This window comes from Myotis yumanensis, unplaced genomic scaffold (genome assembly GCF_028538775.1).
Source record: "Myotis yumanensis isolate MYYU_CA2020_CCGP unplaced genomic scaffold, mMyoYum1.0.hap1 SCAF_6, whole genome shotgun sequence".
NCBI lineage: Eukaryota > Metazoa > Chordata > Mammalia > Chiroptera > Vespertilionidae > Myotis > Myotis yumanensis.
Genome location: NW_027223757.1, coordinates 93692306 through 93956753, shown reverse-complemented (window position 1 = coordinate 93956753; position 264448 = coordinate 93692306). Strand labels below are relative to the sequence as shown.

At 51.8% G+C, this 264448-nt stretch overlaps 17 protein-coding genes, 2 long non-coding RNA genes, 3 other non-coding genes and 2 pseudogenes across 34 annotated transcripts in view; 11 read left to right on the top strand and 13 right to left on the bottom strand.

Annotated features, from left to right (window-relative positions):
- Window positions 1–22488: 22488 nt before the first annotated feature.
- VPS52 (VPS52 subunit of GARP complex) lies at window positions 22489–39922 on the bottom strand. 2 transcript variants are annotated; one of them, XM_070418790.1, is made up of 20 exons: window positions 39613–39922; window positions 37267–37351; window positions 37066–37118; window positions 36820–36895; window positions 36564–36631; window positions 35853–36028; window positions 35358–35508; window positions 35038–35138; window positions 34817–34949; window positions 34619–34676; window positions 34145–34278; window positions 33588–33743; window positions 32586–32704; window positions 32142–32265; window positions 31753–31848; window positions 31563–31670; window positions 31299–31364; window positions 23747–23858; window positions 23396–23514; window positions 22489–23204 (listed from the first exon to the last, which is right to left on the bottom strand). In XM_070418790.1, the coding sequence occupies exons 1-20, from the start codon at window positions 39700–39702 to the stop codon at window positions 23058–23060; spliced, it is 2172 nt and encodes a 723-aa protein (XP_070274891.1). In that variant the 5' UTR covers window positions 39703–39922; the 3' UTR covers window positions 22489–23057. The 2 variants fall into 2 exon arrangements, with proteins under 2 accessions (XP_070274891.1, XP_070274892.1); XM_070418791.1 differs by lacking the exons at window positions 37066–37118; window positions 37267–37351; window positions 39613–39922 and having other exon boundaries at window positions 36564–36636; window positions 36820–36827.
- On the bottom strand, window positions 33073–33179 carry LOC139013432 (U6 spliceosomal RNA). Its single transcript, XR_011472065.1, has one exon. It is a non-coding gene; the product is annotated as a U6 spliceosomal RNA (small nuclear RNA).
- Window positions 39923–40090: 168 nt separating the features above from the next.
- Window positions 40091–45357, top strand: RPS18 (ribosomal protein S18). The gene is made up of 6 exons (XM_070418789.1): window positions 40091–40128; window positions 40592–40690; window positions 44692–44778; window positions 44861–44962; window positions 45050–45141; window positions 45241–45357. Exons 1-6 carry the CDS (start codon window positions 40126–40128, stop codon window positions 45314–45316), a joined length of 459 nt encoding a protein of 152 aa, XP_070274890.1. The 5' UTR covers window positions 40091–40125; the 3' UTR covers window positions 45317–45357.
- Window positions 45358–46191: 834 nt separating this feature from the next.
- B3GALT4 (beta-1,3-galactosyltransferase 4) lies at window positions 46192–47800 on the top strand. The gene is made up of 2 exons (XM_070419441.1): window positions 46192–46210; window positions 46377–47800. The coding sequence occupies exon 2, from the start codon at window positions 46400–46402 to the stop codon at window positions 47552–47554; it is 1155 nt and encodes a 384-aa protein (XP_070275542.1). The 5' UTR covers window positions 46192–46210; window positions 46377–46399; the 3' UTR covers window positions 47555–47800.
- Window positions 47801–48063: 263 nt separating this feature from the next.
- WDR46 (WD repeat domain 46) lies at window positions 48064–56235 on the bottom strand. Of its 2 annotated transcripts, XM_070418787.1 has the most exons (15): window positions 56093–56235; window positions 55563–55775; window positions 55376–55456; window positions 55127–55239; window positions 54916–55003; window positions 54761–54822; window positions 54407–54511; window positions 54160–54310; window positions 53912–54047; window positions 53624–53723; window positions 49130–49443; window positions 48925–49019; window positions 48691–48786; window positions 48445–48558; window positions 48064–48332 (listed from the first exon to the last, which is right to left on the bottom strand). In XM_070418787.1, the coding sequence occupies exons 1-15, from the start codon at window positions 56159–56161 to the stop codon at window positions 48231–48233; spliced, it is 1839 nt and encodes a 612-aa protein (XP_070274888.1). In that variant the 5' UTR covers window positions 56162–56235; the 3' UTR covers window positions 48064–48230. The 2 variants fall into 2 exon arrangements, with proteins under 2 accessions (XP_070274888.1, XP_070274889.1); XM_070418788.1 differs by lacking the exon at window positions 49130–49443 and having other exon boundaries at window positions 53628–53723; window positions 56093–56233.
- A 322-nt stretch (window positions 56236–56557) lies between these two features.
- Window positions 56558–57792, top strand: PFDN6 (prefoldin subunit 6). Its single transcript, XM_070418786.1, has 4 exons — window positions 56558–56863; window positions 57099–57169; window positions 57251–57375; window positions 57570–57792. Exons 1-4 carry the CDS (start codon window positions 56800–56802, stop codon window positions 57697–57699), a joined length of 390 nt encoding a protein of 129 aa, XP_070274887.1. The 5' UTR covers window positions 56558–56799; the 3' UTR covers window positions 57700–57792.
- A 788-nt stretch (window positions 57793–58580) lies between these two features.
- On the bottom strand, window positions 58581–66183 carry RGL2 (ral guanine nucleotide dissociation stimulator like 2). Its single transcript, XM_070418785.1, has 18 exons — window positions 66101–66183; window positions 65792–65983; window positions 64531–64614; window positions 64120–64298; window positions 63942–63992; window positions 63555–63852; window positions 63047–63298; window positions 62861–62964; window positions 62688–62772; window positions 62541–62609; window positions 62281–62355; window positions 61734–61766; window positions 61497–61618; window positions 61306–61401; window positions 61115–61226; window positions 60716–61006; window positions 59296–59410; window positions 58581–59180 (listed from the first exon to the last, which is right to left on the bottom strand). Exons 2-18 carry the CDS (start codon window positions 65945–65947, stop codon window positions 58969–58971), a joined length of 2334 nt encoding a protein of 777 aa, XP_070274886.1. The 5' UTR covers window positions 65948–65983; window positions 66101–66183; the 3' UTR covers window positions 58581–58968.
- Window positions 66184–66745: 562 nt separating this feature from the next.
- TAPBP (TAP binding protein) lies at window positions 66746–81121 on the bottom strand. The gene is made up of 8 exons (XM_070418784.1): window positions 80878–81121; window positions 80553–80723; window positions 80097–80357; window positions 70771–71169; window positions 70058–70396; window positions 69894–69983; window positions 69755–69792; window positions 66746–68170 (listed from the first exon to the last, which is right to left on the bottom strand). Exons 1-8 carry the CDS (start codon window positions 80912–80914, stop codon window positions 68159–68161), a joined length of 1347 nt encoding a protein of 448 aa, XP_070274885.1. The 5' UTR covers window positions 80915–81121; the 3' UTR covers window positions 66746–68158.
- LOC139013433 (U6 spliceosomal RNA) lies at window positions 67547–67653 on the bottom strand. Its single transcript, XR_011472066.1, has one exon. It is a non-coding gene; the product is annotated as a U6 spliceosomal RNA (small nuclear RNA).
- A 143-nt stretch (window positions 81122–81264) lies between the features above and the next one.
- On the bottom strand, window positions 81265–84534 carry ZBTB22 (zinc finger and BTB domain containing 22). Of its 2 annotated transcripts, none has more exons than XM_070418783.1 (2): window positions 84451–84534; window positions 81265–83798 (listed from the first exon to the last, which is right to left on the bottom strand). In XM_070418783.1, exon 2 carries the CDS (start codon window positions 83720–83722, stop codon window positions 81818–81820), a length of 1905 nt encoding a protein of 634 aa, XP_070274884.1. In that variant the 5' UTR covers window positions 83723–83798; window positions 84451–84534; the 3' UTR covers window positions 81265–81817. The 2 variants fall into 2 exon arrangements, with proteins under 2 accessions (XP_070274884.1, XP_070274882.1); XM_070418781.1 differs by lacking the exon at window positions 84451–84534 and adding an exon at window positions 84128–84259.
- Window positions 84535–85077: 543 nt separating this feature from the next.
- On the bottom strand, window positions 85078–90225 carry DAXX (death domain associated protein). 3 transcript variants are annotated; one of them, XM_070418779.1, is made up of 8 exons: window positions 90127–90225; window positions 89012–89267; window positions 88037–88868; window positions 87698–87912; window positions 86488–86716; window positions 85886–86360; window positions 85518–85740; window positions 85078–85314 (listed from the first exon to the last, which is right to left on the bottom strand). In XM_070418779.1, exons 2-8 carry the CDS (start codon window positions 89216–89218, stop codon window positions 85255–85257), a joined length of 2241 nt encoding a protein of 746 aa, XP_070274880.1. In that variant the 5' UTR covers window positions 89219–89267; window positions 90127–90225; the 3' UTR covers window positions 85078–85254. The 3 variants fall into 3 exon arrangements, with proteins under 3 accessions (XP_070274880.1, XP_070274881.1, XP_070274879.1); XM_070418780.1 differs by having other exon boundaries at window positions 89012–89270; window positions 90127–90214; XM_070418778.1 differs by lacking the exon at window positions 90127–90225 and having other exon boundaries at window positions 89012–89566.
- On the bottom strand, window positions 87407–87534 carry LOC139013344 (small nucleolar RNA SNORA66). Its single transcript, XR_011471995.1, has one exon. It is a non-coding gene; the product is annotated as a small nucleolar RNA SNORA66 (small nucleolar RNA).
- Window positions 90226–90644: 419 nt separating the features above from the next.
- Window positions 90645–99030, top strand: LOC139012619 (uncharacterized). Its single transcript, XR_011471884.1, has 3 exons — window positions 90645–91331; window positions 96710–96905; window positions 97813–99030. It is a non-coding gene; the product is annotated as an uncharacterized lncRNA (long non-coding RNA).
- Window positions 93742–93984, bottom strand: SMIM40 (small integral membrane protein 40). Its single transcript, XM_070419440.1, has one exon. It carries the CDS (start codon window positions 93982–93984, stop codon window positions 93742–93744), a length of 243 nt encoding a protein of 80 aa, XP_070275541.1.
- Window positions 99031–103070: 4040 nt separating the features above from the next.
- Window positions 103071–104832, top strand: LOC139012618 (high mobility group protein B1-like; annotated as a pseudogene).
- A 14550-nt stretch (window positions 104833–119382) lies between these two features.
- KIFC1 (kinesin family member C1) lies at window positions 119383–132398 on the top strand. 4 transcript variants are annotated; one of them, XM_070418777.1, is made up of 11 exons: window positions 119383–119482; window positions 124878–125015; window positions 125170–125269; window positions 125763–125816; window positions 125929–125979; window positions 126181–126578; window positions 127597–128376; window positions 128982–129272; window positions 129362–129435; window positions 129580–129655; window positions 132207–132398. In XM_070418777.1, exons 1-11 carry the CDS (start codon window positions 119471–119473, stop codon window positions 132249–132251), a joined length of 2019 nt encoding a protein of 672 aa, XP_070274878.1. In that variant the 5' UTR covers window positions 119383–119470; the 3' UTR covers window positions 132252–132398. The 4 variants fall into 4 exon arrangements, with proteins under 4 accessions (XP_070274878.1, XP_070274877.1, XP_070274876.1 ...); XM_070418776.1 differs by having other exon boundaries at window positions 126178–126578; XM_070418775.1 differs by lacking the exon at window positions 119383–119482 and adding an exon at window positions 119538–119789.
- A 984-nt stretch (window positions 132399–133382) lies between these two features.
- Window positions 133383–138393, top strand: PHF1 (PHD finger protein 1). 4 transcript variants are annotated; one of them, XM_070418770.1, is made up of 15 exons: window positions 133383–133580; window positions 134274–134448; window positions 134540–134621; window positions 134710–134805; window positions 135242–135342; window positions 135440–135588; window positions 135760–135855; window positions 136034–136102; window positions 136217–136340; window positions 136447–136514; window positions 136673–136777; window positions 136900–137086; window positions 137172–137266; window positions 137517–137597; window positions 137759–138393. In XM_070418770.1, exons 2-15 carry the CDS (start codon window positions 134290–134292, stop codon window positions 138045–138047), a joined length of 1701 nt encoding a protein of 566 aa, XP_070274871.1. In that variant the 5' UTR covers window positions 133383–133580; window positions 134274–134289; the 3' UTR covers window positions 138048–138393. The 4 variants fall into 4 exon arrangements, with proteins under 4 accessions (XP_070274871.1, XP_070274872.1, XP_070274873.1 ...); XM_070418771.1 differs by lacking the exons at window positions 133383–133580; window positions 136900–137086 and having other exon boundaries at window positions 137198–137266; XM_070418772.1 differs by lacking the exons at window positions 133383–133580; window positions 136900–137086 and having other exon boundaries at window positions 137759–137911.
- A 93-nt stretch (window positions 138394–138486) lies between these two features.
- Window positions 138487–139933, bottom strand: CUTA (cutA divalent cation tolerance homolog). The gene is given in 8 exon segments (XM_070419439.1): window positions 138487–138710; window positions 138807–138856; window positions 138977–139022; window positions 139124–139183; window positions 139338–139552; window positions 139554–139584; window positions 139586–139593; window positions 139808–139933. Coding segments are annotated over 8 exon segments (579 nt in total). The 5' UTR covers window positions 139850–139933; the 3' UTR covers window positions 138487–138583.
- A 2059-nt stretch (window positions 139934–141992) lies between these two features.
- On the top strand, window positions 141993–172315 carry SYNGAP1 (synaptic Ras GTPase activating protein 1). Its single transcript, XM_070418769.1, is given in 20 exon segments — window positions 141993–142131; window positions 145232–145353; window positions 147439–147544; window positions 153515–153606; window positions 153976–154097; window positions 155735–155888; window positions 156086–156184; window positions 157823–158149; window positions 158151–158450; window positions 158554–158698; window positions 158927–159071; window positions 160466–160702; window positions 160801–161002; window positions 161155–161333; window positions 161939–161980; window positions 162340–163414; window positions 163758–163931; window positions 165527–165738; window positions 166686–166776; window positions 170413–172315. Coding segments are annotated over 20 exon segments (4038 nt in total). The 5' UTR covers window positions 141993–142064; the 3' UTR covers window positions 170560–172315.
- A 210-nt stretch (window positions 172316–172525) lies between these two features.
- Window positions 172526–173389, bottom strand: LOC139013265 (uncharacterized). The gene is made up of 3 exons (XR_011471955.1): window positions 173210–173389; window positions 172995–173098; window positions 172526–172593 (listed from the first exon to the last, which is right to left on the bottom strand). It is a non-coding gene; the product is annotated as an uncharacterized lncRNA (long non-coding RNA).
- A 288-nt stretch (window positions 173390–173677) lies between these two features.
- On the top strand, window positions 173678–176395 carry ZBTB9 (zinc finger and BTB domain containing 9). Its single transcript, XM_070418768.1, has 2 exons — window positions 173678–173810; window positions 173974–176395. Exon 2 carries the CDS (start codon window positions 174051–174053, stop codon window positions 175449–175451), a length of 1401 nt encoding a protein of 466 aa, XP_070274869.1. The 5' UTR covers window positions 173678–173810; window positions 173974–174050; the 3' UTR covers window positions 175452–176395.
- Window positions 176396–205162: 28767 nt separating this feature from the next.
- On the top strand, window positions 205163–208014 carry LOC139013264 (septin-10-like; annotated as a pseudogene).
- A 43187-nt stretch (window positions 208015–251201) lies between these two features.
- Window positions 251202–257353, bottom strand: BAK1 (BCL2 antagonist/killer 1). 2 transcript variants are annotated; one of them, XM_070419438.1, is made up of 6 exons: window positions 257137–257353; window positions 254967–255067; window positions 253996–254128; window positions 253544–253687; window positions 252430–252610; window positions 251202–252301 (listed from the first exon to the last, which is right to left on the bottom strand). In XM_070419438.1, exons 2-6 carry the CDS (start codon window positions 255034–255036, stop codon window positions 252197–252199), a joined length of 633 nt encoding a protein of 210 aa, XP_070275539.1. In that variant the 5' UTR covers window positions 255037–255067; window positions 257137–257353; the 3' UTR covers window positions 251202–252196. The 2 variants fall into 2 exon arrangements, with proteins under 2 accessions (XP_070275539.1, XP_070275538.1); XM_070419437.1 differs by having other exon boundaries at window positions 257141–257353.
- Window positions 257354–261357: 4004 nt separating this feature from the next.
- Window positions 261358–264448, top strand: part of LOC139013262 (putative gametogenetin-binding protein 1) — a 3993-nt gene continuing 902 nt past the window's right edge. Inside the window, exons 1-3 of the mRNA XM_070419436.1 lie at window positions 261358–261782; window positions 261955–262096; window positions 263041–263180. Coding sequence (XP_070275537.1) covers window positions 261774–261782; window positions 261955–262096; window positions 263041–263180 — 291 coding nt within the window. The 5' untranslated portion in view covers window positions 261358–261773. The remainder of the gene's footprint in view (window positions 261783–261954; window positions 262097–263040; window positions 263181–264448) is intronic.

Sequence of the window (264448 nt, the reverse complement as noted above, 5' to 3'; positions counted from 1 at the left end):
CCAGGCCATGGCCGCACGTGCTCACTTGCATTCCCTGGGCCTAGAACTGAACGCACCATAAATAGTGAGTTGAAATTTTGGTTGAATGGACGCCGTGCGCCAGGATCTGGGCAGGGCGCTAGGTATTTCAGGCCTTAGAAGGCAGCGTGGAATAATGTGGCAACGGCACAAGATTGCGGACTGGGAGGTCTGGGATCAACAACGAGGTGGAAAGGATGTGGTGTGACCTTCAGCAGGCGGGGAAACCACTCCACCCTCGCTTTCTCACCTATAAAACGGGAACACCCTCAGAATCAAGCCTGATAGAAGAATTAGAAAAAGCACCAACACTTAGAAACATGGGTAAAATATAAGGAAAATTAAACATGTGGCTGAGTTCTCAAAGGGAAAGTAAAATCACAGGCGCTAGGAACAAAGAGGAAAGTGAAGGCAGAGGACGAGCGAGGGGCTCTGGTTATCAGAAGCGGGTGGAAGGGGATCGGTGCTGTTACTAAGGGCCTGAGTTTTAGCCACCTGAGGACAGGAGACCAGGCGGGGAAATTAGATGAAAGGTAGTCTAAGGTGACTCAAGAAGAAATAGAAAACCTAAACAAATCTGTGAATTCTAATAAAGTGAACTAGAAGCCAAAAAGTGCACACACACAGTGCCTAGATAGTTTTATAGATGTGTTCTGCCAACTCTTAAAGAAAATGATTATTATATAAACTGTCCCAGACACTGGAAAAAGAGGGCCAATCACACTTATAAGACTAATAATCCTAAATAAAACATTACAAACCGAATCCAGTGCAACTGTGTCTGTATGTGTATGTGTGTATATGTATATGTGTGACAAAGAAGGGTTTATTCCAGAAATGCAAGGACGGGCTACTTTAAAAATCCATTAATGAGCCCACTGGTTGTGGCTCAGTGGTTGAGTGGAGACCTGTGAACCAGGAGGTCACGGTTAGATTCCCGGTCAGGGCACATGCCCAGGTTCAGGCTCAATCCCCAGTTGGGGGCATGCAGGAGGCAGCCGATCAATGATTCTCTCTCATCATTGATGTTTCTCTCTCTCTCTCCCTCTCCCTTCCTCTCTGAAATCAATTTTTGAAAATGAAAGAAAGAAAGAAAGAAGAGAAAAGATAAAGCAGGAGAAAATTAGCAAAAACTATGCCAGGCAAGACACCAAAGAGGTCTAGGAATAGTAAATAGCTTCTGATGTCAATACAAGATATGAGTTTTTACTATTTCTAGTCACCAAATGGCCAATAAACATTGAAAGATTCTCAGCGTCACTAAGAATGTAGAAATGCATATAAAAACTATGAGATAGCCTTAGCTGGTTTGGCTCAGTGGATAGAGCGTCAGCCTGTGGACTGAAGGGTCCCAGGTTCGATTCTGGTCAAACGCACATGACCAGGTTGCAGGCTCGATCCCCAGTAGGGGGCATGCAGGAGGCAGCCATCGATGATACTCTCTCATCATTGATGTTTCTATCTCCCTATCCCTTCCTCTCTGAAATCAATAAAAATATATTTTAAAAAATAAATAAAAACTATGAGATACTGCTTTACACAAATTGAATCAGCAAAATAAAAATCACTCTGATAGCATTAATAGGAACTTACAATTTTGTGTTGAGATATGAACAGCGCTAACAAATTAGAGTCGTTTAGCAATGCTCAATGGTGAAGATGCCCAAACCCTAACACCCAGCAACCTGGCTTCTACAGGTGTTCCTCGGAGAGCAGTCCCGCATGTGCATGAGGGCAGCGCAGGACCAGTGATTGGCAAGGAGAATGGATACAAGCTAATCTGTCTTTAGAAAAAGGAATGGGTAAAGTATGGTGTCTTCTTACAATGCACTGCAGTTAGAGTAAATGGATTATAGCCTATTTATCAATACAGTGAGTAAAAGAGTTTGCAAAAATGGATGTTGAATGATATCATTTATGTAGGTTTTTTGGGGGGAGGGCGGTTAATCCTCACCCGAGGATATTTTTCCATTGATTTTATAGAGAGTGGAAGTGAGGAAGGGAAGAGGGGGGCAGGGGAGAGAGAAACATCGATTGGTTGCCTCCCGAACCAAACCTGCAACCAAGGTATGTGTCCTGACCGGGAATTGAACCCACGACCCTTTGGTGCATGGACCAACGCTCTAATCACTGAGCCACACTGGCCAGGCATCATTTGTGTTTTAAAATACACAAAACACTGATACCTGTTTGGGAGAACAAACATTTGTTAAAAGTACAAAATAGGCACGAGGGTAATCCCCAACACTTCAGAGTGATAGCCGCCACCAGGAAGGAGCGATGGCTGGGCTTTAGCCATGCGTGTAGTGCTTTGTTTTATTTTTAAAGAAAAAGATACAAAGCAAAGGAGGTGACATGAAAGCGAGGGCTCGCTCAGTTGGGTGGCTGTGATGACTAAGGAGCCAGTAAATGCAGAAGCGCTCAGCGAAGGTTCTTGTTCATCTCTTAGAAGAGCGCAGTGGTGGCGGCTTCGCGAGTGGAGAGATCGGACGTCCCTACCTACTGTCTCCTCTCTCTGAAACCTCACTCCCCTGTGAGTACCATTCACCTCACTTTCCTCACCTGTGAAAGGCGTACAGTATATTAAACGTGCCTGGCCCTGGCCAGTTGCTCAGTGGTTAGAGCTTCAGCATCTGGGACCAAAGGGTCGCAGGTTCAATCCTGGTCAAGGGCCAATCCCAGCCCTAGGCAGGGAAGCAACCAATCGAAGTGTCTCTCCCACATTGATGTTTCTCTCTCTCTCTCCTGCCTCTTCCCTCTCCTCCGCTCTCTCTAAAAAAATCAATGGGAAAACGTATCCTCACCCGAGAAGTGCCTTACCTCTCGGCATCGCCGCTGTGAGAGCTAAATAAGTGAAGGTGCTCAGAGCAGTGGAGCAGCCGCCCTGGGGGACTGCTGCTGTTGACGGTGACGGTGCTATTGCTATGGCCGCCAGGTATCTCTTCCAGCTGCGTGTACATCCTTTCCAATCTCAATCCAAAGTGCCCAGTATCTGAGAAGACCTGACCGCCTTCAAAGACCTGAGTCAGGGGTTTCACAGAAGGTGGTAACAGGCAGGGCACTCCTGGTCAGGCAGAAACTATAAATCCCAATTTTCTGTAAAATCTCTCCGTTTTTAAGTGTTGTAATTAATTAAAAATAAAAGCACATTGTGAAACAAATGAAATACTTGAGTGGGTGCCAGCTTTCGAGCCCTAAGATGGAGGCTGGCCCAGAGGCGGATGCAAGAGCAGATCTTGACAAGGGACGTCATTAGAGCTATAACAGGGTGAGTAACAGCAGAGGGTGTGGAGGATTGAAGATGACAGCCAGTTCTCTGCCACTTCTCCCACCAAGATGCACACTGTCTCCCCTCCCCTTGTTCTGGGCTGGCCCTGACCTGTTTTGAACAGAATTTGGCATGCGTGATTGTTTAACTGCTGAGGTTGGGTCTTATGAGACCTGCAGCTTCCACGTTTGCCACTTGGAACATGCCTCTTTGAACCCCAGCTGCCATGCTGTGAGGAAGCTCAAGCAGCCACAGGGAGAGACCTACACGAAGCAGAACTGAGGCCCATGGACGACAGCAGTGCCTGGCTCCAGCTGGCAGCCAATATCAACTGCTTGTCAAGTGAGTGAGGCCATCTGGGAATATCCAACCCCCTCAGAGCCCCAGCCAACAGTAAATGAAGACCTGCCGGGTCAACCTGCAGAATTGTAAGGAACAATCACTTCTGTGTGTTTTTTTAAATATATTTTTTATTGATTTCACAGAGGAAGGGAGAGAGAGAGAGAGATAGAAACATCAATGATGAGAGAGAATCATGGATCAGCTGCCTCCTGCACACCCCCTACTGGGGATCAAGCCCACACCCTGGTCATGTGCCCTGACCTGGAATCAAACCATGACCTCCTAGTTCAGTGGTTCTCAACCTTCCTAATGCCACGACCCTTTAATACAGTTCCTCATGTTGTGGTGACCCCCAACCATAAAATTATTTTCGTTGCTGCTTCATAACTGTAATTTTGCTACTGTTATGAATAGTCATGTAAATATCTGATATACAGGATGTATTTTCATTGTTACAAATTGAACATAAGTAAAGCATAGTGATTAGTCACAAAACAATGTGTAATTATATATGTGTTTTCCAATGGTCTTAGGCGACCCCTGTGAAAGGGTCATTCGACCCCCAAAGGGGTCATGACTCACAGGTTGAGAACCGCTGTCCCAGTTCATAGGTCAACACCCAACCATTAAGCAATAACTTCTGTTTTAAGATACCAGATACTAGGGTGGCTTGTTGAGCAGCAATAGATAATCAAAACAAGCAGCATGAGAAAAAAAGAGGCCTTACTCTACCTAGAAGATTTGAGATTTCAACTACAGTGAGGCCTTGACTTACGAGTGTCCCGACTAAAGAGTTTTTTGAGATACCAGCTGTCTCTCCACGGATTTTTTGCATTGAGTTGATAGAGTAATTTGAGTTAACGAGCTCCTTAACGAGCTCGGTCTCGGAACGAATTAAACTCGTAAGTCAAGGCCCCACTGTAATTCTTTTAAAAGGCATATATTGGCTGTGTGTTTTTTTTATTGATTTTTTTACAGAGAGAGGAAGGAAGATGCAGAGAGGGAGAGAGAAATATTAATGTGAGAGCACAACATGGATCGGCTGCCTCCTGCACGCCCCCTTCCAGGGATCCAGCCACAACCGGGGCCTGTGCCCTGACCAGGAGTCAAACCTTTCAGTGCAGGGGCCCACGCCCAACCAACCGAGCCACACCGGCCAGGGCAAAGGCATATATTGACTTTAAATGTTTTATGGAGGAGGGAGTAGAGGTGAGTAGTTAACTTTCCAAATGGAGAGAAAGCACGCACACAGCATGGATAATGAAAAGCCTGTGGTCCAGGATCCCCAAGTAAGTCAGTTTTGCCAATTGGGGCCGGAAGCACCAAAATGGAAGGATGAGAGATGATAATTTCTAAGCTTTCTTGAGCACGCACTGTGTGCCAGGCACTGTGATAGATGCTTCACAGAATCATAAATTCTCGGTCCTCACAGCATGGCTCTCATAGCACACGAGAAAGGTGTGGTCCAGAGAGGTCGGGTTACCTGCCGAGGGTCACACAGCCAACATCTGGCAGAGCTGAGATGTGAAGCTGCTCTACTGAGTCAGATCCGGAAGGGCTGTGTGCCGGGGGGGGGGGGGGGGGGGGGGGCGCGGGGAGACAGGGATTGGACCTGAGGGGAGAGGCAGCCACCAAGGAATTGCGAGCAGGGGAGTGAGATGTTCGTTTTCACTTGGAAGCGTCTCTCTGGCAGTTGCCAGAACTAGAAGCTGAAGACAAGTAAGGAGACGTTTCTGAAGGGCTGGGTGGGGGGCCTGCGCCGCGCTGCATTCCCCCTTCACAGGGACTGGCCCAGGCCACCTGTGGCGGCCACGGGGCTGAGACTGGGCGTCAGCTTCAGAGCAGAACCAAGATAAAGGTCCTTTCTGAGGCAAATGAGCACTGAAAGCTGTGTCCCCACCTGGCAGGGAAAACTGGGTTCGAATCCTAAGTCCAAAGGTCCAGAGATGAGACTTAGGTTGGGGTCACAGGGCCAAGAGGTAGGAGCTGGAAAGAGGCCAGATGGGGGGAGTAGGCCAAGAAGCAGGGGAGGTCCCGAGCAAGGGCTCGAACCCTGGGGCGTGCTGTGATCATCTGTGAGGCAGGCGGCAGGCGGTGCCAGGCGCTGGGGAAAGGCCAGAGGCAGCCAGAGCTGGCGAGTAGAATGGCAACACTGGTCCTAGGCCCTGGGGGAGAGCAAGGGTGGGGCCTGGGGTCCCTTCCAGGCTTGGGCAGCTGGGTGGCTGGTGACTCTACTGAAACCAAGAACAATGGAAAAGGAGCAGGTTTGGGAGAACAGATGAATTCAAATTTGGGAATATTCGATGCTTGCCTGATAGGTGTAGATTGAAACATTGACCTTTTAAGCCCCTGTGAGCGTTGAGACGGGGAGATTCACGAGACACTTGGGGGCAGTGGAGGTCCAGAAGGAAACCCGGGCTAGAACAGACCTTTAGGAGTCACCAGCACAGCAGGGGATGAGAGTATCCAGGACAAGGGTGCTGATGAGGAGAGAATTAAACTGCCTGCAGCAAACAAAGTCTCAGAAAGTAGCCTGAGAAAGATCAGCCAGGAAGGCAGGAGGAAAACAGAGAGTGTTTTCCCAAAAATCAACAAAGAATGCCAAAGGCCAGTCAATAGGGTGGAATGCCCCGAGAAGAAAAGCAGAAGGAAGATGGAAAAGCCCGTTGATTTCGTTATGAGACGGTCCACTGAGGCCGCCTGAGTGAGGGCAGATGCAGCTGGACAGACGTGAGCTGAGCGGTGCCTTCCTTACCCACCGTGTGTGACTATCCCTCACCTTAGGCTCAAGCAGCAATGCACACGCATAGCTCCCATGGGCTAATGTTTGGGGGGGAGGGGGCACCACTGGGTTAGTGTTTGGGGGGCACCGCTGGGACCTCTTGTCTCCGCTCCACAGTGTTGGGAGCTGAGCGGACGTGACTCGGTGACTGGGAGCTGGACACTGGCTGAGGCTGTGGGCTGCCACCCTGGGTCCTGGCGGGCCAGCCTCTGGAGCGGAAGAGAGAGCCCTGCCAGACCAACTGAAGGACTTATATGCATGCATATAAGATTAACCAATGGACACAAGACACGGGGCGGGGGGGGGGCGGGGGGTAGGGGCCGGGGGAATGTCAAGGGGGGGAAAAAAGGAGACATATGTAATACTCTTTGTAATACTTTAAGAAACAAAAATTATTAAAATATAAAAAAAAAAAAAAAAGAGAGAGCCCTGCCATTGGAGGGGCCCAGACACGAGCACAGATAAAGATTAAGAAGTGACGGGGATTTGCTCGGCCTGCTCAGGTTGTAGATTTGCTAAAACAAGACAGAAACTTACCATATTCTACAACTTGAACAGGTCAGATAAAATCCGTACAATTTCCTGTTCTTTAACAGACTCAATTACTGATCGAACAATGTGGCTCCCATTGTGCTCTTTTCCAAGTTTTGTAAACTTTAAGTAAGTTCCTTGAAGATATTCTATTTCTCTTTTTCAGCTCCATTTCTTTGAATTCTACATTCATAGTTTCTGTTTCTTTTTTAAAAAAAATATATATTTTTATTGATTTCATAGAGGAAGAGGGAGGGAGAGATAGAAACATCAATGATGAGAGAGAACCACTGATCAGCTGCCTCCTTTTGGGGATCGAGCCTGCAACCTGGGCATGTGCCCTTGACCGAAATCAATCCCAAGACCCTTCAGTCTGCAGGCCGACGCTCTACCCACTGAGCGGAACTGGCTAGGGCCATAGTTTCTGTTTCTATCCTGATCTCTATGTGTACGCATTCTCAACAATCAAGGATTAAAAAATAAAATATAATTGTAGCCAAAGTTTATAAAATTTAAACGTATTTCCACCAAAATATGTACATGTAAATGTAAAAACACAAAATTATTTAAATATGTTTACCAAGGTTATTTTTCTCTAAAATATTCAAAGCTATCTGTTGAAAAATGCAAAATACAAATTATAATAGATAAATATTTATGTTTAAAATCAAATGAAGTTAATAAAGCTGGGTATTTTGTTAACCTTAAAAGGAGTTTTACAAAATAGCTTTATGGAAACAAAACTATTCATAATCTAACCTTCAATGTCCATCCACTCGCCAGTATAGAACAATCAACATCATACTTCACAAAATGGATGTCTAGACCTGCATGCATACAAATTGAACAGTAGTTAGAATGATTTAATATTACAAAATAGCTGTCATGTGCAACTCTGTGGCCGTAGCACAACATAAAGTGATACCCCTAGAACACAACGAAAAACAAGAAAAATGGACACTCAACACTGTGGGAAATGGTGCTTTATCATGCTATCTGAGACAAAGGCATTAGTTGCCTTGCATTTCCTCTTACCTAAGCGCTTCCCTGCTTAAACCTCCACACTCTCCAAAGCAGCGTGTGCCTCGGAACCTGCAGACACGGGGCCCCGCTTTCCCAGGACCCGGCTGCAGCCTCCTGTTTCCAGGATACGGCAAGAGGTTGCAGAAGAATTTCTCTGGGGCCAGAGCAGTGGTAATGGCCAGTGCAGATGCTTGGGTTTCAGGTTGTGTTGTGCAGCGGGTCCCAAGTGACAGGGTGCCCAGGTGTCCTTTAAGAAAGGTGGCCTGTGCTAGGTGAGGCCCCCTCCAGGCTGTGGCAGGGCAAGGCCCTGTGGGCCAGGTCTGAGGATGATACTGTTTGTGGGGAAGATCATGATTCAGTTTCCAATAGGCCTAGTTTGTGGTACATTTGAGACATTCAAGTAGGGATGCCAGCTAGGCAGTCAGATACACAGGCTGAGGGATCAGAGGAAAGACATACATTTCAGAGACCGGCTGGTAGCCCTGAAGCCGTGGGTGAGGTATAATCCCCCAGGGACAGGGAGGCGGGAGAAGGAGGAGAGGAATTCCCCAGTTCGACTGGGCAGAGCCGTAGGAGCCAGCAGAGGAGCAAGGAGCAGCCCGAGGGAGCCAGCGGAAGAAAACCAGGAAGTGCTCAGTCCTGGCAGCGAGGAAAAGAGTTGGTCAACAACGTGAAAAACTGGTGGGAGTTCAAGGAGGGGAAACCTAAAGAAGATGGATTTAATGACAGGAAGGTCGTTGCAAAAGCATGGAGCCCGGCCGGCGTGGTTCAGTGGCTGAGCGTCAACCTATGAATCAGAGTCAAGGTGGGATTCCTGGTCAGGGCACATGCCCGGGTTTCCGGCTCAAACCCCGTAGGGGACATGCAGGAGGCAGCCAATCAATGATTCTCTCTCATCATTGATGTTTCTATCTCTCTCTCCCTCTCCCTTCCTCTCTGAAATCAATAAAAATATATATTAGCCTTGACCAGTTTGGCTCAGTGGCTAGAGCGTCGGCCTGTGGACTGAAGAGTCCCAGGTTCGATTCCGGTCAAGGGCATGTACCTTGGTTGCGGCACATCCCCAGTAGGGGGTGTGCAGGAGGCAGCTGATCGATGTTTCTCTCTCATGGTTGTTTCTAACTCTCTATCCCTCTCCTTTTCTCTCTGTAAAAAATCAATAAAATATATATATATCACACACACACACACACACAGACACACACAGGAGAGGCGAGAGGCGCACACCAGCCTAAAGGAGTTGAGGAGAAAGAGTTGAGGAGTGAGTGAAAGTAAGGAAATAGAGAATTTTTCCCCAACTTTTTTTCTTTTTCCATTGATTTAGCTTTTTTTTTTTTTTTTTTTTTTTCCAAAATGTCTTCTGTTGACAGGATTCTATCTTGGACATTAAGGCACCAGTGTTTAAAGGACTGGAGAGACGCCTGAAATCCAATCCTACATGGAGAGTTCCACTGCCCTTCTACAAGAGTCTTGGCCTGTGACTGCACCCGAGCCGCTCAGCAATGCCCTGGGCAATGGTTGGGGCTGGGGCAGCCTCCGGCCGCTGTTTTCCTGTCCACGGAGGGTGAGCTGAGGCACACTGGCTGCATGGCAGTGGAGAAATGGCGAGTTGGTGGAAACACACAATGGCTCTCAAAGATTCTGTTCCAAAATGACACATCTCTTCCACTTGGATCTCATTGGCCAAAGCCCTTCACAGCAGGAAGCATACTCTTCCAGCAGCGTTGGATCCCCAGCGGCGCTCACACTAAAGCAGGTTCCAACTCTTCTCCTGGGCCTCCTAGGACAGCTTCCCCATCTCCCTGCATCCAATCTTCCCAACTTTTTATTATAAAATGTTTCAAAAGTACAGAAAAGTTGAAACTATAGTCCAATTATCATTTGTATATCCATCACTTTGCTTAGATTTAACAATGATTATTTATATATACACTAGAGGCCCAGTGCACAAATTTGTGCACCAGTGGGGTCCCTCGGCCTGGCCTGCAGATCAGACTGAAACCAGCTCTCTGACATCCCCCAAGGGGTCCCATATTGCGAGAGGGCACAGGCCAGGCCAAGGGACCCCACCAGTGCACAATCGAGGCCGGGGAGGGACTCGGGAAGTTGGCCAGCCGGGGAGGGACCGAGGGAGGGCTCCAGGGTGTGTCCAGTCCATCTCACTGAGTCCCGGGCCGGACTCCAGCAGCAAGCTAACCTACCGGTTGGAGCGTCTGACCCCTGGTGGTCAGTGCACATCATAGCGAGTGGTTGAGTGGCCTTAACATATCATTAGCATATTACACTTTGATTGGTTGAATGGCTGACTGGACGACCGGGGTACTTAGCATATTAGGCTTTTATTATATAGGAAACAAATAGTTACATATTTATGCAGAGCTCTTTTTTAAAAAAAATATTTCTAATTGATTTTAAAGAGAGAGGAAGGGAGAAGGAGAGAGAAACATCGATCTATTTCCTGCATGTCCCCTACTGGGGATTGAGCCAGCCACTGGGGGGTGAGGGGGTGCCCTGACTGGGAATCTAACCAGCGACCTCTCAGTACATGGGAGGATACCACATGGGCCAGGGCTAGAGTTCTTGAACTAGGTGGAAATTTGGAAATCGTGCTGCTTCACATTTTAATGTTTCAACATACATCTCCTAAAAGTAAGGGCTTCCTCCTACGTGGCCACAGGAAAATAACTAGTCCCGAATATTATCCTCATGCAGAACATACTCTAATTCTCCCCTATTGACCCCCAAATGTGTTATATGTCTTTTCAAAGGACCCGACCCAGGTTCATGTATGTGTATGTGAGAGAGAAGCTGGATGAGGTGCCTGACAGGTACAGGGAGCAGTCAGAGGGAGAAGTGAGGTGGAAGAAGGGAGGTTTGGGGTTTGGATTTGTTTTGAAAGGGAGCAGTTACAGATTCAGGAAAATGAGTAACTGAGGAAATGGGGTGCAGAACACAGCTAGAGGGACCAGCCTTGGGCAGGAGGAGGGCAGCTCCTCTATTCAAGGGGTTCTCCAAGTGAGACCCTGCCGGGAGCCGGTCCATCCTTGCTGCTTGACACAGTCGCTGCAGAGAAGAAACATCTGCACAGCATATGTTTCAAGGGACCTGGTGTATATGGCATACTGTTCTTAATATGTTTGCTCCCTTTAGCGCTATGTGTTTTAACCAAGGTCACCTCTCTGAGAAAGGTTGTTTTCCCAGGTAGGGATTTTTCCCTGAAGTTAAGGAGGGGATAAAACCTCTTAACTAAGTGCCAGGCAGGTAGTTAATCACTTTAACTACAAACAATCACCCTTAAGCTACATAATCTTTACTCCCTGGAATGGAGATAAGAAACGCCCTAGCCGAGACCGGTTTGGCTCAGTGGATAGAGCGTAGGCCTTCGGACTGAAGGGTCCCGGGTTCGATTCCGGTCAAGGGCATGTGCGTTGGTTGCGGGCACACCCCCAGTGGGAGATGTGCAGAAGGCAGCTGGTCGATGTTTCTCTCTCATCGATGTTTCTAACTCTCTGTCCCTCTCTCTTCCTCTCTGTAAAAAATCAATAAAATGTATTTAAAAAAAAAAAAAAAGAAACGCCCTAACCTTTGCAGTAGAAATTGACAGGATTAAAATCAACTGGTATAAATACAGATGTAACAAGACAACAAAACAGAGAACCTAGAGAGAGAACCTAGAGACAGGACTTGGCTGGAGATCCAAGACAGAACCTAGACACAGAACCTAGGGACAGAACCTAGGGACAGAACCTGGACACAGAACTTAGAGAGAGAACCTAGGGAGAGAACATGGCAAAAGATCCTGGACAGAACCTGGCTACAGAACTTCGCTGGAGAACCTAACCAGAACTTCGCTGGAGTTCCTGGCTAGAGATCCTGGCTAGGCTGCTGATCAACTGAACGCTGTCTCCATGTCGCTCCTTCATCGCCGACTCCGTCCACGCCTTTGGGGACCCCTGGACACGCTGGGGTTGGACCCCAGCAGGACCCCAGGCGAGCAGCATCTCACCTCTCCCCACCTCAGCCTACTGAATCACAAGCATGGGTGTGTGTTTGTTTATTGATGTCAGACAGGAAGAGAAAGGGATAGAGAGATAGAAACATCAATGAGAGAGAATCATTGATCGGCTGCCTCCTGCAAGCCCCCTACTGGGGATCCAGCCCACAGCCCAGGCATGTGCCCTTGACCTGAATGGAACCTGGGACCCTTCAGTCTGCAGGCCGATGCTCTATCCACTGAGCCAAATGGGCCAGGGCTCACAAGCATGTTTTACACGCCCTCCAGGCGGCTCTGAGGCACACGGAGTTGGAGAACAATCGCTCTACACTACCCTGAGGGCAAGGACTGGGGGCACAGGTGGATTTGGTAACAGGTGGGGGAGGGAGTTCACCTCTGATGGCCTCAGTTTTCTCTGTGACGTAAGGGGGAGACCATCACCTGAGTGTGAGGTGAGAGACAGCAAGGACCCACAGGTCCCAGGGTCAGGGAGTTTAAAGTAGCCAATGACCACGTGATGTGGTTGGGTCACTAAGCAATGCGGGTTGGTGACCCTGAAGGAAGAGCGGTCCTGCTTGTGTGACTTCCTCCAACAGTTGTCGGCTCTCAGAGTGAAATCCTGAAGAAAACAAGCCTCTGGACCCCAGGGCTGAGGGTTAGGCGGACAGGTGCACGGGAGGAGGATGGGGGGCCGGGAGTCTGCATATTGCCAGGAGAGTTGTGGAGATGAAGTGCCGCACAGTTGAAGCTGGATAAGAAGGGGCAGGCGCGTTGGACGAAGGGAGAGAGCTTTGATCTGGAAGCCACAGGAGACTGAAATGTTTGCGAGAGGAGTGGACAGACGGACGGACGGAGGGAAGGTTAGGAGAGGGGCCGCGCAGGCTGCTTGAATGAGATCCTCGCGGAGGGCTGCCTCAGATGACAGGCTGGCGGAGAGAACGGGGTGGGGGGGCTGGTTTGGAGTGGACAAGGTCCAGGGGATGCCGTCACCAAGTTGTTGAGGGCCAGGTCGGGGAGGGTCCTCCAGTGGACATGAGATGGGAAGAACAGACAGTCTGCCTGCTGTGTCCCCCTGAGGGAGGCGAGAGCTGGGGCAGGTGGCAGACAGTTCCAAAGGGGAAGGACCAGGGCAACTGAGCCCAGTGGCTGAGCCTCGGAGGCAGAGGGTTATTTAAACTAGACAGTGGGGGTTGAGGAGGGCAGTCTGGAGGCAGCCATCTGGAGCCAGAGAAGCACCCTCACCGCTAAGAAAATAAACGGCTCTCACTTCAGAAGCCTGCAGAGGAGGTCGTGCCCTCGAGGGAGACTTAAATTTCAGTTGAGGCGGGAGGTGGAGGGAGGCTCCGAGGAGGCTTCAGGATGTGAGGAGATTTGCCTTTTACTAGAGGGCGTGGGGGCCGCTTAGGGAGGGGCCCGCGGAGGGCTGGTCACCGCCAGGCCAGTGAGCTCGGAGTGGAGACCAGGCCAGGAGTGGGGACTGCGCTGCCTTTCCACCGCTGAGTGCTGCAGTCGTCTCCTGGAAGCTGTAAGAAGTGGAGGTTAACCGTGTGGCCTCCAGAGCAGTCCTGCCTGCCTTCGTATCCAAGCCCTGCCGCCTGCCAGCCGCCTGTGACCTTGGGCAAGGCCTGTGGGTCTCACTGTTCTCCTCTGTAAGAGAGATAATAATAGTACCTACCTCACAGGGTTGCTCTGATGATTCAGTGACTCGGTGTGTTAATGTTTAAAACAGAATCTGGGCAGTCACTCAGATATGCTCCTCGGTGGTGGCTCCCAGGCCCCGGGAGCAGCCTCTTTGCTTGCCTGGCTCCTGGCCCTGTGCCAGGTAGGAAACAAAGTGGCAACCACTTGAATGGGAAAGACGAGTTTGATGAGTAGTTGCAAATGCAAGAATTACATGGAAACACCAAGGATAGCAAAGAAGATCCCGGTGGAAAATGGGTACTTCCAGGCAGCAGGCAGCTGACACCCCTGTATGTGGGATCTGGAAAAGGCGAGGTTCCCCAACATGGAAGGTTTCGATGCTACACATCAGACCACATATGGCTTCGCTGATACTGGCATGTCTAGTTCTACAGCAAACGTGCACGACGTCAATGCTGGGCGTGCAGAGAACAACCCAAACCCACCATCCCGAAAAGGGGGAGATAAAATAAAGGTGGAATTGAGATGGTTTCATGCTGGGAAAGATAGGAATGCAAATGTGTCATACTTCTGATTCGCCTCCAGACATTTCAGTGGACAATTTATACATCTTTTTTTTTTTTTTTTCTGATTCTACCATTTTATTTTCATTTATTAGCTGGAATAATTTTATGAGACAGTGTGCCCCCATCTCCTCTGCTGGGGTCCAACCCCAGCAGGTCCAGTGGTCCCCAAAGGTGTGGACGGAGTCGGCGAAGAAGGAATGACATGGAGGCTACATGTCATTAGCGAGGTTCTCCAGCCAGGATCTAGCCCGGATCTGTTGCCATGTTCTGTCGCCAGGTTCTAGTCAGGTTCTCTTGCCATGTTTTCTTGCTAGGTTCTGCCTCTAGGTTCTGTATAGGATCTCCAGCCAAGTCCTGTCTCTAGGTTCTGTCTCTCTCTAGGTTCTGTGTCAAGGTTCTGAGTCTAGGTTCTATGTCTAGGATCTGTCTCTTGGTTCTTCAGCCAGGTTCTCTCACTAGGTTCTGTTTCTAGGTTCTCTGTCTCTGGGTTCTGTGTCATGTTGTCTTGTTAGGTTCTCCATCCAGCTTCTCCAGGTTCTCCAGCCAGGTTCAGTCACCAGGTTCTTTAGCCAGGTTCTATCCAGGTTCTTTTGCCATGTTCTGTCTAGGTTCTCCAGTGAAGTTCTGTAGCCAGGTTCTGTCCAGGATCTTTTGCCATGTTCTCTGGCTAGGTTCTGGTTAGGATCTGATGAGGATCTGATGAGGATCTGATGAGGATCTCATCCAATTTATACATCTTTTATTCAAATTTTGCATTATCTTGAGAGATCCTCAGAAGAATGTAAGTCAAGTTTTACAAAGAAATCTTTTTTTTTTAATATATTTTATTGATTTTTTACAGAGAAGAAGGGAGAGGGATAGAGAGTCAGAAACATCGATGAGAAGATCGATCAGCTGCCTCCTGCACGCCCCCCACTGGGGATGCGCCCGCAACCAGGGTACATGCCCCCGACCGGAATCGAACCCGGGACCCTTGAGTCCACAGGCCAACGCTCTATTCACTGAGCCAAACCGGTTCGGCAGAAATCTTTTTTAAAAAAATATATTTTATTGATTTTTACAGAGAGGAAGGACCTTACATCGATCAGCTGCCTCCTGCACACTCCCCACTGGGGATGTGCCCGCAACCAAGGTACATGCCCGTGACCGGAATCGAACCTGGGACCCTTGAGTCTGCAGGCCGACGCTCTATCCGCTGAACCAAACCGGTTAGGGCACACAAAGAAATCTTAAAGGAGGTGGGCTTTGTTGTTATTTGAAGAGAGAGTCTGTGGATCTTGCACTAATGTTTTTATTTATTATTTATTTTTTATTTTTTTTCTTTATTAATTTTGTATTGCACTAACGTCTTTTATTTATTTGCTTATTTATATGCACTAACGTTTTTGGATTAAAATGAAATTAGAAGCTACAAATTACATGTCAAGGCGGCCAAGTTTGAACGAAAGGAGAAATACATGCCTCCAAAAGGAAGCGCGGGACTCTTTCCCCGGCCCCACGTGGGAGTCTGTGCTGTGAGGGTCTTCCCCTTCGCCGCGTGGGAATCTGTACTTGTTCTTCAATAAATTCCCACCTTCACTATAAAAAAATAAAGTGCAAATACTACAAGAAGTTGTCTGCACCAAAGCAGTTGGACCTTGGACCAGAGGCCCGAGAGGAGAGCTGGGCCACCGGAACACACCCGAGTGAGTGGTCACGAGCAAAACTAGGCTCCGTCCTGTGGGTGCGTCCGCGGAGCCACTGGTGCTGAGCCACCAGGGCGGGGGGGGGGGGGGGGGGGGGGGGAGGTGGCTCTGGGTGGAGTGTCCCACGTTTGACACCCCGGCAGCTTCTCTGAGAGCTCGCAGCTGGTGTGGCTCTGTCCTTGAGGAATGCAGAGGGAGCTGAGTTTTGTATTCAAATCCTCCACTAAGGTGGTTGGGTGGCCATCAAATCACTGGTCAAGCAGGGATGGGATTATGGCCATCAGGTTGGGGAGCGCTGCGGGCGAGAGCGGGGGGGGGGGGGGGGGGGGGGCGGAAAGGTTGGGAGGGTAAGCGGCTTCCGGCACCGAAATCCGCCTATGCCTCCGAAACAGCAGGACTCACTGCCCTTCCATCTGGAGCAGCTGAAAGCCGGTGTCTTCCCAGACCTCCTTCAGACCACTCTCCCCACGTCACAGACACTCCTCCAGGCCGAGCCCAGAAGACATCGCCGGATTCATTTGCACTAACTCAGGCAGAGAAGGGGAGTGTGGGTTGGGAAGGGCTCATTTGTTGACATGTAACAGCCTCATATCCTGTCGCTGGGAACGCGGGGCCCTTGCAGTCACTGCCCTAGTTGGTCACTACATATCCTCTCCCAGTTACTCAGTCAGATGAGGAACTGGAAGCACAGCTGTCAAAAGCAAAGCCGATGCCCAGGGCCCACGCCCCAGGGCGTGAGGAAGAGCTGGCGACCATGCCCGCAGATGCTGTTGGTGGGACTTCTCAGGACTAGGAATGAGGCCAACCAGAGGTCAAGGAGCAAGCCCTGGCCCTGTCCTTACAGGGAAGCCCCACACGGGATCCTGGGATATAAGTGGGAGGACACTGTCTCCCAGGCTTCCCTGTGCAGACTGGGGGACTGCACCTCCCACTAGCTCTAGGCCTGGCCCATCCGTGTTCCCATCGAGGACCTGCTGTCCCTCCTCTCCTACATGTGTCTATACTGAGGATCCGCAGGAAGGCGGGTGGAGCCCTGGGCCCTGAGCGCTCCATCATCTCCATAGCTGTGTCCTGGGCTTCTCCCACCAGAGCCCACCCCCTCCTCCCCCGAGTGGTGCTGACCTCCTCTGACTCTGATCCAGATCTTGAACTTAAAGGTACGTTGAACCCTGATCCCAATTCCATTTGGGAGACAACAGGATATCGCAGTTCCATCATGACTCCTTCCCTTCCCCAAACCCAAGGTAATATACAGCCAGAAACATACGTTAAAATATACAAAACAATTTGACAAAATTCAATGAAAATAATTTAACAATCCACACTCATAGTGAAAGATTTTTACATACCTTTTTCAACAACCGATAGAAAAAACACACACACACAAGGAAAGACCACTAAAGTCACAGAACATCTGAGGAACAGTTAACAGCATGGCCTATAGCAAAAGCAGAGCATTTCCCCCAACAGCACAAGAAGCCACGTATTTTGTATATCAAACTTTATTTACCCAGATTACGCATGCCATGTCATAGAGCAAGCTTCAAAACATCTCAAAGGTTTCAAACCATTCGGTGTATGTCCTTGGAAAGGTATAAATCAGTGATGGCAAACCTTTTGAGCTCAGCGTGCCAGCATTTTGAAAAACCCTAACTTAACTCTGGTGCCGTGTCACATATAGAAATTTTTTGATATTTGCAACCATAGTAAAACAAAGATTTATATTTTTGATATTTATTTTATGTATTTAAATGCCATTTAACAAAGAAAAATCAACCCAAAAAATGAGTTCATGTGTCACAGGTTCGCCATCACTGGTATAAATCAATAATAAAACTATAAGAAAGTATTAAACTGCTTAGATATCAAAAAATATATTTCTAAATATTCCTTGGATAAAGGAAAATACAGTAGAAATTAGAAAATTCTTTGAACTGAATACAGTAATGATAGAGATAAAACATAAAAACTTGTTAGATATAACTAACCAGTGTTCAGAGGGAAATTTATATAATGAAATCCTTATGTTAGAAAAGAAAACAGGGCTAAAACCCAGTGATTTGAGAGTCATCTTGAGACACTAGAAAAAAGTTAGCACATGAAACTCATACACAGAGAATAGGAGAGAGAAAAAAGAGGTGACACCAATAAAATAGAAAAAGAAATGTTCAGCGAAGAAATTCAGCTAAGTGACAAAAGGCAGTTCCTGGAATGGAGAAAGCAGCCAATACTGGCGGTTACATTGTTGACTCCAGCAGGGTGGGCACAGGGCTCACAGAGGGCATGCTCACTCACCCGGGAGCAGGCCCCGCCCTGAGGGCCGGGAGCTGGCTGGCGTGGGGGAGTTGAGGAAGGGAAGGGAAGTCTCTAGGCTTTGTGTGCGTCATGTGTGAACTGGACATGGCTAACTCCAGTGTGCAGTGGCATAACAAGCTGGGTGGGGGAGGAATATTGTGTTTAACATTATTGTAGAATTGCTGGTACATGGCAACAATAAAAAGTCGGGTTTAGTATTAATATAAAATTCCCTACAGACAACACACTCTCTTATTGCCTGTCTCAGGCCCCCCCACCCCCCCCACCCCGCACAAGCTGCAGTCTCAGGCGGGGCATGAGAGCACAACCCCACTCCTCTCCCAGCTGGGAGCCCTAGGGGAGCCCATGGCAACTGAGGATTGTTTTGAACCTGGTGGCATAGTTTTGTGCAGCAATGTTCTGTACAAGACAGGTGTTTCCTAAATATGTGATGAACGAATGAATAATTGAGTAATAATGAAGGCAAGAAAAAACAGGCAGAAATTACATAAGCAGGCATTTAGTTCAAACATTAAGAAAAACTTCCCTTTATGGATAATAAAGACCATTATAAACTGATGAACAAAAATAGATACAGAGGCAGAGCTGCCTCGAACAGACTGTCAAACTGCAGCGGGAAGGCCAGGGAGGGTTGGGGTGAGGTGGGGGAGGGGTAAGAGATCAACCGAAGGACTTGTATGCATGCATATAAGCATAACCAATGGACGCAAGACACTGGGGAGTAGGGGAGGCCGGGGGAAGGTCAAGGGGGGGTGGGGAAGGAGACATATGTAATACTCTTTGTAATACTTTAAGCAATAAAACAAAATTTGGAAAAAAAAAAAAAAAGAAAAACTTCCCAATTACCGTGGTTGTAAAACAATGCAAAACAGGAAACGACTGCCCTGGCCGATTTGCTAAGTGGTTAGAGCATCCACCAGTAGATCAAAGGGTCGCAGGTTCGATTCCCGATCAGGTCACATTCTTCAGGAGGCAACGACCGAACGAACGAACGTGTCTCTCTCACAACAATGTTTCTCTCTCTCTCTCCCCTTCCTCCCCACTTCCACTCTCTCCCTAAGATCAATGGAAAAAAATATCCTTGGGTGAGGATTAAAAACAACAAACAGGAAACTACCATTTCATCAGAGATCTAGGGGCTCTTAACCTTTTACACGTTGGACCCCTTTGGCAGCCTGGTGAGACTCAGAATAAGTTTTCAACTGCATGAAATAAAATACACAGGATTACAAAAGAAAACAATTATATTGAAGTGCAGTTATCCAAATAAAAAACCAACGTGTGATGACAAGATCTAGTGGTGTTTCCAACCATAACCATAACTACAAAGCAATGATGAGCACATATGGCCTCTTTTCTGCAAGTGACAGGTGTGATTGCTATTGGTGAGTCACAGGTACTGCTAATACTACTGTGCTTTGTTGCTTACGTTTATCACGGGAGGAAATGCTGAATTTTGGTTTGAGGTTAGTGAAAAGAAAATGTACCTTCCCCACCCGCATGCCAGATCCTTTGGGTCCCGGGGAGCCAGGTGGAGAACGTTGCTTCCTGCCCATGAGCCTCTGGCCCTTCGTCCCTGCTACCTACATCTTGGAAGTGTCCTGGCTTCTGTCCTTTCCCGAAGCTTGCCCGTTCTGGAGTCGTGCAGAACGGGTTAATGTGGCACAGAAGGTCCAGCCACTGAGTGGCTGTGGGGTGTAGGGCTCACTGCTACCTAGGAAACGGAAGAACGGCTCCTTACCGGGCAAGTGTGTGAATCCGGTCAGATGGAATACCTGCTCTGGAGGTCAGAGGCCACAGAACACAGGAGGGGGTCAATAAATGTCTCGGTTTAATGAATACTGTGTCTGAGAACACCCTGTAAGCTCTCAAATGCAACATGAATCCTGCAGCCATCATTCCCAGATGAGAGCTGATCTCTCTTCTTCCCCTCAAAGTTTTGTCTTGGTCTTGCTTTCTCCTTCTTTCCTCCACTCTTTGTCCTAAATCTGTGTTGCAATCCAGCCATCTGCCTGCTTCTCCTACTGCCTGCTTTCCTGGAATCAGAAAAGACACCGTGTGAGTGGAGGGCCGGTGGGCCCGAGGATAGGCCGGGAGAAGGATGTCCCTGGAGCGCACATCCACATTCAATAGCCACGGGATCCCTCCTATTGGGCAGAAACGGAGCTGTTGAACCCCCGAGCAAATGTTCCCCAGAGCGCCCAGTTAAAATAACTCAGGGCACAGTCTTGGTCAAAGGACCGAGATCCCTGACAGTGGGGTTGCTGTTACACCCATCAGGACACCCCAAGTCCTTCCTCTAGGCCACTAGGCGGGAGCAGGGACCTTGCAGCAGACACCGTTCCGAGTTTAGCGCGGGAAGGAGGACCCTGACGCTGCCCTGTCTGAGGCCAGTGGTCTGTCTGAGCAACAGGAAAGGCGTGGGCGAGAAAGCGAGGGGCAGTGATGTTCGCCAGAAGTCACGGGCTTCAGCCTGGGGATCCCAGGGTCCCGTCTCCCGCGGGACTGGGGTTTTCCGCTGCAGGAGGAGTCCCCGGTGCTGCGGGAAGAGTCCCCGGTGCTTCCGAAGGGGCCTCGGGAGGAGCCTCGCAGCCTCGCCGAGAACGGCGAGCCGAGAGCGCCGCCCCCTGGTCGGTGCTGCCCCCTGGGCGTCGGCAGGTGTCGCGGCTCCCCTTCACCAGAGGCTTTCCGGACCGGGTTCGCCCGGACCCCCGGGGGCTGCGGTGTCCCCCAAACTCTGCAGCAGCGTAACGTGAACGCCCCCTGGTTGCAGAACCACAGCCCCTCGGGGAAGCTACAGAACACCTCGCCTGTCAGTCAAGTCGGAGCATTTGGGTTCGGGGAAGGTCGGGAACTGCGGAAGCCCAGGTGCCGCCCGCACCGGCCTGGCCTCCTCGTTGACTTCCGGCGAGGCCGCCGTCCCCCCGCAGGGCTCCGGAGACCCTTCCTCTGGGACCCCGCTCCTGGCCAAAGCGGCCGGTGCCCTCCCCAGTCCACGCCCCGACCCTGGGCCCTCTGTGCTCCTCGCGCTGAGGCTGGAGTCAGGGCAAATGTGAGGCCACCCGGACCCCCCAAGGCGGAAACCTCGAGGTGGGGGGGGGGTGTTGAGGGGCGAGGAACGAGAGGGGGGAGGTGGGGGGACCGAGACTGCGGGGCCGCCGGCGGCACGAACCCAGCACACACCGCCGAGCCGGGGGCGGGCCTGAGCGGAGCCGAGAGGGATGGTGGGGTGGCGCCCGGAGGGTCAGTTAAGGACGCTGCCCTGGTGCCGCCCCGAGGCGTCTCGGCCAACCCGGGGCCGCCCTGGGCCTGACATCGCCCGCCCTCCCCGCCCTCAGCCTGGGCGCCGCCCAGACGCTCCCGGCGGCCGGGCCGACGCTCGGAGACCCGGTTTCCACGCGGACCGAGCGCGGCTCTCGGAGTGGGGCGGAGCCCAGAAAAGGCGGGAGCGGAGGGCGGCCCTCCGCCACGCCCCTCCCCGAGGCAGCCAATCGGGAGAGCCCGCCAGCCGCGCCAGCCAATCGGGAGCCCGCCAGCCGCGACCGCTCGAGCCCCGCCTCGGAACGCGCCAGCGTTCCCTCCGCTGCCCGCGCCGAACTCTCGCACCCGGCGCTCTGACCGCGCGGCGTCCCGGAGGACGGCTCCTTCCCCCCCGCCCCCCGCAAGCTGGGCCCGCACCCCGAGGGCGGGAGCGGGGAGTAGAAGCCGCCACTCGCCAGGCCCTGGGAGGGAACGACTGGGCCTTAGGGGCAGAGGAATCAAAGGAAACACGGCCAAATCACCATTTTCCCGGTGCCCGCACCTTCCCCCTAGGACTTAAAGGCGCCTCCTGTCTCTCCAGTCCAGAGTCTAAGTTCAAATAAGGTGTCCAGGCGGAAGCAGCAGGAGACTCCAAGTCAAACACAGAAACGGAGGACACCCTGCAAACCTGGCTTACCCCGTCCCCAGTGTGGGTGCTGCAGCCTCTGCAAGGGGCCGTGAGGCCGCAGCCAGCAGCTAGTGAGCTGACAGGGATGGCAACCCCATGGCCAGCTCAAGGCGGACCCCGGCTGGCCCTTGGGACCGTGCCTGCGGTTGCACAGCCATGTGCCCGTGCATCCGCCATTTTAGCCAGGGGCCACCTTCCTCCACCAGGCAGGGTACTCATGACATAATCCCCTCACTAAAACCAATGCAGCTACTTCGGCCTAGAGGTTAAAGGTTACTGTGTCCCTACTTTCTCAACACCCACCAAAAGGGATGGAGGGAACCCTGGAGCACAGATGGGGCTACTTGAAGGCCCCAGGAGGAAGGAGAAAGGAAATGGGAGAAGAGTGTTATGTCATATTAAATATTTATTGTTCCCTGCAGACTGACCTTGAAGTACTCCTCAAGCCAGGAGGGGGACTGGTTAGTGTTCAAGTTGCTAGGATCTTAGGCCAAAAAGCTACAGAAATCACTTTGCATGAAAAAAAAAATCACTGACTTGGAGGCAGTCTCTCCTTGCCATCAACTCCAAGTGGTGAGGCTTCACACCTCAGGACATGGTAACAGGAGTTGAATGAACCAGAAATGGAGGCAAGTGAAGGTTTTACTAGAGGAAGAGAAAAGAGCCTTGGGTTTCTGGTGTGTTTTTCAGGGGGAGGGGGGTTGTGACAACGTTGGGAGAATGATAACGGCCGTTTTGGAAGCCCAGGGAAAGGTGATCCTGGGAAACCTAAAGACACTGGGAGAGTCAGAAAGCCAAGGGAATGCAGCTCACCCTGATGAGGCAGGGCCCTGGGGATGAGGCAGGGTGAGGCATGTCACAGACTGGGAGGCAAGGAGGAACTGGAAGGGGCACGAGGTGAAGAGAGGTATGGGTGGGCTGTAGAGCCCGTGGAGAGGGCGGTGAATCCCAGGATCCAGCACATCAGAAGTTGGGCTTGTGCTTCTTGAGCTCCACCATAAGGTGATGAATGTTGATGAGCTCAGCCCGGGCAGGGAGAGCTCGGAGCTGGGGCTGAGACAACACCCGGTGGAAGCGATGATAGAGCTGGATTAGCTGGGTCAATGCTCCCTGGTCAGAGAAAGTCAAGAGGGTGAGACTGTGAGATGATGACTAAGAACCAGGTTGGGGCTCACCCAGAACTTTGGGCACAGCTGGTAGTTGAAGATCAAGGGTCACTTGGATGATGCTGAGCCCAAGGAAAAGAGGGCGAAATTAGTGATGGGACAGGGTGGGAGTGGGGGCTGGGAGTTGCAGGTCACCTGGATGATACTAGTTCCATTTCTGAAGTTGGTGAAACTCCGCATTACATCCTGACTCAGAGACTCCACTGATGATTTCCAGGAACTACCAAAGCCACGGATCAGCTGAGTAACACGGGCTGATGGCAGGAGGAAAAAGAGGGTATCAGATAGAGACTAGGCTAAATGATCTTTGACCCCACTAAGTCCTCCCCAGGGCACAGCCCTCCTCATCATCCAACCCCTCTCTTCCGGTGTTCTCCCAACCCATTCTTTCCTGATCCACCCACTCCCCATATAATCCACATCCTCTCATTTTTCACTTCCAGTCACCTTACCACTGACCCCTTTTCTACCACACCATCCTTATACCTTCTTCCCCTCGAAGTCGCTCAGCCTGTCCACGCTCAATCAGAGCCTCAGCCTCCTTCACAAATGCCACCAGACCCCCAAAAGGGGGAGAGAGCAGCTCTTCAATGAATTCCTGGAGAAACACACACATACATACACATACAATTGAGTGTCCTGGTGTTGGCAGATTTTTCCCAATTCTGGCATTATGACCGACTAGATCCTTAGAACATTCCCATAGCAAAGGTCATACACTTTAAGAAACTGCTGGTCTCACAAGAGGTAGGGGAAATCTTCAAGACTCCCCCTCCTAAAAACAAAACAAAACAAAACAACAACAAAATACACCCAGAAACTAAACTTAAATGGGAGCAGAGCAACAAGAAGTTGGGGTCAGGGCTGGAAACAGAGGGGCAAGGCTACCATAAGGTAAATGTCCATGGCAACTCTGCTACTTGGAAACTGAGCCTGATGGAGGCCCGAAGTGGGAAAGCTGAGTCTCTCATGAGAGCTAAAAGAGAATCATAAGCACCAAGAGAAAAGCAGTTCGTTACCTACAAGGAAACTCCCAAAGTCTGTCAGCTGATTTCTCAACAGAAACTTTGCAGGCCAGATGAAACTGGCATTGAATACAAAGTGATGAAAAGCAAGGACCTACAATCAAGACTATGCTGCCCAGCAAAGATTTAGAATAGAAAGTCAGATAAAGAGCTTCCCAGATAAGAAAAAGCTAAAGGAGTTCATCACCACCAAACCGGTATTACAAGAAGTGATAAAGCATCTTCTTTAAGAAGATAAAAAAACTATATATATATTAAAGGCTAAGTGTTGGTCCGACCGGTACCTATGACACACACTGACCACCAGGGGGCAGACGCTCAACGCAGAAGCTGCCATGACACGCACTATTCATTTAAAAATAAACGGCACTACAGACCTGGCACCAACAAACCAACACTAAGCTTCCCCCAAGAGGGAGACAAGCCCAGCCACCACCCCACCGTGACAAATGGCAGCCAACGCTGCCAAGACCCCATGGCGCAAAATGTGGCCCACGGCCCAGCCCAGAAACAGTTGCTGTGGGAGCCCAGTAATGTCACATAGCAACATCCGGCTTCCTCTCCCTAGCAACTAGCCTCCTCGGAGTTTCTTCAGCCCAGGAACACACCTTGCTTTATAGCCAGGTACAAACATTTTACACTTTAACCAAATGTGAAGCATTTTCACGTGCCTTATCTCAAAGTCCTGGAGTAGGTAGATAGGAGACTCGGTAGAAACATATTTTCTTTTCATTAACAGGAAAATGGAAATTTAGAAAGTTTAGAAACTTAACCAGACTGAAAAGAAGAAATTGTGGAACTTGAAAATGACTTCAGGTTTTCTCACTGCACAGAATATAGTCAAACACTGCTGGAGTTAAATATTTTACCCTTTGTTCTCCCTGTAAGATCTACAATAATAATCTGCTTCGTGTTGATATTTATTGCTGTGTTGCTGACAATTACCTGAAAGAGAAATTGGGGTGCTTCACTGGGCTGGAAAATGTTTAGCTAAATCAGAAAGCAGGTCTAATTAAGCAAGTTTATTCTATATCTATAAAAGGCTAGGTTGACTCACACATGTGCAATACATATAAAGCTCTTGCTGGTGCCAATCACACGCATGTGTTTCAATCTGAATTGCTGATTGTGAATTTGGTTGACACTTCTATTATAGAGAAAGAGCAAATAGCAATATTAAAATATTTCGTCTAATTTCCTCTCAATGTGCACGAATCTATGCACCAGAACACTAGTATGAACAATAAAATGGCAACAAATACATATCTATCAACAATTATTTTCAATTCAAATGGATTAAATGCTTCAATCAAAAGACATATGGAGGCTGAGTGAATAACAAAACAAGACCCTTACATATCAGATTGAGAGACACACTGACTGAAAGTAAAGAGATGGAAAAAGATATTTCATGAAAATGAAAACAAGCAGACAAAAGCTGGGGTAGCAATACTTATACCAGACAAAATAAGACTTTAAAACAAAGGCTATATAACAAGAGACAAAGAAGGACCCAGTAATTACAGTTCTGGACATTTATCCAAAGAAACCCAGAACAATAATTCTAAAAATTATATGCATTCATATGTTCACTGTAGCATTATTTATAATAACTAAGAGATGGAAGCAATCTAAGTGTCTATCAATAGATGAATGGATAAAGATATGGTGCATATATATAATGGAATATGACTCAGCCATAAAAAAGTATGAAGTCTTACCATCTAGAACAACATGGGTGGACCTAAGGAGTATTGTGCTGAGTGAAATAAGTTAGAGAAAGATAAATGCCAAATGATTTCACTCATACGTGGAATTTAAAGAACAAAGTAAGAGAAGAACCAAGATGGAGGCAAAGGTAAACGCTGGTACTCGCTGCCTCCCACAATCACATCAAAATTACAATTAAAATACAGAACAACCATCATTCAGAACCATCTGAAATCTGACTGAATGGAAGTCCTATAACTAGAGAAGTAAAGAAGAAAGCACATTGAAACTGGTAGGAGGGGTGGAGGCACAAAACGGGCTGATCTGACACCCACGTGTGGCATTTTGTTAATTGGGAGGGATATCTTGGCTGAGGAGGCCTCCCATGAGGAACAAGGGCTCCCAGTCGCACACCAGCCCCCCAGCCCAGGTTGCAGAGCTAGGAAGAGAAGCCCCTGTAACTTCAGGCTGTAAAAACCAGCGAGGATTGTGGCTGAGTGACATGGAGGCTGCTGGAGTCCCAGGCAACTCCTTTTAAAGGGCTGGTGCACAGACTTCCATGGATTTGCTCCCTCTAAGCTCCAGTACTGGGGAAGCAGCCTGTGAAGGATCCAGGGACATACGTAGAGGAACTGGATTGCCTAGCATGGGGCAAAAACTTGGAGGCAGCTTTCTCCCAGACAGGGGTACTCACAGGCTTCATTGTTCTTATGCTGGGACTTCCCCCATCGCAGAGCTGACTAGTAGCCATATCTGAGTCTCCATCAATCTGGCTCACACTGTTTGCTCCTCCCTGGTGATTCCCTGAGACCCAGCCCCATCCAAGCTGTTTGCAGCAGCTTTTCCATATAAATGGCTTGTCCTGGCTCAGGCTTCAGACTTTCCTAAAATCTCCCAAACAAGCAGCAGGTGGCATCAGTGTGCCCCAAACCTATCAATAAGAGGCCCAAGACCTGGCACTAGCATCAGCCTGCCTTGCTTTATAGCTTGGCCTTGCCTAGGCACTTCCAAGCCCAACACAAGTAGCAGCCATCTGCAGATCACACTGTAGCTTCTGCCAGGTGGCCCCAGGCAGAGGCCCCAGAGCCAGTGCACCTGATGGACAACTTCAGACCACACCAGATCACAACTCTACACATTTATAAGCAACACACTCAAGGAGCAGACTCATCGAGCACCAAAGCCCCACTGAAGCAAGTCCTGCTCCATAGGGGTGTCTCCTGCACAGCAAACTCTGCCACTGTAGTCACAGCTGGTCCTCACAGCCAATGGGCCTGGAGGTTAAATCCTTCCAGTGACTCCAACAGCAAAAAAGGCTCAACTACAACAAGACTGTGCATACAGCCCACACAGGGGCCCACATAGGGTGCCCAGCTCAGATGACTGGGGAGGCTGAGCCACTGAGCCCTACAGGACACCTACTACACAAGGCCACTTTACCAATTTCAGGAGACACAGCAGCTCTACCTAATATATAGAAACAAAGGGAAGCAGCCAAAATGCAGAGACAAAGAAACATGTCACAAATGAAAGAACAGAAGAAATCTCCAGAAAAAGAACTAAATGAAATGGAAGCAAACAAACTACTAGATACAGAGTTCAAAATAACGGTTATAAGAATACTCAAGGATTTTGAAAGCTTTAAGGGACTTAGTGAGAATATCCAGGATCTTAGTGAGAATTTCAAAGACATGAAAAAGGACCAATCAGAAATTAAGCATATACTAACTGAAATAAAGAATAATTTACAGGGACTCAACAGTAGAGTACAGGATGCCAAGAATCAAATCAGTGATTTGGGATATGAGGAAACAAAAAACATCCAATCAGAAGAGAAAAAAGAATCCAAAAATATGAAGACAGTGTAAGAAGTGTCTGGGACAACTTCAAATGTACCAACATTCAAATTATGGGGGTGCCAAAAGGAGAAGACAAAGAACAGGATATTAAAAACGTATTTGAAGAAATAATGACAGAAAACTTCCCCTACCGGGTGAAAGAAGTAGACTTACAAGTCCAGGAAGTGCAGAGTCCCAAACAAGAGGAACCCCCACACCAAGACACATCATAATTAAAATGTCAAGGGTTAAAGACAAAGAGAATCTTAAAAGCAGCAAGAGAAAAGCAGTTAGTTACCTACAAGGGAGCATCCACACAACTGTCAGCTGATTTTTCAACAGAAACATTGCAGACCAGAAGGAGTGGCAAGAAATATTCAAAGTGATGAATAGCAAGGACCTAACCAAGATTAATCCACCCAGCAAAGCTGTCATTTAGAAATGAAGGTCAAATAAAGAGCTTCAGAGACAAGAAAAAGCTAAAGGAGTTCACCACCACCAAACCAGAATTACATGAAATGTTGAAGGATGTTCTTCAAGAGGAAGAGAGAAAGAGAGGAAGAAGGAGGAAAAGGAGAAGAAAGAGAAGGATAAAAAGATAAAAAATATGAACAATAAAATGGCAATAAATACATATCAACAATTTAATCTAAAAATAAACAAACAAGAAATCTAATGAACAAAAGAAACTTATGAATTAAATAGAACCAGAGGCATGTAAACATAGAACAGACTGATGAATCTCAGAGGGAAGGGCGGAGGGTGGGGTGAGGGTGGGGGCAGGAAGAAATTAACCAAACAATTTACTAGTATATGCATATATGCATTACCTATGGACACAGACAATAGGGTGGTGAAGGCCTAGGGCCAGAATGGGAACTGGGTGGAGGGGGAAATGGAGTGAAAAAGGAGAACATCTGTAATACTCTCAACAATAAAGATTTTTTTTAAAAGAGATAAAATACATATGGAAAATATCTGCAATTTATATAATCAACAAAAGATCAGTATGTAAAATATATAAAGAACTCTTTTTAAAAAATGTTATTATTGATTTTGAGATAAAATTTACCTACATAAAAAACTTATCTACAATCTACATCTATGTGCACTAAAGATGTAAGTGTTCAAAATAAACAAACAAAATTGAAACAGACTCATAGATACAGAGAGCAAACTGGTGGCTGATAGAGGGACGGGGGCTTGGGGCTGGGTGAAAAAGGTGAAGGGATTAATAAGTACAAACTGGTAGTTATAAAAGTCACGGGGATGTAAAGTACAGTATAGGGAATATACTCGTTAATATTGTCAAAGGACTTATATGCATACTGGAGGCCTGGTGCACAAATTTGTGTACTGATGGGGTCCATTGGCCAGGCTGGTGATTGGGGTCGATCAGGGCCATTTCGCCCAGTCCTGATCAGGGCCATCGGGGCTGGCCAGTCGGGGAGGGACCGCGGGAGGTTGGCCGGCTGGGGAGGGATCACGGGAGGGCTCCAGGACATGTCCAGCCCTCTCCTCCAGTCCGGCCAGACCTCAGCAGCAAGCTAACCTACCAGTCGGAGCATCTGCCCCCTGGTGGTCAGTGTGCATCACAGCGACTGGCTGGTCGACCAATGGGTCGGACACTTAGCATATTACACTTTTACTATATAGGATATGCATAGCCCATAGACACAGACAACAGTGCAGTGAAGGCCTTGGGGGGGGGGGGGGGGGCGCGGCAAAGGAAGGAAAATGGGGGACATCTATAATACTCTCAACAATAAAAGTAAATTTAAAATACAGTAATAGTATTGTAATAACTATGCATAGTATCAATTCAGTACTGAAAATATTGGGGGTAACATTTTGTAAAATATCTGATTGTCTAACCACCATGCTGTTTACCTCAAACTAATACAAAATAATATTGAAAGTAAACTGTAATTGAAAAAGTAAAATGAAAAAAAAAAAGACAATTGTTCATAAAACAATGCTCACAGTAGCAAAAAACTGGAAGTAATCTAAATGTCCTCTTACAGGAACACATGTTATATTCACATAAGTAACATGATCCAACAGTGAAAAAGAATGAACTACAGCCATGTGTAATAATGTGTGATCACATTAGAAAAATTATGCTTGAAAAAATCCCGTGATTCTGTTTTTATAACACTAAAAATATATCTATAATAACAAAAGCCTATGTGGTTGTGACGCCGTAACGAGCGATCACCAGGAGGCTGCGTGCACAGTGGGGGCACATGGGTGGGTGGGGTTGTGTGTGCGGCAAGGCACGCATGGGTGGGTGGGGGCTTGATGCTGCATGAGTGACGTGGAGGTGGGACCCCTGGCTCCGGCCTACCTCTTTGGGGCAATCCATTGAGGAGCCCCAAATGAGTGGGTGAGACCTACCTCTTTGGGGCAATCGATCACAGGGCTCCCATGCTGTGAGAGGGTACAAGCCAGGCTGGGGGACCCTCCCCCGCCCCAAGTGCACAAATTTCGTGCACCGGGCCTCTAGTATATAAATAATTATTGTTTTGGCATAGCTATATTTTTAATTAAGTTTTAGAGAGAGGAAGAGGAAGAGAAACAGTGATCTATTATTCCACTTATTTATATATTCATTGGCTGATTCTTTTAAAAAATATATATATTTTTTAATTGATTTCAGAGAGGAAAGGAGAGGGAGAGATAGAAACATCAATGATGAGAGAGAATCATTGATCGGCTGCCTCCTGCACACCTCACAATGGGGATCGAGCCTGCAACCTGGGGGTGTGCTCTGACTAGAAATTTAACTGTGACTTCCTGGTTCATAGGTTGACACTCAACCACTGAGCCACACTGAACTGGCCATTGGTTAATCCTTGTATGTGACCAGGGATCGAACCTACAACTTTGGCATATCGGGACAGTGTTCTAACCAACTGAGCTATCTAGCCACAGCTTAGCTATAACTAAATTTTTAAAAGCAAGAGTATGATAAACACAGCATGTAGGTCACCAGGTGCTCCTATGTGAAAGGCAGGGAGATGAGATGAAGAATTCATACTCTGAGATTGGTTATTGCCAAGGTGTAGTGTAGGCTCATGGGTGTTTATATCATTAAAAAAATACAAAATATCCGGGCCTGTGTGGCTCAGTGGTTGAGCCTCGACCTATGAACCAGGACATCATGGTTCGATTCCTGGTCAGGGCACATGCCCAGGTTGTGGGCTCGGTCACCAGTGTGGCACATGCAAGAGGCAGCTGATCCGGTGATTCTCTCTCATCATTGATGTTTATCTCTCTCTTTCCCTTTCCCTTCCTCTCTGAAATCAATAAACATATTTTTTTAAAAAATAAGACTAATAATGACATGTTGTGAACCAGGAGTTATTCCAATTCTGTGTAGATGGAGTCCAGGAACTGCCACTCCCAACACACACACACACACACACACACACAGCTGTCCCTTTCCTTTTCTCCACACCCTACCTGTGTCCGAGCATTGAGCAGCTGCTGGAAACTCTCGACCTCTTTGCTGTCATCCGCAGCCCGCTCCTAAGGGAAGACAAAGGGAAATATCAAGTTCAGGAGAGGCAGCCCTCACTGCAGGATATCCCCTTCCTTCCACATTTACTGCCCTGGCCAGACTCCAGAATGAACCAATGAACGAGCAAAAACAAGCCCTCAGAGTTAGCAGAACAATGGGGCACCCGATTCCCTGGGTGGGAAAGCGGAAAGCAGGGCGCCTACTACCATCAGCACGCCCAGCATCATGTCGTAGTTGTTGATCAGAAAGACAAGCTGCTCCTTCCTTGAGGAGAATTCTGCTGCCACTCGGAGGACGAAATTCTCCACTTCTACCTGGAAAAGCCCAGAGGTGACAGGAGGTGAGGACACAGGCCCTCCTCACACTCCCATGGCTTCGGCTGGAGCTGCCCCTCACCTGGAGCTGCCCTAGCAGCTGCATCGTCCGCTCGTTGGGGAATGTCTGATTGATGCTGACAAGAGCAGAGGAGAACTCTGCATATCGCCGTGTGATCTGGAGAAAGGAGGTGGGAAGAAAAATCACCCCAAACTCCTGGCCCAGCCCAAACCTCTAAGCTCCCCTAAGCTGGCCAACCTGAGTGTGACTCCCACCTCCAATCCTACCAGTGCCCAACCGCCCTGAATGTAACACTCCTGGACTGCCCCTCACGCGCCTTTAGCTAAACATCCTGCCAGGCACAAAAGAAATGTGTAGACAGCGCCGCCCCGCCCCCCTGCCCCCCACAGCCAAACTGAAGTTTAGAGCCCTGCCTTTCAGGAACCTCTGCTACCCTTGCCCTCCCTCACATAGTGGGGCCGAGTATCCAGTCCCCCAAGGCGCTGAGGGTCAGTGCTTCGGACACTCTGGACATTCATCTCCAGTATCAGCTCAAACCGTGGCCACAGCAAGGCAAGCACCTGTTCCCAGTACCTGTGGGCGTAACCAGAATCAGCGATCAGCTGGCCAGGAATGTCAGGGTCGGTGGGGGTGGGGCGAATGGTGGGGGAGTGGGGTTTGTGTTAGGGTGTGTGAGGAAAACCTGTCCCTTCTGGGGCATCTTGCAGGTTAACAGCTGGTGGTTGGTGCTGGTAGGACTGGGTATGAAAGGTGAGTCAGACCAGTAGTGCTGCCGCCTGGCAGGTGAATGGGATTAGGGTCACTGGTATCAAGTCAGTAGGAGCCTAAGGGCAGGGTTCTGTAAGACCAAGGGTTCAAGGCCAGCAGGGCTTCAAGGACCAGAACTCAGTGACCTGTCCAGGGCGGGAACATCCCTCTTCGTGGCGATGTTGCGGAATCGGAGGACGATGTGGATACAGAGAAAAACAGCAATGGCATCGTAGCAGTCAGCGAGATAGGACTCCAGGTGCTTCTGTGATTTAACAACAGGCAGAGGACTGAAAGAGCTCGCTACTTTGTCCTTCCCAGTGGCCAGAGACAAATGCATGTGCTCCTATGGGATGCAGCCCTGGGAGGGAGGGAAGTCGAAAAGGGCAATGCCCCTGGCCCAGCTCTGTCCGCTGCCTTGCTCACAGGGTCTATGATCACGAGCCTAGTATAGAATTCAGGGCTGAGGACTGAGGTTTACAGGTCCCTCAGCTACTGCCTGGGTGTGCATCAGCTGTAGGGGGTAGCCTTGGGGACCCCAAGCTTTAAGAGTTTTGTAGGGAAGTCATGCTGTGAGTACAAGGCTTAGATGTTTCATTTTCATTTATTTTTGTTTTGTGGTGTGTTTTTTTTAAAAATATGGAACACTTCACGAATTTGCATGTCATCCTTGCGCAGGGACCATGCTAATCTTCTCTGTATCACTCCACTTTTAGTATATGTGCTACTGAAGCGAGCACTATTTCTATTTTTTAAAATTTCTCTATTGATTAAGTTATTACATGTGTCCTTATCCCTACATTACCCCCCTATTTCTATTTTTTAAAATATATTTTTATTGGTTTTAGAGAGGGAGAGACAGAGAGAAACATCAATGAGAGAGAATAATTGCCCGGCTGCCTCCTACACACCCCCTATCGAGGATTGAGCACGCAACCCGGACATATGCCCTGACTGGGAATCGAATCATGACCTCCTGGTTCAGAGGTCAATGCTCAATTAATGAGCCACACCGGCCGGCAAGGCTTAGATGCTTTAGTATGAGGGGTCCTGGTTTTATTACCACCAGAGCCATGACCCTCCAATGGTGCGGATAAGGACTGAGGACACGCGTCTGAGAGCACAGGAGCTAGGGTAGGGGGTCTTACCAGGGTCATGCTGAGCGTGCGGCCCATGACAGCATGGAAGAGGTCGTGTGCAGCCGTGCCAGACACAACAAAGAATTCACAGATGAAAAGATATTCCCGGCAGGAATTGTCTAGGAGGGCATAGTGCTGGCTGCGAAAGAGGGCCTCAAATGGATACTAGGATGGGAGGGTAAAGAGAGAGACAGAGAGATGAACCCCAACATTGACTCCCTGTAGAGGTGGCTGGGAAATCAGTAAACCTGGGTACTGAGAGCTCAGGAGACCCTTCTCATCTCACCTGAATAGGTAGGTACTGAAGGGGGAAGGGGTACGAGAGAACAGCCCACCCCTCACTGCTGTGGCTACTCCTGCATATACCTCCACAGCTGCCTCAGGACAGCTCTCTTCCCCCATGTGCCCTAAGTCACGATCCCAGCCTCTTGGAATCACAGTACGCTAGGGAGACTGGGAAAGGCCACTCCTAGGTCCCAGGGGTTGACAGAAGCTCTGACCTTCCCACCCAGCCCCAGCCAGCCTCTCAGCACCCCCTCATGACTGCAGCTTGCTCTTCCTCCTACCCTCTGTTCTCCCCGCTGGGCGGTGTGGGGCACCAGGATGGGGGCCTCCAGCTCAGTCGGGGAGATGACAGAGCCACGGGTCCCCAGGGTGAAGATGGTGTTTCTGCTTCGCAGGGATGGCTTTGAAAAGAATCGTGAAGGGTCAGAGTCAGGGAAAATAAGATCACAGCCGTGATAGAAAAGCAGACTCAGTACCTCCGGGGCCTACAGTGGCCGACAATCTAGAGGCCCCTCTCCCAGAACCAGTGCCCCCCTTCACCTGACATCTGTGAGTGCGCTTCAGGAGACCTCTACACCCCGACATCATATGCAAAACTAAGTATCACAATGACTTTTTTCTGGGAAGGATGCCACAGCCTCCAGCACATTCTCAAAGGTTTAGGTCCCACAGAAAAAGGGAAGCAGCAGTGGCTTGGGGGCTAGAGCCAGAAGCCCCCGGCTCTCAGGCCGAGCCCAGGGTCAGCTCTAGGATATCTTTCTTTGCTGTATCTTCCACGCCCATTAGGTCATCCTTCTCAGCGACTTCCTCGTACTGGAGAAAAAAGGAACAGAACTGGTAACCATTTCTGCCCTCAGAACCATAACACATTTGTTTCCCATTGTCCCCCCTTGCCCAGGTGGCCCTTCTTCCCAGCCCGGGCGGCAGGCATGTTTCTCCCTCCGTGGCCTCACCTGCACCTTCATGAGCCGCCCCAGGTAGGAGCGGTAGTAAGACAGGTAGATCTTGCTCAGCGTCTCCACATATTCGTCCCGGATCTCCTTGGCTGTTGCTCTTTCATTGCCCAGCAGGAACTGATAGAAGAACCTGGAGGGGCCAGGGACCGTCAGTGTCCCCGCCTGCCCAAGGACACCACACGTGGCTGCCCAAGGCTCCGAGGCCATCCTCCCATGACCTGTACTTCAGCAGGGCCGTCTGGGGGATCTGATAGTTGGTCATTGGTTTTCTGAAGGAATAAATCTTCTGAAGGATGAACTCTCGGATCTTCGTCACTGCCTAGATATGGGGGACCAAACAGGGCGTGAAGCTGCAGCCTCCTTTCTGTTGGGAGCACTGAGGGAAGTGACAAATGTTAAGCAGAGGAGGAGGAAGGGTGGAGAACAGCCCTGTTTTTTAAGATCCTCAGGGGAACCCAGAGCATGAGCTCTGGCAGGGAAGGCGGGGGAAGGCATAGGGAGGCCGGTTCTAGTCCCTGGGCTATCCCCCAGCCCTCACCTTGACCCGGAGCCGGTCGAGCACACCCCTGACGTCAGCACAGGCTGCTGTGCCTCTAGCCTCCTGCTCTCGGACTGCAGCTGCCTTGGCATCCAGTTCCTGCAGCTGTTCCAGGAATCTGGGTTCTGTCACCGGCGCCTCCAGAATTGCCCTAGGTAGCAGGAAGGGGTGGGATGGGTTGGGAGGGAGACCCAGACATCCCTAGACTCCGAATCATATCCTTGACATCCAACCTCTCTCTTTTTCCTCTTGCTGTATCGTAGTCAGGGTTTACGTACAGTTTTCTGTTCTTGGGCCCTCACTACACCCCTGACCCTGGATGACTCCTAGTCTTTGATGCCTAAAGCATGCATCAAGGTTAGAAAGGCTGTTGACCCAACCACCACCTTCTGGAAGGCACTTGGTGACCTGAAGCCTGGAATCCCATGTGGTAAGTAGGTTAGGTCAGCCCAGCCCACCTGCCTGCTATAAACACCCTTCAAACTAGTAACTCACGTGACCAGAGCAGTGGGCACTACCAGACCATCAACAAGCTCCCCAAGTTTCCCTCGAACTGCCTGGCGGTTTCGAAGCCGAATGTTCATGGCTCCTGACTGTTCCTGCAGTGTCCGGATCTCCGAGCTGATGGAGCTGAGGTCACTCTGAAACGCTCCCAACATCTGCTCCATGCGCTGGGAAAAGGCAGAAGACGCTGCTGGAGTGCCACAGGCTGACAGGGGACCAGTGGGCTACCTAAGTGCATTGGTGACTCTCCAGTATCAATCAGCCCATGAGGGTGGCAGGTGATGAGGGAAGAGGTACCCCAAAGGTCACTGGCAAATAACATCAGTTATGGCAATAACAACAAAAAAGGCTGCTGAGGTCATATTGCAAGTGGCTTTGTCCCCCCCTGGCCGGTTTGGCTCAGTGGATAGAGCGTCGGCCTGTGGACTGAAGGGTCCTGGTTCAATTCCGGTCAAGGGCACATACCTTGGTTGCAGGTGCCCCAGCCCTGGTCGGAATTCGTGCAGGAGACAACCAATCAATGTGCCTCTCTCACATTGATGTTTCTCTCTGTCTCTCCCTCTCTCTTCCACTCTCTCTAAAAACCAATGGAAAAATATCCTTGGGTGAGGATTAATAAAATAAGAATAAGAATAAGAATGGCACCAAAGACCACGATGTGGTTCAAGGTTATTTCAGGGGTTACAGGTCATGGCTACAAACCTCAAGGACAGCATCGCAGGCTGTGATCTGGTTGTGTAGTGACGCTATGTTCTCACTCTCTTGGATATCTGACCCACAGAAAGTCAAGGGGCCTCTCTGTGAGGATGGAGATCCGCAGACCTGCAGGGCCTCTCCAGTTCCGCCCTGAGGTGACAGAACCCTGAGAGAGAAGAGGTCACCCCCAGCCGGGCTGTCTGCACCACGCTCCACAAACCCCCAGTTTAATAACACCCCCCTTTCCTCTGCTGGAGGATACAATCCCGAATGGACTTCTGCTCAATCTGTTGTAGCTCCAGCTCAACCTGCTTTGAATAGTGACGGATGTCCACACCCTGGGAGAACAGACATTACAGTTCAAAAGGAAGTCACAGCGAGGGGACACTGAACAGAATCAACAGAGGATTAGAGGGTAAGACACCAGGATATTAAGCACAAAAGACTGTTTCCTTCAAGGGGAGGGTAGGTGTGGGGGAGGGCAGGTTAGTATAGCAGAAAGCCTCACCGTTTTAAGAGCTTCCTTTACTAACTCATCCTCCAGATTTGCCTGAATGTGAACTGGAAATAAAAGTTTATTATAAAGGTTCAGTTCACAGCTCCCTCTCCCCACAGTGAACATCTGCACACCAATCCCTGCCTTGTTACTTCCAGACCCCATGCCTCTCAGATTACAGGCACTCTGCATCCACCCTGGGCCATCACTCACCATCCACTTCATCCAGGATAAATTCATCAGAGGTGATGTCCAACACTCCAAGCTGCAACGGCTCCTGCAGATCAGGGGCACCCCCCTGGAGAGGGATAAGTTAATGAGAAAGGATACAGGGGAAAAAGGGAAGAACAAAATATAATGGAGCCCCAACCGGTTTGGCTCAGTGGATAGAGTGTCGGCCCGAGGACTGAAGGGTCCTGGATTCAATTCCAGTCAAGAGCACATACCTCGCCTGGCTGGTGTGGCTCAGTGTTGAGTGCTAATCTATGAACCAGGAGGTCATGGTTTGATTCCCAGTCCAGGATGCAGGCTAGATACCCAGCAGTGGGTGTGCAGGAGGCAGGGGATCAATGATTCTCTCTCATCATGCATGTTTTTATTTCTCTCTCCCTCTCCCTTCCTCTCTCTGAAATATATAAAAACATTAAAAAAAAAAAAAGCACATACCTCGATTACAGGCTCGATTCCCAGCCCCACTTGGGGCACATGTGGGAGGCAACCAATCAATGTGTCTCTCTCATATCAATGTTTTCTTTTCTTTTTTAAATATATTTTTATTGATTTCAGAGAGGAGTGGAGAGGGAGAGATAGAAACATCAATGATGAGAGAGAACCATTGATTGGCTCCTCCTGCACGCCCCTCCTGGGGATCGAGCCTGCAACCCGGGCATGTGCCCTTGACCAGAATCGAACCTGGGACCCTTCAGTCCAGAGGCCAACGCTCTATCCTCTGAGCCAAACAGGCTAGGGCTCATATCAATGTTTTCTGTCTCTCTCTCTCTCCCTTACACTCTCTTTAAGAATCAATGGAAAAATATCCTCGGGTGAGGATAACAAAACACAAACCAAATACACACACACACACATATATATATATACACACATACATATATATATATATATATACACATATATATATATATATATATATAAAATGGAATAATCCCTTTATACATATAATTATATGTATATAATGGAATAATCCCTAATCCTTCAAGGGGGAGGGAGGAACTGTAACTGGGCAGCCATAGGTACTGAGTGAAAAATTCCAAGAGTCTCACATTGTACCCAATCTGAGTTGGAGCTGATGGGCAGGGAATATGACAAGGAGCCAGGCAATCCACAGAGAATGGATGAGGACAATTAGGAGTTGAAGAGGACAGAGCAGAACTTGCAGTTGAATTTAGGAGCCCAGACTTCTGCTATCTTAGGTGTTCTATCACAATCCCTCCAGGGAGCTCCAGTTTTTCTAGAAATGTCAGCTAACAGTTTACCTGCATGCCAGGTGCCATCTTAAATATACTCACTGATCTAACCAACAACCTATATTGTAGTGTTATAGGCCCCTCTCACCGACACCAGAGAGGGGTTACCAGACAGGAGAGGCCCCTGAACTAGTGGGAGAGGGCTGTCCCCAACCTTGATCCGTGTCTTCTCATATAAATGAATCTATACGAAAACCTTGGCTGTGCTGTGAACAGCCAATTTATTAAAGCATTTAAAGCATGCACCTTTATTGAGAAAGCAAAGCAAGCAAATCCATCTCATCTGGCTGGGAGCACAGATGGGCTTTCCCGGCTAACCCGGAAAAGCGAGTGTCTGGAGCAGGTTCGAGGAGTAATATGCCCTCCTCCTGTCTGTAGGTTTCAAAAGATTCTTTTGCTGAATATCTTGGTACAGATTAAGCCTCAAGGTTTTCTTTTTGTGGGCTTCCCAGAATCCTGGCAACTTTATCTTGCGGGGCCCTGAGACTGCTGGCTTCTCCGCTTAGGGCGTAAAAGTGCCCTTTTTTCCTTTCTGCTTTCCGCCTCGTTTTCTGCATCCATTAGGAGAGTCCGTGGTTGGGGAGACAGTGGTTAATTTGCAGGCCAGTTGCAAATTACTCACACTGTTTGGCCTTGTCCTAATGTTTCTGCTTCAGTTTCCCCTATTCCTGCCCTGGAATCTCACCTGTAACAGTATGTCTTCTCATTTCCTTCACCTTACAGGTAAGGAAAGTGAGGGCAGAGAGGTAGCTAACTTGCCCAAGGACACGCAGCGTGAGCAGCAGAGCTGGGACTAAAACACAGGCAATCTGCCCCGAGGCCACAATCTTAACCTTCAGACAGCATTGCCTCTCCATTCTGCCCCCAAATCTGGAGGTTCATTGGAATCGTGCCCCGGGAATTGGAGCCGACCATTCTGGTCCCTGCTCAGGCTCGGGTCCGACTCCCGGGAGGGCTGCAGAGCGCCTCTCTGGCCGCTGCCGAGCTCCCACCCGAACCGAAACCCAGCCCGGGCCTTTTGAACGCGAGCACGACCGAACGCGACTCCGGAGGAGAAAAAGCCCTGCGTTCTCACCAGCGGGCCCTCCTCCTCCTCCATGTCTGAGGCCCCGGCCCGCAACACCAGCTCCCGGGCAGCGGCCGCCATGGTGGCAGCGGCGGCCATTCGCGCAGCCTCACTTCCGGCAGCTGTCAGTCGCGCGAGCCCGTCCTCCCGAGTGGAATTACACGTCCCGAGCGCGTGGCACAGCGCGAAACCGTCCCCAGGTACTAGCGCTCAGTGTGTCAGTCCAGCCTTCCCTGGGAGCGCCAACCACTCCACCCGGGACGAGTGGGAAGCGCACGTCTCGACACAACTTCACCCGGAACCTTCGCGGCTCTCACCCCCCATAACGCTACGAGCTGTGAAGAGAGCACGCCGGAAGTTGTAGCAGCTAATTCAGACTCTCTGAAGTCCAGTGGACGCCGGCACAAGCCGTTTCCGGAAGCTACACCAACATCACCCCGCCCCTTCCGCCCGCTCGCTATATAAGACTATTACGTAACTTCCGCTTTCTTTTCCACAGGAGGCCTGCACGCCGCTGCCGCCATGGTAAGACTCGAATCCGTCCGGGGATCCGGCGACATCGGACCGGGCAGGGAAGGTCTGCTATCAGGGAGCCGAAAACGCCCCGCTTTAGGGGCCTGCAACTTTCTGTGTGGAACTTTGGATCGCGCCCTGGGAAGGAACGACTAGAGACTTCCGTTTCTGGGCAGTGGGGCCGGAGGAAGAGTCGCTCCCCGGGCGCTCGAAAGCAGCGAAAGGCTTGGGCGTGCGGGGGGACCGCTGCCTCCGCACTCAGTGTGCCTTGCAGACAGGCAGGAGGTTTGTCCTCTCCCAGAGGTTGCATTGCCCCAACCCCAACACTTCCCGTTCCTGTGTCCGCAGGCTAAGGAGTTTGCAGTTGGTGGAAACCCGCGGGGGCACCTGGCCCCCTGTGTGACGAGTTTAACGTTCCTGTCAGGTTGTGATTTGCTAGTTCACGGTGTCTGCTTTCTCCCCCAATCTCTGCCAGTCTCTAGTGATTCCTGAGAAGTTCCAGCACATTTTGCGAGTACTCAACACCAATATCGATGGGCGGCGGAAAATAGCCTTTGCCATCACTGCAATTAAGGTAAAGGAGGGCGAGGAGTGGAGACTAAATGAGACTGAGGTGGTTAAGACCTGAGCTGTAAGTGAGGCAAGGTGAGGAAACAGGCCCCAACCAGGTCACCTCAGCTGCTGGGGAACCCTGCGCCCCTTTCCACGTTCACGCGGAAGGTAAAGTCAGGTCAGGCCGGAACAGTTCCCCTGGGGGTGGGGAGTGGGTTTGTCTACATGGATTCGCCAGGATTTTCCTGGGCCCTCGGCCCTCATCTGGAGGTCATCCTGGGTTTGGTTTGTGCCTCCTTCCCTCAGTGCATCATAACACCAGCCCTTCCTGCGACATTTATATGCCCCATAAATCGGATAATTGTCATCTTGGGTGGGTAGACGTGCCAACAGATCCCAAGCGTGAAGGAACAGTTGGGAGGGATGTCACTACATCGTGAGCAGGATCTTTCCTCACATTTCCAGAGGTGAAAGTCATTGCCTCTGTCCAGCTGAAGCGGGAACCAGTACTTGGCTGGTTGCGTGAACTAAGTGGGTGAATGCAGACTTGGGTATCTCTCTTCACCAAACGAATGAACTCTTGGAGCCAAAGGGGGGCATGTTTCCATTCTGTTTCTGTTCTCTGGGATACTTGTGGTTAGTGTGGAGATGGCTGAATGACTTCTTTTCCCACCAGGATGTGCACCCTCCAGGGTCGGAGCTAGTCCTGTCTCCTCACAGTTCCCAGCTTGTGTGATAGGTGCTCAAGCAGTATTAGGGCGGGGATGTTATCAGGGATGCTTTTGCCTGGTTTCAGAGAATTTTAAAGGAAACTGATGCGTTTAAAACTAAAATCCTAGATTCATCAAATTCCCTTGGTTCTTAACGCTGTACTGCGGGGAGCACAACTTATCCTTTGTAAGAAGGTTGCTTCTGTTGTGGGGAACTAGTAAGGCAGTGTAAAGTACAGAAGTTCCTTTTCCAAGGGTTGTAATGAGACAAATGAAATGGTAAAGGGTGGCTGTGGTTAATGGGGTGCTTCTGTTAAACTGCCTCTTCAAAATTAGTTGGTTTTGTTCCCATTAGTTAAATATATATTATAACTTGTCAACTTAAAACAACCCTCCAGGCCGGTGTTGGCTCACTGGTTGAGCGAGGGCCCACGGACCAGGAGGTCTGATTCCAGGTCAGGGCACATGCTTGATCCCCAGTAGGAGGCGTGCAGGAGGCAGCCAATCGATGGTTGATGTTTCTCCCTCTCCCTTTCCCTCTCTGGAATCAAAAATATATTTACAAAGAACAGCACCACCGAGGCAGTTTCAGGTACTGAATGAAGTCTCTCTAGGGGTCCTGATGCCCTGCTTATCATTGGGAAAGTTATTTGTATAGATGAGGTTTTTGCTAATTTTGTGAAGAGCCAGCAAAGGCAGCTAGCTCTTCCTCTGGTAAGAGAACTAAAGCTTGGTCTTTTGTTAAGGACCCAGGATGGGGAAAGGCAGCCTGAGTGGAGGGAGGGGTTCTTCTAAAGTCAGCACAGTTAATCACGGGAAGGGTGAGGAATGGAATGGAAGATACCAAGAAGAGGGTGTTGAGAGGTAATAAAGATCCTGTACAATTTCTCTGCTGTTTTCCCTTCCTGGGGTTTTTATTTCCGCTTGTAGATTTTTGCTATGGGTGTCCTTTAGGGCTGCCTGGTCTTCTGTTCTTCCTCTAAATCGGGGATAACTCATCTGGGTTACTAATGACTGGGAAGTGTAAGGAACACTTGTCCTGCCAAAATGCCAGTGTCCCTGTGAGCAGTGCTTCTCTAAATGCTTTCAGAGTATTAGCTCTTCTATAGCGTGGTTGGACTACAAACATGACTGTTCCCTGTAGTGTAGTCTGGATGGAAAAGGGGGCATCTGTGGATCTGGTTTACCTGTTTTTACTTATGTAGGAACGTTTGTGCAATTAGGTATGAAAACTTTAATTTCACAGTTTTTTATGTTTTACTGTGATTTTAAGTTTATACTTAATAGGTCTAGTAAGTGTGTGTGTTCAGCAATCACCATGAGTAAACAAATGCACCGGCTGGGGAACACCCGTCCTGGCACGAGTTAGAACCACTGCAGAGCCCTGGCTGGTGTGGCATGTCCAGGTGTGGGCTGGATCCCAGTAGGGGGCAGGCAGGAAGTAGCCCTCCTCACTTCTATCCTCTCCCTTCCTCTATCTCTAAAATCAATAAAAACATTAAAAACTGCTGCATAAAGTCACACGACAATAGAACCAATTATCTCATACAATGCAGTGTGATTATGTGCTAATCATTCCCTGAACATTGTTTATGAGCAGTGAAACTTGGACTTAAATATGTAGACTAATTGTAGCTATGTAATGTTTGTCAGTGAAATTACTAGTGTTTTTCCCACTGTATGGCCTACTTGCTACATTTTGTTAAAAATAACTGAATAACAACCTGTTGCTTTAATTATAGGTTGATACTGGGTGTTCATTTTCACATATGACATACAGACTGGAAATTTTGTCCATTAAATCCGAAGTTTATTAAATCAGGGTCCATAAAATCGAGGTGTTTACAGTATCATCTAGCTAAAAACAAAATCTTGTTTCATCTATGCCCTTTCCACGCATATTTTAAAGTAAATCTTAAACATATACTATTTTATCTGCACATATTAAATCCACCTGAGGGTTTATTTTTTTTATAAGGGAGGGAGAAACAAATCCGTTGCCTCCCATTCACACCTCTACTTGGGATGGAACCTGCAACCGGGGCATGTGCCCTAACAGGGAATTGAACCTGAGACCGTTTGGTACACGGGACTAGGCTCCAACTAATGGAGCCACACTGGCCAGGGCCGTAGGTCACTTTCTTAGAGAGTAAATACCATCTCTCCTTGGGCTGTTGTAACAGGTTACCGCAGACTTGGCTTAAAACAGCAGAACCTGGTCTCAGTTCTGTAGACCAAATAGCCAAGATCAAGGTGTCCACAGGGCATGCTCCCTCTGTAGGCTCAAGGAATCCTGTCTGCCTCTTTTAACCTCTGGTAGTCACCAGCAATCCTCCATATTCCTTTGTCTTACAGCCACACCGCTCCAAATTCTTGACTTAGTTATCACATGGCTTTTCCTCTTTGTCTACATGTCCTCTCCTTTAGTGAGATAGGGTCATTGGATTTAGGGGTGTCCTGATGCAGTATAGCCTCATTCTGACCATATTTTCAAAGATTCCTAATGTAACATTCTGAGATTCTGGGTGAAAAAACATTGGGTGGGGGGCACTATTGAACCCAGGTCACCATCCTTCACTGTCCTGATGTGTTTGGTTGGTGTTTATATGATGCCACCAGTAAGTTTGATTTGGGCAATAAGTTCTCTAGGGCCTGGTCAACTTTGAGCACCGACAGAATCAAGTTTGTGATCTTTAAAAACTGATTGTTGTGGCCCTGGCCAGGTAGCTCAGTTGATTAGAATGCGTCCCAATACAGCAAGATTGTGGGTTCAATCCCCCATCAAGATACATACAAGAAACAACTGTAAGGGCATAAATAAGTGCAACAACAAATGGAGGTTTCTCCCTCTTCCTTCCTCTCTAAAATTAATACGTAACACTGATCATGGCTATGCAGTGGCTGGTCCAAAGACCTTTAGTTTCCAGGAGCTGACAGCCCTATCTGATCGAGCCTGCTGACCAACAGACCTGTTTTGCCGCTGTATCAGCTTCAAGTGCCAGGCTCTTTGTGCCACTGCTTTGTCTGATAGCCAGCATTTATCAGGAAGTGCACATGCTGGGCAATAGGAAAGGCGTTGCTGCTTTCCGTGGATGTCTGCCCCAAGTTCTTAGTCCAGCCCTACGCCTGAACAAAACTATTTTCCTCTTCTCTACTTAATCATTAAGCTTCTTATCTGGAAAAGTGGGTGAGGTGCAGTTTGTGGACCACGGCGCTAGACAGTTGCAGGCCCTAACTTTGCTTTTTTTTTTTAACAACTGGGGCGATAAAGGAAACCATAAAATAACTCCAGCCCAATTCCACAACCTCTCAGGGTGTAGGGCGAAGATATGCTCATGTGGTGTTGAGGAAAGCAGACATCGACCTCACCAAGAGGGCAGGAGAGCTCACAGAGGACGAGGTGAGGACCAGGAAGGGGGCCTGTGGGCTGGGCCTGCCTTGGAATGGTGCCATCGGGATCTGACCTGTGTCCTGCCTGCCAGGTGGAACGTGTGATCACCATTATGCAGAACCCACGCCAGTACAAGATTCCAGACTGGTTCTTGAACAGACAGAAGGATGTGAAGGACGGGAAATACAGCCAGGTGTGTATTGAGATGAGAGATTGAAGAAAGGCAGGGCAACAGAGGTTGCGGGTAATATAAGCATCCCTCACCCTCTTCTGAATCCAGGTCCTGGCCAATGGTCTGGACAACAAGCTTCGTGAAGACCTGGAGCGGCTGAAGAAAATTCGGGCCCACAGAGGGCTGCGCCACTTCTGGGGGTGAGTCTGGGTGGAGGTCTACTTTCCCTTGGTGCTGCCTTCTCTTCCCAGGTGTTTTGTGTGATGTGAATGACCTGTGATCCTTCTTTTCTCACCTAGTCTTCGTGTTCGAGGCCAGCACACCAAGACCACAGGCCGCCGGGGTCGCACTGTGGGTGTGTCCAAGAAGAAATAAGTCTGTAGGCCTCGTCTGTTAATAAATAGTTTATACACCTATGGCTTCCTTTGTGACTTTTCTTGCTGCTTCTGGGGGCATTGCTAGGGAATGCTAGCTGTCATGAGGACCCTGTTGGTCATTTTCCCAAGTCTCCACTGATGTCCCCACCCAGCTACCCAAACAAGTCCTCGGTTTTGGTTTAAGCCAGACCCAGCCCTGGGCAAACTAGAGCCGTCGGGCCGGATCCGGCCCATTTGAAATGAATAAAACTAAAAAAAAAGACCGTACCCTTTTATTTAATGATGTTTACTTTGAATTTATATTAGTTCACACAAACACTCCATCCATGCTTTTGTTCCGGCCCTCCGGTCCAGTTTTAAGAACCCATTGTGGCCCTCCAGTCAAAGTTTGCCCACCCCTGGTTTAAGCAATGGTGTCACTCCCCACCCGGTTAAGGTATGAGGAGGTGGGGCTAGTCACTCAGCCTGTAGGGGGAGCCCAACCAGTTTTCCCTGGGGCTGGACTGGGGAGTGCAGGTAGTTGGAGTCTTGCAGGTCCGGTGAGTTTTTGCAGGTTTTGGCCGTCCTAGGTTTCTACAGTATGGGACTCGGGTGTTGGCAAGTTGGGGGCGGGGTGCAATTTCTTGGATACGGAGTTGAGGGTCTCGGCACCCGGAGGTAACGTGGTTGGGGAGGAAGATCTACGTCAACACGCACTGGTCCAATCCGGTCCCCAGAAAGTCCCCCCTCCGGTGTCTGCCAGGCCGCTGGCGGGGTTCTGGGAACGCGCGGAGCCACACCCCTCCCGGGGAGGGGCGGGACTGCCGCTCAGCTCCGCGCCGGCGGGAGGCGGCTGGTGCGGCAGCTCAGCCAGCCATGGAGCGGAGCTTCGGGGTGGCGGGGCAGCGACCAGGTAACCTCCCCGCAGCCTCCCGCGTCCGAGTCTCTGCACCTTATGGCGCAGGTACCGCCCGCCATCTCCGCTCGTCCCATCCTCGGCGTGGTCGGCTAGGGACTCGGGCTGCCGAGAGCCGGCTCCGGCTCCGCGCCCTCCAACCGCCCTCCGTCTCCCCCGCCAGGCTCCCTCTGACTGCGCCACGCCATGCCCCTCAGCCTCTTCCGGCGCCTGCTCCTCGCTGCCCTGCTGCTGGCGATTGTCTGGACCCTCTTCGGGCCCTCGGGCCTCGGGGAGGAGCTGCTGAGCCTCTCGCTAGCCTCCCTGCGCCCCGCACCGGCCTCGCCAGGGCCGCCCCTGGCCCTGCCGCGTCTCCTGATCCCCAACGAGGACGCCTGCGGTGGCCCCGGCGCGCCTCCCTTCCTGCTCATCCTGGTGTGCACGGCCCCCGAGAACCTCAACCAGAGAAACGCCATTCGGGCCTCGTGGGGCGGGCAGCGCGAGGCCCGCGGGCTTAGGGTGCAGACTCTCTTTCTCCTGGGAGAGCCCAGCGGGCGGCATCCCACCCGGGGCTCCCATGAGAACGACCTGGAACGGGAGTCAGTGGCCCAGGGGGACATCCTGCAGGCGGCCTTCCACGACTCCTACCGCAACCTGACCCTCAAGACGCTCAGCGGGCTGAGCTGGGCAGACAAACACTGCCCCATGGCCCGCTACATCCTCAAGACCGACGATGATGTGTTTGTCAACGTTCCGGAGCTGGTATCAGAGCTGGTCCGGCGAGGGGGCCGTTGGGAGCAATGGGAGAGGGGCATGGAGCCCCAGAGAGAGGCTGGGGCTGGAGATGGAGAGTGGAAAGGAGGCCGCCCCACCCCGGTGAGTCAGCCCATGCCTCTTCTGTACCTGGGCCGTGTGCACTGGCGGGTGCACCCTTCTCGGACTCCAGGGAGCAAGCACCAAATATCGGAGGAGCAGTGGCCTGCCACCTGGGGCCCTTTCCCACCCTATGCCTCGGGCACTGGGTATGTGTTGTCAGCTTCCGCTGTGCAGCTCATCCTCAAAGTGGCCAGCCGGGCCCCTCCTCTGCCACTGGAAGATGTCTTTGTGGGGGTAAGTGCCCGACGGGGAGGCCTCACCCCAACCCACTGTGTCAAGCTGGCTGGTGCCACCCACTATCCCTTGGACCGGTGCTGCTATGGGAAATTCCTGCTGACATCCCACAGGCTGGACCCCTGGAAGATGCAGGAAGCCTGGAAGCTGGTGGGTGGCTCTGATGGGGAAAGGACTGCACCCTTCTGCTCCTGGCTCCAGGGAGTCCTGGGCATCCTGCGGTGCAGGGTAATAGCCTGGCTTCACAGCTGAGGACCCGGGCCACTGGCGAGGAGTGAGGAGCTGAGGGGCCGGCCAGCTCCCCCACCGTTCTCCCGGGCCCGAGGCATCTGGCTGCAACTGGACAGTTTCCTGACACCAGATGCTCAGTCTGTCACTGAAGCCTGAAGGATACAGGGGAAACCCAGGGTCTGGCCTGCCAGCCCCAAAGATGGTCACCCCCCATCCATGGCAGGAGAGGGGCAGGAGCCCCTCAATAAATTTGTGTTTCTACTTCGAGTGCAGTGTGGTCCGCACCAGGAGTCCCGGCACACAAGCCTGGGCCCTGCCAGCCCCTGCTGGGTGGGAAGCACATCTCCAGGGACTTGGGAGAAAGAGCACAGTCTCTTTGAGGAGAAAAACCCCTAAAGAGCAAAGATAAGGCCACAGCAACCACGAGAGATGGGGTGGGGGTAGGGGCGGGACACATGACCACTTGGAGCCTAGAGCAGCCCCAGGCTGGGCAAAGGAAGGGGACAAGTACACAGGATGATCCAGACACATTATCCAAAAACTTCACTTCCTTCTTTAATACCCACCCACCCCAGGAGCCAGCTGTCTATTCCCAGTTGGGGAAGGGGCACCTGGCCCTCATTCCAGGGAACAGGAATTCCCCCCACAGGTGATCTTGGGGAGAGAGTGTTGTTCCCAGGCCATCTTGGAGCCTGGCTCAGCGCACAAATCTGTCCAGGGCAGATGGCCGGGCCCCCATGGGCTTGGCGGCCTTCTCTTGCTTCTGTGGCTGCTGCTCAAGGCTCTGTCGGACTTTGTCCTGGAAAGATAGGGGGCAAAGTGTGAAGTGGCAGGCTGGCAAGGACAGAGGCACCAGCAGAAGGAGGGTACCGCCCGTGGGAGGCCTGGCCCACCCCCAAATGCTCCTTTACCCTGTGTTCCTCGTCCATGACCTTCCTCTTCCTCTTCACCAGGCTTGCTGTGGAGCTTCGGCCCTTCAGCTTCGGCTTTGGCTGGAAGGGAGCCTTGGACTCTGGGTCGTAGCCCTGGGGAAGGGGACAGGAGTGAAGTCTGTAACAGCCTCGGAGACAGGGCACTGTGGCAGCACCCACCTGCTGTACCACACTTCTAGCATGTGGTGGGTGAGGGTGTGCCTGGGCCTGGGGTCTGCTCCCTACCAGCCTCTCTATCCGTTCCTTCTTTGCCTGCTCCAAAGAGATGACATCAACCTCTGCCAGGGCTCGTGGGTCCAGACAAATGAGCTCTGCAGGTACCTGGAGGTGTCACAGAGAGAGGGACAGAAATGGGTGAGGAGGGTGACCCCAAAGAGGGACTGCAGCCAGGCGGTTGCCGAATCCAACTCTTTCCAAAACCCCCAGTATGAGAGCTTGCCCCAGCCCCCACATCCTCACCTTCTCCAGCAGGGCCTTCACCTCCCACTCCTGCCTCTGCTTCCGGCTCCTGTATGGATTACTCTCCAGGCCGTCGAAGTTGGGCTCAGCAGCCCCTGGGGGGAGGGAAGAACGTGGAGCCATAAGCAAGAATCCAGCTCAGCACTCCAGCCTGACCAGGCCCCTTGCTCCCAGCTATCTCAGGCCCACCCCTTGGCCCACTTACCAGGGACCAGCATGCTGGTGATGCCCCCACTGTGCCCCACCCCCAGCACGTCTTCAAAGGGGCAGAACTGAAGGCCATGCACGTGGCCCGAGAGACGGTGGGTGAGATAGGGCTTCTCCAGGGAGGGTGGGCTGGCCTTGCCCTGCCCTGCCCATAAGTTGACCACATCACCCATTCCTGCGGCCAGCAGTCCCCGCTGGGAGAAGGCCAGGTGCCCCGCTCCCTGGGGCAGGGTCCGAGCACTCAGAGGCTGGAACGTCCCTCGCAAGTCAAAGATCTTCAGCTGGTGGTCCAGGCCAGAGGTGGCCATGTACCTGGGGGATTAGGGAGGACCAATTACTTTGTAGTGAGGGGTTACTGAGCAGGCTTGTGACCGAGTCCAGGCATCAAGTCTGGTTGGGGATAAAAAAGACTGATGGTAACCACAACCATCACACCGAACACTGCAGACAGCCTCCTGGTCACACGTCACAACTCTGTACTATGTGGTATTTCCCTTTTACAAATGAAACAGCTCAGAGGAAGGAAAGCAGGGCGAGAGGTAGAGCTAGGATTCAAGGCAGGCCTATTCTTTAGCATCTGCCCTCTAACCTACTCAAGATGTGAACCAAAGAGAGAATGCCCATGACGTGTACCTAAATGTGACGTCCCACTGCACAGACAGGCAACGGCGGCTCAGCAAAGGGGAGGGCGGATGGACTGCAGTGGTCAGGAGGCCTTCCTGGGGAGACTGGGATTTGAGCCATTCCCAGCAATTCTCAAGAAAGCAGAAGCAGACACAGCAGGTACAAATGGGTGAATGGAGAGGAGAGAGGGAGGGGAGGGGTGTTTCCAGGACTGTCAGGAAACAGACCAGGAGGGTCAGCAGAGGACAAGTTGCAGGGACTCTGTCAAGTCAGATTGGGATCCAACGCCCCAGCCGTGCCCCTGGCCATCACAAGCCACCACGGAAGACGGCATGGACCTGAGGGAACCTTAGGAAGTCATGAAGCCATGTGCCAGAGGCCCTACTCCACCCTCTTCCCCAGAGGAGGGCGAGATCGCTGACCAGATCCTCTCAAGGAATTGGGCACTGCACTAGTTTATTGTCAGAGGCTGGCCTTTCTGCCTATGTTCAAGCAGTTCCTCAGCGAGGGAGGCTGGAGAGGAACCAGCCAGGCCAGGAGACACACGTTTGCAAAGGGCCAAGGATGCTCTCTCTAGCTGTGGCTATGAGCCCCAGAGGAGGGGACTGAAGAGTTCCTAAGAGCAAAGGCCCAGCTGGATACTTCTGATAAGACTATCAGGGCCCAGCTGCACCAAAGGGCTCCTAGGACACAGGGCCACACCCTTCAGTGCACCAACAACTCCGGGCACATCCTGACTCCTCACCCTCTGGGAACCTCTGCAAATACCAGGTGGGCATCCAGGCCATGCTACCATGTGGTAAACAGTCCAGCTTTGAGAATCCAACCCCAGTGGATTCCAGAAAGCCTCTTATGGAAGAGGAGAGCCTCCTCTCTGGAGCCCCTGCGGAGGACCTGGGGCTGGACCTGTGGTCAGAGACCGGAGCCATTCTGCACTGGTGTTGAGCAAAGCTCAGTGAATGAGCTCATTAAGCCCCGGAGAGGAGCGGCTGACCAAGGCAGCCCCGGAAGGCAAACTACAGCTCAAGGCCAGCAGCCCACAGAAGGCAGCCAGCTCGGGACAGGTCTCGCACAGGCCAGGCTGGCCCAGCTATGGGGCCAAAGAGGCAGAACCAACTCATTTGGTACCAAAAATACAACTCTGGGAGTCTAAGGGGTGCGAGCCCCTGTAGACTTTCATAAAGTGGGGGCCACTTCACTTTTCCTTTTCCTGATTTCCTTTCAAACAACTTAAAAATAAAGGTACGCAGTTTCTATTTAATGTAGAGGATTCTTGAGCAGCTGGAAAAGGAGGAAAGCAGCCGTGGGGAGGCTGTACTGACAGCTCCCGGGGAACAAGGCAGGAGGAAGGCTTGAGGCTGGAAGCAGGCTGCGAGCACCACACATGCCCACGGAGACAGCAAGGATGGAGGGAAGCAGATGTGCAGGGACCTCTGAGGGACAGGCAGTCAGGACTTATGAACAGCAGAGCCTGGGCACCCAGACAAACAGTGCTTTTAAGTTCTGCTCCTCCGGACGCCAAGGAACACGGGGCTGTGTAGCGAGCTAGTGGTGTCCAAGAAGTCAGATTGTGCGCAACAGGAAAATGTGGCAGAAAAGGAGCAGGCAAGGAGGAGCCTGGGAGGCGGGTGTCCGATCCAGTAATGGACACGTCAAGTCTGAGGTGACAGAGACAGCTGAGTAGCAACTAGATGCCCCACCTGGCAATCATCCCTGAAAACTACTGCCACCTGTTTTTGTGAAGAAAGTGTAACGAACACTGCACCCAGGCAGGCTCAATGGCCCATTCATCCTTCTGCCCCCGAACCTTAGCACAGAGCCCCGCGAAGGCCTGATGAATGAAAGGAATTAGAAGAAAACACACAGGAATCTGTGAAATACTCCGCCAGATCCACACACACATTCACACCAGACAGAACAGCTGTGACAGGCAAATATTCTCAGGAAGCCCAGACATTCCAAGCAAACCCACCTCCCTGCCCTCACACCAGCCAGACCTGACGGGACGATGAAGGCAGGGCTCCCTGTTCACTGGCTCCATGCTAAGCTTCATGTGCCTGAACTCACTTTACCGCCTACAACAGCTTTTTGAGCTCAGCCCAGGACTGGCAAACTACGGCCAAACAAATCCGGCCCACCACCTAGATCTGTATTGCCCACAGCTGAGAATGATTTTTACGTTAAGTGGTTGGGAGAAAAAAATCAAAAGAATATTTCAAGCCTGGCTAGTGTGGCTCAGTGGTTGAGCATCGACTTATGAACCAGGAGGTCACAGTTCGATTCCTGATCAGGGCACATGCCCGGGTTGCGGCCACGATCCCAGTGTGGGACACCGATTAATGATTCTCTCTTATCACTGATGTCTCTCTCCCTCTCCCTTTCTCTCTGAAATCAATCAAAATATACTTAACAAAAAAAAAAAAGAATATTTCAAGACGAGAAAATTATAGGAAATCGTGTCCACAAATAGTCTTATTGGAACACAACCACATTCACTCATTGACTGCTTTCGTGCTACATTCGCACAGTAGGGTGGTCAAGACAGACACTGACATGGGATCGCTTTGCGCTGCTGCTGGAGTCGCAGCCTCACGGTTATAACCTGACAGCACTCGGAGCACCTCCCAGGCCACCTGTCTCATCACCTGCCTGTGTGCAAGACATTTTCAAGGATAAAATATGTAAAACCTCTCTACAGATCACCTTTAACATATACACATTTGCAGTCGAGTTTGATGACTTCGAACACTAACTTTGAATATCAATTAAGCAAAAAAATTATGGCATTCAATTATTACATTTTGAATTTCATTGTTTAAAAATTTGTTGCCGAAACCGGTTTGGCTCAGTGGATAGAGCGTCGGCCTGCGGACTGGAAGGTCCCAAGTTCGATTCTGGTCAAGGGCATGTACCTGGGTTGCAGGCACATCTCCAGTAGGAGATATGCAGGAGGCGGCTGATCGATGTTTCTCTCTCATCGATGTTTCTGACTCTCTATCTCTCTCCCTTCCTCTCTGTAAAAAATCAATAAAATATATTTAATAATAAAAAAAAATTTTGTGATACTTTTTTTTCTTATTATTCAAATAGCTACATAATACCCTCGATTTTGCCTCTTGGCCAGAAAAGCCTAAAACATTTACTATCTGGCTTTTATATTTGTCTATATATGTACATGTACATATATATATTGATTTCAGAGAGGAAAGGAGAGGGAGAGATAGAAACATCAATGATGAGAGAGAATCATCAATTGCTACCACCTGCACTGCCCACACTGGGGATGGAGCCCACTACCAGGGCATGTGCCCTGACCAGGAATCGAACCGTGATGATCCAGTTCATAGGTCGATGCTTAACCACTGAGCCGTGCCAGCCAGGCCTACCGGGCTCTTTATAGAAAAAATTTGCTGCCAAAACCGGTTTGGCTCAGTGGATAGAGCGTCGGCCTGCGGACTGAAGGGTCCCGGGTTCGATCCCGGTCAAGGGCATGTACTTGGGTTGTGGGCACATCCCCAGTGGGAGATGTGCAGGAGGCAGCTGATCGATGTTTCTCTCTCATCGATGTTTCTGACTCTCTATTTCTCTCCCTTCCTCTCTGTAAAAAATCAATAAAAATATATTAAAAAAAAAGAAAAAATTTGCTGACCCTTGAGCTAGACACGCATGTCCCCACTCTCAGGGTGAGGAAAGTGTGGCACACAGAGTTATGTAATGTGCCCACACCCACATGGCTGGTCAGTGGTGACACCAGGATTTAAACCCAGGCAGCTTGACGCAGAGTCTGTGCTCTTAAAGACACACGGCCTTCCATACCTTCCCGCCCAGCTGCGACCACCAGCACCTCATGCCCAAACAAGTGACTTACGTGCCTGTAGAATCTACTGCCACAGCCCGGACCCCCCCGCGGTGACAGAGAATCTTTGCCAACGGCTCCTTCATGGCCGGACTCCATAAGGACACAGTACCTGGCGGTCAGAGGAGAAGAGCCAAAGTGGGCACCGAGGGGATTAAACTTGAGAAAGATGGCGACTCTAGACCAAGAGGAGCCCAGAGAGGAAGGTAAAAGGGCAACTTTACAGGACTCGTGGAGTACAAATATAGGAGAAAAGCAGGGTAGGATGGTCAGAGAGTCAAATCTCAGCCAGGGACCCACCATTGCTGTGTCCAAGATGGATGACGGCATTGTAAGGGTTCTGGGTCATGACGTCCAGTCGTCCGGCCCGGGCATTCAGAGCTGCCACAATCTTCCCCACTGACACGTCCAGGTAGGTCAGAAAGCCTGTCTCTGACTGTGAGAGAGAAATGAGTCCTGATTGCCCTGTCCTCCCTCTACTGGGGTGCCAGAGGAGGCATGGTCTTCTCAGGGGCTCCCACCCAGTCCCTGTGCTGACAGCCACTCACAGAGGTGGCCAGGAGGAAGTGGAAAGGCAGGAACTCAAGCCGCGTGACGCGGTCACAGCGGCGGATGCAGTGGAGTTCAATTCCCTGGTTGTCGTAGATGTGAAGCCAGCGGTTCTGAGCGACAGCAAGCAGTGCCTCCGAATGCAGGAACCTGGGAGGAGAGAGCAGGGGGTAAGGGGTCATAGCTGTCATTCAATCAAGAAGGGCTGTCTCACCGCCACTGACCCCTGACGGACAGGCCACTGACCGGATGTCCCGCACCGCCTCCATGACGTTGATCTCACACATGAGCTTCTTCGTCACCCAGTCAAGGGCAGCCACATGACCCCGGCGCCCTCCGAAAGCCAAGTGTCTGTTGAAGGTGGGGAACAAGCAGGGTGTCAATGCAGGGGAGCACCCTCAGACCATTTGAGGTCTGCTTCACGCCAGCCCCTTCTCTCCAGGTGAGAGATGTCCTCCGTGTTCACCCTCACACGCAAGCAAATCACAGGACACACCCCACATCAACAACCAAACATACACGGTATGAGTGGGCCTGGCTGAAGTGGTTAAGGAGACGGGCCCTCATTCCACTTCCAGAGTCACTAGAATTCAACCTTACCTCCCAGTCTGAGAGTAATTCAGCCTGTAGGGTCCAAACTGTCGCAAGTTCAAGTCAAAGTGCTGGGCAAGGGAAGAGTTAAAAAAAGAGTGAAGAACTAAATGGCTCGCTTCAGTAATTCCCCCTGCCAGGCCCGTCCCCATCCTCAGGCTCACCTTGGCCGCACTTGCAATGTCCACAGCCTCCACGATGTCCGCCTGGCGAATCTTTGCTGTGTCCTCCCCATCCTCCCCTTCCAGGAACCTGCAAGTGAGCGTTGGAGCTGCAGTAAAGCTTCCTACTATGAGGTAAGTGTGCCAACAGGGCGCGGGAAAGGACGGTCCCAGGAAGCAGGGGCAGGAGAGGCCCGGATCAGGGGCCACTCACCCAGGCTCCTCTGCAAGCAGCAGCTCCGAACGAGCGGCTTTGACACTTATTTCCTCTTCCTCAGCCTCAGCCACCTCAAGCCGGCTTCGGGTTTTGGACTTAGAATGTGGCAGCTATAACATCGGTGGTGGGGAAGGTCCGGGGGAAAAACAGACACCATGTGAGGTCACGAGAGAGCCACCTGGTCCCCCTCCATCCATCTCATCCAGACAGCCCTGCCTGCAACCCCGCTCTCAGACTGGCCCTCACCTTTTTGGATTTATCAATGCAGCGGAACTTCTGAGCAACCTCCACAGAGACCGGGGCGGGGCCTGGGAATGGGTCCTGGGCCTGGGGCAGGGAGGAGGCAATTCGCTGACCGGCTCGGATTGACCCCAACCTGGCCCCTTCAAAGCACAAGGCGATACCCCACTGCCCTGTCAGGTCCCATGCTCACCCCCGACAAGCTCCGCGGCGGCTCCGCATCCCTCCGTTCCCGGGGTTTCTTTACGATCTGGGGCTTCTTGGAGACGGGAGACTTCTTTGGGATGTGAGTGTTCTTTGGCTTCTGGGGGCGGAGCTCTCGATTCCTCTTCTTGTTAGGAGGGGGCCCTGGAGAGGCTGCGGCAGCGGTCGGAGTGGTCTCTTCCTCCCAGTATCGCCGCGGTCTCTTTTATATATATAATTATTATGATTAATTTCAGAGAGGAAGGGAGAGAGAGAAACACCAATGATGAGACCATCATTGACGGCTGCCTCCCGCACGCCCCACACTGGGGATCGAGTCCGCAACCCGAGCATGTGCCCCGACTGGGAATCGAGCCGTGACCTCCTGGTTCATGGGTCAATGCCCAACCACTGAATCAGGCCGGCTGGGCCGTGGCGGTTTCCACGGGCAGATCAGCAGCCCTGATGGTCCGCTGCCCGTGCCCCGCCCCTCCGGCCCCGGGCCTGAAAACTTTCCTTTCGCCCCAGGAAGATCTCTACCTTTTTCTTGGTCGGAAGTTTGTCTTTCTTGGGAGGGATATCCCTGCCCGGCTTGGGGGCAGTCTCCATCCTGCCCACCCTACGGACGATCCACGTGCAAACTCCTCTCAGCTGTCCCACAGACGCACAGGTATCTCCCGGAAGTCCTCCAACCCTCATCCAATCAGCGCTGTACCAGGTGGGAAGCCTTAGTCGCCATCTTCAATGAGGGCGGCTCGCCCTTAAGGGGCCAGGCGGACCTTGCTCCCGCCCCTCCGAATGGCAGCTTATGCACGAGTAACGAAAGAAAGGCAAGTCCGGGACCAGGTCCTAAGAAACGGTGCGGTTGATTTTTCCATCTTCGTTTCCCCATCTTGCCTAGAATCTTCAAAATTTGTATTTTTTGCAGAACGCCGCTTACTAAACGCGTCTGAACTACAATTCCCGGCATGCACCAGATGGTAGTATTCCCAGCATTCTTTGTTTACTTCCGGGTTTGTAATGACTGAAGGGAGAACGAGAGTGAGGCGGGGTTTCGGTTTGGGGTCTTGTTGCAACTGCCACTCGCTACGGCCTGGGCCGTGTGGATACGAAGGGAGAAGCCGCTGTGCCCCGAGAGGCCGCCCCTCAGGAGAGCTGTCACCTCCGCGAGCCAGACCATTGCCGGGAGCGCGGGGCCTTCCAGAGCGTGAGACCCGGCGCCCCTCTCCCGCAGGCTCACCGCCGCCATGGCTGAGCTGATCCAGAAGAAGCTGCAGGGGGAAGTGGAGAAATACCAGCAGCTGCAGAAGGGTAAGGGCAAGGGCGAGGGAGAGGTCGGCGCAGCCTCGCCCCGACCCGTCACCCCTTCGCGCGCTCCGAACCCAAAGCCGTTCTCAGGCCATGCTTCCTTCCCCACCCCTGCCGCGCCGCCCCGGCCTGACTGCCTCCCACCCCGTTTTCTTCTGACTAGGATGGTGGGGGTCAGGGGGCACGTGTCTTTTCTCTAATAAAGTCTTTCCTGCCACCCACACTCCCCCACCCACAGACCTGAGTAAATCCATGTCAGGGCGGCAGAAGCTTGAAGCACAACTAACAGAAAATAATATCGTGAAGGAGGTGAGACTGGGACTGTGGGGCAAGGAGGGAGGGGCGGTCCTGGTCAGGATGCTGACGTCCTGTGCCCCACGCCTCCACCAGGAACTGGCCTTGCTGGATGCGTCCAACGTGGTCTTTAAACTTCTGGGTCCCGTGCTGGTCAAGCAGGAGCTGGGGGAGGCTCGGGCCACAGTAGGCAAGAGACTGGACTATATCACAGCTGAAATGTGAGTCTGTCCCCCACCCTGATGCGCCTGACACCACCAAGAGGTGCTGGGAACCACTGCAGAGGTCCACGTCCTCCAACCCCTTCCCCTCCCTGCCCTAGATCTCAAGTTGTCCACTGATCTTTCTTGCCTTCAGCATCCTCACTAAGTCTCCCTAACTGATTTGCTCCTTTGTCTCTCTTGCCTCCTCTCAGTAAGCGATACGAATCCCAGCTCCGGGACCTGGAGCAGCAGTCAGAGCAACAGAGGGAGACCCTTGCGCAGCTGCAGCAGGAGTTCCAGCGGGCGCAGGCGGCCAAGGCAGGGGCTCCTGGCAAGGCCTGACCCTATGGTCCGGGGGCAGGGGGAACCCAGGCAGCTCTAGGGTCTATACTGTAGCTAATAAAATGTGAAGTCACCTGGCTGCTTGACCAGCCACTTCTGTCGTAATTGTCTTCATCCATTATCCCAGCCCCTTCCACCTAATGTGTATACACCACCTGTTACTTCAAGTGCAAATTCCTGGAACTGGAATTGTTCTTTGTGACAGAGTAACCCATCCTTTCTTGAGACTAAAATCTGAAATATCTCAAGCCTCGTCTGCATATAAAACACTTAGCTTGGTTGGCAGGCCCCTTTAGGAAACATGAGGGCATTTACAGTGCAACCGTTGTTGGGAAGATGAGTTTAATTCAGTCCTCTCCTCTCATCTGAGACCCCAGGAAGAAAGGTGGGACCTCAGTGCTATTTCTTATCCTCCAAGTAGCCTCAGCATCTCTTAGTCTTTTTAGTATCTCATTTGTTAGAATTTGAATGTAGCTTGGACTGATTTAAATCCTAGCACATACTTTGTGATGTTCGAAGTCCTCCAAGTTTGTACATTGCCCACAAAGTTCTTCCATGTCTTTGTCCTAAAATTGTTTCTTATAAATTTGCAGCCAGGGGAGTTCTTCATTCTGATCACTTTAACTGGGTGGCTAGTACTTGTGGGTCTGTGACAACTCGGGAGAAAAATGTAAGAGCAAATAAAGCGACCGGGGATGGAGAGGTTGCTAGGGAGGAATAAACCAGGATTCTGAGGGCACGGTTTTTCAGCAACACTCCACTTTCAGATCTTCATTGGGATAGAAAGTGCTGGGTCCCTTCATGTTCCATCTAAATTCCAACCAGCTCCCCTCCCGCACTCCCAGCGTCTAGTTCATACACTGCAAGGACGGGAATAGAACTCAGGTAGTGTTTTGGTTTATTTTAGTGTTGTCACAGTGACAGGAACCTCCAGAACAGGAACCTACTTCTTGCCGTCCTCTCTTCCTGGGACTCAGAGCCTCTAGGTCTTTCTTCTCCCCCTTTTAGGCCTTTCCTTGGCATGCTACAACATGGCTATGTGCTGCATTCATGGAAAGGGTGTTTATACACAGGTATCCAATGTCATTACCAGGTCCCACAGGGCGGGAGCTCTTGGCTTTCTGACAAACCAGTGGCACTTCACTGCCCCAGGGTAGCTGGCCACCTTTCTGGGTTTCTTCCCAATGGAATAGAACTGCCACCATTCAGCATGGCTACCCGCATCTGGTGTGGTCACCAATAGTTCTGTGAGCCATGAGAGCTTCCTTCTCAGAACAGTGCCCGGGCAATCTTGCGTCCTGTGGCCTTGATCCTGGGAAAGGAACCCCCTCCTCCCTCACTTGGGGGAGTTCCTGAGGCAGAGGGGCCGCTGGCAAGACCAGGGGTAGCGGTAGAGGACCTTCGCCGCTGCCGCAGGAGGAAGTCGTGTGAAGCTCTGTCCATAGCATAGAAGACATTGGCCGAGGGTGGGATGGTCAGCTCTGTAGGTTCAGAGAGGAGGCGTCAAGCTCAAACACAGTTGCTCCCCCAGTAACCACCTGGATGTAGAAGCATTCCCACTGATGGGCACCACTCTCCCCCCACGTCTCCTCTGACCTCGCTCCCCTGGTAGCAGCTGCACTAGCTCATACTCCGAAGCCACTGCAGAATCACGATTGTTTTTCTTAAGGACACGACTGATGATACTTGGAGCCTTGTCCTGGCTTGTCACCTGGCAGGACAGGAAACCAAAAGAGCAATAAATTGACCAGAATGACCTCTGATGCCCATCCTTCCAATCCCAGCCACTGATCTCCCAACCAAAAAAGGTTACCCGTGTTCAATACATTTTTTTTTTGAGAGAGAGTGGAAGGGAGGGGGAGAGGGAGAGACATCGATGTGAGAGAGACACATTGATTAGCTGCCTCCTGCACGTGCCCCAACTGGGGCTGGGGATCGAATCTGCAACCCAGGTACGTGCCCTTGATCAAGAATCGAACCCCTGACCCTTTGGTGCTAAGACCAATGCTCTAACCCAGTGGTTCCCAACCTGGGGCACACGCCCCACAGGGGGGCAATTCGAGAAGGAGTTATCAACAGTGACTTTTTTGCATTTCTTATGGTTCTAGGGGCCTCATATACAGTATATAAATACATATTGTGACATACTTATGCATTTCAGTTCTCTATTATGTTTTGAAACTGCCATGTTTTCATATCACTTCATATTTTTTAACAGTTTCTTAGTGATTTCTTCCTCAGTACTTCAGCTATCCTTTCGTTCTTTTATTTTTCTCTTTCATGGATGCTATATTCTTTGGAAGCTTGTTTAGACCAAGTTAATGGCTTTTTAGGCTTCCTCCACATGACTAGGAGTTCACTTTTTGAATAATAGGAATTGTATGTCACGGGGGAGGGGGCATCAGGATTTAGAGATGCGTAGGTGGGAACTGGCCAAAAAAAGGTTGGGAACCGCTGCTCTAACCACAGCCACTCCAATACTTCAGCGTGAACAGAGAAACCCAATGTGGTGGCCCTCTGTCCTCCACAGGCCAACTCACGTGCCCAGTGAGATAGGGCTGCTCCCCGGTGGGGAAAACTGCTGTTTGTTCTAAAAATCTTGCCAAAACCGGTTTGGCTCAGTGGATAGAGCGTCGGCCTGCGGACCGAGGGGTCCCGGCTTCGATTCCGGTCAAGGGCATGTACCTGGGTTGCGGACACGTCCCCAGTGGAGGATGTGCAGGAGGCGGCTGATCGATGTTTCTCTCTCGTCGATGTTTCTAACTCTATCTCTCTCCCTTCCTCTCTGTAAAAAATCAATAAAATATATTTAAAAAAAAAAAAAGAAAAGCCAATGTTATAAAAAAAAAAAAAATCTAATAGGCCACCAAAAGTTCAGGCGCCGCAGCTAACAAGGCTTTAAAATAAAACGGTCAGAATTAGAACTACAATCATCCTCCCATTTGGGTTCAAACCTAAGACTATGATCCCACAAAGCACCATCCTCACCCCCACCTCCCAGCCCACGGCCCCTCACCAAGATGCTCTTGTAGACACTGCCGTCTTCCCCCAGCTCCATCTGGACTCGGATGATTCGACAATCGGAAGCCCCTGGCCCAGAGCCCCCTCCCCCAGATGCAGGCCCTCTGGAGGCCCCTTCTGCACCCCCACTGAGTGGGGTACCACAGGAAGCTGAACGGCGGTGACCTCGAGAAGGCCTAGGAGAGGATGCTGGGGGGGACAGCTGGCTGGGGCCAGCTGGACTCTGTAGGGATGGAGTGCTTTCCAGGGCAGAGTCCAGAGATGACACAGATGGCCACTTCATGTGCTGGGGGCAAACAACATGAGGGACTGGTGTGAGGCAGGGAGATCAAGGAAGAAACATTCACAAGAGTCAGGGTCAGTGTTGAGGTCAGAGGTCAGGAGCAAAGCTCACCTGGGCCAGACGGGTCAACAGAGGAGCAGGGTTTCCAGGCACCTCATCTCCCCCAACATTGGGCCGGTCCCAGGAGACAAGCGGGGTGGGACCCCCAACAGAGCCAAGAACCCTGGAGTGGCAGGAGGTTGGGAGGGTCAGAGGAAGAAGGCCAGTCCCCAAGAGACTCCCCCCAGCCACGACCCCCTCACTCTGTCCACTGCGAGATGACCAGCGTGGGCCGAAGCACTCGGGGGGCAGGAGGGTCACCAGTACCAGGTGGCTCCACCTCACAGGACACTCGATGGCTGGGGAGAGGGGCAATGGGCAGAGGTCAGGATGTGACACATGATCCCCATACCCTGCCTGAGCCCTGAAGTCCTAACCTCACCCAGCAAGTCACCTCTGGGCCTCTGTCAGTGGCCGGAGCCCCTGTAACCACTGCTGGATGTCGGGGTCGGGTCGGAGGTCATAGCCACGACATTCATTCTGGAGCCGCCGCAGCTCAGAAAGGACAGCAAACTCCTAGGAAGGGACCCCCAGACTGTAGGAGCCAAAACTCCGGGGTCCCGACTTCCCTCCTTCCTTCTCCCCTTCCTGGAACGAGGGATATCTAGCACCCAGCCCAAGCACCCCTCACCTTCCTCCGCTTGTCAAAATTGATGTATCCATTCTGCAAGAGCAAGGGGGTGGGGTGAGCGTCCCACCCTGTCAGAGAGACCACGCCCCTCCCAAACACAGGCACCTCTGGCCGCCCCCCACCTCTCTGACACGCCCCCATCTGTCATTCCCTAAGCACCTTTCCTTACCCTCTAAATTGAGTATCTCAGATTAGAAACTTTCCACTTTACAGAAAAGGAAATTAGAGCTCAGAGAGAATTAGGAACTTGCCCGAAGTTCCAGTATTCAATCATTTAACAAAGTCTGTGTCTGCTTAAATTCCAGGCATGTTCTCAGCACTGGCCAAGGATTAATTCATTTAACCTTCACAACAGATGTAGACACTGTCACTAGTTTCCCATTTGCAGGTCACTCGGGCACAACAAGGCGACGCAGCTCGCCAAAGCAACAGAACCAGAACCCTGGCGCTCGGGCCCGAGCCCTGGTGCGGCCTCAGCACCTTCCTGGAGGGAGGTCTGTCTGACCCTGAAACCCTGGTTCTAGATCCCACTGAACACACCACTGACCTCAAGCTCATCCTTGGAGGCTGCATCCAGCATCACCAGGTCCTTCAAAAAGGTGCCAAGGTATGGGACCACACCCTGTGGCGGAGGTCAGAGTCAGGCACCCTTGCCACTGACCTGAGGGCTCCCGCCCTTGTACTCCCCCACCCTATGCCTCAGAGTACAAAGTGAATTGTCCTCACCCTGCTGTGCCTTTTCCCACCCCTCTGACTGCACCCCCCCCACACACTCCTTCCTCCTTCACAACCACCCGCAGCACTCACCCCACCCCGGGAGCCAGACTTCAGGGCCTTCCTGGAATTCGGCTCCAGAGAGGGCTGCCCTTTCACCTCCTGGGGGTGACAGAACAAGGGAAATGAGGGTGGGGGAGGCGCAGGGATGGCGAGGAAGGCCAGGGAACGGGGCCTCACCCGCAGCAGCAGCTCCCGGCTCTGGGAATAATTATCCTCCTCAGAGAAAATCTGGCAGAGGCTGGAGAAGACCCTGAGGCTGTCCCTGGGGGAAGGAGGGCAGCAGGTTGAGGGCCAGCGGGGTAGCACCCTCTCCCAGCCCTCAGCCCAGCCCAGTGCCCCATCCTCCCCACCTGGCTGCTTCCCCCCAGGCTGCCCGAAGCCTGTGGATGGGGCTGGACTGCAGGGCCGACACCACAGCATAAACTGAAGAGAAGTTTCGGAGCAGACGGCACTCCTGTGGGGTCACAGAGGGAGGCCTCAGCTGTGGGATCTCTCTCCACACCATGGTCCCCAACAGGGCCAATCTCCTCTCTTACCTCTGCCACACGGATCCACTTCTCCAGAAGCCGGGCCCTCTGGGGCGGACGGAGTGGCCGTATGGTCACCTCCCCCGGGTCCTCTCCAGTCGAGATAGCCCCCAGGACAGAGCTGACCACTGCCCCTGCCACCTTGTTGAACTGTGTGACAGTAGCTCGCACAGATGGGCAGAGGTGGGAATGTCCCGGCCGGTCTCTGTGACCCCACAGGCCCCCCAGGCACTGAGAGGGAACGAGATTGAGAAACAGCTCCTGTGGGGAAGAGGTCAGAGGTTACAGTTCATCGTCAAGAGAGCCAGCCTTCCAATATTAGGGGTGTGAGGATCTCAGGTGGCCAAGGGACCCAAAGGGACACAGGATTTGAAGGGTAACAACCAAGGGGAAAGGGGGAAGGTCAAAACTGGGTGGACAGAGGAGGTTGGGAAGGGTTGGAAGCAAGGAAAGGATCTGGAGTCGGGGAAAGGTTAGTAAGGGGCACGGGCATGGGGGTCACAGGTCAGGGTCTCACCGCATCTAGCAGGGTCAGCTGTTCGGCCAAGTGGTCAGCGAGGAACACCAGGACATCCGTGGGGTCAGCAGGGGGATCGCCGGGGAGGGCCAGGGGCTTAGGAAGGTCGGGGGCCTGGGGGTCCACCCGGGACCTGAGGTTGCGGATGAGGTCAGCGCTGCCCCCCCCAACACCCTCCCCTGCTGCATACCCTGTCCGAAGCAAGAAGCTCTCAAGCCGGTCAAGCTGACCCTTGACCTCAGAGCCAAAATCCTCAGGGTGAGAGGCCAGCCAGGTTGACAGCACAGAGATGGCTACCCTGGGAGAAGGAGGATCAGCCAGGGGTCAGATGTCAAGCTGCAGCTTGGGCAGAGGGGACTTTGAGGCCAAGAACTAGGGGTTACTCACCCTTTTGTCCTCTCTAGTTCATCAGCAGGATGAGATTCAAGGGCTTCCAGCCTGGGGAAAGGAAGAGATCCCGTCTCTATTTTTCCCCAAACCCCCAGTGGCTTTGACTGTTTTGGTAGGATATTCTGCTTTAGAAAGTCCAACACCTCTAAGACCCTTGGTCCCTTACGACCCTGACCTGTCAGCCATGAGCCCTAGCAGAGCAGGCGTGGAGGTGAAGGCCCGGTGGGTGGCCAGGAGGGTTGCTGTGAAGGTCACATCAGCCCCTGATGTCCGGACATCCAGCAGGTGTCTGACCAGAGCCTCCAGGGTGCCAGCTCGGAGTCTTCGCGAGGAACGCGGGGGAGGTGTGGGGGCCTGGGGGAGAGAGAGCCTGTCAGTGCCCTTCTTCAACTGCCCTAAGTTTCTGGGGGAGGCCCCAGGCCCAGGCGGTACCCCAGGCTCACTGTACTAAGATTCAGAGAAGGCAAAAGATTGACCAGTCACACAGCAGAGTCCAGGCCTCCAGCCCAACCTAGCACTCTGGCCAGAAAGTTGGCCCTTCTGGGGGTCATGGGCCAGAGGTGAGAAGCCAAAGTTATGATCTCACCAAGGGATCAAGGGACCGATACTGGCGGCTTGTGACAGTAAAGGTGGCTCCATCCTCCTCCTCATCCCGGACAGACACGGGGGCCTGCAGGAGTAAGGAAGGCAGGTCAGACCGCCCTCCTCACCCACTGCCCCAGCCCTCACCCAGGCCCTACGCCTCCCTCTGACCCCTCACCTGTGAGGGCGGGCGATAGTACCATCGAGTGCGAGAGGCTGGGGGGGCTGGTGACCCCAGGTCTCCCCCACTGGGGCCCAAACAGCCCCACCCAAACCGTCTCAGGGCCCGGTGGAGTCGAGGGGTTTGCGGTGGGGGAGCAGGTGGAGTGCAGGAACCCTGATCCTGGAGACCACCGTAGCCCCTTCCCCCCAGAGCTGAACCCCAGCCCAGCAGAGAAGCAGGGTGCAAAGCGCAGGAGGGGAACTGAGAGCCAGAAAGCCAGACAGAGCCCTTGAGACGCTGAGGCCTCAGTCACAGGCACAGCCGCGCGCTCCGCCCTCCCCCAAGGACCTGGCCGAGCCCGAAGTTAGTCTCTCCCCTCAGCCCCCTTCCCCCTGGAGACCCCCCCAAGGTGGCGGCTCTCATCCCAGCACAGGAAGGAGAAGGGGAAGTGGGGATGATGGGGGCGGTAGACTCTTGAGTCACGTGGCTACAGCCCCTCCCCCAACCGATCCCGAAAAACCAGCCCTGCCAGTCACTGCCCTGGCTCAGCCCTGGACCCTGATCCAGAGCCTCCGGGCCCCAAGTCCAACGTCTGGCCCCTCGGGAGGCCTTACCCGGCTCCCGGGCACCACTCCGCCCCGGGGGAGGGCAGGCGGCTCCCCGGCTCAGCCCGGGACCGTCCCTCCAAGATCCAAAAACCTGGGTTTCCCGCCTCCACCCAGCGCCAGGCGGAGAGGGGGAGGGGTCACGAAATCGAAGGGCTCCCTCCCCAATCCCAGCGTCCAGGAGCCGGTTACCGTGGAAACAAACCCCTCCCCGCCAAACACACCCGGAGGGAGACCGGGACCAAAACTCGGCGCCCAGAGAGGCCGACACGCCGGCCGAGGCGGAGGCCCGGGCCCGCGGGACCAGGGCCGGTTCCTGCGGGCGGGCCCGCGTCCGGCCACGGAGAACCCCAGGGACGCCGGGCTCCCGCGGCGGGGGACGCGCAGACCGCGGGCGGAGCGGAAATCACCGAGGCCGGGAGGGGAAACTCCGGGCAGAGGCGGCGAGAGGAAGGGGGAGCCTCCGGTAGCCCCCACTCCCACCGCCCGCACCTCACCTCGTCCTCCTCCTCCTCCTCGTCCTCCTGCCCCTCGCCCGCGCCCCGGCCACTGGGGGCCCCCCCCTCTTCGGGGTCTCGGCTCCGGAAGCTGCTCAGCACCACTCCCCCGGGGGGGCTCGTGTCCCACAGCAGCCGCAGGGGCCGCGGGAGCATGGCCGAGGCGTCAGCAGGGTCGGGCCATGGGGGCGCCTGGGGAGACAGGAGCGGCGGCGGTCAGCGGGCGGCGGGAGCGGCCGGGCCGGGCGCGCCGGGGGTGAGGGGTCACAGGGCGGAACAGGCCGGGTCGCCGGGGGCCCTGGCTCTGACCTGCTCGGCGGGGTGGGGGCCGCGCGGGTCCGGGCCGCAGCTCCCGTCGGTCTCCGGTCCCCGGCCGAGTCCCCTCCCCGGCCTTTCCGCACCCCTGTCCCCCGCCCTCCCGCCCTTTCCGCTCTCCGCTACGCCCGCCCGCTCCGAGCGCAGGAGCCAAAAAGGGAAGGAAGTGAGGACTGGAGCCAGGGCCGCGGGCGAGGGGAGCGCTGGGCGCCGGGGGCCGGGACCGGGAGCCCGGCCCGTCCGCAGCCCCGCGCCCCCTCTCCAGTCCCGGCCCGGGACTCGGGCCGCGTCGCCCTCACAGGATGGGGTGGTTTCCCGCCTCCAGCCCGGGGCTCAGGCGGACGATTCCCGCGGGGCGCGTCAGGCGGCGGGACCGTTACTCCACCCCGCGGGACCGCGCTCCCCGCCGCCCACGCGGGCAGCGGCCGCAGTCCACGCCGGGGTTTCCCGAGAGCCCGCGGGGCGGAGCCGGAAGCCGTCCCTCCGCTGCCAGGGGCGCGCGGCGCTTCCGGCGGGCGGGCGGCCGGGACCTCCGCCTTGGCCGCGGGGAACCTGCCGCGCGGGGCGTCCGACCCCAGGGGTTCCGCAGGGGGCTGGGCGCTGTGGGGAGGCCGCAGTCACTGGACCGGACACAGGTGGTGAGGGAACAGCTTTATTCCACCCGATCAGACCCAAGCCCAGCCGCCGCCGCCTGCGGCCAGGGGTTCGGCCCGGCGAGCTTCCCAATATTTAGGGCGAAAAGAACACTCATGTGCCGAGCGCCCTCCAGTGGGCGCAGGGCCAAGGGGGAAACAGCAGCGGGCAGGAGCGGACAGACCACGGACGGCTGACCCACGGCCGTGGAGATGGCACCTGGGGAAGGCGGTCTCCGGGGAGGAGCAGGCTGACTGGTCCGGGTTCGCAGAGAAAGCGGGGTGGACCCGGCAGAGGGAGCAGAGCCCCGGGACCGAGGGGGTGGATAGGACAGGACAGTCCAAGCACAGGTCCTCAGGCGCGGGCCTGTCCCAGAGGTCCCTGAGGCTACACAAGGCATACGAAGTTAAAACTACTTTCATCATAATGCTACGATGTTATTTGCCTTTTCTAACTCAAAATTGTACTGTGGAGCCCTGGCCGGCCGCTCAGTGGTTAGAGCATTGGCCCGAGGACTGAAGGGCCGCAGGTTCCATTCGGGTCAGGGCCGGGTCCCTCTGCTGGAGGGTGATCAGTCCCTGGTAGGTGGGGGTGGGGGTGGGGGTGGGTGCAGGAGTCAACCAATGATGTTTCTGTCTCTACCTCTCCCTTCTATGGGAGAAAATCAATGGGAGAAAATATTCTCTGGTGAGGATTAAGAAAAAAAGTGGAGTTTCCCAAAAACTACATGATGTGTATTTTACATCGCCTTCAAACCTAATGGGATGTGCCTGTGTATTATTCTGGGTTTGGTGTGTTGTTGTTTTTTTAAATATGGAACGCTTCATGAATTTGCTTGTCATCCTTGCTCAGGGGCCATGCCAATCTTCTCTGTATCGTTCCAATTTTAGTATATGTGCTGCCGAAGCAAGCACTGTATTCTTCTGTTTTAAACTTTCCTCAGTTTTTAAAAATTTAATTTTTTTGATTTCAGAGAAGAAGAGATAAACATAAATGATGAGAGAGTCATTGATCGGCTGCCTCCTGCACGCCCCACACTGAGGATCGAGCCCACAACCGTGGCATGTGCTCTGACCAGGAATGGAACCATGACCTCCAGGTTCATAGGTTGAAGCTCAACCACTGAGCCACACCAGCCGGGCTAAACTTGCCTGTTTTAAGTTCTATTATGACAAATGTCTGTAGTTTGTAACCCACATAAGCAAAAGCTCTTTAGAGTCCTTGATAATTTTTAAGAGGTCCTGAGACTAAAAATTGTGAGAAACCACTGCCCTAGCACTCTAAGAAGGTGAATGCCACGGATTTGTGACTGTGAAAAAAACACACCAAAAAAACAACAACTTTCCAGCCACTCAGTGGAGAGATTGAAAGCAGGAGCAGGTGACAGGTGATGGTGGCTTCCCCAGATGATGAGTGCCTTCACTGTGATTTCTGGAAAAGAAGTAAAAATAAGGTGAGGAATTCAGAGTTTTAGAAATCCAGGTGAGGTGCTCATGCATGTCTCACCCAGAGATAAAGGAACCATCATGGCAGAGGGGGGAGGAAAATGGAGCTAAATTCCGTCTCCTGCCTGGCAGACACTGTGCCAACTGCCTGCGCCCGCATCTTCCAGAAGAGATGCACGCTCTCCTCTGATCCTCCCAACAGCCCCTGAAGGTCCGCTGTCCATCGCAGTAGCCACCACCACCACGTGTCTATTGAGCATTTGAAACATGGCGAGCCAGCATTGAGATTTGCTGACAGTTTAAAATAAACACCTGTTTTTGAAGACTTAGGACAGTAAAAAACACTAGAATTTCTTAAACTGATTACATGTTGTAAAAATACTTTGGATATACCAGATGGAATAAAGTGTCTTATTAATTTTACCTGTTTCTTTTTATCTTTCTGGATGAAAAATATGGAAAGTAGCCTCAGTAGCCTGAATTCCTAACTGGGCAGGTCATGGTGGGTAGTCACACCGCAGGCATATAACTTCTTCAGTATATGGCTGATCTTTGCCTTGAGCCAGCCCTGTCCTTGCTTTTGTGCATCTAGGTCAACACACCTTTGAAATAGTAACCGCCGTCTAGAAAGCACATAAGCTCCCTTCACTATCCTGTAATCCGATCCCACCTTGCTTTCCCCCACCTTCCTGGAATCTTCCTTACGTTCCCTCCTTAATTCCAAATGCATAAAAGCTGCTGCACACTGTCATTTGGAGGAGCATTTGAGACCTTGCTTCCGGACAATTGTCAGTTTGGTTCAAATTAACTCTACAGCCCTGGTTGGGTAGCTCAGTTGGTTAGAGCATCATCCTGATATGCCAAAGTTGCCGGCTCAATTTCTGGTCAAGACACATACAAGAATCAACCAATGAATGCTTAAATAAGTACAACAACAAATCGATGTTTCTCTCCATCTTTCTCTACATCCTAATTTTTAAGAAATTAGTTTTAAGATTTAAAAAAAATTCTCTACAGGTTTGAACATTTTTTATGTCAACACTTTTTTTAAAAAGATTTTTTAAAAAATATATTTTATTGATTTTTTACAGAGAGAGAGGGAGAGGGAAAGAGAGTTAGAAACATTGATGAGGGAGAAACATCAATCAGCTGCCTCCTGCACACTCCCCACTGGGAATGTGCCCCCAACCAAGGTACATGCCCTTGACCAGAATTGAACCTGGGACCCTTCAGTCCACAGGCCGATGTTCTATCCACTGAGCCAAACGGTTAGGGCATGTCAACACCTTTTAATATGACTACTAGATTATTTAAGTTTGCATGTGGCTTGCATTGTATTTCTATTGGACAGCATTGCCTAAATTATTTTTTTATCCCTACACCCAAGGAAACAGATAACTGAGATGCTGGTTAAGTAGCATGTTCAAGACGGCAGGATTTCACCCAGGTCTGTGTGAATTCCAAGGCCAGTTCTGCCCACCATGCCAGCAGCCTCCCTCCGTGGGTGAGGAGTTGGGGGAAGGGAATGGAATGAGAAGGGAAAAATTAGGCAAAGGTGGAGCGCTTTTACCTTCTCCTTTGACTTCTTGGAAGTAGACAGGTAGACAGCTGTGGAGAGATGGAGAAGGGATGGGATGACGGAGAGGTAAGGAAAGGTGTGCGGCTTCTGGGAGTAAGAGGGAATGACTTTCCGGGCGGCTCACACTCACCTGCCCAGCACAGCACCTTGAGGAGCCCTAGGAGTAGGAAGGCGGACAGGAAGAGGCCGATGCCATCCTCCAGGGAGGGTCCAGAGCGACCTGGCAGGAGGGATGAGAGTGAGCTCCAAGCATCTTCCCAGCACCCCACCCCTCTCAATCCCCTTGGCTCTTACCTGCCACCTCCAAAGTGACTTCAGCGCTGCGCCCCAAGGGGGGCAGGCTGGGGTGGTGGACGCGGCAGGCATAGCGGGCGCCATGCTGAGCGGAGGTGATGGGGGCCGGCTGCAGGAGCCCCGAGAGGCTGACGGAGCCATCCGAGTGGTGGTGCAGGGCTGAGAGCCACTGGTGCCCCTTGGCCTCCTGAACGCTGCCGTTGGGGCCTCGGAGTTCCCACTCCACCTCCAGGCCCGCAGCGGGGTAGAAGTGGGACACAAGGCAGACCAATTCTGGGGGTGCCTCCCCAGGGGCAGCCCATACAAGAGGTGCTGGCGTCAGGGACACTTTGGGGGGCTCTGGGATGAGAGTAGGAAGAGATCATGGGTTCCTCCCTCAGAAACCCTGTTTGCTCTCTGGCTTCCCTAAATCTAGGCGGGGGGGGGCACTTCTCCCAGGATGGTGATCCCCCCGTTTCCCCTTTGGTGTGTCACCTGACTTCTCATGTCAAAGCCCCGGTTCTCAGGGATCCCTACTCCCTCAGATTTTGGAACCTTCACTCCAAAGCCCCTCAGATTCCCAGGGACCCTCCACCCATTGCCTTTCTGACTTCCAATGACCTCAATATATTTCCCCCCGCTCACCCTGCATCCTCTTCTCCACTGTCCCTCCCTCTACCAGGGTGTCCCCCAATCCCAGTGCCCACCCTCTACCCATGGGGACCCCAACTCACTCTGCACAGCAAGCTCCAGAGTGACCTGCCCTTGCAGGTATGACAGGTGTACGGTGGCCATATAGGCGCCCTCCTGGCGGGGCTGCACTGCAGGTAGCCTGAGAGTTCCATTTCCAGTCCAGGGACCCCATGGCTCGTTATCATCCCAAGCGGCAAATGCCACCGCCCCATCTCGGGCAGCTGGCGTTTGCCCATCTAGCCCAGGAGTTGCAGCCAGGAGCAGGTGCCCCTTACCCTGGTGCTGGTGTCGCCACTCCAGCCCAAAGGGAGGGGGACCTGGGGCCAGAGATGCAGTGGCCTCTGGGGTGGGGGGCATGTAGGCAAAGCTCAAGTCCAGCAGAGCATCCTGTCCCAGTCGGACTCGAGTGGTAGGCGTGTGGGTGACGACAGTCAGCACGGCTGGGTAAGATGGGGAGAGGAGTGCGATGGAGAGGCATGAGGGAAAGGAGGAAAAAATAGAGAAATGGAGTTATAGGGATGACTCAACTCCAATTTACCCATCCCTCAGAAGACACCTCCTTTTCTGAGACTCACCATCTCCCCGCCCTCCCTGCAAATCGCCTTTACTCTGGGACTGGGTGGGACCCAGTGTGGCTGAAGGAAAGCCGAGAGGTCTAGAGAGGAATAGGGCAGGGCGTAAGGACAGCCCTTGCAGGCTGCTCTGAGCACAGCCCACTTGAGGGGGTTGGGGGGAGGAGGGGGGAGACGGACAGCGGGATCTGAGTGCACTTCTGACAGCCTGAGTCAGTCCAGGCTCCATGGACCACCCATAAAGACCCGCAGGCCTTTCTAGGTAAAGACTATGATGAATAAGGAATCATGACTTGATTCTATGGAGCTACACAGAGTGCTTGCTGACTGGAAGGTTCTGGTATGGCCTAGACCTGAACACAGACCTCTGTGCTCTACTGAAGCAGCTGTCCTGATTAAGTACCTAGAGCAGTGATGGCGAACCTATGACACGCGTGTCAGAGGTGACACGCAAACTCATTTTTTTGGTTGATTTTTCTTTGTTAAATGGCATTTAAATATATAAAATAAATATAAAAAAATATACATCTTTGTTTTACTATGGTTGCAAATATCAAAAAATTTCTATATGTGACATGGCACCAGAGTTAAGTTAGGGTTTTTCAAAATGCTGACACGCCGAGCTCAAAAGGTTCGCCATCACTGCCCTAGAGCCTGGCTGCCCGGTTAAGCCCAACTCTGAAGCTATCGATGTGGCCTTGGGCCGGTTACGTCCCTTTTCCATGGCTCTGCTTCCTAATCTCCTAAATAAAGGTAATGATGATGATGCTAGTACCTATTTCATGGAGTTTGTACAGAGGCTTCAATTATTTAATCCCCTTGCTACCCATATTTATTCATTTCCTGATTCTGGGCAACAAAGAACTATACATGAAAGGCAGCACAGTGCCTGGAACACAGCAAGTCTACAGCGTTTGCTGAGATTACCCTCAACCACCTGCCAGGCTCAACAGGGCCCAAAGAGGCATCTCTGCCACATTCCCCCCTGCTCCAGTGCCCATCTTCCCTGCCTTAATGAATGATCGACACTTGGAGTCACAAGATTCCTTCCTCTCATTCATTCAACTAATATTTATTGAGCAGCAAGGATAGAGGACAGACTGGTGAACAAGATGGGCAGCCCCTGCCCTCAAATTGCTTACAGTTTAACACGGGAGACAGATGAGCAAATTGCCAAATCTAACATGCTATGTGCTGTCCCCAAGAGGCCCTAGTTTTATCCCCCAAACAGATCTCCTATCTATGCCTAACTCAAGTTCTCATCAACATACATTTGGACAATTACAATAGCCTCCTCTCTGGCCTCTGTATCCTCAGTCTTGCCTTCAATTCAACCCCTGCACGGTAGCCACAAGTCACTTGCTTGGTCAAAAGTCCCAGCTACCTTGGAAACCAACAACTAAAGGCATGGGCTGGAGCTAGATGGCCCCGGTTCAGTTTCTAGCCCTGCTTCTTACAAGCTGTGTGTAAGTTACCTAATTGCTCTGTCTCAGACTTCTTCACCTGTTACTGGGGATAACATCAGTATGTAGTTCCTATGGCTGCTGGGAGGAATAAGTGACCTTACGCCTATAAAGTGCTTAGAACAGGGCCTGACATATAGGAAATGCTTGATAAATGTTAGCTGTTACTATTTCCATTACTATCATGAACTGGGTATCTAGGGAAAATTAGCTAATCTATATTTTCCTCATTAGTCCAATGATCTGATCCTTGCCTACCTTTTGTAAGAATCAAGTGAAATAACAGGTTCTTGGGAAAAATGGTGAGCGTGCTCACACCCCCCGCCCCCCCCCCAATTCTGATGGTTCACTATCACCTATGAAGCCCAGCTTTTTTTTTTTTTTTTCGCTTAAAGTATTTACAAAGGGTATTAATAAGTGTCCTTCCCCCCCCCCGCCCTTGACAAGCCCCTGCCCTCCCTTACCCCCCAGTGTCTTATGTCCATTAGTTATGGTTATATGGGTGCAGTGCATACAAGTCCTTCGGTTGATCTCTTACTCCCCTCCCTCCTGTCCCCCAACCCTCCCTTGAAGCCCAGCTTTCAGAGTAATTCAACCCCAACCTACCTTTCCAGGCTTCTCTTGCACCCTAAGAACCAACCACATAGAATCCCTTTAGAAACTCTAACTAGTAGAAACTCTAATCATTGGGAATTTTTTTTGCTTTGGTCATAAGGATCCTTCTGTTTCCAAGGTCCCGCCCCATTTCCTCCCAAACGTCTAAATAACTCCAAGTCCCTCAGGCCAGTTTCACTGCTACTTCCTCCCAAAAATGTCTGGGTCCTCCAGATAGAAGTAATATTTTTTTCTCTTGTGATTATCTGTATGTGGTTTTCAATTCTAGTTTCTGAGGCCTACAAGGTTAAACTTCTCTAACCTCATGGGATTGTTTTTGTTCAACAATACAAAAAGTAGACCATGTCACTTAGTTTATCAAAATCCAGAAGCATACTTTTGAACTGTTAAAAACAACCTACAGGATCAGTAACAAAACCTGTCCTGACCTGGCTAGAGTGTAGTTCCCATATGCCAAGGCTGCAGGTTCGATTCCCAGTCAGGACACATACAAGAGTCAACCAATGAGTACATGAATAAGTGGAACAAAATCAATGTTTTTCTCTCTCTCTCCCTCCCTTCCTCTTTCTCTCTAAAATCAATAAAAATGAAATAAAAGAAATAACAAAACCTAGAGGTTTCACAGTTTAACCCTTAATCTAACAGTGCTCTTTGGTAAGGGTTATCCTATATAATAAAAGCCGGAATGACTGGTTGCTATGATGCACACTGACCACCAGGGGGAAGACACTCAACGCAGGAGCTGCCCCATGGTGGTCAGTGCGCTCCTACAGGGGGAGTGCTGCTCAGCCAGAAGCTGGGTTCATGGCTGGTGAGCGCAGCAGCAGTGGAGAGAGCCTCTCCTGCCTTCGCTGCAGGTGGGCGGTAAGGAGCGAGGGGTCCCAGACTGCGAGAGCCCCAGACTGTGAGAAGGATGTCTGACTGCCGGCTTAGGCGGACATCCCCCAAGGAGTCCTGAACTGTGAGAGGGTGCAGGCCAGGCTGAGGGAACCCCCCCCCCAGGTGCATGAATCTTGTGCACGGGGCCTCTACTTTAAGCAATATTAGCCCTGCAGCACACAAACTAATCTCTGTAACAATACAAGTGTAAATATAGCAGGGCCAGAACAGTAAGAAAATTTCTATTTTTGCAGCTTGTATAGGTTTTTGCTTTTCTGAATTTTTTCTTTCGTCTTTTTCTTGCTTTTCTGTTTTATAAAATTAAATGGTAACAACTATTATAAAGTACTTGAGGCCTGGTGCACGGATTTGTGCACCCGTGGGGTCCCTCAGCCTGGCCTGTGCCTTCCCGAAATCTGGGACCCCTAGGGGGATGTTAGACTGCTGGTTTCAGCCTGATCCTCGGGGGTTGGGCCATAACTGGTAGTTCACCATCCCCTGAGGGATGTAGTAGTACTTGAAGTAGCAGGTGGCCAGGGAGGTGCCCGGGCCAGGCACCACCCTCTCACCCTGGCCCCACTGAGCCTGCTGCTGTGCTCTGTAGCGTGTTGCCATGGAGGCAGGAGAGGCTCATGCCACAGTAGCCGTGCTGACCAGCGGTTAGCCCAGCGTCTGGTGCCCATAAGTCAGCTGAGCAGTGCTCCTGCTGTGGGAGTGCACTGACCACCAGGGGGAAGCTCCTGCTTTGAGTGTCTGCCCCTTGGTGGTCAGTGCACATCATAGTAACCGGTCAAACAGCTGTTCAGTTGCTTAGGCTTTTATATATACACTAGAGGCCCAGTGCATGAATTCGTGCACCAGTGGGATCCCTTGGCCTAGCCTGCAGGATCGGGCTGAAACCGGCACTCCAGCATCCCCCAAGCGGTCCTGGATTTCGAGAGGGTGCAGGCCAGGCCGAGGAACCCCACCAGTGCACAATCAGGGCTGGGGAGGGGCACAGGAGGTAGGCCAGCCTGGGAGGGACCACAGGAGGGCTCCAGGGCGTGTCCAGCCCATCTTGCTTAGTCCTGATCAGCCGGACCCCAGCAGCAAGCTAACTTACTGGTTGGAGCGTCTGCCCCCGGTGGTCAGTGCATGTCATAGTGAGCAGTTGGCGTCCTTAGCATATCATTAGCATATTACGCTTCGAATGGTTGAACGGCCAACCAGACACTTAGCATATTAGGCTTTTATTATATAGGATAGAATAGATTACTGAAAAAAACTTAAACTCAAATCTAATTAAGCCTCTAGATCTAACTACCAATTTTATAGTAAATATGGAGAAAAAGGAACAAGGGAAAATCACCCAATGAGTAAACAATTGGCCAAATACAGAATGTGGGAAATTCTATAGAACAAAGGACAAACCAATAGCATTTAAAACTGGGTGAGGGGAGGCAAATTTAAAAGAGATTTAACAGACAAAACTGTAGCCCTGGCTGGGTCCCTCAGTTGGTTAGAACGTTGTCTGGTACACCAAAAGGTGGTGGTGGGCGGGGGGGGGGGGGGGGGGGGGTTCGATTCCCAGTCAGGACATATACCCAGGTTGTGGGTTCAATCCCCCATCGGCATGTACATGAAGCAACTGATCGATGTTTCTCACATCGATGTTTCTCTCTCTCCCCCTTCCTTTTTCTAGAATCAATGAAAAACATATCCTCCAATGAGGATTTTAAAAAAAGAGAGACAAAACTGTTATGGACTGAATGTCTGTGGTCTCCCTCCTCCCCAAATTTGTATATTGAAGTTTTGACCTGAAATACGACTATATTTGGAGATGGGAGCTATGAGGAGGTGAGAAAGTTTAATTATCTCATAAATGTAGAGCCCAGTCTGATAGAGCTGGTGTCCTTGTAAGAAGAGAAATACCGGAGATGTCTCTCTCCTCCTGTGATGACACAGCCATAAGGGCCAGCTCTCACCAGACACCAACCTTGCTAGCACCTTGATCTTCGACTCCTAGCCTCCAGAACTGTGAGAAAATAAATTCCTGCAGTTTCAGTCACTGGTCTATGATATTTTGTTATGGCAGCCAGAGCAGATACAGCCACCAAATATAACATATGGACCTGCTTTTTATTCTGATTTGAGCAAACAAACAAACCCGTAAAATAACATCACTGAAACAAGTGGGAAAATTTTAATATGGGCTAGGAATTAAATGTTATTAAGGAATTATTGTTTGTTTTGTTAAGTATGATCATGGTATTGTGGTGTTTCTTAAAATATGATTTCATTGATTTGAGAGGAAGGGATAGGGAAAGAGAGTTAGAAATACTGATGAGAAACACCAATGGGTTGCCTCACCACCCCCAACAGATCAAGCCTGAAACTCGGGCATGTGCCCCCACCGGGAATCGAACTGGCAACTTCACCTCAACCAACTAAGCCACATCAGTGGCTGGGCTGTGGTTTGTTTTTGTGGGGGTTTTTTGTGTGTGTGTAGTTTTTAAATATATATATATATATATATTATTTCAGAGAGGAAGGGAGAGGGAGAGACAGAAACATCCATGATGGGAATCACTGATTGGCTGCCTCTGCCCCCTCCGTGCCCCCCACCCCCCCCAATGGGGATAGAGCCCACAAGGAAACCCGGGCATGTGCCCTGACTTGGGAATTTAACTGTGACTTCCTGGTTCATCGGTCAACGCTCAACCACTGAGCCACGCCAGTCAGGCTATGGTTTGTTTTTTAAAGTCCTTACTTAATAAAGATGCTTTCTCTACTCAGTCGTAAAAAAAGAAGGAAATTTTACCCTTTGCAATAGCATGGGTTTGTAGGGTGCGGCTAAAGGGTTAAGTCTCGGACTGACCTGTTGGCAAAGCCACAAACAAGTCACAGCTTAGAGGGCACAGCCCTCTTAGCATAATTAGGCTTGACCTTATCACACTCCCTAGATCTTATCTGGGAAGCTAATGGGCTGAGGGAGATGCAGCAAGTGCTGCCAAAACAAGTGAAACTCAAAGAACACTGTAACTATGGTGACCACTACCTTGTTTACTCTGGCTATAAAATAAAGGCTCAGCTTGCCTCTGGATCTCTCTCTGTGGTCTCAGCCAGGCACAGGAAGATCCATAGACCCAGCTTATTTCTTTGTCTGTCATTTCTTCATCCTTCACCACCCTCACTTAGGCTTTTGAACCCTTGGCTGAGCTGGCTCGGCACATGGGTAGACCTGAAGAGTATTATGCTAAGTAAAATAAGCCAGTTAGAGAAAGACAAGTACCATATGATTTCACTCATATATGGGATCTAATGAACAAAATGAGCTAACAACCAAAACAGAGACAAACTCATAGATAGAGAGCAGGCTGGGAGCTGGGGTGGGAGTGGGTTTCTGGTGGGTGTGGAAGGATTGAGCAAAGAGGAAGAGAAAAAATTCATGGGGGAAAAAAGATACTTTCTGAATTACTTATGAGTAAAATATAATGCCTGGGATCTTCTTTAAAACACTTCAAAAAGAGAGAAGAATGCCCGGCTGGCATGGCTCAGTGGTTGAATATCAACCCAGGAACCAAGAGGTCGTGGGTTCGATTCCTGATCAGGGCACATGCCCAGTGTGCGGTGTGCAGGAGGCAGCCAATCAGTGATGTTTCTCTCTCATCAATGTTTCTATCTCTCTATCCCTCTCCTTTCCTCTCTCTCTCAAAATCAATTTTTTTTAAAAAGAGAGAAAAGTAGGTGGGAGGATAGGTTTTGATAAAACGTATTATCTGTACAAATAGCTGATGGGTATATAGGGGTTCATTATACCATTCTCTGTACTGTTGTGTATCTTTGAGATTTTTCCATAACAGTATTTTAGAAGAATGATGAGACTTAAGTATCATACAACGTATGCTAATAAAGTATATTTGTCAACAAACATTTTAAAGTATTTGATAACATGTATAAATGTATATTAGCAAAATTATCAATGACCTCTGACTCTGGTGGGAAGATTCCATGCCCTCCCCTCCTCACACACACACCCAGTTTGCTGGCTCCCTGGATCCCCCTGGCGGGAGGGGGGGGGGGTGACAAATCTGCCAAGAACCTTCTTGAGAACAGAATCTACATCATATCACTTTTGTAACCCTTACAGGGCCAGCCCAGAGATTCTGACTTAATCTGCCTGGAGTAGGACTCAGTATATTTTATCTTTTTAAAAATGGATTTGAGAGAGAGAGAGAGAGAGAGATTGGCTGCCTCCTATACACCGCACACTGGGCATGTGCCCTGATCAGGAATCTGTTGCCTCTCATACTCTCCTAAAGCACGAGAGGAATTGAATCCCCAACCTAGGTATGTACCTTGAACGGGAATTGAACCCGCCACCTCCTGGTGCATTGGACCAACTGAGCCACACAGGCCAGGGGGTGGTTCCAGTACTTTTCAGAAACTCCCAAGAGGATTCTTATTTGCAGCCTGTAGGAACTACTGGGCCCTAAATTTGTTCTTGGTGCTAATAAATATTTATAGAATCAGTGAATAAATTAACAAAGGGGCTCCCTTGATAGTCACAACAACGGAAAGGCAGATGGGAAACAGCGTACACATTTTACGGCTGAAAAAACAGACTGAGAGAAAAGGGCATCCCCGCCCCACTCCAGTGAAACCAGTAGTCTGGGAGACACTCCTCCACACTGGCGAGAGCCATGGTGCCCAGAGTGGGTGTGGGGAGCAAGAATGGAGTTGTGCTGAGTCCATTTCCCTGGTCCTGTGGGTGATTCTCATTCAGTGAGGCTGGTGGTGGGGAAGAGGTTCTGGGGAGGGAAGGTGCAGGCCTAGGTTGGGGTTGACCTGATGCTCAGGGTGTATTTTTTACATAAAATCGCACAAAACTGAGGGAAGCTTAGGACTCGACTCTTATCCTCCCCATTCCGCTGCAAGCCTGTGGAGCTCCTATATATCCCCGTCAGACCTTCCCTCTTCTTTTTTTTTTTTAAATATATTTTATTAATTTTTTACAGAGAGGAAGGGAGAGGGAGAGGGAAAGAGAGTTAGAAACATTGATGAGAGAGAAACATCGATCAGCTGCCTCCTGCACACTTCCTACTGGGGATGTGCCCGCAACCAAGGTACATGCCCTTGACCAGAATCGAACCTGGGACCCTTGAGTCCGCAGGCCGACGCTCTATCCACTGAGCCAAACTGGTCATGGCGACCTTCCCTCTTCTTGCTTTACCCTCCCCTACCATCTCCGAGCCCCAGCGAAGTAGTGGACCTCTGGGCCTCACCCCGAGCTGGCCGATGCTTGCAATGGGAACCGTCTGGTTTCCCGCTGTCCCTGCATCCACTCCAGCACACCGTTTGGTGACTACAGAGCCTGCGCATCCCCAGGTGCCATAGGGAAGGGGCTGTCAGAAAGGCCGACTTGCTTGAGCGCAAGAGCCCTCACTTCGCTGATGGCCGCAGCACACGGGTGGGGCTGGAGGCTGGTTTTTGACACAGTGTGAACCCCGCAAAGGTGGGGGTGCCTAGTGAGATAGAGATCTGGGAGGGAAGTTTCTGCTCCGAGGCCCTGGAAATCACGTGGCCTTACAACTGCCTTAAGGCCTGGTGCCTGGAAACCCCCGTCTCTCTCCAAAGCCCCGCCCCAAAACTCAGGGGTTTTTGTGTGAGTTTTGTTATTTCACTGGTCAGGGCTGGAAGACACAGCAGTGATAGTTTCCTTTCAGCCGACCCCACTCGCTTTACAAATAAGGAAACGACTCCTATTGGGGAAATGACTCGCTCAAGTCTACACAGCAGTGGCCGGCTGATCCGACCCTTAGAATCCACCCATGTAGCCCGCTTCCCCGCCCCGGCTACCTGTTGCCATGGTGATGACTGCAGGCTCCGGCTGAGACTCGGACTGCGGTAGCAGGAGGCTGGAGAGGCTGACGACCGGGCTGGACACACTGACCATGAACCAAGTCCCGTCCAGGGCCCGCGGGCAGCTCTGCTCCGGGGCCAGGCCCCTGACCCACTTGGCCGGGGCGGGGAGCGGGACGTAGCGGCTCATCTCGCAGTGCGGCGCGGGGGCGCTGGCGGGGTACCGCCTGAAGGCCGACTGCAGGGCGCCCGCAGGGTCTGCGAAGGCGGGGAGGGCAGAGGGGTCACTGCTGGGCAAGGGCTGGGGAGGGCCGTGTCCAGGGAACTTCAAATGCACAAACTACCCGGCAGGGAGCGATCCGCAGTAACCAGACTCATTTTACAGAGGAGGAGCCGAGCTCGAGGTCGCGCGAGCGGAGGCGGGGAGGTGGAGGCGAGTCCGGGAAGACTCACCGCGCACTTGGAGGTAGAGCTCGGGGTCCAGGTCCGGCCGGGGCGGCGGTGCCCCCGGGCCCTGGCGCAGCAGCAGCGCGGCCGGTCTCTTGGCCAGGCGGCCCCCGCCCGCGTCCTCCACGAGCCAGCACTCGATCACCGCCGGTCCCGCCGAGACCGCGCTCGCCCAGCCTGGGTAAGAGGGGTGCGCTGAGGGGCGGCTCAGGAGGCAGGTGCCCCGATCTCTAGGGACTTGTAGGGGCGCGCGGCGGGGTCACCTCCCTTCGCTTCCCCCGCCCCCCACCCCCGTTCGGTTCCAGGGCAAAGAGGCGCGGGGCTCGCTCACCCAAAGCCACAGCGAGGAGTAGGGACAGGGGCTTCATGGCGCCGCGATCTCTTCAGCCCCAAGCCTCCAGTTCTCCTTTCACTTTCTCTTTCCGCCAACTGCCAGGGGAGGGCGGAGGAAATCCCCGCCCGGGGCGGGCGCGGGCGAGTGGGCTGCAGGTGCAGCCTTCGCGGGAGGGGAGGACGCCCGACGTCCGCTCCAGTGCTGGTCCGGGGTCCGCAGCCCCGCCCCCGGCCGCCGCACCTCTGAGCCGGAGCCCAGCCCAACCCTAGGCTCCTCCTCCCGCCTCCTCCCCGCAGAATCCACTTTCTCGAGAACCATTACCCCGCCTTCCCCTACCTGTGCCGGGTCCCCAGCAAACACATAGGGGTTGTGGGAAGCCAAGTGAAACGACCAATAAATATTTTAATCACCGTTTAAAAAAAATAAGATTTAAAATAAAAACCTTGTACTCCTACGACTCCCTCCCTCCCTGTCTCCACTCCCTCCCCAAAGAGAATAGAGTTGAGGGGCCCCAAGGAAAGGGACTGATTAGGGTAGATTTAAGGAGCACATCCTTGGGGGAGGGGTCTCGGACAAGGATGGGGCTCCAGGCCTGGTCCCCACAACACCGACTTAAGATACAGACTACAACCACCTGACCCTTGACCCTGGGACTCCAGGAAGCTCAACAGGCGCCCTCTCCCTCCCCCCACCACGTGCGCCCTGTTCTGGAGCCGGGCTTCGGTGCGCCCTACGGGAGAGGAAGGGCTGAATTTCCGGATATTGGAGGGGGAGGGGCTGAGTGGGACGGGGTGGTGATGGCGCCATGTGGCGCCCCCTGCAGAATATATACAAGTCCGTACGATGAGGAAGACAGTAATAGCAGTGGGAGAGCACCGGGGCGCTCCGGCTCGTGCTCCGTTTCCTGCCGTGAAAACTGCCCCCGTAGCCCGCTCCTTTAGTTTGCTCCTCCACCCCCACTGAAGCCCATCTCCACTTTGTGAGCGCCCGGTGGGGACCAGACCCCACGGCCCAACGGGGGCGTGGCCCCACTCCCCTCGTCGATGTTGCCCGCGCCCACCCCGGGGGACTCTCTCTTGGGCGGCAAGGCTGGCCCTGTGGGTCCCGGTCCAGCCCCGCCCCCGCCCCCACCCCCACCCCCACCCAGGCGGTGCCGGCGCTCACAATGTCCACGGTGGCGCATGAAGCTGTCCCGCCACATGAACTTCTTGGCGCAGACGCCGCACTCGTAGGGCTTGAGGCCTGTGTGTGTCTTCATGTGCTCGGTCAGGTGGTGCTTCATCTTGAACTTTTTGTTGCACACGGGGCAGTCAAAGGGCCGCAGGTTGAGGTGCATGTTCACGTGACGATCTCGCATGCTCTTGTGGGAGAAGGCCTTCCCGCAGTGGCACAGAAAGATCTTATTCCCGTCCCCGCTGCCTGTCCCTCCAGGGGTCCCACCAGCGCCACCCGGGACACCCAGGCTCCCTGTGGATGTGCCCCTCAGAGTCACAGCCCCGTGTTCAGCTTGGTTCCCTGGCGGCTGGCCTGGAGCCTGTGAGGAGGAGGAAGGCGATGGGAAGACTAGGATCTGGTTGCCCTGCACGTCTACAGGAAGCAGCGGCCGTGATGGGAGGGAGGGGGCATAGGAGGAAGGGGTGGGCCTCCCTGAATCATCAAGCTCTGCCCCAGGACCCCCACCCTCATAGGGGCCAAAGTCATTGGAGGACTCACAGAAATTGACCTGCTCCTCTCCCTTGCCTGGAGGCTCAGTCAGGGTCCGGACATCACTTATGCTAAGGGTGGCCTCGGGTCCTCCCCCTGCTGAAACCCCCGACCCTCCCCCTAGCTCCTCTTCTTCATCATCCTCACAGGTCAAAACCAGGTCTTCCTCCTCCTCCTCTTCCAGATCTTGGTCTTGGGAAACCAGGGGCGCTGATGCTGGGCAGCTTCCACCCCGCTTTACATATATCCAGTGCTTCTGTGGCATGATGCTGGGGGGCGCATAGGTGGGCCGTCGGAGCCCCGCCCCAGGAACCATCGAACCCCTGCCGTCCCCACCATCATCGCACAGCTCATCTGCCTCCAGTAGCAGCTTCCCAGAGGTAGTGCTCCCACTGCCAACCACAGGGGCTGGGAATACAGGGCCACCTCCTCGACGCTCCCCGCTGCCCACTGCAGAAGCCGCAAACACCTCTTGGGAGGAAGATGAGAAATCAGTAGACTCTCGGGGGCTGAAGTAGTTGCTGCTGCTGGGGGATTGATTCTCACTGGCCCGACTGGAGGCATGGGAGCGCACAGAGCCCACGGTGGCAGAGGCCACAGTGGCCCCACTCCCTGATGGGACCCCAGCACCAGGGGCAGTGACTGAGGAGGCTGCAGCCGTGGTCACGGTGGTGGTGGCAGAGGCCCGACCCTCGCGAAGGAGTTCCGTGCATTTATCCACAATGTGCCACATTTGGAGCACAGAACCCACTGTGAGGAAGTTGACAATGTCAGCAGCGGCCATGCTGAGGCGACCAGTGTAAGCTGAAGCCAGGACAGTCTCGAAGGCGCCTGGGTCCATGACGCTGGGCAGTGAGATGGAGGTCATGCCCTTGAGTAGGACCTGGTCGTGGAAGTAAGGGGAGGAGGCAGCCAGGACAGCACGATGAGCTCTGAACTCCCGCCCCTGCACTCGGATGGACACATCGCAGAGCTGGCCCTGTAGTCGCTGCTGATTGAGGGACTCCAGGAGGGCACTGGTTACCTCCGGGAAGGACACGTGTACCACTGCAGCTGCAGGCAGGGGCAGTGGGGGCGGGGCCAGCGACAGAGGCACAGGGAGTGCTGCCCCACTTGGAGACAAAGGAGATGGCTCCATGGTGTGGAGGGTGGAGGGAGGTGGTACCCCCCCAGCCACAGGAACAAGGGAAGGAGGAGGGCGGCCGGGGGGGTCTCTGGAAAGAAAAAAAGAATGATAACACAATGAAACAGCCCTTTACAGTTTAAAAATATGTTCACACCCATTTTTTGAGTAACTCCCCACACAATGCTGTGAAGTTAGGTATTCCTCTCAACACCACTTGAAAGGTGAGGAAACTGAGGCTAAGAAATACCAAGAGATTATTCATGGCCACAGCCATCAAGTGGCAGCGCCAGCAAACTCAGTTGTCCTGACTCCAATTCAGTGCTTTCCTTGGAGGTTAGAGAAATAGGTACTCTATGGGAATGGGGTGCCTCCCCTTGGAATTTCCCATTTGCCAGAGAGCCTCTTTCCAAAATTTACCTTGTTGATGTTTTGCACCCTTTTCTTGGGAGGGGGGCAGGTCTGCTCCGTTACTGAAAAACACTCTCTCTCTGCAGTTCCCTTTAGGCAATGCTCCAGGCTCTTTCGAGGGTCACGCCCCTTTTGCCCCCCCACGTCGAGACCCGCCCCCCAGCCCATTCGGCCACGCCCCCTTCAGGACCCGCCCCTGTGGCCTTTTGGCCCCGCCCCTTGTATGCCCCCGCCCACACAGGGCCCCGCCCCCCTCTGCTCCGCCTCAATAGTTACTTTGACCGCCTCTCCCACCCGGAAGGCGCCCCTAAACCCTGCGCGTCTCCGCTTACCGGGCCGCGCGCCCCGGGGCCCCCCCGCCCCTCACTCGGCCGCCAGAGCCGCAGCTTGGGCCCCTCCCGCCGCCATCTTGCGCCGACTCCCTCCGCCTTCCGCCTCCGCTCCGCCTCCTGCCCGTTCGGCTTTAAAGGCACAGGCGGGCACCCTGCTCGTGTCGCTGGGCAATACTTAGCCGACTCAGTCACTTTTCCTTTAAACACAGTTACTTCATTACGTCTTAAAGGTACCAGGTCTCTCCCGCCGCTGAGGACTCACGACTTGGTTTGGCCGAAGCACTCGTTCTCCTTTAATTCTGTAAGCCTGCCTCTTCCCTTGGAGCTGTGGCCATTAGCGGGTTTGCGGGATCTAAACGCCCTAGAATCCCTGAAGCCCCGCCCCCTTCCTCCGGGCCTGGATTGGCCAAGTAACCTTGAGTGGGCCCCTGATTGGCCTCTTTACTCCTACGGCTCGAAGTGGAAAAGTAAAGAGCTCAAGCATTTTTCCAGGTGAAACTCCAGCAGAGTGGGGCTAAGGGTAGGCTAGCAAGGACAGATCCAGGGCTACCGCGGGGCCGGCCGGCAAACCCTGAGCTAGAGAACAGCTGGTGCCAATTGGTGAGGGCAGAAGGACAAAGACAGGGATGCAATAAGAAAAGAACTTTATTGTTTAATGTAAAACAAGTTGTGTTTTTTTTTTTGGTTTTTGTTTTTTTAAAAGAAACACCACCAAAAAGGGATTAGCTCAGTCCATCCCTTCCTCAGTCATCTGCTTCCAAATCCTATCCTCAAACATTCTGGAGTCAGGGAGTGATGGGGAGGCTAATCAGAGTCTGAGAGCACGATGATCTCCTCTGGATCGCACTGTGTGGCCACACTCATCTGTAAGTGAGTGAGACAAGAGTCAGAGAGGTCTGGAATATAGGGGGAGGAGAAACATAGGGAAGGACTTATTAAAGATTAAAAATTGGGGTAGGAAGAAGGAAGACAGAGGATGTGGTGAGTGCAATATTCAGATGGTGCACCTGAAAATGAACAGACACGGAAAGAGAATGAAGTCAGGAAAAACAGCCCCCCCCTCTTACCTTGAAAGTGCTAGGCTGGGAGGGTTGTAACTGGGGGGTTAGGGACAACTGGGCTGGAGATGGGCTGCAGAGGGAGCTGGTCACCAGGCCATGGCTGGGAGAGTCCACTCTTGTTGAGGAATCAGCAACTGGTACCATGGAAGCCAAAGGGGAATGTGGGCTGGGCAGGGTACATATCTTCTTCCCAGTCTTCTCATGTACTTCCCTTTGCCCTTCCTCATAGCTAGGGACAGAAACATAAGTGTAGGCAGTCTGGGACTGGAGGGAGAGTGTCAGTCTTTCCCAGCAGACTCAGTTCCTCAGTACTCCTCTTAGATAGCCCCCTGCAATCCCTCCTTCGATCCCCTCTTCTTCCTCCTTGTTGTTACCTGCTTCCTAAAGGTCCTGCTCCTGTTTGCCTCTCCTTCCGAAATTTTTTGCAGGGGGGACTAGAATCTCCCCAGGTGTGAGGAGAGACACCTCCATTGAAGGAAGTGGAGGTGACCATGGCTGCTCCATTCTCCACAACAGTGGTGAGGGGGTCCTCTGATTGCTTCCTGGAAGAGGAAATGTCCCCCTCCTCAGGGGAAGGGGTGGTATCCACAGTCAAGGCTTCAATCTCGAGCTCAAAGACCTGAGACACAGGGCTCTCTTTCTCCTGGGACACCTCCTCCGGAGAGTCTTCATTGCTTCCAGCATCTACACTGGAGAGTGCCAGGGGCTCTTCTGACAGCGAAGATGGTAACACTGTGAGTCCTTTATTTTGCTGCTCCCCTGAAGACCTGCTGCTCCCTTTGCTAGGTTCCAGGTTCTTTTCGGTAGAGATCTGTGGTGGGCACATGGGGCTCTGGTCTCCATCCTTATCTGAAAGGAAGAAAAGAGGGGAGGGGTAGCATGAGAACTAGGGGAAGAACACTGCCAAGAAGGATCTCAAACAGGTGGCATGCCCAACACAGGGAACTGACACGTGAAAAGACTTTCCTTGACGTACCTGCTTCTTCCTCCTCTTCCTCCTCCTCCTCCTGACCTTCCAGTATCAGTTCCAGATCCCCCTCTTCTTCGGAATCTGTAGTCTCCTCTTCCTCCTCTTCCTCTTCTGCCTCCTCTTCCTCCTCCTCCTCCTCTTCTTCCTCCTCTTCCTCACTTTCCTCATCTTCTTCATCATCTGTCTCAGCCTTAGAGGAGGTAGGGTGTTCCTGGGATGCCATTCCACTAGGGCCCTGGGGAACAAAGGAGTTTCTCTAAGAAATCTCTTGCCCTGATCGGTGTGCTCAGTGGTTAGAACATCCAGCCTACTCACTAAAGGGTTGCAGGTTCGATTCCTGGTCAAGGGCACCAAGGACACATACCTCACCCCCCCCCGCCCCCCCGCAGGGGTGTGTGGTAGGCAACCAGTGGATGTGTCTCTCTCACATCACTTTCTCTTTCTCTCCCTCCTTTCCTCCCCTCTACTCTCTCTGAAGAGCAATGAAAAAAATATCCTCAGCCCAGCCAGTGTGGCTCAGTGGCGGAACATCAACCTATGAACCAGGAGATCATTGTTTGACTCCCAGTCAGGGCACATACCAGGTTGCAGGCTGGATCCCCAGTGGGGGGCATGCAGGAGGCAGCTGATCAATGTTTCTATCATTGATGCTTTTATCTCTCTCCCTCTCCCTTCCTTTTTTTTTAAAATATATTTTATTGATTTTTTACAGAGAGGAAGGGAGAGAGATAGAGAGTTAGAAACATCGATGAGAGAGAAGCATCGATCAGCCGCCTCCTCCACATCTCCCACTTGGGGATGTGACCGCAACCCAGGTACATGCCCTTGACCGGAATTGAACCTGGGACCCTTCAGTCCGCAGGTCAACGCTCTATCCACTGAGCCAAACCGGTTTCGGCTCTTTTTTTTTTTTTTTTTTTTTTTACACTGTAACTAGGATAGAATGAACCACCTTAGTAGCTTCTGAGGCTAATACATTTCTATCACCACAATTACTTTAGCAAATCTGGTTCCCTTCCCTTTCTGAAATCAATAAAAATATCTTTTTTTAAAAATCCTCAGATGAGGACTAACAACAACAAAAAAAGAAATCCCTTGCCTCAGAGGGTCTGGGTCTATGTTCCTTCTGCAAACTCCCCCATCAGTCACCCTAGACTCCTGCTGGCCAGAGCAGGGAAAGAACAAGATTTCTCTAAAGGGTGTATCCCTTCCACACCTCACCAGAATCCAAGGAGGCTTTGGGGGGATCTGGAGAATGGGAAGAGGTGGCTTGGGGGAGCCGGGCTTTTCTCTTCTGTCTCTCGCCCTCCTCACTCTTGTCTTGCATCATCGCATATTTGGAGATGATTTCATCCAGTCGGCTCATAGCCAAGCTCCGGTTTTCCCTAAGGCGCCGGGCCAGGGCAGGGTCTGACAGGGCAGGGTCAATGCCTGTGTGGGAAGATAAAAAGTCAGAGTACTCAGCCCAAACCCAATAGAAGGGACTAGAGAGATGCCCCCTCTACCACACACCTGACATCTAAGGGTCACTGATGGGCATCTCACTAATCCCTACCTGGCCTATAATCATCTGTGAGATGACAGCCAAAGTTGTAGATGAGATCAAGGTGGCGTCGCTCCTGTAATCTGATGCCCACATCTCGAAAGGCATCTTGAGCCATGAGCTGGAGCTGCTGTCGGGGGAGGCCAAGGCTGTGCCGAACAGCTGCCTTCTCCACGGCCCGCAGCACATCTCCATAGTCAGGGAAGGTATCAGGCCCTGGCTTGTTGATGAGCCGCTCAATGCGCCTGTTAACCTCTGGGTAGCGGGTGCCACGGTAGGGAATGCGCTGCTCTATGACTCGGCCTGTCAGTGAAGAGCAGTCTTTCAGCTCACACAGCCGCCCAAAGAGACGGATCAGCTTCCGCTTCAGCCTTGCCTCCTGCAGGTATGTGGAGTCTGGGTCATCCAATTCTTGGAGATCCAACTCCTTTTCCTGCAGCCGTCGAATCTCTGCCACATAGAGCGCTAACAGTTGCTCCAAGCGCTGGATCTGCCGCCGGGAGCCACGGGTCCTTGGGGCCTCAGAGCCGGTGGTCTCGGCATTTGTGGGGTCTGAGGAGGGGTCTGCAGGAGGGTTACTCCCAGAGGGCTCACTAGAGGTGGTGGCCACAGGGGCAATGTTCATTTTTTTCTTGGCCGAGTGAGCCTTGAGAACAGTGCAGAGCTCATTGATGTACACATAGAGCTTAGCCGGTCGGCTCTGGGCCCGAGACAGCACCCGAGAGAGGATGTTGCAGAACTCCGCTGAGGCCAAAAACAGAGCGTGGGCACGCTGCTGCCGTTTACAGAGGAACGGGACCACATCAGGATGGTCCTCTGTCTGCGCCTTGCACAGTTCAAGGAACTGGAGGGTTCCGGCAAGAAGGGAGGGAGAGAGAAGGGAGGGGTTGAGAGAAAGAAGGCAGGTAGTGTTAGTGAGGAAGAAAGGACAGGAGAGCCAGGCAGCACCCCTCTCCCTAGGATACAAGTCTTCCCCCCAAAGCTCACCTCTTCAAAAAGCTTCTCATTCTCCAACTTGTAGCATTTCTTGCCGCCGGAATTACTGTTCCCTCCAGCCCCATGGGGCTGAGAGGAGGCAGGGGCGTCAGCCGGGGGTGAGGCTGGATTGGGGGGTGGGTGCGAGGGCCCCGGCTGCACAGCTGCTTCGTCTTCGTCATCATCATCCAGTACAATGATGCTGTTATCGGCGGCCATGGAGGATCAGATCCCCCGGAGGGAGCGAGTGCTGGGGACTTGGTAACTCCTGCTGGAAGGGGACGGGGCCTGAGGAAGAGCCTCCCCAGCCGAGCCCCATCCCTTAAAGTCACACATCTCCCCTTCTTCTCGGCTTCCAGCGACACCCAGCCCTGCCCGACGCGTCCTCGCTGCCTGTCCGCAGCACCGATCACACCGTGTTCGGGGGCCCTTCACAGGGAGTCCCAAGTCCCCACCCCCAGCTCCACCCTTCAGATGACATCCGGTCTTTCAGTTGCGTTTCCCCAATATTTCTCTTAATTGCCAAGTTGCCTTTTCCTCCCACCCCGGGCCACTTCCCACACTGCGCCCCACATCGATCTCCCCGCCCTCCGCGCGCAGACACTGGAACGCAGCCTGTCACCCCGCCTCACCTGTTCCCCTCTGCCCTCCAACACGCCAGTGCACCCCGCACCCCTCACCCCTCCTCAAGGATCACCCCAACTCACAGACGCCGAGGCAAAGCAGGTTCCCTCCCAACAATACACCCCCCTTTCTGAATTGTCTCCCTGTTCCTCCCGGATGGGTCTCAACCCGGGGAGTCGGGTCGGACGTTGCTCACCTCAGGTCCCCTCCCTCTCACCGCACCCTAATCCTCCCCATTCTCTCTGCGACCGGCGGCCGATGGCAAGCCCCGGGCCGGGTTCCCCCGACTCCTCTCGGGTCCCAACCCCAGGTCGGCTCCTTCCCCGAGACGAGCTTCCCGCCAAGCCCCCTCCCCCAGCGCAGCCCCCACCCGCCCCGCTCCCCGTCAGGGATAAGAGGGAGCGCACCCCCGCGGGCCCCTCACTTAGCGCCCGGGACTCCCCAGCACCGCTGCCTCGACACTCCCGCCCCCGCCTTCGATCCCCGCACCGACCGGCCCGCACCTCACAAACGGCCTCTCGGGGCGACCCTCAGCGCGGACAGAAGAAGCTCGCATGGTCCCCTCCTCTTTCCTTCCCCCTCCCACCGCAGGCCCTATTCTGGACCGGAAGTCGCAGTTTCCCCCTCCAGGCACCTAAGCGCGGCCATGTTGTCGTACGGAACCCAGTCCCCCAGCGGCCGGAAGTGACGATAGCCGACTCCCGAACGGCTCCAGCGCCGGCCGCATAGTGTGAGGCTTGCCTTCCGCCTGACCCCTAGGGGCGGGCTTATTCCCTCCGCGCGCCCCTCAGCAACTGGGGCCGCCATTTTGTCGTACGGCTGTGACTCGTCCCGACTCCAGAGCGCCGCCAGCGGAACTCTCTCCACTCAGCGCTCCTGAAACTCGGCCAATCGGACACTTCCTGCGGCGGGCCAACCGCCAGCGAGTCGCGTGCGGGGCGGGGCGGGGCGGGGCGGGGCGGGGCGGGCCGAGCCACCTTCCAGGTAGGGGCGGGGCAACGGACGGGCAGCGGGGGAATGGGCCAGCCCAGGCGCGCCGGGTGCACCGAGGCCGAGACTCTCATGAGGGAAACAAGACCTTTTCCTTCCGATGGGCGACGGTCAGAGCTGCTTTCCCACCCGCCAGGTGCCTCCCACGGCTTCTTCGACGGCGCCCACCCGCCCCTTCCGCGGGCGGCGCGCCCCTCGCTGCTTCTACGGCTCCCGATCCTGAAAGCAACACACGTGCACGCAAACGGTCACCGCAGTGGGTTGTTGTTACTACTGTTGTTGATTTGCTTTTCAAGCTTCACCACAGAACTAAGGACCAACCAAGGACGCGGACGTAGGGGTTCTCCGTCCATTTCCGGAGGGGTCTCTGAGGCGCAGGCGGTGATGGCCCGGCAGCCGCGCCTGGGGACCGGCGGCACGGGGCGCTCTGAGGAGGCTCGGTGCGAGTCGCCGCGGGAGGCCGGGAGACGGAGGAGCCTCGGAAAACACCTCGGGGCTCGGGCCCGTCTCCTTCCCTCCGGGGGAGCTGACGAAAGAAGGAAGAGAGAAGAAGCCGACCTGGATGCCCACCTCACCGCATCCACCTCGCCGTTTGAGGGAGGCTGGAGGGACTCGGAGGCAAGGGGGGTCCGAAGGTGAGGTCCTGGCGAACCGAAACGCTGGCGCGGGTCCCGTCGCGGCGAGGCCCGCCTCCAGCACCGCCGCGCACTCCCGGGAGGTGAGCATCTTGTCACTTTCCAGACCGCAGAGTTCCAGCCGCTCCAAGCCCTCGGGCGGAACCTCCATTAAGGAACACCACGCCCTCCCTTCCAGGCAGCCGAGCCTGCCGCCTTCCAATCGAGGAAAATGAGCTCTCAGGCAGCACGAGGACTCGGGAGATAGAGAAGGGATTTAATTTTCAGATCCTCAACTTTCCCCAAATTAGTCTTCCTGAGTAAATGCCTGCAGTAGAGGCTCTTTTCCTTTTCCCTTTTACAATAGACTTTCTCCCTTTTAAGAAAGAAAAGTACAGTTCTCAACCATGAAATCTCTTGGAGATAATCTTACCTTGTCTTAAACAGATATGTAGGCACCATAAACACCACCTCATCTAGTCATTAAAAATGTATTTTTAACAATTATAAAATTGTGTACAATTTTCATGCTATTTGATCAGTTATGCTGTCATTACAGTTGTAATGGTAACCCTGAAGAAATTTTTTTTAAAACTAGAATTTTGGTCACAAGAAAGAAAAATATTTTTCATCGGAGACGTTCAAGTATAAAAGCATAAAATTGTCTCTGGAGAGGTGGAATGTTAGTAGGAGTACAAAGAGAAAAAGAAGAAAAATAATGATTCCCAATTGTCAAGAGTTTTTTTTTTAAGTCAAACGCTTTTTTTTCTCTTTCAAATTTTAGAGAGGAAGGGAGAGGGAGAGAGAGATAGAAACATCAGTGATGAGAGAGAATCATTGATTGGCGGCCTCCTGCTTGCCCCACACTGGGGATCAAGCCCGCAACCCGGCCATGTGTCCTGCCTGGGAGCCAAACCTGGCACCCTTCAGTCTGCAGCCCGATGCTCTATCCACTGACCCAAACCAGACAGGGCCTTACTTATGTATCTATACTAATAATAGCCTAGGTCAGCAGTTCTCAACCTGTGGGTCGAACGACCCTTTCACAGGAGTCACCTAAGACCATCCTGCATATCAGACATTTACATTATGATTCATAACAGTAGCAACATTACAGTCATGAAGTAGCAATGAAATAATTTTATGGTTGGGTCACAACATGAGGAACTGTATTTAAAGGGCCAGAAGGTTGAGAACCACTGGCCTAGGTGGTCGACATACCCTCACACATCATGGCCACAAGCACAGCGGAGGCAGGACCCGGCGGAGGAGGAGGGTTGTGGCAGGGGAGGGCAATTGGGGGCCATCAACCAGGCTGGCAGGGGAGGGCAGTTGGGGGCCATCAGGCCGGCAGTGGAGCAGTTAGGAGGCAATGAGAGGGATGTCCATGATTGGAGAGGGTGCAGGCTGGGCTGAGGGACACCCCTCCCTCCCCACCCCTCTGCAAAAATTTTGTGCACCGGGCCTCTAATTTTTAATAATGTTTCAATTCTGATATTTTAATTCCTCTGGACATTCAAAAGAGTGATTTGTCTTATTTAAAAACTAGAGGCCTGGTGCACAAAATTTGTGCAGGGATGGTGGGGTCCCTCACCCCTCGAAATCCAGGACCGCTGGCTCCTAACCGCTCACCTGCCTGCCTGCCTAATCACCCCTAATTGCCTCTGCCTGCCTGCCTGATTGCCCCTAATTGCTTGCCTGCCTGCCTGATCACCCCTAATCACCTCTGCCTCCGCCCCCGAACACAGGACCCAGGCTTCTCTCTTCTGGCCGGCCACAGGCACCTGAAACCTGGGCTTCCCTCCCTCTGGCTGGCCCCAGGCACCTGGGACCTGGCTTTCCTCCCTCTGGCCGGCTGCAGGCAGCCGGGATCCCGGGCGGCCTCACCCGGGCCCCGGCTTTGTCAGGAAGGATGTCCAGAATGATGTCCAAAAGACATCCGGTCTAGCCGGTCTAATTAGCATATTACCCTTTTATTAGTATAGATGTGAATATTTTCTTTTTGTTGTTAATCCTCACCAGAGGATATTTTCCCCCCATTGATTTTTAAGTGAGAATGGAAGGGAGGGAGGGAAGGAAGAAGGGAAGGAGGGAGGGAGACAGAAAGAGAAACATCGATGTGAGAGAGACACATCAATTGGTTGCACCCCGCACATGCTCCATCCTGCAACCCAGGAATGTGCCAGAAGGGAACCAGAAACCCTCAGTCTGAAGGCCAATGCTCTAACCACTGAGCAAAATAGCTAGGGCTAAAGTGTGAATATTTTCAATATGCCAGGAATTACATCTTTGAAACAATTTCAATTGATGAAAATTTTTAGATGCTTACTTAAAAATATGTGAAAAGTACAAACTTTTTCAATTTGTTTCCTGGAGTATAGGTGCAGAAATTTTAGATAGCTGCTCTAAACTATCCAAGTGTCCCCTCCACAGTCCCCAACAGCCCCACTCCCCTCCCCACATCTCCCCTTTCACCTCCTTACCAGGGTAAGAGGATGTTTATACAAAAGGTAGTCACAATTCCAGCTCATCTTCCTTCTGAGGTGTTCCCAGGAGCCATTCCCCAAATTTTGCCCATGGCAGCGGCCACAGGAGTTTATAAAGAGCCTCCAGCATCAGTAGTGTCAGAAAGAGGGCCAGGAATATAAAGAAGGCCTTGTCCAAGGCCTGACGTAGGGGACCCCTGGGAGGAGAAGGACCCTGGGCAAAAGCCAGGAACACGTCCTCTTCACCCACATAACCCTCCTCCTCTGCCATCCTAACGGACAGTCTGACAGCTGGATCCGGGAGGCTGGAATGGATGCCTTTGCTCAGCAATGCCAGGATTAAGGGGCGTGGTGGCTTAAAGTCCTGCACCTGCCTGGCTGGGGACAGTGAAACAGGGAAGGGCTTAGGGTAGAAGAATAGAAGAAGCAACAGGAGAGCCGGGCAGGGCTGCTCTGGCTCTCTAGAAATGTTGTAGGAAAGAAATGAGCTGAAGTGGGGCTGCTGTTAACTCACTGGGAAATCAGAGAAAAGGGGGCCTTGGAGACAGGTTCAGGGGGTTATTCTAGGATGAGCTGTAGGATGAGCTGCCCTGCCCATTGCTCCCCTAGTTGCAAGTCTCTGGGGGGCCCTTATTGTTTAGGAGATGCACGCCTGTGGGGGAAGAAGAAGGGGAAAGGAAAGGTGCAGGCATGCTCCTGGGAGGGAGAGTGCACCTGGGTGGGACTCCCTCTCTTTTAAAAAATATGTTTATATTGATTTTTAGAAAGAGCAAGGGAGAGGGAGAGAGAAACATCGATCAGCTGCCTCCTGCATGCCCCCTACTGGGTATCAAGCCCACAACCCAGGTATGTGCCCTAACCCGGAATCAAACTGGTGACCTCTTGGTGCATGGGAGGATGCTCAACCAACTGAGTGAGCCATACTGGCCAGGCAGGGAGGAATTCTCTTACTGAGGCTGGTGGGAACAAGAGTTGCAGGAGCACAAGGTGAGGTATATAAATAAATAAGTAAATACATACATACGTACATACATACATACATACATACAAAAGATGAAGATGAAAGAAAGACCCTGATTGGTCAGCAGAGCAAGAGTGTATGATTGGGACTTACCAGTTGGGGCAATAATAAGGAAGAGGTCCTGGTCTGAGTTGCTGGTCGAAAATGTTCTTCAAGAGGTTATAGAGCAAGGGTGGAAGGCTTTTTCTGGACTCTGTTCCCCAGATACTGCCTGAAGATTCATGAGGGAACCAAAGCCCTGGTGGAGACCTAGGGCTCCTGGATAAGTGGTGGTGGTGGTGGACAGGCAAGGAACGGGTGTGTGTGGTAGTGGTCTTTGTACCTGGAGCCTTTAGGGTCTCCTAGCTAAACTTTATTTTGACCTTAATAGGAGGACCTTGTTTACTTGGGTAGATTTTGTTGACCCCAAACAGTACAAAGGATGTAACAATTTTTTTTAAATCCTCACTTGAAGATATTTATTCCATTGATTTCTAGAGAGAATGGAAGGGATGAAAAAGAAGAGAGAAACATCAGTGTGTGAGAGACACATCAATTGGTTGCCTCCCGCATGTGCCCCTACAGGGTCTGGGGAATCTATAACCAAGATACATGCTCTTGACCAGGAATCAAACCCAAGCCCCTTCAGTCCATAGGTTGATGCTCGTAACTACTGAGCCAAGCCAGCCAGAGCCAATTTTGTTTAGAGTCAACACTTATTATCATCCGTGCTGCCACAGGAATTTACATTACAAGTCTAAAAAACCTGGATCAGGGCCCAAACTAATAATTATTAGTTTTGTTAAATTAATTAAACAAAGAGGCCATTAGATTGAGATAGCTCTTATTAAAAAGAAACAGGTGTGCCCAGCTGGTGTGTCTCAGTGGTTGAACATCAACCTATGAACCACCCAATCATGGTTCGATTCCCAGTCATGGCACATTCCCAGGTTGTGGGCTCGATCACCAGTGTGGGGTGTGCAGGAGGCAGCCGATCAATGATTCTCTCTCATCATTGATGTTTCTATCTCTCTCTCTCTCTCCCTTCCTCACTGAAATATATATATATATATATATATGGGGGGAGTTTGAAGAAGGAAACTTTACTCATTGCAAAATAGCTCAATTATGATACAGAACAGCTGTGAGGCAGCCCTGGGGTCAGGTGGCTCCTCTCCAGCTGGACAGTTCTGCTCTGCTCCCCAGTGGTTTGCTCTTCCTTGCTGGTCTGCTTTGTGCTGTGCTGGTCTGCTCTGTTTCAGCTCAGTCATAGACACACAATCTTTAAAAAAATAAGTAAATAGGAGTGGAAATCCTTTTATTACAGCAATGGTACACACTTCGTTGAACTCCTCCTGAATTATATGCCAAAAATCACATAATGAGCCACCATTAAAATGATTTGTAATGATATTCAAGCTGACAAATCAATTAGATTCTCTTTTAATTTTGTTTAGAGCAAAGAATTAGAAACTTCTTGACTTGCTAAAGGACTCATTAGTCAATTATTAGAGGCAGCTGATCAATGATTCTCATCGTTGATGTTTCTATCTCTCCCTCTCCCTTCCTCTCTGAAATCAATAAAAAAATTTTAAGTTGTACTTTGGTTTGGCAGCCTAGATGTTTTTACATTTCCCTACCTTGGGAGAATGACAAGTGGGCAATAGAAAAGTGTTAGATAGGACAAGGATCTCAAGGTCTGGACGGTTCTTACTAAACACTCTTCTTGCTAAATGTTAAAATGTAGTACAGTATTTTGCAGACCAGCTGTAAACAGAATAACCTTGACAGGAAGCCAGCCTGATAAGTGTTGCCAATTGCAAAGAAGAAATCAACATGTAATTGACCAAATAGTGTATATAAGCAGTGACTAAGTCTCCCTTCTGGGAGGCAGAGCTTTGGATATGAATCCCGTCTTCTTTACTCCCAGCAATAAATAAAACTACCTCTTGACAACCACATGTCTTTTTATCTTCTTTGAAAATTGATTTTACAGAGAACCAAGATGGCGGCATAGGGAGTGGACCTGTGCGTGCTGCTCTCTCACAGCATCATTGGAACTACCAACTATGAGGCAAAAAACCACCACTCAGAACCATGGGGAAGTTGGCCCAGTGGGAGATCTACAACTCGAAGGAAAGAAAGAAGCGCAGTGAGACGGAGTGGGAGCTACGGAGGCACCAAAAGCAGAGGTACTCAGTCACACTCCAGGCGGGCTGCAAATGGATTCGCGGTTTTTTTCCAATCAGAGCGGTTACAAACCCTCGAATCCTCTGGGCTTGCTCTGGGCGGGTCTCTGAGGCCCCAGATCCCACAGGGAGAGGCGGCCATGGCCTTGCAGTGGTCAGAGAGCGAGGGAAGCTCTGACGCACGGCTGCTCGCCGGTACTGAGGGACAAGAAGTCCTGGTGTCCCGGGGAGGCGAGGGGCGCGGAGACGCCGCCATCGCTATTTCCTCCGCGCTGGCGACTCCCTGAGACCCCGCCCTATCATCTGGGCTGTGCCAGAGGCACAAGAGGGAATGACTGTGCTTTTACAAACTCTCAAATCCACTGAGCTGGTTCGGGCGGGTCTCTGAGGCCCCAGGCCCCACGGGGATAGACAGCACGGCCTCCCAGCGGTCAGAAAGCGGGGGAGGCTCTGGCGCTCGGCTGCTCGCCGGCACTGGGGGACGCAAAGTCCTGGTGTCCTGGATAGGCAAGGGGCCGCTGAGTCTCCGCCCCAGCGACTCCCTGTGACCCCGCCCTACGCAATTTACATTCCCATCTGGGCTGTGCCAGACTCACAAGTAGAAACGCCTTTGCTTTTGCAAACTTTCAAATCCACTGAGCTGGTTCGGGCGGGATCATGAGGCACCAGACCCTACGGGGAGAGGCAGCACAGCCTTGCAGCCATCAGAAAGCGAGGGAGACTCTGTTGCACAGCTGCTCACCGGCACTGGGGGACACAAAGCCCCGGCGGAGACTCAGCCAGTGCTATTTGCTCCGCCATGGCGACTCCCTGAGACCCTGCCCTAGTCAATTTACATCCCCATCCAAGCTGTGCCAGGTGCACAAAAAGACCCACCTGCGCTTTTGCTGCCTAACCCAACAAATTGCAGGCTTCAACTGCTCGCAGCCATGGGAGACACACTCAAGAAGCAGACCCAGGAGAACCAGGATGGTGGCGTAAGGAAGAGACCTGTGTGTGCTACCTCACACAACAACATCGAAACTACCAACTATCGGACAAACAGCTATCATACAGAACCATGGGAAAGTTGGCCCAGTAGAAGCTCTACAACTGGAAGGAGAGAAAGAACATTGAGACTGAGTAGGATGTGCAGAGACACCAAGTACAGAGCCCAACCCAACAAACTGCAGATTTCAACTCCTCGCATAGAAAGAAGAGCATTGAGACTGAGTAGGATGTGCAGAGGCACCAAGTACAGAGCCCATCCCAGCAGGCTGCAGATTTCAGCTCCTTGCATCCGGGCGGGATGCAATCGGGGGGCGGAGTCGGGTCCGGGGCAGGCTGAGGCTGGGCCAGGCTGGGCCGGCGCTGTGAAACCACTGTCCCAGCAGGCGCACAAACATGCCCACCGGTTCCAGTCTCGAGTGGGGCGCTGGGGGACGGCAGACAGGCAGTCTGTGCACTTGGTGGAGGGCATGATCTGAGCAGGAGTGCTGGATGTTCAGCCACCAGGAACGCCTGGAGATTTTGTCTGGTGGGGAGCCGCCGGCAGGGGACAGAGGGCCAAACTTCCTGTTTCCCCGGTAAGGTGGGACGGCCCCGGTGAGGTCGGGACAGCCCCGGTGAGGTTGAAACTGCCCTGGTGAGGTCGGGACTGCCCCGGTGAGGTTGAAACTGCCCCGGTGAGGTCAGGACGGCCCCGGTGAGGTTGAAACGGCCCCGGTGTGGTAGGGACGACCCCGGTGAGGTTGAAACGGCCCCCGTGAGGTCGGGACGGCCCCGGTGAGGTTGAAACGGCCCCCATGAGGTAGGGACAGCCCTGGTGAGGTTGAAACGGCCCTGGTGAGGTTGAAACGGCCCTGGTGTGGTCGGGACGGCCCCGGGGAGGTTGAAACGACCCCGGTGAGGCTGTAACGGCCCTGGTGAGGCTCAGATGGCCCTGGTGAGGTTGAAACTACTCCAGTGAGGTTGGGACAGATAAAGGGGACCAATATAGACTGATGAACAGGGGTAGATACAGAGGCAGAGCAACATTGAACAGACTGTCAAACTACAGTGGGAAGCCTGGGGAGGCTTTGGGGGGGGATTAAGAGATCAACCGAAGGACTTATATGCATGCATATAAGATTAACCAATGGACACAAGACAAGGGGCTGGGGGGAGAGGGGGGTGGCGGTGGCTAGGGCCCGGGGGAATGTCAAGGGGGGGGAAAAAGGAGACATATGTAATACTCTTTGTAATACTTTAAGAAATAAAAATTATTACAAATAACTATAAAAAAATTGATTTTAGAGAGGGAAGAAGTGGGGGTGAAAGAGAGAGAGATTGATTTGTTGTTCCACTTATTTATACATTCATTGGCTGATATTTATATGTGCCCTGACCAGGGGTTAAACCTACAACCTTGCTGTATTGTGAATGATACTCTAACCCCGCGGTTCTCAACCTGTGGGTCGCAACCCCTTTGGGGGTCAAATGACCCTTTCACAGGGGTTGCCTAAGACCATCGGAAAATACATATATAATTACATATTGTTTTTGTGATTAATCACTATGCTTTAATTATGTTCAATTTGTAACAATGAAATTGGAGGTCACTCTCTCCAGCCTCATCTTCCCACATTGTTCTGTGCTCCAGCCCTTTCTCACTCCCTCCCCGTGAAGAGCCTGCCTCTGGCCTTCCTGCCCTGCTGAGTGAGACTTAGGAATGTACACTATTTAAAATACATACATATATTTAAATATATTTCTATTCATTTCAGAGAGGAAGGGAGAGAGAGAGATAGAAACATCAATGATGAGAGAGAATCATTGGTCAGCTGCCTCCTTCATGCCCCACACCAGGGTTCGGGCCCACAACCTGGGCGTGTGCCCTGACTGGGAATCAAACCGTGACCTTCTGGTTCATTGATTGACACTCAACCACTGAGCCATGCTGGCCGGGCAGTAATGTACACTATTGTACGTGCAGAGCCAAGTGTCACATCCATGATCTCTTTTACTTTTCGCCAATTCTGCTCTGTCTGCTCATCTGACTCTATGCCTCACTTGGCAAAAACCTCAGGAACAGCAGGCGCCAGGTCTGTCCTGCCCCTGCTCGGTGGTCTTCCCAGCACCCAGCGGTGGGGGGGGGGGGGGGGGGGCACCTTTGAATTGCACTGGGCTCCATCCACATTGGCTCACAATACACGTTTTACACTGAATTTGCATCTTCCATTAAAAGGAAGCAAGAGGTTATTAAGTGCAATAACACCTTTTCTACTTACGTTTTTCTGAGGAGCAGCCGCCAAAGAAGGGAAGGTGTTTCCTAGACTGACTTTAAGGGGCGTATCTTCCCTGGGTCTGACATTGCTTTTTGGAGAAGCAACGGGCCTTGTGCGAGGAGTGGCTGTCCCCTGGGAGGCCAAGCCACGCAGATGCTGGGTGTGGTGGTGAGTGATGCTCCCTGGCTACGGACTGGGACTGGAGCCCGGAGAGGGAAATCTTGGGGTCTCAGGCAGGGATCTGGGAGAAGGGGAGCGTGTGCACAGACCCCCTTTAACTTATCACCTCCCATGTCCCAGCAAAGGAAAATAGAAAATATAGTAAAATACAGAAAGACACATCTATTTCTTCCAACCCAATCTCTAGTCCACTTAACTGTCCAGTTATTTCCAAGTCTGGAACGTTGCGTTTTCCTTTAGGAAACACTCCAGGACTGTGGGAAGCCACCTATTGTCTTCACTAGCAGAGAGGTGTGGACAAGGAACCCGGAAGGCTGGTGACCCTTGAAGCCCTGGCAAAGGTCAGGGCTGTGCACCCACTGTTAGTCCAGATAATGGTAGCTGAAGCAACTTCCCCACTTATTATTATGTAAATCCTTGCTGATGGGCTAGTCTGCCTGTTACTGGAAATTGCCTGCCTAAGGGCTATGGGTGGATCCCAAACCAATAAAAGGTTGGCGAGGCCTGAGCACCAGTGGAAGTCCTTCCCCTTGAGTTGGACTTGCCCGCCTGGCCCCCCAGTATTTCCAAATTATCTCTTGTCTCTTCTCTTTGATTTGTGTGCGGCTCCTCTTCCAGATCCTGAACCCTGGACCACGCGGGACGTAGGGGAACAAACTTTACACACAGGACCTCCATGTGGACCCTCGTGGCGGAAGCACAGCTGGGTGAGCAGGCACACAGCTGGAAAGGACATTCCTGTGGCATTTGAGCTGACACGTCGATGCTCCTGGCCCCTGAAAGCGCCCTGAAGCCCCGTCTTGCTTCCCCTCCTTTCTCAGGTCTGTGCCTTTCGCTGCCTGGGATAACTGGGGACGGCAGCAGAGCAAGCATAGATGATGGCAAAAGAGACCCCAGCCATCTGTTTGGCGTTAAAGTCAGGAGCTCTTTTATCTTTCTGAGAACTAAAAAGTCACTGGGGAAATAATTACCAAATGGACCAAAAGTCTCAGTCAGTGTTTGGGCAGAAAAATGCAAACAGGAATTTTCCAGTGATCCTCATCTGACCTTCATGTTCTCAAAAACACTTCAATTGTTATTTTTTGGGAGGGTGATTTACTCCTTGGTCTCAAGACAACCTTTTTGAAGTAATATTTTCAAACCTAGGTATGATAACCACGTTACAGGCATTTGAAAACAGTGAAAGTTTTGCACTTTGCTTATTTTTTTGTACTTGTTTACTTATGCACCCGTTTCCCCCCCAAACATGATTTTTAAAAAATATATATTTTATTGATTTTTTACAGAGAGGAAGGGAGAGGGATAGAGAGTTAGAAACATCGATGAGAGAGAAACATCGATCCGCTGCCTCCTGCACACTCCCTACTGGGGATGTGCCCGCAACCAAGGTACATGCCCTTGACCGGAATCGAACCTGAGACCAGATAGTCCACAGGCCGACGCTCTGTCCACTGAGCCAAACCGGTTAGGGCCCAAACATAATTTTGAATGTACAAAAGGTGGTGGTCTTGTTCACTCGCCTCACATCATAGACTTTCCTTAGTGAAGAATCCAGATAAAATAACGTTTTTAAAAATAATTTAAAAAATTTTTCAATTACAGTTGAAATACAATATTGTATTAGTTCCAGGTGTACAATCCAGTGATTAGACATTTATATAACTAATGAAGTGATTTCCTAAAAAACTAGTACCCATCTGATACCATACATAGTTATTACAATATTATTGACTATATTCCCCATGCTGTGCTTTATATCCCCATGACTATTCTGTAACTACCAATTTGTACTTTTTAAAATATATATATTTTTATTGATTTCAGAGAGGAAGGGAGAGGGAGAGAGAGATAGGAACATCAATGATGAGAGAGGATCATTGATTGGCTACCTCCTGCACACCCCCTATTGGGGATCGAGCCTGCAACCTGGGCATATGCCCTTGACCAGAATTGAACCCAGGACCCTTCAATCTGCAGGCCAATACTCTATTCACTGAGCCTAACCGGCTAGGGCCCAATTTGTGCTTCTTAATCCCTTCGCCTTTTTTACCCACTCACCTACCCCTAAACTCCCTCCTATCTGGCAACTCAAAATGTTCTCTGTATCTATGACTGGGTTTCTGGTCTGCTTGTTTGATTGTTGTATAGATTCCACATGTAAGTGAAATCATGTGGTATTTGTCTTTCTCTGACTTATTTCCCTCAGCACAATACCTTCTAGGTCAATTCATGTTGTTGCAAATGGCAAGATAGCATCCTTTTTTCAGTTGAGTAATATTCCATTGTATATGTGCACCACTTCTTTATCCATTCATCTATTGATGGACACTTAGATTGGTCCCATACCTTGGCTATTGTAAATAATGCTGCAATGAACATATGGGTGCATGTCTTTTTTATTCAGTGTTTTGGGTTTCTTGGAATAAATACCCAGAAGTAGAATTGCTGGATTCTCCTCCATCTCCTGTTATAGCCTTTGTTTAAAAGTATATTTTGTCTGGTATAAGTATTGTTTACCGAAGCTTACTTTCTTTTTTCCATTTCCATTTTCATGAAATATCTTTACCATCTCTTTACTTTCAGTTTGTGTCTTTTTAAAAATATATATATTTTTATTGATTTCAGAGAGGAAGAGAGAGGGAGAAAAAGATAGAAACATCAATGATGAGAGAGAACCATCAGTTGGCTGCCTCCTGCACTGGTGATCGAGCCTGAAACCCAGGCATGTGCTCCGACTGGGAATCAACCGTGACCTCCTGGTTCATAGGTAGATGCTCAACCACTGAGCCACACTGGCCGGGCTAGTTTGTGTCTTTTGATCTGAAATGTGTCTCTATATTTAGCATGTATAAGAGTATTGTTTTGTTATCCATTCAGTCAAGATATGTCTTTTGATTTAATTATTTAATCCATTTGCATTTGAAGTAATTGTTGATAGATATGTATTTACTGCCACATTATTATTATTATCACTATTATTAAAGACTACCCTTTAACATTTCTTGTAATACAGGTTTGGTGGTGATGAACTCCTTTAGTTTTTTCTTGTCTGGAAAGCTCTTTTTCTGTCCTTTGATTCTAAATGATAGCTTTGCTGGGTAGAATAATCTTGGTTGTGTGTCCTTGCTTTCATAACTTGAATGATTCCTGTCAATCCCTTCTGGCCTGCAAAATTTCTTTTGAGAAATCAGCTGACAGTCTTATAGGAGCTCCCCTGTAGGTAATTAACTGCTTTACTCTTGCTGCTTTTAAGATTCTCTCTTTCCCTTGACCAGGTTGCTCAGTTGGTTGGAGCATCATCCCATACACCAAAAGATTGTGGGTTCGACAACCACTGCAGTACATTGAGCTCCATAGAGACAGCGCTGGGGCAGGTGTGAGCCGGCCGGGCACTGGGTGACTGTGTGCTTGCTGAGGGGAAGTAATTAAACATGGGCAAAGGAGATCCTAAGAAGCCGAGAGGCAAAATGTCATCGTATGCCTTCTTTGTGCAAACTTGCTGGGAGGAACACAAGAAGAAGCACCCAGATGCTTCAGTTAACTTCTCAGAGTTTTCTAAGAAGTGCTCAGAGAGGTGGAAGACCATGTCTGCTAAGGAGAAAGGAAAATTTGAAGACATGGCAAAGGCAGACAAGGCTCGTTATGAGAGAGAAATGAAAACTTATATTCCTCCTAAAGGGGAAACAAAAAAGAAATTCAAGGATCCCAATGCACCCGAGGCCTCCTTCGGCCTTTTTCTTGTTTTGTTCTGCGTATTGCCCAAAAATCAAAGGAGAGCATCTTGGCCTATCCATTGGTGACATTGCAAAGAAGCTGGGAGAGATGTGGAATAACACTGCTGCAGATGACAAGCAGTCTTATGAAAAGAAGGCTGCTAAGCTGAAGGAGAAACATGAAAAGAATATTGCTGCATACTGAGCTAAAGGAAAGCCTGATGCTGCCAAAAAGGGAGTTTTCAAGGCTGAAAAAAGCAAGAAAAAGAAGGAAGAGGAAGAGGAGGAGGAGGAGGAAGATGAAGATGATGATGATGATGAATAAGGTGATTCTAGCACAGTTTTTTTTTTTTCTTGTCTATAAAGCATTTAACCCCCCTGTACACAACTCACTCCTTTTAAAGAAAAAAATTTAAATGTAAGGCTGTGTAAGATTTGTTTTTAAACTGTACAGTGTCTTTTTTTGTATAGTTAACACACTACCGAATGTGTCTTTAGATAGCCCTGTCCTGGTGGTATTTTCAATAGCCACTAACCTTGCCTGGTACAGTATGGGGGTTGTAAATTGGCATGGAAATTTAAAGCAGGTTCTTGTTGGTGCACAGCACAAATTAGTTATATATGGGGATGGTAGTTTTTCATCTTCAGTTGTTTCTGATGCAGCTTATACGAAATAATTGTTGTTCTGTTAACTGAATACCACTCTGTAATTGCAAAAAAAAAAGTTGCAGCTGTTTTGTTGACATTCTGAATGCTTCTAAGTAAATACAATTTTTAAAAAAGATTGTGGGTTGAATCCCTGGTTGGAGTGTGTATGGGGAAAGCTGGCCCTTCAGTCCCTCATCCTGAGGCCAGACAATTCAGTTCTTTCCCTTATCCCTGGCATCTTTGGAGCTCCTGCCCCAGCGCTGGAGCTCAGAACGAGTGAATCTGAGTAAGTTTGTGTGTGGGCCCTTTAAGAGGAATGCCTGGTTATCACAATATCATTGACTGTATTCCCTATACTGTACTTTATATCCCCATTACTATTCTGTAACTATCAATTTATACTTCTTAATCCCTTCACCTCTTTCACCCAATCCTCCAAACCTCCTCTCCTCTGCCAATCACCAGTCTGGTCTCTGTGTCTATGAGTCTTGTTTCAATTTAGTTTGTTCATTTATTTTATCCTTTAGATTCCACATAGAAGTGAAATCATATGGCACTTGCCTTTCTCTGACTGACTTATTTTACTTAGCATCATATCCTCTAAGTCCATCCAGGCTGTCGAAAATGGTACACCTGAAATCAATACAAAATAATACTGAAAGTAAACTAGTTGAAAAATTAAAAAATAAATTAATTAAAGGAATAAAAAATAAAGAAAGAGGAATGCCTGGGACTTCAGCAGTCCTCTGGCTCACTCAGCTGCAACTCTGCTGGTATTTCCAGCCAGAAGTTATGTGGACTTCCCTTCCTGGCACTAGAACCCTGGGCTGGAGCGCCTGGTGTGGGGCTGGGACTCCTCGCTCCTCAGGGGTAACCCCGCAGCTAAAATATCCCTCCTGAGTTTTAATCACCACTCGTGGGTATGGGACCAGCCCTCTGTGAGTCTCCACCCCTCCTAACAGTCTCAACGTGGCTCCTTGTTTTATAACCTTAGTTATAGGATAGATTTCAGGCGATTCTGAATGATGGTTACCCCGCAGTTTAGTGGTAAGTTTGATGTGGTTGTGGGAGGATGCGAGCACCAGGTTTACCCACTCCACTCTCCTGCCCAGAAGCCTGTAGTAATGTGTTTTTTAAAGCAAATGTGTTATAATACCTCTCTAAAAACTGTATAACCACAAGAAGGGAAACTCTAGATTTGTTTATTTTTAAATTTAATTGTTTACTATTATTATTACTAGAGGCCTGATGCATGAAATTTGTGCAAGAGTAGGCCTTGCTTCCCCCGGCTGCCGGCACCCGGGACCTGGGCTGGCTTCCCTCCAGCCCCAGCTTTGTCCAGAAGGAGGACATCCGGAATGATGTCCAGTCTAATTATCATATTATCTTTTTATTATTATAGATTATTATTATTATTGTTTGTTTTTTGGGAAACTCTAGATTTGGAATCTGACTTAGCAAGATAATACACAGTATGATAAATTTTAACAAGATCAGAGAGTTCCTAAATAGTGGGTTATCGTATAAGGTCAGTGTATAAATGTAACTTCCTATAACTTTAGGCTATAATTTCTGGAGATAGAAGTAGCTTATTACAGAGCCTACCTGACTTTATCCCACTTAAAAAATTTTTTTAAAATATGTTTTTATTGATTTCAGAGACAGGAAGGGAGGGGGAGAGAGGAAGAGAAACATCAGTGATGAAGAGAGAATCATTGATCGGCTGCCTCCTGCACTCTCCCTACTGGGGATTGAGCCTGCAAAACAGGCATGTGCCCTGACCAGGAATGGAACCCTGACCTCCTGGTTCATAGGATGACATTCAACCACTGAGCTCACTGGCCAGGCTTTATCCCACTTTTTAAAATGAAATGACAATTACCTTTACTAGAGACAGAGCATGCATAAACCAATCTCAAAAAACCCACTTCTGCCCTAGCTGGTTTGGCTCAGTGGATAGAGCATCAGCCTTCAGACTAAAGGGTCCTGGGTTCAATTCTGATCAAGAGCACATGCCCGGGTTTTGGGCTCAATCCCCAGTGTGAGGCGATCAGTGATTCTCTCTCATCATTTTATCTCTCTCTCCCTCTCCTTTCCTTTCTGAAATCAATAAAAACATAAAATACAGCCGAAACCGGTTTGGCTCAGTGGATAGAGCTTCGGCCTGCGGACTGAAGGGTCCCAGGTTCGATTCCGGTCGGGGCATGTACCTGGGTTGCGGGCACATCCCCAATGGGAGATGTGCAGGAGGCAGCTGGTCGATGTTTCTCTCTCATCGATGTTTCTAACTCTCTATCTCTCTCCCTTCCTCTCTGTAAAAAATCAATAAAATATATTTAAAAAAAAAACAACAAAAAAAAACCATAAAATACACTTCTCTTTGGCCAAATGTTGGTCCAATGTGCCCTGAAGTCTATCATGATACATAGTATCTGCACCTGTTCCTTGTCTATCCTGCATTGAAAGAACTCCTATCTACAAAGTTCTCTTGATATGTTTCCCCCTGGATAGCACCATGGCTTGTAACTGATTTGAACCAAGGATGAATTACAGTCTTTTTAAATTTATAATAATTTTTCTGCCACATCTGTTACTATTGAGTCTTCAAAATCACTATTTTCAGTGGCTGCATCATATTCCACATGTTCTCAAATGCCTTTCTTTCATAGAATCCATCTCACTTTACAATTGCACACTGAATGGTGTGGCTGTGTGTTTAATGTGCATCTCATAATTTGACTGTAAGTTCCCTAAGGGCAGGGCCATGCAAGTTTTGGCTCATGGTTGAATCACCAACAGCATATGTATTGTCCTAATATATATTATATGTTATTATAAATATACTAGAGGGGGGTAAGGGGTCCCTCAGCCCAGCCTGTGCCTCTTGCAGTCTGGGACCCCTCAGGGGTGACCACTTGCTGGCTTAGGCCTGCTCCCCGGGGGATTGGGCCTAAGATGGCAATCAGACATCCCTCTGGCAGCCCGGCAGCCCTTGGATGATGCCCACTTGCCAGCAGGGAGCAGACCTAAGCTGCAGTCAAACATCCTTAGCACTGCTGAGGAGGCAGGAGAGGCTCCCACCACCACCGCTGTACTGGCAGCCATCAGCATGGCTTGTGGCTGAGCAGAGCTCCCTATGTGGGAGTGCCCTGACCACCAGAGGGCAGCTCCTGCATTGAGCGTCTGCCCCCTGGTGGTCAGTGTGTGTCATAGTGACCAGTCATTCCCAGTCATTCTGCTGTTAGGGTCAATTTGCATATTACCCTTTTACTATATAGGATAGAGGCCTGGTGCATGGGTGGGGGCCGGCTGGTTTGCCCTGAAGGGTGTCCCGGATCAGGGTGGGTGTTCCGCTTGGGTGCCTGGCCAGCCTGGATGAGGGGCTGATGGCTGTTTGCAGCTGGTCGCACCCCCTTCAGGGTGGGGGTCCCCACTGGGATGCCTGGCCAGTCTGGGTGAGGGGCTGAGGGCTGTTTTCAGGCTGGCGGGAGACTGAAGCTCCCAACCTCTCCTTTTTTTCTTTTTTTCTTTTATTCTGGAATTTATTTACCTTCTATGGCTGTCACTGGAGCTGAGAACTGGCTTTAGCTCTGAGGCCGGCTCCAGCTTGAGGCCTCGGCTGCTGAAAGCAGGAATCTAGGGGTTGTTTGGGTTCTATAATTGCAACATTGTTTCTTAGAGTGCACCTCAGAGGCCAGCAACGGCAGGCGGGGAACCTTAGCTTCCTCCATCACTGGAGCAAGCAAGCCTCCTGTTCGCTTCAGCTGCCTGGCTGCCGGCCGCCATCTTGGTTGGCAGTTAATTTGCATATCGCCCTGATTAGCCAATGGGAAGTGTGTCGGAGGTATGGTTAATTACCATGTTTGTCTATTATTAGATAGGATGTGAATTAAACTTGCATTATATAATATAGCTTTGTCACCTTCCATCTTCCATCCATTGGTGGAAATTTTGATTGTTTCCAGTACTTTTACAAACTTTTGTGCACATTTCCAGTTTTCCCCTTAAACTAAATTCTTAAATTTGAATGCTCTATTAAGAGGTGTTGGTACTTTCAAGTTTCCTGAACTTCTAGGAAAGAATTATCAATTTATACTCCCAGTAATAATGTATGAGAGCACCAATTTGACCGGAAAACATATTTCATGCTCCTCATTTCCTTTCAATCCTATTTATCTTACTGTGTAATATATTCATATGGTTCAAAATGTGAAGACTAGCCCATGCCCGGCACACTTTGAGTTGTGTGGTCATCGTGCCATCTTGGTCTTCACTTTCTACTCAGCTTTTCTCACCCCAAATATGTCTTGCCTTAGGGAATGAAAGGCTGATGGTGCACCTCAGGCCTAATGGTAGTCACGTTCTTCTACCGTGGGCTGCTCAAATCTTGATGTCTGGCGACACCCCCATAATTGTCACTTGTGGATTTGGGGCAAGTGGCCTGGAGTAGGGCTCCTCCCCTGCTCACTGTGGGTCCAGTGGGCATGTGAGGGCCCTGCAAAGCGCCTCTGCACCCTCTTCCCTAGAACCTGAGGACAGGATCCGGGAGTCATGCAGTGTTGGTGACTCTGGGAAGAGCTGGAGGCCTTCCTCTCCAGAATGAATCACGAGTGGGTATCTCCACCCAGGACTGGTGTCTGCCTATGAATTGGTTCTGTTATCAAATGGAACTCTGAACCAAGGGAGGACAAGTTGGGGGGAAGCCAACCACCTCTGGCTGGGACCTCTCAGACTCACAGAGCTAGACCCATCCTTGGGGACTCAGCTCCTGTCCTGCAGCCACATGTCTCCACTCCTGTCAAGATGGAAGCGGCTCTTTCTCTTCATTCTTCCTCATCTTGCTGCTCACAGCTGAGACCAGACTTCCTCTGGAAATCTTCCTCCAACTCCTCACTGCTGAGAAAGGTGGTCTGACAGCATCTGTCTTCACTCTACCATATGGCAATATTTTGTTGTCTATCTCCCCTTTACTCCCAAACTGGAAGCTCTGGGAGGAAAGATACTATGTTCGTCTCCTTTATCCGTGTAGCCTGAAAGCCTAGCACAGTGCATGGCACTTAAGCAATGCTGAATGAATTGAACTTGAAAATTCAATGACCTATTAAAGCGTTTATAACAATTTTGAGAAATAAAGTTCACTCTTTTTAAATGTACAATTCAGTGGTTTTTATTTTTATTTATTTTATTTTTAAAAAAATATATTTTATTGATTTTTTACAGGGAGGAAGGGAGAGGGATAGAGAGTTAGAAACATCGATGAGAGAGAAACATCGATCAACTTCCTCTTGCATACCCCCGACTGGGGATGTGCCCGCAACCAGGGTACATGCCCTTGACCAGAATTGAACCTGGGACCCTTGAGTCCACAGGCCAACACTCTATCCACTGAGCCAAACCAGTCAGGGCCAATTCAGTGGTTTTTAGTATATTCACAGAGTTGTTCAATCATTACCACTATCTAATTTTAGAACATTCTTATCACCACAAAACAGAAATCTATATCCATTAGCCAATCACCATTCCTCTCTCCTGGCCCCTGGCAACCACTGATTTACTTTGTCCCTGTGGACTTACATATTCTGGATATTTCATATAAATTGAATCATATAACATGTAGTCTTTAAAAAAAAAAAATTCCAGACATTTCGTATAAATGCAGTCACACAATATGTGGCCTTTTGTGTCTGCCTTCTTTCATTTAGCATTATAATGTCGAGGCTCATCTATGTTGTAGCATGTGCCAGTACTTCACTCCTTTCTATAGCTGAATGATATTCCATTTTGTGGATATACAACATTTTGCTCATCTAAAGTGTATTCCACATTTTTTATTTGTTTCTTTGTGGGTTTTTAAATTTTTTATTGGTGTTAGAGAGAGAGAGAGAGAAAGAGAGAGAGAAACATTGATTTATTGTTCACTTAGTTATGCACTTATTGGTTGATTATTGTATGTGCCCTCACTAGGGATTGAACCTGCAACCTTGGCGTATTAGGACCACACTCTAAACAACTGAGCTACCCTGCCAGGGTTTTTTGTTTGTTTGTTTGTTTAATCTTTGGAATTCAATTCTGTGATATGTGTATGGAAAAAAGGCTGGGAGGCAATACACCAAAATATGAAGAGTGGTTGTCCATTACTATTAAAACAATGGATTTCCCCACTTTAAATTGTCCACAGTGGAAAGCACCACTTTAAAAGGAAAACAATTATGATGAACATTATTTTTAAAACTCTAAAGATGGAACAACCAGACATGAACCTCCTGAGGAGATGCAATTGAACTCCCAGAGAAGAGAGCACATTAAATAATACCACAGTCCTGGCTGATGTGGCTCAGTTGGTTGGGCATCATCTTGAGCACTAGAAGGTTGCTGGTTCGATTCCCCCGGAGGGCACATGCCCGAGTTGTGGGCTTGATCCCCAGTATGGGACATGCCAGAGGCAGCCAGTCAATGTTTTGCTATCACATTGATGTTTCCCTCTCTCCCTCTCCCTTCTTCTCTTTCTAAAAATAAATTAAAAGAAAATTTTTAATGCCCTGACCAGTGGTGCCCAGTGGTCAGAGCATTAGCTTGTGCATCGAAGGGTCATGGGTTTAATTCCTAGTCAAGGGCACATACCTGGGTGTCAGGTTAGACCCCCGCCCTGGTCGGGGTGCTTGTGAGAGGCAACCAATGGAAGTCAGTCTCTCTCTCTCTCTCTTTCTCTCTCTCTTTCTTTCCCTCTCCCTCCCTACCATTCTCTCCAAAAATCAATGGGCCCTAACTGGTTTGGCTCAGTGGATAGAGCGTCGGCCTGCGGACTGAAGGGTCCCAGGTTCGATTCTGGTCAAGGGCATGTACCTTGGTTGCAGGCATGTCCCCAGTAGGGGGTGTGCAGGAGGCTGATCGATGTTTCTCTCTCATTGATGTTTCTTTTTTTATTTTATTGATTTTTCACAGAGAGGAAGGGAGAGGAATAGAGAGTTAGAAACATCAATCAGCTGCCTCCTTCACACCACCAACTGGGGATGTGTCCGCAACCAAGGTACATGCCCTTGACCGGAATCAAACCCGGGACTCTTCAGTCCGCAGGGCGACAATCTATCCACTGAGCCAAACTGGTCAGGGCTCATCGATGTTTCTAACTCTCTATCCCTCTCCCTTCCTCTCTGTAAAAAAATCAATAAAATATATTTTTAAAAAAATCAATGGGAAAAATATCCTTGGGTGAGGACTAACAACAACAAAAATTTTTAAAAATTAAAATAAATAAATAAATAAAAGCTTTGGATAAGAGCCTTTAAAAAAATGACATCAAAATTACAATAAATCCAATTCAGAATGTGGCACAAGACAATGCATTATTTCTTCAACAAATAGGTGGCATTTTAAAACTGGGTGTGGTGGGGCAGGGTGGGGGGTGCCATGGTGGACAGATGAAAAAGACAAACCAATCAAATATAATCTGTGGGTCTTGTTCAGATCCTATTGTAAAACCACCCCCACAAAAATTACTGGGACAGCCGAAACCGGTTTGGCTCAGTGGATAGAGCGTCGGCCTGCGGACTGAAGGGTCCCGGGTTCGATTCCGGTCAAGGGCATGTACCTGGGTTGCGGGCACATCCCCGGTGGGAGATGTGCAGGAGGCAGCTGATCGATGTTTCTCTCTCATCGATGTTTCTAACTCTCTATCTCTCTCCCTTCCTCTCTGTAAAAAATCAATAAAATATATTTAAAAAAAAAATTACTGAGACAATTGAACCCTGACTGGTTATCAGCTGATATTGAGGAATTTTTGTTCATTTTGCTGGTATATCTACACTAATAAAAGACAAACATGCAAACTGACCGTACCTTTGCTATGCATTAAGCCATGCCCACCAGCCAATCAGAGCGACTATATGCAAATTAACCCAACCAAGATGGCGGCCAGAAGCCATGGAGCTGGAGCAAGCAGGAGGCTTGATTGCCCAGTGATGGAGGAAGCCAAGCTTCCCGCCTGCCACTGCCAGCTCTGAGCTCCACCCAAGGCAACAAAGTTTCAATTATAGAAGATAAATAAACCCCAGATACCTGCTTTCAGCTGGCCGTGGCCACGGAGCTGGAGCGAGCAGGAGGCTTGGGTTGCCCCTGGCGATGGAGGAAGCCAAGCTTCCCGCCCCAGCCTGGCCAGCTCTGAGCTCCACTCCAGGCTACAAAGTTTCAATTATAGAAGGTAAATAAATCCCAGAATTAAAAAAAAAAAAAAAAAGGAGAGGCTGGGAGCTTCTGTTGCCGGGGGGCTTGGTCTGCCTGAAAACAGCTCTCAGCCCCTCACCCAGACTGGCCAGGCACCGTAGTGGGGACCCCCCACCCTGAAGGGGGTGTGACCAGCCTTCAAACAGCCATCAGCCCCTCATCCAGGCTGACCAGGAACCCCAGCGGGACCCTTACCCTGATCTGGGACACCCTTCAGGGCAAACCAGCCGGCCCCCACCCATGCACCAGGCCTCTATCCTATATAAAAAAAGGGTAATATGCAAATTGACCCTAACAGCAGAATGACTGGGAATGAATGGTCACTATGACACACACTGACCACCAGGGGGCAGCTGCTCAATGCAGGAGCTGTCCCCTGGTGGTCAGTGCACTCCTACAGGGGGAGCTCTGCTCAGCCACAAGCCAGGCTGATGACTGCCAGCACAGCGGTGGTGGCAGGAGCCTCTCCTGCCTCCTCAGCAGCGCTAAGGATGTCCAACTGCAGCTTAGGTCTGCTCCCTGCTGGTAAGTGGACATCCCTCGAGGGCTGCCGGGCTGCCAGAAGGATGTCTGACTGCCAGCTTGGGCCCGATCCCCCAAGGAACGGGCCTAAGCCAGCAGGTGGACATCCTTTGAGGGGTCCCAGACTGCAAGAGGGCATAGGCCGGGCTGAGGGACCCCCCTGAGTGCACAAATTTTTGTGCACTGCGCCTCTAGTAATATATATATATATATATATCTCCTATCTAATAAAAGAGAAACATGGTAATTAGCCGTACATATGCTACCCTTACCATTGGCTAATCAGGGCGATATGCAAATTAACTGCCAGCCACGATGGCGGCCGGCAGCCATGCACTGAAGCGAACAGGGAGGCTTGCTTGCTCCAGTGACAACGGACTCCAACGTTCCCCGCCTGACTTGCCGGCCTCTCAGCTGCAACTCTAAACAACTATGTTGCAAATATAGAAGCTAAACAAAACCCCAGAAACCTGCTTTAGTCAGCCGGGCTTCAGCCAGCCGGATCGCAACATTGTATCAAATACAGAACGTAAACAAAGGCCAGAAACCTGTTTTCAGCAGCCGAGGCTTCAGAGCTAAAGCTGGCCCAGAATTAAAAAAAAAAGAAAAAAAGGAACAGTTGGGAGCTTCAGTCACCCGCCAGCCTGAAAATGGCCCTCAGCCCCTCAGCCAGACTGGCCAGGCACCCCAGTGGGGACCCCCACCCTGATCCAGGACACCCTTCAGGGCAAACCAGCCAGCCCCCACCCGTGCATCAGGCCTCTATTCTATATAGTAAAAGGGTAATATGCCTCCCGGCACCGGGATCAGCATGACAGGGGGCAATGCCCAAACCCCCGATCGCCCTGCAGCTCTGTGTGTGACAGGGGGCGGGGCCACAACCTCCCTATCCACCTTGCTCTGTTCCTGACAGGGGAAGGTGCCCCAACCCCCTGATCAGCCCTGCTCTGTGCCTGATAGGGGGGAGCTCCCCAACCACCTGATCGCCCTGTGGCTCTGTGTGTGACAGGGTGTAGCGCCCTAACCCCCTGATCGGCCCTGCTCTGTGGGTGATAGAGGGCGGCACCCCAACCCCCTGATCCATCCTGCTCTGTGTGTGACAGGGGGGAGCTCCCCAACCCCCTGATCCATCCTGCTCTGTGTGTGACAGGGGGTGGTGCCCCAACTCCCCTATTGACCCTACTCTGTGAGTGACAGGGGGGAGCTCCTCAACCCCCTGATCAACCCTGCTCTGTGCGTGACAGGGGGGAGCTCCTCAACCCCCTGATCAGCCCTGCTCTGTGTGTGACAGGGTACGGAGCCCCAACCCCCCTGATGGGCCCTGCTCTGTGCATGACAGGGCGTGGTGCTGCAACCTCCCCATCGACCCTGCCTTTAGTGTGACAGGGGGTAGTGCCCCAACCCCCCAATCGGCTGTACCCTGAGCATGACTAGGGGTGGCATCGCAACCTCCCGATCCGCCCTGCTCTGTGCATGACAGGGGGCAGCGCCCCAACTCCCCCATCGGCCCTGCTCTGAGCCCGACCAGGGGCTGCACCTAGGGACTGGGCGTGCCCTCTGCCACCTGGGAGCAGGCCTAAGCCAGCAGGTCGTTATCTCCCGAGGGGTCCCAGACTGCGAGAGGGCACAGGACGGGCTGAGGGACCCCCTCTCCCCCCCGAGTGCACAAATTTTTGTGCACCGGGCCTCTAGTATATATATATAATATAATAATGGTATATATGTATATCCACCCACAACACCATCATATATATGTATGTATGTCATATATATGTGTGTATTTTCCAGGGAAATTACAGAATCTCTGGGATTTGCTCTAAAATACTTTTTGAAAAATAGCCCTACAAACTAAGAAAGGTTTAATTGTGTAAATGTGTTTTTGTGGGAATTTCTGAATGGGGCCATAAGAGGGACTTGGGAGGAGGGCGGTCATGTTCATCAAGGGTCAGTTGGGTTGGGAGCACGAGTGTGCAAGGCTTTGTGAATCCTGTGTCCCAAGCTGGGGAGAGGAGACCCAAACTAGATAGGGCTTTCCTACTCTGAGGTTAAGGGGCTTGAGGACTGAGCAGTGACCTTGTGGGAGAAGGTCGCAGAGGCAGAAATCCTGCAAGGCCCAGAGCCTAAGTGACACATCTTCCACAAAAGTGGACACGAGACGCTGTTGGAATGAGATGGAGGGAGGACGGGTTGACATCCTTCAGCAACCACGGTAACTTCACTGTACACCTTGACATCTGTGGAGAAACCTGCACAGGGCCGAGCAGCAGAAAAGGCATCTGCCAGAGAAGCCAGGAGGAAAAGCAGGGGAAGGCGGGATGCAAGGTTCAGGAATATAACTTTCAAGGTAAGAAATCCTCCCGGGCTTGCAGGAGTGATCTCTGGGTTGTGGGAAAAGGGCTACCCAACTCAGCCTACTCCTGAGATGGGCGGATGGGAGAGATTCTAGCAAGACCAGGCATCAAGGGCTCTGTCATCCTGTTTAGCCAACACTGAGACCTGAGAGAGAATTGACATCTCTGCAATGTCAGTCTGTCCCTGCAAGTACATAGTCTCTGTTTCTGTTCACTTAGATTTTCTTTAATATCTTCCAGTAAAGCTTTATCTTTTTCTCCACAAAGGGCTTGCACACCTATTGTTAAATTTATTACTATTTTATATTTTGTTGCCATTGCAAATTGTATATTAAAACTTTTACTGCAGTGTAACATAAAGTACACAAATCAAGTGTACAGCTTCTTTTATATATGTATATATTCATGTAACCAAATGGTATCTTTTTTAAAGTTATACTTTCAAACTGATGGGCACTGATGATAGAAATGCAATAGCTTTGTCTACTGATTTTTAAAAAATGTATATTTTATTGATTTTTTACAGAGAGGAAGGGAGGGGATAGAGAGTTAGAAACATTAATAAGAGAGAAACATCGATCAGCTGCCTCCTGCACAACCCCTACTGGGGATGTGCCCACAACCAAGGTACATACCCTTGACCAGAATTGAACCTGGGACCCTTTAGTCCGCAGGCCAACACTCTATTCACTGAGCCAAACCAGTTAGGGTTACTGATTTTTTTTATATTGATCTTGATAAGTGAGTTTAGAAATAACCTTGCTAAACTCACTTATCAATTCTATTGAATTTTCTTTTGGGGTTGCTACACAGTCAATAATTTCATATGAAAATACTGACATTCTTGTTTCTTTCCAATCCTTATATATTTTTCTAAATATATTTTTAAATTTATTTCAGAGAGGAAGGGAGAGGAAGAAATAGAAACATCAATGATGAGAGAGAATCATCAATTGGCTGCCTCCTTTACTCCTCCTACTGGGGAGAGAGCCCACAACCTGGGCATGTGCCCTGACTGGGAATTGAACCGTGACCTCCTGGTTCATAGGTCGCTGTTCATCCACTGAGCCACACCGGCTGGGCCAATTCTTATATATTTTTGTTGTCATTTAGTGGACTGGCTAAAACTTCCATTATTGTATTGATTAGGATTATTGAGAGCAGGCGTCCTTAACTTGTTCTTCATTTTAAGAGGAATGCTTTCACAAGACAAGTAGTAACAAGTGTTGGACAGGTTGTAGAGAAAAACAACAATGAGGAATGCTTTCCACATTTCACCATTATTGTGATGTGTGCTAGAAAGTTTTTGAAGATGTCCTTTATAAGGTTATGGGTTTTTCTTTAATATCAATGGATGTTGAATATGTTGAGTATTTTTCTACATCAATAGAGATGAATAAACTTTTCCCCTTTAATGTACTAAAGCAGTGGTTCTCAACCTTCTGGCCCTTTAAATACAGTTCCTCATGTTGTGACCCAACCATAAAATTATTTTCGTTGCCTGTGGACATGACCACAAAACATTTTCCCAATAGGATTTTTTTCTGCTATGTTGGTAGCATAGCATTCAGCCTACTGGGAACATTTAAAAAAAATTATTTTCGTTGCTACTTTATAACTGTAATGTTGCTACTGTTATGAATCATAATGTAAATATCTGATATGCAGGATGGTCTTAGGCGACCCCTGTGAAAGGGTCGTTCGACCGCCCAAGTGGTCGCGACCCACAGGTTGAGAACCACTGTAAGGGTCCATATTTTTTTCTAACATGTGTATGTTGTTTTTAACTTTGATAAATGCCTTTTGCTATACATTCCTTTTCAGATTTCCTTTCTCAGTTCTCCCTCCCTACCCATCCATTAAGTGTTGGGCTTCTCCAGTTTCCTTCTTCACTCCTCACTCCTCTTCTCACAGGCAGCTCCCCTCCACAAGCAGGTGTGAATTCAAGTTAAAGCACTGGATTAGAGGATAGGTGGCTTGTGTTTTGGTTCTGTCAGTCTCCAATTATGTACCAAGTCCTCTGCTGTTCAGTATTAAATCCCTGTTCTGACTACCGCCAGGGTTGGTCGGAAACTCCGATGACTAAATGTAGTAGAACCACGCTGCAAAGTATTCACAGGTTTTTGTTACCAAGGTAGTTACAGGTGGCCCGAGAGAACAGATAGAGCTTGTATTTAAAGCTAATGGATCTAGATCCACTCACAGTTAGTGACTCTGTTCTTGTGAAATGACACAAATGGAGCCCCCCATTTTTTTTGAGACATTTTTAAATGGAGCCAGAGCAACCATTCTAGAGGAACTGCATTGCTTGTCTTGGTCCTTGAAACTTTGGACTGGGCTAAATCACTATTGTTTTTTTTTCTTTTTTCTGTTTTTTTAAAATTTTATTTCAAGAAAATCAATCACTATTGTGTACAAACATAAAGTCAGCAGGAAATTGGAAATCCTGATCACAGGGACTGATGATTACAGACCTTCTATCTGAAGAGAGAAGCAGTAACCTATCCTGCGTAGCCCAGAGTAGCGCAGCTCGTCAGCACCAACAGGACTTTTTTTTCATCTCATGTAATTAGTCCGTTTGTCTCACGAAAACCGCTTGCTTTCACCCTGTAATTAGGATACTGTTTGGTTTCTGCCTGAATCAGGAATTGCAATTCTTAGATTCCCGAGTGAACGCTTACTCAACTGCTTTTTTGGGCTGACACACTTAACCTTTCTAACCCTTCAGCTAGCTTGCAGGTAAGATGTGCGAAGCACTCGACACGTAGTAAGAGCTCAGTTAACTTGGTGATTAGTAAATGGAGACAATGCACGTGCAGATTAGTCTGAAAAACATAAAAGACCCCATAAATGAAAGCAGCGACCCCACCGTGGGTTGGAGACTCTGGCGGCCCTAAATCCGTTCTCCAGCACTAGTGAACGGCATCCAGGTACAGAGGAGGTCTAGTGAGGAGTCTGCAGAAAAAAGTCCTCCTTTGAGCCTCGAATCCCCACTGTCGAGCTTCCATGAAGCGTCAAGCTGCAGCCCTGGTCCCTAAATTTGGTTTAGAAATGCCCGAAAGACCAGAGAATGGGCTGACGCGGCCTCTCACAGCCGCGCGAGGGCGCCGCTCCCACTTCCGGGGCCAGTGGCCGAATCCGCGGGCGCGAGTGCGCTCCCTGCTGCAGTCGCTAGGGGCGCTCGTCCCGCCCGCGCCCGCATTGGACCTAGTGTGCGCACGCGTGGTTCCTGTCCTCCAGCGTCCCGCCCCCCACTGCGGTGACGTCCGCGCGGCGTGTGCAGGCATCGTCTGACGTAGCGGGCGGCGGCGGGAGCCTGCCTAAGCCCAGCGCGACCGCCGCGGGGGAGCGGGGGTTAGAGACGTGCGGCCGGAAGTGGGACTAACCCGCCGGCCAAGCTGGCAGGGGAAGGCGCCGGCCCGACGGGTGTGGCCTCGGGAGGCGGAGGGCGCTGCGATTGGCCCTCGGTTGTGGCGGCGGCGACGATTGGCCCCTGCGTGCGGAGCGAGGTGAGTGTGGCAACAGCCGTTGGAATTCAAAAGTGGCGGGTGTGGCGCGGGCTGTGTGGCTGCCGCAGCGCGGAGCGCCCGTGCTCTGCGTCGCGAGCGGGCGAGGGAACGCAGGTCCCGGGAGCCGCGGCGCCCTGTTCCCTTCGTCGCGCCCCCTGGCACGTGTGGCGGGAGCTGGTCATGGAGCCGCAGGTGAGTAGGGCCGGCGTGGGTCTCCCGCCCGGGGGCCGCGGGGCCGACGGCCGCCCCGGGTGCTGACGAGCCCCGCCCCGGCCTACTTGGAGGACGAAGGTCTGTGCGGCCCCGAGTGATCGGGACGATTTAGGAGAGAAATTGGGCACAGTGAGTACTAAGAGGCAACACTTCTGAAGCGTTTTGCTGCAGGAGGCAGCAGAAAAGGGCGTAGCTGGCAGGAAAAGCAGAGTCAAGAAGCTGTGAGGCTGGAAGAAATAGCAGCGCGTGTTGCCTACTGATCGGAATGACCCAGGGAGAACAGAAGGTGACGGTGTAGAGGCGACAGGGAAGGAGGGATTGCTGACGGTCGGACTCGGGGAGGGGCTGGCGTCTTGTGCGGTGGCGCCGAGTAGTGGCTTTAGGAGCTTGGTGAATATTTCGTTTGTCCGTTTATTTTTTTAATCCTCACCCAAAGATATTTTTTTCATTGATTTTTAGCGAGAGTGGAAGGGAGGGAGAGAGACAGAGAGAAACATCTGTGTGAGAGACACATGATTCGTTGCCTCTCACCCCGGATTGAGGATGGGCCTGCAACCTATGTAGGTGCCTGTGAGTCCTTGGGCCACGTTCTAACCACTGAGCAAACTGCGAGGGCTGAATATCTGTTTTTATAGGTTAAGTGCTCATGCTAATTGTACAAAGTTGAGAGTCATTGTGTCTAGCTTTATAGATGGGAGAAAAATAAACACTGTACTCTTGGAGTTGTCCTGAACTGAATAAACCTATGAACACATTTTCTGAACCCACACCAATTCCTGGGTGGTAGGCCTTTGGTAGTAGAGAGACTGAAGGGCACTGGTTATAAATAAATAAATATATATATATATATATATATATATATATATATATATATATATAGTGTTTGACCTTGGAAAATTTAAAGAAATATTTTTTGGGTACATTTCTGCGGGTGATGGGACCCTCTCCCCTTTATGTGTATGTACTAGTAAGCCAATGATTTGGATGTTGTGCAATTTAAGTATTCTTCTACTGATAGACATCTGATTTTATTCCTTTAAAAATGTACTGAGCTGTGCTACGTAGCAGACATTGTACTAGATACTCTGGTTATACAGTTGTGAACAAAACAGATGTGTTCATGTGATGCTTACAATCTAACGTAAGGAAAGACCAATAAACTAAAATGTAAGAAGCCAGGGTATCAGGTGGTTTCAGAGTTTTCTCTAGTGATGCTCTGCTGTGAATATCATGAATATATGTATTTGTATCACAGGTAGTTCAAAGTCACTTTGCCAAAGCTGAACTTCCCAAAGTAGTCCTTCAGGTACTCTCAGATCTCTCCGTGTTATTTCTTACACTGCATGTGAATCTACAATGACTATCATGAAAAGTTTAGTTAAAAACAAAACCATAACTAATGGACATAAGACACTGGGGGGGTAAGGGAGGGCAGGGGATTGTCAAGGGCAGGGGGGGGGGGCGGGGAGAGGACACATATGTAATACCCTTTGTAATACTTTTAGCAAAAAATAAAAATTAAAAAAACAAAAACAAAAACAAAAAAAAACCCAAAACCAGCTCTTCCTCCTGTGATCCTTATTAATGGAACCACAGTAGGTATCTTGGAGTCAGCCTGGACTCCTGCATCTCCCTCACTGCCTACCCTCTATCTCTCTCCCCCAAGGCAGCTCCCAGGTAGATCAATATAGTGGTTCCTCTTATCCAAGATTTTGCTTTCCATGATTTCAGTTACCTGTGGTCCAAAAATATTAAATGGAAAATTCCAGAAACAAATAACTCAAAAGTTTTAAATTGCATGCCATTCTGTCCATACCTATCCTTCTGTCCTGCCTGGAACATGAATCATCCCTTTGTCCAGCATATCCATGCTGTGTAGGCCACCTGTCTGTTAGTCACTTAGTAGCCATCTCGGTTATAAGGTCAACTGTCAGGGTATGGCAGTGCTTGTGTTCAAGTTTCCCTTATTTTACTTAGTGATGACTCCAAAGCCATTCACAAAATTTTTATTATAGTCTAGAGGCCCAGTGCATGAATTCATGCACCAGTGGGGTCCCTTGGCCTGGCCTGCGGGATCGGGCTGAAACCAGCTCTCCGACATCCCTGAGGGGTCCCGGATTGTGAGAAGGCGCAGGCCAGGTCCATGGACCCCACTGGTGCACGATCGGTGCCGGGGAGAGACTGGGGAGAGATGCAGGAGATGGGCCAGCCAGGGAGGGACCGCGGGAGGGCTCCAGGGCATGTCCAATCCCTATGGCTGGGCCCCAGCAGCAAGCTAACCTACGGGTGGGAGCATCTGCTCCCTGGTGGTCAGTGCACGTCATAGCGAGTGGTTGAGCTCCTTAGCATATCATTAGCATATTATGCTTTGTTTGGTTGAACGGCCGACCAATGGGTCGACCAGACACTGAGCATATTAGGCTTTTATTATATAGGATGTTGTTAAAATTGCTCTGCTTCCTAGTTATAGTTATTAATCTCTAAATTTTATCATAGGTATGTGTGTGTGTATAGGAAAAACCATAGTATATATAGGATGCAGTACTGTCTGAGGTTTCAGGCACCCACTGGAGATCTTGGAAAGTATCTCCTGCAGATAACAGGGGGCCAGGGGAACTACTGTGCTTGGTTTCATGTAATGCAGCTCCTCGTTGGCCTTCTCTCAGATGGATTTCTACTTAGCACTTAGACCAAGCATGTCAAACTTGCACCTGGCAGGCCGCATTTGACACGCTTGACTTAGACTCTTAGAGGGCTCCTCTCTACTGAGTTCCTTGAGAATTAAGCTCTAATGCCCTAAGGCAGTGGTCGGCAAACTCATTAGGCAACAGAGCCAAATATCAACAGTACAACGATTGAAATTTCTTTTGAGAGCCAAATTTTTTAAACTTAAACGATATAGGTAGGTACATTGTTAGTCACTTAATTAGGGTACTCCTAAGGCTTAGGAAGAGCCACACTCAAGGGGCCAAAGAGCCGCATGTGGCTCGCGAGCCGCAGTTTGCCGACCATGGCCCTAAGACATCCTTTGTATGTAATGAATTAACTTCTCTTTCAAGCAACTAAAATCTTCAGAGCTGTATACATTCTTGGGAGAACAGAAAATAGATCGTCTTCTGTGGAGCTTAGTTCTCTTGTGGTGCCCCAGTTTGGAAAGGCTGCCTTAGAAAATAAGCTCTGGGAAGCAGAGACTTCATGTTCATTACTTGACAGTACCTAGAACAGCACCTGTTACAGAGCAGTCTGTCAACAATTCTTAGTGCAAAAATCCTTGTTGAGCCCTGGCTGGTCTGGCTCAGTGGATGGAGCGTTGGCCTACGGACTGAAGGGTCCTGGGTTCGATTCCGGTCAAGGGCACATGCCTGGGCTGCGAGCTCGATCCCCGGTAGGGGGCATGTAGGAGGCAGCTGATCAATGATACACTCTCATTGATGTTTCTGACTCTCTCTCCCTCTTCCTTCCTCTCTGAAATCAATAAAAATATATATGTTTTAAAAAATCTTTGTTGAATGGGTGAACGAAGGAATGTTGCAGTGTCTGCCTCTGATACCTCTCATCTTCTAGTTCTATTCATTTTTCACTTTGCTCATAGTTCAATTTTTACATACAAATCTAGTCATATTATTCTCCTGGCTAAAAGTCAACAGGGTCCCTCTTGCCGTCAGTAAACTCCAGGCTCTATCATGGCATACCAACCACCACAGTCTTTTCTCTTCTGCCTCGTTTCTCGTCTCCCCACTTTCTATGCAATTTCCTCTGTTCAGCTTAACATAACAGTGTGTCACTTGCTGAATGCATTCTTCCTTGCTTTTTGCCTGGAATGCTCTTGGCCAAAACCCATCAAGCCAGCTCTTTCTCACCCTCAAGGCTCTGCCCAAAAATACTTTTTAGAAGTGTTCTCTGACACATTTACACTAGATGCCCACCCCCCTCCTCTGGGATCCTTTATGATAGCACTAAGTAAAGTTTTAGTCATCTCAAATGCTTCCCTTCCGACTGTCCCCATGAGCATCTTGAGGGCACAGACCATAGCTATTACTCCAGAACCTAGATCATTTCCTGGCATTTAGTAAACATTGAATGAATGAAGTAAACTGAAGGGAAGAGAGAGACTGGCCTTGGAATTAAGTTACCTCTAGTGAAAATCAAAAGTTGATCTATACACAGTGCCCTCCTGGTGGTGGGATAGGAGTAGGGTGATGAATTGTCTCTGTTTGCATGGGAATGACCTAATTTTAGCTCTGAAATTCCCATGTCCTCTAAGAAACCTCTCAGCTCTACTCAAACCAGAATGGCTGATAACCATGGGGTGAACATAATCCCCAGGCCCTGAATTATGCTGCTTAAAGGAGAGGTTCTTTCTTTCCCATTGCCCCACCTCATGCCTCTATACTTTGGTGGTCTCCAAACTGGCCAAGCTACTTGCTGGTCTTCCCTGCGCAAGTTGGCCTACTTACAACTCATTCTTATTCTTTACAATAGGCTCGTTTGCATAGTTTTCAGATGCTTGATCAGAAAGTGTGTCTGGCTTTCCATGTGTGCAGGGCTAAAGCCTAAACTCCTTAGCTTGGCATCAAAGCCCTACAAGGCAGTGTTTGCCTAATGGTTAAAACGTGGCCTTCAGAACAGCCTGTCTACATTCTAACCCTGGCTCTGCCTTTTATTGGCTGATGACAAGCTATTTTACATCAGTACCACCTCTGGGCTGCTCTGAGGATTAAGTTGATACAAATATAGCATTTAAAACAGTTCCTAATAAATGCTACCTGCTCCTCCAACCCAGTCTGCAACTTTATCTGTCTTCCACTCTCTCCCTTACTTACTATTCTCAGCTCTAGCTAAAAGAGTGTGTTGGTTTCACAGTCATACCATGTGTGTGTTTGTTTTTGCCGTCTAAAAGAAGTGTCCATTTCTCTCTGCTTATATAAGTACTACTTAGTTAGCTGAAGTCCAAAGTCCACCCAGCGTCTCCCTTAAAGATTGCTCCCACTTCTCCATGCTTATTATTATTATTATTATTATTGATTTCAGAGAGGAAGGGAGAGGGAGAGAGAGATAGAAACATCAATGAAGAGAGAGAGTCATTGATCGGCTGCTTCCTGCACGCCCCCCTACTGGGGATCAAACCGGGCAAGTGCCCTTGACCAGAATCGAACCCGGGACCCTTCAGTCAGCAGGCCAGTGTTCTTTCCACTGAGCCATACCAGCTAGGGCCTCCATGCTTTTTGGCTGCCATATAGTCTGTGGCACAAGAGGTACAAAGTTAATGCTGTTGGTGGTGATGTTGAGGACTAGGCTGGGGGGCCAAAAAGCAGAAGTCTTTGGACGTTTGGGTTCTAGGGTGATGTCTTAAGTGTCTCTTTTTTCCCAGCAGAGGTCCCCTTTGTTGGAAGTGAAGGGTAACTTAGAGTTGAAGAGACCCCTGGTCAAGGCCCCTTCCCGGCTGCCTCTCTCAGGAAGCAGGTTTAAGAGGGGGCGTGACCAGATGGAGGATGTCTTGGAGCCTGAAAAGGTGAGCTGGGTTTAGAAAACTCTGTGTGTGTGTGTGTGTGTGTGTGTGTGTGTGTGTGTGAGAGAGAGAGAGAGAGAGAGAGAGAGAGAGAGAGAGACAGAATGTAAACCCATCAGGGAGGGTAACTGTGGACCCTGTCCTTGTCTCTCCTTAGAAAAGGACTCGAGGCCTGGGCACAGCGACCAAGTTTGCCACATCCCACCACAGAGCTCCGGTCATCACCACAGTGCCCCAGACACAAGGCCAGACCGCAGGTGGGCTCTGGGGGTGGACAGATCAGTGCTCTCCAACTCCTTTTCTTTTAATTTTAGCTTTGTTTGAACAGGGAATATGTTTCACTTGTTCCAAAATTTCAAAGGCACAAAAGTTGTTATACTTCTAAAAAGTCTCCCTCTTACCTCTGTTCCCCAGCCACCCACTTCCCCTCCCTAGGGACCACTGTGTGTTCTTCAGGGCTGTTCTATGGGTAGTCAAGCGAATACATGTTCCCTAACATCTTTTTACATAGATGAGGCACACTTTTCACATGGTTCTGCCCCTGCTCTCTTTGCACGCTTGTTTCTTAGCGTGCTCAGTAATTTCTGGTCCTGGGAAAGGATATCTTTAGGAGTTGGCCAGACCTAGCGGAAGAGGAAAGTTTTCTAGTTTCTAATCCTCAGTAAAAGCAACTGCTCTGCCCGTCGCCCAGCCAGAGTACATGTCACCCTGAGAGTGATAGCTCTTTTCCTCTGTCCCATTTCCTGACAGCTCCAAAAGTTCCCAAGAAGACAGGCCCGCGATGTTCCACAGCCGTTGCCCCAGGTGATTAGCCCTTAAGAGCCCTATGGGCTGAGCAGGGGTTGGGGGTACATGTAAAGGGAGAATGAAGGAGGTGGAAGTTCACTGTGCTGATGTCAACTCCCCAATTCTCTAGTGTTGAAGACTCAGAAGGCGGGCCCCGCTGTTCCTGCCCAGAAGCCTGACAGTAGGTGGCAAACATGACTGTTGGGTGAGAGGCTGGGATAGGAAAGGGGAGGTGGTGAGTGCCCAGAAGAATCCATCTGTCTCTTCCCTGTCTGGAGGAGAAGGAGATGTAGCATCAGGTGTGGAGGCCCTAAAGGTTAAGAGGGAGGAGAGATAGGGAATCAAGACTTGACCTTGGTCCTTTCTGTGCCCATCTTAGCAGCAGCTGCTCCTCCTAAGCTGGGAGGGAAGAAACCCGGCAAACGTCCAGCCTGGGACTTAAAGGGTCAGTTATGTGACCGAAATGCAGAGCTGAAATGCTACCGTGAGAGGACTCAGACTTTGGACCAGGAGAACCAACAGCTGCGGGACCAGCTCAGGGAGGCCCAGCAGCAAGCCACGGCCCTGGGAGCAGAACGCAAGACACTAGAAGGGGAGTTGGCCAGGGTACGGGCCCAGGCCGAGCAGGGCCAACAGGAGCTGGGGAACCTGAGTGCCCGTGTCCTGGAGCTGGAAGAGCGGCTGGGCACGCAGGAGGGCTTGGTGCAAGAGCTCCAGAAAGAACAGTTGGGATTGCAGGCGGAGCGGAGGGAACTGGCCACCCGGCTGGAGGAGCAGGAGGTAAGGACCAGCTTCTCACCAAATGCTGCTCCTGCTTTCCAGGTTTGGGCTTAGAATCCCTGACCACCTCTGTCCAGCAGCGTACCTATATCCTCTACCCTTCTTTAAAAAACGAAACAAAAAAAAACTTGTTTTTTTCCTCCCAAAGATTTTTTATTGATTTTTTTTTTTTTTTTTTTTAGAGAGAGAGGAAGGGAGAGGGAGAGAGAGAAACATCTATTGATTGCCTCCTGCATGCCCCCTACTGGGGATCGAGCCCACAACCCTGGCATGTGCCCTGACTGGGAATGGAACCAGCAAGCTTTGGCAAGGAACGATGCCCAACTCACCGAGCCACACCAGCCAGGGCTGTCCTCTACCCTTCTTTACCCCTCTGTTTTCTTTCTTTTCTTTTTTTTCTTTATTGATTAAGGTATTACATATGTGTCCTTATCCCCCCATTACCCCCCCACCCCACTCATGCCCTCACCCCCCTGTTGTATGTGTCCATTGGTTAGGCTTATATGCATGCATACAAGTCCTTTGGTTGATCTCTCCCCCTTACCCCCACCCTGTTTTCATAGCTCCTCCAATCTATGTCTCCCCTATTCCTCCATCGCCTTTCTTTCTGTATCTTTCCTCATCAAAAATCCCCATGCGTTTTCCTCCCTCTTCACATGTCCATTTACTGCTTGGTGAGCACCCACTAGATTGAATTACTTGCAGTCTCTTAAATGATTCCATTCTCGCTCTGGGGATTTTGCATCTGCACGGTCCTCTTTGTGGGATGCTCTTTCTGTATTCTCTCCTTCCCCTGGCTCACTCCTATCCTTTTGGGTGTCAGCCTAGACATCATCTTCCTGTGCCTCTTCTGGATGTGCCCATTGCCTCCTGTTCCCCTACCGTGAGTCCCATTTCTTATCTCCTTCTTTACCAGACTGAAGTCATTGGAGGCAGGGGCCACCCCACCTCCACTCCTACCATATCATGACTTGTTCTGATTCTTGCTTTATCTTGCCCTCTCTTTTGTTCTGGGCAGAGGAGGCTTCAGGCATCAGAAGCAGCTCTGTCAGGTAGCCAAGCGGAGGTGGCATCTCTGCGCCAAGAGGCTGCAGCCCAGGCGACCTTACTGGCTGAGCGAGAAGAACGTCTCCATGGGCTAGAGATGGAGCGCCGGCGACTACACAACCAGCTACAGGAGCTCAAAGGCAACATCCGTGTGTTCTGTCGGGTCCGCCCTGTCCTTCCAGGGGAGCCCACCCCACCCCCTGGCTTCCTCCTGTTTCCCTCAGGCCCTGCTGGGCCCTCTGATCCTCCAACCCACCTCAGCCTCCTCCGGTGTGATGAGCGGCGTGGGACCCTGAGTGGGGTGCCAGCCCCCCCGACTCGCCACGACTTCTCCTTTGACCGGGTATTCCCGCCAGGGAGTGGACAGGACGAAGTGTTTGAGGAGATTGCCATGCTTGTCCAGTCAGCCCTGGATGGCTACCCAGTATGCATCTTTGCCTACGGCCAAACAGGAAGCGGCAAGACCTTCACAATGGAGGGTGGGCCTGGGGGAGACCCCCAGGTGGAGGGGCTAATTCCTAGGGCCCTGCGGCACCTGTTCTCTGTAGCCCAAGAGCTGAGCGGCCAGGGCTGGACCTATAGCTTTGTGGCAAGCTACGTAGAGATCTACAATGAGACTGTCCGAGATCTCCTGGCCACCGGGACCCGGAAGGGCCAGGGGGGTGAGTGCGAGATTCGCCGGGCAGGGCCAGGGAGTGAGGAGCTTACTGTCACCAATGCCCGCTATGTTCCTGTCTCCTGTGAGAAAGAGGTAAGCACTGATGGCACTGTGGCTGGAAAATGGGGAGGAGTGGACGGCGACGTGAGATGGAGGTGGAGGAAGGGAAGGGAAGGGAAGGTGTGAGGATCAGTTGCCTATTCAGTGTGGGCTGGGGACTGGGGTGGATCTGCCTTCATAACCGCGGAGCAGGGAGGAGAGAGGCCCTTGCTGAAGCAGGGCTGTCACTGGCCCCCTGCCAACTGCCTCTCACCTCACTTCTTATTGCTCTCCTTGCTCACTCTGCTGGAGCCATGTTCTAGCTCATTCCTGAGCCCACGAGTCACACTGATCCCATCAGGGTCGTGGTGCTCACTGCTTCCTTTTGCCTCTGGAATGGCGTGCTCCCTCACTGCCTGAAGATCCCGCCATCCTGTCTAAAGTTGCAGTCCTCACTTCACTCTTACACACTCCTTATTTTTCTGTTTCATTTTACTCCTTCGTACTCTCAGACATGTTGTGTATTTTACTTATTTGTCTCTTCGCTGGCTAGAAAGAAAGCTCCCAGAGGGCAGGTGCTGACTCATGTTCATTGCCATTGCTGACATCGCTCTGTACTGACTTCCTGCCTGCTGTTGCCCCTTGCTCTTCCCTCGCAGGTGGAGACTCTGCTCCTTCTGGCCCGCCAGAACCGGGCTGTAGCCCGCACAGCCCAGAATGAGCGGTCATCACGCAGCCATAGTGTGTTCCAGCTGCAGATCTCTGGGGAGCACGCGGGGCGAGGCCTACAGTGTGCGGCCCCCCTCAATCTTGTGGACCTGGCTGGGAGCGAGCGGCTAGACCCTGGCTTAGCCCTCGGTCCTGGGGAGCGGGAACGCCTTCGGGAAACACAGGCCATTAACAGCAGCCTGTCCACGCTGGGACTCGTCATCATGGCCTTGAGCAACAAGGTGGGAATGGGGTTGGGGCAGGTGGGACCTGGGGCTGACTATGCTGAACCCTGTCCAGTCCTAATCACTGGTCCCCCTCAACCTCCTAGGAGTCCCATGTACCGTACCGGAACAGCAAGCTCACCTACCTGCTGCAGAACTCTCTGGGGGGCAGCGCTAAGATGTGAGTGAAAGGGGCAGGTGGGAGGGGTGGTGTGGGGACTGTAATGCTGGGGTCAGGTGGGAACGGGGAAACAGTAGAGACCTGGTCCAGGCTCCACACGGCCACTAATGCTGGGGTTTGGACCCCCCTCTCCTCTCTCCACAGGCTCATGTTTGTGAACATTTCTCCCCTAGAAGAGAACGTCTCCGAGTCCCTCAACTCCCTCCGCTTTGCCTCTAAGGTGTGGTTACCACCAAGCCCAGGCCCTGTCAGGACCCCTGGGTGACTGTGGGTTTCTGCATCTGCACCCCTTCTGTCCTTCATCCAGAAAGGACTTATAATGGCTAGTCATCTGCAGCACACACCCATCTAGATAGATTTTTAACTATTGGCTTTTGGGGATTTTTAATTAAGTTTTTAAAAATTGCCGAAACCGGTTTGGCTCAGTGGATAGAGCGTCGGCCTGAGGACTGAAAGGTCCCAGGTTCGATTCCGGTCAAGGGCATGTACCTGGGTTGTGGGCACATCCCCAGTAGGAGATGTGCAGGAGGCGGCTGATCGATGTTTCTCTCTCATCGATGTTTCTAACTCTCTATCTCTCTCCCTTCCTCTCTGTAAAAAATCAATAAAATATATTTAAAAAATTAAAAAAATAAATAAATAAAAATAGGTAAACTGCATAGGAAGCTATACACTACCCCCATCCACCTTATTTTCCCCACCTGTCATTTTTATTATCTATCATTTTACTTATTCTAATGTCCCTCCTCCTTATATAAAAGACTTCTCTCCCTCTCTCTCTTATATATGTTATTCTGCATTTTGTTTTGCTTAACGAGACAGCCTCAAGATTACTCCCCACCAGCACCCAGAGATCATCCCGTTGTTTTCACATCTGCCTAGGAACTGTGTAGAAGGACTAAAGTTTATCCACCAGTTCCCTCTACTGGGCACTTAGACTGTTTCCACACTTTATTACAAACAAGGCCATGTTGACTAGTCTTGTATGTATGTCATTTCCTATTTGTTTAATTACATCTAACTATCTAGGGAAGGATGCCTTGAAATGCGATTGCTGGATCAAAAGAGACCCAGAGATTTTTCAGACCATTCCAAATAGTGTGAGTTCAGGCTCCGAACCACATGAGGGTCAGCTGTGGCCATGGCCATGAATTCTCTAGGACAGCGGTCACCAACCTTTCAGACCTCATGGACTACCAGTGGCCCGTGGACCACTGGTTGGTGACTGCTGCTCTAGGATACTTATACTCCCTCCACTAGAATTAAGTCAGAAAGTGTTTTTACTGCCTACCTCTGAAGGGTCATTTCTTTTCTCCGGTCACTCATTTTCCTGAGGCTGTAGCCTGGCGATGGATTCTGGCTTTTTTCAGGGTCTCTGGTCAGGTGTGCCCTCCTGCTCCACTGGGGCTTCAGCCTTTCTTGCTGCCGTGCAAGTAGTCAGCCACCTTGGCACCCTTACTTGGTCTTTTGCTTTGATCAGTATTTCCCTTGCTATCTGGCAATCGAGTTAAAGTTATATCAACATCATTAACACCAGACAAGATAAACTCTTTAATATCCTCTAATACCCAGCTTATATATATTACGTTCACCTGATTATCTCAGAAATGTCTTTTATACATTAGGCTTGTTCTGATCAGGATTAAAGCAAGGGCCACTCAGATAATTTAGCTGAAATGATCTCTTAACTCTCTCTTTAACCTATATTAACCCCATCCCCTTTGATGGGGAGTCTCTTGGTTGCTCCCCTTTGTTGAAGAAATAGGGTCATTTGTCTTACAGAATAACCATATTCTGGATTTTGGCTGATTGTTCCCTCTTTCCTCCATAATTTTTGTTGTGGGTTTAAATTTCTTAGCAAGTAAACTTCCATGAAGTGGTACACTTTCTATCAAATCATTTCAGGAAGCATCCAATATCTAGTTGTTCCACTTTTAATGATACAAATATTGATCATTGGATTTGGGTGTTGTCAGCCTGATCTATCCAGTAAGAACTCCGATCGACTTTTTCACCTAGTGATTTTATCAAGCAGGGATCATACCCAGGTCTTATTAGGGAATGTTAAAATGGTGATTTTCTAATTTTCTCAGTTCTACATTAGTCCAGATTCTTCTATAAAATACTTCCCATCTATTTGGTTACTCTGAAATTCAGTCCATGTAGGAAAGGCAGGATAAATGCAGGATTCTTTATCAATTTTCAGTTTTATAAATTGATACCCAGGCAACTTCTAAAGGTGACCAGTGAGTTTTTGCCAGGAGTTATCATTTTACAGATGCTTATGTGTTTGATACGTGTCCTTTGCAGGTGTCATTCTTTTTGATGTGCAAATTATACACATTGGCCTTGTGTGCTACTTCACTTTGGCTATGTCCTTTAAACGGGTCCCCAGTAGTCTTTATTCCAGGTTCATCTTGTACATTTCCTGCTCTAGACTTGAAATCATTGATTTTCCTTGGTCCCTAAATGTTATTGTTCTATTTAGCTTATTAAACATTAGTGGTGGGAGGGCTAGAAATGAAAGCTCCTCCTGTCTCTGCTCCCTTTCGGGATCTGCATCTGTTCTAGGCCTTTTCACCTCTTCCAGTCCCAGAAGGCCTAGTGGAGAACTGACCGTAACTGAGGCCAGCGTGAACCTGTCCTCAGAGCCTTACTTCAGTGTTCTCTGAGGGCAGCCCTAGTATTGGGGTTGGGGAATGATCTTCGGAAACCGAGTCTCTTGGTTGCTCTGAACACTTTTGTATTCTGTCTATCCCCTCTGCCCACAGGTGAACCAGTGTGTTATTGGTACTGCCCAGGCCAATAGGAAATGAAGACAGATCCAGATCTTCCGGGGGTGGAAGTAGGGCCGAGGGATGCTTTATTGGGGTAGCGGTGGTGCCCTGTTACCCCGGCCTATCAATAAAGAAAAGCTTTGTGTGTTTTTTTTTTTTCCTTAAATAAAGGTTTTGTTAGCAGTTGCCCAAGAAGGGTATTTTTCTTATCTGTAAAAATGGGAACTGTGGATCTGTCCACTCTACCCAGCATTTGTGCGTTTTGCAGGGCGAGAGCCACCTCTTTTCTCCTTAAGCCGTACCTTGGGGTCTGGGTGGCTTTCAGCTCCCATACCCTTACCCCCTGTCCACACCTGGAGGTGCGCCCACTGGCCATCCACAGGCCACCCTGAGGGGTGGGAACCGGGGCCCAAGGACGGGGCTGGCTCTTTCCTCCCGCCCTTTCCCGGTCCGCCCGTTCGAACGGCTAGGGCTGGCCCTGCCCCGCTGCCCATTGGCCGGCTCTCGCGGCGTCACCGCCCCGGTACTAGCCCTCCTGTCGCGCCCTGACCTGGGAGCGCGGGGCCCACGCCGGCCCGGCGGCCGAGCCCCTGGCGCCAACTGACGGCGCCGCCGCCCCGGAAGGAGGGACTCAGCCCTCCCAGGTGCCGCGCGGGAGGGGTCGCGCGTGCGCAGAAGCGCGGGGCGGGGTGAAGTGGCACCGGAGGGCGGGGCTGGGGCAAAGGCGGGAGAGGAGGGCGGGCGCTGGAGGGAGGAGGGCGTGGTGGGGCCCAAGGGCAGGGTGAGTAGAGGGCGGGGTCGGGGGCTGGAGGCGGGGCAGGACTTGAGGCGACCAAGGATTGGGGGGGCAGTTAACCGATGTGGCATGGAACGGGGACCAGTCCGGAGACGGGCTGCCGGGAGCGGGGAGGCCCTGCTACCCGCAGGGCGGGTCTCCCGTCGGAGGAAGGGGCTTCGGGGATTCCCTTTCCCGCCGGGTCCGCCGGCCCGCCAGCCCCCACCGCACACAGCCCGCCGCGGGCTCCGCGCCCTCCGGGCCTGTCGGAGGTGAGGGAGGTGGGGCAAGGTGGTGCCCGTCCCCCGCCCCGGGCTCCTCCTCCCCCGGTCCTCCCCTCCCACCGCCCTCCCCCTGAGCCGGCGCGTCCCTCCCTCTCCTCCCCTCCTTCCCCGGCCTCCTCCTCCTGCCGCTGCTTTGGCTGCTGCGTCATACGCCCCAGAGCCGCCGGGACGCAGGGGCTGGGCCTGGGGACCCCCCGGCCTCCGCCTGCACGCCCCCCGACGCCCAGACGTGCCCTCCCCGCGCGGGGCTTTTGCCTGGGTCTCCCGCGCCCGCCTCTGCCCGGCTCCCGGCGGCCCCAGCTGTCACTGGTGAGGAGGCGGCGGGAGCGCTGGGGTGGGGGAGGCGGGGAGAGCCGGGGGTCGGCGCACGGAGCGCGGGCGGGAGAACCTGGCCACCCTGGCGTCGGGCCGGGCCGGGCCGACTCCAGCCCCCGGTGGACTCGCGGTCCCGGGTAGTGGAGACCGGGACTGGGACACGCCCCCCTCCCGGGGCACTCAGGGAAGTTATCTAACCCGAGGGCAGGGACCCCCGAATTTGAGGGTGACCTGACATAACCTGGTACCCGGATGATGATTCTAAATGAGACACGCGGGCCCGGGGAGCCAGCTGTTTCTACTCCGGAAAAACATCTCCAAAAAAGCTCCCAACATACATCTCTGGGTAACCCCAATTATACCTCTAAACTGCAGGAGTAGTGACCTTTGCTTCTGCAGCCATCGTCTCTGTTAAAATCTCAAGACCAGGATATAAGCCCAGGAGAGCTCTGGAAGCTGGGACTGGAGAACTAGGTGGGGTGGGCTGGTTAGGGAGGGAGACTGGTCACCATAGTTGGGTGAGCTGGAGTCCAGCTGAGGAGGGGTACTGAGGGGTTTCCTGCCCAGCTGTCTCAGGGGCATGGAGACAGGGGGCACAGCTGCTTGAATCCTTGACAGAAAAATAGGCAAAGAAAGTCAGGAGTGTTCCGCAGCTTCCATAACCTCTTCACATTCTACTCTGGCCAGGCCCCCCCAGGATGCAATGGCACAGCCCCCCCGGCTGAGCCGCTCCGGTGCCCCCCCACTTTGGGACCCAGCTTCCTCTGCTCCCACCTCAGGCCCCAGGCCTCGACTTTGGGAGGGTCAGGATGTGCTGGCCAGATGGACAGATGGGCTGCTGTACTTGGGAACTATCAAGAAGGTGAGACCTTTGACCTCTGACCCGTCACCTTTCCCCCAGTCTCCTCATCTAGTTCTGATGCCCATTTTACCTGTGTACTCACCCACTCCAGGTGGACAGTGCTCGGGAGGTGTGTCTGGTGCAGTTTGAGGATGACTCCCAGTTTCTGGTTCTATGGAAAGACATTAGCCCTGGTGAGACCCTAGAGGCCTGGGGGTGTGCATCCCATGGAAGACAGGAACCTGCCTGAAGGACAGGCCCTAACACTGTGTTCCCTCGTAGCTGCCCTCCCTGGGGAGGAACTCCTCTGCTGTGTCTGTCGCTCAGAGGCTGTGGTCCCTGGGAACCGGCTGGTCAGCTGTGAGAAGTGTCGCCACGGTGAGAGCACAGGACACCTGGATGGTCCAGCTTGCCCTGGACATTCCCGGCTGCTCTGTCCCTTCCCTCCAGGACTGGTCCTTATACCCCCTGTTCTGGCCTGTCCCCCAGGCCACTGCTCTGGCCAGTCTCTTCAACCCTGTAACCCCAGTCCCTTCCCAACTCAGAGAGAGGCAGCCATGGGATGGGGATGTGTGAGCTTTGCAGGCAGAGGGTGGTTCAAGTAATCTCTTTCTTAACCATATGGCTTTGAACAAGTCTCTAAACCTCTAGGAGCCTCAGTTTCCTCACCTGTAGAATAAGGGTAGTTACCCCCCCCCCCCCCCAACAGGACGATGGCTGAGAATTAAATGAGATAGATAAGACTCTTCCTCTCCCAGTGCCTAGTACACGGAGGTTTACAATTCAGTAAGTGCTCTACCTCACTATCATTCAGCTTATCACCAGGACTGCCACGTTCCAAGGGCCCCAGCCCCTGGAGAGGGAGAGGGCACGTCCTGGGTCTGCCGCCAGTGCATCTTTGCCATCGCCACCAAGGTAAAGGCACCTTCCTATTGGAGCTGCCCACCCACGGCCTCTCCCAAGCCTTTCCTCGCCCCACTGCTGAGGTGGCCTGCCCCTTCTGTCTCTGCAGAGGGGGGGTGCACTGAAGAAGGGCCCCTACGCCCGGGCCATGCTGGGTATGAAGCTCTCTCTGCCGTACGGACTCAAGGGGCTGGACTGGGACGCTGGACATCTGAGCAACCGGCAGCAGAGCTACTGTTACTGTGGTGGTCCTGGGGAGTGAGTAATGAGGGGCAGGGGTTCAGGAACAAGTGGTTGTGCAGGAATTCCTGGGGAATGGAGGAGAACAGGGTAAGCAGAGTGCTGAAGGGGAGGCAGTCGGTGGTGAGCAGGGTTTGGGGCAGTTAAGGGGGAGTGTCTGGAGGTCACTAGTCCTATGTGCCCCCTCAGGTGGAACCTGAAAATGCTGCAGTGCCGGAGCTGCTTGCAGTGGTTCCACGAGGCCTGCACCCAGTGTCTGAGCAAGCCCCTCCTCTACGGGGACAGGTGAGCCCTCTTGATCTGCCCACCCTCTCAGTTCCCCCACACCTGCCTGTCTCAGATCCGTTCTCCTCACAACCTCTCAGGTGTTGCTCACTAGTTCCCCATCCTTGCTTTGTGAGCCCCCCATAGCAGGGTATAGTTTTCCCGTGTCAGGTGTATTCTCTCTCTTGCCCACATCCAGGTTCTATGAGTTTGAATGCTGTGTGTGTCGGGGGGGCCCTGAGAAGGTCAGGAGGCTACAGCTTCGCTGGTGAGCTTGACCTCAGTGTAACTCCTCTCTCCCCTACCTGCCCCAACCTCCCACTCGGGACTCCCCTGGCTGTTGTAATGCTTCCACAACCTTGACAACTCAATGCTTCTCCAGGGTGGATGTGGCCCATCTTGTCCTCTATCACCTCAGCGTTTGCTGTAAGAAAAAATACTTTGATTTTGACCGTGAGATCCTCCCCTTCACCTCTGAGAATTGGGACAGTTTGCTCCTTGGGGAGGTAAGGGGTGGTGAAGCTTTGGGGGTTATGGGGGGAGAGAGAGATGTGAAGAGGGGGAGGCAGGGATCACTGCTTCCTTGACCCCACTTTCCCTTCTCTTCCCCAGCTCTCGGACACTCCCAAGGGAGAACGTTCTTCCAAGCTCCTCTCTGCACTCAACAGCCACAAGGACCGGTAAGCTGAAGGGAGGCCGAGAGGTGATGTGGAGACGGAAGCTGGGGAGGGCGGTGCTGTGATCCACCTGGACACCGTCTCTGGAAAGCAGGGAGGAAGGTCAGAAGAGGGGCCCTTTTCTATAACACTGACCTGTACCATTTCTCTCCTCACCCCAGTTTCATTTCAGGAAGGGAGATTAAGAAGAGGAAATGCTTGTTTGGTCTTCATGCTCGGATCCCTCCTCCTGTGGAGCCACCTACTGGAGATGGAGCCCCCACCAGGTCACTGGTCTAGGGGGGATGGGGAAATTCTCAGGGTATTAACCTGGGGGTAAATATATAGGGAGGTGGGGGTCTTTGGGGTGTCCGGGAGGGGGCTGGGGGGATAAGGAGGCCTCTTACAGCTTCCCTTCAGGGCAGGGCCCTGGGGGAGGGGTTCCACGTCCCCTGGGGAAGCGCCGGAGGCCGGAGCCAGAGCCCCTGAGGAGGCAGAAGGGGAAGATGGAGGAGCTGGGGCCGCCCTCAGCAGTGCGCACTCAGCCAGAGCCCCAGGAGCAGAGGCAGCGGGCCCCTCTGCAGAGGGCACTGCAGGTACAGAGGCAGAGGCAACCCCATGGGGCACATGCTGGTGTGGGGAATCCAGGGTTCTCTCTCAGTCCTCTGCTCCTACTTCTAGGCCTCAGTGTCTCCATCATCCCCCAGCCCTAACCAGAGTTACCAGGGCAGCAGCGGCTACAACTTCCGGCCCACAGACGCCCGCTGCCTGCCCAGGTCAGTGCTGCTATCCCCTCCAACCAGATATGCTGCCCTAGAACCTCTCTAATTGTCCACATCCTCTAGACTTTCTCACCCAGAATTCTCTCATTTGGCTACCCACTTTTTGTCCCAGAGAGACTTCTAGAACCAATGTCTGGTCCCCAGTTTCTTGGGGATGGGGGTTCCTCAGGGGTAAGCTCATTCAGGGGGAGAGTGTCCTGTTTTCTTGCTTCAGGACCTGACTTTTCTCCCTCCCCAACCCTAGTAGTCCCATCCGGATGTTCGCTTCCTTCCACCCCTCTGCCAGCACTGCAGGGACCTCTGGGGATGGCGAACCCCCAGACAGGTGAGATTCTACTCCCTTACCTGTGACACCCCTCGTTGTCTCTGTGTTCTTCAGGTCCTCAATCTCCAACCATTTTTTCATTCCTCTGATCTACTTGTGGGCTCCATTTCTGGTCAGTCCTTACCTGTCTTACTGGACTCACAACTGCCTTCTCTCCCTAGGTCACCCCTGGAACTTCACATTGGTTTCCCCACAGACATCCCTAAAAGTGCCCCTCACTCGATGATTGCCTCATCTTCCTCAGTCCCAGCGCCCTCCCCAGGTCTTCCTAGACGCTCAGCACTCTCTTCTCCCCTGTGCCGTAGTTTGTCTCCTGGGACTGGGGGAGGAGTACGAGGTGGGGTGGGCTATCTGTCCCGAGGGGACCCTGTTCGAGTCCTGGCTCGGAGAGTACGGCCTGATGGTTCTGTGCAGTACCTGGTGGAGTGGGGAGGCGGGGGCATCTTCTGAACAGCCTGCCTCTGCCCACCTCCCCATTCACACACACATCGGCACTTTCGTACCCTGACCTCTGACCTCACCTACAGCTGGGATGTACCTGGGGAGGGAGGGGGTAGTTTTCCTACTGCCCAGGTGGAATCCAGGGGAGGCGGGGAGAAGAGGCTCTCTTCTCTACTCCCTTCATGATTCCTGAGCTTTCCCCCACCCTGCTTCCCATTTCCTTTGATGTTATTTTGTTACAGCTTTTAAAATATTTTTAAAAATTATTTAACCCCTGGGGATGGAGACTGAGGAGGGGAAGGATAATAAAGGATTCTGGGCTCTGTATGATTGAAATAAAGATAAACAAATCTGGCAGCTGAGTCATTCTGAAAGATGAGAACACAGGACTAGAAGCCCTTCTAATCTTCCCAACCAAATTCATACATGACGAGAAAAGGCAAAGGCAGAAAGAACCAAAGGTAGGATTTATTAGGGGCCCAGGCGTCCTCTGCAGGTCAGAGGGCCCTGAAGTATAGGTGGGGACGTGGCAGGAACAGGGCTCGTCATGGTGGGACTGTGCTGGGGTCAGAAGCTGCCTCTGTCACCTGGCGCACCCAGCGCAGGTATGGGGAGTTCCCCTGCTCCACAGGCAAGGAGATCACCTCAGCCACTTCGTAAGGGTGCACAGAGCTGTGAAATAGAGGGGGGTCATTCAAGAGTTACCCAAAGGAGCCCACCCCGTTACCCACCCTGACCACGGCCCACCCCCCAGTTCAAAATTCTCACCGAACAAAATCTGTCAAAGCTGGTACCAAGGAACTTGGGGTTTTAATCATCTAAGGGGTGAAGACAAATGTAGTTGAATCCACCCAGGGGGCTGATCTCAGGATCTCATGAAGGAAAGGGGTCAAAGGTCAGAGAATTGAGGCTTCGCGGGGTGGGGAAATGATTCTCACCATCAGCACCTCACTGTCCTCCTCAATCTTTCCTTTCCACTCATAGCTGAAAAGGTCAGGGAGAGTTGTGAGAGCAAAGGTTTTCCCCAACGAAAAGACCGCCAGTCAGCCCCTAGCCGCGTTAGGGTGACCCCAGTCCTGACTCACATGGATGTAATCTGAGGGATGAGGTTGACGCAGGCTGCCAGGCGCTTCTCCACCACAGCCCTGGAGGCGAAGAGACCCCTTCAGAGCGCTCCACCACCCGGCTTCTGCGCTGCCAGCCCAGGGTCTCCAAGCCCAGAGGCGGGCAGCGGCGGAGGGACCCTTCTTCAGCACCCAACTCTCCCTCTGGTCTGCCTCTTCCCACACTGGTCCCCACCTGGCGATCTCCTTGGCGACCTTCTCATTGGGGCAGGTCACGAAGGCTGCAGAGACCGAGCCCGGAACGTAACCGGAGTCCGCGGCCGGCGAGGGCTGGGCCGGGGGGCTTCCTGAAGCCATGGCCGTCAGGGTGCGGGGCAGCGAGAGGAGGCGGGAGGCCACAGGCAGCAGCGCCGGCATCCAAAGGAGCGACAGGAGCAGAGCGGCCTGGGAGCAGGCGCTGAATTCGGTGTCTCCCCACAAACCACAGGCAACTGCACCCCAGAAACCCCTCGTTTGGACAGACACTCGGACTCTGCCCTCCCTCTTCTGCACCCCGAAGGAAAGGTCCCTGAAGCTGAGAGAGAAACTAGAAAAATTCAGGCAAAGGCTCGGTTTATATCCCCTGCTCAGGGGCCAACCTCTGGCGTTCGGGTGCGGGTGGTGGTCCAGGCTTCCGAACCGGGAGGGGCGGGGCAGCTCACTCACCCCTCCGCCGAGCAGGACCGCGGGAGCCCGCACCCCTCTCATGCAGCCTAAGCTGGCGGAGGAGGGTTGGATATCAAAGGCCACAGTAACGCCGAGAAAGGGCCCCACACCCAGGAAGAGGGGCCTCTACTTACCTGGGAGGTAGCCACGTGATAAGAGCACAAAGTACACCACGTGACAGTAAGAGCTGCGCCTCCAGAGCCAGCCAATCCGGCCCTCGCATGGCCCAATTTGCCCCGCCTCCTGGTGAGGGAGGAGCGAAGGGAGCTGACCAATCCACAAAGGGTCTGCAGCCGTGTAGGGAAATGGCCCGCCCATTCCCGGAGCCGACCAATGGCAAGCTGAGGAGAGCCTCGGCGGCGGTCCACTGTCACGTGACGGGGGAGGTCCCCGCGTATGGCGGTCTGTCAATGAGGGACGCGAGGAAGCCAATCGCGGGCCAGCCCTGCAGGCCACGTGATGGGAGAGATGGCGCCAGGAAAGCGGGGCTGGAGACCCCGCAGACTCGATGCGTCAAGTTGTAGAGTGGGGGGTCATCCCTAGTCCCCAGAGGGCACCTCACCACAGACCCTACGCGCTCCCCGAGGCCCGGAGGTGGGAGGGTCTGAGAAGGTTTAACCTCGGAGGGTGAAGAGAGCGCCCCCTGCCCTCTTGCTTAGGACTAGCACTCGCCTGGGATTGGGAATGAACAATGATAATCCGAGGAGAAGCAGTGTCCCTGGGCAGGAGGGGTGATTAGGCAGGCACGGGCACGGCTAGACCATGGCGAGGTGAGGAAAGACGTCTTTTAGAAGGAGACCCTGTAAATGGGGCGATGAACATCGGGCAGCAGGCGCCTCCCCAAAGCTGGAGGCAGGCTGGTAAATCCGGGAGAAGTAGAGCTGAGGCTGGGGATATGGAGAGGACACCAAGAGGCAGTGACGGTCCTTTTGTCCCTATCCCCTTCCTATGCCCTCTCCAGACTGGTCTACGTGTCAGCTTGGGTCTCCTTCCCTTAACCCGTCCTCCTAGGAGCCAGGACCTGCCCTACATAACCTCCCTGGGGCGCAGGCACATCCTGTGACCCAAAAATGGAGAGGGGCCAATGAGAGGAGGGCGTGGTGGGAGGACGAAGCAGGGAAAAGGCTCTTCCACACCCTCTACCCAGTGCTCCCCCCCCCCCCCCCCAAGGTCTAGGGTCTCTGGCGGGGGGTGGGCGACCAGCATTTCCCAGGCTGCCTCCGGAGTTCCCGCAGGCCTGCCTCTCGGGCCGGGTCTCCTCCAGAGCTCTGTCTCTGCTCCGGAGTTTGTTCCTGAGATACAACTCTGGGGGGTCTTTTCCGTGTTTGCATTGGGGTTTCTTTCTGTTTTTGTTTTAGGGGTTTGTTTTCCTGGATCTGTAATCACTGTCTCTTCAAGGTTTTTCTAACTCTTCTTTATGAATTTGGGGTCGCTGAGTTCCGCATCTCTGCACTAGCTAAGCGTCTTCCTCCCTCCCTCGCTCCCCATCTCTAACCTCTTCCTCCCCTTCTCCCCCACTCCCACCCCAAGCCCGAGGTCTGCAGTTCCTGTGTCGGGGGTCTCTGGTTGACATCTCTCTCTGCATCTGGGTCTCAGCCTCAGAGCTTGGTCCCTGAATAACCATCTGAGGCTACCGTCCAAGATTCCTGTGGCTCTGGAGAACTTTGTTGAAACCGGTGGTTCAGTTTTTGACCTTTCACCCCTTTCTCTAGGGGGGTCTGTGTGTGTGGGGGGGGCGTTGTTTTTGCTTTTACAGAGATTGAGGTCTGTTTTCCTCTAGATTTTGGATTTGTGCCTCAGATTAACCTCCCCGCACCTCCCCTCCGTGGTGACAAGTATCTTTCTCTGGGTCTGGGGTCTCTTGCTCTCAGGGTCTGGGATCTGCAGCTTTAAAACTGTTCTCTCTCCGGCTCGCTCTCCCTCTCTCTCTCTGGTGTTTCTGAGTCAGGGGTCTCTGTCTCTCTGATTCCCACTGGGTAGGGGTGGGGGCTGCAGATCTCTCTCTCTCTCCTCCTCCTCCTGCTCTCTCCTCTCTCGCTCACTCCCCCGCCCCCCTCTCTCTCTCCCGGCTGCCGCTGCTGCCGTTGGCTCCCATTCTCCTCCTCCTCCTCCTCTCTCCTCCTCTCTGCTCCTCTCCGCTCCTCTCTCCTCCTCTCTCCTCCTCCTCTTCCACCTCCTCCTCCTTCTCCCCCTCTCTCTCCCCCTCTTTCTCTCTTCTCTTTCTCCCCCGTCCCCCGCCCCCTCCCTCCCAGGCCTGATGAGCAGGTCTCGCGCCTCCATCCATCGGGGGAGCATCCCCGCGATGTCCTATGCCCCCTTCAGAGGTACGGTGGCGAGGGGAAGGGGAGGGCCAGGGAGGGGAGGGGGAGGGCCAGTTAGGAGGGGTAAAGGGGGGAGGGGCAGGGGCAGGGCGGAGGAGGGGGCAGAGCCGAGGCCAAGGAGGGGAGCTGCTGAAATGGAGGGAGACAGGACTAGGAAGACAGGATAGGAGCAGTGAGGAAGAGGGATTGAAGGCCAGGGGACAGGGGAGATAGGGACCGGAGGGGCCAGGAGACAGGCCTTAAAGAGGGCTGAGGTGAAAATGAAGGGGAAAGAAGAGATCGCAAGAAAGGGTGGGAAGATGGGATAGGGTTGGAGGAAGAGCTGCAGAAATAATTTTGAAGCTAAGAGATGAGGAAAATATCAAGGAAATAGAAGGGCAGAGTCGGGAGAGGGGCTGGGAGGGAGAAATGAAAACATAGGGTTGCAAAGAGGAGCCAAGAAGATGGGGTTCAGAATATGGTGGGGGGTGGGGGGGTCAGAGAATGGGATGGGATGGAAAAAGAGAGGAGGATGGAGGAAGAGAAGCAGGGGCCAGATGGAGAGAGAGGGAGGCAGTGTGTGTGGGGGGGAGGAATAGAGGGTCCAGATGGAGGGAAGAGAGGAGAGGGAATGGGTTGGGGGAGGAGAGACCAGGGCAGGGGGAGGGCCAAATGTGTGTGTGTTTGTGGAGGGGGGAGGGGGAATGCGAGTGAGACTGAGTGATGGGAGTAGGGGCAGGTTACACTGCCCAAACCTCTTCCAGGCCCTTGCCCAGGACAGTGTAACCCCTGGGGTCTTATCTGCTTCATTCACTCCACCACTCTTACTCCCCTCCCCCATCTCCAATCCTTATTTCCAGTCCCCCTCCCTCCTCTGGTGTCCATCACCTATATCTTTCCCCCCATATGGTGTCCGTTCCTTATATGGGTCCCCCTTCTGTCCTTCCCCTTTATCAGTCCCTTCTCTGATGTCCTCTCGCTCTCTCTCCCTCTCTCCCACCTTTTCACGCCCTCCTTCTTGACCCCCTTGTTCTAGTACTTCTATTAGGTTCACATCATTTCTCCTGCCCCAGGTCCAGCTGGGCCCTTCTGGTATATTTTCTTGCAGGGATTTGCCGTCATTTCTACCCCCTCTTCTCCTACATCCTCCAGCCCATCCTCTATTGCCTACTCTGTTCCCCATCTTGTCACCACAAGCCTGTGCCTCCCCGAATTCCCTTAACCTCTTATCATCCATTCTTTTCTTGTCTCCTCTACTTTTTGGGGTGTTGGAGATTTGGGGTGCAAAGACAGGTTTTGATGGTTGGAACAGGGCCCACAAGCGACCCCCATCTGAGCCCTGTGGGATTTCTCGTCCTAGTAAGCCTTTCCCCGTTCTCAGCTGTGTTCCTCTTGCTTCTGCCTCCCAGACTCATCCTCACTTAAGTCCAGACAGTGTGTGTGTGTGTGTGTGTGTGTGTGTGTGTTTTTCCAGAGTTGCTTCTGAACTAAGTTCCCTGTGTCCTTCCCTGCCCCCAGGAGGGTGCCCCCTGAAGTCTAACCTGCCTCCCCGTGGCTACAGCCTGAACCAGTCCCTCCCATAATGACTGTGTGTAGCCACAGATTACTCCTCTGGGGGTCCTCAGAGTCAGTGCAGTGGGCATGCTGCCTGCAGTGTCTGCAGTCTCCCAGCCTTGCTGACCTCTGGATCTAGGGAGGATTGCTTACAGAGTCTCTGAGATGGCAGCGAGATAAGTGAGAGTTTCAAAGTGTTGGGGTTTCTAGGGATCTGCGTTCTGGGGATTCATCCCCGCCTCTGATCTGCAGATTGGGTAGATTTGAAGACCATATTTGTAGACAGAAAGGGGCTAGATTTTCCAAAGCTCTATTCAGGGCATCCAGTTGGAATGAAGCTCAAAGATCAGATCTTTTCCTGCAATAGACCCATGAGTAATTACCCTGCAAGGTGACAATTTGATGTTTCTTCCTCTAAACTCTCTCACACTTTGATACCGTAAGCCTATTTTCTATCATTTTGATGTTGCCAATTTGATTTTCCTCTTACTTCCATTGGGCCTGTCCCTTGCATCCCCCTGATGGTGTGCAGATGGGGATTACAGAAGAGGCAGTTTGCAGGGATGGTAGCATGGGAAGGACCTGGGCAACCCTTGTCTGCTGTTCTTAGAAGTTTTGTCCCCGGCCCCAGGGCCAGTCTTTGGAGCCCACTCTGTCACAGGCCTGGATCTCCCATTCTTTCTGCTCTTTCTTCTTCAAACTCCTCTCTGTGCCTTGGGAAGGTTCCTAACCCTTGGGCTTGGCTTCCATCCTGTCCCTGGAGACTAAGTGGGGAGTGGGGGGGGCGGGTAGTACATCTTTGATCTCTGAGCATGAAGTGGGGGAAGAGATCAATTCAGTTTCTATTCTCATTCCCCGGCCCCTTCCACAGCCAGATGCTGACAAAACCCACTTAAAGAACCAGAACTTTCCCCAAATGTTGAGCAGGGTTGGGCTAGGAGAGGAGGGAGCAGAGGCTAGAGGAAAGGCAGGAGGGGAGGCCTGCTCATGTCTCTGATCGAACAGGTAAGCGCTCTCACTTTCTTCCTTTTCCAGATGCTTAGTTCTCAGAATCTTATGACCTACATGTTCCTACACCCCCAGCCCTTCCTTCCTTCCACAGCTTTCCTCTTCCTCCCCTGCAGGTAGATCGTACCACCTTCCAAGTTCTTGTCTTCTTTGGTTATTTGGTTGCACCTGCCACCAACCTCTCTGTGTGTTTTTCTTCGGTCAGTTCAGTTGCCTCCACCTTTTTATTTTTTTGAAGTGGATGGAGAGTTCCTTCACTCTTTCCTGCCTTCAAATGTATACCCTTTGTCATGCTATAATTCCCCTCCTTGAGCCACCTTTCCAATTTCTTTCTCCACGTCGACAGAGCCCTGTGCTGATTCCCGTTCCTCTTTCCCCCCAGATATAGAGGCTTATCTTCCGTTCTCTTAACATTACCAGGGGCCTCACCCCCATCTGTGATCTCAAGGCAGGTGTGGTCCCCTTCTCCCACTCGGTGGACGCTCTTATGACCCACTGTAGGCCTCTGTCTCCCAAATGCTTAGAGCCTCCCTTACTGTTTCTGTGTGTCTCTGTCCCCCAGATGTACGGGGACCCCCTATGCACCGAACCCAATACGTTCATTCCCCATATGATCGTCCTGGTTGGAACCCTCGGTTCTGCATCATCTCTGGGAACCAGCTTCTCATGCTGGATGAGGACGAGGTGAGCAGGGTGGGAAGGTTGGAAAGACCACTGGGCACCATGGGGAATGTAGAGAGAAAGATGGGGAGAACCCTTATTAGTGAAAGGGTGAGAGACACAGAGAAGACTGACAAGAGTCGGCAAGCGGTGGAAGGAGGTTGGCCATTGAGACTTGGGTTGGGATGTGAAAAGGGGCAAGCATTCTCTCACCTTGGCTTGGGGGTCTTTGAGGGCCATGTGCAGTGTTGAAGAGGAGATGAGGTTCTGAAGATTTGGGGGTGCCTCCTGTTTTCATCTGCCCATATTGTGGGATAAGTTAGGATGGGAAAGAGAAACTAAAGGGTGAAGAAATGGGGATTGCTTTGGAGGGATCAGCTCCACAGTGATTCTCGGGAACCCTTCCTCTTCCCACACTGAGCAAGACTCACTGCCTCCCAGTCCTTTTCCCATCATGGTGCAGGGTGCAGGGAGGGGGACTTGAAGGACTCGGAGAAAAGGCAGGGGTGAGTGGGGTCTTTGGGAAACTGGGAGAGATGACAAAGGTCAGTGGATCTCGGTGGGGAGAGCGGTGAAGACTGGGAAGGCACCTGAGATCAGAATTTAGAGAGGCACTGAGAGGGCCTTTGGCAGGGACATCAGGAAGGAACGTAAGGGAGGGGATGCCTGGAGATGAGGGCAACTGGGAGTAAGGGGAGTTGCCTAAAACATTAAGAGTGAGATAGGGGCAGGGACTAGCCAGAGTGAATGACATGACATGAATAGAGGGTTCCTGTGGGCGGCGGTAGGCATGCAGGGTGATCAGAGAGCCAGGAGAGTGTGGGTTCAGATTTGGGAGCTGGGTCCACAGTGGAGGATCCGTCAGAAGAAATAGGGGGTGCGAATATGAAGGGTAGATGCCCAGATGTATGATTCAGGGAGTGGAGTGATTTGGGGGACCATCTTTAGAGAGTGATAAGGTAGCTCACCAGACCAGAGAGGTGGTGAGAGATGTGCCCCAAAAGCTGTTGGGGAGGTTGTGTTTAGAACTGGAGTTGAAGGTAACCAGGGTTTCGAGGGGTCTGTGGGGCAAGTGAGAGTGTGGAGAGATGGCTGGGTAGAAGGCTTTCAGGCCATGGAGTAAAGTCGAGGTATCGACTGGGGGAAGATGGTGACTGTAAAGGGAGAGGTGGTTTGGGTCGTCGGTTTTAGGCATTGACCCAGGGTTTGGGGTCTGTAGGATGAATTGGAGAAACCAGAACCAGTAAGAGTGGGGACTATTGTGAGGATGAAGAGGGAAGAAATGAATGGGGTAATGAAGGAATGAGAGGTGGGGACAGGTTGAGGGGACTTGGGGGACTGGTGGCCAGCAAGCTGAGGGCAACAGGAGTGGCCAGAATCCAGTAGGAAGCGTGCCAGGGCAGACAGAATTTAGAAAATGAACACTGTGTAGGGCCACAGGGGTTGGGTTATGGAACTGGGGCTGGGACCAGTGGGTGAGGAGGTTCCTGTAGGGGCGGAGGAGATGGGAGGGTTGGAGAGGGGTCGTTTGGGAAGGAGGTGGCAGGGGGGAGGTGGGGGGGAGGTTCAGAGAGAAGAAAGGGAAGTGAGAGGTTGAGTTGGGGGTCATGATAGAGGATGAAAGGTGGGGGGAGGTGACCAGGCCTTCCGGGGTGTGGGGAGGTTGGGTCCCAGTCTGGCCACAAGCCGGGCGGGCGTGGGAGGGAGACAAGCTGTGGATCCTGATTATAATAAATGCAGCTTCTGCTCCCCCCCCCCCCGCCCCCCCGTGACTGGCAGGGAGGGAGGGAAGGGGGTGCGGGAGGTGGGAGGTTGGGAGGACAGCAGGGAGAATGGAGGACCTGAAGGTCAAGGGGAAAGTGCAGGGAGCAGCGAACTCCGGAGAGCTGAGTGGGGTTTGGGAGGATTCCCTGGAGGATGTTTCAAAAGAAATGGAGGGAGAAGAGAGGAGAGTGGGACATGAGAGAGAGAGAGACTTGGGAGAGAAGGGCCAGAGAAGGCTCACCTGGACACGTAGTGTGCCGTGGGGCAGGGGAGGTGCAGCCTGCGTGGTGGGGGAGGAGGGGGGACGGCAGCGCCCGTGAGCTCTGACACACCCGCATCCCCTAGATACACCCCCTTCTGATCCGGGACCGGAGGAGCGACTCCAGCCGCAACAAACTGCTGAGACGCACAGTCTCCGTGCCGGTGGAGGGGCGGCCCCACGGCGAGCATGGTACGGCGGCCGAGCAGCCCTGGTGCCCCGGACAGTCGCGGGGAGAGAGCTGAAGGCAGACCGGGTGCCGGGCGGAGGAAGCCGGGGCGGAGGGAGCAGCAGGGGCTGGGCGGCCGCGGCAAGGGCTGGCGTCCCGCGAGCAGGAGCCTGCGCGGGAAAGGCGCCCTCCTCGGCTCGCGAGCGGGACGGGCTGCGCTGACAGTCCTCACTCAGTTTCGCTCCCCTTTTCCTCTCCAACTGCGAAGCATGACTTTCCCTGGTGCTTGTAAAAATAGTCTCCTTAGATCTGTAGCTTCCTGTTCGAGTGAGCCCGCCCCAGCCCCTCCCAGGGCTTGGTCTGGGATCTTGGAGAGAATAACCCAGTTCCTGCCCTCCCTCCCCTCCCCACCCCCACGCTCCTGATTCTCCTTCCAGACCTTCTAGCCCCAGGGCCCTCCCTCTTTCTTGCCCCCTCTTCCTCTTCTCATCAGCTGCTTCTATTTTCTGCAATTCTATCACCCCCTTTCTCTTTCCTCCCGATTTCTCTTATTTTCTCTACCCCTTAACTCCATCAGACCCCCATCTCATCTCCTGTCTGTCTGTCTGTCTGTAGAGCTCTCTGCTCAGTCTGTCTCTTCAACTCTCTCTCTCTCCATCTGTCTCTTCCCCTCCCTCTCTCTTTCTGCCCCCCCTCCACCTCCCTCTTTAGTCATTTAAAAAAAGATTTTTGTCTTCCTGAGAAGTTAGCTTAAAAGGTTTCCATGGGAACAGTGAGGGGAGATGAAGGCAGAGAACAGAGATTTGCAGCCAAGGTGCAGAGAGACACCCTCAGCCCCGGAACCCCCTTGTCACTGCCCCCTACCACTGCCTTTCCCCTCCAGGACCAGGGATCAAGGTCCTCCATGTCCTCCCCACCCCCCAACCCTAGGTGACTCCTTTCTTCCACCAGCTCCCCTCCCCTCAGCATCCAGGCTTCCAGTTCCTCTTCCTTAGAGAGAGCCAATGGCCTATCTCTATCCCTTGGCTCCCTTCAGCCCTCATCTGATAGGCCCAGAAGGCCCTTGGGGGTCAGCTCTGGGACCCTGGGTGGTTGGATGGCCAGGGATGTGTCATTGTCATGGAAACCTCTGACCATGGGTGTGTGGGGGTAGCACATCCATGTGAGGCAAAGCCAGGTGGTGGTGGAGTGTGTACAGAGAATGTGTGTGATGTCTGTTACATCTGTGTGTGTCATGTCCATGTCTGGGAAAGGTTTGTGTGTTTTTGTGCACGTGTGAGCACCTGTGTGTCCAGGCCAGCGTGGTCACATGCTCGTGGGGTATGTTTTTCATATGTCCGGTGGTTGGTGTCTCTGCCCACTTATTCCTCATCTTTCTCTTCACCCGGAGTCCTCGGGGTCTGGGGTCTCCTGTGTGCAGGCAGCCATGTGTGTTTGGAGCCGGGGATGGTATGTGGAGGTTGTTGAGCTGGAGGCTCCGTAGTGTTGGGAGGGGGTCCAGAGGTCTATATATCGGGGGAGGGTTTGGTGGAAGCGTTGATGACTGGTGAACGTCTGGGTTTTCAGGGAGATGTGGACTGTGTAGAGGGCATGGCGGTGTGCAGGGGACATAGGGCCCGCGACGGTGTGCTGGGGCCGTGGGTGTTCGAGCCCCGGAAGGGACCCGACCCCTGAGGGCATTGGAATCCAGGGCTCCCCTCTGCCGGGTGGAGCCGCCGCCCCTCGTCTCTCCGCGGTTTGGGGTAGGGGTTGTGCTTCGGAGGGAGATGGTGGGAGGCCCGGCTGGCTTAGGGGGTCCCCTCGTCCCCCTCCCCCCGTCTCTCTCGCGCTGTCTCCGGGCGACGGGGCTCGTGACAGAGGCGGCCACGGCAGCAGCGGTCGCCTAGCAACGGCGGCGGGGCCCGGGCAACGGCGGCAGCGGCGGGAGCGGCGGCGGAAGGAGCCGTTCCCGCGGCCGTCACCGCGCGGCCGTCCGGGCCGTCCCGGGCCCCGCCGCCGCCCCCACCGTTTCGGGCGGTGCGAGCCGGGCCGCACCGCCCCCCGTCCCGCCGCACCCCGCCCCTCCCCCGCGCCCGGGCGGAGCCCCTCCCTCACCGGGGACCCCCCAGGGGCGGTGCAAGGTAAGGGCGGGACCGCGCCGAAGAGGAGCGCGCGTGGGGGGCGCGTGGGGCGGGGGCGCGCGTGTGCGTGGGCTCGGGGAGGGGGTGGGGAGGCCGCGGCGGCGGCGGCAGCTGCTCCCTCTGCATGTTCTCGCTGCATCTTCCGAGTGGGGGGAGTTATGGTAACTGGAGAGGGGGCAGCGGAGGTCCGCGGGGTGCGGGGAGTGTTGGGGACCGGTCGTGGCCTCGTGGGGGGACAGAGCCTCATGCGCGCGGGGGCGGCCGGTGTGGGGTGGTCTTGGAGCTCCTCTGTGGAGGCGGCAGCCTGTGTGTCCACGTTGGTGTTCGTGCTCATACCCGTGTCCCCTGTGTGTCGGTGCCATGTGCACACGGGGGCCCAGGTACTCCTGCACACATGTGCATCCAGCCAGGTGCAGACCTGTCAAGCCGTCCTGTCTTATCCTGCCTCTGCCGCGTTCCTGGCTAGGGAGCTGCCGGGCTGGCCACTGGCTTGTGGGGCAGTCCGTGGCCATCCTGGTCCATGTCACCTCTGACCCTGGGCATGCATGTCCCTGGCCGGGGCTCACCTCTAATCTTTCTCCTGTGTGTGGGGATGTGTGGCTGCATGAGCAGGATTTCTGTGTCCCTGCTGGCAGGTGTGTGTCTTTGCATGTGTGTTCCGTCATTGATCTGGGTATCCGTGTCAGTCCCCGCATGGGTGTCCAGGGTGTGTCTGGATGTGGGTGGTGTGCAAGTGGGGGGAGGGAGTGTGTGTGTGCTCCTTGGAACCCTACTGTGTATGGAACACTATTGGGCTAGGCAGGGATGAGCCCCTACTTGTCAGGGAGTGGGGACAGAGAGGCTGAAAGGGAAGCTGAAAGTGGAGGAAAGAGGAAAAGTGGGGAGAAAGAGGGAGAGGAGGGATGAGAGAGGCTTGGAGGGGAGGAAAGAGAGCCAGGGAGAAAGAGTAGCTGGAGAGACAAGCAGATTTGGAAGAGAGAAGAGAGGGTAAGAGGGCTTAGGACGGGGAACTGGATGGAGACTTGGGAGAAGGGGCCTGGGAGATGGGGAGGAGGAGTCAGGCCTTGTGGTAAAGGGGTCTCTGCGAGAGGAAGGCAGGAGAGGGAAGATGGCACCGGTTCACCGGTTCACGTGGGCCCTGCCGGATCAGGGAGGCCACTCGGGCTCAGAGGCTGGCTCAGCGAGGCCTGTCACGCAGGGACCGTCATTAGAGGTTCCTGTCCCGGTGTAGAGTTTTGCACCCCATTTCTCTGCTCTCTGTCCAACTCTGTTCCTCACCCTGTTCTGCCAACCTCCCTCCCCTGGCTCCCCATGTGAGCTGCCAGCTGGGTGTGACAAGGAAGAAAGGCCACAGGCACGGTTCCTGGGTTAGGGGGGTGTGCAAGGCGGGGAGATGGCAGGACTCCAGAGGCTGAAGAGGTGGGAGTTCAAGCTCTTGCTGTGTGCATGTGAGAGCAATTGTGTGTGGATACAGGGTGTACACATGTGTGGGCGTATGCACAATGCCTGGGTTACAGGCCTGTGTAGGTGGCTGTTATGTGTGTGCATGCGTGTATACGTCGTGCTAGAATGGGTCATGGGGGCCCAGTGATCACAAAATGAGGATCAGGTTTGCTGTGTGTGTGTACAGGGGTGTGTGCTGTGCTTTCTATACATGTCACTGCATGCGGCATTAATAACAGGATGTCCCAAGTTTCTGTCACTCTTCCCCCTTTTCCTGTGTGTTTCTGCTATTCTTAGCCTTGTGACAGTGAGTTTTTGTAAGCCTGTGTGTATGTGGCCAGCTCCGTACCTGTGCCTTATGTGTGAGCTCCTGGATCTTAGTTTCTGGTGATATGTGTAAGGTTATATTACTTCCAAGAACCACGCGAACCAATTAGCACATTAGTTCTGCTTCTGTTAATTCTTTAGTTCCAAAGCAAAACTTGAGTGGATTTAAAGTTAGACTTTATGCCTTTGTTAGAGGAGCCTGCATCTGAAAACCATGGCTGAGCGAGGCTCCCTGGAATGAGAGGGAGGCAGCTATACCTGAGAAACGCAGAGACCAGGACAAAGGTATCCGGAGCCTTAGGAGCGTTGTTGAGTGTGTAATGGAAGGATAATGGGCACAAGGATAATGGGCACATTTGCTCCTTGCTTTTTCTTTATCCTGGTAGCCGCCTCGGAAGCCTGTGTTGGGGTCAGGGAAGGGCTGGGAGAGAGGAATTGTCCTGAGATGAGTTGCTCTTTTCATGTGAATGAACGATGTTTGTGCTAGTGGGGTGCGGGGGTACCTTGACGTGGTCGGAATCCCGGTGTCCTCAAGCATGTATCATGGTCGAGTGTGTGTCTCAGGGTTAAGTGTCCATTTCTGTAATGTGCCGCCTACACGATTGCCCAAGGGACTCGAGCCACAGGTCCACTCCAGCAGCTCTCATGTGAGTGTGGGTCCAAGCATGTCCTCCCCTGTTGTGGTGCTCACACATGGCTAAGCATGCACCATGGGCTGTGTGGGCCTGAGCATCTGATTGCGGGTCAGCAGCACCCCCTGCTCACAGTTGTCTCTACACCTTCTAAGCACCTCGATCCCTGTGTAGTTTTGCACTGTGGTTCTCATATCCATGTACCTCCACAGCTCAGTGTGTTTCTGTGCTGTGCACATGTATTCCTGAGCGACTGACAAGGGCTCCTGTATCATAGGACCCACATTTTTGTGTGCAGATCTCCTAACGCTTGGGTTTTCGAGGCAAAGGGAACTTGGGGACTGGTTCTAGGACAGTTTGCAATTCTCGAAGCAGACAGTGAAAATGTAGCTGTGGCCCACCCTTGCTTTGGAATCTAGAGGGTTAACTGGCCGCTCTTCCGGTCCAACCCCCTCCAGCCTGTAGCTTCTTGTTGCTGTGGAGATGGTAGCCCCGCCCCTGATGCAGTACCTGCCCCCCCATTGGCTGCAGTGGTGACTGGGGCTGAGGGGGGAGCCCAGGCCCGAGCAGCCATTCTGGAGCTGGAGCCGGAGCTTGGCATCCCCCACTTTCATTCTCCTCTAGCCCCTCGCCCCCCTAAATCCCCTGCTAGCAGAGCCTCAGCCTCCCTCCTCCGAGCTGCCACCTCTCTCAGGCTCTTGGCAGTCCCAAGCTTCATCTGCAGTCACCTCCTCTCCTCCTCGTCTCCCTACCCTCACTTGGGAGTCCCCCAGCCCCCACTGCCCCTTTCCCCCACTCCCCTGCATTCTTCTCTTCCCTCTCCCTCCTTCCCTTCCGAGGCCCTGCCACTGCAGTGCACGTGGAACCAGCCCCCACTCCCCTCCCCCTACCTGCCCCTTCCTTGAATTTTCTGTCCCCAGGATTCTCCCCTGGCCACTCCTCTCAGGTCTCTCCCAAGACTTCCCCCTCCAGTCCAGGGAGGGGGTCATGGGAGGCAGCTCAGGCCCTCCTGACCGGCCGGGCTTCCAGCAGGAGGGGGGCAGGCGGGCGATGTACCCAGCTGAGTGAAGGGGAAAGCTTGCCTATGGGCAATGACCTTAGCCCAGCTTCCCCCCGCAGCTAGCCTCCTCCTGGGGGGGTGGGCACCAAGGACCTATCTTCTGTGGAGCTGTGTCCTTTATTTTTTGGGTTTCACTGACCCTCTCAGCCATGCCCCTCGGCTGATTGCCAGCCCCAGTCATGGGCCTAAGGCCTCCCACTCCGTCCCCCTCGGGGGGCTCCGGGTCGGGTTCCTTGCCCCCTTCTTCCCGCCGCCAGCCTCTCCGCCGCCGCTGCTCTTCCTGCTGCTTCCCGGGGGGTAGGTGAGGCTGGAGCGAGGGGCCAGGGAGGTGGGCGAGCGCTGGGGCCGGGGCGGAAGCCGGGCCGACAGCGACCCCTCCCCAGCTCCCCTCTGCCCTTTCCTTTCCCCCAGAGCACCACCTGGGTCGCTCGAGGAGGAAGAGTGTCCCCGGGGGGAAGCAGTACAGCATGGAGGCCGCCCCCGCTGCGCCCTTCCGGCCCTCGGTGAGTGAAGGTGCTGCCCAATGTGGCCGGCTGCCCCTCCCCCCGTCCCAGCTGGAGCCCAGGATTCTGAAAAAGGGACCCGAGCGGGAGGGATGGAGGAAAAAGAGACACTCCCCACCTCTTTGGTTCCCCCTTCTTGGCTCTGCCCCCCTGCTTCTCAGACCAGCCCTCCCACCTTCTGCAAGCTGGTGTGTGTTTGTGTATGCGCTCGAACCCGTGGGAGCCAAGGAAGACAGACCGGTGGCAGGGTTTTTCTCCCCTTTCCTCGCCCTAAAGACTCCCCGTTCTCCCCTTCCCACCTTCAGCTGAGGGCTGAGCAGGTGGACCTGACCCTGCCCCAACTGCCCCATCCCCACTTCCCTCCCCCAGCAAGGCTTCCTGAGCCGCAGGCTAAAAAGCTCCATCAAACGCACGAAGTCCCAACCCAAACTTGACCGGACCAGCAGCTTTCGCCAGATCCTGCCTCGCTTCCGAAGTGCTGACCATGACCGGTAGGGGCTGGAGCGGGAGGGATGCCTTGGTTGCCATATAGGGGGCTCTATAGTGAGATCCGAGGAATGGGCGCCCTCTGATGCCGAGGCTGTAGGCCTCAGGTTGGCTCAGGGGTGTTATGGGGTTAGGGACAGGGAGAGGTCGAGCCAAGGAGGGACTCTGCTGGCCCCCAGACTGAAGGAGTGCTGGCGCCGTGGGGGAAGCCGGGGAGGGGGCAGGGAGGAGCAGTGTGGTCTAGGTAGAAGGGTGTGAGGGAAGGGCAGAGGGTTGGAGTGGGGCTGGGGCTGGCAGATACTAATGGCTGAGGGAAGGGACAGCTGAGAGCATGACAGTGAAGGGGGAGGGGAGCTATAGGGTTAATTCAGGGACTGAAGGGGGGAGGGGGGGGGAAGTCCTCAGAGAAGTCCAGAGCCACTGTCACAGGCTGGGATTGGGGGACATGTCATGTCTGCTCCTATTGTCTGCTTCTTGGGGTTCCTCTTTGGGCTTCCCCCTCACCCAGTCACTCCCCAGGAAGAGCCCAGTCCCTCCTTCCCCCCCATGTCTGGCCTCCCTCGGGATTGGGCAGGTAGGGAGGTTGGGATAGGTGAGTCACACCTTCCCTTGCCCCCTCCCATGTCACTGAGCTGGATTTGGGGCTGGCAGGGGGGGGGTGAGGGCATGGTATTCCTGGCTGCGGGGGCGGTGGGCTGGGGGAGCGTGGTGCTGACGACAATGGAGCCCAATGACGGGGCTGCTATAAATAGCTCTGTGGAGGCTCCCACACCCGAGCTCCCCCTCCTGCTTTCCTACTGCTCTCTACTCTTCATCCCTAGCCATCCTCATACTGCTCACTCGCCTGTTCCTATTCCTGGGCCTGGGCCCCCATCCCCGGCTCCCTCAGCCCCTTTCTCTCCTCTCCCTGTATTTCCCATCTCTGTTCCCATGTCCCTCTCTGCAGTTGTACCTCCTCACCTTCTCCCATCCTCTTATTTCTGCACATGCCTTTGCCTCCCCCTGTTCTCCTTCCTGCTCCAGCTCCCCTCTTCCCCAGTCCCCATTTCAGTCTCTTCATTCTCACGTTTCTGCCCGCAGCTTCCTCCTATTTATTGCGATTCCCCCCCCCTGAGTTTCCCCGGGCTGCTGTAACACATTACCACAAACCCCGATTCTGCTAGAGTCCTCTTACCTCATTCATTCATTCTCTGAATTATTGGATGTTGTGTAAGCACTAGCGTGTGCCAGGCCCAGATGAACATCTTTGCACTCTGGTTCTTTACCTCCACGTTTCCTCCTTTATTCCGAGGCTCTGGATGTTGGAGGGCACCTGGAGGTGTCCCAAGCCCACCTGTTCGCCTCTGTTCCCTGCTGTGGTCCATTTCTGGGTTGAGATATTCCTCAGTGTCCCCAGTCCTCACAACCCCTTAGGTGTGACTTGAGGGCGAGGGGATTTCTTTAAGGAGCCTTGCTTCTCTCACACCCCTCGTGTCCTTCCCCAGGGATAGGCTGGTTTCTTTCTGTCTGTCTGTCTGTCTGTGTCCGTGTGGGAAGGGAGTTCAGGAGGCACTTTCCCCAAGTCTCCATCCTGATGACGCAGGCCCTGGTGTGTAAGAGTTGTGGGGCCCTGATCCTCTCTCCTGACCCTCCCGCCCGCTAGGGCCCGGCTGATGCAGAGCTTTAAGGAGTCACATTCTCACGAGTCCTTGCTGAGTCCTAGCAGTGCAGCCGAGGCCTTAGAGCTCAACTTGGATGAGGATTCCATTATCAAGCCAGTGCACAGCTCCATCCTGGGCCAGGAATTCTGTTTTGAGGTATTGGGTCTAGTGCGCTGGGCGATGGAGGGTGAGGACAGAGAGGCCTCAAGAAAGTGGCCCTGGGGGGATGTGGAGAAAACCGAAACCTTGGGGGCTGGAGAAAGGCGGGGGAGGAGGAGATGGTGGTGGAGTCTCCAGTCCTCAGGAGTCATCTCCCCTCTTCAGCCCCATCTCAACTCCACACCCCTCTCCAGGTAACAACGTCATCAGGAACAAAATGTTTTGCCTGTCGTTCTGCGGCCGAAAGGGACAAATGGATCGAGAATCTCCAGAGAGCAGTAAAACCCAACAAGGTATCAGGAGCACAGGGGACAGGTAGAGGTCAGGCCACCGGGAGTCTAGGGAGCCCAGGGGGAAGGAGTTACGGAGCAGGGCTTGGGGGAAGAGGGCACTGAGGTGGGGGAGACATGGATGAAAAAGAAGTGACCCCCATTCTTCTCTGAGTCCTTCATTTCTTTTCCCTTTCTTCCTGCCTCATGGTCTTTTCCCTGCCGTAGAAATCATAGACTTACGGAGTGGCCGGGGCTCCGACGTGCTCTGGGCTAGGTCTCCTGTGAGCAGAACTGCCCACCGATTCCCTGACAGGTGCTACCCAGCCTCTGCTTGCAGTGTTCCCGTAGGACACACACCACTGTCAGTTAGTGAAGTCCAGACCTCAGCTTGTCCCCTATGAAACCGGTGGGAGTGGAGTTGGACCACATGATCTCTAAGGTCCCTTTGGCTCACAAGTTGGTTCTTCCCAAGACTTGTATTTCCCAGGAAAAATGCTCCCAGTTCCATCAGCTGTTCTCTGTACCCCATTTTTCAGTGAGTTCATGGGCTGGTGGCCATTCTGGGGGGACCCTTGTTTCTTAGTGTCCTTCTTAAAGAATTAAACCCAAGATGCGCCTTGGCTGGTTAGCTCAGTGGTTAGAGTGCCAGCCTGAAGCGTGAAGGGTCATGGCCTTGGTGCTGGTCAAGGGCATGTACCTCAGTTGTAGGCTTGATCCCTGGCCCCAATGCAGGAGGCAACCAATTGATGTGTCTCTCTCCCATCAGTGTTTCTCTCTGTCTCTCCCATCCCTTCCACTCTCTCTAAAAATCAATGGAAAAGATATCCTCAGGTCTGGATTAGCAACAAGAACAAAAAAAAGATGATGAATGTGGTGTAACCCTGCGGTTACACCCCCCCCCCCCCCCCCCCCCCCCCCCCCCCCCCGCTGCTGCTCATGGTGCAGGTCTCCTCAGCCTCCCACGCTCTGGTGTCAGTTGTACCCCAGGCCCTTTCACACCAGCTGTGTCGCCTCCCCGATCCTGTATTTATGCCGTTCTTTTATTGTTTAAAAAATAAGTTCTGATTGTCTTTGAAGGACTTCCCAGTTCTCCCCTTCAAATTCTACCTTAATGTTTTTGGCTTGTTATTCTAGCTTTAAAATCTTTCCCAATACTGATGCCATTTCTTAGGTCTGCTGTAACAAATTACCACATATGGGCCGCTTAAAACACAGAACTTTATTCTCTCACAGTTCAGGAGGCTAAAAATCCAAAGTCAAGGTGTAGGCAGGGCCTGGCTCCCTCCGAAGCTCTAGAAAGAACCCTTCCTGGTCTCTTCCGAGCTCTGTGGTCAGCGGCGGTCTCTGCATCTGTCCGGTTTCTGCTGCCACTGACCTGCCGTGGCCACCTTCCCTCTGAGTGTCTCTGGTTTCCATGTCTCCCTCCATGTGGACGCCAGTCCTGGGGTCTGGGGCCCACGCTAACCCTGTGTCACACTCCTCAGTGTGATCGTATCTGCAAGGACCCCATTTCCAAATAAGGCCCCTTCCCAGGCTCCAAGTGAGCATGAGGTCTGCTTTTTGATTGCTGCCTCTCACGTCCTCACTGTCTCTCCTGTCTCGATGTCTCTGTCCCTCTGTCCCTTCCCCTCTATCCGCCATGCCCACCCACCTTGCCAGGACAACAGCCGCCGGGTGGACAATGTGTTGAAGCTGTGGATCATAGAGGCCCGGGAGCTGCCCCCCAAGAAGCGGTACTACTGTGAGCTCTGCCTGGACGACATGCTGTATGCGCGCACCACCTCCAAGCCCCGCTCGGCGTCGGGGGACACCGTCTTCTGGGGCGAGCACTTCGAGTTTAACAACCTGCCAGCTGTCCGTGCCCTGCGGCTGCATCTGTACCGTGACTCAGACAAAAAGCGCAAGAAGGACAAGGCGGGCTATGTGGGCCTGGTGACTGTGCCCGTGGCCACCCTGGCTGGGCGCCACTTCACAGAGCAGTGGTACCCCCGTAACCCTGCCGACAGGCAGTGGGGGCTCTGGGGGCATGGGGGGCTCAGGAGGGGGCGGGGGCTCGGGGGGTGGTTCGGGGGGCAAGGGCAAAGGAGGTTGCCCGGCTGTGCGGCTGAAAGCACGTTACCAGACAATGAGCATCCTGCCCATGGAGCTGTATAAGGAGTTTGCAGAGTATGTTACCAACCATTACCGGATGCTGTGTGCAGTCCTGGAGCCCGCCCTGAATGTCAAGGGCAAGGAGGAGGTAGCCAGTGCCCTGGTCCACATCCTGCAGAGTACGGGCAAGGCCAAGGTGAGTGCTGTGCCGGCGGGAAAGGGTGACCTGGGAGCGGGCATTTCTGTCTTCGTGAGGCTGGCTGCTCGGAGGCTGACCCTTGGATTTTCCCGGGCCCCAGGACTTCCTTTCAGACATGGCCATGTCTGAGGTGGACAGGTTCATGGAACGGGAGCACCTCATATTCCGCGAGAACACGCTCGCCACTAAAGCCATAGAAGAGTACATGAGACTGATTGGTCAGAAATACCTCAAGGATGCCATTGGTATGGCCCACCCTCAGGTCTCTTCTTCCTAAACCTACCAGATGTCCATCCAGCCCTAAACCTGGCTACTCCAGACCCCAAGTCCACCCTTCCTCAGGCTCGATGCCTCTGACCCCAGAGTTTCTGGGTGCCAGCATCCAACCACCTGGTTCTGAGATTCCCCCACCCAGCAGCCCCTGCCCCTGCCCCTGCCCCTGCCCCGGAGTGTGACCCTGTTGTGCTCCGCAGGGGAATTTATCCGAGCTCTGTATGAGTCTGAGGAGAACTGTGAGGTGGACCCCATCAAGTGCACGGCGTCCAGTCTGGCAGAGCACCAGGCCAACCTGCGAATGTGCTGTGAGTTGGCCCTGTGCAAGGTGGTCAACTCCCATTGGTGAGACTGGGAACGCTGGGTTGGGGGTGGGGGCAGGGGAGCCGTGTGTTCATCTGTTCATCCATCTGTCCATCCTCAAAGAGGACTGAGGACCAGTTACGGGCAAAGCATTGGGCTTAGTGCAGTAGAGCAGGCAGAGGAGTGAGGCCTGGCCCCTACCTTCAGAGGACCTCCCAGGAGGAGTAGGGACAGATTAGAGCTGCAAAGCAGTTGTAGGCTGTGCTAAGTGCCAAGTGCGGGTCCCCCCATGTAATATAAGGTCAGAGAAGGCAGGGCTTTGTGATAAAGCAGGGAAGCCTTCGTGGAGGAGGTGCCCCTGGGCTTGGCTTTGAAAAGTGGGTCAAGTTCTGACGTTTGGATATGGTGGGAAAAGAAGACATTTCAGGAGAGGGCCATGGCCGAAGGTGTGTGCATAGTGAGCAGGCCCAGGAGCTTTCAGGAGGCAGCGGTTAGCACGGTTTGGTGGCGCGCGTGGCTGCTGATGGAGAGTGGTGGGACAGGTGCCTGGACAGAGGGGTTAGAACTAGAATCTGGAAGGCCTCGGTTGCCAGGTTAAGGAGTTTGAGTTCATTCGTAGGTGAGGGGCTGTTGTAGGTGGTGGGCTGTCGTGAATGGTGCTGGTGCCAAGAAGTATGGTGACTGAGAAGTAGGTAGAAGACTTAGGTGGGGGTGGGGGTGCCTGGAGCCGGGAGAAGGAAGTCCAGAGTAGTTGGGGCTACAGTTGACCAGTTAGGCATGGGGATCAGACCCCGAGGGGGTGTGGCAGGAAAGTGGAGAAGGGCTGGGGGAAAGACCCTGCAAGGAAAGGATCAGCAGCCATTGTCAGCGATTGGAAAGGAGGCCTGTGGCCTCACGGACAGAACCACGGAGTCGGGGGCCAGTCGGAGGTGTGGGAGTGAGGGTGAGCCCTGCTTCACCAGAGGCAGAGTTCCAGCGCAGCATGGAGCAGGAGGTGGGGCAGTGAGCTCAGCCATTCCAGGGATGGATCATGCCTCATTTCCCTGGAATTCAGAAGAGTTGGGGGGTCCGAGCTCCCTGTACCTCAAGTGACCCTCCATCTCTCTCCCATCTCTGTCTCTCCCTGGTGTCTGTTTTTCTTCTCTGCTCGTCTCTCTCACACGACCGCTGTCTCTCCCACGTGTCTCTCCCCCCTCACCTTCTCTGCCCTCCGTCTCTCTCCCCTGATCTGTCTGTCCCTCTGCCACAGCCCTCTCCTCCCAGCAGCCACCCGTCTTCCCCCTGCGGTCCCTCCTTGCCTGTCTCTCACCTGTTTCCACACCTGCACCTCCTGCCACCTCCTCGGCATGTTCCCTGGAAGCTGAGGGTCTCTGGGGCTCAGTCCTGGTCTCTCTCTTTCTTTCTCTTTCTCTCTGTCTCCCCACCCCTCCCCCCAGCGTGTTCCCGAGGGAGCTGAAGGAGGTGTTTGCATCTTGGCGACTGCGCTGCGCAGAGCGGGGTCGGGAGGACATCGCTGACCGGCTGATTAGCGCCTCGCTCTTCCTGCGCTTCCTCTGCCCAGCCATCATGTCGCCCAGTCTCTTCGGGCTCATGCAGGAGTATCCGGATGAGCAGACCTCACGAACCCTCACCCTCATCGCCAAGGTCATCCAGAACCTGGCCAACTTTTCCAAGTGAGGAGGGTTCGGGCTGGGGTGGGCAGCGAGGGTCTCCTGAGTGCCAGAGGCCTGAGACATGGGGGTGTGTGACCTTCGCCTGGATGCCTTGGCAGGTTTACCTCAAAGGAAGACTTTCTGGGGTTCATGAACGAGTTTCTGGAGCTGGAGTGGGGTTCCATGCAGCAGTTCCTGTATGAGATCTCCAACCTGGACACGCTGACCAACAGCAGTAGCTTTGAGGGCTACATCGACTTGGGCCGAGAGCTCTCCACACTGCATGCCCTGCTCTGGGAGGTGCTGCCCCAGCTCAGCAAGGTCAGCAGATGCCCCTCTGCCCTGTCCCAGTTGTCTGCAGAGGCGCCTGCATAGCATGTCCCCGCTGCCTGCCCCCAGCTCAGCCCCCTCCCCCTCTGAGGCCCTTGGAGAGCTGGGCACTTCGCCCCCAGGTAACAGCCTTCTCCTTCCAGGAAGCCCTCCTGAAGCTGGGCCCACTGCCCCGGCTCCTCAACGACATCAGCACAGCTCTGAGGAACCCCAACATCCAAAGGCAGCCGAGCCGCCAGAGTGAGAGGCCGCGGCCTCAGCCCGTGGTGCTGCGGGGCCCGTCGGCCGAGATGCAGGGCTACATGATGCGGGACCTCAACAGGTGAGCACTGCGGGACCCCACACCTGTGTCCTGGGACCCCACCATTTTGTTTCCAATGCACTTCACTGGGCTCCACGTGCGCCTCTGTGGGGCTTGAAAGAAAGAGAAGCAGGTGTCAGAGGACTCAGTGAGGAGGCAGGTCCAGGCAGCGCTAGGCTGTGAGAGCCTCCAGAGTCAGGGGGCGCAAGCACTGTGGGCCCAGGAGGTGAGCCAGCCAGGGAGTCCACTGCCGGCGCTGACCTGCTCTGTCCTGCGCCCGTGCCCGTCCCTGAGCTGGGGTTCAGCCAGTGCATGTTGGATCAGCCATGTGGTGTCCAACTGGCCGACCCAGAATATCTCTGTACGAGTTGGAAAGAAGCACTGCCCCAGCCCCCACCAGCCCCCACAGACCTTGCCACGCCCAGGGCTGGGGAGCCACACCTGGCCCCAGCAGGGCCTCCTCAGCCACCGCTCGGATGGGTGGCGCTCGCCTCAGTGGCCGCTCATGGTGATGGCCACCCTGCTCATTCCTTGCCTGCCTCTCCCTCCATGACACCACATCCGTGCCATATTCCCACCTCTCTCCTTCTCTGTCTGTGCTTGCCCCTCTTTCCATCTCTCTCCAGCTCCATCGACCTTCAGTCCTTCATGGCGCGAGGCCTCAACAGGTGAGGGGCTCTCCCCTCCCCTCCCCCCTCTCCTGTCTCCCACTCCAGTGGCCTCCACCTTCCTTCCCTCCGCTCCTCCTCCATGCGCCCTCATCTCCTCCACATCTACCCAGACTTGCCCCTCATCCCTCCACTTGCTGCCCCATCTCCCCTCCTCTAGGCCCCCCTCCCTCCCGGCAGGGGCCTTGTCCTTTCCTTTCCCCACGTACTCCTCCCATCCTCCCTGCCTGCCCTGCCCGAGCTCTTAGCCCTTCCCTTGAGGGTCCCACTTTCACCTCAGGGCTGTGTCAGACCACAGCCGGCTCCATTGCCAGTCGCCTGGGCCTCACCTCCACTGTGTGCCCCTTCCCTTCCGACAGCTCTATGGACATGGCTCGCCTCCCCTCCCCAACCAAGGAAAAGCCGCCCCCACCACCGCCGGGTGGGGGGAAGGACCTGTTCTACGTGAGCCGCCCGCCCCTGGCCCGGTCCTCGCCAGCGTACTGCACGAGCAGCTCGGACATCACAGAGCCGGAGCAGAAGATGCTGAGTGTCAACAAGAGCGTGTCCATGCTGGATCTGCAAGGGGACGGGCCCGGGGGCCGCCTCAACAGCAGCAGCGTGTCCAACCTGGCGGCTGTCGGGGACCTGCTGCACTCCAGCCAGGCCTCCCTGACCGCCGCCCTGGGGCTGCGGCCTGCCCCTGCCGGGCGCCTCTCCCAGGGCAGCGGCTCTTCCATCACCGCGGCTGGCATGCGCCTCAGCCAGATGGGTGTCACCACGGACGGTGTTCCTGCCCAGCAACTGCGCATCCCCCTCTCCTTCCAGAACCCTCTCTTCCACATGGCTGCTGATGGGCCAGGCCCCCCAGGGGGCCACGGAGGGGGCGGTGGCCACGCTCCACCTTCCTCCCATCACCACCACCACCACCATCACCACCACCGAGGTGGAGAGCCCCCAGGGGACACCTTCGCCCCATTCCATGGCTATAGCAAGAGTGAGGACCTCTCCTCGGGGGTCCCCAAGCCCCCTGCCGCCTCCATCCTTCACAGTCACAGCTACAGTGATGAGTTCGGACCCTCTGGTACTGACTTCACCCGTCGGCAGCTCTCACTACAGGACAACCTGCAGCACATGCTGTCCCCTCCCCAGATCACCATTGGTCCCCAGAGGCCTGCCCCCTCAGGGCCCGGAGGTGGGAGTGGCGGAGGGGGCAGTGGCGGGGGTGGCGGGGGCCAGCCACCCCCATTGCAGAGGGGCAAGTCTCAGCAGTTGACAGTCAGCGCTGCCCAGAAACCGCGGCCATCCAGCGGGAATCTATTACAGTCGCCGGAGCCGAGTTACGGCCCTGCCCGTCCACGGCAACAGAGCCTCAGCAAGGAGGGCAGCATTGGGGGCAGCGGGGGCAGCGGTGGCGGAGGGGGTGGGGGGCTCAAGCCCTCCATCACCAAGCAGGTAGGTGAGGCTGGGAGGAAGGCAGGGGGGAAGAAGGAAACGGGTCGGGGAGGTAGAGGTAGATTAGAGTTTGTGGTCTGAACTTACAATTTTCTCGCCTCCTTCCACTTGTTACGCAAGTGTGTGCTGCTCTGGGCGCTGTGACTTGGCCACGAGCAGCAAAGGGCCCTGCCCGCAGGGAGCTCGCACTCGGGAGGCTCGATAGAGAGCTTGCCTAGCATTCACAGGTGGTCAGAGCTCGAGCAGGGGGCACAGGGTGGGGCCCTCTCCTGGCAGTGCTCGCTCTAAACGCACCCTGCCTTCTCCCGCCTTCCCTCTCTGTGCCCCACCTGCCCTGTCCCAGCATTCTCAGACGCCATCCACGCTGAACCCCACAATGCCAGCCTCTGAGCGGACGGTGGCCTGGGTCTCCAACATGCCTCACCTGTCGGCTGACATCGAGAGCGCCCACATCGAGCGGGAAGAGTACAAGCTCAAGGAGTACTCCAAGTCGATGGATGAGAGCCGGCTGGACAGGGTACGCCAGCCCCAAGCCCTGCCCTGCCCTTGGCATTGCCGAGGGCAACAGCCAGGATCAGGTAGTTATGGTGGGAAGAAAAGAAAAAGACTTGACCCCCTGTCTTGAGAAGCCTTCGGTCTGTTAGGGGAGAGCAGATACAATTCTCCGTTGAGAATTCAGTTCCCACTCTGTTGTGTGGGTTATACACATCATAGCCCGCCTGGGGAGGAACAGGCTCTGTGGCAGGCGCCCCCCATGCTCTTCCCAGGGAGAACATAGTCCGGGCTCCTGTGGCCGCTCAGGAGTGGGAAAGTCACTTTACTAGCAGCCAGCTGATCAGTTGGGCGGGATAGAGGGGTTGAGATGCACTATAAGCGACGGCCGCTTTGCCCAGTCACTGCCCCATGGGCAGAGGTGGCAGAGGGTTGGTGGTGTACAGTAGTGTGTATCGGCCCCTGTGGGAAAAGACCACCCAGACTCCCAGCTGGCAGTGGCCCAGAGCGAAAGACAGCCAGAGCTCTGGGCACACACAGTGGCTTAGCAGCACGTTCCCTGGTGAAGCCATTGCTCCAAGAACCTTGAAGGAGAGCGTGGCTGCAGGCTTAGGCGATAGGTAGAGAGTGTATGGCTCCAACTTGGGGAGTAGAGAGCGGATTCTCGGGGGAATTGGGGTTTGACGGAGGAAATGTTGGGACCGACTTAGGTAGACTTGGTTAGCAAGCCCCAGGAGAGAACTGGCCCTGCTGGCAGAGGGTGAGCACCCCTCCTCACCCAGGACGCCTGCTGTGTGCGCTCTTCAGAGGAAGAGAGGGCCGTCTCTCAGATCAGTGTTTCTGTTGGCGGTTCGGGTGAGGAGCTTGTGGAGGAAGGCTCTCTCTCGCCTGGAACTGTCCAGTAGAGTTTTCTGTGGTGGTGGAATGTTCTGTGGTCCCCACTGTCCAATATGGTGGCCACGGGCCGCATGGCTGGTGCAGTTGGGGAAATGACGTTTTAATTTTTATTTAATTTTTCAATAGCTGCGCGTGGTTAGTAGATACTATATTGGACAGCACAGCTCCAGGCTTTAGAGCCAGTAGGGCAGATAGAATGACTCTTCCGAGCCCTTCCAGCCTCGAATCCCACTTCATTATCAACAGAGAGGCATTCGGAGCTTCTCAGCCGGGACTCCCCTGAGGCCCAGACCCTCTGCCCCAGGGTGCAGCCTTCCTCTCCCCAGCCAGTGTCTCTCCTTCCTGGTCTTCCCCAGGCTCTGTGGCCTGGGGTAGGGCTGAGGAGTCCCCTTAGCTTTAAATTCAGGTTGTGTCCGTGAGTCTGTTTAGGTTCCTGAGTGGGGCCTCATGTGTCCAGGTGCACATGTGAGGACATGTATAGACCCCCCGGGGTGTGGGGTCTGTGACCATGCTCCACTGTAAGGGATCTTCAGCTCCATGGTGGGGCCTTCAAAAAAGTGGGTGTGTACGTATGATCAGCCGGCAGGGAGAGGGCTGGAGGAGGTGGTTGGGATGTCATCCTCACCCTGGCAGCAGCTGTTCTTGGCAGACAGGGCTGGGGCGGGGTGGCGGGGTGAGGGCAGGGCGCCTCTCACAGTGCGGGGTCGTGTGCCCGGCGGGCAGGTGAAGGAGTACGAGGAGGAGATCCACTCACTGAAGGAGCGGCTGCACATGTCCAACCGGAAGCTGGAAGAGTATGAGCGGAGACTGCTGTCCCAGGAAGAACAGACCAGCAAAATCCTGATGCAGTACCAGGCCCGACTGGAGCAGAGCGAGAAGAGGCTAAGGCAGCAGCAGGTGGAGAAGGATTCGCAGATCAAGAGCATCATTGGCAGGTGAGGGGCGGCCCGGGGAGGGGTAGCAAGGGAGAGCTTGAGGTTGAAGAGAGCCCCCAGACCCCAACTCCGGACACTGTGAGGAAAGCCCACCCCTACACTCACCCACCAGAAGGGAAGAAACCCCTTGCTTAGTGTAGTAAGTGTCCCCGATGGAGGACCTTCTGAAGCCCTTGGAATGTGTGCCTGTTACTGTCCAACCGCCACTGCGTTACTTTCAATCCAGGCCGTGCTATTCACCCCAGACCTAGTCAGGGATCCTTGTCCAGAGCGGCCGCTGACCATCCCATCCTGCGCCCCAGGCTTGGAAGGGTGTTCAGTAGAAAAGGATGCCCCTTTTATAAAGTCTGCACATTCCTAGCTGCTCTGTGGAGCCCTGGACTCCAACGGAGGAGTCCCAGCACGGGGCTCAGTTATCCTGAGAACTGGGAGGGACCCTGGGCCTCACTCCATTCAGAGCCAGCTCCATTTTGATTCATTCTTCAAGTGTTTTTGAGTAACATTAATTAGAAGAACAAGGCTTCATTGGAAACTTTTGAAAACCACTGCTCCAATTGCTGTCCGTTATGAGAAATCACCTTGAGGGGCTCTACCAAAGGCAGAGAGGCGCTGGGATAACAGTGATTGTAGAGGACCTCTTGGGTGAGGGGCATCAGGGGCTACACAGGAAGTGGAATGGGGGACATGAGAGCCAGGTCTTCAGCCACTGGGGGTCTGGGAGGGCGCTGCCCTGAATGGGAGCGGACGGCCTGGCGTATGTGGATGGTAGACGCTCAGAAAGCTGTCCTTAGCGGGGTGTGAGGGTCCCTGAGGGGAGGGTGAGTAACGGACAACGGAGGGATTCTGGGGCGGGGAGGAGGGTGCTTGAGAGCTGCGTGGCACCCGGGTCAGGAGTTCCCTGGGCAGTTAGTGCCCGCCACTAACCCCACTGAAGCCCGTCCCTTCAGGCTGATGCTGGTGGAGGAGGAGCTGCGCCGGGACCACCCCACCATGGCTGAGCCGCTGCCCGAGCCCAAGAAGAGGCTGCTCGACGCTCAGGTGGAAATTACAATGTCATTTATCTTCTCCGTGTCCCATCCCCATCCATCCCACGGTCCTTCGTGCTCTCACTGCACCAGCACCCCAGCCCCATTGACGTCTGTCTCTCCCATTGTCCGTGTGTCCACTGGCTGCCCCCAGCAGCCCCTCAGTGACCCCATCTTCATCCCATCGTCTGTGCCTCTGTCATTCCTGGCTGTCTCAGCCCCCATACCCCTCCCCCTCCCCCCCCCCCCCCGTGCCTTCCCGCCCCCTTTCCCACTTCTGTCTGCGTCTCAGGACCTGCGAGAACCTCGCTCTGCCCCACACCACACCAGCTCCGGGAGCCTTGCCCTCCTGTGCCTGCTCCTGTCCGGGGCTCAGCTTCCTCAGCGCTCTTCTCAGCGGGTGGCTAGCCCTGGCCCAGACGCTGCATTTCACTAGAATAGAGCACAGGGCAGCGTGCCTGCTCGTTCCCCCAGGCTCCGGGGGCCCTGGGGACTTGGTGTCTCCATCCTCTGTTCTCTTGGCTCCCCAGTTTTCCTGACTCCTGGGCAGCCCCTGCATAGTCCTCCTGGCTCTTCAGAACTTGAACCCTCCCACCCTGTTAGCTCTTCCACCCTCGGGGTGTAAGTCCAGCCACCTCTGGCCCTCGCACCTGACTAGCTCTCCACCTCTCTGCTGCCCTCCCTCTTCTCACCAGCCAGCTGCAGGGCCTCCCAGGCACTCTTGCCCCTTGCTCTCCCTCAAGTCTGCTCACTTTCCCACCACGCTCTTCCTCCTGCTCCGCCGGCCAGGCTTCCCACCCTCCCAGGCTCCTGACCCCATGACCCCACTCTCTCCCCCTGCAGCTCCTCATCAGGTAGTTCTCCGGGTTGCTCTTTGACCACGGGCGGAGGACACAGGGGGAGGTGACTCCGGACCACAGCAGGTTGGTCACTCCCGAAGCCCGCTCCCCTCCGCCTCTCCACAGCCTCCCCCTCACTGCCTGCACCTGCGCACTGCAAGACCCTGCCCTGGCACCTTCTGCATAGACCATCTCCCGAGGCGCTGCCCAGAGAGAGAGCTCCCCTCGGCCTCCCGGTCCCTAGGTGATCCCTTCAAGTGCCAGGCATCTACCCTGGAGGCCGGGCATTGCCAGACCACACTCCCTTCCCACAGAACCCTTCCCAGCCTCCTCCTGTCAGCCTCTTCCTCTTCCTCTCCAGTGTATGTCTGTCACCCCCCATTTCACCAGAGCGTCCTTGGGGGTGGGGCTTGTTAACGGGGAGTGGTGATGATGGGTTGGGGCACCCTTGCTAGAGGGGCTGTTCTGACCACAGCAGGTAGGTTGGGGTTTCCTCTTCCTTACCTAACCTTCGTTCTCTACCCTCCTTCCTTCCACCTCTCACCCACTTCTCTCTCCTCCTTCTCCTTGCATCTGTGAGGTAGAAGGCATCTGGGCTCCTATGCAGCCCTATTAGGTGGGAATTAGGAGGAGCTCGTTAACTCCGAGAGGCCCTAGGGGGCCTGGAAAGACTTCTGTTCAGATGTCAGGGCAGTAGGCAGGGTGAGTGGAGCAGGAGGAGCAAGGAGCCATGACAGGTGTGAGCACGCTGACTGGCCCGAGTGGCATGGCAGCTGGCAGTGGGCTGAGACCGCTTCTCGATAAGATCATGGGCTCCGTGGCCATGTTGCTTCCCAGACAGGGGTGCCAGAGCAGCATGTTAAATAAACTCTGTTCTTCCCGTCAGAGCTCACATCCCAGGTGGCTAATGCCACTCGCTCCCCCTCCCCCGCCACCCAGTGGCCTTGCAGACACAATCCTACATAAAAAACTAGTCAAGGGAACCCGTCGGCCACTGACCTCATTTCTGAGCGCCTTATTTTCTGTGGGCTTGGTCTGTGGCAGGCAGTGGCTCCTCGCACTGTCACTTTACCTCTGCCTGCCCAGCCTCCTGTCCAAGTCTTAGTGGTCTGTAAACAGACGCTGAAAGGCACTGGGGACCTCGCCATGGAAAGGGCTCCTGCAGCGAATTCCTTTGGAAAATGAATAATGGCACCCCAATTTATCTACTTTCTAAATGGGGTCCATGGGGGCGTGGGGGCATGCGTGGCAGCCACGCAGAGGGACTGCATCTAAGGTTTCTTCTTTCCCTGCCGCCCGCCATTCCCTCCCTTGCTGACTGTGGGAAGCGAGTGAGGCAGCTTTGTTTGTGGCTGGGGGTTTGGTGGCTTCTGAGAGGGGAGTCTTTGATTTGGGAGGGAGAGCTGGGTTGGGAGCTTCTACCTGGGAGGATGTTGTATCCTTTAGAGAGAAGGTCAGACGTAACTGGGCCGAGCCTGTGGCCCAGGAAATAATTGGGAAGCTTTTGCTAAAGCACTTTTAGGCATTGGCCGCTCTACAACTCAGCCATTAATTTAAAAGTTAATTCTGCGCCTGTATTTTATTTTTCGGTTGGCGAAAACAAAATTTATTGGGGGACAGATAGACTTCCTGCTGCAAGAGGGCAGGAGGCAGGGGCCCAAAGTGGGTTACCCTGTTCCCCTATTTGTAAGGCAAGTGAGCAACCAGAAGCCTAGTGCCGATGGCTGCCTTCTCCGGCCAAGGGCCGGGCAGGAGCTGGGCCAAGGGGGCAGGAGCGGGGGCCAAGCAGCAGGGGTGATACAGGACCACGGATGGGGTAGGATCTGGTACCCTCACCTTTAATGGGAGCCCAGGGAGAGGGAGTGAAAGAAACGCGGGGGTGGGAAGGAATGACTTGTGTGTGCGCTTCCTGTGGCTGCAGAGGTTGGGGCCTGCTGTGGCCGCAGGGCTCCCAGGCTGTTGTGGTTAGAGAGAGAGGGAGAGAGAGGGAGAGAGAGAGAGAGGCAGCCCTCCCACGTCACTTCCCTGAATCCCCTTCCTTTCCCCCCAGTACAGTTAAACCTCTCTAATTTGGAATGTTATATTTGAGAAGATGGCTACTCTGAATAAGTGACAAAACTGAATGACAGTGTCTATTTAATGAAATGCATGTCTTCAAATATATACAGTAAGTAAACTTCAATGAATAGGCTTTTCTCCTCGCGCCCTCAGGGAGCATGCGTTAATGAATAGATAGGACTGAAAAGTCTGTTTTCTGGTATAGGTTAAATATTCCTCCCACAGGCAGATTGCCACTATTAATTTGCTTAGCACACCCTTTCTTCATAGATAAAGGAAAACTCAAGCCCAGTTTTTATTCAAATTATGAAAAAATTCCAAATCCATGGGGGTTTGGATTAATGAGGTTTTGCTGTACTGCCTCCCCTTGTTCCCTCAACACAAAGTTCCTACCTTGGATGGGGGTGGGCTGGGAGAAGGCTCCCAGAGGAGGAGGTGGGCTGGGCAGGAGGAACAAGGGGTGGGTGAGGGGGAGGAACTTGCTTTTGAACTGGTGTCCTGCCGTGACTCCTGGGTTGAAGGCCCGATTAGGAGTCTGGGGTAAGATTCCTTCTCCCTGATCCCAGAAGAAGTAACTTCTACTGAAGGTGAGAAATGAATCAGGAGGGGGTGTGCGGAGGTCCTGGGGGAAGAGGAGGGGCATGGCCTATGGCGTGGGCTGGCTTTGGGGGAGGCCACTGCGAGGGGGCTGGCACCCAGGCCACTGCGATGCGTCTCAATAAGTCCGCGCTCTCCTCTTTGGTGTCTTGCAGGAGAGGCAGCTTCCCCCCTTGGGTCCAACAAACCCGCGTGTGACGCTGGCCCCACCTTGGAACGGCCTGGCCCCCCCAGTCCCGCCCCCCCCACCCCGGCTGCAGATCACCGAGAACGGCGAGTTCCGAAACACCGCAGACCACTAGCCCACCCAGCATCACAGACCTCCTTGCCCATCACCCCACCCCGGACAGCACCGACCGCCGGGACTGGACGTCGCCGAAGGACAGCGGGACTGCCTCCCTGAATGCTTCCTGGGGGCACCAGTCCCCCACCCCCACTGCACCGTTTCCAGGAGGGAGAGCGGGGACCCTAGCTGCCCCTCTTTCCTTCCTGTTGCGGTGCTGCCCCCTGTGATTCCCGAGGACCCTTGCCCAGGACACCACCTACCCCACACTGACCCCTTCACTCCGGGGTGCTATCCCCATCCTCTGCCTCATCGTTCCCCTGAGCACTGGGGGACAGACCCTCGCCCCCACCCTGGGGGTGGGGCACCTCCAAACTTTCAACTTCAGGGTGATTTTTTAGCAGTAACCAGAGCTGACAATCTAACTCCCCTCCATTGCCCCATTTTGGCCTCCCCTGTCCCCCTTGTTATGGGGAGGGGACCCCGGGTGAGGGGGCCCCACCCCTTGATTTCTCAGGAGCGTCTGGGGGGGCTCAGCACGCACAAACTCCTTCTCATCCTACCACTCTTAAATTTACTCCCTCCCCACCCAGAACCCAGATGGGGTGGAGGGGCCACCGGGGCAGGGTGGGGGCGGCAAGGGGGGAATGGGAGTTGTCTCCCCTTCCTCCCACACCTGATCTGCTCTTGGCTGGTCCCAGAGCGGGGTGAGGGGGCTGATGCCCCCCCCTCCCCCAGTGTGTTGGGTGGGGTGGAATTGAGGTTAGGGTGAGGGGTTAGGGTTTAGGAGGGTGTGTATGTTGGGGAGGACAGACTAGCTGATCTGCCCTACCATGACACACAGCCCCCCCTGCCCCTCCCCTCTCTCTTCATGGTCTCTACTCCCAGGGGGACGGGGGAACTTACTCTAGGAAAAGCCATGTCTCTCTCCCCCAGGGTGGGGGGGCCTGTGTGGAAGAGGGGTGTTGGGGGCCTCTTTCCATGACTCTGTCCCCTGGGGGAGGTAGGACAGGGCTGGGCTACCCTCTCTTCTCTCCCCCCCTCCCAATCTCCCTCCACCTCCCTCCCTCCCGCCAGCTCCACAATTTTTCGGTGTTTCTCTGTACATAGCTCTCTGGCGGGATAGGGGAGGTAGGATGGATGGGGTTTGGGGTGGGTAGGTCATGAGAGGGCAGAACCCCCTTCTTGACACCCCTCTTCCTTGACTGCTATCCCCTACCCAGCCTTGCCCCCTCATCCCTTCTTGCGTTTGGTATTGAGACTTCGCAGACTCCACCCTTCTTTCTTTTGTATGGACAGTTCCCCTTCAGTCCCCTCCCCCTAATCACATACACCCAGCCGGGGCCAAATTTATACTTATATAAAAGTTGTAAATATGTGAAATTTTATCCCTGTGCCCTTTCCTTGCTTTCCCAACCTCAGACCCTACCTGGGACCCCCCTTTCTCCTCTTATTTGGCTGTTGTAATTATCTGGGGTTTGTACTGTACATATCTGGGGTGTGTGTGTGGGGGCTGGGGGCAACCCCTGTGTACAGAGCTTCCTAGCCCCCTCCCCCATGCTACCCTCCCCACCCACCACCCTAAGGGTAGGGAGAGGCATCTCCCTACCGGTTTTATTTTGTTTTCTCATTTTCCCTCCCTACCCAACCCCCTCCCAGCCTTCTCTACCCCTGCCGCCGTCCCTTTTTCTCCACTCCCAGCCCCATTTCCTTTTTTTCTGGAGTGTGTGGTGAAACTGAAAAACCATGTTTAATAAACGGAGATTGTTCTTTTATTTCTCTGCTGGCTTTCCTAAGCTGGGACCTCCAGGAGGACCAACAGGGTGATAAGACCTGCTTTCTGAAAGGAGACCCACAGCCCAGGAGGAACCATCCCCGTGCAAGACAGTCTCCTCCGGGAGTGTCACTCTCCCCAGCCAGACTTGCTGCTTTAGAGCAGGGTGTTACAAAAACCACACACAAAGTTCGACTGAGTAAATGTAAAGGTCTAATTGGCTTTATTCACTGATTCATGAATTGGGCAGCATCCCATCCAGCAAATAGCTCAGCCCAGCTGCAGAAAAGAAATGGTTTTAAAGGTGGAAAGGAGTGGGAAAAGGAAATTATTGGCTAAGAACATTGTTGTAGACAAGGTCGCCCTCCTAAGCCACACGGAAGGGGTCTATCAGGTAACCCCGGGCGGAATGGCTAAAGGTGACATTCCAGGGAGAAAGTGAAACTGCAATTAGGTTAAGTATTAAGTCTTAGTTTGAGACATGGGCTTGGCGCAAATGACTCCATTTGGGACTAGCTGTCTGTTTTTTAACAGGGTTTTGCACTGGCCAAACCCAGTGTAGCTCTCCCCTCCACACTGCCCCACTTAACCCCAAGTAGAGGCCAAGGAACATGAGCATTCTCTGATAAAAGATTCCAAGTCTCTATCTACAAGCATCCTTTAAAGAAAAGAATTACCACCTGGCGGGTGGGGCTCCGGAGTTGAGCATGGACTTATGAACCAGGAGGTCAGCGGCTGATTCCCGGGCTGTGGCCGGACTGTGGGCTCCATCCAGGTGTGGGGCCTGCAGGCGGCAGCCGATCAATGATTCTCTTTCATCATTGATGTTTCTCTCTCTCCCTCCCTCTCTGAGATCAATAAAAATATAGTAAATAAAAATAGAGAAAGTAATTACCTAGAAATAAGGTTTCATTGCTGGTTAAAATGTCCCCAAGCGGAATGGAGGAAAGAACATGGTTCCTTAGCGAATTGGGTTCCAATCCCAGACCTACCACTTGCCAAGCGGAGGAGGCAGGAGGCAACACCCGCCTCGCAGGCCAGGCGGGTGGGCCCCGGGCGGCGCGGACAATGCGGAGCCCACACAGCAGGCGCCCTCCTACCCTGCCCCTTAGCACCTGGCGGGGCGCTGGCGCCACCTCAACTCCCGGCGCCTCACCAGCCGCCCCTCCCGCTGCGCGCGGCTCCTCCGAGGCACCTCCCCGCCGCGCGGCCAGCCCCGCCTCTCAGCACCGCCTTCTCGCCCGCGCAGCCTATCAACACGAGGCGCGTGGGCTCCAATTGGCTGCTTCTAGCCCCGCCCCCCGTATCCGGCGTAGGCGTCGGGGAGGCGGCGGCTTCCGGCCGGGACGGCGCGGTAGCTCTGAGGTGCCTCACGGCGCTTGCGGCTTCCCGGGAGCTGGGCCCTGTGGGCAACGCAGGGGCGCCGGAGCGGCGGGCCAGCCGGGCCGTGGCTGGAGGACCTCCCCATCTTCTTCACGGGCCCCGGAGTTTACCCGGTTGGTGGTGGTGGTGGTTGTGTTGGTGGGGAGCGCGCGGGACTGGTCTGACTGAAAAGTTCCGCGGGTCGGGGCGGGGTGGGGGTAGGGAGGGCAGGTGGTGTTAGAGGCAACGCGCTCTCCTTATTCGAGCTGCTGAGACCCCCGTCCCTTTCCTCCACAGCCTTCATCCGGCGTGAGATCCACCCGTGCCCCTCACCTCCGGGACTCGATCCCCTGGGGTCGCTTCCCGTGGAGGCCATGGATACCTCGGCACCTTTGCCTCCCGTCCCCCCGTCCCCGAACTGCAACCCCGCCCCACGGACCATCCAGATCGAGTTCCCTCAGCACAGCTCAATGCTTCTGGAAGCCCTGAACCGCCACAGGCTGGAGGGGAAGTTCTGTGATGTGTCCCTCCTGGTGCAGGGCCGGGAGCTTCGGGCCCACAAAGCAGTGCTGGCTGCTGCCTCTCCTTACTTCCACGACAAGCTTCTCCTGGGCGATGCCCCACGCCTCACCCTGCCCAGCGTCATTGAAGCGGATGCCTTCGAGGGGCTGCTCCAGCTCATTTATTCAGGGCGCCTGCGCCTGCCACTGGATGCTCTCCCTGCCCACCTCCTTGTGGCCAGTGGCCTCCAGATGTGGCAAGTGGTAGATCAGTGCTCAGAGATTCTTCGAGAATTAGAAACCTCAGGTGGTGGAATGCCAGCCCGTGGAGCCACCCCTTATCACACACTTCTTTCCACTGCATCATCAACAGGAGGTTGGTGCATTCGCTCTTCCTCTTTCCAGGCTCCTGTGCAGGCTTCTGCTTCTACCCAGAACCCCGTTGGAGGGGAGGGGAGTGAACTGGGAGAGGTGTTACAGATTCAAGTTGAGGAGGAGGAGGAGGAGGAGGAAGAAGACGATGATGAAGACCAGGGGTCAGCAGCACTTTCTCAGACTCCTCAGCCTGCCAGAGTATCAGGGGTACCCCACTCTCATGGGTCCCACCCACTGCCCAAATCTGCTACTCCCCGTAGGCTTCCAGAGGAGGAGAGTGCACCACTTGAGCCTCCTGCCCCTCCTGCTGCGCCCCCCAAAATCTTCTACATTAAGCAGGAACCCTTTGAGCCTAAGGAGGACATAACAGGAAGTGGCACTCAGTCTGGAGGAGTAACGGAGGAGACCACAGTGTTTCCTAAAGGAGGCACTGAAGGGAGTGAAGAGCTGGGGTTCTTGCCGCCCTCGGGAGTAGGGGCAACCTCTGGAGGAGGAGGTCCATCCTGGAAACCAGTGGATCTTCATGGGAATGAAATTTTGTCGGGGGGTGGGGGACCTGGGGGAGCGGGGCAGGCTGTTCATGGGCCTGTGAAACTAGGGGGGACACCCCCTGCAGATGGAAAATGTTTTGGTTGCTTGTGTGGGAAGCGGTTTGCAGTGAAACCAAAGCGTGACCGGCACATTATGCTGACATTCAGCCTCCGGCCCTTTGGCTGTGGGATCTGCAACAAGCGCTTCAAGCTGAAGCACCATCTGACGGAGCATATGAAGACCCATGCGGGAGCCTTGCATGCCTGTCCCCACTGTGGTCGTAGGTTCCGAGTCCATGCCTGTTTCCTTCGTCACAGGGACCTGTGCAAGGGGCAGGGCTGGGCCACTGCTCACTGGACTTACAAGTGACTGTGAGGCCATATACTAACTTCTAGGACAAGAGAGCCACTGCTGCTGATGGATACTTACCCCTCACTACCATGGCACCCCAATCATGGATCTCATAATCATGCCAGGAGGATATATCATGGACCTCTTGTTCTTGGGTATGGACCTCAACCTGGGCAGATTTGGAAACTTAGAATTCTCATCTTACTGCAGGTTTTTACTAATCACATTACAGAATAGTGGTTTACAGGCCATATGTAAATTGGTCACTTGCTCATAATAGACCTTTTTATACAGGAAACCAGATTTCAGATTAGAAAATTTATTTGAAGAGAGAAGAGTTAAAACAAAAAGACATAATGATAAATGTTTCATTCAGTCTCCATGAGGAGTTAAAGGAGCTGGTCTCCATCTAGGGATATGTTTGATTTAGAGTTCTAATAATTCAGGGACTGAGCTCTAAGTTTTTCTTTCCCTTATCATTGCTGAAATGTGAGCAGAGTTCTTTTTTATGTACTTTCCTTGTTATATTGTCTTTCCAGAAGCCCCTCAGATCATAACTTGCTTTTTTACCAGTAGATATCTTCCCAACACCTTTATTTGTATGTTGTAGTTGAGCACTTTAACAAATTGACATTCCATGTGTCATTACTAGAACCCTCTTTAATAGAGGGTATTCCTTCAACAACGTGTGCCTCTTGTCTACTTTTGACCACCACTGATCACTCATATATTGATCACAGTGATTGGAATGTGACCAGGGAACTCAGGAGATGGCCATTGACCTAAAATGCTCTCAAGGTAGCACCACTACTCTGAACAAATGGCTTTGGTCAGAGACGAGAGACGAGTTGAGACAGCACATACTGAAGGCTAGAGAGTAACTGCATAGTGGGACCACACCCCCACCTTTCCATCCCTACTCGCACATGACAAATAAACTTTGTTTTGGAATTGAGAACTGACAGTGGACTGGACTGAGTAATTTATGTGGGAGAGACAATGTGAAACAGAGTTGCCAAGACTTGGATGTGTTTTGCAGCTGGGTTATGTTGATGGGGAAAGAATGGGATAGTTTCACACTGGTGCAGAGAAAAGGATTCTAGACTTAAGTGGGCTAGATTCTAGGCCTGGACCTGCCACTGAATAACCTCTGGTAAGCTATCTTATCTCTCAGAGTCTGAACTGCTACTTTTTTTTCTTCTTTATGGGGTGGTATCTCCTAACTGGTTCTCTGTCTTTTTTTAATGTATTTTTATTGATTTCAGAGAGGAAGGGGAGGAAGAGAGAATAGAAACATCAGTGTTGATAGAAAATCATCGATCAGCTGCTTCCTGCATGCCCCCTACTGGGAATCAAGCCCGAAACCCAGGTATGTGCCCTGACAGTGAATCGAACTGGCCTCCTGGTTCATAGGTTGACCCCTGAGCCACACCAGGTGAGCCCTCTTCCTTTTTGTTTTTTTTAAAGGCCTTGGTTCACATGATCTTTACTTATAATGTTCTCCAATTTTATATATTTTGTATAATGTTGAGTTTGCTCTACAAAGAGTGCAAAGCACTGTACCAGACCCTGCTTTATACTCTGCTCTCTAGGAGTTCACAGCTACTACTGAAGCTAGACAAATAATGACAATGTAGTGTGGTAAGTTCATATAGTGGACAGGACAAGTTAATGTAGTCTCACGAAGGAAACTGAACCAAGACCTATTATAGGTCAACAGAGATTTCACAAAGAACTCCATGTGCCAGACTAGTATGGCAATGAGTGTGGATGGCTGAACTAATGTAGAAATGGTGAACATGAGTTCAAGTCACAACTTCACTTCCCTAAAGCATGTTCTTCAAAAGGGGCTAAAAAAATGTAACTTTATGGCTGAAAAGGTAAATTGTAGCTGGTATCTGTCAGCCTCTCTAAAAGAGCCATGCCATGGTACCATTAAGGACTGAACACATTGGGAAAGGGATCAAGGCATAGGCTCCAATCTTCAATCTATTGTAATCCCACCCACCTGTCATTCTTTTGGCACACATCCTGTTGGTGGCTATATCCATTGGCCAGGATCCTCAGGTTGCAAGCAATGGAAGCTGGCTCTAACTTTATCAAAACAGGAAACTGAAAGGATGTGGAGTGGCTCCTCAAATGGAAGGAAGGGATGAAGGACCAGCCTTTGGAAGGATAAGACCTGGGTCATATCTTGAGAGTCCAGGGAACAGGAACTCCTGGAAGTCTCTTCAGGTCATATGTTTTGGGGTGGTAATGAACCAGTCATTCTTATTTCTTGTGTCACTCAAGATTAAATTTCCCAGATAACAACTGTGAGCCTCAGATCCACCCTCTGGCCAGAGCACCTTGATCATGTGTTCCCTCAAAGTAACAGAGTGGGCATGGAATCCTCAAGGGGCAGTTGAAGTCCTGGGATAGAAGAGTAGGGAATGGTTGCTGATCAGACCACAGGAACAGAGACCCACCCCAGACCATCTCCACATGTTGCCCACTTTGGGATCCTTAAAGCCTCAGATATACCTGGCACTTAATAGGTATTCAAGATATGTGAACCTGCCTGCCCTGGCTGATTTGGCTCAATAGAGTGTTGGCCTATGGACCAAAGGGTCACAGGTTTGATTCCTGGTCAAGGGCATGTACCTCAGTTGCAGGTTTAATCTCCTTCCCCAGTTGGGCACATTCAGGAGGTAACTAATTGATGGCGACCCTCCCCCCGCCCCCCTCCACTCTCACTTAAAATCAATGGAAAAAATATCCTCAGGTGAGGATTAAAAAAAAAAAAAGGTACGTGAACCTGCCCAATTTCCACCTCTGCCCTCTAAATTGAAGGCATAATTGTTTCCTTCCTCTCCTTAATCCCGGAGCACTTTGTTATTACTCTATAAAGCCAATTACAGTACCATGTTCGCCCTGGCTGGTGTTCCTCAGTGGTTAAGAGTGTCGGCCCCCATACTAAAGGGTTTGATTCTCTGGCCCCGGGAGGCAACTAATGTGTCTCTCTCACATCAGTGTCTCCCTTCCACTCTCTCTAAAAATCAATGGGAAAATCCTTGGGTGAGGATTAAAAAATACAAACAAACATTATGTCAGAGTTTTATTTCAAAAGTTATTAGGTATTGTACCCTGGCCCATGTGGCTTGGTTGGGTGTCACCCTGTGCACTGGGGGGGTTGCCGGTTCCATTCTGGTCAGGGCATGTGTCCAGGTTGCAGGCTTGGTCCCCGGTGCAGGAGGCAGCCAATTGATGTTGCTCTCTCACATCGATGCTTCTCTCTCCTCTCTAAAAATCAATTTTGAAATCTTTTAAAAGTTTTTAGGTATTGTACAGAAAACAGTTTCCATGATGAAAGAGTTTGTTTTAAACAGGTAAACATACTTTTCTGCCTCTGTTCTTTCCTCCTTTAGTGGAAGAGATGTTCCTACTGTCTAAGGCTCGCCCCCTCCCAGAACCTTTCCTCTTGTACTTATCCCCTCGTATCTTCACTCTGTGTAGTTCCTATTTGCAGTTAATCATGCTCATAGAATTGTGAGAATACATGTAATGGACAATGCTTTGCACTCAGTAAACTCAATAAATGTTAGCTATTATTATGAAAGAACATTAGTCAGTTACACCTTTACTGGGGCCAGTTCTCAGGGAAGAATCACATAAAGAGAAAATGTTTTCAACTAAAACGGAAAGGAGGCATACAGCACTCAGTAAGTATTTCAGGGGTCTTCAAACTTTTTAAACAGGGGGCCAGTTCACTGTCCCTCAGACTGTTGGAGGTCCGGACTATAGTTTAAAAAAAAACTAGTTGGCTACTAAGCAACAGGCAGCGGCCGCAAAAACACCCGGCGGGCCGGATAAATGTTTTTGGCGGGCCGCATGTGGCGTAGTTTGAGGACCCCTGAATTAGATGTTATCATTGTTATTACCTTCTTCATAAGTGTTAGAGTTCAAGGCTCTTTCACCTTCTAACTTTATACACTCTGGGTGATTTTTATCCACTCTTCTGAGTTAAACCTTTTAAATACTGATGACTCTTAATTTCATATCTCCAGTTTTTCTGACCCCCAGACCCACTTAGATTTCTTTTTTCCTTCCTTCAACAATAAATGCAAAAGGTATCACAAGGGCTTGGGCCTTGGATTATCACTTAAGAGACAAATATTTAAACCAGCTATGTAGACACTTCATAGACATCTCAAGCTCAACATGCCTAAAATGCTCAGCCCCCCTCCAGCCAGCTGTTTCTCTGTTCCTTCCAGGTTTAGTTCCACCATCTACCCAGATGCCCAAGACTGAAACCTAGGAGTGTTCCTGAACATGTCTCACCTCCCATACCTGTCCTAGTGCTGTTTCCCAAATATTTCCAATTGATGCATTCCTTCATTCTCACTACTGCTACTATAACCTAACTCAGGGGTGGGCAAACTTTTTGACTCGAGGGCCACAATGGGTTCTTAAACTGGACCGGAGGGCGGAGGGCCGGAACAAAAGCATGGATGGAGTGTTTGTGTGAACTAATATAAATTCAAAGTAAACATCATTACATAAAAGGGTACGGTCTTTTTTTTTTTTTAGTTTTATTCATTTCAAAAGGGCCGGATCCGGCCTCCGGGCTGTAGTTTGCCCACGGCTGAGTCCTAACTCATTGTCTTCTGTCTTTCTTCCCTCTATTTTTCACTACACACAAAGGCCAGAGTGATCTTTCTAAAGCAGATAAATACTGTTTCAGCTTGCACCTTTTCAGCTTGCAACTTTTCAGCTTGCACCTTTCATTTGCTTCCTCTTGCTCTTTCATGGTTTCCTCACTCATTACTTTCTCCCCTAGGCCTCTGCTCTTTTCCTCTGCTCCTCATGCTCAGCTCTCTACCTAGAATAGTTACCTACCTAGAAATAGCCCTCAGTGGGCTAATTCCTACTCTCATTAGTTATCAGCTTAAACATCACTTCCTCTAGAAAATCATCCTTATCATTAGGGCCTCTGCTATGTGCTCTGCTAGCTCTTATTTTCCCATATCATGGGACTCTTGGAATTTTCATTATTCAGTAAATATTTGCCAGCTATCCACTATTACTCATTATATGTAGGTGCTGTTTTAGGCATGGCGGACATAGCTTGCCTCAAGATTACATTCCAGTGCTGTAAAGGAAATAAACCAGGTAATGAGCTAGGGAGTAACAGAAAAGGAAGGCATACTGTGCGCATTGATCTGGTATCCAAAGGAAAAGAAAGACCTAGAGATGCAAAGCTGGGCAAGGAAGGTGTTCCATTAAAGTGTTTAGCAGATGCAAAGGCCAGGAAAGAAAGGGGTTGGATGTTTGACAAGGAGACCAGTGGACCCGGAGAGGAATGAGCTGTCTTAAGTTTGTTTGCACTGCTCTAACACATAGACAGTGCTTATAAACAACAGACATTTATATCTCACAGTTCTGGAGGCTGGGAATTCCAGGATCAAGCACCCGCAGATTCTATGTTGTGAGGACCTGCTTGATGGTTCATAGACTGTCATGTTCTCGCTGTATCCTCACATGGCAGAAAAAGAAAGGGAGTTATCTGGGGTATCTTTATAAGAGCACCCATCCTATTCATGAGGGCTCCACCTTCATGACCTAATCACTTCTCAAAGGCACTGCCTCCTATCACATTAGATGTTAGGAATTCAACATACAAATTGGGATGGGGGGATACAATAATTAAGTCCATTGCAGATGTGATTGAAGAGGTATGTTAGGGCTGGATTATCTAAAGCCCTTCAGATTGTGATAAGAAATTTGGATTTTATTCTAACTGCAATGGAAAGGCAATAAAGAGTTTAAAGTAGCCCTAGCTGGTTTGGCTCAATGGATAGAGCGTTGGCCTGTGGACTGAAGGGTCCTGGTTTTGTCCGGTCAAGGGCTCATACCCGGGTTGTTGGCTCGATCTCCAGTTGGGGGCGTGCAGGATGCAGTTGATCAATGATTCTCTCTCATCATTGATGTTTCTATCTCTCTCTTCCTCTCTGAAATCAATAAACATTTATTTAAAAGAAAGTTTAAAGTAACATTTTAAAGAGTTTCCTCTGGTTGCAGAATGAATATTGGATCATTAGGGGACAAGAGTGGAAACAGGGAGATCAATAAAGCTGTTTCAATGTTGCGGAGAGGTGGGTAAAAGCACATACGGAGAGAAGTACCAGGTGTACCGGTTAATAATGCGGATTTTGTAATCAAAGAAAACACAATAATTTCAAGAGAAACATCAAAAGTGCTTTATTCAAAGTAATGTCCATCGCTAGCTACACATTTCCTCCATCTTTCAGGTAATTTGTGGATACCGTCCCAATAGAACTTTTCTTGTTTTGAGGCAAATCATTCAGAGACCCAATTTTCCACTTCTTCCTATGTTTTGAAGTGCTGCTCAGAAAGTGTGTGTGCCATTGATGGGAACAAGTGGTAAACTGAAGGAGCAAGGTCTGGTGAATTCGGCAGGTGGGTTAATACTTCCCAAGCAAGATTTTTTAACGTGTCTTTAAGTGGTTTTGAAGTGTGTGATGGTGCATCATCATGAAGCAAAATTACTTTGCCGTGTCTTCTGGCACATTCTGGTCGTTTCACGATCAAAGCTTGGTTCAAATTAATTATTTGTTGTCGGTGGCGATCAGTATTAACGGTTTCACCTGGTTTTAGAAGCTCATAATACACCACACCTTCCTGATCCCACCAAACACAGAGCATTGTCTTCTTTCTGAAGAGATTTGGCCTTGCAGTCGATGTTGATGGTTGACCTGGATCAACCCACGATTTTATGCATTTGGGATTCTCAAAATAAATCCCACTTTCATCGCCAGTCACAATTCGATGCAAAAAAGACTTTCTTTTGTGCCGTTGAAGCAATATTTTACTGATGACTTTTTCAGTTTTCCATTTTTTCTTTCATTCAGTTGATGTGGCACCCATTTTCCTTCCTTTAAAATCTTTCCCATTGCTTGTAAATGATCGGAAATTGTTTGCTGAGCAATGTTTAATCGTTCTGCAAGTTGTTTTTGAGTTTGACACGCATCTTCATCCAATAATGCTTATAATTGTTGCTCTTCAAACTTTTTCAGTTGACCTGGATGTTCTTTGTCTTTCACATCGAAATTATCACTTTTACAGCGTTTAAATCAGCGTTCACAAGTATCTTGAGATGGAGCATGTTCACCATAAGCTTCCCGAAGTGTGTGATAACTTTTTATTCAAAATAAAGTAACGAATGAAAACTTCCCACAAATGCTCTTTTTTTGGGGGCACGAAATTCGACATTTTTTTTTTTTTTAATATATTTTATTGATTTTTTACAGAGAGGAAGGGAGAGGGATAGAGAGTTAGAAACATCGATGAGAGAGAAACATCGATCAGCTGCCTTCTGCACACCCCCCACTGGGGATGTGCCCGCAACCCAGGTACATGCCCTTGACCGGAATCAAACCTGGGACCTTTCAGTCCGCAGGCCGACGCTCTATCCACTGAGCCAAACCGGTTTCGGCAGAAATTCGACATTTTTAAGCGAAAAAATATCTATGAAGTTAACACCTTCAGCAAATTTGACATATGAAGTTTTGAAGCTTGCTGTCAATACAACAAAATAGCATACATATCAAATTGCATATATATCATCATATGTGTAACTCTATCTTTTGAAAAAAAATCAGCATTATTAACCGGTACACCTGGTAGATGAATTAAAACTATTATATTTGGAGGCAGGACTGACAGGACATTCTAACAGATTAATAGAGACATTGTGGGAAAGAAAAATCAAGGGAGACTTCTAGAGTTTTGGCTGGAACAATTGAACTAGAGGCCATTTAATGAGTAGAAGATGGGAATAGAAGAACTTGGGAGTGGATCCAGGATTTTGTTTGAATGTCTAGGAATATCCAGTGGGCAGCCAGATGTACTTGTCCAGTGTTGTTCTAGACCAGTGTTGGCAAACTTATTCTATAAGGGACTACACACTAAATATTAGACTTTGCATGCCAAGATGCAAAATCAAGGATATTATATAATCACATAAAAATTAAAGAAAAATCACAAATTTTTTATTGACAGAATTCAAAATATAACTGAGTACATTTCTTTTTTTGGTAGTATAGGTCTGCTGCTTAATTGGGATTCAAAGTTAGTGTTCCCTATCATCAAAGCCAATTGCAAATGTTTATCTGTTAATGCTGATCTATAATGCGATCTTATATATTTCATCTTTGAAAATGTCTTCACACAGATAGGACTGCTAAATACTGATATCAATCCAAGAGCATATGATCTTTTTTTAATCCTCACCCAAGTATATTTTTTCATTGATTTTTCCCCCCTCCATTGATTTTTTAGAGAGAATGAAAAGGAGGGAGGAGGAGTGGGGGAAAGAGAAACATTGATGTGAGAGAGACATGATTGGTTGCCTCCCGCACTCCCCCTGACCCAGGCCAGCAATTGAACCTGTAACCATGGTATGTGCCCTTGATTGGGAATCGAACCCATGACACTTAGTTCCTTAGGGTGATGCTCTAACCACTGAGTAAACTGGCTAGGGCCAAGAGCATACGGTTTTAATTGAGCATATTCAACACTTGAAAGGCATTTATAGAACTGTTATATTCTTCTCTTGATACTTGCCTTTTATCATTACATTGTAGATAAATCATATCCAATTGATGGTTAGATGGAAACTCCTCAATTGTGAAATTAAATATAGAATTTTTTTGTATGCTTGCAGTGAGGTCCAGAAAACACTGCTGGGACTGTAGCTTTAGCTCAGAAAAATTTATCTGCTGCAAATTTCTGTGGAAATGGAGATCTTGCTTTTTGTTTTAACCTTGGATAGCGCAGGAAGTGTGCATAATAGCTTGATAATATCTGCAATTTAAACAACTTTAATGACTTGGCTGCAATATGTTTCACATATAACCACTGTTTGTTTTGTAATTTTAGATTAAATTCATTAAGAAACATTACCACATCTGCAGCAAGTGTGCACTGACAGATGTATGGATAAACAAAATGTGATATACACATAAAATGGAATGTTATTCAGTCTTAAAAAGGAAGAATATCCTAATCCTGGATGGTGTGGTTCAGTTGGTTGGAGCCTTGTCCTGTGCACCGGAAGGTGGCGGGTTCAATTTCTGGTCAAGGCACATGCCCTGTTATGAGCCCAATTCCCGATCTGGATGTGTATGGAAGGCAACAGATCCCTATCTCTATCTCATCTCTATCTCCCTTTCTCTCTCTAAAATCAATAAATAAAGGGAAGGAAATTCTGAAAGGAAGGAAATTCTTATATATGCTACAATATGACTGAATCTTGAAGACATGCTAAGCAAAATAAGCCAGCCTAAGCCAGCCTCTAAAGGAAAAATACGTTATGAATCCGCCTAGACAAAGGACTGAGAGCAGTCATGTTCATAGAGACAGAAAGTAGCATGGTGGTTGCCAGCAGCTGGGCAGAAGAAAATGAGTTATTGTTTAATGGGTACAGAGTTTCAGTTATGAAAGATGAAAAAAAGTTCTGCAGAGGATGGTGGTGATGGTTGCACAACGATGTGAATGAACTTAATGAACTATACACTTAAAAATGGTTTAGGCCTGCCCTGGCCGGTTTGGCTCAGTGGATAGAGCGTCGGCCTGTGGTTTGAAGGGTCCCGGGTTCGATTCCGGTCAGGGGCATGTACCTGGGTTGCGGGCATATCCCCAGTGGGAGGTGTGCAGGAGGTAGCTGATCAATGTTTCTCTCTAATCTATGTTTTTAACTCTCTATCCCTCTCCCTTCCTCTCTGTAAAAAATCAATAAAATATATATAAAAAAGAAATATTCAAAGTGATGAATAGGAGTGACTACAACCGAGATTACTCTACCCAGCAAAGCTAGCATTTAGAATTGAAGGTCAGATAAAGAGCTTCACAGACAAAAAAAAAGCTAAAGGAGTTCATTACCACCAAACCAGTATTACATGAAATGTTGAAGGGTATTCTTTAAAAAGAGGAAGATGATGAAGAAGAGAAAGATAAAAAAAATAAAAATATGAACAATAAAATGGCAATAAATACATATCTATCAACAATTGAATAAAAAAATTAAACAAACAAGAAATCTAATGAATGCCCAGCCTGTGTGGCTCAGTGGTTGAGCATTGACCTATGAACCAGGAGGTCACGGTTTGATTCTTAGGGCACATGCCAGGGTTGCGGGCTTGACCCCCAGTGTGGGGCATGCAGGAGGCAGCCAATCCATGATTCTTTTTCATAGTTGATATTTCTATCTCTCTCTCCTCCCTTTCTCTCTGAAATCAATAAACATAACAAAAAAATAAAAGAAATCTATTGACCAAAATAAACTGATGAATTAAATAGAATCAGAGGCATAGAGACATGGAACAGACTGACATATCTCAGAGGGAAGAGAGGATGTGTGTTGGAAACAGATTAACCAAAGATCTTATGTGCATACTGGTATATGCATTACCTATGTACACAGATAATAGGGTGGTGAAGGCCTGGGGCTTGGTGGGAACCAGGTGGAGGAAGGCAATGGAAATACTTTCAACAATAAAGATTTAAATAAATAAATTTAAACTGATACAAAGAAGAATTAGAAAAACAAAATTTCACAAAGTTCCAAAAAATTACTGATTCAGGCAAGGATTATCAATTGGTGTTAAAACCAATAGGTAAGTGATGGTTGTAAACGCTCACCTAGAGGCAAAGTACCACCACACAATTTCCTTTCTAGTCTCAAGAGGGAACTGTTAACTGTAAATCAAGTGATCACACTCTCACCACCCTAAGCTAGGGGGTAAATCTTAGCATTACAAATGGTTGATTACGCATCTTCTAATAGAATGCAACATTAAGTACACAGCAATATAATTATGTGCCTTTATTCTTTCAGTACCTTGTATCCCAGTTCAGGTAACCCTCAGAAGATCTAATTCATTCCTAAAAACATGTTGGATAGTGAATTTTTAGGTAGTGGGTGTCTTTACAGCATTATTATTATTATTGTTATTGTTATTATTATCATTATTATTGATTTCAGAGAGACAGAGGGAGGAGAGAGGTAGAAACATTGATCGCTGCTGCCTGCCAGCCCCGTACTGGGGATTGAGCCTGCAACCCAGGCATGCACCCCAACTGGGAACCAAACAGGACCTGTGGGTTCGTGGGTCAATACTCAACCACTGAGCCACACTGGCCAGGCCTGTACAGCATTATTTGATTGATTGATTGATTGATTGATTGATTGTACAGCATTATTTTAAATGGGAAAACACTAAAATATATATGTAATGATCAACCAGGTATTTTTGCTTAATATAAGGCCTTAAAACACCAGTTACCTAATTGGTCAACACTTAATTGACTCATTAATGAGTTTATTTGTGCAGGAGCATAACAGGATACAAATCATGTTTTCCTTTTAAGTGCAACAAATATGTGCTATAATGTAAATGAACAGTGAAATACTAGTAATGCTAAAGACACATAATGAAGGCAAATAACACTTAGCAATAATAAAATAAACAAGGCAAGGTTTTAAACATGGTTACTGAAGATTGCAGGTTTCCTGGGTGAGGTTTGGAGGTGAGAGGGGCTGAGGCTGTAGTCGATGCTGCCAGTTGAGCGGTGGGTATAGGTGAATGAGCTTCAGGAGTGAGTGAACGGTCAATGTCAGGTTCGCCCATGTCCGGATCCAGGAAGCTGGTGGATGGTCTGCTTGCCTTGGCAATGGAGTCTTCAGAAGTGAATCATCTTGTGAAAGTACTGACAAAGCATGACAAGAAACTCAAAAGGGCCAAAATGGGCAAGTGTTAACATTCCCCTGCTCATGCTATGATTCTGAGAACCCTAGACTGTGCTGGAAATTGCATTTTTTAATATGATTTTTCTGCTCTTGTCACAATTATGATCTTTTGCAAGCCACAGAAATCGTTCTGTCTACATGATCTAAAATTTCCTTGAAACATTTTTTTGTCAAGTATTAGTGGCTCCTTGTATTAGTCTGTAGGGCTGCCATTACAAACGACCACAGGCTGTGTGGCCTAAACAGCAGATAATTACTTTCTCACAGTTCTGGAGACCGGAAGCTCAAGATCAAGATGCTGGCAAACCTGAGACTTGCAGACCACCGCCTTCTCACTGGGTCCTCACGTGGCCTTTCTCTGTGTGTGGACACTTGTGGTATCTCTATTCTTATTCGGACATCAATCCTGTTGGATTAGGGCCCGCCCTTGGGGCCTTATTTAGCCTTACTTACCTCTCTAAAGGCCCTGTTTCCAAATGCAGTCACATTGAGTGTTAGGGCTTCAACACATGAATTGTGTGGGGACATATTTCAGTCCATGACATTCCTCTTCTTCCAACTCAATTCTTTCCAGTGTTATTCCTCCCAATGGAATGTATTTCTTGGAAGGATCTTGATAAACTTTCCATGATCAACTTCATTTAAATAATGTTTTTATTTTCTCACACACAGGAAGTAAGGTATTCATAGTAAATGAAATTATGTGCCTGGCCATGTATATGTCTTTATGCTTTCACCTCTGAAAAAACTTTATCACTTTCAATATAGATGTACACTCATGCCTTTCCCTTCCCTCTCTTCTCCCCCCACAGGCACACATCTACTAAACTCTAAGGGACCCCACAAGCCTTGCAATCAGGGGAGCAATGGGCAGTGGCAACTTGTCCCAGGCTAATCCCCTGAACCTGTCCTGAAGGCCCTTTTCTCTGACTTCTCAGTGAGCCAAAGCAGCCCAGCCTTGCTTCTTCTGTCCTAAGTTGCTTCTTCTGTCCTAAGTCCTTCCTTGTTTCACTGTCCCCAGCTTTAATAAGCATACTCCCAAAAGCACCTGGACTCCTGTGTGAACTTTTCCTGAACGAAGTCAAGAACCCACACACTACTGGCCGGTCCTGGGCAGACCCACTCAGGGCAAGGTAGGTCCCCTTGCTGGTAACAAAAGTTCATGTACAGTGTATTAGTACTTCATACATTTTTATGTATGAATAATCTATACTAATAAAAGGGTAATATGCTAATTAGGGCAGACATCTTCTGGACCACCTTCTGGACAAAGCTGCAGTGGCTGTGAAGGGCCCAGGCTCAGGCTGGCAGTGGGGGCAGCAGCGGGATAATGGGGGCGACGCCTTCCCCTGATCTGCCAGGTTGCCTCCCTCAGAGGGAGGCCAGACTGCAGCTTAGGCCAGGGCCGAGGCAGAGGTGGTTAGGGGCAATCAGGCCAGTAGGGGAGCAAGTTAGGGGCAATCAGGCCAGCAGAGGGGCAAGGTAGGGGCGATCAGGCAGGCAGGCAGAGAGGTTAGAGGTGATCAGGCAGGCAGGTAGGCAAGTGGTTAGGAGCCAGCGGTCCTGGATTGTGAAAGGGATGTCTGACTGCTTGTTTAGGCCCGATCTGGGCCTAAACCGGCAGTTGGACATCCCCTGAGGGGTCCCAGATTGGAGAGGGTTCAGGCTGGGCTGAGGGACCCCCACTCCTCCATGCATGTATTTTGTGTACTGGGCCTCTAGTCCTATATAATAAAAGGCTAATATGCAAATTGTCCCCTCGGGAGTTCGACTGACAGGGAGTTTGACCACTTGCTATGACGTGTGCTGACCACCAGGAGATGGCGTGGAATGAAGGAAGGCCTTGGCCAGCAGCCAGAAGGCCCTGATTGGCCCTGATCGCTGGCCAGGCCTAGGGACCCTACCCATCCACGGATTTCATGCACCGGGCCTCTAGCACATAAAATAAATACAGAAAAACAATGCATTTTATGTCTGAATAATACACCATGTTCTGTTTATCCATAATATAACATTTGGGTAGTTTCCACCTTTTGACTGCAGTGGATAATGCTGCTGGGAACATTGATGTACAAGTATCTGTGTAAGTCCTTGTTTCTCATTCTTTGACTATATACCCAGAAGTGGAATTGGTGGATCATATGGTAATTCTGTTTAAATTGTTTTTGAGAAACTGCCATTTTGTGTTCCACAACAGCTGCACCATTTTACATTCCCACCAATATTTGCTCATCTTATTTTGGTGTGAAGCCTGAATTTATTTCAATTTTAAAATGCTCAAGAGACTTTTAAAAGGCCCAAAGGTGTCCAGGTTAATTTAAATCATCCTGAGGTGGTGTCTGTCAGTTTTCCTTTTGTGAGGCATCAAATTGATCCTGGTTAATGAAACACCTCGATAACTCTGGTTGGATCATGGTGACTTCCTGTGACTCCCAGTATCTGTCATAAATGGCCATCAGGTTATGAACAATGAAAAACGTTAATACCCAAAGTAATCGTCTGCAGATTCTACTTGAATATCCTTTCTCATGATTCTTCGCAACCAGGCCCAGTGATGGTCAGTTTGAGTAGCGGAGATCATGATGAGTGTCATCAGCAAAGACTGGTATTAAATCAGCTCTTTCAGAAAGAAACCAGCAAACACCCTCCGAGATGAAACACCAAAACATTTCGCCCACTTTAAAATTGGGTTTTTTATCTTTTGGTTGTTGAGTATTCTGGATAATATGTATATATGCAAGTATTTTCCATTGTATGGGTGGTCTCATTCTCTTGATAGTGTCTTTTGATGCACAAAATTTTAAAATTTTGATGAGGTTCACCTATCTATTTTTTGTGTTTTTTACACTGGTGTCGTATTTCAGAAACCATGAACAAATCCAAAGTCATGAAGGTTTCCCCCTAAGTTAGCTTCTAAGGTTTTTATAGTTTTAGCTCTTAGTTTTAGGTCTTTAATCAGTTTTGAGTTAGTTTTTGTATATTGTATTGGGTAAGTTTCCAGATTCATTATTTTGCATGTAGATGCTTTGTCAGTGTGTGTGTGTTTCTTTTTTTTTTTAAATATATTTTATTGATTTTTTACAGAGAGGAAGGTAGAGAGATAGAGAGTTAGAAACATCGATGAGAGAGAAACATCGATCAGCTGCCTCCTGCACATCTCCCACTGGGGATGTGCCCGCAACCCAGGTACATGCCCTTGACCGGAATCAAACCTGGGACCTTTCAGTCTGCAGGCCAACGCTCTATCCACTGAGCCAAACCAGTTTCGGCGTGTGTGTGTTTCTTGAATCTGTAGTTTGATGTTTATTAATGACTGGGGAAATTCTCAGCCATTATTCTATCAAATGTTGCTTCTGCCACACTCTCTGTCTTTTCTAGAACTCCAGTTGCACCTATATAACACTTTTTACCATTTCTTATATGTTTTCTTCTGCTCTTTTTGTGTTTTTCATCTTTTCATCTCTCTGCTTCAGTCTAGAGATTTTCTACGAACCCATTTTCCTGTTCACTAATCTCTCTTCAGCTGTGTCAGTTCTGCTGTCAAATTATTAAGTTATTAATTTCATTTATTGTATTTTACATTCTAGAATTTCAATTTTGTTTATTTTATATATGCCAATTTTGTAAAATTCTCTATTGTGTCATCTTTTTATTTTTATTTTTTATTGATTTCAGAGAGAAATGGAGAGGCAGAGAGACAAAGAAACATCAATGATGAGAGAGAATCATTGATTGGCTGCCTCCTGCAAGCCCCACACTGGGGATCGAGCCCACAACACGGGCATGTGCCCTGACCAGAAATTGAACCATGACCTCCTGGTTTATAGGTCAAACCTCAACCACTGAGCATCACAGGCTGGGCAAAATTTTGTTTGTTTTTATTTTTATCTAGCCTTTCTTGTTCTTGGTGGGAAGGTTAGTCTGCCAGTCCAGCACAGCTTAAAGAGGCAGTCCCTTCACTTTGCACCCCTTTCCTTGCTGTATTTTTCATGTTATTTCTGGCTAATTGACATCTTTCTTTAAGTGTTTGTTGTCTGTGTTCCCTCACTACAATATGAGCTTCACGAAAATGGGCAGTTGATTGTCTTTTTCATCACTGTGATGCCAGGACCTAAAACAGTGGCTGGTATATAGTAGGGCATCGATAAATATTTTTAAACTAGAGGTCCGGTGCCTGGCTCGGGGAGAGCGGGTGTCCCTCAGCCTGGCCTGTGCCCTTTCGCAATCCGGGACATCCCTCTCGCAATCTGTGACCGCCCACCCCTAACTGCTCGCCTGCCTGCCTGCCTGCCTGCTCAGTGCACGTCATAGTGACCGGTTGTTCTGGTCATTCCGGTTGTTCCACCGTAACGGTTGCTTGGGCTTTTATATATATAGATGTTACAGTAGCCTTACAAATAAGTTGTAAAAAACATACCTTCTTTTCCTTTTTCTGGACCCACTTATATAAACACTATAGGAAAGTGGCTGAGAGCACATGCCAGTTATCTGTTTATTAACTCCCAGCTCCAAATTCATGCTTCAGTGCTTGCTCTGCAGTAATGCACTGGATGGTGTAAGCATTTCTTCTCTGCGGTGAGCATGATAGAGCGGGCACAGAAGGACTATGCAGGAGGAAGGGAGTTTTTCTTCCTGGTTCCAATGCAATTTGCTTTCTGCTTCTGCTCCGTGATCTATCAGCAATGTGAACATGTGTGTGTTTGGAGGCAGGGGAACCAGCCAGGCATGCTCTGCTCCAGCTGTGTGCTAGGCAATGCAGGCCCTTGGCCACCATGAAGCCCCAGTGAGGGCCACGTGATCACTTGCTGCTGCCCTCCCAATGCAGATACAGCATACTGCTGGCCTCATGCCCAGGGTGGTGCCCTGACTCCCTCTGCATGCCCACCCACCAGCCTCAGCTCACTGCACCCGGGAGGGTTGTTTCCTGTTTGCTTGGTGATTGCTAACTAGCTCTGGCCTGGGCAGCCCAGCACACTTTTCTGCCTTCCAGTGAGCTGCAAACATACCTTCTCCATTAGGGCCTGACCTGCAGCCTTGGGGACTCTCCCTCAGTTCTAAGATACTTTTTAGAATCTCCTTCACATCTTTATCGTTACTATCTTTTTTTTTTTAAGTTTTTTTTTATATATATAGTTTATTGATTTTTTACAGAGAGGAGGAGAGAGGGATAGAGAGTTAGAAACATCGATGAGAGAGAAACATCGATCAGCCGCCTCCTGCACACCCCCTACTGGGGATGTGCCCGCAACCAAGGTACATGCCCTTGACCGGAATTGAACCGGGGACCCTTCAGTCCGCAGGCCAATGCTCTATCCACTGAGCCAAACTGGTCAGGGCATATCGTTACTATCTTATTGTTTAACAATTCTTTATATTAAACTACACTGTTTCAATTACTAAGTGGTTTCTGTCTCTTGATCGGACACAGATTACTAAAGAATTGATATCAGGAATGTCCCAGGAAATAGACCCATGAAGGTGGGATTTGGGCATTGGTCTGGTTGTGCCCTTGGGCTTGAGCACAGTGCTGACCTCTTTGTCGATGAAAAATGGGAGTCAGCTCTGGTTAGTTGGAGCATCATCCCATACATCGAAAGGTTGCAGTTTTGATTCCCGGTCAGGGCACATAACTGGTTTCGGGTTCTATACCAGTTTGGGGCACATACGGGAGCAGCTGATCAATGTTTCTCTCTCTAAAATCAGTGAATATATTCTGGGGTGAGGATAAAAAAGTAAAAGAGGCCCTAACCGGTTTGGCTCAGTGGATAGAGCATCGGCCTGCGGACTGAAGGGTCCCAGGTTCGATTCTGGTCAAGGCCATGTACCTTGGTTGCAGGCACATCCCCAGTAGGGGTGTGCAGGAGGCAGCTGGTTGATGTTTCTCTCTCATTGATGTTTCTAACTCTCTATCCCTCTCCCGTCCTCTCTGTAAAAAACCAATAAAATATATATTTTTTTAAAAAGTAAAAGGGCCAGTAACCATGTCAAGCAGAGGCGTCACAACATCTCAGACTGCCACCTGGGTTGCTTGTGACGAGGAGCCACTTGCCTTGGGAGCCGTGCGGCTGCTGCCCTTCTCTGTTAGAGAAGCAATGGTGACCATACGGCCTGTGGCATGAGACAGGGTCTTATAAGGAGAAATGTCACGCTTGGGCCTCTTAACTCTCACCTCTAGTCTGGGGACGGAACCAGAGAGCTTCCGTGAGAGCCGGGAAAGGACTTCTCAGGAGAGTGCTGAAAGGCAAAGCAGCATGTCCCCGTGTAGGTTGCTGAACTATAATTCCTGCTGAATTAACAACTTTCCCAGGTTTCCATGGGGAACTTAGGGCACTGGCCAGGAAAGAATAGGGCCTGAACTCTGGAATGGAGACATCGCAAATGAACCAAGAATCCGAGGGAAGCTGATCATCTCAGACTTGCAGGTCACTCAGGCCCCTTCCCTGGGGAGGCAGTTGCCCTCTGGTGTTTGAGGGCACAGTTTTCTCCACTTGAAGACCCTGTGACACCCTCACCTGAGGCAGCTGCCTTGACAGGGGCTGCTCATCCTCATCCTCCTCGGGACCCGCCGCAGCCATCCCGCTGCCACGAGGCCCACACGGAGTGACAAACCTTGGCATGCTCTAGACAGGACACCACGTGACCCAGGGGGAAACAGCTTAGGCACTAAGAGAATTGCAGGGCCCTGCTAACGCATATTGGCAGTGACCTGGGGAACATGCGTGGGGACGGATTCTGAGGTTGGTAGGTCAAGGAGGAAAAAATATAACACCAAGCAGGCCACAGGTGTAATCTGCTCGCTTGTGCAGCCAGAGGCGGCTCGAACTTCTTATTGGTTGGCTGACTGAAACTCGAATTCAATATTCAAGTTTAATGTAGTGAAGAGGCGGGCGCTTTCCTGGCATGCTGTGGAGGAGGGAATCCGAAGGCGCGGGGAGGGTGCCATGTTAGTTTGGATGCACGTGTGTGCCCTATCCCCAAGCTGTATTCTATGCGAGGGCCTGAGAAGACACTGCCTTTACTGAGGCCTTGACAAGCATATTAGTGCAGGGACCCCTGTTATAGGGCAGTTTTGGCTGTAGGAGCCCCTTAAAGATGGGCTATTCCACTGTAGCGTAGGCCAGTGGAAGCACGTAACCATCAGAGACAGGTGGGCACACCAGCTGTGGAGGGCAGCGGGGATGCCTCCTTTTCAGCTCCCTGGGCCTGCAGAGATCTCCAGTGGTAGCTCACTCATCATGGTGCTCCTAGCAATGAACCAGAGAGTCAGCCTACCAGAATATTGCTTGATCGATACAACGAGGAAAACTCTAGGTGTGGTGCCAGAAACCTGACTTGAGTCCCCAGAGTGGAGAATGACACCCTCTTACACAGATTCCAGACTTAAGTCAGTCCATAGGCCCAGAGCCCTTTTCGAAGGTCAGCTTCCGTTGAAGAGGGACCTTGCGCCACCTTCACAAGTAAACACTCTAATCTTCCTCCAGCCTCCCCCGGCGATGTGGGCCCTGGGGGAAGGGAAACACCCAGATCTGTCAGGGTTACAAGACACTGGCTCTGACCCGATGCCAGGTCCTTGGGGCTCCAAATGCCACTGTGGCCCACCGCTCAGAGGAGGGGTCTGTGGCGGACAGGTGAGAGATAGGATCTCAACTAAAGCCTGACTCTCTCTGGCCCAGTTGGCCATGGACTCACCCTGTGGTTAGTTCCTAGTTCCTGAAAGAGTAATTGGAGTAGATGCACGTGGCAATTCACAGATCCCCCCCACTGGCTCTGCCCTAGACCGTCATTACGGTAGGCAGGGCTAAGTGGGAGCCTCTGGAACTTCCTCCACCCTTGCCAAGATGGTAACCAAAGCAATACTGCACCCTTGGGGGGAATGCAGACATTAACACCCCCACCAAAGACTTGAAAGAGGCCCTAACCGGTTTGGCTCAGTGGATAGAGCGTTGGCCTGCGGACTCAACGGTCCCAGGTTCAATTCCGGTCAAGGGCATGTACCTCGGTTGTGAGCACATCCCCAGTGGGGTGTGTGCAGGAGGCAGCTGATCAATGTTTCCCTCTCATCGATGTTTCTAACTCTCTCTCTCCCTTCCTCTCTGTAAAAATCAATAAAATATATTTTTAAAAAAAGACTTGAAAGAAGCAGGGCTAGTGATTCCTAACCCTTTGCATTTACTCAGAAAAATGACTGGGACTAAAGTACATTTAACTTGGTGGTGACTGATTGCAGCTGCTGCCAGATGTAAGATGTAGTCTCTTGACTGGAGGATCTTTCACTTTAGGTAATAATTAGCTTTAAAATCTCTAAGTTGTTAAGATATAATAAATAGATTTAACTAAAATGAGGGATTTATGATAAAGCTTTTCAGTAATAAATATGTTAATAATAAAAGTCCAGTCACTCAAGAGGAGACTGACTGTGCTCTCTGTTGGGGCCAGTCGTCCATCTCCCTGTAAAGGCAGAGAAGCCTAAAAGAGAACAAGGGCGGACAGAGAAGGGGGTCCCTTGCCTTGCTGTCCCTTCCCTATGAGACCCGGGAACAATCTGAGGGAACATCCAAGATGGCGATTTACAATCCCAACCTCCCACCCCCTGCCTCAGGAGGAGGGCTGTCTTGATAAGACTCCAACCAGCCTCTGAGCCCCTGAGGCCTCTGAGCCACCGGGAACCAGCTTTTCTAGGCTGTGAAAGGAGCTGGAACAGTCGGGGGGGGGGGGGGGGGAGAGTTAAAACCTCTGCTGAAAGACCCACGTGGCTTAGCTGACCAGTTGGACCCACTTTTGGGCCCCCAAGTATATACATAAACCTGAATTAATGTCTATCTTGGGAATACTATTCTCAGGAAAAGAAGGGGGAGTGATTTGAAGGCTGGGTATGGCCATCTGGGGAAGGGAGCATATGGGTCACGGGAAAAAGAAAGGGACCCCTCACTGAGCCTTTAGATCCCAAGGCCACATTCTCACCCCCTTCCCAAAGAACAGTTTCTTTATTCAACAGTCCTGATACTATCAGAAGCTGAGCTCATTATCACCCAAACCTTAGCCTGTTATTTCTAAGGAAAAATGTGGCAGTTTTGAACCCAAGCAGCTTGAGGTCTGGGAACAGGCTGCAGGGCCTGCTCCCTTCTACCCTCACCCTTTCCTCCAGTCTCATAGGCCTATACATAATTTTCCAAAGGCTTTGGAGCATTGCTGGGTTAAATGATAAACATCTAAATATTTTGAATAACAGGATACTGAAACATTAATTAATTTGAGTTTGCCTCTTAGGGAAAATATAGAGGATGGATTTGAATCTATTAATGAGTAAGTCTTGTATTTTATTTGAAACTAGTGACCCAGTGTGTGAAATCACACAAGACCCAGACCCTCGGGAAATTGCACAAGACTGCGCGAGACCTGGGACTCCCCTGAGTCCTGTCATGCCGTGAGATCCAGTCTCTGCCCACCCGCGAGCACACCTCACAGAGCATGCAGCCCCGCCCACCCACATGGGCCCCGCTGTGCACGCAGCCTCCTGGTGACTGGTCTTTGGTAGTTATGGTGCTAGGGCCACTGGGTTTTTATAATATAGATATCTCTTAAAATGTGAAGTATTGCTAATCTCAGGAATATTAATTACTTACATGCCACCTAAGGGTTAAGAATTCTAAAATTATGGAAAGAAATTATGGTTTTGGTATAACAGAAAAAACCATGAAGCATGAAAATGCATTTTGAAGAAGAAAGTGGTTTCTAAAGCTGGCCACTTCTGAAAGTTGTAAGCTTTCTAAAGAAAGATTTATGAAAGTTATAGAATGTTTGTAAAGAAAAATATTGAAAAGAAGTTGAATAAATGACATAGGCCGGTAAGCCAGGATAAGTAGAATAGGGAAATTGAAATAGTTAAAGAGCAATTTGGAACCACCTAGTAAATCCTATCTTCCCTAAACCAAGGACCCTTAAGAGTAAATTATTTGCCCTGTGAAGCTGCGACACCCCCTGCGAGGCTGCGTGAGGCTGTGATGGCCCCTGCAAGGCTGCGACGGCTTTGTCGACGGCCCGCAAACCAGCTCGCAGCCCCATGCACAAACTATCACCCCAAGGGCAAGAGGGGCGAGAGCAGCTGTAGTGTTGCTTTCTCCTCACTTTTGGTAGCGAAATCCTCATTTTAAACATAAGAGGACACATTATTTTAAAAAGCTGTTACATGGCTCCGTACCCTTTCTGAGTAGAGCGTGAACAAGTCGTGAGAGACCTTTCCGAACACAGGGACACATTGCGGATGGAAATAGCTACATTTTCCATGTGTATGACCTTTGACCCGGTGACAAAAAGCATACACCTATGGATGAGGACAGTGGGGGGGTAAGGGCAGAGGGTGGGGTGGGAACTGGGTGGAAGGGAGCTATGGGGGGAAAAAAAGGGGAACAACTGTAATAATCTGAACAATAAAGATTTATTTTTTTTTAAAAAAGAGTAAATTATTTGCATTTTGACTCCCTAAACTTAAGTAAATAGCTTATATCAATGTCCTCAGAGAGACTGATAGCAGAAATCCAATTAGTGTCATTTGCTGGACAAATGAAGGACAAATGAAGTTACAAAATAAAGCTTATTTTGGTTAGCCCTTTTCTGAAGCAAAAGTTCTATAAATTATTATATGTTATATTAATCAGGTATTAAAAAAAGTAATCTTAGTTATAGGAACGGAAGTTTTACTTGCTTATGTTTGTGTTTAATACCCTCTTGTCACTTGAATGCTGTATAATCTCTTGGTAGAATGGGTTTAACAACCTTCCTAGGGTTTACATTTTAAGAAAAAGTGTTGTTTTTTTACCTAGAGTTGGCTGTAGGGGATTCCAATAGGCCCTGGAATGCCTCAAGATCGTCCTACAGTGGAAACCAGGGACCAAATTTCTTAAGAACTGTGTACTGGGAATCTCTTCTACTTTAATCTCTCTCAGGGTAGGAGGCCTCCTGACCCAAGGCCCTCGTGAGTTTCCGGTTCATCGCCATCTACTGGAAGACTATGTTTGTTCTAATCAAGACTTGGAAGGGAAGCAAGTTGGAACCCTCCTGGGAAGGACCCTTCCTGTCTTGCTTACCACAGAGACTGCTGTTCGGACTGCAGAGCGAGGTGGGACCCATCACACAAGGGTTAAGGGCGGGCACACCTCAGCTTGAGCAGCCATACCAGGACATGTCCCCTTGAAATTGACGCTAAAAACTGTGAGCTGTCTTAATAACCATCATGTACTGAGTTCTGTTTGCTTTAGGGATCTGACAAATTGCAGGGGCTTACAATGTGGGCTGGAGAAAGGTGTACAATCTGGATCATGCTTATCCAGTTCAGTTATTGATTATAGATAACTTGAATGGCTTGGATATTTCAGCTTTTAGGTCAAAAGATTGGCTAGAACTAGATTTAGGAATAGTTGTCACAGGACAAGATCCTCTAGGCCACTGCCACCAGCATGCAAATAGAAGTAGGATAGCCCTAGCCAGTTTGGCCCAGTGGATAGAGCATTGGCCTACAGACTGAAGGGTCCCAGGTTCGATTCCGGCCAAGGGCACGTGCCTGGGTTGTGGGCTTGATCCCTAGTAGGGGGCATGCAGGAGGCAGCCAATCAATGATTCTCTGTCATCATTGATGTTTCTATCTCTCTATCCCTCTCCCTTCCTCTCTAAAATCAACTAAAAAATATATTTTTAAAAAAGAAGTAGGATATAAGGGAACGAATGCCTGGGTGGAATGGATTAACTATTCTGTACGCGCCCTAATAAAAGCGACTGATACACTTGCACAGCAGGAAGGCTAGAGGCCCAATTGGTCCCATTTCCATTCAGATGGATCTCAGACAGTAATGGGATGGAACGTGTGCTTGCCTTGTACCAGGAGGAACCACCTGGGGAAACGCTTCCTGTGAGACTCTTGCCTGTTGTTCCCATCAATAGAGGTAAAGAGCAAGGACCCCCAAAACGATCCGGCCCGTCCTCTGGCGTAAACTATACCTCCTGCCTCTCAAAGGGGGAACAGTGCTCGGAGTTCATGAGAAATTTTTCCGGATGCGTAAATGGCCGAGCATCCTCAGAAGCCCATCGTGCTGCCCTGTCAGTACCCCGTGCTGATGTCTGGTGGTGTCATGGGGACCCTGACTTGGGCCTTGCCCAGCAGTTGGAGTGGACCTTGCGCTCTGATACAATGGCTATCCCTTTCACGTTGGCACATCCTAAACCTTTTTCAATGGACAGACAGGCAAGGAAGAGGAGAGAGTCCGGGGGGCTCCTTTGATCCCCACATACACACAGATCCCACTGGGGTTCCAGGAGGGGTGCCATGGAGTTTAAGGCTAGAACTCAGATTGCTGCTGGGTTTGAATCTGTCCTGTGCTGGTGGCCACTGTGAACAAGAATGTGGTGGATTAGTTATAGTTTCTAGAACCAGCAAAGGCTTGTTAACTACAATTGAGACACAGCTAAAGGGAGAGTGAGCAGCTAGATGCCAGCAGCAGGATGACCTGGGAGAACAGGTTGGCCTTGGATCTGATTCTGGCAGAAGAAGGAGGAAGATGTGTCATGTTGGGGTCAGTGCTGCACATTCATTCCTGACAACACAGCGCACGGACCGTCACTGAGCCTAAGGCACCGGCAGCTTTAGTGACGAGTGAGCTGGAGCCTGGGATCAAGGCTCCTTCTCCGATTCCCTGGAGCGATGGTGTCCACTTCACCCCTCTGATTGGGAGCCACAGTGATGGGATGTCACATCATTCCCATGTCTTATCAAAGTCAATGAATGCCAGCCGAGTTTGAAGAAAAGAGTTTAAATAAAGAAAAGGGGGGAGCCCTAGTCAGTTTGGCTCAGTGGATAGAGCGTCGGCCTGCGGACTGAAGGGTCCCAGGTTCGATTCTGACCAAGGGCACATGCCCGGGTTGGGGGCTCAATCCCCAGTCGGGGGCGTGCAGGAGGCAACCCATCAATGATTCTCTCTCATCATTGATGTTTCTATCTCTCCCTGCTCCCTTCCTCTCTGAAATCAATAAATAATATATATTTTTAAATAGTCCAAACATTAAAACACACACACAAAAACTCGGAGAGAAGGTAAGTAAATCTAAACAGGACTTGCCTGTATACTGTGGCTTGTGCAGGTCACCTTCATTCTCGAGTGATGGCTTAGCTAGTTAAATTGCCAGCTATTTCCCTCAGAACTGTGAAGACAGTGTTCCTATGTCTTCTACTTTTCATGGTTGTTGTTGAGAAATTTGCTATTTGTCCAGGCATCGTTGCTTTGTGGAAAGCATTTGTTTTCTTCCTGGTTTCTTTTCAAATATTCCTGCGCCTCTGAGTTCTTCAGTTTCTCTCTGATGTGTCTGGGTGAGGTGAGGGTTCAGTGTATCATGGGATTCCTTTCCTGAGACTGAGATTTCTTGTCCAAAGTCAGTTCTGGAAGATGATCAGCCATAATCTCTTCTCACCATCTCTTTATCGGTTATAAAATCTTAAAACAGTGCCTGGCACACATTGGGTGCTTATAAACAGCTGTTGAATAAACTTGTAAATAATGGGAATTTTCTACACCCCCCTCAGTCTCTCTATCCTCTCCTGCCAATTTTTTCAGGCATTTGTTAGAACATCTCATTCTGTTCGTCATGCCTCTTCCTCTCTTTTACACATTTTTCATCTCTTTATCTTTCTGTGCTATATTTTTTATAATTTTGTCATTTATCTTTCAGTGCCCAATTCTAACCTCAGCTACTTCTAATCTTCTGTTTAACCCATCCATTGAGTATATAATAATCATTTATAGCCCTAACTGGTTTGGCTCAGTGGATAGAGCATTGGCCTGTGGACTCAAGGGTCCCAGGTTTGATTCCGGTCAAGGGCATGTACCTTGGTTGCAGGCACATACCCAGTAGGGAGTGTGCAGGAGGCAGCTGATCAATGTTTCTCTCTCATCGATGTTTCTAACTCTCTATCCCTCTCCCTTCCTCTCTGTAAAAAATCAATAAAATATATTTTAAAAAATAATCATTTCTAATCATTGACACCTGTGTGATCTTTTTTAATTGTATCCCATTCATTTCTCATTATTTTGATTACTTGCTTTATGACTTCAATAATTTTTGTTGTTGTTGTTCATCTTCACCGAAGGATATTTTTTTCCATTGATTTTTAAAGAGAGTGGAAGGGAGGAAGGAAGTGGGGAGAGAGAGAGAGAAACATCTATGTGAGAGAGACACATGGATTGGTTGCCTACCATGCTTGCCCTGACAGAGGCCAGGGATAGACCTGCAACCCAGGATGTGCCCTTAATGGGGACTCGAACCGCAGTGCTTCCGTGTGCTGGCCAACACTCTAACCACTGAGCACACCAGCCAGGGGGACTTCAATGCTTTTTTAAAAAAATATTTTTATTCATTTCAGAGCGGAAGGGAGTGGGAAAGAGAGGGAAACATCAGTGATAGAGAGAATCATTGATTGGCTACCTCCTGCACGTCCCTCACTGGGGATTAAGCCCTCAACCAGGGTATGTGCCCTGACCGGGAATGGAACCGTGACCTTCTTCTGGTTCATAGGCCAACACTCAACTACTGAACCACACTGGCTGGGAAAGGACTTCCATAATTTTTCACATACTGTACTTGTAGCTTGAATCTTGTAATTCCATTATATGAAGTGCTGGAGGGTCTAACCCTGCCTGTTTGTTATGTAAACAAACTCTCATTCATGGTGGATTAATTCCTCGTGGGTTTTCTAATTCTGGATTGTGAGTTCTGTCCGTGGCCTTGAGATGGACCTTCATAGGCTGTGGTGAAGATCAGATAAATGAACTCATAGGAAGGTATGTCTCAAGTCCAGGTGAAAATAAAGTCACAATGAAAAGAATATATAGAGGGTAAGAATAGTCCACCAGTCATGCTACGTGTAAAGTCAAAAACAAAACAAAACCCCATAGAGTGACAAGCTTAAACCATCAAACTCTGGCAGGAATTACACAAGGGAGTGATATTAGAAACTCTTCCATGGACCAGGCACGTTGCTCATGTTATCTCCAACCTTCGTAACAATGGCCAGGCAGGGACAGTCCCGTTTCACACACAAAACTGCCACAGGGTCATCAATTTACAGCTCACTGGGGAAGCCCCGTAACCCAGATCTGAATGATTGTAAAGTTCATGCTCTTTCAAATCCACCCACTGTCCCTCAGAACTGTTATGGGGGGGGGGGCGGGGGGAGGGAAGAAACTCACCATCATTTGTGCTATTTTTTCCTAGTTTCCGTTTTAATTTAGGCCAGTTACCCTAATAGATCATAAAAATGTGTTAAATATTAACAATAAAGGAAAAAAGAATGCATGAAAGTACAAAAGAATTGCATTTTAAGTAGAGACATTTTAGTTTTTAATTTTCTTTCATTTTTCCAATTAGGATTTTGTTTGTGTACAAAAAAAGGCAATTAACAGGAAGCTTACTTCCTCTAGGGTTCCCAGAATCCAATAAAAATGTATCTGAGCTGAGCTGAGCGTTCCAATGTAACACAGCAAACCAGTGTACAATCCAGCCCTTAACGAGGAGCGTGTGCCTGTAGCTTTAACACAAGCAATTTTACTCAACAAACCGGAAACATTAAGGCTGATGGGTGGCAAGATGCTTCAGTGGTCAGGCCTGTGACCCAGGTGCAGGCAGGCTGCTGGGAGGTTAGGGCCTGGGCTGTGGCGAGCTTCCGAGGGTGAGATTCTGATCCACCAGGGTGTTCAGCAATTGCCAGCTGTGTTAAATATCATCAGCATAAATTACACCTCGTGTTTGGAGTTAGGAGATCTGGGTTTTTTTTAATCTTCACCCTAGGACAGTGGTTCTCAACCTTGGCTGTTTCTTTGTTACTAATGTTGTGGCCCCACCCCATAACAAAGAAACAGAATTTCCAGAGGATGAGGCCCAGAAATCAGGATTTTAAAAAGATTCCCAGGTGATTCTAATGTGCAGCCAAGGCTGAGAACCACTGCCCTAGGACATGCTTAGAGAGAGAAAGGGGAAGGGAGGGAGGGAGAGAGAGAGAGAGAGAGAGAGAGAGATGAGAGAAACATCGATGTGAGAGAGAAACATTGATCGGTTGCCTTCTGTGTGGGCCCCAATGGGGGACTGGACCTGCAACCCAGGTATATGCTCGGACTGGGAATTGAACTGGCAACTTTTGATGCATAGGACAACGCTCAACCAACTGAGCCACTCCAGCTGGGCTAGGAGACCTACTATTAACAAGGTAGATTTGCTCACTGTTTAAAACATATGGTTGGCCCTAACTGGTTTGCTCAATGGATAGAGCGTCAGCCTGTGGACTGAAGGGTCCCAGATTCAATTCCGGGAAAGGGCACATGCCTGAGTTGTGGGCTGGATCCCCAGTAGAGGGTAAGCAGGAGGCAGCCAATCAATGATTCTCTCTCATCATTGATGTTTCTATCTCTCTTTCCCTCACCCTTCCTCTCTGAAATCAATAAAGATATATATTTAAAAAATAAATACATAAAACATATGGTCTGAGCCCAGGCCCTCTCCCTTGGGTGCTGAGGCCTCCAGCCACTCCAATGGCCCTCAGCTTCCCCCGCCCCCTGCTCGCCCCTCCCCTGGCTCGCTCCTCCCCAGCCCATGACCTCTGAGCCTGCGCAGTGAATCTGTATTTGGTTTACAACCTGGGGCCGTAGAAGGAACACTGGCTTTGCAGTCAGACCAGACACTCTCTACAGCATACTGGCTTGTATGATTTGGGCTTTTTGGTCTCACATGGCAACAAAATCTTGTATTTCCTAACAAGTATCTGATGATGAACAGAGAAAACATTCCTTCTTTACCTATGTCTGGCCGTGTTGGTTTTGACAGTTTGCCTGATCAACTGGTCAACAGATCCATTCAGCAAGGCTTTTGTTTTCATATTCTCTGTGTTGGGGAGGCTGGAATTGAAAAACCAGTGCTGCCTGGCCAGCGTGGCTCAGTGGTTGAGCGTCGACCTATGAACCTGGAGGTCAACAGTTCGATTCCCAGTCAGGGCACATGCCCTGGATTGTGGGCTCAATCCCCAGTAGGGGGCATGCAGGAGGCAGCCGATCAATGATTCTCTCTCATCATTGATGCTTCTTCTTCTTCTTTTTTTTTTAATTAAATCTTTATTGTTCAGATTATTACAGTTGTTCCTCTCCCTCCCCCCCCCCCATAGTTCCCCTCCACCCGGTTCCCATCCCACCCTCTGCCCTTACCCTCCCCACTGTCCTCATCCATAGGTGCACGATTTTTGTCCAGTCTCTTCCCGCATCCCCCACACCCCTTCCCCCCCCAAGAATAGTCAGTCCACTCCCTTTCTATGCCCCTGATTCTATTATAATCACCAGTTTATTCTGTTCATCAGATTATTTATTCACTTGATTTTTAGATTCACTTGTTGATAGATGTGTATTTGTTGTTCATAATCTGTATCTGTACCTTTTTCTTCTTCTTCCTCTTGTTAAAGGATACCTTTCAGCATTTCATATAATACTGGTTTGGTGATGATGAACTCCTTTAGCTTTTCCTTATCTGTGAAGCTCTTTTCTGACCTTCAATTCTGAATGATAGCTTTGCTGGATAAAGTAATCTTGGTTGTAGGTCCTTGGTATTCATCACTTTGAATATTTCTTGCCACTCCCTTCTGGCCTGCAAAGTTTCTGTTGAGAAATCAGCTGACAGTCATATAGGTACTCCCTTGTAGGTAACTGACTGTCTTTCTCTTGCTGCTTTTAAGATTCTCTCTTTGTCTTTTGCTCTTGGCATATTTTTGGATTCTTTTTTATTTTTTCTTTTCCGGTTGGGTGTTTTTTGCTTCTTCGTATTTCAGATCTTTGACTTGATTCTTGCGGTCCTCTAGTCTGCTGTTGGAAGTCTGTATAATATTCTTTATTTCAGTCAGTGTATGCTTAATTTCTAGTTGGTCCTTTTTCACAACCTCGAGGGTCTCACTAGACTTATTGAGGATCTCATTAAATTTATCAGCGGTCTCACTAGATTTCTTGAGGGTCTTACTAAGTTTATCGGTGGTTTCTAGAAAATTCTTGAAAAACCTTAAAAGTGTGGTTTTGAACTCTATATCCAGTCATTTGCTTTCCTCCATTTCTGTCATTTGTGACCTGTTTCTTTGTCTTCGCATTTTTTATGCTTCCCTGTGTTGATAGAGTGGCTTTGTGTGCTAGGTGTCCTATAGGGCCCAGTGGCTCAGCCTCCCCAATTACCTGAGGTGGACACTCTTGGTGCACCCCCTTGTGGCCTTTGTGCACAGTCTTGTTATAGTTAAGCCTTGATTGTTGTAGGTATCACTGGGAGGAATTGACCTCCAGGCCAATTGGCTGTGAGAATCAGCTGTGTCTACAGTGGGAGAACTTCTGTGCTGGAGACACCCTTCTGGGGCAAGACTTGCTTCAGTGGGGCTTTGGTGCTCACTGAGTCTGTCCCCTGAGTGTGTCCCTTATGGATCTGAGGAGTTGTAATCTGGATGGTCCCACTCTGACCACTGGGTACACTGGCTCTTGGATCTCTAAGGAGGTGCTAATCTAGCCTCTGCCTGAGGCTACCCAGCAGGAGCTCAGCTGTGAAGGAATGCAAGTTGCTGTGGGGCCTTGGGCCAGCTGCAGTTGGTTAGGTTATTTTCAGATTGCAAAGGGCCAGGCCTTTCATATGCAAAAGGCGGTGCACAGCTTGGGTGGGGTGGGGTCCCAGGGGATCAACAGGATGGAGCAAGCAGCTATGGCTGCCCTCAGAGGCCCCGCTTCTCAGTGTCCTGGTAAAGCACCTCTGAGAGAAAGCCGCCCTCCAGGTCCGACTGATGCCAGACAGTCTAGCCTCTCCCCGTATGAGTCTGGGTCCGCAGAGACTTGCCTGGAACTGGAGATCAGAGCAGTCGGGAGCTTAAGACTCCCTCCTGATTGAAAAAGACAACCGTGTCCTCAGCCGCCAGCCCTTTCCGCGTGTGCCTCCGTACCTCTGCACTTTACTTCCACACCGCACCTCCTCTGAGTCTCAGTGTGCTTTTCTCTTTTCTTCTAGTTGTAGAATTTCCACTCAGCCAGCCTTCCTGTGGTTCTGGATGATGTCTGTTTTATCTTTTAGTTGTATCTTTGAAGTGATTGTGCGAGGCAGCAATTTCCGGTGTTTACCTATGCCGCCATCTTGGTTTATGTTTCATCATTGATGTTTCTATCTCTCCCTTTCTCTCTGAAATCAAGAAAAATATATTTTAAAAAAGAAAAACCAGTGCTGATTGATATATTGTTTTGTTTTTTGGTGTTGTTTTTTTTTTGGTGTGTGTGTATTTTTTAAAATGTTTTTATTGATTTCAGAGATAGGAAGGGAGAGGGAGAGAGACAGAAACATCAATGATAAGAGAGAATCATTGATTGGCTGCCTCCTGCACCGTCCCACCACCTCCCCCCCGCCCCCCGCCACACACACACACACTGAGGATTGAGCCCACAACCGAGGCATGTGCCCTGACCGGGAATCAAACCGTGACCTGGTTCATGAGTCTACACTCAATCACTGAGCCATACCGGCCAGGCTGATATTAAATTGATTAGTGTGACATTGGTCAATGTGAACATATAGGTTTCAGGTGTGGGTTTCTATGTTACAAGATCTGTATATCGCACCATATTGAAGATCATGAATCCTCACTTTTTTACCCACGTTAGACTTAAAGCTCAGACATATGAACTCCAAGAAAGCAATGTTTGGTTGAAACTGACCATTGTGAATACAGTAGGATTTGGTGTCCAAATAAACAAACAAGAGAGCTACCAACTAATAGTTGACTGCACAGATGCTCAGTTTGAGGCCATTTCCAAGAACTGAAGATTAAGTGTTCTCTCTTTACCTGCCACGGATCTCGTATCCACACGTGCCTCTACTTTCTCTTACCAACTGATGTCTTTACCATGAAGAGCCTTGACAGCAAGGTGAGCTTGATAGCAGTGATTGCCAAAGCAGGTGCAGTTTCTTTTTCTTTTTTAAAATATATTTTTCTTGATTTCAGAGAGGAAGGGAGAGATAGAAACATAACAATGAGAGGGAATCATTAATCGGCTGCCTCCTGCACGCCCCCTACTGGGGATCTAGCCTGCAGCCTGGGCATGTGCCCTTGACGCAAATCGAACCTGGGATCCTTCAGTCTGCAAGCCGACGCTCTGTCCACTGAGCCACACCAGCCAGAGCTAAGCAGGTGCAGTTTCTAAAACTTAACTACAGAAGTTTCAGACAAGCTCATGAGTGAACTAGCCCTCACTGGTGTCTACATATGCCCATTCCCAGCAGATGATGAAACTATTGCTAAAGTCAGTGCTCTCTGCTTGCTGTGGTGGGAAGTATGGATAAGGTGAAAGTTGGAAATAAGATGGCCAAAGCTGGCCGGCACCTGGGGTGTGGCACAAGTGGAAAATGAAGACCGCTGCGACTGTAAAGCCCCGGGAAATGCTCAGTGGTGCCAACACGAGGATCTGTGCGAACAGGCGCACACCAGCGCTACGGACTGTGCAGGCGTTGCAAACTGGAGGACACGGGCTTCCCTGATGTGGGCCCACAGAGTACGCCGCTCAGGCCTCGAAACCTACAAAGCCAAGGACACCAATTTTATAGGAACATCCGAGGAAGGAAGGAAGAAAGGAAGCAGATGTTTGTTCAGTAAGTAAAAGAGAAAGCAGCCATCTGCAAGAAGCCGGAGAGAGTTGCAGGCCGAGTCTGAGCACCGGAAGAGGGTTCACCAGGAAGAGAGAATGAAACTTGAAGAGAAGAGTACACTTTTAAAAGAAGAAATAATCTCTTTCTCTAAAGAGAAAGCTACCTCCATATATCCTAAGAATCCCGAAACACCAACCAGAAAGAATGTATGCACCCCTATGTTTATAGCAGCACAATTCACAATAGCTAAGATCTGGAAACAGCCAAGTGCCCATCAGTAGATGAGTGATAAAAAAGCTGTGGTATGCCCGGCTGGCCTGGCTCTGGAGTTGAACGTCGACCTATGAACCCCTCTCCCTTCCTCTCTCTCTCAAATCAATAAAAACATATATATTTTTTAATTGACTTGAGAAAGGTTTGTTGTTCCACGTACTTAAATGGCCCCAGTGAGGTTGAGACAACCTCTGTAAAGCTGAGACAGCCCCTGTGAGGCTGGGACGGCGCCTGTGAGGCTGAGACGGCCCCTGAGAAGCAGAGAAAAATACCACATGATCTCACTCATTTATGGATAATAAGGACCATTATAGACTGATGAACAAAAATGGATACAGAGGCAGAGCAACATTGAGCAGACTGTCAAACTACAGTGGGAAGGCTGGCGGGGGGGGGGGGGGGGGGGGGCTAAGAGATCAACCGAAGGACTTGTATGCATGCATATGAGAATAACCAATGGACACAAGACACTGGGGGGTGGGGTAGGCTGGGGGAATGTCAAGGGGGGAAAAAAGGAGTCATGTGTAATACCCTTTGTAATACTTTAAGAAATAAAACAAAATTAAATTAAAAATATATATATATTTAAATAAATAAAAATATATATTTTTATTTCAGAGAGGAAGGGAGAGGGAGAAAGAGATAGAAACATTAATAATGAGAGAGAACATCCCCCCCCCCCGCCCCCGGGGATCAAACCTGCAACCCCAGCATGTGCCCTGACCAGGAATCAAACTGTGACCTACTGGTTCATAGATCAACACTCAACCACTGAGCCATGCCAGGCTCCATATCTAGATATATAAAAGACAAACGACCAGAACGCTGGAACGACCAAAACAACTGGTTGCTATGGTGCCAGCCAACCAGCTCATTGTGGGGGGTGGCCTCTCCCCCTGGACAGCCCTGGCCAGATCAGGGGTGGGGCTGGCTGGTCAACCTCCCTTGGCCCCTCCCCTGGCTGGCCCAGCCCCTGATTGGCCCCCCAAGCCCGATCGGGGGGTGGGGCCAGCTGGCCATTTGGCCACATCCCCTTCCCCTTTGCCGGTCTGGCCCGATCAGCCCCCATCAGGGCAGGCCGGCCGGACCCCACCTGTGCATGAATTCATGCACTGGGCCTCTAGTGTGTCTTAATAAAGCCACTGCCACTACCCCAGGGTGTTCACCCCGTGCAAGACTGGGATGAAGGCCCTCACGCTACTCTCTGCAGGGGCCTGTGCAAAGGTCAGGACCCAGGGTCAGGGCTGTTAGGTGCGGATTGCACAACGCACTACAGGTGCCTCTCCAGAGGGTTGTACTCCACACATATCCACAAGCATTGCGGGAGGATCCCAGCTCACAGACGCAGCCAATGTTGAATATTTCCCACCCATTGTCTCTTTAATTGGTATAAAGTGGTTATCTCATTGACATGAGTCTTTCATTTCATTTATCATTTCTAGAAGTTCAATTTGGTTCTTTTAAAAATCTGTCATACCACTTTTTCTAGTTTCCTATTTCCTGCAGATATATTCAACCTATTTATTTTTTACAATATATGTTTTTATTGATTGAGGAGAGGGAGAGGGAGAGAGAGAGAGATAGAAACATCAATGATGAGAGAGAATCATTGATCGGCTGCCTCCTGCACGCCCTCCACTGGGCATATGCTCTGACCAGGAATCAACTGTGACCTCCTGGTTCATAGGTTGATGCTCAACCACTGAGCCATGCAGGCTGGGCTCATCCTACTTGTATTTCTTTAAAATAGTGAACTTATTTTAGAATCTGTATCAGATAGCTCCAATATCTAAAGCCTTTGGATGGGGTTGCCCCGCCTAAGCCATAGGACACCGTTAGGCAAATTAGAAAAAGTGGCCCTTCTTCAAGCACATTTTTTTTTAAAGTTAGAATATTATCACAAAACCTGACCATATCTGCCAGAGAGAACGCCAGCACTCTGGTGGCACCCACATGTACCCAACTGTCACCTACTCCAGGACCCAGCGCACAGCTGCTGATGGCCACCCTTTGTCATCACTGTCCCCAGGTGTCCGATTTGGAGTCTGGGAGCCAATGAAATCGGGCTTCTGAGGCAGCCGGCCGGAGCCCAATTTCCTTATCCTGAGTTACCTTTTGACTCATTACACTCGAACAATTATTCTGGCCAGGGTGGCTGAGTTGGTTGAGTGTATGCCGAAAGGTTTTGGATTTGATTCCAGGCAGGGCACATACCTGGGTGTCAGGTTCAGACGGGGTTCATACAGAAGGATGCCCATCCATTTCTCTATCACATCTCTCCTCTCTCTCCCTTCCTCTCTCTAAGCCTGATGTCAAGTGAGGATTAAACAAAATAAAAGGAATAATTTGAGGGCCAGGAGACGGTAATTCCCCCCCGTCCACCCCTGAGAATTTGTGTTGGCTTCTCCCAGGGGCCAGGGCATTGCCAGGCTGAGCTACCCCAAGTCAAGGCCTGGGAACCCCCGGGCCCCCAGGCACACAGAGGCAGGCTGCAATGCTGGCAGGGGGTCCACTTCTGGCTCACTCTCACCCAGGCTTACTGGGGGGAAGGGTCTCCTGGTAGACCTCCTCCGCCTTGGGGCAGGGCCTGGCTGTGAGGGAGCCTAGCCCCCTGCAGGGACCATGGACAGGGGCTCACCTCCCTGTGCGCAGAGGTGGAGGGAGTGCCCTCCCCCCTCCCAGGCCCCTGTGACCTGCAGAGTGAGGCTGTCCCACCTGTCAGTCCCTCACAGAGGGTGCTCCCACACGCCACCCTGCTATTCCCAGGGTTTCAGCAGGAGGGTTGCTGGAGGGAGTGTCCTGCTATTACCAGGAAGAGAAGTTGTGTGGTTTTAATTGCATTTCTTTGATTAGCGGTGGATCTCAGCGTCTCTTCTTATGGCAACAGTACCAGTTTGCTCTCCTGTGAAATGCCTGTGCGCCCGGGGCCCTCTTCCCGGCTCCCTGCTTTTCTCTCTACTTGCAGGTGTTCCTGACAACTCTAGCCACTAATTCTGTGTTCATTTTATAGAATACCTTTTCCTAGTCGGATACCCATCCAGCCAGTACCTCTATGGTGCTCTTTGCGGAACAGAAATCCTGGATTTCGATGCGGACAAATTCAACATATTGTTCTCCTCGGGCGGTTTGAAATGTGTCGATGTGGCCCTTAGTGAGGGCTCAAAGCCGGCTCTTCTGCAGTGTTGGGCCTGCGCAAGGCCAAGGGGTTCCGCGCCCTGTGCTCCGGGCTGTTTCCATGGAGGCGCCTGCCAGCGCCCGGGGATGCCCCAGCCCTCGAAGGTGCTGCTGTGACCCGTGTGCCCGCCGCTGCATAGGAAGCTGCTTCAGATCTCGGGCGGTGCAGCTCTACCATCTCCATCCTGCTTCTGCCCGCGTGCAGGCTGCCAGGTTATTTTTGGACACTGATTCTGTCATCCAGCGCTTTGGTTGTCCTAGTTTTTGCCACCGGAAACTTTGATAAATATTATGTCATGCACGTCCCTGTCCAAGGAACTGGTAAGATGCGGGACGCAAGAGGACGAAGGCCCAAGCCCTGGAGGGGACCTGGGCTGGGCCCCTCGGCGCATCCCATTCCACCCAGTTCCTGGGGAGATGGCCCGCCCAGCTGCTCAGGGCTGGGAGGCAGGTGCCAAAGGAAGAGAGGGCTCGCCTTCGAGGGAGTAGACGCGCCATAGTCTGCGATAGAAACGCTGCTTAACCGCACCCACCGTGTTTTGGTCTCACAGAGCGCCCTCAAGGCTGGTGGGGGGAATACACCTACTTACCCTCAGACCACCTGCGCTCCCGGCTGCCCTGGGCTTATGGGAAGTAAGCCAAATGCTTTGCTGAAATTCGGGCGCACCGTGTCCACAGTCCTCGGAGGAATTTCACACAGGAGAGCGACCTGGCGGTGCGCCGTGGGAATGCGCGGAGCTCCCATCATGCGTCCTGGTGATGTGCTCAGCAGCGCTCTGCCTCAGAGGCCCACGGGCTGCCTGCTGGGAGGACTCATCAGGACCAGAGACTCAAGAACAGGAGCTGAAGTTCTTGTTTATCGCAGGAGGTACTTACCCTTCGCCCAGAAATTCTTCTGGGTCCACTGCCGGAGATGGCAACGCAGTGTTTCCACCACAGGGTCCTGCCCGTGAATGAATTATGGAATGCATTTAGCAGGTGGTGACCAGCAGCCTTTTAAATAAAATAGAATGAATAGAATGCAAAGTGTTCGGTAGGTAGTACACTGTAGGTAGTAAGGGTATGTACATACTGTTTTATGAAATTTTCCTCTCATTATATATAACTAGAGGCCCGAGGCATGAAATTTGTTCAAGAGTAGGCCTTCCTTACCCGGCTGCCCCAACTGGCCTCCCTCGCAGAGGGAGGCCCTGTCCACCCGCCTGTCAGTGGCCTGGGCCTCCCTCTGTGAGGCACCATGGGGTGATGGCCACCGACCAATTGCGTTGCACCGGCCTTGGCTGGCCTGGCGCCAGTAGGTGTCATAGCGTGGTCCTGGATGGTTGTCCTGATGGTAGTTCTGCTGTTCAGCCGTTCAGTTGATTTGCATATTATGCTTTTATTATATAGGATGTGTATGTGTGCTGGGCTAAGATCTAAAATATAGGGTGTCCCAAGCGAAATAAGCCAGTCAGAGCAAGATAAGTATCACATGATCTCACTCATATGTGGAATCTAATCAACAAAATAAACTGATGAACAAAATAGATCCAGAGACAGAAGCATGGAACAGACTATCGAACCTCAGAGGGAAGGCAGGGGTCGGTGGGTAGAGATTAACCAAAGAACTTATATGCATATGTGCACAACCCATGGACACAGACAATTGTGTGGTGAAGCCCTGGCGGTGGGGGGTCGGGACAGGTATGGGTTGGAGGGGATCAATGGGGAAAGAAAGGAAGACATCTATAACACTTTCAACAAAAGATAAGCTTAAAAACTAAAAAAATTGGGTGTCCCAAAAAATATATATACACACTTTGAATAATTATAAAAGTGTTTATTAAAATATGTTTCATTTTCTTTTTTTTAAATATGTTTTATTGATTTTTTTACAGAGAAGAAGGGAGAGGGATAGTTAGAAACATCAATGAGAGAGAAACATTGATCAGCTGCCTCCTGCACACCCCCTACTGGGGATGTGCCCGAAACCAAGGTACATGCCCTTGACCGGAATCGAACCCGGGACCCTTCAGTCCGCAGGCCGATGCTCTATCCACTGAGCCAAACCAGTTAGGGCAAAATATGCTTCATTTTCAAAATTGAGCTATGAGCTGTATACATTTTTGGAGGCACCCTGTACATCTCTTACTGTGGGTCTTGGTCAAATTTCAGTTTGAAAGCTGCTGGCATAGTGATTACATTCGTCCTCTTGAATCAGCTACAGCCGGCTTCAACTGTGTGACTCTGAGCAAGTAACCTACAGGAACTTCCTCCATAAAACAAGATGGTGATACCTACCTCTTTGGGTTGTTATGAGGATAAAATTAAGTAATAAATGCAAATTGGCCAGTTCAGTACCTGGAATGGAAAGTGTTGGGAAGATGTGGTTATTGCCAACGTTGTGATAGGAGGACTTATAATCTGATAGATAGAGCACCTCAATTAATCTGAAAAAATTATCATTTTATTTTATTATTATTTTTTTTATTTTTATTTTTTTTAAAATATATTTTATTGATTTTTCACAGAGAGGAAGGAAGAGAGACAGAGAGTTAGAAACATCGATGATAGAGAAACATCGATCAGCTGCCTCCTGCACATTTCCCACTGGGGATGTGCCCGCAACCCAGGTACATGCCCTTGACCAGAATCGAACCCGGGACCCCTCGGTCCCCAGGCCGACGCTCTATCCACCGAGCCAAACCGGTTTCGGCTATTTTATTATTTTTTAAAATATACTTTTATTGATTTCAGAGAGGATAGGAGAGGGAGAGTTAGAAACATCAATGATGAGAGAGAATCATTGATCGGCTGCCTCCTGCACACCCCCTACTGGGGATTGAACCACAGCCCTGGCATGTGCCCTTGACTGGAATCGAACCCAGGACCCACAGTCTGACACTCTATCCACTGAGCCAAACCAGGGCAATCAGATTATTTTAAATCTTAGAACACATATACTTATGTGCATAGGGGGTTAAGTTTTTCTTAAGTTTCTTTTTCAAGGCCCTTGCGAAGTGATTGAGGAGGTGACTCGGCTGTGAATCCAGCCGGCAGAACCGATAAGCAGGGTCAGACCCACCCACCGCGAGTCAAAACGTCGTCTCATCAACACCGTCTCATCAACATCGTCTCATCAACACCGTCTCATCAACACCATCCCATCGCCTGATGACGGACAGTGGCTGAGGGGTGCGGACTCCGGGGCTGATGTAGCTGATTGGGTTCCCAGCCTCACCCGGCCCGTCCCCTTTGCAGCTGGGCCGGGAGGCAGGACTGGGAGCTGGTAAGCGCTGCCTCCCTGGTGGGCTGGCCTCTGCGTAAACGCCTCCTACGACTCAAGCTGCCTTCGCCATTGGACGCAGCGACAGGCCGCCAGCCCGCCGGGTTTCCCGGGAGCCGCGTTCACCTTCCCCGTTTCTAACCCTGAAGGAGGGCAGAGTGGGTCCACCGCCCTCCGTCGGGTTCTGGCCGGACAGAAGCGGGGCGCAGCCGGCCAGGATGTGCTGGATCTGCCCCCCCCCCCCCCCCGCCCCCAGGCCTTCCCCGTCTCTGTTCCTCACGTTCCCCGCGACCGACCCCTGTCGCCCTGAAGCTGCGCCCTGCAAACCGGGGTCAGGCCGCCACCCGCCCCGGGACGGCTGTGCTCGGGCCGCCGCCCGCGGGCCTTGGGCGGAGGCGAGTCCTCGGCGTCACCCCCGCCCTCCCGGCCCCCGGACCCTCCCCCCCCCCCCCCCCCCCGCCTTCCGGGCCCTCTGCCCTCCACCCGCACAGCCCGCGACCCCCCGCCCTCTGCCCTCCACCCCCGCCCTCTGCCCTCCACCCGCACAGCCCGCGACCCCCGCCCTCTGCCCTCCACCCCCCGCCCTCTGCCCTCCACCCTCGCCCTCTGCCCTCCTCCCGCACAGCCCGCGACCCCCGCCCTCTGCCCTCCACCCCCGCCCTCTGCCCTCCACCCCCGCCCTCTGCCCTCCACCCGCACAGCCCGCGACCCCCGCCCTCTGCCCTCCTCCCGCACAGCCCGCGACCCCCGCCCTCTGCCCTCCACCCCGCCCTCTGCCCTCCACCCCGCCCTCTGCCCTCCACCCCCGCCCTCTGCCCTCCACCCCGCCCTCTGCCCTCCACCCGCACAGCCCGCGACCCCCGCCCTCTGCCCTCCACCCGCACAGCCCGCGACCCCCGCCCGCGCGGCGGGAGGACGGCCGGACGTGGCCGCCGGGCCGGGGCGGCGGGAAGAGCGTTACTGTCGCCGCCGCATGGACAGGGGCCTCGCCGGGGTCTCACCGCAGCGGGCGCGAGCGCGTGTGAAACAGGAGAAACGTCAGCTCCGTCCCTAGAGGCGCAGGGCTGCCGGGGGGGGGGGGGGGGGGGGGGGGGGGCGGGGGGACCCACTGCCCCCGCTGCGTTCCTCCCGCGCGGTGGCCTGAAGGGGCCCGAGGCAGCGCCCGGGAAGCCCTTCGCGTGGACAGGCCCCGGCGGGGGGGCGGGGGGGGGTGGAGCCTGGAGGGGGCATCGCTGTGGGGGCGACAGAGGCCAGTGAGGCTCCCCCTGCCCTCAGCGACTCCGGGAGGGCGGCCACCCCCCCCCCCGCACCCCACCCCGCCCCACCCCGCCTCCCACCCCGCACCACCCCATCCCCTACCCCGCACCACCCCGCCCCACCCCGCACCACCCCATCCCCTACCCCGCACCACCCCGCACCACCCCGCCCCACCCCGCACTACCCCTCCCCACCCCGCACCACCCTATCCCCCACCCCGCACCACCCCATCCCCTACCCCGCACCACCCCATCCCCTACCCCGCACCACCCCGCACCACCCCTCCCCACCCCGCACCACCCTATCCCCCACCCCCGCACCACCCCTCCCCACCCCGCACCACCCCATCCCCTACCCCGCACCACCCCGCACTACCCCTCCCCACCCCCGCACCACCCTATCCCCCACCCCGCACCACCCCGCACCACCCCGCACCACCCCGCACCACCCCTCCCTACCCCGCCCCACCCCGCACCACCCCTCCCCACCCCGCACCACCCTATCCCCCACCCTGCACCACCCCGCCTCCTACCCCGCACCACCCCCGCCCCCACTCAGAGCCTGCGGGTCGGAGCTGAGGGACCAAAGCCCTTTCCGATGCAGAGACCGCTGGTTACTTCTCCCCCATTTCAGTCCCCACACAAGTGAGCTGACAGAACAGGGGACCCAGCTCACTTAAGGGGACGCCTGGCCAAACCTTTTTTGAAAAGATAGTGTCACGTTTCCGTCCGCCCGCCTCCCGCAACCTCCTCCAGGGGCCACCCCAGCAGGGTGACGGCCGCCGCACGTCTCCCCCCCAGGGAGCGGCCTGCTCGGCCAAGCCCCTTCCTGGCACCTCGGTTATTCCCTGTGGGTCAAGGCCGCAGCCACCACGCCCCACGCACACCGTGTCGCTGCCTAGGGAGCCCGGCCAAGGCACCGGGGGCTTCCCACGGCCCTGCGGGGCCTCCGCCAGCCGGGCCGCTGCCCTGGTGCCCGGAGCTGCCTCTTCCCGGAGGCTTGTAAACGATTCGCTCCGGAGGACAAGATTCTTTGGACACGCACGTTTCCGGGGCGCTGCCTCAGTGCTGGAGGGAACCCGGTTTCTGCAAGCCGCAGGGCGGGCTGGCCGTGGCCAGGGGGCAGGGCAGTGCGAGCCACTGCGGGCTGCTCCCTTCCACCCCCGCCCATCTTGGCGGAGCCATGCGCCCACCCCCCCGCCCAGCTTGTGCGGCCTCCGGGCGTCCAGAGCCCCCGAGCAGGGCGCCCGCGGCAGCGGCTTCCCAGGAAGGCAGGGTCACCGGGGCTGCGATCCGAGTGCTCCCGCTCCGCTGAGAACGGGTGGGGGTGCCGCATCCGCACGGGGAGGACAGGCCCTGGCTGCGGCCGCGGGCGTGGCCCAGTCCCGCCCTCTCGCTCCAGGCTGCTGGCCTCTGCGCTGCCCCTGCCCCAGCTCTCCAGGACCCACCCAAACCACCGCGGAACGAACGGAGCCCCTGCAAGAGACGTGCCCGGTCCTACCCCGGGGACCTGCGGGTGTGAACTGGTTGGGAAAAGGGCGTTTGCAGCTGTGATTAAGAATCTTGAGTGAGGTCATTCTGGGTTAGCAGATGAACCCTAAGTCCATTGACAAGAGTCTTAAGACACACGAGGAGACACAAACAGTGGCGAGTCCGTGGAGATGGAGGCAGAGAATGGAGTTGCGCAGCCACAAAGCAAAGAACGCGTGGAGCCGAGAGCTGGCGGAGCAAAGGCTTATCCCCGAGCCTCGGCGGAGCAGCCCTGCAGGCCCTGGCTTTGGACGCCTGGCCCCGGAAGTGTGAGGGATTGTGTGCTGTCTGAAGCCACCAGTTGGTGGTGGTTGGTGATGGTGGCCCAGGGGCACTAACGCACCACCAGTGTCCTTCCCAGTCCTGCTCTTCCCCACCCAGCGGCAGCACTTGGGGGGCCGCCCACCCTTCAGGCGCCTCCCTCCGGCTGCTTCCTGCCCCCACGCTGCGTTCCTGCCCCACGGGTGCTTTCACAGTCCTCCCTGCTGGACCCCTCGCTCTCCCCGCCTTCCACACGCTCAGCCTCCTGAATCCCCTGCTGAGAGCGGCCGGCCCACGGCTGTGACCACCACCTCGCAGCAGACACTGGGAATTTACCCTGCAGGACCCAGCGCAGGGTGAATCTTTACGCAGGAATTCCCCAAGTTACTTATTTATTTTTAAGTTCTTTTGTTAATCCTCACTCAAGGATATTTTTTCCTAGATTTTAGAGAGGGTGGGAGAGAGAGAGAGAGAGAGACATCAATGTGAGAGAGACACATCAATTGGTTGCCTCCTTAACATGCCTGGACCAGGACCAGGGATCGAACCTGCAACCCAGGTACATGCCCTTGACTGGGAATCAAACCTGTGACCCTTCGGTGTGCCAGCCAACCCTCTAACCACTGAGCAACACAAGCCAGGCCAGAATCTTCATTTTAAGTGTATTTACCGTATTCCCCTCTGAAGCACTTTAGTATTCTATCCTGCTCTTACAAAGCCCTGCAGCTGCTGAGTAACGGGAGCTACTCCTTCAGCTCCTCCGTGGCAGAACCTGGTCCCTGGTTCTCCCACGTGCCCCTCCTGACCCCCTGACCAGGCAGAGACCCTGCGCGGCTCACTGACCAGCCCCCTGGGATTTCTCTGCAGGTCGGGACTCTGCCCTGTGACTGAAAGGCTCCTGCAGAGGCTTTCTCTCTAGAAGGGGTTGGCAAGCAGGCGCCGTGGGTAAGGAACGCTTTCCTGGCTCACAGCCGCGCTCATTTGCCGTCCGTGCTCCACGAGCAGAGCAGGGCGAGTACCTGCGACAGAGACCCAGGGCCCACAGAGACCAACATGTTCACACTTTTACGGAAACAGCTTGTCCACGCGGCTCTGGAACATTCGGATGAGCTTCAGTGGAGGCTTCCCCCTCCTTGTTGTTTGCACAAGCTGTTCTACATCGGTCCTGGGATGGAGTAAGGGGTGACCTTCTCCTGCTTTCCCACTTCGCACACTCAAGAGCGCTGACATTGTGTGAATTCCACTGTTCATGAGGGTCTCCACGATCGTTAACCCTCGGGTCCGGGAGGAGGCTTTGCTGCCTGTGCTCCGGCGGGGCCTTCCCACATCTGTGAGGCTCTGTTTCTCTCCTGTGGCCTCAGGTGGGCCTGCGGGTCTGGGCTGGCGGGCGATGGTGACTGAGCTGGTCCCTGAGGGCCTCCCACTCTCCAAGGGCAAGGCCTTTATCCAGAGTGAACCCTCGGACGAGGGCTGGGAGCTCAGACACGCATGCGCTGCTCCCCACTGTGAACCTGGTGTAGTTAGCGGAGGGGTTCAGAATGGGCCTCCGGGATATGCAGTTGTTTCCAGCTAAAGGCCACCCCTTCCTTCACCACCTACAAGAACTGGAATGGCCCTGGCTGGTTTTGCTCAGTGGATAGAGCTGCCTATGGAAAGAAGGGTCCCGGGTTTGATTCCAGTCAAGGGCACATGCCCGGGTTGCGGGATCAGTCCCTAGTAGGGGGCATGCAGGAGGCAGCCGATAAATGATTCTCTCTCATGGTTGATGTTTCCATCTCTCTCTCCCTCTTCCTTCCCTCTCTGAAATCAATAAAAAATATATATATATATTTTTTAAAAAAGAATTTGAATTAAGGGCCTTGCCCATAATAAGAGATTATCAGAAATAACCTCCTTTGACCCGCCTAGGGCAGGGTAAACTACTAACCACTAACACGTGTTCTCCCTCAATGACCCTGTGAAGCCCAAGGCACCTCACCTCATCCCTGGCTCAGAATGTCATGTATACCCATGTTCCCTTTCTGTCTTTGGATTTCTCATGTGTGTGGGTTTCCCATGCAAATGTATGTAATTAAATTTGGTTATTTTCCCTTACTCACCCGTCTCATGACCATGTGATTATTAGAGCAGCCCCATGAACCCGGGCGGTGGAGGAAACAGCCAAGCTGTCCCTCACCGAGCACGATGCGCAGGTCCCGCTGGCTGTGAGCTGTGTGGCCAGCAATGCTGTGTGGCCTGTCTCTGCCTCTGAAATCGTTCCTGCATTCTTTAGTCAGCTTTTCTCTAGTGTCAACTTTGTGGAAAAGGGACCACATCCTGAACCTGTCTAGCTCAGGGGAGGCCAGCAGGGCAGGCCCTACACACTCAGAGACTGAAAGTAACCTCATTGGATGGTCTGAACATAAACATCCCCAACTAAAAGCAAGTGACAGCGAGTAGGCCTGTCCTAGACCTGTAGCTTCCAGGCCAGGTCAGTCTACCTAACTGAGCCATCTACTGTCTTTCTGCATCTAAGATAACATACCCTTGAAAGGTCAGAGTAATCTTCTCCTCCAGGCCCCTCAGGGCACAGCTGGGGGCACAGCATAGGAGACCACAGAACGCCTCCCTGTTATCCTGCTCCCCAGATACCATCTCTACGTGCTGTAAATGTTAACGACCCTGAACCCACCAATGCAGAAGTGTGTGCGTCTGTTTTACTCTTTATCCAATCTCAGCGATATTTCTCCCCACTTTGCTTTCTCCCACCCCCTTCATCTACCAAATCTACCACCAATAGATTTCAGGTAACCCCACTCCCCTCACAGCTCCTCCTTTAGTCTAATGCATAAAATAAGCTCAAAACTGCCATTCTCCAAGCATTTTCTTTATTTTTTTGTTAATCCTCACTCGAGGATATTTTTCCATTGATTTTTAGAGAGAGTGGAAGGGAGGGAGACACAGAGAGAGAAACATTGATGTGAGAAAGACACATCAATTGGTTGCCTTCCACACACCCTGACCAGGGCAGGGGATTGAGCCTGCAACCAACGCGCGTGAGCTTGACCGGAATTGAACCTGGGACCCTTGTCCTTGGGCCAATGCTCTATCCACTGAGCCAAACCAGCTAGGGCTTTGGAGCCTTTTCTTAATCCAAGAGATTTTGCTTCTCAGCTATTGTCAATTTGGCTCAAATAACCTCATAAAAATTCACTACAGGCCCTAGCCTGTTTTGCTCAGTGGGTAGAACCCTGGCCCAAGGACTGAAGGTTCCGGGTTTGATTCCAGTCAAGGGGACGTACCTGGGTTGCATGCTTGATCTCCAGCCCGGGTTGGGGCATGTGTGGGAGGCAACCAATCAATGTGTCTCTCTCACATCGATTTTTCCCTCTGTGTCTCTCCCCTTCCCTTCCTCTCTCTCTCTCTCTCAAAAATAAATAGATAAATAGATAAATAAATAATCAACGGAGTCCTGGCTGGTTTGGCTCAGTGGATAGAGTATCGGCCTGCAGACTCAAGGGTCCCTGGTTTGATTCAGATCAAGGATACTTCTCTAGGTTGCGGGTTGGATCCCCAGTGGGGGGCGTGCAGGAGGCAGTCGATCAATGATTCTCTGTCATAATTGCTGTTTCTCTCTCTCTCTCTCTCTCTCTCTCAAATCAATATAAATATATTTTTTAAAAATCAATGGAAATATCCCCGGGTGAGGATTAACAACAAAAAAGTCACCACAGGTGTAACCGTCCTTCAAAATCGGTGTGTGGAGCCAGCCTTCGGAGTTCTGCCAGCACCTTTGTCAGCGCTTGGTGCCCTCAGAGTGCCTGCTGTAGGGCTGGTTCCGTCCTGGTTCTGCTCTCACCTGTGACAAATAAAACACATGCCCTGATGCCCGTTCTGAGCAAAAGCAACGTGAGAAGAGCAGAGTGATCACCGGTAACAAAGCGAGATGGTAGTGCCGCCCGCCCCATCGTCACAACCAGCAGCAACGCAGGGAGTGGGCGGAGGGACACCCCACGAGCCCGGGACAGAGAAGGAAAGGGGGGGTAGGGGGAAGGGGGGCTGACAAAGGACAGAACAAAACACCTGGAAAGTAAAGGAAGTGGCCCCAGAAGGAGCCGGCGGCGAGAAAACAGGAAGCGGGTAAAGGGGGGCTGAGGGCCAAAGGCTCTCTGTGCGGATGGCCCAGGAGGGCGTGGGATTTCCACCCGAGGCTCCGAGGCTGAGGAAACCAGGGAGCATCTACATTGGTGGTCAGTGGGGAGCGGGGGGGTCGGGGGGGGGGGCGTGGGGACATATGTAATGCTTTCAATAATAAAGAAAATTTTTAAAAAAAAATTTGATGTTCTGCCCTGTGCTCTCCCGCACTTCCGGCGCCCAAGGGAGGGGCTGCAACAGACAGAGCTAACGCTCCCCACCCCACCCCGCCCCGTGCAGCCAGGTCTTCTGTCCCAAGGGCTGTAGTGCCCATGATGCTGCCCCTGGTCCCGGGAGGGAAATTCTGTTCAGAGCTCTGAGAACAGGAAAGTGGAGAAAATGGACCGAAACGAGCCCAGGCCTGTGCAGCTGGAACAGGCCGGGTGGGACCCAGCGAGGCCTGCGGGAAGCAGACAGGGGCTGCTCCGTGAGGAGGCATCTCAGGCGGCAGTGTGCTCCCTGGGGCAGGGTCTCCAATGCAAAGGCGGGCGGGCCTGGGAGGCGAGGACAGACTCAGCACCGGAGAGCGGCCCCTCCAGCGAGGGAAGTACCGAACCCAACATGAACAGGAAGCAGAAATCGCCCACTTTTCCTCAGGAGGGACCAAGCAGCTTGCAAAGATTCAGACACTAAAACAAACAAAACGGATCCCTTTAGCCCTCGGGTTACGCACAAATGGGTGGCAGCGGTGACTCGTTAGCCAGGGGTGGGCTGAGGTCATGTGTCCGAATTCTACATCGTCGCACCCCAAAGGAGATGCCTCCGAGGGTCAAAGGACGCAAGTCACCGAATGTGGCCATGGCCTCCTCATCCTCTGAGGTCGCCCAGTCCTGAAACATGAGGTCCCTGCTGCCACCAGAGGGGTAATCCTGAGGGCAGCCAGGTTCAGCAGGTAACAAGGAGGCTTTGCGTCTGTGCGTGTCTGATGAGCGAGAAAAGTATGAGCAATCGGCCTTGGCCGTCCAGGAAGACTTCCAGCAGGGAAGACGGGCGGGGCTGCGTGGTCAGCAGATGTCACAGCAAAGACATGATTCCATTTTCCTCCTCTACCCTCTACTCCAGCGGTTCTCAACCTGTGGGTCGCGACCCCTTTGGGGGTTGAACGACCCTTTCACAGGGGTCACCTAAGACCATTGGAAAGCACATATATAATTACATATTGTTTTTGTGATTAATCACTATGCTTTAATTATGTTCAATTTGTAACAATGAAATTGGGGGTCACCACAACATGAGGAACTATATTAAAGGGTCAAGGCATTAAGAAGGTTGAGAACCACTGCTCTACCCTGTGGTCACCAATGGGCGCAGGTGCGGGTTCTAAACCAACAATTCTCAGACATCAGTCCCACAATTCAACTCGATTCTGGCTCCGAATGCCTGGAGGCAGCACCAGGCCCCAGGAGGGAAGGGCCCAGTCCCACCGACTCCCTCACTTCAGACACCAGCCCCGGTGGCACCTGCGCTCTGCCGGGCTGGCTGTAAATAAGAGGTTCCCACCAGCCCTCGGCGAGTTCATTGCTTTGCTAGAGCAGCTCTCAGAACTCAGGAAGACAGGGGACTTACTGCCGCGTGTATTACAGATGACATTGAAGGTTACAAATAAACAGCCAGATGAGGAGCTACATGGCCAGGAGCTTTCTGTCCCGTGGGCTCAGGGTGTGCCACCCTCCTGGCCAGTGGGTGCACTCTTGTTCACCAACCCTGGAGAGCTCATCACATCTCATTGTTTTTATAGAGCTTCATGCCCCCCCTCCCCTCACCAGGCCAGCAGCTGGGCGGAAGTCCCAGCCCCCACTCGCTAGGTCTCTGGTGACCAGCCCATCCTGAGGCTACCTAGGGTCCCCACTAAGTCACCTCATCAGCATAAACTCAGGTTTACTCAAAAGGCGTTCCTTATGAGTAGTAAGGAGATCCTATCACTCGGGAAATTCCCAAAGTTTTAGGACAGTGATGGCAAACCTTTTGAGCTCGGTGTGTCAGCATTTTGAAAAACCCTAACTTAACTCTGGTGCCGTGTCACATATAGAAATTTTTTGATATTTGCAACCATAGTAAAACAAAGACTTATATTTTTGATATTTATTTTATATATTTAAATGCCATTTAACAAAGAAAAATCAACCAAAAAAATGAGTTCGTGTGTCACCTCTGACATGCGTGTCATAGGTTCGCCATCACTGTTTTAGGAGCTCTGTGCCAGGATTTGGGGACAAAGCCCAATATACTTATTAAACAGCAGAAAAAAAATGCCAACCTTGTGTGGGTGGCAAGGCAGCTGCCGGGCCTGGTGCATGTGATGGGGCCACGACCTGCTAGGTTGGGGAAGTGTGAGTTAAGACAGAAAAAAAAGGCAGTCCCTGCCTTGTGCATTTGTAACCGCAGAAGCCGCTGAAAATGGTCCTATCCTGTTTAACAAGATACTGAGTTGCTTTTTAGAGACAACCAACCCAAACCGCAGGCCACGCAGCCTGGACGCATGTGCAGAGCAGAGAACTGCAGCCTCGGCTGCACCTGGAACCAGTGTCCCCCCTGAACCCCCCGCCACACAAGGAACCAGAGACCCGATATGATGTCACTTGGACACCGAACCCTTTCAGAAGCGAAGGTTCCGTCTGTTGTCCAGGAAGGTCCAGTGCGAACGCCCTTTGCCACAAATGGCCAAGTTCCAAGGTCCTCCGATTAAAACCTGCCCGCCGGCACTTCCGCACACGTGTTCCCCCAAACCCCTTAAACACCCTCAACCAAGCCCTGCAGGCAAGATGGACGTGAGCACAGCAGGTCTCCCATCTTCTCTGCTGGCGCCTTCTCCATTAATAACCCTTCCCTTACCCCAAGCTCTGCCGTTTTGGGTTTTGGCCTTGGCGCACCAACTGGGGTTTGGTAACACCCCGAGGGACTGCCAATGACCAGGGAGGGACCCCACACACAGGCGGGAATATTTACCTAAGGGGCGTGCACACAGCCCTGCAGTTCTGAACTTGCACCCAAATCCACTGGAGAAATCAGAGTCTAAAGGTAATAATGCAGCCAGCATCTTTCACGTAGAGAAAAAGGAATTTAAAAATCTACACATATATACCCGAACCATCTGAACTTGGGCTGCTAAGTAAGAAAGCAACTGAAAGTATTGCAAATGCTAACCCCGCACTGGCCAGATGGGCCAGCATGTTTGCATATGAAACCCTGTGAGCCACAAAGAGAAGAGAGCAGATCTACGTGGGAAGACCTGGGACGTGATCAGGATGCAGTAAGTTGCTGGAGAGGAAAAACAAGGTTCAGCTTGATCCTTTTAAAAATCTACGTTCATACATAAAACTCGGATTCATTTCTTCTAGACTCTTAAAGGATTAAAAGAGGCATTCATTCATTCACTTTCCACATTCTTTTTACAATAGAACTTGTATTAATTTAATTTTTTAAAAGTTTTCTTTCCAATTTTGTTTATAATGGTAAAGATTAAACATAAAGTGTAGGTACTTATTTTTAAACAAGAGTGCAGATGTGCTCTCACTCATGCTCCTCGAGGGCTGGTGGCCTGCGGCTTTGCTCCCGGCTGAATGAACAATCCCGACAGGACTTGCAGGTGCTCAGCCCAACAGCAACCACTCTGTATTTAAAGGTTTTGCTTTTGATAATTTTAATGGCATCAAGTAATTCACACTGGCAAACTCACCCTAAACTGGAACTATCACAAGGGCATGACTGAGCAAATATTAGTATACTGATGCCACACAGTGAAATTTAATATCCAAGCCCCACCCACCAATATGCAAATTCATGAGGGAAAGGTTTTTGTCTTTTTTGTTCATGGATGATCCCAAGCGTCTAAAACAGTCTCTGGTATATATTAGTATATATATATATATATATATATATATTCCTCACACGAGGATACTTTTTCCATTGATTTTTAGATAGAATGGGAGGGAGGGCTGAGGGGAGGAGAAAGAAACATCCACGTAAGACACATCAGCTGGTTGCCTCACGCACGCGCCCCTACCGGGGCCAAGGATTGAACCTGAAACCGAGGTATGTGCCCTGGACAGGGAATTGAAACTGCAACCCTTCAGTCTGAGGGCCAACGCTTTAACCACTGAGCAACCGGCCAGGCACAAAATATTTTTTAAAAGTTGAGCCCTGGCTGTGTGGCTCAGTTCGTTGGGGGGCATCGATCCAGCACCAGGGTGAGGGCCCAATCCGTGCAACTAGGAGAGCGTAGAACAGGCACAGGCTCCTGGACCTCCAGGCAGCCAGGGGAGGTTTTTACCTTTAAGGGGCAAAATAGCTTTTCCTGTCTAGGTAACTTTCCAGTCCTCCTCCCATTGGCCCGGATGAGAAGCCTCCATGATTTCACTAAAAGGGCAGAGGGGAGGGAGGAGGGATGGAGGTCCCATCGCCATCATCCAGACACCTTTTCTAGTCCAGGGTCAGAATAGGGGCCGCTGGATTCAGAGTGGACCTTATTTGAACATGAGGGTTCTGATAATTTGGGAGCTGCAGATCCCAAGTCCCATTCTCTACTCTGCTTTCATTTCCAAACGAAAATGAAGATGCAGTTGCTAAGACACATAAGAACTTAAACACTACATCTGCTCACTTAAAAATCCTGAGTCCGCTGGGAACTGGGGAAGGTGGGAGGAAGCCCACCTTAAGCCTTCCCTCTCAGAAACTCCGAACCAGAGCAAGACCTGAGAGAAAAGGGCTGGATACTCATTGGTAAGATCAACCAGGAGGAGAAAACTAATTAGAATGAGCCTATATGCTTAACACTAGAACTCATAAGCCTTTAGAACGGCTTACTGCAATCACTACAAGTGTAAGGGAGACCAGGCCAGGGGCACTCAGGCACCTGGCTATGATACACAACCTCCCCTCTTTCCAAATGGCTTATCACCTCAGTTTATAAACTGAAAATCCTACTTGTGGGCAAAAGCATCAGCATGTTAAGGACTCAAGATACCAGGGCAACTGTCTGATGGTGACCCCGATCTCATGGCTCCAGGCAAGCTAGATACTCCATTTGCTCGCTCCCTTTTTTCTTTCTCCCCAAGACTAGCTGTAGACTTTGCAGTTTTCCATTTTCTTTCTGTCCACTCTGACCTAAAAAAGCTTCCCAAATAAAGGCTTTTCTGATTATTATAGAAATATAAACAATGGGGGAGTGGTGGTGGTGGTTAAAGCCTGGTCTATATTTCCGGTTTTCCTCTGTAGATGATATCCTGGGAACCTCTTTTCTCTCTTTCTTCTTTAAGAAAGAATACATATATAATTTTAAATATTTCTTTATTGATTTCAGAGAGGGAGAGATAGAAACATCAATGATGAGAATCATCAATCAGCTGCCTCCTGCACGCCCCAACCCGGCATGTGCCCTTGACTGGAATTGAACCCAGGACCCTTCAGTCCACAAGCTGACACTCTATCCACTGAGCCAAACTGGCCAGGGCTTAAAATATATTTTTATTGATTTCAGAGAGGAAGGGAGAGGAAGACAGAAACATCAATGATGAGAGAGAATCATTGATTGGCTGCCTCCTGCATGCCCCACACTTGGGATGGAGCCTGCAACCCAGGCATATGCCCCAACCAGGAATCAAACTGTGACCTCGTGGTTCATAGGTCAACACTCAACCACTGAGCGGGCCAGGCTGGGAACCTCTTTTCTACCACAATCTCATCAAGGGTGGGGTTCAGTCCCATCCCAACCTTAGATACTCTCCTTTTCTAACTACCAAGGAAGAGGGACTGGCAACCTGCAGGCGGGAATCTTCCACCTTCATGTCTCCCCAAATTTAACCTAAGCGATTATAGTGAGAAAAGTAGCTGCATACATACACTCTAAGTAATTATAAAGGCAGTGTTTATTGAAATACATTTCATTTTCGAAACTGAGCTATTAGCTGTTAAAGTGTGAACACATTTTGGGGACACCCCGTATTGGGGGAGGTTGGAGAAAGATGCTTTCCCTGGGGCCAGATTATCCTCCGAGGCCTGGAAAGCGTGTGGTCCTGGTGGGAAGTGCTTTCGGGGCATCGGGGCGGCCTGACAGTGGCAGTGAGCCGCCACCCAGACACCCGCCCGCCAGCCCCTGGTCCCCATCCTGCTGTGAGGGCACCGACGGGAACCCCGGGCCGAGAAAGGCCTGATTGGGAACCTTGGAAACCGGCCACTGTCAGCAGGAATAACCAGGAGACACGGCCTAAGAGCAGAACATGTGGTCTCACGCCCGATGGCCGAGCCCCGCAGCTGTCAGTACCCGCTCCCCAAGGCTGTCAGTACCCGGGGCCGCACCCCAAAGCTGTCAGTACCCGGGGCCACACCCAAAGGCTGTCAGTACCCGGGGCCGCTCCCCAAGGCTGTCAGTACCCGGGCCGCACCCCAAGGCTGTCAGTACCCGGGGCCGCACCCCAAGGCTGTCAGTACCCAGAGCCGCACCCCAAGGCTGTCAGTACCGGGGCCGCACCCCAAGGCTCTGCAAGTACCGGGCGGGGCCCACGCAGCTCAGCTCGCTGCAGCCGCACCCCGAGGCTTGCAAGCTCTGAAGGGGCACAGGCAAAGCCCAAGCCCTTTTGTCGGACATAAAAATAAGTAATGCAAGAACCAAGGAAATACTAAGACAAAAGCAAGCAAGCCACTGAGCCCAAGGTCTGTCCATCCGGGCACATTCTGCTCTCCCGTCTGGCGGTCGGGAACCCGCGGGATGCGGCGGGGGACGGGGAGGGAGCCCTGCGGCGGGCCTTCCAGCCCGGCCGCCGGGTCCCAGGCGAGCGCTGACTCGGCGCCAAGGCGCCTCCGCATTTCTATAGCATCGCGTCCGAGCAGCGCCGCCGAGGGCGGTCCGGCGCTTCCACCTCGATCCTGAAGCCCAAGCCCACGTGCACGGCCTCGAAGGTCACCAGTTCTGGGAGGAGTTTGTGCACCCACCGCCCTCCTCCAGGGACGCGCAGGGTGGGAGCTCGGGGAGGCGGGGTGGGCGGCCTGGGAAGAGGCGGCCGGGGCGCACCGGTGTCGACCCCGCCTCGGGCGCTGACGTTGCTCGGCGGGGGAGAGGGGACAACCGCGGGGTAAAGGGTAAGCCGCCCGCCCGGGAACCACCAGCGTGGAGCGGCGGAAGCCCTCCCTGCCGCCCACCCTGCGCGGAGCTGGGCCCCGCTTCCGGCCGGCCCGGCCCCTCTAGGCGGCGCGGAGGACCTGCGTCTCGGTGGCCTCCCCGGCGCGGCGCCGCTGGTCCAGGCTAGTCCCGGGTCAGAACGCGCCTTAATCCCGGTTTAGACTTTATGTGAATCATCTTCTTAAGGACTTTTCCCCGTTCTACTTCCCTTGGGCATCTGAAGAAAATAGAAATTTAAAAAAGCAATTACTACTGTTAACATTTTAGCCAATTTTATTCCGATAAATTCCTTCACATAGTTTGATTTTTTGTTTCTGCCTTCTCCAATTTTTCCACTTGACGTTGTAACGTAAGGGCCCGACCCCCAACACTCGCACGCTTTGTAGCAGTTCATTAACTGGGTTACCATCAATTACTTATGCATCCCGAACCCGGGAATACGGCCCTTCCATTGCATGGGGAGGGAACTGTGTCTCAGCCCCCCCTCCGGCGGTGCTGTGCTTCCTCCCCCCGAGCGTTGACGGTGGTGCTCCCCATGATGAGCCTCTGTTTATTCAGAGGAAGATGCCCTATGCCCGGGGTGGGCAACCCCTGGCACGCGTGCCAAACATGGCACGTGAAACCCTCTCTTATAATCTTCCATTTACAATTTTTTCTTAATATCGACTTTTTTATTTTTCAGATAAATTCAGTGTAGGTGCATCTTAGATAAATAATTTTACATAACAAGTTATCTTAAAGACCATAGACATGGATTGACGAGAGAGGGGAAGAGCAATCTCTATGCCTCTGCCTTAACTCTCCCTGCCTTCCTAGATCCGACCAGTGTTTTGGTTTCATCCACATACGCTTGTGAATCTGTTCTCAGTGATGAATCTTGTTAAGCCTCATAATAGGAGTAGCCTGACGGATGAAAGTAGTAGCTCGTGCATATCTCTGAAGGCCACGAAATATAAACCTGATGTAAAATCTCTGTCATCAGTGATGCAGTAGCAAAAGTCCCACTGATAATATCAAACGGAGCCATAAAGTCTTCTGTCGAACTATCACATGTATACATTAAAAAATAAATGTATTTTTCATCATCATATACTGTGTTTTTGTCGCTCGAATGAATTTTATTATTTCTTCAAGGTTCTTCACATACGTACACCTTAAGAGATATCAAGTAGATGTAACATATTCTCCAAAAATTAGGGTTGGCACGCAGAAGAATTTTGAGTCAGAGATTTTGCTGGTTTTGGCACGCACTCACAAAAAGGTTGCCCACCCTGGGCCCTATGAACTAGCTCTCAAGAAGAGTTTATTTGGTATATTTAAAATCGTTTTCCTTGAAATATTAATGTTTATTGCATGTAAATGCTTAATTATTTTGTATCTACAATCTGGTAATAGGTTTAGCTTGTATATTGTAAAAAATAAAATAAAAAATAAAATAAAGAAGAGTTTATTTAACTCTTCTACAGCAATTGGTTAGTTTTGGGCCTTCAGACCCTGTGAGTTTTACTTTGAGTTAAATTCACTGCTAGAAAGCTTAGAGCAAATCTTAACCGGACAAATTATATGACTACAATGTGCGCTTTTCATACTGCCAAGCCCACTTCTAGCCCTCCCACTTTGCCATCTTTGTTTTCCCTTTCCTTATCTTTCTTATTTTAAATATTTATTAATTGTTTTAAATATTTTATCTAGCTTTTTGGTTTAGTCCTCCCTAAACCAACTTAAATCCTTTTTTGAAACAAGGTGGTATATAAAGGAATAAATAAAATTGCTCAACAAGCCCTGGCTGGTGTGCTCAGTGGTTAGGACGCCCACTGAAGGGTCTCAGGTTCAATACCTAGCCAAGGGGTCTCAGGTTCAATACCTAGCCAAGGGCATGTACCTGGATTGCAGGTTGGGTGCATGGGGGAGGCAGCCAATTGATGGTGTCTCTCTCACCTGGATGTTTTTCTCTCTCTCCCTCACCCTTCCTCTTTCTCTCAAGTCAATAAAATAAAAAATTTAAAATTGCTCAACCATTTCCCTGCTGTTGGAATAAATAGTCCTAATTTTTTTTAAAAATATATTTTATTGATTTTTTTACAGAGAGGAAGAGAGAGAGATAGAGAGTTAGAAACATCGATGAGAGAGAAACATCGATCAGCTGCCTCCTGCACATCTCCCACTGGGGATGTGCCTGCAACCCAGGTACATGCCCTTGACCGGAATCGAACCTGGGACCCTTCAGTCCACAGGCCAACGCTCTATCCACTGAGCCAAACCGGTTTCGGCAATAGTCCTAATTTTTAGTTCTTTTAAGTTGTGTCCCAGATGAACATTTTGACCATAAAATGATTTCTCTAATTTGGGTTTTTCTGTAAGTCAAACTTTTAGAAAATATTGGATCAAGAGGAAAGAATTCCATGAGTATTTATTGAGGCTTGCGGATGCTGTGGGATATAGAGATAGGGGGGCTGGAGATGGGAATAGATAACATTTATTGAGGGTTTACTCCATGCCAGGGACTTCTAAGCCCTAATGTTATAGACACATTCACCCTGGCTGGTGTGCTCAGTGGTTGAGCATTAACCTACAAACCAGGAGGTCAAGTTTCGATTCCCGGTCAAGGGCACATGCCAGGGTTGTGGGCTCGATCCCCAGTAGGGGGTGTGCAGGAGGCAGCGATCAATGATTCTCATCATTGATGTTTCTATCTCCCTCTCCCTCTCCCTCTCCCTTCCTGACTGAAACCAATAAAAATGTATATATTTTAAAAGTTAAATAACCACAGAAGACAGGGCTAGTGCGAGTTCCCAGGACTGGGGGCCACAGGGGCTCAGAGGAAAAATACTGTGAAATGACGGAATCAGCTGCCAAGTTGGTGAGTATCCTGGGCACGTTGAGAGTAGAAAGAATTGTTTACAGTTGCTCATGTTTAAATTAATTTTCAGTTAATTAAAGTTGTAAACAGATTTTTCTTAAATTTTTAAGTGTAACTTACATAACTTTGATGTTCTGTTTAGAAATCTTACACTTTTTGCATAAAAATAAGAGCAATAACTTGTTCCTTTATTAACATTCCATTAGCCTCTGGGTTTGACATGTTCGATTTGCTTGAACATTACTCATGCCATTTACAAAGTTAATTAATTAAACTCTCTTAAATATTTAAACTACATTTACGAATTTAATATACTTTTTTTTCAAGCACTTCAAATTCCTCATAGGGCAGATTTGCAAGTCAAACAAGAAAAATATCTTCTTAAGCCTGTAAATAAATCTCATAAACTTAATAATTCAAGCTTTTAAATGTGACAAATCAAGTTATATTAAAGATTTCAATACTGTTTACAAATGTAATCAAATTATCTTATAACTTTCAAGTTCACATCACAAGTCTAAAATAAATTATACAATTCAATTTGAAATCACAAAATTAATCAGCCAGGTTCTCTATTATGGCAAATTGTCTTAAATATTATAAACACATTCACCGTGGCTGGTGTTGCTCAGTGGTTAGAGTACCCACCTGAGCACCAGGGTGTTGGGTTTGATTCCTGGTCAAGGGCACATACCTGGGTTGCAGGTTCAATCCTCAGCCTTGGTCAGGGCATGTTCAGGAGCAACCAATCAATGCGTCTCTCTCACATCCATGTTTCTCTTTCTTTCTCTCCCCACTCCCTCCCTCCCTTCCACTCTCTTTAAAAATCAATGGAGCCCTGCCAGCATGCTCAGTGGTTACAGCATAGACCCGAGAACCAAAGGGACTCTGGTTCAATTCCCCGTCAAGGGCATGCACCTCGACTACAGGTTCATCCCTGCCTGGGTCAGGGCACGTGCAGGGCATGTGTCTCTCTTCACATGTTGATGCTTCTTTCTTTTTCCCTCCCATTCCTCCCTCCCTCCTACTCACCCTAAATGTTAATGGAAAAATATCCTCGGGTGATGATTAAAATAATAATAATAAAAAAGCAGAGCCCATATCCCCACCCTCTTGAAGAGTCTGAGATTGGCCATGTGACTTGCTTTGGCTATTATCATGATGTTAACAGGCTTGAAACAAGCAGAGATTTGAAAAAGTGAGTATTTCTGCTTCTTCTGTTTTGCTTTTTGTGTGTGTGTGTTTCTTTTTATTCTCTTTCTTTCTCTTCTTTTCTTTCTTTTTTTTTTTTTTTGTACCATGAGAATGTTAAAAAAATAAAATTCAACAGAGTAAATTTAGAGGCCTGGTTGACTTTAATTAATTAATTCATGAATCAGGCAACACCCCACCTAGCAACTGGAAGGATGCTCCAAGGGGTTGTATAAAATGGAAGGTTTTTATAGGAAGAAAGGTGGGGCATGGGAGCTATTGACAAAAGAAAAGAAAGCGTTATTTTACCCTAGCTGGCTTGGCTCAGTGGATAGAGCATTAGCCTGAGGACTGAAGGGTCCCAGGTTTGATTCCTGCCAAGGGCACATGCCTGGGTTGCAGGATCGATCCCCAGTAGGGGGCCTGCAGGAGGCAGCCAATCAATGATCCTCTCTCATCATTGATGTTTCTATCTCTCTATCCCTGTCCCTGCCTGTCTGAAATCAATAAAGAAATATATTATTTTTTAAAAAGGGTTATTTGGGGCCTGGACATCTTTTCTTTGGGAAAAGAGAAAGGGAAGAGTTTTTAGCGTGTAAATTGCCTCTTTTTTCTATGGGGGATGGAGTGGGTCTATGTGACAGACCACCTCGTTGGTTCTTGACCAGAAAATTCCAGGCTGGTTAATTAAGATTATGTTTCTGGAAGAGGTTGGAGCTGCAATTAGACCAGTTACTAAATCTAGGTTTGGTATCATGGGCTGTTAACATGACTAATGTCATTTTGGCCTGTGGTTTTTCTGTTTAACAAGAACGTGCCTCACACATGCCCTGGTTAGCCTGCCGGAGGGCTGAGAATGACACTCGGAGAAAAGCTGAGGTGTCCCAGCTGAGATTACCCGAGAAGAGCCAGCCTGTAGCTGACCTGCCAGCAGAGCACAAACATGAGCAGCTAAGAGCAGCCTCGTCAGGCAGATCAGCAGACTTTCCCAGTTGAACCACTGACTGTGAATAATAGATGGTTGTTGTGTTCAGTTGCTTAGTTTTGAGATAGTTTTGTTACACAGCAATAAGTAACAGATACGTGGTTATTAGATATGTATGTACATTTTTTAAAGATTGGAGAAGGACTTCACAAAATGTTGAGAAAAGTGAATTATGATGATTTTTAGGGTTTCCCTTTATTTTCTCAATAAATCTGTTTCCTATTGTGCACAAAAAAGGGGCCACATACTAAACCTGACAAGCGGGCCCTGCAATCTCAGGGAATGAAATTAACCACGCAGGGTGGTCTGAACATAAAAATTCCCAACTAAAAGCGAGTCATGGCGGGTAGTGAGTCATAGCCTAGGCCTATAGCTTCCTTGACAAAAGTCAGCCTCACCCCAAGTGAGCCTGTCTACTGTCTTTTACACCCAAACTAACACACTTCTAGATCCCTCCAGGCACAGCTGCAGGCATGGGAGCAGAGACCACAGAACCCTTTATTGTCTGTATGTGCTGTAAATGTTAACAATTAACCACCCTGTACCCACCAATGTTAAAGAAGTATGTGTTTCTCCATTTTGCTTTTTATCCAACACAGAGATTTCTCCCCACTCTGCTTTCTCCTGCCCCCAGAATCTACCACCATGGATTCATGTAACCCTCCTTACAGTTCCTCCTTTATTACAATGTATAAAATAAGCTGTAAAGCCTCCATTCTCTGGGGTATTTTCTCAATTCTTTGAGATTTTTCTTCCTGACAATTGTCATAAAAATACTCTCCCTCTAGGGAGCACACCCGCCTTCCCCACCACCCCCCTTCTATCCTCGCCCCTCCCCCACCCTCCCCCACCCTTTCCTGGGCCCCAGGCACCTTACCGTTGTTAGGGTCTCTGAAGAAGGAACACATGAGGCCAAAGTGGTAAGGGATTATACATTTATTAGGTCATCTGTATACCGGATGGGCTGAGCCCCAAAATGGCACCAGCCCCCAAAGACGGGGAATCAGAGGTTTGTAAAGGACTCTAGATGAGCTTTTTCTGGGTGGAGAATTCTCTGTGCAGGTCCAGATCCTGGGAAACTCCGGAGGGGAGAGATAATGGTCTAAGCAAGTGGAATGTCCATTGTGAAGTGACCTAAAGGTCAGTTCCCAGGGGAGGGGGTATCGATCAATTATTTGATCAGACCTAACAACCATTAGCTTCCTCACTCCCAAACTCCAAGGGCCTTTCTTTTACCTCTATAACTTGTTTCCTAAGCCCATTTCTTCTGGGAGTTACTTTTTCTACCTCTGTGATCCTTCATAATAAAAGCCTAATATGCAAATCGACTGAACGGCAGAACCACTGGTCACTATGATGTGCATTGACCACCAGGGGGCAGACACTCAATGCAGGAGCTCCCCGCAGCCCGCAGGTCCCAGGCCAGCCAAGGCGGTTGCCAGTGGGGGCCCCCTGTTCTGGTTGCCCCACAGATTGGTGCTGATCGCCAGCCAGGCCTAGGGACCCTACCCGTGCATGAATTTTGTGCAAGGGGCCTCTAGTTTTATAAATAAATGTTCTCTTACAGCAAACCCCCTTCCCCACCACCCCCCTTCTATCCTCTCCCCTTCCCTTCCCACACCCTCTCTTTGGACCCAGGCTCTGAATTCTTTCTTAGCCAGAACCCAAGTACTGAGGTTGCTGAACCCAGGTTTGCTCTGACCCCACCGGTCAGACACCTGGGGCCATCCCGCCGCCTGCAACATATTTGGAACCATGTGACTTGGGTTGTTTCATCACTGGTTGTGTGAGAAATGCTCACCTGTCCAAATTCAAATAATGGACTTGGAGACAGAAGTATGGTGAAAATGAGACTTTGAATACGCTCTCGAGAGAGGGTGTCTGCCGGTTGCACAGGCACCTGGGGCAGTGAACACACATTTATTCAGTCCCTCCTCCGGTTCCTCATTGGCTGAGTACTATGGGCTCACGTCTTTCCTCATATGTCGCATAGGTCTTGCTGTCACTCATTGGGTCATTCAAAAAAATTGGGCTGAGGCCTTTTCTAATTGCCTCCACCTCCCCCTGTCGAGCTGAGGCAAGCACCTGGGGGTTTCCACCATGATGCTGGCCCACATCGACAGTTCTCTGTTCTTATATCTTCTTCCCTCCTCCCTACATTCTGTTTGTCCTGAGGAAATTCAGCAACCGTTTCCATCAAAATCTGACTGTGCTGGACATGGATCACAGAGGCCCACTTCCTACGTAAGCCAATCCTCGCTGTCTAGGCTTGAAGGACATGACTGTGCTCTCTTTCCTCCTGCAGCTTTTCCTCCAGCCATGGCTCTCTCTCTCTCTCTCTTTCTCTCTCTCTCTCTCTCTCTCCCTCTGCAGATTGCTGCTCGCTGCTACAGGACTCCTGTGACAGGATGACTGGGTCATGGACCGGGGAAGTTTGCACTAGGCACCCCGCCGACTACAAGACATTGCCACACAAGGCCCTTCCCTGCACTTTTCCCTGTCAGGTTACTCGTTCCAATGGAGAGAGAGAGAGAGAGAGAGAGAGAGAGAGAGAGAGGCAGGGAAAGAGATCCTTGCCTTTTGGCTGGAAGCATGTTTTTTTCTTTCCTTTCTCTTCCTTCCTTTGTGTCTGGAGTTAAGTTCAGGCTGACTTGCTTTGAGCTTTTTGAAGTCCCTGGGGTGGAGCTAAGGGTTAGGGTTGAGTTGAGAGACCCTAGGGCAGTGATGGAGAACCTTTTGTGCTCAGCATGTCAGCATTTTGAAAAACCCTAACCTAACTCTGGTGCCGTGTCACATATAGAAATTTTTTGATATTTGCAACCATAGTAAAACAAATACTTATATTTTTGATATTTATTTTATATATTTAAATGCCATTTAACAAAGAAAAATCAACCAAAATAATGAGTTCAGGTGTCACCTTTGACAGGCGTGTCATAGGTTCGCCATCACTGTCTTAGGGCCCAGCAGTGGGCCAACTATGGCCCGCGGGCCGGATCCGGCCCGTTTGAAATGAATAAAACTAAAAAACAAAGACCGTACCCTTTTATGTAATGATGTTTACTTTGAATTTATATTAGTTCACACAAACACTCCATCCATGCTTTTGTTCCGCCCTCCGGTCCAGTTTAAGAACCCATTGTGGCCCTCGAGTCAAAAAGTTTGCCCACCCCTGGCCTAGGCTATAGCTAAGTGTCAAGTAACTAAGGGAAAAAGGGATGGCTGCTTTTTAACTTTGGCTTTCCCCTTGGGATTGCTTTCGGGGGGGTCTAAACACGACCTTTTGCTGAAAAAAGAAGAGCCTCAACTCATCTGGCTTAGAAGCGAGGGACACCGGCAGTTCCTAATCTTCCTAGAGAAGGCCGACAGGAAACAAAGAAATGCTCCTCAGGTTTGGGTGTTTCTGATGTCGACACCATTATTGATAAAAGGATACAGAGTAACATCATGGTAGAGATCATAGACTTTAGGAAAATCACCGGCTCTAGGATAAAACAGATTTGAGTTAACATCCTGGCTCAGGACTTACACTCAGGGAGAGTAACTTAGCCCCTCTACACCTCAATTTCTGTATCTGCTAAATGGCCACACTTCATGGACTTGTGACAATTAAACAACATAAAATATGTAAAGCAAGCCTGTCAAACTCGTGGCCCACAGGCCGCATGCGGCCCACAATGAATATTTTTGCAGCCCAGCCAATATAATGGTGTGTAAGAAACGTTCTAATAAAACTTTGGTAACTTAATTTTTACAATATCCTGTTATACATAATTATTAATAACGAACTACAACGTTCGCTAATGGCATTACTATAATCGTGTTGCATTCATTTCCCTTATGGGCCTCATGCGCAGGCTCACCATTTCTCTCCACTAACACTAGCAGCGAATATTTTAGCAGCCGATTGCCACATCATTAGTCTTGTACTGACTTGTTTGGTGTGCGCAACAGGAAATATTTTGCTTTCCGAGAACAAAGAAAATAGGTTTATTTGTGTTACGCTTATTAATTTGTGCAGTTATTCAGTGTCTGGTAAGTTAATGTTCAAGAAAAAATATTAATTTGTATTAAAATGTTCTATTATTTTATGTTAACGATGACTAATTTATTTCAGCCCTTTGTATTCAGTATGTCTCTATCGAAATAAACCTACGTTTCTATGAAAATTGAAGCTTTTGTTTTCTTGTGGCCCACTTAAACTTAACCTTGCTTATTTGTTAGTCTTTGAGTTTGACATGCTTGATGTAAAGGTGATAGGACTAGGTACATAGTGAAAAGTCAACAAGGTCCTGGCCGGTGTGGCTCTGTCGGTGGGAGTGATGTCCTGTGCATCAAAGGGTCTCAGGTTTAACCTCTGGTCGGGGCACATACAGAAAGCAACCAATCAATGTTTCTCGCTTTCTCTCCCTCTCTCTGTCTCAAAAAAAAGAAAGAAAAAGAAAAAAAAAGAAAGAAAACAAACTCAACAAGTTCTAGCTAGCTATTTTATTCATAATGAAATATTTTTAAGATTATTATGAGGACCTATTATTTGATTAGCAGTACTGATCAACAAAATACAATAGGTACAACTCAGAATTCCTACCCTCATTACATATGTTGATGTCAAAAGCATACAAATCTGTGGAGAATTTCTATGAGAGCTTATTTGAGCCAAAATTGGTGACAGTTGCCTGGAAGCAAGATCTCAAATGCTCCACAGAATTGCACTTTGCAGCTTCTTTCATGCATTAGGAATTAAGGAGAGAAAGTAAGGAAGGTCACATGAAGATGGAGAAAAGCAAGATGATAGTTTACAAGGCTATGTGCTCTCTTGAGGGTGGTTAAGGCTCATTTCAAAGTTGTGTTAACCTAGATACACAGAAACAATGGACCGGCTTGCTTAAGGCAAAGATAAACCTTTCACTAAAGGAGTTAATGGCCCGGCTGAGTGGCTTAGTGGATTGAGTGTCGTCCCATGGACCAAGAGGTTCTGGGTTCGATTCCCAGTCAGGGCACATGCCTGGGTTGTGGGCTCGATCCCCAGTAGGGTCATGCAGGAGGCAGCCAATCCATGAGTCTGTCATCATTGATGTTTCTATCTCTCTCCCCCTCTCCCTTCCTCTCTGAAATCAATAGGAATATATTTTAAAAGAAGTTATGTGGCTGGGGTGTGACTACCCACTGTGATCTGCCAGTTAAGAATTTATGATCAGATCACCTGTGAGGTCGCTTTGTGTAGAAGCCCTTTTACGTCCACACATACATGACAGGCACAAATCCTAGAGCCAAGACCTTCCATTGGTTTGGCTCTATAGCGGTTTCCCGGAACTCAGTGAGTGCTTGTTGAATGAATGAACTCTCATTTGGTTTCACATAGAGAGTGACTGGCCCACAAACTACATGAGAAGCAGACCTAACGCTTACAAGAGAAGTGAGCGTGGAACGCAGGCAGACAGGGCAGGGTCCAGGGAAAACAAGGGCAGGCAGGACACAGGCAGGCCAGGCAGGGCAGTCCGAGCAGCCTGCCCACAGGAACCACCGCGCAGGAATAATGAAATGTCTCTGGACTCAAGGCAGGAGGCATGGGAACCCAAGGGAGGACCTGTAGCAACAAGGTGTATGAACACATAGAAACAGGGAAAGTTCCTCATAGGAACAGACAGAACACAGAAACACGGACAGTTCAGGTCCGCTGCTGGGCAGGAGCAATTGAGGGAATCAATCAGATGACGACAGGGATAGATAGAGAAGCAGGCTTGTGGCAAACATATACCCTGGACTACAAGGCTTAAGGGGTGGGGGCAGCCCATTGTTGGGCCCCCTCCCCGTGAGGGGAGTCTGAATCTGCTTGTAATAAATTTTTCACACTTTGCTTAAATCTTCTGGCCCGTGGAGCTCATTCGTCGGTGCTGCGAGACAAAACCCGGGAAAACCCTTGGGCTCATCCTTCCGGTTCTCAGCTTTGGGGGCTCAGTCCCGGATCCAGCCTCTCCACACCCTATGGCGGCCTGTGGACCCTAACGCTTCTTTTGATGTTTCCTTTGTAATGTTGGAGGCCTTGCCGGTGCCCGTCAGCTGCCGTCTCCAGCGGGCACTTTTCTCTGTCTCTTTCCAAATGCAGTCTCAGGCCGTTGGGCCACTTAAAAGTGGGCGTGGTACTCAGATAAAAGCCATTGGGTGGCTGCTCCCATGGACGGGTGAGCTGGCTGTCGGAGAGGGTTAGGAAGCAGCAGGCTTCCCGCCAGTGGCAAGACAAAGTCCCACCAGCAACTAAATGAGTGCTTGGGTCCCTACCCAGGCTCCCAAGATCAAAGAGGCAAGTTCCTCCCTCGGGTTTGAGAATCTCTGAGAATCTCGAATGTCCTTACGTGAGTAAGAACCTCGCAAGGTGTCTGGGGTTGAACCCTAGACGTGCAGGGGCCTCCTAGGGACTCCAGAACACAACTGTAACTGAACTCTGACCCGTCCAGGGGGTGCACCTAAGCCGTCACTCAGCACTCACGGCTGAGCCATGCAAGAGGAGGAAGTGACCAGTGGTTTCACCGCCTCTGGAAGTTCCCTCCACAAGCAGCACACTTTGACCCACAACATACAGCCCAACCCCGGCCTGTTCCCTTGTTAGGATTTCTATTGCTGGACATCTGCAAAAACTTTCCTGCCTTTTTCCTCCTCCTGCCCGAGGTTGGGAGTAGAGGGACGCTAAGTTCTTCGGGTCCTGGCCCAGCTGGTTGATCTGCCGTTCTTAATGTCCCTACCAAGATGGGCCCAGCCATGCGTGAGCGGAGGATTCCCCCATCCCTCAATGCCTCCTTGGACCTGCCCCCCACAGACCTGACTTCTTCCAGCTCCTTGCAGTGGCCTGGTGGGGACCAGAGGGGATTCCGGTCTTCAATAGAATATAGGGGAGCCAGGGAGGGAATGCCCTTGCCTGGGGGTACAGCCCGCCCCCAGTGCTCACACCACACCATGTGCTGGCGAGCATTTAAAGTAGGGTGGGGAGGTAGATCAGGGCGGTTCCATACATGATGACATTAGATCACCGGACAGGATGGAGAAGGACTGCAGGGTTTGGATTTACAAGAGTGCTCAGTGCTCGAGGCCCTTCAGCACTTTCTACAGTGCTCCCCTGTGGTTCCTGGGACCTTTGAAATGCAAGAACCTGGGGGGGTGGGGGGGGGGGGACACACAAACAAACAAACAAAAACAAAAAACAAAAAAGAAAGAAAGAAAGAAATGCAAGTACCTGGTAAAAAACTCTAGTCTGGCCATCTTTAAAGGTACAAGTTTCTGGGAAAAACTTAGCCATGTGTGCAGAGCAAGTTAACTCCTTACAGCGTTGATTGCTAGATAGCCTGCTTTTATCTATGTTGCAAAAAGTCTGTAAGGTGGATCTGGAGCTGTTATGAAGTCTTGCTTTGTTGAAAATGTGCTTTGGAATAAATATGTTCATAAGGGTCAATCTAAGGCAGTGGTTCTCAACCTTCTGGCCCTTTAAATACAGTTCCTCATGTTGTGACCCAACCATAGAATTATTTTCGTTGCTACTTCATCACTGTAATGTTGCTACTGTTATGAATCGTAATGTGAATATCTGATATGCAGGATGGTCTTAGGCGACCCCTGTGAAAGGGTCCTTCAACCGCCAAAGAGGTCGAGACCCACAGGTTGAGAACCGCTGATCTAAGGAATGCTGGTTGTTTGCTTTTCTTGGTTATTGAAAATTGAGGTTTCTAAGAATTATTAATTGGAGGTTATATGATTTTGGTAATAGAAGACATGGTGCATAGAGATGCATTTTGAAAACTAATTATCCCTAAAAATTGCAAAAAAATGTTTATGAAAATTATAAAAGGTTAACAAGGAAAATGTTAAAAGAAAGTTAAAACAAAGTCAAACAACATGGGCAGTTTGCAGCCAGCTTGTAACTAACAAACCATTACCTTCCCAGCCAAGGACACAGCAAATGCTTAAACAAAAAAAGCTCCCTAGAGGAAGGGAGAGGAGAAGGGGGGAGGGAAAAAGGGGGGGGGGTGTTTTATTCCCTAGGCAGGGAGGCCAGCTTGGCAAGGGAAAGTTGCCAGGTGCTCCTCATGATTTCTGAAAAGACTACAACAGAATAGTAGGGAATCTAAGAATTCATCTGCACCAGAATACTCGACAGAGCAATTTTGAGACCTACAGACAGGAGGGTATATCATGCCTTGGACCCGCACCCAGCCTGTTCTTTGAATTGTCAAGGGGCCTGTATATACGTCATGAGCCAGATGTATGGGTTTACTTGCTTTGCTTTTTCAGTGAAGATACTTACTTTAATTGCTTTAATTGATTGAACCCTAGTTCTATACAGCTTTGACCCAAAACAATACCAGAGTCAAAAACCCCTAAGAAGATGAACGGGCCTAGTGGCCCACAGTATACACCTATGCCATCTTGTCCTCCTTATAATACAAGACCCCTGGAAGGACAAGTCCCACCGGGACCCAAGGGGACTCAGCCACCCAGGCCCCCAACTACCATCTGCTCTCCCCCGGCAATGGCAGGGGGATAGTTTTGACCCATCCGGGTCCAGGTATCCTTTTCCATACAGGACTTACAACAAATTAAAGAAATAATCCCATCCCTAAGAAGCTGGTTGTTCCCTCTTCTCAGCCCTTGGTTTAGCTATTTCTATTGATTATCTTTGGCCCTTGCTTATTAAACCTCCTAATACATTTTGTTTCTTCTGGCATAGAGGCTATACAACTCCAAATGCAGCCCCAGATGGAGGTGACTGCCTTTTACCATGGACCCCTAGATCGGCCTCCTCCGATGGGACTGCTCTCCCCCAATGCCCACTGTCAGCAGGAAGTAGCCAGAGTGGTCGTCACCCCTGCTCCCAGCAGCAGTTGTGGTCTTCTAATCGGAGGGGGGACTGAGAGGGTTAACTTGAAATGCAGGCAGGCAGGGCAGGGGTCCAGTGGAACACAAAGGCACGTGAAGCATAGGCAGGGACGACAAGGCAGTTTGAGAAGCCTGATCACAGGAACAACCAAGCAGAAACAATAAAATGTCTCTGGGCTCAAAGCAGGAGGCGTGGGAAACCGAGGCAGGGCCTGTAGCAATAAGGTGTAGGAACACATAGAAACAGGGCAAGTTCAGGTCCGTTGCTGGGCAAGAACAAATGAGGGATCCATCAGGTGACGACACAGGTAGACATAGAGCAGGCTTGGAGCACACTTATACCCTGGACTACAAGGCTTTAACGGGCAGCCCACTATTGGGCCCCCCTCCCCACTGGGGAGTCTGAATCTGCTTGTAATAAACTTTCCACACTTTTGCTTAAATCTTCTGGTCCATGGAGCTCAGTCTGCAGTGTCATGAGACACGACCCTGGGAAAAACTCAGCTCACCATTCCGGTTTTCACTTATACTAGGCGCCAAAAACCTAAAGTAAAATGTTTCCTAACTAGACGAGGCCATTAACCATCAACGAGTGGAGCAGTGCTCAGGGGCCTGGAGACGGGAGGAGGGAGAGGCTGACCTGAGCTGGAGGGGTCCCGGGAGACCTCAGGCAGAGGAGGGATTCGCAGTGGATGTGCGGGGAGAGCACATGCTTTTAGGAAAGACGAGTGGCCCTTGGAAGAAGAGATGGAAGGTATGTGAGAGTTGTGAGGATGAACAAATATTCTTTTCTGTCAAAGAAGGGAGTTTAAGGCAGCTGCCATTTTGCCTCCATGACTTGCAGCTTTCCTGGGGGCCGCCATCTTAAAGCTGCAAAAGTGAATCCCTCCCTTTTTCCTTTGAATTAGCCAATCGGGCAAGAATATGAACCCAAGCTCTGACCAATCAAGAGTGAGGGACAGCCCTGGCTGGTTTGGCTCAGTGGATAGAGCATCAGCCTGCAGACTTAAGCGTTCTGGGTTCAATTCCAGTCAAGGGCACATGCCTGGGTTGTGGGCTCGATCCCCAGTAGGGGGCATGCAGGAGACAGCCAATCAATGATTCTCTCTCATCATTGATGTTTCTATCTCGCCCTCTCCCTTCCTCTCTGAAATCAATAAAAATTGATTATTAAAAAAAAAATTAAGGGACAGATGGCATGTGTCAGGGATAAAACCCGAGTGGACCTCCTGCTGGGTGAGCGTGCTGCCAGCCCCAGTGCGTGCGCACTTCCTGTAGGAGGCAGGATGCTGCCTTGCTGTCTGGCTCCCCACTGTCCTCTGTGTTCTGCCAGGACCCCTTGTTTGGGGGCTCCCCTTCTTTCTAACAGGTATGAGAGTTTGTGGCAGAGTTTGGGTGTGGTGACTCCTCTCCTGTGATAAGAATCAATTTTCTCTTGTTGGTGAAACTCCCCGGAAGGGATCTATGACAATTGAGTTCCTTTTGGAGAATCTGTCTTTAGGTAGATAAGGGGAATTCAGAGAAAGCCTCTCCCGGCATTTGCTGTTTTTCAAATGCTTGTAGCTCAAAATATACCAAAATGACATATTGTGGGGTGACATATTTTGCTGTCCTTCAGATATGGTATGGGTTGGAGGTGGGGAGGAAGTAGGAGGAGCTCTAAAGACACCACAGTGGCATGTGGACCATTTGGTAGCGTGGCTCAGTGGTTAAGTGTTGACCTATGAACCAGGAGGTCACGGCTCGATTCCTGGTCAGGGCACGTGAGCAGGTTGTGAGCTCGAACCTCAGTGTGGGACGTGCAGGAGGCAGCCGATCAATGATTCTGTTTCATCTTTGATGTTTCTCTCTCTCCCTCATCCTTCCTCTCTAAAATCAATTAAAAAAATATTTTTAAAAAAGAATCAACCTTGATTAGAGGGTTGCAACTTTCAGCCCCATCACCTCACTCAACCATGCCTATGTAATGAAGCTTCCTTTACAATCTCTGATCTGTGGGGTTTGGGGGAGCTTTGGGGTTGGTGACAGGAATGCATCCACAGGTCAGGAGGGGCACACCCCAAACTCCACCAGGACAGAAGCTGCTCTGCTTGGGACCTTCCAGACCGGGCACTGAGGGTCTCTGTACCTGGTTGTTCACACATATATTTTGTAATAAACCAGTTAACCTGGTGAGTAACTGTTTTCCTGCGTTCTGTGCGTGGCTGTAGCAAATGAATCAAACCTGGGGTGGGAAGGAGGCGGGGGGGGGGGGGGGGGACCTCTGATTTATATCCAGTAGGTTGGGAGTGCAGACCTTGAAATTGAAGGTTGGCGAGGTTGGGTGGGGGTGGGGAGGCGCAGTCTTGTGAGACCGAGCCTTCTCCTGTGGGATCTGACTCTATCGGCAGGTAGATCGCATTTAACTCAGAGTTGAGTTATTGTAAACACCCAGCTGGTGTCACAGAATTGCTGGGTGTGGGAAAAAGCCCTACACATCTGGCGGCCAGAAGCATCAGAAGTGACCGTGGTGGTGTGAGTGCACAGAGAACTGGCCCGCTTTCCCTTCACAGCGTCACCGGGGAAAGAAACAGGAGGTCCGTGAGAGGGCCCTCTCCTCCCGTCATCCCAGGCTCTGAGCCAGCGCAGCGGCCGGACTGCTCCAAGCCTGCAGTCCAGCAGAAGGCCTTCCTGCCATCGCGCTGCCTTGGTATGGAGCTGGCAGGAGAAAGCAGCCTTGACGAAGAAGGAACGCCAGGCTGCTGGCACCTCGGTCTGGATCAGGGGGCCAGCCCACGGCAGGAGTTGTCTGAGGACGTCAGCACAGGCACTTCAGGCCTGTGAATGCTACTGTGGCCCCAGCTGGCCGGAGGGAGGCGCAGTCTCATGTCAGCTGAGCTTGGGTGTGGCGCCTCTCAGCCAGAGAAGGAGGGGGAGACTCCTGGCTAGCCCGTGACCAGGCACCAGAATGAGTCTGAGGTCACGTGAAGAGCTCGCTTGTGACATTACACATCACATCCAGGGCATCCCCCACTCCCGCTCCAGAACAGCGCTGGCTTGTAGCCTGCACACAGCCCTTCTCACACAGCCTGGCAGAGTGCCACTCGGGGTCCTGGAAACCCCAGCCAGCAGGGGAGCCACATCCCCGAACCCCGCCCGGCGCCTCCCTCGCACTCCCATTCACATCCACAATTCAGAATTCGCCCTGCTTTCCCTGGTGTGGCCCTCCTTTAGCCAGAAAATGCTACCCCTCTCATCAGCCTAACCATCTGCAGGAAATGAATAGGAGTTCCTCTCAGCAGGGTCAGAGGTCAGGTCAACAAGTGAGAAGGTGGGTGAGCCCGGATTCCATGCAGCCAGTTATCACAAAGCCTGTGGCCACGAACCCTGCAAAATAGCTATGTGGTGGGCCGTTAGACAGACGTGAGCAGAGCAAGGACGATGGGCCAGGGGCAGAGGTCACCAGGGCGGAAGGTCCTGGGTGCCCAGCAAAGGACCATTGTAGGGAGGACCTCACCCCCAAGATGACCTTTTCTCCCCTAGCTTATCTCTGGTCACGCGGTTTGGAACCTCTGGCCTTTCCTCCTTAGAGATAACATCTAGGCCTCAGTTGTATTTCAGCTCCAGGCCCAGAAAAGCAGCAAAACCAGGCACAGCTGATGTCAGGACCAGCTGCACTGGATAATGACCCCGGGCCGAGGCACCAACCCATCAATCACTGGAGACCTAGACCCTGAAAGGACACACCTGGGAAACTGCTGAATATTCTATTGAGATCTGCTCCTGGGACCTCCCCTAACATCTCCACCCTTAAAACCCTTCGGGCCGCCCTCGCCGGTTTGGCTCAGTGGATAGAGCGTCGGCCTGCAGGCTGAAGGGTCCCAGGTTCGATTCCAGTCAAGGGCACATGCCTGGGTCCGAGCTCAATCCCTAGAATCCCTAGGGATTCTCTCTCTTCATTGATGTTTCTATTTCTCTCCCTTCCTCTCTGAAATCAATAAAAAATATATTCAAAATAAAACAAAACAAAAACCCTTAGGGCCCTGGCTGGTTTGGCTCAGTGGATAGAGTGTCGACCTGCGGACTCAAGGGTCCTGGGTTGGATTCCGGTTAAGGGCACATGCCCGGGTTGTGGGCTTGATCCCCAGTGGGGGGCGTGCAGGAGAAGCCGATCAATGATTATCTTTCATCATTGATGTTTCTCTCTCTCTCTCTCTCTCTCTCTCTCTCCCTTCCTCTCTGAAATCAATAAAAATATATATTTAAAAAACCCTTAGGAAGGAGGCCCCAGCTCACTCCCCCCAGCCTGTCCCCCTTTCCTCCCCCCCACCCAGGTGCCTTACCATCACCTTCCTCACTCCCACGCTCCAAGGGCCCTTCCTTTATTTCTATAGCTTGTTTCCTAAGCCCATTCTTTTTAAAAAAAATTGATTTCAGAGAGAAATGGGGAGAGAGAGAGAGAGAGAGACAGACATCAATGATGATAGGATCATTGATCAGCTGCCTCCTGCACACCCCACACAGGGGGATCAAGCCCACAACCCAGACATGTGCCCTGACTGGGAGTCAAACCCTGATCTTCTGGTTCATAGATTAACGTTCAACCACTGAGCCACGCGTTGGGCTTCCTAAGCCCATTTCTTCTACAAATTACTTCTCCTATCTCTGTGATTTTCCAAATAAATGTTGCCTCATAGTTTGAGTCTTGGCTCTGAATTCTTTCCTAGCCAGAACTTAAGTACCGAGGTTGCGGAACCCAGGTGTGGGCTGACCCCACTGGTCGACAGCAGGTACACTGCCACAGTGGAGCAGACAGTTCTTTCTTTTTTTTTTTTTTTAATATATATATATATATATATATATATTAGAGGCCTGGTGCACGAAATTCATGCAGGGGTTGTGTGTCGCTCAGCACAGCCTGCACCCTCTCCAATCTGGGACCCCTTGGGGGATGTCCGACTGCCAGTTTAGGCCAATCGGACATCCCTCTCACAATCCAGACTGCTGGCTCCTAACTGCTCACCTGCCTGCCTGCCTGCCTGATTGCCCCTAACTGCTTCTGCCTGCCAGCTTGGTCACCCCCAACTGCCCTCCCCTGCAGGCCTGGTTGCCCCCAACTGCCCACCCCTGCTGGTGTGATCACCCACAACTGCCCTCCCCTGCCGGCTATCTTGTGGTGGCCATCTTGTGGCAGCCAACTTGTGATGACGTGAGGGTGACCATCTTGTGATGACGTCACACGTGACGCCACCCAGGCATTTATTATAATTATATAGGATATTGATTTCAGAGAGGAAGTGAGAGATAGAACCATTAATGATGAGAGAGAATCATTGATCGGCTGCCTCCTGCACACCCCACACTGGGGATCGAGCCCTCAACCCGGGCATGCGTCCTGACTTAGAATCAAACCGTGACCTCCTGGTTCATAGGTCGATGCTCAACCACTGAGCCATGCTGTCTGGGCGAGCAGACAGTTTTGAGGGACTGTCTCCGTGCTGTGTTCTCAGCCGGTGCTGCAAAAAGCTGAGGCATTGGGCGCCAGGAATGATTCCAAGACTGCGAAGGAAGAATTGAGGTGAGGGCCTGAGAGGCGTGCTGATTTCTATGCTGAGTTCCACCATCAGGGCCCACTCGCTGTTACTCTCCAGAGGCCTCTCACACACCCCCTCACAGGCCTCCATTTGGTGCCCACCAAGTCCGTTGCCAAACCCCACACTCCAGGGAAGAGATATTCTGTGGCTTCAGCGCCTTCAGTTATTAAGGGGCTTTTTCAGAGAAGTCCAGTCTGCCCTCATTGGCCCTTCACCTGATCGTGGCCCCTGAGGTTGCCCCTATGGGGTCACTCACACTGTTTGCTGGCAACCTGCTCCCAGTCCTGTGCTCCGTGGGCCGGATCACCACCTCTTGTCCCCTTACTGTCTGGCAGGCGGAATGCCCCCACCCCTTACACCCAGTAGTCTGACGTTCACCTTCCTAGCATGTCCAGCGTGGGGAACACGCCCCAGAAGCTGGGTTCTGCTGATCTTCTGGTCCCTGACCTCCGGCAGTCTCTGGTAACTCCATTCTCTCTGTCTCCTGCCCTCCCAACCCTCAACACACACGAGAGACTATGAACACCTGTTCTTAGATTGACCCCATATTTCACAAGCGTATGATCAAGGACCTTTGCATGTGAGATGTGTACAACTGGGGCATGACATGGTGGTTTCATGACTTTAATTACCTAATAAATTAATTTTAATTTACTTTAATGCTACTCAGATGGCTAGGTAATAAAAACTTGTTCAAACAATGTACTAAGTGGTTTTGGCAAAATAGGATTTTCTTGAATTAAAGAGTTTGCATATCCAGTGACCTTAACATTCACTCTTCAGAGGAGGTGAGACAGCAAACATGCAGGTGGTGCGGGGCGGGGCGGAGCTGGCCGCGGAGACAGGCAGGCAGCGGAGCAGCTGCCAGGAACTGCTCCTGCCCCAGGCTGGCCTGACCCTCGCAGCGGCACCAGAAGGAGGAACCCAGGCCTCTGCGGGGAAATGAAGCTCACTCTCAGAACCACAGACGTTAAGGCTGTTGTGAGAATTTCCCTTCCTCATTACCTGCAGAACCCCGTGCTCCTGTAGCCCACAGCCCCCCCTGCTGACTCCTCAGGCCCAGGTCTCAGGTCCCCAGGCCGCTGGGATATGGGTTTTGGAAGCTTCCTCCTGGCAGCAGAAGAGGGTGCGTAGAGAGGCCCAGACCTTCGGGGGCCCCTGGCCTTCTAGGACAGCGTCCCAACTCCTTCCTGACAGCAGAGCCCCAAGCCCTGCCACTGCCCCCGCCCTTCTCGCAGCCTCCCAGGCGCCTGCTCTCCAGTGCTGCCCTCCGGTCTGCAAACCCTGTGGGGCCTGGCTGGTTTTGCTCAGTGGATAGAGCGTCGGCCTGTGGACTGAAGGGTCCCAGGTTCGAATCTGAGTCAAGAATTGATCCTCTGCCCTGGCCAGGCGTGTGCGGGAGGCAACCATGGATGTGTCTCTCTCACATCGCTGTTTCTCTCTCTCTGTCTCTCCCCATCCCTTCCACTCTCTCTAAAAAAAATCAATGGAAAGGGTATCCTCACGTGAGGATTACCAACAAAAAACACAACAGGGGAGGTGCGCCCGGAGGCTCTGCCAGGAGTGGGCAGCCTGGGAGCTCGAAGCCGCCGCAGCCATCTTGGACTCGGGCAGCCTGGGGGGCTCCTGGTGTCTGCAGAGGGTGCAGGCCCAGCTGGGGCTGGCGGAGACCACCGGAGACCGACACCCCCCTCCCCACCTCCCCCCTCAGCGGGCCTGTGTCCAACCCTCTGGCTCCGTGTAAAACCTGGAACCAGTGTCACGGTGGCAAGTGCTGGCTCCACCCTTCCCTGCCCGAGCAGGCCCCGTTTTCCTGTCTGTAAAGTGGGGGTTTGAGCCCTCCGGCCAGGTCACTGGCTGTGCCTGATGAGTGTGGCTGGGAAATTCTCAGCAGGAAGCCCTGGAGTGTTCGCGGGCTTTTCCTGCGGATTGCGGGTGCCCAGCCTCTGCGCGGGCTGAGGCCAAGTTGGAGGGACAGGGGGTTGGCAAGACCCCCTCAGGGGAATGGAAGCGAGGCCCCGGGTCCTCTGGGACGCGCATGTGACCATTCTGGAGGGTGTCAGAAACAGACTGAGATGCAGGGCCACTTACACGCCCCCAGGCCTGTTATTTTTATCACCCTGGCTGCCTCCCCACGGGGACTCCCCTGCAGCACGAAGCTGCTAGAATGAAAAGCCGTGTGCTAGCTGTGGGGGACACAGGGAAGCGGAAGCTGGGACACGGTGTCCCAGGCGGGAGCCAAGCGTGGGTGGTGGCTCCAGGAAAGGAGAGGAACTCAGCCAGGCCTGAGGTGGCCGTGGGGTCCCCGGCCTGTGCACTGCTCCACCAGCGCTGCAGCCAGAGCCGGTGGTTCAGGGTCCGCCAAGTTCACAGGGGGCAGGAGACTGGCCCAGGACGCAGAGATGGGTGGGGAGGGGCCAAGGCCGCCCAGGGCTGGAGAACCACAGCGGCCTCTATAGGATCCAGAAACCCAAGAGACCTTATTCAGTCATAGGCCAGGAGAATGCCAGGCCTGCCCAGGCTCCCTCACCCACCCTGAGGGAGAGGATTGACAGAGGCGACAATTCCCAGTGGGAGGGGGAGGCAGTTTATTATCCGACACTCTCAGAGGTGGGGTGGCCAGGGGGCTCCATCTGCTTCTCCTCCCCGCATTTGGCTCAATCAACCACTTCTCTTCCCAAATCCCCAGGCTGTATAAGATAGACAAGGCCCCCCACTCCCACCTCCACCCCGACTCCCACCCCCACCCCTACCCCCACCCCCACCCCCACCCCTACCCCCACGCCTACCCCCAGGAGGGGTTTAGGCAGATGGGGGCTTGGGGTAAAGTTCAAGTATTCAGTTCTCCCTCCCAGATTACACTGCGCCCAGGCCATCAGAGTGGATCCCACCCTTGGGGTTTCTGGTGATGTTAACAGCCCTTCTCTCAGAAACCTCAAGATGAGCTCCCTACCCCTTTCCCTGACCATCACAAACCACAGTCCTAAACCCTACAGTCTGTGCAAGGAGGCCCCTGCCCCCCTGGCATGGAGTGATGGGGGCAGGCAGCCTTCTCAAGTAGTGACACCTCGGAGCAAGTGGCGAGGGGAAGGGAGAGGGCCGAGGACCTCGGGAGGCAGGTTCGGAGGGACCTGGTGGATAAAGCCAGACAGCTCGGTCTGCCTCCTCACCCCACACCCCGGGCCCCTAATCCCTGAGAGTGCACCGGCCAAGGCCATATAGGTGGGGTGGGGGGAGTTAAGTAGTCCTTGTCCCCCAACCCGGGCCAGCCCTGTTGGGGACATGAAGCTTTGGAAGGGCTAGGACTGGGCTCCAGGTCAGCTCCCAAGCTCTGACATTCCAGAACAGCTGAATCCGGGGTACAGGATAGGCCTACTAACCCCATATCCCATGTCCTGGCCTGTGGCAGAGTGGTGGGGACGAGGGTGGGGGTGTCCTAAGGGCGTTATAAAAAGCTAAAACCATTAAAAACTTCTTGGGGAAAAGTGCCTCCCAGCTTCTTGCTTCCCCAAGTTATTAACCTCCCCAAAGCCCAGCAGAGAGAGCTGAGCCCAGAGAGGGGTCCATTAGCACCATGCAATGTTGGGGTGCCCCCGCAGCCTGACCGACCCCAAGCGGGGGCCCTTTAAAGCTGAAGTGCCACTTGCTAAAGCTTCTGTACCCTTGAGGGGGGACCCCTGCAGGGGACGGGTGAGGGAAGAAGTCTTGGCCGAAGTCCAGGCGGGGGTCTCAGCTGGGACCCCAAAGGACGCCTCCTGGGGTCATGACTGGAAGAATCTTCGTACCACAAACTGGCCCAACAGAACCACAGCCAGAACTATCAGCACATTCCAGATGGGGCCGTTGCCCAGGTCCAGGGCTGCCACCTGCCAGGAGACGGGGGTGTCAGAGGGACTGGCAGTGGATACAGGCACCGAGGGACTGGGGGGGTGTGGGGGGGGTGTGAAGCGGGCAGCCCAGCAGCACAGGGAGGCTGCCAGCGCTGGGCACTCACCCAGCCGCCCCTCTGCGCGATCCACCGTGCGATGCAGTGATGCAGAATGAAGTCGGCCACGAAACGGGTCACCTGGCCCAGGAAGCCGGTCAGGCCTCGCTGGTAGACGTGGAGGGCCAGGCGGTAGCCGAAGCCCAGGAGAGCCACCACCCGGCCCCAGTTGATGCCGCTCTCAAATAGGCTGCGGGCAGAGCACAGGCCATCAGTGGGAGCCCAGGGGGCTGCACCCCCCCCCCCCAGCAGGAAAGCAACACGGCTTAGCAGTGAGTCAAGGTGGCAGAGGTGCCCACCTGGCTGCTGTTTGGGGAGAGCCTGCATCTCTGTGAAAGGAGAAAGCTCAGAGGGCACAGGAAGGGACTGCCGCCGCCACCACTACCGGGGCCCGGTGCTGCGGGCGCAGGGGGCACAGGACAGAGCAGTGGACAGAGGCAGCAGGGAGATTACCTGTGGGCATTGCTGCTGGCCTGGCAGCCGAGGGACAGCAGAGAGAAAAGGACAGAAGAGGAGGTTAGGACAAATCCTGGAACCACACGGGTGGGGCTGGCCTCTGAGGGCCTGGGCGGGGTTCCAGCTGAGCAGGAACCCGAACCCTAAGCCTAACTCTAAGCCTAAGCCTACTGCTCCCCCTGCTCTCACCCCAGCTAACACTTTGTGCGTGTGGACCCCGTCCTGAGCGGCCCTCTCCATTTTATGGACGAGGCGACGGAGGGCCAGGCAGTTCAAAAGACAGCAAGTGGCATAGTCAAGCCATGACCAGGCATTTGGTCTCTAACCACCACACCAACTACTTATTCCGGGACCTGGTAGCAGGCAGCAACCTTACTGTCTTTGGTGTGAAATGTGGTTCTAAATTAGGACAGCTATTTCCTGGCTGGGCAGGGCGGCTCTGGGGATCTACCCACCCAGGCCGTCCACAGTCCTGATCTAAACAGTCAAGTGCTCACGCTCCGGAGATGGGGAGTCTGGGACCCAGCAAGCAGACGGGCCGAGGCCACACGTGAATGAACAGCAGACACGGGGAAGCAAACAGGCCTCCTGACACTGACAGAGAAGTGTGTCCCCCCAGGGGCAGGGCGCAGCGCAGGGGTGCCGGCAGAGGCAGGGCCGGGCCTACCTGGAGGCGATCTTGGTGAAGTACTGGTAGGCGTTCTCTGGGGTCGGCTGCAGGTGCTGCAACATGGTGTGGAACTCCAAGTCGAAGCGCTGGTTGATGTCATCCCCGATGATGGCGAGCTGCCGGCCCACCTGCCCCAAGGTGCTGGAGGCGGGAGGCAACAGGGGGCGAGGGACAGCTGTCAGGGCCGGGCGCAGGCTCCCGGCTAGGCCTTCTGCCGGGGTGCCCCAGCCTGCATCCCTCCCCGGAGGCCCCAGTGTTCTCAGATGCGAGGGCTGGGCTCGGCCCAGGGACAAGGTGCCCAGTGCGGGGGTGGGGAGCCCAAGATGAATAAGGAGCCACAAAGAAAGAAGGGCAAGAGGCCCCCCAAGACCCCCCCAGCTCCCAGGACCTCCATGGTGGCCCATGTGAGCACCTGCCTCCCTGAGGTGTCCCCGTGGGGCTCTGCTCACCTGTCAGGCTCTGGGGACAAGGTGACCATCTCTGGGTCAGGGGGGGCAGCCGCCTCAGCTTCCTGCTCCTGCTGATGGCGGTAAAAAACGTAGCTGCGGAAAACCTCCTCTGTGTCCCGGGCCACCTGCTCCTCTGAGGATCAAAGCCGGGAGTCAGGGGGGAAGGCCAGATCGGGCAGCCCCAGCCTTGGGGATGGTTACTCTTCCTCAAGGTCACCGCTGTCCTCACCCCGGGCAGCAGGCTCCCCGCTGCAGCCCCGAGTCCACCCCCCGTGCTTACTGGGTGCGGGTTAGCCTCCCGGCACTTTCCACCTAGTCCGCACGACAGCCTTGGGAGGTAGGGGGTCCCCACTTGCGGGCGGGAATGCGGCCTGAGGCCGGGAGGGTGGCACAAGGTCCCACAGCCAGAGTGCGCAGCGGGGCCAGGAGAACCTGGGTATTTGGGCCCTGAGTTCCATGTGACAAGCCCAGCCCTATGGCTTAGGGATCGTGGGGCCATACGTCAGACAGGGACATAGTGACAGACCTGGGCTGAGCCCAAAGTCCAGGGAACAGCCCCAGAGAGCTGCAGGCTTCCTGAGTCCCCTGGGAAGAGGGAAGGGCAGCCATCTTACTTCCTCCCAAAGGTGAGATCGAGGTGATAAGCCATCTACTTCCTCATTTCTCCTCCCACAGGGACAGGCCAGCCATACCTACTCTTCCTTCTTCTTGCCCATCCCACCCCTGGCACTGGAATGGCACCGTCCCAGGGCCCGCTCACTCCCCAGCCCCTCCCACCTCTGCAACCCAGGCCCGGCCCCTCCCAGCTCCAGGGCTTCCCGGGATCACTGGCCCAGCAGGCCACCTGCAATGGGTGGGGATCGTTTCTCCCAGTCCAAGGTGAGTTCCCTTCCTGGTCCCGTCCACGCCTGCCCTCTGCCCTCACCGCCGCCCTGGTGGTACGGGTGGGTGAGGGGCAGAAGGACCCTTACCCGAAGTGGAGGCCGGGGCAGACCCTTCACAGTCCTGCCTGGGCGGGCCTGGTCCTTGCCCAGATGCCATTGTTCAAGTCCAAGGGAAGAGCAGTGTCAGCCTGTGGGGATGGTGAGAAAAAGCAAAGATGGGGACAAGCAGGGGCCACAGATCAGAGGTTCCACAGCCACACAGGGGTCAAGTGGCCCTGACACCCCGACTCCCCGACCCTAGTCCGAGCTCCAGCCACTTGCATTTCACTGGCCACTCTTCAGGGAAGCCCAGGGGTGAGAAAAGCAAAGCAGCCAAGACCACATGCAGGGACCTGCCCCCGGCGTCCAGGGCCCCGGGAGGGTGGCCGCAGGAGGCCCTAGTGCTTCTCAAGTCAATTTCAGCTCCGTCCTGGAGCCCCGCACCTGCCCCGCACAGGGGCCCAGGGCCACAGGGCCACCGCAGGCTCGCCACCTTCCAGCCAAGGACCCCGAAAGTCCCACTTGCCCTTGGCTGGTCAGAACACGCCTGCCTTCCAGCTCAGACCTGTTGGCCACAAACACTTCTGAGCGCGATGGTGTACTTCTCCCAGCTGTGAACTCCCCCCGGGGGTGCCGGACACTGAAATGGCACATTCAGCCCGCAAGGCAGGCATCGTCATACCCATTTCACAGGTGGCAGGGGAGGCCCACGGCCACAGAGCTAGGCAGGGAGTCAGGTTGGCTACCTGAATCTCCTCAAGCCCATATGTCAACACACTTAAGATTTACTTTCCCCTGCCGAACCGGTTTGGCTCAGTGGATAGAGCGTCGGCCTGCGGACTGAGGGGTCCCGGGTTCGATTCTGGTCAGGGGCATGTACCTTGGTTGCGGGCACATCCCTACTGGGGGGCGTGCAGGAGGCAGCTGATCGATCTCTCTCATCGATGTTTCTAACTCTCTGTCCCTCTCCCTTCTTCTCTGTGGAAATTCAATAAAATATATTTTTAAAAAATAAATAAAATAAAAATCTAAAAAAAAAAAAAAGATTTACTTTCCCAGTTGTGGGTCTCAGAGGGTGTTCCTTCCGGGCATCTCTCCCTGGTCAGGCCTGGCCTGTGCCCTCCATTCCTGCCTTGCAGCCAGGCCTCCAGCACAGCCCCCCTGCCTTCCGTGGGCGCCCCCTCACCCCACGCTTGCTCTCCTACCCAGCCCCGTTTCCTCTGCCCAGCAGGGCCGCCTGATCTGCTATGAACCCTAGACAGAGGGAGTAGTTCCAGGGCGTGAGCTGTTTCACTTTCAATTTGCACCCCTCCATTTCCCCGCACACCAAGCATTTCCCCACACATCCCCCCCCCCCCCCCCGCCCCGCACCACCCTACCTCCATCCCCGGGGAGGGTGAAGCCCCACCCGGGACCAGGCAGAGCCGCCCTCCTCCCTGGGAGGCCCATGTACCCTCTGGCCTCCCTTCTCTCAGGCCTGGGCCATTCTTGTAGGGCCTCCGCCTCTCCTTTCTCAGGGCCGGGCCGGGGAGAAGGCAGACCCTCTCTTCTCCATCCCCAGGTGCCTCTCAAAATAGGCCTTTGCCTAGCACCCCCACTTCCAGCTCCTCCTGGAAGAAGATGCCCTTGCCTCTCCCCTGGTCCCCCAACCCGGCAGCCCAGGACAGCAGGGCCAGAGGATGCTGCCTGCATCTGCACCTCCCGCTCCCTCCGCCCCAGAGCTCCCTGCTGGAGCCGGTGGAGCCGCGGCACAGCCCCAGGACCAGAGGCCTCTGCCGACCAGGGCCTACCCCTGCCCGTCCAAGAGGCATGACTTCCTGGTAAGGCGAGTCCCTGCACCCCATCTACCGGGTTCGCTGAGCCCAGGATGTCCCCCAGGGGAAGTGCCCCGCGGGGCTGCAGACCCAGTCGAGGGCTCCTGGGCAGCAGGAAGCGCCCTTAGAGTTCCCCCAGCCTTGACCTTGGCTCTGACCTCCGCTCCAGCCTCCCAGGCTGCTAAAAGTCTCGGTCCTTCGCCCCGAGTCTCAGGCGCCCAGGGCCAGGGCATGAGGGGCAGCCAGAGGCAGCCCTGGCCGGATCAGGCCCCCGCGGGGGGTGTCGAAGCTGCCCCGGCAAAGCCTCGCCTCCCCACCCCCGCTCCCAGCGGTCTCCCTGCCCCACCCTGCGCCTGGTGCTGCCTCGATCGATCAGAGAGGATGGGCCGGACCCTCCGGCTTACCTACCCGGACCCCGGCCTAGGCCAGGGATGGCTCCGTGGGGCCGAGGCTGGAGGTCCCGAGGGGGTGCTCCAGGGTTCGCCGCCCAGGCCCGGCTTCCCGGAGCGGCTGTCAGTGAATCCCTGGTGTCCGATGCCGTCTCCGCGGGTCCCAGCCTCGGCACCAAGAGGCTCCGGGGAGCGAGCGTGGAGGAGCCGGCAGCTCCCGGCTGCAATCAGCTCCCTCTAGAGGAAGTCGCTCTGCAGCCGCCGGATGCGGATGTGCCGCCTCCAGCCGGGGCGGTCTGCGCTCGCCCCTCAATCGGCAGCCCCCACCGCGAGTGGCTCCTCCCCCCGCTGCTTTTCCCACCCCTGACCCTTGATCTTTTCTCCCTCCCATCAGTCAATGCCAAAGGAAAAAATCAGGATGGTGATGTTTCTTTTGCACGTTAGCAAGTGAATCTTCTCATTGAATCTTCTCAACAACGCTTGGAAGTAGTGCCATCCGTACACCCACTGTACGGATGAGCCAACTGAGGCTCAGCTGGTTGAAGGAGCTCTCCGGAAGTCACCCAGCTGCGCTATAATCGAGTCTGGAGGTGCCGGGGGAATAACAATACTAAATTGAGATTCAACGTGCAACTAGGTACCAGGCACCTCCGTGGTCTCTGGGACTAGAAACCCGAAGGGGACAGGCAGGTGAGCAGATGAAACCACAGTGAGGGACTTGCGCTTCCGCCGGGGACAACTGGGCACCGCAGTTAGGAGTCGGGGATATTGGTATAAACTTGACGGAGCCTCTGCTCAGAGGGATTTGGGGGGCAGGCTCCCAAAGCACCACGATGATGTACAGGGTGTCATACAGGGTGTGGAGTGGGAGTTTATGATTCCAGGCGGAAAAGATGCACCGCATTTGGCACAAACAGATGAAACGTTGTTTTTCTAAAAGTAATGTTGGGCAGATCTCTGCTTTAATGATTTTTTACAGAGAGGAAGGGAGAGAGAGAGTTAGAAACATTAACGAGAGAGAAACATCGACCAGCTGCCTCCTGCACACCCCTACTGGGGATGTGCCCACAATCAAGGTACATGCCCTTGACCGGAATAGAACCTGGGACCCTTGAGTCCGCAGGCTGATGCTCTATCCACTGAGCCAAACCGGTTAGGGCTAAAATGTTTTTCAATACAATTGGATGTCACCCTTCAAGATGTGATGAATTTGAAAAGAATAACCCCGATATTTACTTAATGGAGTCGCTAAATCTTGCTGAAAACAAGAGGGGAAAGTTGTAGCAAAAGGGGAATGTGGACTCGATTTTGACCGACTACAGTTTTGTCCCAAAGATACTCAGCTCAAATATTTTGAAAAACAGTTTGAACTTCAGGACAAAATTACCAATGTTTCTTCACTGTTGAAACTCACATGCTGAATTTTTAAAAAAATATATTTTTATTGATTTCAGAGAGGAAGGGAGAGAGAAATAGAAACATCAATGATGAGAGAGAATCATTGACCGGCTGCCTCCTGCACGCCCCCTACTGGGGATCGAGCCCACAACCGGGGCATGTGCCCTTGACCAGAATTGAACCAGGGGGCCTTCAATCTGCAGGCGGACGCTCTATCCACTGAGCCAAACCAGCTTGGGCTGACTTTTTGCACGTAATAGAGCTAGCTGAGGGTGTGGGTGGAGCTCGCAGTTGTTTGATGGGACTGGCAGCACCGACTGCCCGCTGCGTGGGTCTCCATGGGACTCAGTGCTGCTCGCTGAACACTGAGCTCCTGGGGGAGTTCAGAAGTCAATACCTGATGAAAATCAATGATTGAGACGGATACACCTTGGCGTGGAGTCAAAAGTACACGGGCTGGTTCAAAATATATAAAAACGTCATTTCCACCTGGCCGGGCATGGCTCCATGGTTGAGTGTTGACCTATGAACCAGAAGGTCAGGGTTTGATTCCTGTTCAGGGCACATGCCCGGGTTGCAGTCTCGATCTCCAGTGGGGGGCATGCAGGAGGCAGCCAATCAATGATCCTCTCTCATCATTGATATTCCTATATCTCCTTTCCTCATTTCTCCCACAGGGACAGGGATATCTCCTTTCCTTTCCTCTCTAAAATCAATAAAAATATATTAAAAACAAAACAAAGCCCTGACTGGTTTGGCTCAGTGGATAGAGCTTCGGTCTATGGACTGAAGGGTCCCGGGTTCGATTCCGGTCAAGGGCATGTACCTTGGTTGTGGGCACATCCCCAGTAGGTGGTGTGCAGGAAGCAGCTGATCGATGGTTCTCTCTCATCGATGTTTCTAACTCTCCCTTCCTCTCTAAAAAATCTATAAAATATATTTTATAAATAAATAAATAAATAAATAAAATAAAAACAAAACAAAAAAACCCGTCATTTCCTACCAACAAATGGAAAATAGGCACTGTTTTGAGGACAGAAATGAGCGCTGCCATCTAATTCCAGTACTGGAGGGTCCCCTGGAATTAGCAGTACCTACAGAGCAATACCATTGAAGGACATGTAATCGGTATGTATCTTCCATCATGTATGTCAAGTTTCATGGTAAAACTTAATGAAAGTTTCAATAAAGGAATTCTCTGGGGGAAACAAAACAAAACAAGGGGGGTCTGTGCTCCCACCTGGACCCAAGTGAACCCAGTGCCTGGAGGGGAGAGAAGGGCGGGCCCTCTGGCCACAGCCAGGGAAAGACCAGCAGGTGCAGAGAGGGGGTGCCGAATCCTCCAGACCCCCTGCCCCCTTCTCAGGGCCCGGGTTCCCCAAGCCTCCTCTGCCCCCCACCCACATGCTTCCTCACCAACCACCCGCAGGCTGGCCTCCTCCCTGCCTCAGCCACCCCCAGCCCTCTCTGCCCCCAGGTAATCCCCCCCTCGCCCCCCCCATCACTCCCCGCCTCCCGCCTGCCTGCCCTTTGCCTTCTAGAACTCCTGGAAGTTTCCAACTGGAGCTTTTAATTTGAAAGCTCCTCCAGTTCTTAAGCAGTTGGTCCTGGGGGGCTGCTACGGCCCCTCCCTCCGGGTCAGGGTCCCTCTCAGGATGGCGAGCCCAGCTCCAACCCCTCAGTCTGGAAATTTGGACCGCTCCTCCATGCTCCGCTTCTTCCTGGTGGGGAGCACGGGCGGCCGGAAGAGCTCCAAGGGGACCCTGCTGGGAGATGAGGCGCGCCCTGGGTCCTTGATGATGGACCGCCAGGGGCGAGTGGGGAGGAAGGAGCCCAGGCGGCCGGCCCAGGGGCGCCGCACCCCCTCTGAGGCCCTACCACAGCGTGATCCCTCGGGGCTGGGGGGCATGAGGGCCCAGACCACCCCCTCCATGAAGGTCTTGAGCCTCATGGCCCCGGGTGTAGAGGTAAAGTGGGTGCTGCCCAGAGGAAGCCAGGAGGTCCTGGGCAACCTGTCTGAGAAGACGCAGAGGGAAGAGGAGGAGGAGGCGGCAGGGGCCCCAGACAGGTGAGGGGCTGGGCTGTGGTGGTGGGAAGGGGCCTGGGGCAGAGGAATTGGGGAGGGGGAGGGCGCGCGCGCGCGCGTGTGTGTGTGTGTGTGTGTGTGCGCGCGCGTGCGCCAGGACTGGGAGTCTTGGAGGGTTGAGGACTGGACACCTGGGTGGGCAACATCAGGGTGAGGAGGCACCGGAGGGGTGTGTTGGGCCTGTGGAAGGAAGCAGAGATGAGGGTCCTCCCACAAGTGAGGGTTGGGGATGGGGGCTCCAGAGGAAAGGGGTCCTGCTGGGGCCGGAAAGGCGCCTGCGGGGTGAGGCAGTGCCACAGTTCCCACTCCACCTGCCCCCCCTACTCTCTCCCTCCTGGTCCCTCGCCCCCCTCCCGCCTCCAGGATGAAGCCCCAGAGGGCCCAGCGGGGAGCTGGGAGCAGGAGGATGGAGGGGCTGAGTAGGGCCTGTGGGAGAGCCTTGGGGGACGTGGGGATGTCCGGGGCCTTTACCAAATCTCTGGGCCCCGCCTGCCACCCCCACCTGACTCTGCTTTGGGATCAGGGGCCACTTTGCCCAAGCCCTGGAGGTGGAGCAGGGGGCCACGGGGCCACGGGAGGTCAGCCCTGAGGCCCTTGCCGTGGAGGAGCAGCAGCTGCAGGACGGTGAGCGTGGGCATGGGGCGGGGCCAGGGAGGGGCGGGGCCAGGAATGGGGGCGGGGCCAGGAATGGGGCGGGGTCAGAAACAGCCCTCTTTTTCCAGGACTCAGGCTGGGCCGGGAAGGACACAGCCTAAGGGAAGGCTGGAAGCCGGCTGCCTGGGGTCCCAGCTCCACTGGGCCAAGCTGTGTGTTGGCAGCAGACTGCCCGGCCTTTCTGTGTGCCCGTTTCCTCCTCTATAAAATGAGAGTGCGATAGGTCCTGCCTCAGAAGGTAGTTGCAAGAATGAAATGAAATGTCCTTGTAAAGTGCCCAGAACTGTGCCTGGGCATAGCAGGTGTTTGCTAAGGAAAACCAGGCTGCCTGCCCCCAGCCCAACCTCCAGCTGTCCCTGCCCGGCTGGGCCGAGCCCACCCCGGTTGCCAGCTGACCCAGCTGACGGTCGGGTGACTGCCCTTCACAGGAGACCTCAGGCCGGCTTCTCTGAAGGTGGGGGCAACTCCCTGGAACCACATCCTCACCTTGTACAAGCAGTTTCAGAAACTGGCCATGGCCAAGGTCTGTGGGGCCGAGCTGGGGCCGCCGGGGGAGGCGGGGTGGGGCCCAGGAGTGAGGCTCGGGGTCCTGCCTTCACCTCGGGAGGCTGCTCCGGCTGCTTCCTGTTTCATGTGGAGGCGGGGCTGCAGGCCGGGGCCCTTCTCACCTGCTCAGTGACCCGGCACACCCTCAGCTGCCTCTCGAGGAAGACTTACTGGACGAGGAGGAAGGGGAGGAAGAGGAAATGGAGGAAGAGGACAGCTCATTCAAGCTCTGCGTCCCAGTCCCCCTCCAGTCTCCACTGCATAAGACATTTAGGCCAATCGACACAGTGGGTAAGTGGGGTGCCCCACCTCCCCTCCCCACAGCCCCTCCCCACACCCCCCCCCTCCCCACACGCCCCAGGCAGTCCCGTTTTCTAAGGGCTCATGGGTGCGATGCCAGTTCTGACCACCAGGTGGTGCCATAGGACATAAGATGGCCACCGGGAAGTTGGCCAGAGAGTGGCTGGGCGGGAGGCTCGCTTCTCTAGGTAGGGTCCTCCTCCCTTGGGGTGTGCAGACCGCGAGGTGAAGGTGTGACTGGGCTGGGAATCCCCGCCCGGAATCCCGTTCAGTGGCCACTTCCAGCTCTGGTTTTCCCATCAGGTGGGCACTGCTGTGACAGGGCCCCAGAGGTTGCCCCTGAGGGCAGATGAGAGAGGTGGGGAGGGTGATAATACAGAGTCATTGCTAACCTTTACATAATCATCGCTTCTCGGCCTTTTGGCTAAGATCAAGTGTAACCTGTACATAATCATTTCTATGGGCCATCTCCTTCTCTAAGCGCTTTTCACAAAATAATGTACTGGATTCTGAGGTAGGTCTTATACGCGCCACTTCACAGCAGAGAAGCTAGGCACAGAGAGGTTAAGTAATTCACCCAAGATCACAGAGCTAGGAAGTGGCAGGGCTGGGACTTGAGCCCAGGTAGTTGGGATGGTTCCAGATCCATGCTCTTGAGTTGGTGGCAGGAGGGGAGTAGATGCCTGTCCCTCGCATGGTCTCCCAGGAGGTGAGGAGACTCACACTCATGCTTGCCGGAGGGAGCCCATGGAAGCGAGTTTCTTGGGGAGGCAGCGTGTGGCTGGCTCCGGGGAGTGGGTGAAGAAAGCGCTATGGCCAGGGTGACCAGGGACTGCGGGGCCAGGATGGGAGCCAGAGCCGCCTCTTCCTTCGGCCTCCAGCAGTTTGCTCCAGCCTACTCCTGCCTGTCCCTTGCCCATCTCTCTGGCTCTCAGGTTTCGTGGAGTCAGAGTTAAAGAAGTTTCTGGAAGCACAGCAGGAGTCCCGCCTCCGCCTCCGGAAGATGCGCAGCCTTGAGGGCCTGGAGCCACTGGTCCCGTCAGAGATCACCCTGGAGACCATTCTGGGTGACCAGGTATGCCACGCTGCCCGAGGACACTGGCGAAAGCAGACGGGAGGCCTCCCATGGCCCCGGCCCCGGCCCAGGCTCCAGCCCCCCACTGCCTGGGTAGGGGGGGCATGATCCCTTCTTGGTGGTATTTCTGAGAATCCGACCCTGACCCCTGCACACACACACTTCCCCATCAGTCTCTCTGTTTCTCATTTGACCCAGAGTCCAAATCTCCACTCTTTTTTATTACTATTATATTTTTATTGATTTCAGAGAGGGAAAGAAACATCCATGATGAGAGAGAATCACCGATTGGCTGCCTCCTGCACACCCCCTACTGGGGAGTGGATGAAGAAAGCTATGGCTAGGGTGACCAGGGACTGCACAGGGCCAACCTGCAACCCAGGCATGTGCCCTGACCGGAATCGAACCCGGGACCCTTCAGTTCACAGGCCGATGCTCTGTCCACTGAGCCAAACCAGTCAGGACCAAATGTCCACTCTTGAGGCTTAAGTTTGCCATCCACTTGCTTGTGGCCTTGGGCAGGTCCTTTTCCCTCTCTGAGCCTCAGTTTCCTTATCTGAACACGAGGGACTTGTCTCGTGGCTCTAAGGCTTCTAGTACATCTGTAACTCACATGCTGTTGCTCATTTTCTATTTCTCTCCCCTTCACACCCATGCCTGACCCCACAAACACACAGGTGCCGGATAGTGACTCCGCTGGTCACACCACAGACCACCACTGCCCACCCTGGACAGCAGCCTAAGCATTCGGCCTGTCCCAGCTCCTCGGGGGGCGCATTGATGGTTCTGTTGTGGAAAGATGAGTTGGGGTCATTTCTGCTTAATTTCTATTCATTCATCAGCTCATCCTTCCACTCAGTGGACACATGCCCCTGTCTGTGTGGTTTACCAAAGGAAAGAGCAGAGGGTTGGGCCCTGGCCGGGCAGCTCAGCTGCTTAGAGCATCCTCCTGATAAAACAAGGTTTCGAGTTCAATCCCCAGTCAGGGCACCTACAAGAATCAACCAATGGATGCATCAATGAGTGGAAAAACAAATTGACCCCCCCACCTCTCCTTTCCTCTTTGTCTAAAAATCAATTGAAAAAAAGGAAGGAAGGAAGGAAGAGCGAGCAGCGGGTTGGGAGGCGGGTCTTCAGGCCTCTGCCCATGAGAGGGCTGTTGGCGATGAAGAGTGTACGGCCGTCACCTGCACAGGGCACTCAGGGTTAGGGCTCTGGCTACAGGAGCGCAGGCCCACCAGGCGCCCAGGGCAGCCTTCTCATTGTCC

Bases quoted from the DNA above. Each gene is read 5' to 3' on its own strand.
- WDR46 (XM_070418787.1), bottom strand. From the start codon at position 56,161: ATGGAGACTGCCCCCAAGCCGGGCAGGGATATCCCTCCCAAGAAAGAC. The intron at 54,512-54,760 runs GTAAGGTTGAAT...CACCTTCAACAG, and splicing joins AATTACTCTCAGACTGGGAG to ACACTTGGCTTTCGGAGGGC. The intron at 48,559-48,690 runs GTAGGGAGCAGA...CCCCTTCCCCAG, and splicing joins AGGAACGGATAGAGAGGCTG to GGCTACGACCCAGAGTCCAA.
- ZBTB22 (XM_070418783.1), bottom strand. From the start codon at position 83,722: ATGGAGCCATCTCCTTTGTCTCCAAGTGGGGCAGCACTCCCTGTGCCT.
- VPS52 (XM_070418790.1), bottom strand. From the start codon at position 39,702: ATGGCCGCCGCTGCCACCATGGCGGCCGCTGCCCGGGAGCTGGTGTTG. The intron at 37,119-37,266 runs GTGAGTGATGGC...TTTTATTTCCAG, and splicing joins TATCCTGGATGAAGTGGATG to TTCACATTCAGGCAAATCTG. The intron at 34,950-35,037 runs GTCATGGGAGGA...TGGCCCCTCCAG, and splicing joins ACGGCCCTGCTGAAGTACAG to GTTCTTCTATCAGTTCCTGC.
- TAPBP (XM_070418784.1), bottom strand. From the start codon at position 80,914: ATGAAGCCCCTGTCCCTACTCCTCGCTGTGGCTTTGG. The intron at 71,170-80,096 runs GTAGCCGGGGCG...CATCTTACCCAG, and splicing joins AGTCATCACCATGGCAACAG to CCGTGCTGACTGTCGTCACC. The intron at 69,793-69,893 runs GTGAGTGTGAGC...ATCTCTCCACAG, and splicing joins CAAGGTGCTGTGCTGGGCAG to CTGTCTACCTGTCTACTTCC.
- RPS18 (XM_070418789.1), top strand. The intron at 44,963-45,049 runs GTGTGTATTGAG...TTCTGAATCCAG, and splicing joins AGGACGGGAAATACAGCCAG to GTCCTGGCCAATGGTCTGGA. The intron at 45,142-45,240 runs GTGAGTCTGGGT...TTTCTCACCTAG, and splicing joins GGGCTGCGCCACTTCTGGGG to TCTTCGTGTTCGAGGCCAGC.
- PFDN6 (XM_070418786.1), top strand. From the start codon at position 56,800: ATGGCTGAGCTGATCCAGAAGAAGCTGCAGGGGGAAGTGGAGAAATAC. The intron at 56,864-57,098 runs GTAAGGGCAAGG...CCCCACCCACAG, and splicing joins ATACCAGCAGCTGCAGAAGG to ACCTGAGTAAATCCATGTCA. The intron at 57,376-57,569 runs GTGAGTCTGTCC...GCCTCCTCTCAG, and splicing joins GACTATATCACAGCTGAAAT to TAAGCGATACGAATCCCAGC.
- ZBTB9 (XM_070418768.1), top strand. From the start codon at position 174,051: ATGGATACCTCGGCACCTTTGCCTCCCGTCCCCCCGTCCCCGAACTGC.
- PHF1 (XM_070418770.1), top strand. From the start codon at position 134,290: ATGGCACAGCCCCCCCGGCTGAGCCGCTCCGGTGCCCCCCCACTTTGG. The intron at 137,087-137,171 runs GTACAGAGGCAG...TCCTACTTCTAG, and splicing joins CTCTGCAGAGGGCACTGCAG to GCCTCAGTGTCTCCATCATC. The intron at 137,267-137,516 runs GTCAGTGCTGCT...CCCCAACCCTAG, and splicing joins GACGCCCGCTGCCTGCCCAG to TAGTCCCATCCGGATGTTCG.
- DAXX (XM_070418779.1), bottom strand. From the start codon at position 89,218: ATGGCCGCCGATAACAGCATCATTGTACTGGATGATGATGACGAAGAC. The intron at 86,717-87,697 runs GTGTGGAAGGGA...TTTGTTCCCCAG, and splicing joins CCTCCTTGGATTCTGGTGAG to GGCCCTAGTGGAATGGCATC. The intron at 85,315-85,517 runs GTAAGAGGGGGG...ACTCACTTACAG, and splicing joins CCCAGCCTAGCACTTTCAAG to ATGAGTGTGGCCACACAGTG.
- RGL2 (XM_070418785.1), bottom strand. From the start codon at position 65,947: ATGCTCCCGCGGCCCCTGCGGCTGCTGTGGGACACGAGCCCCCCCGGG. The intron at 63,853-63,941 runs GTGAGTAACCCC...TCCTTCTCCCAG, and splicing joins GAACTAGAGAGGACAAAAGG to GGTAGCCATCTCTGTGCTGT. The intron at 61,767-62,280 runs GTCAGTGGTGTG...TTGCTCTTGCAG, and splicing joins CCTCCAAGGATGAGCTTGAG to AATGGATACATCAATTTTGA.
- KIFC1 (XM_070418774.1), top strand. From the start codon at position 119,769: ATGACCCAGGGAGAACAGAAG. The intron at 119,790-124,877 runs GTGACGGTGTAG...TTTTCCCAGCAG, and splicing joins TGACCCAGGGAGAACAGAAG to AGGTCCCCTTTGTTGGAAGT. The intron at 125,817-125,928 runs GTGATTAGCCCT...CCAATTCTCTAG, and splicing joins TTCCACAGCCGTTGCCCCAG to TGTTGAAGACTCAGAAGGCG.
- BAK1 (XM_070419438.1), bottom strand. From the start codon at position 255,036: ATGGCATCTGGGCAAGGACCAGGCCCGCCCAGGCAGGACTGTGAAGGG. The intron at 254,129-254,966 runs GTAAGGGTCCTT...TTTGATCCTCAG, and splicing joins TGCCCCGGCCTCCACTTCGG to AGGAGCAGGTGGCCCGGGAC. The intron at 252,611-253,543 runs GTAGGCCCGGCC...CTCTGCCCGCAG, and splicing joins TTCACCAAGATCGCCTCCAG to CCTATTTGAGAGCGGCATCA.
- SMIM40 (XM_070419440.1), bottom strand. From the start codon at position 93,984: ATGGCAGAGGAGGAGGGTTATGTGGGTGAAGAGGACGTGTTCCTGGCT.
- B3GALT4 (XM_070419441.1), top strand. From the start codon at position 46,400: ATGCCCCTCAGCCTCTTCCGGCGCCTGCTCCTCGCTGCCCTGCTGCTG.